The sequence below is a fragment of the Trichosurus vulpecula genome, chromosome 6, assembly GCF_011100635.1.
Source record: "Trichosurus vulpecula isolate mTriVul1 chromosome 6, mTriVul1.pri, whole genome shotgun sequence".
NCBI classification, from domain to species: domain Eukaryota; kingdom Metazoa; phylum Chordata; class Mammalia; order Diprotodontia; family Phalangeridae; genus Trichosurus; species Trichosurus vulpecula.
Window position 1 is genome coordinate 114,100,392 of NC_050578.1, and position 288,358 is coordinate 114,388,749.

Sequence of the window (288,358 nt, forward strand, 5' to 3'; positions counted from 1 at the left end):
CGTGTTCATAGATTATCAACACCATGGGGCAAAGAGCTGTTTGTCCTATTCTAGTTAAGTCTTCAATCCCCAACCTCAAAGACTTTGGTTGTCTTTCCACTTTGATAGGATCATAGAAGTTAAGCTATGCCTCCTGAACCCAAAATCACCTCCAAGACTTTATGAAGCACTAGAGCAAGACTTAACTGGAGGACAACAGTACTAACCTAAAACAAGTGAACACTAAAACTCCAGGGCTCTAGTATAACCTATGGCCTAAAATAGCCAATGGGAACCAAAGCTACGGTGCTTGGGCCCCCCCCAAGGCAGCAGATTTCCATATGCTCAGGTTGTCGTTTACATCCTGCTCTTTGATGGCCATTTTTTTAAAGAAAAAGAATAACCTTTGTCACTGACCGTACATGTGGTCTGATGGGAAAAAGAAATCCTGAACTGGAGGGCATTTCTGCCTCCTTTGTTAAACTCTGCATGTCTCTACAATGTTTTAAAGATTTGAGCCACAGGCCTAGTGATGGACCCTTAGCTGTTTCTAACCATCATAGTAGTGGAATAATCCATCCAATCAGATAACATTGGCTTTCATCATCAGACAAATGTCAGTGATTCTATCATTGGGTCAATTCAAAATCTCTAAGTTCCCAGAGTGACTGAGTGTTCTAAAGACTGACATAAAGTTCACATAAGGTGTTCAAGTTTGTAGAGCAAGGGATTACCTCACACAAGAGGCCTGGGGAGTCAAGAGAGAGCTGTCATCAGGGCCAGAAAGAGTTGGCTTGTATTGCTTCTGTTACCTACTGGCAGCATGATGGCTTGGCAAGTCACAACCTCCTCTTGCTGTAAGCCACTCTCTGAGACTCTCAGTTGCATAGAAAGTGCTAACCCGCCCAGGCAAACCACTATCAATGAAATCACAGGCCCAATCTTTGTTCCTCCTTCACAACAACCCTGGAATCTAAGCAAGGCAAAGATCTTTGTTCTCATTTTATACATGATGAAACCGGAGCTCAGTAGAATTAAGAAACTTGCCTGTGGTGAAAAGAGGTAGTGTTGACACTACTTCTTAAGAGAAAACATTCTTCTAAAACTATTCCACTGCAAGCAAATCAGGCAAGGAACAATGATCAGGCACCAGCTTTGAGGCATACAAAACCAAAATGAAACAATCCCTGCCCTCAAGGAGCTTACGTTCTATTGGGGAGACATGGATAAATAAATATGTGCACCATACACAAGATACATTGCACAGGCTTTTCCAGGGAGGCTGGCCAAGGCACTTGCTGCTAATTCAGGAAAGACTTCAAATAGAAGTCTCTTGGGCACAATTGGGAAGTGAAGGTGGAGGTGAGAAGGGATGATGCGGGACAGCCAGTGCAAACCTGTAGAGATAGGAGATGAAGTGTTGTGCGGGAAGACTACCAAGAAGGTCAGTTTGGCTAGACCATAGAATACCAGAAGGGGTAATAATGTATAATGGGGTCAGAATGGTAGATTGAAGCCAGGTTGTGAAGAGCTTTAAAAGCCAAACAGCAAGTATGTATTGATCCTAGAGGCAATAGGGAGCCAATACAATTTATGGAGTAGGAGAGTAACATGGTCAGATCTACACTTTAGCAACTGTGTGGAGAATAGATTGGAGAGGGAAGAGATTTATGGCAGGAAAACAAGTCCTCATAGGAGACTGTTGTAACAGTCCAGGAAGTGAGGATCTGAACTAAGGTGTTGGCTGTATGAGTAGAGAGAGAAGAGAGAGAAAAGATCTTGGCTACAAGGGATGTTTTAGAGATTGAAACAATAATACTTGACATGTGACTGGATATGTGAAGTAAGTGAGAAGTCAAGGATAGTTACAAGGTTGCAAGCCTAGATGACATTAAGGAGGATGGTACCCTATCAGAAATACGGACATTTAGAAGAAAGAAGGATTTAGGGGGAAAATAGTGAGTTCACTTTGGAGCATATTGAATTTGAGATGTCTCTGGAACATCCATTTTGACATATGTAACAGGCAGCTGGAGATGAATGAATGAAGCCTAGGAAAGAAACTAGGCCTGGGCATATAGATTGGGGAGTCATCTGAATATAGATGAGCATTAGTTTCACGGGAGCTGATGGGCTCCCAGTTAGAACATGAAGAGAGGGAAGATATAAGAGGGCCCCAGAACAGAACCTTGAGGAACTACTGCATTTAGGAGCATATGTATGATGAGCCAGCCTCATAGACTGATAAAGGAGTGATCAGACAGGTAAGAGGAAAACCAAGAGAGAGCAGTGTCCCAAAACCCAGATAGAAGAAGGAATCCAAGATGGAATGTCTGGTCCACAACATCCACTGCAGCAGAGAGGTTGAGAAGGATGTGAAGATTTAGAAAAGGATATTAAAATGTGCAATTGAGAGATCATTGGTAACTTTGGAGACAGTAGCTTCAGTTGAGTGTTGAGGTTTGAAGTCAGATTAAAAAGGGTCTAGAAGTGGGTAAGAGCAAAGGAAAACGAGGCAATAAATGTAGACATTTTTCCTAGGAGTCTGGCCATGAGAAGGAGAAGAGCTATGGGATGATAGTTTGAAGGGATGGAAGGATCTTCCGAGAGATTTTTCAGGATAGCGGAAACTGGGTTGTGTTTGTACATAGAAAGGAAGGAACTAATAGGCAGGGAGAGATAGAAGAATAGAAAAAAGAGACCATGATTACAGCGCATTCGGGTTAGGGTTAGGGTTAGGTCTGGAGAAGATCGGACAGGGTGGGATCAAGGATATATGTAGAGAGGCTGGGCTTGGTAAGAAGGACAGTCTCTTTTTCATCAGAGACAGTAGTAAAAGAAGATGGAAAGAAAGATGAGTCAAAGGGTTTTGAGATTTAGAAAGTGGTAACAGGTAGAACTCTGTTTTCTCAGCAAAGTATAAGGTAAGATCCTCAGCTAAGAAAGTAGGGGACAGGGATGGTATAGGAGGCTTATGTAGGGTAGGCATGGTTTAAACTTAGTGGAATAGAAAATCATTTAGAGAATAATGAAAGGATTGTCTTTGGGGAGGCCCAGTTGATGTTAGGTAGCAAAAAATGTTAGCTGACCTACTCAGCTTAGTGGTAGGACTTTCTCCAATTTTGTGAGGCATGATATGATTAGGTGTGGAGGTAGAAGATGGCAAAAGTAATCCAAGTTTGGGGTTTGGCAAGATATCAACATCAAGACAACAGGGGACAAAGAATGTGAAACTAGGAGACAGTGAAGAGATGAACCAGTTAACTCTATAAGGTTAAGATTGAAAAGGTAAGGTTAAAGCAGTGGTGATAGCCTGGAAGAATACTGAAGGATGGCTGGAATAGAGGTCCTGGTAAGGACAAAAGATAGCTTTGGGAGGGGAAAGATATAAGAAAAAGTGGAATGAGAAGAAGTTATGATGTGAATTTTTAATCATTAAAATGGAATACTTGAGGATGAGGGAGAGATCACTGCGCATTAATGAGGTTGAATGGAAGTGTAGCTGTCATAGCAGCATAGGGCATTTGAACATGAATGTTCAAGTCTCCAAGTACAAAGAGCCCGAGTTTGGAGAGACAAGGAAAATTGTAAGTCAAGTTTTGAACTCCTTGAGTAAGGAGGGAGAATAACTTGGGTGCTGGTAGGTAACTATTACAAAGATCTGGATTGGGCAAGAAGTCTGAATGGGTTGAACATCGAAGGAATAGAGGTTGCTTTGTGGTGAAGGCAGAGAGAGAGAACCTAGAACTGCTCTAGAATTTGAGAGCAAGGAGTATTCTAACCCCACTCTGGGACCCAATATGTCAGAGGATTCATGAGAGTGAGTGCAGACAGTACACTTGAGAGGCTGGCTGGGCGAGGGAGCCAGGTGCATGTGAGAGCCAAAAGATGGAAGGAGCCTGAAAGAAAAAAAAGTTCTGAAATGAAGGGAAGTTTGTTGATGGTGGAACCAGAACTCCAGAGGTCCCAACGCCTCTCCAGCCTGCACCTCTTGGACTTTCTCTCAATACCCCACATACCTCTTCACCCTGGAAGCTCATTTTATTCCTAAACTTTACACACTGTAAATACTTTCCTCCCATGTGACTTCTCCCTCTGATTGGCCAATTCCTCTCAGAACCTATGCTTTGAGGAGTATGCCCCAGCCACCCACATCTTCATTCTCTCCTCAGGCTACACTCTTGACACTTCTGTATTTACCCTTAAAGGATACTTTCATCTCTTCTCATCTACGCCTGCGGCCCCCTTTTAAAGTCCTTTTTCTATGTGTTGTCTTCCCCCACTCCCACCCCTTTAGAAGGTAAGTTCTTTGAGGGCAGAGGCTATCTTCCTTTCTGCTTGTATTTGTATCCCCAGTGCTTGGTACAATACCTGGCACCTAAGTAAGGGCTCAATAAATGCCTGTTGACTTGATTGTTGACTTGAGTTTCAATGGGCACGTTGGAAAGGATGGCCAGGACATGTGAGGCAAGGCTGAAGTATTCTCTCGTACCCATTCACTGCAACCTAATGTTCTTTGAGAAACCTGTACAAAAACATACTCCCCTCTTGTGAGCCATGGTGTTATCTTTCCCCTTCTACTTGGCCTGGAATTATACATGTTAGAGGCTGCCCAGTCAGCTCTTTTGACAAAGGTAAGGTCAATATCTTCAGGACGGCCAGGAACTCTTTACTTCCTCATCTCAATCTCCTGGTTTCCCAGGCTTCCTTCAGATCCTGGTTAAAATCCCACCTTCTACAGTAAGCCTTTCACAATCTCTCTTAATTCTAGTGTTGTCTCTGTTGATTATTTCATATTTTTCCTCTAACTCGTTTGTACATATTGGTTGCATGTTCTCACCCCCACCTTAGATTATGAGCTTCTCAAGGGCAGGGGCTGTCTTTTACCTTTCTTTGTATCTGCAGAGTTTAGCAAAGTGTCTAGTGTGTTCGGCACTTAATTAGTGACTGACTGACTTTTAAAATAAAACCTTGGGTGGTGGTTTGGGGTAGGGTTGGAGCAGGATGACTCCACTTAATACTTAAGCACGTGGTATCTAGTAAGCCCCATTTAATTTATCATTTAGTTAAACTGTGAGCCAAGCCCTGAAGGGAAATGATAGAGGTTGCCTAGGGTTTTAGGGGACAGCCTGGGGTGGAGGGTGGTAGCAAAGAGCCAGATAGATAACTACTGACTACCTTGACTGTTAGAGACATGCTTAGTCTAGGAATAAACAATAGGGAAGGCCAAGAAGGTTTTAATTATATCTTACATTTATTCCTCCCGAATAAATGGGTATGTCCCCTGAACAGAGTAAGGGGAGTACAAGGGACTCAGACAAATGCCAGTCCTTTTATTGGCTCCTAATTCGAATCTCCTGCCTGGTTCTTCATTGGTCAGATGCAACCCCCTGAACTGCCCATGTCATGCCTCCCTCAAACAGCTCCTTAAGCATGAGTACAAGCCTCTAACCTTTAACCCGATCAGAAGCCTGGTCTCTGCTAGATTACTTGACTTACATTCTGCTAAAGCTGGGGGGTGGGGGGAGGAGATACTTTCAACTCTGTGGAAACAAAACTACTCCCACCATTTCTCACATTGACCCTGGGTTCTGGAACAAAAGAGAAGGAAAATAGGAGAGGGTGTTATAAAATTGCCAGAGACAGAATTTTCCTACTTCAAAGCTTTGTGGAATGTCTAACAGAACTGCCTTTGAGCATTTATTCAGATGATTATTCAGTGGCCAACTTCTGTAAGTAGAAAAGGAGCTGCCCACTGGGTACCAGACTGGAACTAGGCAGTTGGGCAACATAGCTTTGTTTCTTTTCTTTTTCTTTTCTTTCCTTTTCTTTTCTTTTCTTTTCTCTTCTTTTCTTTCTTTTTCTTTTCTTTTTTCTTTCTTTTTTTCTTTTTTTTTTTTTTCTTTTCCTTTCTCTCTCTCTTCTCTTTCTTTCTTTTTTGTTTTCTTCTTTTCTTTCTTCACTTTCTTCCAGCTTTTCTTTTCTTACCCTTCCCTTCCCTCTATCCACATAGAGTATCACATCCTTACCTCTGAGTGCTCTGCCCAAAGGGAATGTAAATTTTATTTTTTTCTGAAACTTTTTTAACCCCAAATCATTTGGACTCTCACTGTTTGGCCAACAGCAGGTCCCAAGATAAACCCTACTTGGTCATCGTTGGGCCCTGATTGGCTCAGAATGAATGGAAATATCAATTGTTTCTCTTTTGGCCAGAAAGTGATAAAGTGGCCATTCTCTGCCTCACTTTTTATTAAGTCTCAATCACCAAATGGAGGTTGTTCAATCAAACTGAAAACTGTTAAAGACCTTAGCTTGAAAAGGCCAAGATCCCCCACTGCATCTTGGGCCATCTTCAGTTGACCTGATCTATATCTGACCACTGGACCCAGATAGCTCTGGAGGAGAAAGTGAGGTTGGTGGCTTTGCACAGTCATCCCTCACTTAAATCCAACTCACTTGCAGTCATGGCATCACCTCCCTGATGTCATGGTCCTCTTCATAAATGAAGGACAAACAGCAACAAATAGAGTGGCCATGATGTGGTTTTAGGGTTGCAGGGATCCCAGAATACTGAGGTTTAGGGCAGATTTGTCTGGAAAGAATTCCTGGACTCAAACAGTTTTCCAGTCAAGTGGCAAAAAGTTTTTTGTAATGCCATGTAGGGACAGAGCTCTTTTAGGGAACTCAAAACCTAACAGGAGTGATGCTAAAGCATATATAGAAAAGATACAGTTAATTGTGTGGCAAGTATGCTAATTAGGGGGGCAGGATGAAGGAGTGGTCATCTCCTAGAGAACATACAATTTTCTGTACCTTGGGCCAGGTTTCATTGGCTACTGACAACCCTGGGGGCAGGGAGCTTCTAAGTAGTCTGTACATCTATGTCTGTAACAAGATAACCTCAGGAATTGATGTGTATAGCTTGACCTCTGGATTGTACATGCTAGTTGTGGGAACCAGTACATGATTGTATAAGATAGTCCTGTTTATACAAGGGAAATTCTACAGGGTCAGCTTGTTCTTGGAACAGGGAGAGATAGTTTGCCTCGCTGGGGCCCACTCATGAGTTATTGCCAGAGATAGGGTCTTTGGGCTGGGGAGAGATGATCCAAGCATAAGTACCCCATCAGCCATACTGTAATAAGTTTGTATTCTATAGAATTAGAGTGTCTTGTATAATGATAAGCATTATACAATAAGGGGGGTATCTTGGATTTGTAAATTAATTACCTCTACCACTTGAATATCCTAGATTTAAGAAATTAAGTCCTAGGCTCAAAGTACACAAAGGTAGAATTTGAACCCAAGTCTTTCTAAATCCAAACCTGATACTATTTCCACTACTCCATGACCAGTTATTAAGATGGTCAAAACCCAAGTAATCTACTTTTGGGGTGATTCATTTATGACTCTCATACATAGCTATGAGGGAGACAGCAGGGCGAATCATATATGAGACATGCAGTAAAATATCTTGCTGGATAACCTATCCCAAAGATATGTTTTACTAAGGTCCTCATTCTTACAGACCTATCTCCTCCCACATACTTTTTCTCTTGAAAAAATGTGAAACAATCCTTGACTGCCTTTAAAATAAGAGTGAATCTAAATCTAAAAATATTCACTATTTCCCAGAGGCTTGGGTGGATTAATTAGGTGTCCTGAGTGCCTTTTTTTTCTGGGCTTAGACTGTAGATGCAGCTGCTTTTTTAAATGCAAAGCAATACTTCAGAAAGTGACCTGAAGGTAAATTGTGACAAGCACAAACCTATATAAAAATCTAATAATTTCCTCTAAATGTTCCCTTTTCTATTTGTACTGCCTGGTTACAGAAATAATTACCTTGTAATTGACTGATGAAATAATTCATCAAAGAGGTAGCAGCTGAGGGAATGGATTTAGAGTCTTTGTCTCACCCGTGTGACCTTGGCTAAGTCACTTCTCTGTCTATTTCCTCATCTTGAAAATGAAGGAACTGAACTAGATAATTTCCAACCCCTCTTCCAACTCTAATTTTATGATCTTTTAATTATAATGTCCTTTTAAAATATTAATATCTAGCATTTATATAGCAATTTAAAATTTGCAAAATGCTTTACAAGTTATCACAACTTAGATCTTATCATCCTCCTACAATCAATGAAAATCTAGAACTTTTTCTAACTCACTAGAATCAAGGGAAATATTTTTGCTTTTGGAAAATCACTTCAGTATTTAGATTTTCTTCCTTGTTTTGTTTTCAGAGTAACCTTTCATAGCTTGCTCTGATTCAAAGATTTTTTTAAGTATGTTGTACAAGTTATCCAGCACTTTTTGTCTTAATAAATCCAATATTTTTCAGCAGCTTCAAATTTCAGCACTTGAACTCAAATTTTGGTATCTAGAAGCATTTTAGGACTAAGTTAGGCATACTCTGAACCAATAGAGCAAAAGCCTACAAACGATTTGCCAAAAGTATCACCTGGATAAAAAGTAATGTCTGTGAGGCATTTTGAAGTTTTTCCAAAGGTTTTGAAATAGTTTCTGTTGATGTTATTGCTTATGAATCAATCAGCATTTATTAAACACCTACTCTGTTCCAGGCACTGAGAATATAGGATCTTAGAGCTAGAGGGGTAGTCATCAAGTCCAAACTCTGGTATTTAACGATAAGGAAACTGAGGCTTAAGGAGCTCAAATGATTTGCTCAAGGTTAAATAGCTATTAAGTCTCTGAGATAGGATTCTCCTGAGATCTCCAGATCCTGAGATAGATCTTCTTGATTTCAAATTCAGGGTTTTATCGTCTATACCATGGTTCCTGGGAAGGACAAAACTGACCTCAAAGAGCTTACATTCTACTGAACTGGGGTAGGGTGGGGAGGAAGGGGCGGTGCCATGAGAGTAGAGATAATGTGACATATTCATAAATAAGTAAATACAGTATCTATACATGCGATAAGGCTGTAAGATAGTAGAACCCAATTGCGTGGATTTTTTTTAAAATAAAGATCTTGCATTCGGTTGGCAAAAAGGATCCATCCATGATTTTGAGAGGGAAGAAAGTAATATAAGGAGATTTACAAAGGAATTAATCACTAGGACCTAATTCCAGGGCACACTGGCTTTCAGAAATAGTCCACACTGTTGCTATTTCCTCCCCTGCTTCACATTAGAAAAGTATAAAAAGGTGGACATTAAGAAGATTATCGGACAAATATTCTGTTCACAGAAACCTAAACAGGACTTTCTCCCTATCTATCTTTGTATCCTTCAGTACTTTGCTTAGAGACAGGTGCGGGGTGTTTGCTGCATTGAACTAAAAGGGGGGTTGGGGAGGGGAGGGCACCTATAAGAGTTCGATTGCTTCAGGATCTCCGAGGACAATCTCTAGCATCTAGAGGGAGTTTCCGGTGTATTCTTAATTCATTGCTTTTTTAATGTCTTTGGATTTTGAGTTGTCACACTGAAAGACTGCAGTGCCCTGTCTTCTAAGTCCAAGATGAAGGGCTGTAGCCAGGAATCAGTCTCATCTTTTGGGCCACTTCCAAATTCCCATGTTGCACTCCTAGACCAGCCAGGTCGAGGATAGAAGTGATGTAATGCTTTTAGCTTGAGCCACTTTAATGAGCCTGGAACGGGGAAGAGGAGGGGTTAATGGGAATGACAAGCGGAGCGCGTGACTGGCCCCTTGGGGTACGGTAAACAAAAACATTGACTTTGACTGTAGAAGGTTCCTCCTTCCAAGCCAGGCGCGAACCCCTCGCTGGGGTTGGAACCTCGAAATACATTTCCTGGGGAGAGGAGGTGGCGCTGTCTCCTTAGGGGATACTCCTTAAAGGGACCCGGGCTTGCTCGCAGCATCCCAGCTGCTAGAGTAGGATGGGCGTGGAGCTGCGTGCTCGCTACGCCGGGGCCAGAAGGCAGCAGCAGCCAGCAAACAGCAGCAGCGGCGCTCGGCCCCTGTGGACAGCGTGAAAGGGGGAAGCGAGATGGTTCTCCCCGCACGGTGAGGTCACGGCTGGCTTCTGATGAGGGGCTTTTCGTCATTTATCCCGCAGAATCCCGGAGCGTTTGGTTGGGGGTGCTGGGAGCCGAGTCTTGCTCGGAGTGCAGGCGCCCTGAGTCACCGAGGAGCGCTCACTGAGTCTGAGTCTCCAGGGCCCCGGAGAGGAGCGCTCCGAATCGGAGACCTCGAGCCACTGACGGGTCCTCGGGAGCGAAAATGCAGCCCAAAGTCTCGGGCTGCTGGCTTGCTGCCGGCCTTTGAGGGGCGGGAGGTGAGAAGACCGCCTGGGGGACGCCTTAGCTCACTAAACTGCCCCCGCCCCCTAGCCTGGGGGCTAGCCCTGGGGAAACGGACGCCTTGCCTTTACCCGGCAGCTCCCGCTCCTGCCCCTGCCTTCTTCAGTTTGAGATGCCCGCAACCCAGCTCGGCTGCGGATCCGGATCCTGATCCCGGCGCTGCGGCCGCAATCACTTCCTCCTCCACCTCCTCCTCCTCCTCCTCCTCCTCCTGCTCTTTTCTTTTCTCCAGCTGTCGCTGCCGCTGCCTTCTAGGCTGAAGGACTCTGAGAAGTGTCCGCGGCTATCTTGCCTGCGGGAGGTGGGCTTCGAGGTTCGCGGAGGGAAGGAGTGTGCTTGTGTGTGTAATGGTCTGAAACGCAGCCCACACCGTGCGCCCTTGTGTGTCCGAGGGGCCCGGAGCAGGTGCTGAACCCCGAGGAGGTGCTGCTGGCGAACGCCCTGTGGATTGCGGAGAGAGCCAACCCTTATTTCATCCTGCAGAGGAGGAAGGGCCACGGAGGGAGATGGAGGGCGGTGGCGGGGGACTGGCTGGTAAGGCAGGGACTAGAATGGCCGGGATCCATGGCGGGGGGAGGGGGAGAGGGAGCCAAGGGAAGCGAGCAACCTGCGCTTCGGCATTGGACTAGCCGCTACAGATGCCCGTTCGAGTGCCCTCCCTGACTCACAGGTTGCTAACCTTGTGCATTGAGGGAGGGCACTGCGAAGCAGAACAGCTTTTTTTGATCCTCTCCGGGTATTTTGTCCCGTGCACATCAGACACCCACTAGAATGTGGGGATTTGCCGAGATGAACAAGTGGTTTGGGGTAAGGGTATTTTGCCCTTATTCTTTGCATACAGTGCTTCCAATGAGAAATCCATCATCAGCTTGTATTTTGGGAAGAGGGGATTGGGCGTGGTTGGGGTTCACCCTCATTCTAGGTAATAATAGCCGCAGGCATCAAAAGCTCTTTTGTTTCCAAGGGAAAGGAAGAGCTATAAGGAACTAATGTGGTCATTTCCTACAGCAAGCACCACAGCACCGCAGGATTAGAGGTTGAGAGGTGAAAAGGAGGGAAGAAATCATTGCGTTTGTGTTAAACCATGTTTCTTAAGCAAACAAACAAAAAAATCTTATCTGAGTTTAGTTACTAAAGGATGTAATTAGAATTTTATTAACTCCATTAATTTTTCCTGGCAAGCTACTGTAAGTAGTTGGAGACATCTCTGAAACAAGGTTATTGAATTAAGTATTAAAGTAGTCACTGAGAAACTAGCTCCTAATGATAGAAATGTTATTTATTGACTATCCATCGTGGACAGTAGGAAAATCCTAGTAGCCTGGAAGCCATGTGGTACTCTCCTTATCCAGTCCTCAGTTGACACTTTGATATTTTAAAAGGATGGGCTCATAGTAGAAATTCTGTTAGTTTAAACCAGGAAAGAATTCAGAAGAGTAATGAACTTTGGCCTGGTCCCAGTTCACAATACTGGCAATCCTCCAATTTGTGATTTAAGGAACTTGATTGGACCATGACTTGAGAGCCGAGAATGAGCTTAGAAATGATCTAACTCTTTCTATAGATAAGAAAACTGACACCCAAAGTTGGGAAGTGATTTGCCTAAGGCAGTTAAGAAGTAGCAGGGTCAGGATTTTGAGGCCCAAAGCCAGTATTTGTTACTAGTCCTGTTTTAAGGTCTATTTTCAGAGTGCCCTCTTATGAAGATTGTACAGCTCTCTGGTGATTGATGGGGTGTTTTTTTGTTTTGTCTTACCCTATTTCCTCAAGTTATCCAGGGACTGATCTGTGTAACTTATGGTCATAGGTGTATGGGCATCCAGAGTACTGACTTGCCTAGGGTTACAAAGCTAGTATGTGTCAGAGGCAGAACCTGAGGGTCTTCTTTCACAGAGGCCAGCCTCGTTTTGCCATCTTACCTGATTGTAGATATGCATACTTAAAAAAAAAATTAGTGCCAAATTCTTCTTACCACCCCTCCCCCACCCATTGAGAAGACAAGAAATATGATACATGTGCTGGATATGAAGTCATGCAAAACCTATTTCCTCATTGTAATATACATTTTTTTTTCCAAGATTAAAAGGATCATAGGGCCTTATGGACTCATAAGACGTCATGTTTACTCTGTCTGTAAGTGTAGGAGAGATGACCTGTGCAAATCTTTTTTTTTTCTTTTGCACACTTCCAGCAAGGTAGGAATAGGGGGTTTGCTATGAATTTTGCTAGCCCTGGCCCCATATAGTTTCACAGCCTGCTTCTTGGATCATGCCTGACCCAATGCATCATATTTAACATGCATATCTAGTTCTGTGCAAATATTGAGTGTCCTAGAGCCAAAGTCTGATAGGTCCTAGAGGAGCTATCTGGAACTAATACTCCAACACTTAGATATATGTTAGATGGCAAAAGTCCTTAAATATAGTAAATATTGAAGTCCTGCTAGTTTATTCACTTGGAGAGATATGGGGCAGGGGCAGGGGGAAGAACCCAATTATTTTTTCTACTTTTAATTTTTTTACTATAGTCCTATTAGATTAATAATAATGATGATAAATTTGCCACGTTATAGTTATAAAACACAACAGCATAAAGATAAAGTTATAAATACACATATACGCAAAGTAGTAAAATACAAAATCAGTCAGTATACATTTATTAATCACCTATTATGGTGCCAGGAACTGCGCTATATATTGGGGATACAAAAAGAGGCCAAAAAAAAAATTGGCAAAAGACAGTCTCCTGCCCCCAAGGAGTTCACAGTCCAATGATACAAGATGGTCTGGGAGGATCAGCACTAGCCATCCAGAAAGACTTCCCGTAAAAACGGCACCTGAGCTGTAGATGAAAGGAAAAGAGGGTTCTGGGCTCAGGTTAAGGCAGGGAGGGCTTTCCCGCACTGGAGGATGCCAGGCCAAACAGAGGGACAGGGAGCCTGGCCGGATAGAAGAACCAGGGAGAGAGCACTTTGGCTGCATCTTACTTTACCGTCACAAATAGCCCTTTGACCTAAATAGTGCAAGTTCGAGTCTCCTCATTTTAATGGAGAGGAAACTAGACTGAATGATTTCCCTGAGGTCACGTAGCCATCATTGGAGCCCAGTGCTCATTCCAACGTCTATGGGACTGAGACCTCTTCTCCATACCACAAGGCCTCTGGACTCTCCAACTGCACATTGTGGAGTTATTTCTCTTTACCCACTTTGGGTAGCTTATTTTTTTCCCAGATGAATATCTGGAAAGTTGTTGCTTTTTTTTTTAATTATGAAGAAATTGCAGCAGCTGCAGAACCCAGTTCTGCCCTCTGTTCGGCCAAACTCTGCTTGCCATCCACAGACGTAGAGGAATTGACTGCTGAGAGGTTTACAGCTGTTGTACATTGCTGAATGCAGGCAGTCATTTGGTATTTTTTCTTTTCACCACTGTGTCTATGTTGGATAATCAAGAACTCGGCTTTAAAGGGGTGATTCAATTTACAGTATCAGTTTGGAATTGATAATGAGCTGTCCTTATTTTATACCTAAATTTAAGTACCTTTTACCTGAATCTCTCCTGGCACTTCATAAAATACAGCATCTGAATGAATGAATGGAAAGGCACGTAAGTCTTTACTATGTGCCAAATACTGTGCTGAGGATACAGATAGAAAAATCTAAACAGACCCTGCTCTCAAGCTTATATTCTACCTGGGAGACACAACTGCCACAACAAAGACATCATAATAATCATAGTTAGCACTTACATGGCTTTAAAGTTTGCAAAATGTTTTACAAGTATTACCTCACTTTTATCCTTACAATTTTATCCTAGGAGGTAGGTAAATTTATAGATGAGGAAACTGAGGCAGAGAAGTTAAAAAGGTTAAAGTTCACATAGCTGATAAGCATCTGAGGCAGGATTTGAATTCCAGGCTTCTTGATTCCAGATCCAACACTTTATATAATCTGCCATTTGTAAGATTATAAGATTATAAACTTCTTAAGGTCAGATGGTCTTTCGTCTCTTTTTGTATCCCTAGAGTTTAGCACAGTGACTGGCACATAGTAGGCACTTAATAAATGTTTATTGATTGATTGACAACTGCTTAGACTGTCCTAAACGTCCAGCAGAACGGCAAACGACAAGGGCCAGAGGTCCTTAGGTTGCATCATTAGGGCAGACAACAGTACCAGGAGTCTGAAGGACAGAGATGGTAAGACGTAGAGGACTTTAGAAGAGAGTCGTAAGGGAAATGGTAGCACCTGGTGGTCCTCCATCTCACTCAAAGGAGTAGAATTGGTGGCTTCTATATCATCAAAACCTTGCAAGCCTGTGGAACCTGGATGGATTCTGGGCCTCAGCCCAGGGAGAGGGAAGGGAAGGTGAAAGTAAAGGAAGAAGGGGGCCAAGTATCTAGACCCAAGCCTATTTTGAGGATGAATGACAGGTCAGTGACCCACCTTCCAGTGAGATCCAGCGAGTAGTCTCACATTTCTCTGAACACTGGGACTGATGCTTTATCAGAGTGCAACACAGAATTGCATGAAATACTAAACTAGGTACTTTTCAGGAAACTTAATAGATTTCCAATGTGAAGCCCTTCTTTGCACAGTACAATAGTAGCAATAGTACATAAGATGGGTGGGGGACCCAGAGTGAGAAGAAATAAATTTGAGTTCTTTGTGACCTTGGTATGGAACTGATTTTCCTCGTCTTTTACTAGGAAGCAGTTGGATTAGGTGACTTAAACTTCCTTCCAGCTCACATGTGGCCCTCTAGGTCCTCAAGTGTGGTTAGGACCTAGAGGGCCACATGTGGGGCTCCGGGCAGAAGGTTCCCCACTCCTGGATTAGGGAATTTTTGAAGATGCCTTTTGAAGAATCAAAATAAATCCATAAACCCATTGATAGGCTTCCCTTTCAATGTCATTTCCTTTTGAGATACTCCTTCCCCAGCTCCATCTAGAAGAAATCCTACCCAGCAGTTGAACAATTAGCCGGTCACTCTCTCCTTTTCTGAGTGGATTAGTTTAGACCTTAAACATCAAGTGAGGAGATTATGCTGGCAAAGTATCAAGCATTGTTTAGAAAGAAAGGTAAAGTTTGTGTCAACTTCCGAATAGCCCTAGATAGAGAGTAGGAAGGGAGCCACAGGGTGGAGCCAGATTTGGAACTGAAAGGCCATTTGCCCATTTCTTTTACATAATCCAAAAGTCCTTGGGCATGCTAGAAATAGAATTACAGTGGGATTGGACCTAGGGAGAGGTCCTTTTGTCCTTTCCTCAACAGGCATTTTACATATCTTGCAATGGCATCTTCTATTCCACAGTGTCTGATACCTGCTGATCTGCCAAATTGAGGGTGTTACTCTAGACCAAGGAGATCTTTTCAACTTGTTTAATTTTGTTTTCCATAACTGTATTCAGTATAATTGGTATTTTACTTTATGCATTTAAAAATATTTCTGAAAGGGGCCCATGGGCTTCATTCATCTGCCAAAGGGGTCCACTACAGAACCCCTGGCCTAGATCTGACAATCTTCATGGCTTTCTTCAGGGAACCATAGGGAGGGACTGCATCATCTTCCAGGTTGCTTATCCATTTGGACTTCTGGTTCTGTTTCAGAATCATGCAGAGGGCCTACAGCTGAGTCTGGTTATTGTCTCAGCCTCCAAACCTTATAGTTTTTCATTTATCCCTATGAAATATCTTCCTGTAGAAATAAGCTTATGTATATGGTCTTTCCAATGTTAACATCATCCATAAAAACATGTTTGAAAGAATCTGGGCATTGGAAGGACCCTGCAAGGGCTCAATCATATCTGAATCAAAGTTTCTTCTTCAATAGCCCTAACGTTGGGGTCAGGTCCTCCAGTGAGGGGGGACTACCTCGTAAGGCCTTGCGTTTTACTTTTGGAACAGCTGTGTTTACCGGGAAATTGTTCTTCAGGGTCTAGCCAGTTTGTACAGTTCAAACAACTAGACAACTGACCTTTTAGTCCCCATCACAGTCCTTTAGATACTTGGAGACAACTGTATTCTACAATCCCTACTCCTTCCCCCACCCCCCACCCCCCCAAAAAAGTCCTCTCTATTTTGGCTAACCATCCACAGTTCAGTGATTCTCTACTTAATCTTCTGCCCTACTGAAATAACAGTAAATTAACACTTACTTACCTCTTTAAAGGGTGTGAGTTATTTCACTATGTTATTTCATTTGATCCTCACTACTACCCTGAGAGGTGGTAGGTGCTGTTATTGGCCCCAGTTTGCAGATCGAGAAGCAGAGACTGACCAAGGATTAAATCACTTACCCAAGGTGTACATATATGTGTGTGTGTGTGTGTGTGTGTGTGTGTATTTGCATATGTATATATATAATATATATAATTACATATTAATATATATTATATTAGTATTATATATACATAATGTATATAATATATATATTAGTATTAGTAATTATATATTAGTATATATAATGTACACATACACACACACATACCTAATAATTTTTGAGGCAGGATTCAAAATTTGGTTTTCTGTCTCCTAAGTTGAGAACACTATTCCCTGTGCTCCCTGAAGTTGCTTTTAATAATAAATAATAGTCATAGTAAGCATTTAAATATGTCACTCGATTCTCATTACAGCCTTAGGAAGTAGGTGCTGTTATTATCCCCATTTTACAAATGTGAAAATCAAGGCTAAGGATGGTGAGGTGACTTGCCCAGGTCTAGCTAGCTAAGGCAGAATTTGAACTCGGCTCTTCTTGACTTCAGGTCCAGTGTTCCATTCATCGGTATCACCTAGGCTGTAGGAGAGAGCTCAGCTCATCAGGTTGAGCCCCTATTCAACATCTGCCTGCTCTTCAGTCTTTAACCAAAGATGCAATTGAAATATGTAGCATCAGCAGTATTGGTCCGAGCTTTGGGTCCTGGGAGCAGTAAAAGAAAAAGGAAGAAGTGCAAGAGGATCACTCCCTAATTTGCAGGTTCAGAGCCTCTTCCAAGCAAGTTTTGAAATGAGTGAGGTTTTTGGAATCATCCCTCTTCCTTTCCTTCACCCCTATCCCACCTCCTAACACCCCTTTTCCCCAAGTGTGTAATGCCCGTATGCTGCCTAACTCCCCACCCTACCCCCCCATGTGGCATCTACCTGGGCTTATTCTACCCCACAAAGTGCTCTAGCTCCAGCATTGCCTATCTCCGGTGATGATGAGGCCATTAGGTGCACCTGGATAGAGCTTTGGAGTCAGAAAGACCTAAATTCAAATCCAGCTTTACATACTTACTAGCTGTTTGACCCTGGGCAAGTCACTTAACCTCTGTTTGCTTTGACTCCTCATCTGTAAAATGAAGGGTAATAATAGCATTTACCTTCAAGGACTGTTGTAAGGATCAAAGGAGATTTTCTGTTTATTCCCTTTCTCCCTTCTTCCCTTCCGTTCTTTCAGCAAAGTTAATTTCATTAGGTTGCTAAAAAGAAAGACAATCTGATTAAATTTACCCTTCTCTGTGAATGACTTGCTTAACACTCCCAATTTACCATACTCTGTGAATGACTGATACTTAACACTCCCAGAAGCATTTATATTTTTAAACAATATGCTTGTTCCTCCAAGTGAATCTCTAACTGATGGACAGACCCTTTAACGAAGAAAGGAAGAAAATAGTCCGTCAATGCTGGAGAATATTTTGCTCTACCAGCCCCTAGTGGTGAGAGAGTCTTGCCTGAGTCACTTTCTCCAATCTGTTTTCTGCTTTTCGTAACTTCTTTCCACATCTTCTGTACTTGTGATTCTCTGAAATCTTGAAGTGTGATTGCAGAGCAGGAGGAAGCCCTTCATTATTGATGGTATATGTGCTGTTATTCAGTTGTGTCCAACTCTTCTTGACTTAGCAGAGATACTGGAGTGGTTTGTCATTTCCTTCACCAGCTCATTTTACAGATGAGGAAACTGAGGCAAATAGGCTGTAGTGACTTGCCCAAGGTCACGCAGCTAGTAAGTGTCTGAGGGTAGATTTGAACTCAGGAAGATGAGTCTTCCTGACTCCTGGTCCTCTCAATCTACTTTGACACCTAGCTGCCTTGTTGATATATGTGGGTTGAATGAGACTTGGAAGATCTTTGTTGAAATTCCAGCCTTGCTGCTAAACTACCTGTGGGGAACTCAGGCAGGTCATTTCCCTCTTTGGACCTTTTTAGATTGCTCCTTTAAATCAAGTGATCACTAGGACCTTGACCACTTACATTCCTGTAGAACAGCTTTACCCACATCCCCCACCCCAACTCCCCATTTAGTTTTCCTTTCTGTAAATCATTTAGGTGCTCTATAGTCCTCTGACTTTTGCTTTGCTTCCCACTACTGTTCCCCAGCTGCTGTTATCAAATTTGCAAGGCCATGAATTGGGTCGCTAGGTTTGGGGTTTTAATCTCTCTCTGCTCCTTTTCTATCCTAGCTGTGGTGATCAGTTAATTAAAACACTCAGGCTAAAGCTGTAGGCCTGAATGCTAGGGCCTGAATATTTTCACGGAAAATATGTTAACTCAAGAAAATGCAGAGCTGATTCAGTTTAGTAAGCTCCTTGGAAGTTGTAATAACTTATAAACCACCTCAGTGTTTCTCTTATTACCTTGACATTTCTGAGGACTGGTATTATAGTAAAATGAATCTAAACCCATTGGCAACTTCAGTTTAATCTGTCCACACGTTCAACCTCAGTCAGCCTTTGGTTTACTTAACTTGTAAACTGTTTTATCTTTACTGTCTTTCCACCAGCCACCATTAACAGAATAAACACTTTCTAAATCAAACAAGTATGTTTGAATTCTAGAAGATTCACACCTGTATCTAAGAGCCAGGTTCCTTTCCACCCATCCACATGGAAATAACTCTGATCCAGCAGAACTTCAAACTTACTTTTGTTGTTGAAATTAAACTTAAACAGGAGGATTTGGGAATTTTTTTTCATTGTCCTAACTGGCTAAGGATATTTTATAATAATGTAGGCCATAATATAAATGATCTCCTGGTCCTGGATCAACAAAATGACCATGCTTGGCCAGGCTTCACATCTTAATTTTTAATTAGAGAAAATAAGAGACCCATATGCATGTAATACATTTAGAAACTGGCTGGCTCCGTGATCTCATTCCCATAAATAGTCTATTCAGTGATGCAGATTGCAACCCATTTGGACCCTGCCTATCCTAGAGGGCTTCCGTGCCTTTCCATAAATTGTTTCAATTCATGAAACCTCTACGTGCTACTGGCCATTTAAAGCAAATCATCTTTTTAAATGTACTTTCAAACCTATTTGTTTTCTAGAGTAGAGATTCTTAACCTTTTTTGTGTCATTGAACCCTTTTGGGAGTCTGATGAAGCTTATGGGCTCATTATGGTTTTTAATGAATATAATAAAATACATAGGATTCCAAAAGAAGCCAATTATATTGAAATTCAATCCAAATATAGTTTAAAAGTAATCCCATCAATTCCAGGTTGAGAACCTCTGTACTAGATACATTTAAAAATTAATCATGGATATGATTATATCGATGAATGATTTTATTTTGCTGATCTTAAACCTAGCAAAGAGTTTTAGTCCCATAAAAATTAGGTTGTTTTTGGAGTCCCTTTAATGATTTTAATTCTTGCACACTTCCAAGTTAGGTGGGTTTTTGTCTTTATTTTCTAGACATCTACTTACTAATAATGTCAGGAACTTACCGTCATCTTATCCTGAACATGAATACAGAAATGTCATAAAGTTTCCTATGCAGTACTTAAAACTTTAACATTTTGCTAACAGTCTACCTCTAAGGCCATGTGGTAAAGTGGACAGAGAGCTGAACTAGAAGACCTGGAAGATCAAGGTTCAAGTCCTGTTTCTGAAACATACTTGAGGTGTGACCTTGGGCAAGTCACCTAACTTCTCTGTGGTCTAGCCAACCCTCTGAGATTGTTGTTGCAGAGAAGGTGGTGAGCTGCATTGGTTGAGGGAATTTATTCACCTGGAACTTCTCTATACCAATTCAATCAGAGGTCTAGTACATATGTCTTCTTTAGTTCATAGCTGTGATATATAATTTGTATTTATTTTTAGAAGTAGTTGATACATTTTTTTCTCATTCAAAGTTGATATGGCTTTCAAGTCTACCAGCCATAAGGCATAGTTTAACAATATTATTAATGATAACAATAGCTCACCCAAATATAACACTTCGAAGGACTTTCTTTACAACCACCCATGAAGGCAGGTAGGATAAGTTTTAGATCCATTGCATAGATGTAGAAACAGGATAAGGGAGTTTATGGTCACATAGCTAGTAACTTTTGTAGTTAGAAATCCAACTGACATCTCCTGACTGCAAACCCAGAGCCCATAAATTCATAGGATTATACCTGGTAAGAACCTTAGAGAAGTTATAAAAATTTTCAGGCAGGAACGGGTTCATTTTGTCTTTGTGAGTCAAGTACCTAGACCAGAGTAGGCGTATTATCAATGCTTCTCCTTCCTGTCCATCTCCTTCACTCTATAAATAAGAAACTGGGGCCTATAGCAGTTAAGCAGCTGGCCCAAGATTACACAGATAGACCCCAGGACTCGGCCCCAAATCCAGTGAGACAACACTCTGCCAGCACACGCCTTTTGTTTGGTCTATAGGGGAGCTAATTTACCTTTGTCCTAAGACTCAAAATTAGAGTACAGAATGTGGAATTGTGGTCTGTAGTTTAACTTTTTTACTTTTAAATGGAGTTTGTAAATTGTTTCTTTTTAGGTTAAAAAGTGAAGCGTGTGTGTGTAAAATATATATGTTCTCACTAGCTATCTCAGTCTTTACTTTATTCTGATGAAATGTGATCAGTTCACAGAAAGGAAGTGTCTGTCTAGGAAAAGTTTAGTACTTATAGGACATCCCCCTTGCAGAAATACACCTTTTGAAAGGATCCTTTATATTTCTTTCCAAACATAATATTTGTGTTTGAGGGAGTATCTGTTCTCATTTGTGGAAATTTACAGCTGGCAGAAGTTTCTTAATTCTAAGCAATTCAATACCTTTTCTTCCATTCTTTGTCATATTTTCAGTGAAACAAAGGAAACATTTTTTAAAAAATAGTTATGAATTAGGATGAACCTGTAACACCATGAGTATATATTCCCCAAATTTAATCCTCTGGTTTTTTGGTGAGCACTATTATGATAATAACTGTCAGCACCAACATCTTCCATCTGCAGCTGTGTGGGGCAGAAGCATGCAGGTTTCAGATTAAGAAGGCAGACCTATCTTCAGGGAGCAGACATTGATTCTCCTATTCCACTCCCTAAAAAGATATTTTCCTTTGTAGTAACTTCGGGAACAAATTGTCTCTCAATTAATATTGAAATTTGAGTGCACTAGAAAGGACTTTCTAGGTAATTTCTTTTGAAAAAGAGCAACTTCGAAAATCACACAGCTTTTCACAAACTAACATTTTTTTCTTTTTTCAAATGTTTTATTGGTATCTTTTGTCTTTATCTTACCATTTTCCCCCATCTCCTCCTACAATGATATCCCCCCACCCAGAAAGAAAAGTAGACATAGGCTTAAGGCTTCAGTTTCTTACGTATAAATTTGGACTGGGTGGATCAATTAAATTCAAGAAGCATTAATTACAGACCTGCTATGTTCTAGGCACTTGACATACGAAGACAAAAATGAGACAATTCCTGTGCTCTGATGAGCTTGATGCATCACAGAAACTTTGTTTGACAATTGATATGATATTCTCTCTTAGTAGTCCCCCACTCCTCTGCTGTGTGAGACAAGATATGTTTTGTCTCTGAGACCTTCTCCAGGACCTTCAGTGGGTTTTCTGTTCAACTTTCTTTTTGTGATCTTTTCATCGCATTGTTGATTCTTCTTGTTTTGTTTTGTATTGATTTATTCAAATCTTTTTCTGTTTCTCTGAATTCATAATGTTCTGTTATGTTCATATTCTATACTTTTTTGCTGCCATACCCTAATCAAATCTCTCCCTATTTCTACTACCTAGTAAAATGCCTTCCCCGTCCTTAAAAAGCTCTCGCTTGATTCATTCGTCCCTGTTAGCTATCATCACCATATCTTGGTGAAGAAACTCCTTGAGAAGGCTGTCTACAGTAGGTGCCAGGCAACCAGGCCAATTATTCATCATACTTATAACCAAATGACATTTTACGTATTAATAAAGCCTTTCACAGTCTCTCATTTGATCTTTATAATAATGTGAGAATGGCAGATGGAACAATATTCAGGCAGAACATTATCCTAATTCATGGGAATGAAAGGGGAAGGGAATAAGTATTTGTTAAAGACCTACTATGTGCCAGGCACTGTTAAAAGTATGCTTGACACTGAAATTCAGGTATCAAGGGCAATTTATTATTATTGAAGAATCCAAAGGAATTGGTAAATGTTCCTGGCCAGGAGCAGGCTCCACCTTTCTTTAGGAAGGGGGAGTGGGGAATACAGGAGTGAGACCAACTTTACTCTGTTAGACTGACATAGATTGATCAGCTCAGTACCTCCCTTCAGAGAATGGATTGGTCCACTGCCTTCTGAGTTACAATCTTCGCTGCATGCCCTCCACATGCAACTCCTTGATATGTCCCCCCCCACCCCCAACTCATATGTCCCATGTTCAAAAATGGTGGAAAACTCCTCCTTGTGACTGTGTAAGGTAATATTCAGTTAGCCAATTAAGCATGTATAATAGCCATGTGACCCAATTTTCTCTTCAACCCTGACCATTATGTGGCCAGTTTAGACTAGTTTTACCTATATCTGGAATTTGTGGTTTTCAAAAAGCCACTAGCTATTCTCTCATTGGCTGAGTCTATCTATCTTAGTTAATTTTTATGCCCTTCTTTGTTTAAGCTGACACTTCATTAATTATTCTGTGGAACTCAATTAACTCTTCTGTGGAAACCTAACTTTCCCTAGCTTTTAACCATCTCTCACAGCACTGTGCTAAGAACTTTATAAACTTATTTGATCCCCACAACAACTGCGGGAAGTAGATGCTATTTTTGTCCCCATTTTACAGTTGGGAAAACTGAAGTAGACAGAGATGACTTAAGTGACTTATCCAGGGTCACACAGTTAGGAATTGTCTGAGATTGGATTGGAACTCAGGTCTTCCTGACTCTAGACACAGAGCTATATCCATTGAACCACTTAGCTGTATCATTGATGAGGAAATTGAAGCTCAAAGGTGTCCTATGCCTTGCCCAATGTCACACAGTGACAGAAAACTTTTAGATCTTAGCCCAGTCATCTTTTAATGTACTATGCTGATGATGATGGGTGGTGCGAAGACAGATTTCCTTAAAAACAAATAGACAAAAAATATGCCTTATTGTAAAATAGCATGCAGAGTGAGAACTAAATAGTATGCCTGTAGAGAGATTGATGTGATCACTGACGTGATCCTTTCCAGTGATAAAGCTAATAATTCATTTATAAAAGCCTTCTCATTATGTCAACTCTGGTCGCATCCTCTGCTAAATCTTCCTGCTAAGCCTTCCTAATCTTTTAATATTACTCTTTAGATCTTATCTTTGCGCCTGGTCTGGCCTCTTATTGCATGATTGACTTAACTCCTTCTCCCACAATACATCACATTGACGATTGATAATACGCTGCAGTCCAAGATAACTGTTGTAGTACTTATCAAGAAATTTTGTATGATCTTAATATGAATGGGAGACAACTTATTATGATAATATTGTGCTCTACTAAAACTAATGCCCTTTACCATCAATAGCAATAAGCACAGTAGTTTCCTTACTTTTCTGAACTTCCCCATTTCTGTAGTTTCTTATAAAAATAGAATTTTAATAAAAATTGATATTTTTTTAAATCCTCATTTCCAAATATATCCCTTCCCTACTCTTTTCGCAGAGGATTGCTCCTTGTAACAATTAAGCACATCAGCACCTCATCTGAGTTTGACAGTATATGTAATGTCCATCTTCCCCCACCTAAGCGGAGGAGAAGATACAGTTTCTCATTTTTTCAGACATTAACTCGCATATTATATTTACCCAGTTTTCTTGTTCTTTCTGTTTACATTTTTGTAGTCACTTTGTAAATTGTTTCCTTGGTTCTGCTTAATTTACTTTGTATCATTTTCTATGTCTTCCCAGGCTTCTCAGTAGTCTTCATATTTGTTGTTTCTTACAATGCAGTAATATTTCGTTACATTTGTGTACCATAATTTGTTTGGCCATTCCCCAATCAGTGAGCTCATACTTTGTTTCCAGTTCTTGCTACTACTACAAAAAATACTTCTATGAGTATTTTTACATGGAAAACCTTTCTTAAAATATCATTTAGGAAAGCTTGCCTGTTCATCAAGACTCATTTATAAGGTTACCCTCAAAAATGTCTACTCTGGCACAGTCCTCCTCTGTGCATATTTAAACTAATCCAGTTGCCCTTCCCATCTCATTTTACTTTCTATTTCTTTGTGTAGCACATCAGATACTATCATTTTCAATTTTTTGGAGGCAATCAGGATTATGTGACTTGCCCAGGGTCACCCAGGTAGTAAATGTCTGAGGCCTGATTTGAACTTGGGTCCTTCTGACTCCATGGCTGGTGGAGACTAATTTTAGAGTCCAGATGTGGTGGCTCTACATGTCATGATGGAGAAAAGAGTTTTTAAAATGTTCACAGAAATTTTTTTCCATTTTTAATCTCTTTTTCCTCTTCCTAGTTTCAACCATAAATAATTGGTTTGAATGGCAACAATTAGTTTTATGAAATTGTTATTGTTCAGATATTTCAGTCATGTCTGACCCTTTGTGACCCCATTTGGGTTTTTCTTGTCAAAGATACTTGAGTGGTTTGCTATTTCCTTCTCCTTCTCATTTTACTGATGAGGAACTGTGGCAAACAGGGTTAAATGACTTGCCCAGGGTCGCACACCTAGTACATATCTAAGGGACTGGCACTGTCCACTGTGCCAACTAGCCTCCCCAATATGAGATACTGTTCATTATTTAAAACTATCCTCCTCTCTAACATTTTGCATTTTGCAAATAGATTTGGTGCTATCTTTGGTTGCTGTGTCTTTCTATTTGGCAAAGAGAACAAATATTTGCTGGCTAGGTAATTTCTGGGTCCATTGGGCTTGTTATGGTGATTGCTTTACATGCATTAAACTTGGATAAGAAATTATTATGTTGTTCATGTTTTTTCTCTGTCTTTTTCCTATGTTTCAGTATCAATAGCTTTTTAAAATAGGTCAAGTTCATCATATACCATGTCCTCTCATTTTTATCCTTTTTTTTTCCCAGAATTTGGTGTTGGTTTTTATATTTGCTCTGACAAGTGGATGATCTGTTTCTTAGCAAAACCAATTTCAAATAGGACGGTAGATGATATTTCCTTTCTGTGTGCTGTTTGCTAAGAGCAGGCTTTAGATAAAGCATACTTTTAACTGCTAATAGAATAGATCATGTTTACTTTCTAGACATAGGTAGAGATCACCAAGGAGAAACTGGTTTGTGTAAACATAACTAAGTACAGTATGTGTGTATACACACACACACATAGTGTATATGTGTGTATATATGTATATATATATGTGTGTGTATATATGTATGTATGTGTGTATGTATGTAAATAAGTGTGTATATGTGTGTGTATTTATTTATATTTACATTTCTGCTTGTGTTTAAAGCTGAAGGATCTCCTCCAGAATTCTGCATTGATAGATTGTAAGCCTAAGCATATCATCTAACAAGGCTTCTATTGTTCCTGACCCATTCCTGCTTGAGGGACTCTGAGAATTTGGATGTAAAAGGAAGTTACAGGTGCAGGAGATTTTAGATGCCACTGAGATGCAGCCCTTCATCTTGCAGATAAGAAAACTGCCAAAGTTTACCATACCTAGTTAGTGTTGGTGCTGAGTGAGGCATCTGAGCTGAGACTCAGTCCAAGCTTCCTTCTTTCCCCTCTCCACCCTGCCTCCAGCCTCTAGTCCTTCTTCTCCATCCTCAAAGAGGATTTTCTCTAGGAGTGCAAGAAAAATCTTCCTCTGTTCTCTGAGTAAGTCTAGTCCTGACTTTGAATAACTGAAGCAGGGGTTAGTGACCTGGACATTTTGCAAATACTAAATTTAAAAAATATCAAGTAGCTATTTGAGGAAAAAAAATAGAATCTAAGACATAAAACAACCTTCCTCTATAGAATGTCCTTCATTGTTATAAATTGTTAGGCTCATCTTAGGCTATGTGGTGTAGTGGAAAGAACTTGGGATTTGAAGTCAGAAAGTATTGATATTCTGCTTATGTGATTTTTTTTTTCAGTACCTCATCTGTATAATAAAGGATTGGACTATAGGACCCCCGGCCAAGATCTGGCTCTTTTGGTTTTCTGTCTAGTATTTTATGATTCCAATACGCTTCACCTCCTAACAGAGGCCTTTCCATATCCTAGTGTTCTCTCTCTCCTCAGATTATGTTGTGTTCACTTTTCTCTTTGTTATATCCTCCTAGGAAAAAAGCATAAACTCGTTGAGAGCAGGGAATTCTCTTGGTATTCTATCCTAGCACATATTAGGCACTTAATAAATATGTATGGAATGGAAAGGAGGAGTTTCTTTGTTTTATTATATTTTGAATTTTTATTATATTTCATAATTTTTTAAATTAAATTTTATTTTCAGTTCCATAGTTTCCCTCCCCCATCTCCTCCCACACACACTGAGAAAATGAGAAATCATTACAGAAATGAAGTCATACAAAATAAATTTCTGCCTTAGCCATGTTCTAGAAAAGAAAGCAAGAAAAAGGAGGAAATACGCTTTTAATCTGAATTCTGAGTCTGTCTGTTCTCTCTCTGGAGGTAGAAAGCATTTTCCATCATAAGTCCTTTGGAATTGTGGTTGCTCATGGTGTTCATTAGGGTTATGGAGTCTTTCACGGTTATTGAACTTTATAGTATTGCTGTTACTGTGTAAATTGTTCTCCAGATCTACTCATTTCACTTTTTATCAGTTCAAACAAGTCTTCCCAGGTTTTTTCTGAAACCATTCCCAAAGAAGGAATTTATTTTCCATTTAGCAGATATTCCTTAGCTTGATGTGAATGTCAATCATATAATGAAATGGTACCTCTTCAAAATGTCTTCCAAAAGACCAAAAAATCTTCCTACTTCAGAAAATACACTAAAAAGCTCCAGTATAATGATGAGAGGACATTTGCAATTTGATGAAGCCTTATCTACGTACCTTCATCCAGATTAGCTGGTGTCTGTGAGAACTGGAATAGTTGGAGGTAATACACTGAGTCACCTTGTCACTTAAAGGAGAACTAGACTAAGTGGCTGGTTATCACTTGACCAGGGCCAATTTTCGTTTCAGTTCAGTTCCACTGAGTGAGAAATGGTACAATAATAAAGGAAAACAACTTTGAAAGTTTTTGGGCCATGCTCTGTAGGGACCAGAGAAGAATATAGGGGAGAGTGTGCCATCTGGGTGTTGGGAGTGGCAGGGATGTTTGTACTTCTGTTATTGCTGTATCTTCAAAGTAAATACTCCTTTGTAAGAAAAAAAAAGGCATAAAGACTTTGATCCTACACAGTGACCAAATGAGACTTCATCATATTGATTGATAATATATTTATGACTTCTTGTTAGAGAAGAAATGAACTAGATCTGAGAAATCAGATAGAGCCAATGAGTTGATTTATTTTGAGTGGTTTCACTATCTGGGTGATAAAGAGAGGAGTAGGTGAGGAGCTATAGGGATTCAGAAGAAAGGAAAAAAGGGAGGGGTGTTAAATCATTGAAAAGAGAAGTGAGCAAAAGAAGGAAGTTCAGAAGGGGATGTAGATGAGAAAGGTAGCTGTGGTATGATGGTGTCAAATTTAATATGCACTTTAAAAAACCCCAACTGGGTAACAGAAGTTGACAGTTTCATATACAGTCCTCTTTTCTGAAAGTTCTTTGTGTATTGAGATTTTCAAAAGTTCATGATAAACATTTTTATAGAAAGAGGAACTATTTCTATAGCACATTAAAAGTAAGAACTGATTACTGTGATGCATTTGGGGATTTAGTTTGCAGAAAATAGAGGTGAAAAAAACCCAGTACTTCATTTCCTAGCACCAATCTCTCAGGGTTGTTATGAGGTTAAAAAATAAAATAATATTTTTAAACCATAAAGAATTATGTAAGTAGTGTTACATAAGTGTCATCGTCACCACCATCATCATCATTTCCATTCTCATCACCACCATTGCCATCATCATTATCATTAGTGAAGATCAACAGATTTTCCATTGCTATTCCTTTAGGTTTGAGTTTGGTTGGGTTTTTTTTTTTTTTGGTTTATTGTTTCTTTTAAGTGTCTAATGCCATAGACTTTCACTAATGTTCCCTTCTATTACCTCACTGTGGAGTGGAAGTGACTTTGGATTCTTGAAGACAATGTCATCAGAGCACAAGCTGTGCCTTGTCTTACCAAGTTGGACAGGCCCAGCAATGGACTCTGTATGTTACTTGTTTGATGACCATCCTAGCTTAGTTTGGAAAAGCTCTTCAGTTTGGCCACCGAATAGTTAACTTTTTTAGCCACATAAGTCATGAAACTGTGAAGAAGTTATGGTCTGTCTGTGATGGAAATATTCACCCTATGAAAGTACCATTACTTCAGGACTTGAAAAGATCTGTTTTCATCACATCCTCAGTACTCCCTTAGTCCCATGCCTTAGTATTATGAGTTGCTGAGCCAAAATCATTCATCTCCTATGGTTGACTATTCAAGGCAAACATGGGAGAGGGTATGTGACTTCTGAGCTAAAAATTTAAGGGTGAATACCTCCAAAGTACTTTGAAACTGAGTAGCTGCTGTCCCAGGTACCAGATCTGTGAATGTGATTTGGGAGGTAATCTTGGGGGACGGGGAGAGAAAGCGGTTTACACTGTGTACTACTATGGATAGCATAGTACCCTAAATCAACAAATTAACAACATGGTATAGTGAAAAGAGCACCAGATTGAGAATCAGAAAACTGGGGTTCAAATTCTGACTCTATTATTTATTTTTTCATAGTATAGTACCTGTCCCCCAGGGTTGTTGTGAGGATAAAATGAAATAATATTTGTAAACCTTAAAGAGCTATATAGTGTTACATAATTATCATCATCATCAAAATTTTGTGGGTGACCTTCAGCAAACGACTTAATCTTTCTCAGTTTAACTTTCCAGTAGAATGTAAACTTCTCAGGAGCAAGAATCTCTCAATCTCTCTCTCTCTCTCTCTCTCTCTCTCTCTCTTCCGGAGCCCAGAAAGATGTCTTGTGCATACATAGTAGTTACTTAATCATTGTTTGTGGAATTGAAGTGTGTATGATATTAGGATAGTAATGCTTCCATGACCTAACTGTCCAGGGTATTTGTGAGGAATGCACTTTCTAAAGCCTAAAGGATTATATAAGCATATCATTGTGTTGCCTGTGATTGCATCAAAAAGGGGGCACATTTCCAGCTTCTTACAGCTCTGGTGGAGCAGCCAAGTTTCCACCATGAAGTATCAGTTATTCCCCATGTAATTCAGAGATTACCCAAATTTGTGAGAGGTAATTCTGTTTCTCCTCACTACAGCAATAAATTCTTTGGCCTGGATAGCAGCCAACATTCCGGACCAATGTCGGATTAGGTATCTTAGTTTGTAGAACAGAAAGAATGTTTTAAAAGGGTGTACCCAGTGACCTTTGTAATCACTACACTGTGCTTATTTCTGTCAGGTCTTTGTTTATAGCCCCACATTCAAGATTAATATTAGACATGTAGAATCCTATTCTTTTATTTTTAGTTTTGGATACCAGCCAGTAATCAGAATGACTCCCTATATGGCATCTGAAGATATATTTTTTAAAATAGATGCACATGGATTGCAAGCTTTTTTCTTCTCCAATTATAGTGTGGTTTTTTAACATTGAATGTGGAAAAAGATTATAATTATCAGAGGATAATATTGCTATCTGGACCTTTGTAAGAATGTTTAAACATGTGTTCTAAAAGGAGCAAATGTTCTTTTGAAAAAGGTTGCTAACCAAGCACCAAGTTTCCTCCAATCTATGAGCTGAAATAATTGTTTTACACATGATAATTAAAATGGTTTGCATTTAATCATAGACTTCTGGAATCCTAAAACTTCAGAGATCATTTAGGGGTTCTTTCCCATCTTGCTGAGGCATGAGGTCCACTACACACGTTCCAACATCATCTCTAACAAGAGGTCGATCAAGCCTCTGTTTCAGTGTCTACAGTAAAACACATTATAAGAGACCATCATTTTATTTTCCTATAGTTCTAATTGCTAACCTCAGCTATAATAACGAATACTGTAACTTCTACCCGGTGGTGTTCCTCCTGCTCCTCTAGAGCCAGTATAGTCTAATCTAATGCTGTTGTTGGTAAACAAATCTTTCAGTCAATAAATATGTAAAGTAAAATTGGAAAACCCTACCAGTATTTGAAGATGGTAAGCATGTTTCCCCCAAACCTTTTCTTCTCTAGGCTAAACATTCCCAGCATCCTTCACACTTCCTCAGATAATTTATTGTTGTTCGGTTGTTTCATTTGTGTCTGACCTTTCCTGATCCCATTTGGGGTTTTCATGGCAAAGATACGGAATGGTTTGCCATTTCCTTCTCCAACCCATTTTACAGATAAGAAAATGAGGCAAACAGAGTGAAGTGATCTACCCAGGATCACATAATAAGTGTCTGGAGCCAGATTTGAAATCAGGAAGATGAGTCTCCCTTAGGTCCAAGCCTGGTGCTCTATCCACTGTGCCACCTAGGTGCCTCCTCAGATAACTTGTGATACAGTAGAAGAAATTGCTGTGGACCAAGTCAGAAGACTTGTGTTCCATTCCCAGCTTTGAAATTCTTTTGCTGTGTGGTGTTCATCAAATAACTTAACCTGAGACAGGTTCTACTCATCTGTAAGATGGGGACAAAATTGTTCTACTCACTTTTCAGAGTTGTGGCTAAGAGAGTGCAATAAAGATGAATTGTTGTTGTTAATCTATTCCCCTTTCCATTGTCAGGTCCCCTCCTTTGGGCGCACGATTGATGGGCAGCAGCTCTTTTAAAATATAGCACCCTGAACATGCATTCCTAAAAATTAAAAAATAAAACAAAAACCACAGGACTTAAGGGGGAATGGCAATAGAGAGACATTCATCACTGACATGTTTAAAAAAAAAAGATAGAAACCCAATAAAAATGGTGGCACAGTTTTAGACATGTTATATAGTAACCTTATATAGTAACCTTGGGCTGGCAAAGCAAACAAAGTCTGAGCAAGAAGGCAGAGCTTCTCTTGAGGGGCAAGAACAAAGACTTGTACCTCAGCTATGATGGAAGGTGGGGGAGGAAGGAGGGCTGGACAGCCCATAGTTCCTACTGCACTAGAAGACATACAGTAAATATGGCACTTTACTTGGCAGCACTTTACACTAGACATACAGTAAATATGACAGCACTTTACCCTGACAAAGACCCAACGTTTGCTTGTGGAAATGGTCATCCGAAGGGATGCAGCTCGTAAGTAATTGTAAAGTGCCACCATTTTCTGTGTTCTTTTATGATTTCTTGACAAGGAAGCGCAAATACAAAATTCAGATTATGCTCAATAATTTCCTAATTAGGTTCCAAGAACAAATATTATAGCTGAACTGATTGTACTCTTAGATAGGCCTAACCTAGGGGTGGGGAACCTGCGGTCGAGGCCACATGTGGCCTTCTAGGTCCATGGGTGTGGCCTTTTGACTGAGTCCAAGTTTTACAGAACAAATCCTTTTTTTTTTTTTTTAATTTATTTTTTGGAGGGGGGAAGGCAGGGCAATTGGGGTTAAGTGACTTGCCCAAGGTCACACAGCTAGTAAATAAGTCAAGTGTCTGAGGACAGATTTGAACTCAGGTCCTCCTGACTCCAGGGCCAGTGGTCTACTCACTAGAAGTCCTTTTATTAAAGGGATTTGTTCTGTGAAGTTTGGATTCAGTCAAAGGGCTGCACCGAAGGACCTAGAGGACCACGTATAGAGGCTTCAGCTTCACTATGTATCATCTTTCCACATAGAAATGTAAATACTTTAATTTTATTAGATTCCTTTATGATTATTCTTTAATGTTTATTTACCTTTATATGTTCCTCTTGAGTCTTCTGTCTGAATGCCAAATTTTCTATTTAGCTCTGGTCTTTTCATCAGGAATGCTTGGAAGTTCTCTATTTCACTAAATATCCATTTTTCTCCCCTGAGAATTCAGTTTTGCTGGATAGGTGATTCTTGCTTGTAATATTAGCTCCTTTGCCTTCTAAAATATCATGTCCCAATCATCCTGATCCTTTAATATAGAAGCTGCTAAATTTTGTGTTATCCTGACTGTGTGACTTCATGATATTTTAATTCTTTCTTTCTGGTTGCTTGCAGTGTTTTCTCCTTGACCTGGGAGCTTTGGAATTTGGCTATAATATTCCTGGGAGTTTTCATTTTGGTATCTCTTTCACTAGGTGATTGATGGGCTTTTTCATTTTCTATTTTATCCTCGACCTAAGATATCAGGGCAATTGTCCTTTATAATTTCTTGAAATATGATGTCAAAAAAGATCATGGCTTTCAGGCAATCCAATAATTCCTAAATTATCTCTCCTGAATCTATTTTCCAGGTCAGTTATTTTTCAAACAAGATGTTTCACATTTTCTTTTTCTTTCATTCTTTTTTAGTTTGTTTTGTTGTTGTTTAAAAGTCTCATGCAGTCATTAGCTTTTGCAATTCTATTTTTTAAGGTATTATTTTCTTCAGTATTTTTGTGCCTCTTTTACCAAGCTGTTAATTCTCTTTCCATAGTTTTCTTTCATCACTCTCATTTTTTCCCCCAATTTTTCCTCTGCCACAATTATCTCTTTTACCTTTTCCAGAAATTCTTGCTGGCCTTGAATCCAATTGGCATTTTACTTTGAGGCTTTTCTTGTAGCTCTTTTCATATTTTTCTCTTCTTCTAAGCTTATGTCTTGGTCTTCCCTGCCACCATCATAGTTTTTTATGGTTAAGTTGCTTTGTTATTTGGTTATTTTCCAAGCCTGTTTCTTGATTTTGAACTTTGTGTTAAAGTTGGGCTTTGATCACTTGGGGATAAGAAGGCACTGTCAAAGTTTTAGACTTTTTTTGTGTTGTTTTCAGAACTAGTTCTAGGGGTCTGTAAGGTTTTTGGTGCTTCTAAGGTGGTTGTTGTGGGAGAAGAGCTCCTGGTCTGTGCTCTGGTCTTTACTGAGGAAGAACCCCTGCTCTCCTGCAGCCACAAATGCTAGTGTTCCTCTTGACTCTGCAGCTATGACCAGGGCCCCTTTTCCCTTGTGACTGATGACAAGCATTATTCTCCTTGGAACCATGACCCAGAATTGCATATGGGCAGTAGAGCTGTCCAATCAGCACCAGCTGTACCCAATACTAGCAAAAGATCCCTGTAATCTCTTCCTGACCAGTTCTCCTTTCTTTCTCTGGACTGAGAGCTCCTGAATCTATCACTACTGTAGTCACAGCTCCGTCCAAGGTCCATCCACTGCTGGTGCTCCGACTCTCTGGACCCCGGTGTCACAGACCTCCCCTTGAGATTTCCTAAGTTGTCTTAGGCTGGAAAAAACATCTCCCTCTGATCCTTTGTTGGCTCTACTAATAGAAAATTTGATTTGAGGCAATTTTTTTTTTTAGACTTTCAGTAACTGGTATTTATTATCAAGGTTGTAATGTCAACAAGATGCCACAACTACAAAAAAAAATGCCTACATTGCAATCTTGAGGCATTATTTTAAAGTTGTTTAGAGGGGTTGGGGGAGTTCAGCTGGGTCCAGGCTTGTACACCCATCTCTTGGCTCAGCCACCCTCATCACTTCCCATCTGATTTAATTCAACAAACGTTAATTAAGCACCAAGCATTGTGAGAAACAAAGACAAAAATGAACAGTCCCTGCCTTGAGGGAGTGTACATCCTACTACCTTCAAAAACACCTTTTATAGATGGTGATCAAAGTTCATTTTGAAGGGTAGCCTTCTAATTTTCAAGCTACCGTGTTCCATTGGTGGATTTTCTTTTTCCTTAAACAAAAGTTCTTTTTTAAGAAACTCCCTTTCTTAGACTACTAGAGTACTTTGGTCCTCTGGCCCATTCCTTCTTTCACATGCAGATATTATTTCCCTACTTTCATCTTCTCTCTTTTAGATACATGCTCAGAAGCTGCTTATTATAGGATGTGGTGGTCAGGCCCCTTGTCACTCTGGTTGTCCTTCAGGATATTTTTTTTTAATGGGACCTGTGATTTCATTGGCCCCTAGTGAGGAACTTCCTTTATTATTACAGATTGACACACCTTCTGCAACTTAGGTTTTTTTTTTTCTTAAAAAATGGTTTTTTTAAATTATCATGAACATAGCAACCATCAACCTGATCCAAGCAGTGACCAATCATGCCTGCCTTCAGGAGTGTGATTATGAAACAGGCTTTCCACCCCTTGGCAGAGAAGAGATGAAGACGAGGTACAGAAAGAAGCATCCTTTTACTTATATGATTTCCTGGACACTGAGTGAGAACTCAGGTGATTCACCCAATTTCACACAATCAATATTCCTCTTAAATTGTAGAATCTAAAACTGAATACAGCATGCCCAATGTGGTCTGACCATATGGAGAAACCGTGCCATCCCTTATCTAGAGATACTTTTACATTGACTAATATGATTGGTTTTAACTTTTGGGGGCAGCTACATAACACTGTTGCCTTGTGGTTAATTAAACCACCCAGGGCTAGATCACTCTGTCTGCTCACTCCAATTCTGTATTTGAAGAGCCGACTTTTGATTCTGTATTAGATCCTAGGATTTAAAGCTTTCATAGGCCTTGGGAGATTAGCTAATCCAACCCCTTTACTTTAAAGATGGAGAAACTGAGGCCCAGAGAGGGAAACTGACTTGCCTGTGGTTACTCAGGTAGGGTTTCAGCCCTATCAAGAGCTTTTGGAATCTTAATTCTTTCTCCCAGGGAGTTAAATTAAATCTCATCCCAGTTTGGTGGGAGCTCCAGATTTGATGAGCATGCCATTTATATCTTCCATCTACACTGATTGATAGGAACAAGTACAGAATTCTGTTTAGGGCAAGGGTGGGGAACCTACAGCCTTGAGGTTACATGTGGCCCTTTAGGTCTTCAACTGTGGCCCTTTGGTTGAATCCAAACTTGTGGCCCTCGGGGTCCTCGAGTGCAGCCCTTTCACTGAATCCACAGAACTCTGAAGTTTTGATTCAGTGAAAGGCCTGCACCTGAAGACCCAGAGGCATATTACAGAACATGTGGCTCTGAGGCCCAGGTTTAGGGATTTGTTGGAGCAAGTTCTAACTAGCAAGCTAATTGTGACATTTGTTAAATTTTCAGTGTGATCATTGACACCCAAAAAATCAAAATTGTTACAAATCAGGGCTTGATTTATTGTTTTGTTCATCTTCTAGACTTAAGAAAATGTTAATAATGCAGATTAATTTAAATGTGTTTATGCATTGAAATCAATGGAATCAGCTTAAATTTTGTTCCCCTGGATACTCAGGTTGTTAATCATTTCCCAATCCTTCTCTGGTTCTCTTCCACACCACCAATCGTAATTTCTTATCTTCTCCTGTTGTCTAAATGACTTCAAAGAAGTCTTTTATTTGTGGAGCAAAGAAAATTTTTCAGGCACTTTTTTTTTTTTGCAAGCAACATGTTTCTGTAACAATAGGGTGCTCTATTTTTTTGTGGGTTTTTTTTCCCCTTTTGGTCTCTTTCTTTCACAACATGATTGATGTAGAAATATTTACATAATTGCACATATATAGCCTATATTAAATTGCTCACCATCTTACAGAGGGGAAGGTGAAGGAGGAAGGCAGAAAATTTGGAACAAAATTTTTTTAAAAAATGAATGTGAAAAATTGCCTTTACATGTAATTGGGGGAAAAATAGAATACTAGTTTTTTAAAAGGGTGCTCTAATTGTAACACTTTCCCTTTTTTGGTCACATTGTCTTTTTCAAAAAATCTTGACAACACATAAAGAAAATGGTCTCTTCCCCTCCAACTAGATTATAAATGGATGGATGTTATGATTAGGAGAAATGTTTTCTTTTGCACACTTATTTCTAAGGTTCCCTTAAGAACACCATAGTCTATCTAGTAAATTTAAGCTCTTTGAAGACAGGTACTGTTTCTGGTCCTTGAATGTGGGTGTTCAGCACAATGCCTTGCCACACATAGTAGGTGCTTAAAAAATAACCTAAGCTCCTCCATGCCCAAGTTTCTCTTCCTAAAATGAGGATAATATTAAGTATTGCTGGCTACTTCAAAAGTCTGTGAGGTTAAATGAAAACATTAACTGTTAAAAAGAATTTGGAGTAAATGTCTCATAGAGGGGTCCAACCAAGGTGCTACATAAAATATAATTTATTTAACTAAGTAGAAGTTTCCTTCTACTCCCACCCCACCCCTGCCATCTTTTTTTTTTCCCTAAAGGGTTAGATGTCATCTTTAGAGGATGTTTCATATCACATGTGTCCTCCCCTTGCCCACAAACTAGTTCTTGGAAATTTTGGCTAAGAAGGCCTGAAAAAATGCCTCTCTTCAAAGTAGCTTCAGGTATCTGATATCTAAGAGAGAATCTCCATTTGCATTCATTTCAAGAGATCCTGAAGGAAATGAATTCATGTTCAGGTACTTAAAAGCAACACCAGAAATTATGACAGCCAAAGAAATACCGATGGATTTCCAGAATGTACAAATAAGAAGATGGTGACATTCCAAAATGGCTTATTTTCAAGTTATTTTCTCCTAATCATAACACTGGTGGCTCACTTGCAATTGAGTTGCATGTGGGAAATCCATCTTCTTGATTCATTATCAAGATTCAAAAGAGACACAATGCAACCAAGAAGAGTGAGGGAATCTCTGAAGCTGGGAAGAAGATGCTTGTTCAAAGCTCTGAACCAGCCCTTTCTGTTCCAGGTGTTTTCCTGGTCTTGCTTAATCATTTTGCATCAATTGCATTAATTCAGGTAGATCTTTACATACTTCTTTATGTTCATCACATTTTTCACTTCTCATAGCATAGTGATATTCCATTACATTTGTGTTCCACAATTTGTTTAACCATTCCCCAATCAATAAGCATTTATTTGTTTTCCAATTCTTTGCTGTATGTTGACTTTCTTTTTAGTGGCCTCCTTGGGAAATAAGCCTAAGAATGGAATTTCTGGGTCAAAGAATATGGGTAGTTTAGTCACTTTACCTAATTGCAAATTGCTTTCTAAAATCATTGTACAGATTTCAGAGCTCCCTTATTAGCATACTAGTGGATCTACCTTACCGAAACTTCTCCAGTAATGACTACAGAATTCTCATCTTTTGCCATCTTTGTCAGTTTGTCTGTGTGAAGAGGTAGAACCTCAGGGTTGTTTTGATTGTGTTTCTCTTATGTTAGTAATTTGGAGTATCCTTTTTAAATGGTTGTCAATGGTTTGCAATTCTTTTGAGAAGTATTTGTTCATATCTTTTTTTTTTACATTTTTAAAAATTTTCTTTATTTATTTATTCAATATTTTTAGTTTTCAGCCTTGATTTTCACAAGAGTTTGAATTACAAATTTTCTCCCCATTTCTACCCTCCCCCCACTCCAAGATGACATATTCTGATTGCCCCATTCCCCAGTCAGCCTTCCCTTCTGTCACCCCATTCCCCCCCTTCCCCTTTTCCCTTACTTTCTATGCCCCATTGCCTGTATATCTTATTTCCTAGTTGCATGCAAAAACTTTTTTTTTTGAACATCTGCTTTTAAAACTTTGAGTTCCAAATTCTCTCCCCTCTTCCCTCCCCACACACCCTCCCTAAGAAGGCAAGCAATTCAACATAGGCCACATGCATATCATTATGTAAAACCCTTCCACAGTACTCATGTTGTGAAAGACTAACTATATTTTGATCCTTCCTATCCTATCCCCCTCCATTGAATTTTCTCCCTTGACCCTGTCCCTTTTTGAAAATGTTTGGTTTTGATTACCTCCTCCCCCATCTGCCCTCCATTCTGTCGTCCCGCTTTTTTATCTCCTTCCTCCTTCTTTCCTGTGGGGTAAGAATACCCAATTGAGTGTGTCTGTTATTCCCTCCTCAGGTCAAATCTGATGAGAGCAAGATTCACTCATTCCCCCTCACCTACCCCCTCTTCCTATCCTACAGAACTGCTTTTTCTTGCCACTTTTTGTGAGATAATTTACCCCATTCTATCTCTCCCTTTTTCCCTTTCTCAATATATTCCTCTCTCATCCCTTAATTTGATTTTTTTTAGATATCATCCCTTCATATTCAACTCACCCTGTGCCCTCTGTCTGTGTGTGTGTGTGTGTGCGTGTGTATACGTATATATATATATATATGTGTGTGTACATATATATATATATGTATATATGTATTTTTCCTTCAGCTACCCTAATACTGAGGTCTCATGAATTATACACATCATCTTTCCATGTAGGAATGTAAACAAAACAGTTCAACTTTAGTAAGTCCCTTATGATTTCTTTTTCCTGTTTACCTTTTCATGCTTCTCTTGATTCTTGTGTTGGAAAGTCAAATTTTCTATTCAGCTCTGGTCTTTTCACTGAGAAAGCTTGAAAGTCCTCTATTTTATTGAAAGTCCATATTTTGTCTTGGGGCATGATACTCAGTTTTGCTGGGTAGGTAATTCTTTGTTTTAATCCTAGCTCCATTGACCTCCGGAATATCATATTCAAAGCCCTTCGATCCACTAATGTAGAAGCTGCTAGATCTTGTGTTATCCTGATTGTTTTTCCACAATACTCAAATTGTTTCTTTCTGGCTGCTTACAGTATTTTCTCCTTGATCTGGGAGCTCTGGAATTTGGCTACAATATTCCTAGGAGTTTTTTTTTGGGGGGGGGATCTTTTTCAGGAGGCGATTGGTGGATTCTTTCAATTTCTATTTTACCCTGTGGCTCTAGAATATCAGGGCAGTTCTCCTTGATAATTTCTTGAAACATGGTATCTAGGCTCTTTTTTTAATCATGGCTTTCAGGTAGTCCAACAATTTTTAAATTGTCTCTCCTGGATCTATTTTCCAGGTCAGTGGCTTTTCCAATGAGATAGTTCACATTGTCTTCCACTTTTCCATTCTTTTGGTTCTGTTTTATAATCTCTTGATTTCTGATAAAGTCACTAGCTTCTACTTGCTCCAGTCTAATTTTTAAGGTCATATTTTCTTCAGTGGTCTTTTGGACCTCCTTTTCCATTTGGGTAGTTCTGCCTTTCAAGGCATTCTTCTCCTCATTGGCTTTTTGGAGCTCTTCTGCCGTTTGAGTTAGTCTATTTTTTAAGGTGTTATTTTCTTCAGTATTTTTTTGGATCTCCTTTAGCCAGTCATTGACTTGTTTTTCAGGGTTTTCCCATATCACTCTCATTTCTCTTCCCAATTTTTCCTGTACTTCTCTTACTTGCTTTTCCAAATCCTTTTTTGAGCTCTTCCATGGCCTGAGACCAAATCATATTTTTCTTGGAGGCTTTTGATGTAGGCTCTTTGACCTTGTTGACTTCTTCTGGCTGTATGTTTTGGTCTTCTTTGTCAAAGCAGCAATGTGACAGTAAAGATCCCAAGTGAAAATTGAGGATTCATCTAATTTTTTCTAATGTTTGGGAGTTATAAACAAACCTGCAAATCTACTGACAAAATAATAGCAGAAATGGATATAGGGTTTTAAGGTTTACAAAGTGCTTTAGCTACATTTACTCACTCAAGTCTCATAAACTCCAAGTATCGTTCCTGTTTTAGAAACGGGGAAAATGAGAGTCAAATGATGCCATTCAACTGGGGCTTTTGTGTTGAGTCACTTTTCATTTGTTTCTCAATCTTCATGACCCCATGTGAGGTTTTCTTAGCAGAGATACTGGAGTGTTTGCCATTTCCTTCTCCAGCTCATTTTACAGATGAAGAAACTGTGGCAAACAGGGTTAAGCGACTTGCCCAGGGTCATACAGCTAATAAGTGAAACCAGATCTGAATTTAGGAAAATCAGTCTTCTTGATTCCCAGCCCAGTGCTCTATTCTTTGCCACTTAACTGCCATAACTAGGGGTTTACCATATAGCTTTTAAGACCTGAGTATTTTGCTCCATTTTGCCTTTCTCGTATATAATAGTATACTGTAAAGAACAATGGAGATAGTTTCAGTGACAGGGGAGAATGGTAGTGCCATTGATAGAGTTGGAGAAATTAACAAGAGGGGAGGTTTTGGAGATTTTGCATGTTGATTTTCAAGTACTGGCAGAACCTCTAGCTAGAAATGTGCAGGAGGCAGTCGAAAACGGGCTGGGTGCTCAGAAGAGTGGTGAAGGCTCTATGTGTATGGATTTGGGATTTGGGACTAATAAAGGGATAATCAAAGGGAATAATTGAAGCCATGAAAGTGGGTAAATTCACCAAGGGGGAAAGTGCAGATGGAAGTCCAACTTCTCTTCCAGTGTAGCACAGTGCCTTTAATTGTAATCGATTTCTGTTTGAAGACTAAAATGTCTGCATCGTTAACATCCCAATAAAAATCAGCATACAGCTGATAATGGAGCACATCCTTGCTATAATATAGATGTCAATATCGCATCTGCAATTAACAGCTAGAATGAAAAATATTATGGTGTATGTAGGCTGGTGGTGTCTCCCCTAGCATACTCTTCTGTCCTTCCAAATGACCTTCCTAAGTGTTCTGAAATCCTGTGACAACTTTTGGCTCTATACATACCCATTTTTCACTAGTTTATATGAACCTAATTTGAGTGAGGGTGAGCCAAGTTATAATAATAAAAGTGAGTTTAATTGAGGATGATTGTTTCTTACTTGTAATTTTCCATTCTGTTGGGAATGATGCTTTCCCTTTCTTACGGATCTCCTGAATAAGAAGTTTGTAAAAAGTTGGGTCAATCATACATCATGGGGCATGGAATATCCAATAGAAGAAACCTTAAGAGACTAACTCATTTCACCCTTTCATTTTACATATGGGAAAAGTGAGTCCCGTAGAAGTTGCAGTCACTTCCCAAGGTCACACAGCTACTCGATGGCAGTGTCCGAGTCTCTTGACTCACAAGCTTAGCATTCTTTTCATTACTCCACACATTTCGGTAGCCATTCAGTGGGCATCTGGTAACTCCTGAAACTTGTCACATCCCCATGTTTTAGCTCCCAAAGAAGGAGAGTGGACAGAGACATTTCTCTTTTCTGTTATTGGTGAAGGTAATTCATCTCTTGGAAATGAGAATGGGATTCAGAGAGATGAGCTGCTGAAACCAGCATACCATCTTGAAACTGATAAACCAGTTTTTTCATTAATGGGAGCTAACCAACAATTTCAGGCAGCTAGGTGGCCCAGTGAATACAATGCTGGGCCTGGAGTCAGGAAGAGTCATCTCCCTGAGTTCAAATCTGACCTCAGACACTTACTAGCTGTGTGACTGTGGGCAAATAAGTCACTTAACCCTGTTTGCCTCAGTTTGGTCATATCTATAAAATGAGCTAGAGAAGGAAATGGCAAACCACTCCATTATCTCTGCCAAGAAAACCCAAACGGGGTCACAAAGAGTCTAACACTACTGAAGAAATGATTGAACAAGAAGCCATCAGTTTCAAAGAGAAGGGCCACCTTTATCAAGTCGTATTGAACGCTAACATGATAGGAAATAAGGAGAAATGCCTTTAGCTGATGATAATGATAGATGACATTTTTATGAGCCTTAAAACGGCACTTTTCAAAGTGCCATTTGAGCCTCCCATGAAAACCTTATGAAGTAGATATCACAGCTATTATTACTGTCCCTGTTTTAAAGTGAGGTGGAAGAGGCAAGAATCATATACAGACTCTGTAGACTCCATCTTACAGTTGGACATAAACCCGGCTTTGATCTCAAGCATGTTTGAAACAAAGATAAAATGGCCTAATAATAATAGTTTTAATTTCTAGATGAAAGAAACCTCCAGAATTCTCAGGTATTGTTATACACACACAAATGTGTATTATGGATGTATGTATATGTGTGTATATGTGCATATTGTTTACTCATTTCAGTCATATTCGACTCTGCATGACCCCATTTTGGGGGTTTTCTTGACAAAAAACTGGGGTGGTTTGCCACTTCCTTCTCCTGCTCATTTTACAGATGAGAAACTGAGGCAAACAGGATTGAATGACTTGCCCAGAGTCGAATAGCTAGTAAGTGTCTTGAGGCTGGATTTGAACTCGGGAAGATGAATCTTCTTAACTCCAGGTCTTGTGCTCTATCCACTGTGCTATCTAGCTGCTGGGATATATGCATCCATGCCATATTGGACTGGTAGGAATGCAGAATTAGTTTTGACCACAGCTTATGCTTGTGCACCTTCTGATACTACAGTTACAGATTTATGAATTTGTTGGTTACTCAGCATCAAGGTCCCATTGGGCCTGAGCCAAATCTAGATAAAGCCTGTAGCCAGCTCTCCACAATGCTGCTTGTCTGTCCAGTCTTTACAGGAAATATTTTTAATAATGATAATTTGGCCTCGTTATTTTTCAGTGTATACCTGTTTTGTTTCCTTTCAAAGAGATTTCCTTTTACCAATGGGGCTTATTTGAGGCATCTCTTGTATTTAGACCGGTATTGTATTAATGTGCACCCCTGCTAGTGTGGCTGAGAAGAAAGACATGAAGCTCTTGCTTTATTCAGTCATCAGGCTACATTTGGTGCTCAGCTTGCAATGTAAATGGGACAGCCCAGGGATTTGTTTTAAGATCTGAACAGCAAATATTAATGGACTGGATGTATGTATGACATAAATCTACATACAAAAATGTTTTCTAAGTTGTATTTTCTGCTGTTGGTTTAGTTGTAAACAAATGCCTCACCCTCTCTTCCCTCAAAAAGATATGATACAAAAAAGGGAAAAACCGGTTTCTCTCTGCGGACTCTTCTCCCCTGGGGGGAATTTCCACTGTACATTTGTACAGCACAGATCTGAGAAGGTCCCAAGACACGGTTTGTACCAGGAAACACTGGTAAAGATAAACCTTTGCCTTGTTTATTCCCCTTTAGAAAATAACTTCTTTCTTAAGGTACTTGAGGGCTTGTTTTTGTTGTAGTTTTGTTTTGTCTTGTTTGGGTTTTTGGACCAGGCACGTGATTCCATTGGCATAGGAAATTCCTGAGGAGGAAAGTCCTTTCACCAATGCAGATCATCCCCTGTTTGAGGACAAAGTCCTGAGGTCACAGGGCTTGTTTCTTGCCAATTCCTGGTTGCCAGCCACAGCCATTACATTGACCTTTTGTTGATCCAACCAGATTATCTTGGGTCAGGGGCATTTTAATGTTCTTGTAAGACTCGTTGCCTCATCTCCAACTCACAACTCTGGACTGTAGTCCCTGGTACCATTAGTTTATTCAGGAACATCTATACATGTACAGGTTGCCATTGTTCAGAACATTTGGGGTTTTCTTTGTGTTGCCAGAGACTCATTGTAGAGATTATCCACTTAGGATTTATTGAATGCCCTAGTGTCAAAAAGATTGAGTGCAAAAAATTTTAAATTAAAAAAAGAATTTTCTAGTGTGTTTTATATAATTTTCTGATTAATCTTAATTACATGAATATTAGATATTAATAACTTTCAAATTACTGTTACACATGGTTAAGCAATCCAAATATAAACAAGTCTAGAGTATTGGTGCTTAGCCATGCAAATAGAGACATAAAGGACTTTAAGGCAAGGGAAAACCACTTAACCTAAAGGATGAAGATACTATAAAATATCCTAAAGGATATTTTACAGGCTATCTGAAATATAAGGAAATATGAATAAGAGGCCTAAAAAGAAGAATAAATCTTGATGTATTTTTTGTATATTGCCCAATGGCGTCACCCTTTCTAAAATTCCTTGTAGAAAGTGTGACTGGATGGAGTCTAATGGTAAAATCTCTCACAAGAGAAGATAACTTAATAGAGTTTAAATGATCTTAATTAATGGGAGAATATCTAGGGATAAATTATTAGAATTAACTTGGAAGAAAAGCTCATTGGAAATACAAGAAACAGACTCATGTATTAATTGGCTTCTCCACAACCTAGGCTAGACCATCACATTGCAGTGGAATCCCAGACCTAGGTTAGGACTTTTCTCAGGGAAGGAGCCATCTCCCCCTGGAGGAGAAACATTGAGAGTGTAACTGTGGATTGTACCTGAAGTGAGAAAAGAGGTAGATTATTAGCATTTAGGACATACAAAGTGTAAAACCTGCAGTACTGGAAATAAAGGTGTTGATAGATCCAATAATTTTCTGTCAGTATCAATTGAGGCATAAAACAGGAAAATTTATGCTAACCCAAGTGTTTGGTGTATTATAGGTTATTGTCCTGGGCTTGATTACAAATAAAAGACAGATAATGAGGTCCTCAAGATACTCAAATCTTCCAGGATTCCCTATTGGCTAACAAAAAACCATTCTTCTTAGCTTCCTAGATTTTTAACTATCTGATCTCCATTCACGTTTGTAGCCATATCTTCCACGATTCCCCAGAAGTACTTTAAAATCTTGGTAAAATGGGATTCCCAGCATCCCCCAAACATACCTGAACTTTACTTCTACTATTATTCATATATTTTTTTTCTGTCTAGAATTCTGCCCTGGCCCCTCAATCTGTCAGTCAACTAGCATTTACTAAATGCTTACAATGCGCCAGGCGCTGTGCTAATAAGCACTGGAGAGAGAAACAAAGACAAAACATGGTGGTCTCTGTTCTCAAGGAATTCCCCTTCTAATGAGTAAGATGACAGGCAAGCAGTTAGGGACACATAGAAGACACTGTATAAAATGGAGAGGGAAGTGATGGGGAGGATAGGAGGGATCCAGAAAAGGCCTCTTGTGGAAGGCAGGATTTGGGCTGAGTTTGAAGAATAAGAGAAGACAGGCAGACATGAAGAGGGATGGCATTACGGGAATGGGGAACAGCTAATGAATAGGCATGGAGTCTGGGGATGGAATGTTGTGTGCAAAGAACAGGAAGAAGGCTGGTGGAGTAGAGTATGTGAAGAGGAATAAAGTATAATAAGATTGGAAAGGAAGGAAGAGTTCAGGTGGTAAAGGACTTTTAAAAGCCAAACACAGGATATTCTATTCGATCCTGGAGGTCATTGGGAGCCACTGGAGTTTATTGAGTAGGTGAGTGACAGACTACTTTGGCAGCTAAGTGCAGGGTGATCAACTGGTGTGGGGAGAGAGACCAAGTAGAAGGCTGTCGCAGTAAGCCAGGCAGGAGGTGATTGAGGGCCTGCACAGGGGCGGTGGGGGGCGGGGGAGGGGAGGGTGCGGCTGGCTATATCAGAAGAGAGAAATAGGTGTATCTGCCAGATATGGTATAAAGGTGGTAGAATCTTCCAGTGGGCTTCCCATCACAAAGAGACGCTGAAATCAGATATTACCAGGGGTGGGGAACCTGCAGCCTTGAGGTCACATGTGGCCCTCTAGGTCCTCAAGTCTGAATCCAGACTTCACAAAACAAATCCCCATTTGGTCTCGAAGCCACAGGTTCCCCACCCCTGGTACCCAATCTAGTCTTGTCACTTTCACTTCTGCACCAGAGCCAACTTGTCTCACTGCCTCAGCCCAATGATATCCATGCCAAAATGAATCTGGTGCCTGACACACTGGTTGAAATGGGGAATTTTATTGTGCCTTTGTTACATTGCAAACCTTCTGAATATGCACTTGTGATGAACAATGCTGTAGAAACAAATGGATAAGTAGACACCTAGGAGAGCTATATTTAGGACCTCAGTTTGATTTCGTTATTACAGACGATCAAAGATTGTTTAATGCCAGAAATAGCCAACTAGAGCAGCTGCTAAAACAGTACTTTGTGTGGGAAATGATGAAAAGGTTCAGTGTTTTGACAATCATTTCAGATGAGGGAATAGTAAAGCTTTTAGAGAAGTCTAGTGGCTTTTTTTTTTAATAATCTAATCTAAAATTCCCTGGGACAATTTTCCCCTAGTATAGTGCTCTGTCATAGACATTGTTTGGTTACGGAATCAGCTTTGTCTGCCCAGGAGTCTCAACTTGTTTATTAGCCATCATTTCTCTGATGGTTGCCATTCTTTATCCTGAAGGGTCACAGAAATCCTACATAACCAATGGTTTCAATGAGCTCTTCCATTGTGGTAGTTTTTAAATTTTAAGATTTTCTTACATCAGTTTGTCTGGATCTCTCCTGTGGTCCTATCACATTTTACCTTGTAATTTTTTTTTCTGTACTTGTTTTCTCAGTAGATTGTAAGCTCCTCAAAGGCAGGAACTTTGTTCTTTTGGGGGGTTTTGTGTATCTCCAGGCCCTAGCAAGTAGCAAACACTTGACAAGTGTTTCTTGAATGAATGGATTTTTTTCCCTTTTTTTCCTTGTGATAGCAGATAATTTTATCCACATTTTACAAATAGGGACACTAAGGCTGAAAAAGATTAAGTGACTGGTCTGAAGACCCAAAGCTATAATAGGTGGCAGAACTAAGAGAATACTGTGATCTTGGCATTTCATCATGCCACCATAACATTTCTATACACAGAAGTAGGTGAAAATGACAATGGTGTGAAAAGTGTTTATGGGGGGGGTTACTCTTCCACGAAGATCACTTCTGTAAATTTTTGCAAGAAGGTCACCCTGGGTGCTAGAAAACTTGGCTCCCATTAGGATAAAACCTCCTTGAGGACAGGGACTGGTTTTGTATTGTTGCCTTCATATCTCCAGCACTTAGCAAAATGCCTGGTACATAGTAAGGGCTTAAGGCATGCTTATTGATTTAGTTGACGGATTGACTAACAGTTTCTCCTAAGCTAGACAGGACTCAAGTATGGTCCTGGAAACAGACTGAGTCTTCTGTCCGATGACCAACTCAACTAACTGTGGAGAGACTCATTACCAGTAGTTTGGCCAGTAGAAGATGACTTGCCATGGCAATCCACAAAACTGACACTTTTTAAAATGACTCTCAGACCTCTGAAGCCTTCTGATTTCCTAGTGACATTGGCAGAGTGACATCATGGAGAGTAAAGATTGTTAAGAATCTCATAGTAGGGGCAGCTAGGTAGCACAATGGATAGAGCATCGGCCTTGGAATCAGGAGGACCTGAGTTCAAATGTGGTCTCAGACCCTTACTAGCTGTGTGACCCTGAGCAAGTCACTTAACCCTGATTGCCTCAAAAAAAAATCATATAGTGTTTATGCCATCTGTAAATTAATGGTCAGTGTGAAATCTATGTCCAGTGCCTACCAGATAACATAGTAGCAGCATAAATAATGTAAAAGCTAGACCACATACATATTGATATCTGACTGGTAAGTGAGAGAAGAAGGCAAAAGGAAGTCCGCACTAAATGGAAAGCTGGATTACAGGATCTCCTTGGATAACAATGTTGGTAGAACTGGTTTTGTTATATGTGCAAAAGCAACAAAAACTGAACTTTTGGAGCAACTTCATCACCTCGTGAAGAGAATAAGCCCCAAACCCCACCATGATAGTAACTGCAGCATATGCACCAACCTGCTTCAGAAGATGAAGAAAGAGGTAGAAAAAAATTGTGAAGACCTTCCCTACATGGCTCCAAGTCAATCAAGGCAGCCTTGACTTACCCTCTCACGGATTCCAGTGTGAGGAAGATGAAGGAAATGTGTAGGAAGGGCCAAGTTAGAAAGGATTTTGAAAGCCTATGTGCCTGGCACACAGCAGGCACTTAATAAATGTTTGTTGATCGATTGATGCATTTTACATTTGATGTTAGGAGGCGATTGGCTAGGCACAAAGTGATTGCTATATGTTTATTGGCTGACATAAATGTTTGTATGTTGTCTCCTATGTTAAGACTGCAAGCTCCTTGAAAGCAAGAACTGTCTATTGCCCTTCTTTGTATCGGCAGAGCTTAGCGTAGTACGTGGTAGATAGTTGACATTGACTGACTGGGGAATCATCAGAATCAGCTGTGTACATTAAAGTGTGGATTATTTGAATGATAGTCAACATCATCTTCAAATTATACGATGAGATAAAGATGTGAGGAGGATATGGTGAATAGTTGCAAGGATATCAGCTTGACAGAAAGTCAGTGACCAAAGATAAAGGCAGAGGGGGCCTGCTGACTTTCCAAAAGAGACCAAGTGGTATTGAGGAGAGAGAAGTCCAAATAGAGGCAACCTGCCTCCTTTCTCTGGGACCTAATAGAGGAAAGGGAGACAGATTGTACAGGGATTTAATTGGCCCTTTTTAGGGTCATTTTCATTTATATGGATGTAGCCTTGAATGTGAAAGGAGGTAGATAAGGCAGCCAGCCAGCGCCAGGAATGTTACCCGTTAAAAGTCTGGAAGATCTGGTCCCTGACCACACTGGCAGTCTGACTATGGGCGGGTCCCTTAATCTCCTGGAGCCCCAGGCAACTTTCTAAGACCATAAATTGCAAAGGATGTGCTGATTTGCATAGTTAGAGGGAGTTTCTCCTTTGAGAGCCCTTATACTGATGAAGTCATAGATAGGGGAGCAGGGGAGGAAGTCATTGCTGCTTTCCTCATTTCATCATGTCTCTTTGCATCTCTTCCTACTGGTCTTCCTGTGGTTCTCTGAATTCCTCATTTGACATTCAATTGTTTATTTACAAAACCAACAATTAAAAGGAACTTGCTCTGTGCCCGGTACTGTGTGTCCTGGGCAGTGGGAATACAAAAACGAATTCATTCTTGCCTATGAGGAGTTCTCACTTTGACTTGGGGGGAGGGATGATGGGAGGAGAATGGATTCAATGTGTAAATAGATAAGTACAAAATATAAATGTAAATGCAATGTAGTAGTTTTGGCCAGGTAGTACTAACAACTAGGGAGATCAGGAAGAGCTTCTTTAAGAAGGCAGCACAAGCTGAGTCATGAAGGGAACTGGGAAATCCAACAGGTGGAGGTATGGAGGGCATGCATTCTAGGCTTGTGAAAGAGAACAAGGCAAGATGGAATGGGCAGGGAAGTGTCATAGTCTTGTGCTTTTCTGGATATCGTTTATGACAACACAGTAACATCCCATTACATCCACATTCCATGATATGGTCCACCATTCATTGATAACTGGACACATTTTGTTTTCAAATTTCCATAATCACAGATGGTGCTATGAATAATTTTGTACACATTGAAGTGGCATTGAGGTGTAGTCTCAGTAGTGAGGTCTCTGGGTCAATATGTGTGAACAAATTAGTAACTTTTCTTTCATAATTCCAAATTCCAGGCACTTACAACAACCAACAACAGAGGAATAACTGGCCCAGTTAAGATTTAACCCAGTTCTTTGACTCCTACTCTGGTGCTCTTACTGGTCTACCACACTCTCATTTTAGATTATCGAATTGGCATCCTGATAAAAATCCATCTCATGTAAGTTAAACATGAGACTCTAAGCCAGTCGCTCCCTTCAGTCTGAGCCTATTTCCTCATCTGTAAAATGAAGGAGCTGGACTTAACCATCTCTGAAGTCTCTTTCAACAATAACACTTTGTGATGCTATGAGGTATTAGCATTATCTATGTCTATACAGAGTTCAGCTGCACAAGCTGATTCTTCCTCCAGCCCAATAACCCTTTGATGTGGGAACCACTGTGTTTGCTGATGCAAGAGAACAAAAATAGACCCTGGAGAGGTCTTTTCTGCCTCGGGATGCCTTTTCTGATCACCAGCCACCATTTCACTCTTCAGTTCCATAGCTGACTGACATCATACTTCATTGTCTCTAAAAAGAATATAATGACAGATATTTGGGAAGATAAGCTAGTGAAAATGACTTGTGAAATAGAACATTGCTATAAAAGGACCAAGTCGTAAAATAAAAGCTTCTTAAAAGTGACATCTCACATAATAATACTCAAGGGTGCTTTTTAAGGTTTACAGAGAACCTTCCTTACAACAGTGCTCGGAATTGTGAGATCATCCAAGTAGTATCTCCATCTTGTGATGAGGAAGCTTACCCAGAGTTGAAGGGACTTGCCCAAAGTCAAACAACTAGTAAAAGGCAGAATGGACCTTAGAATGTAGGTTCTGCTGTCCTAAATTCATAGATTAGAAGATCTCAACCTAGAAAGGACCTTAGAGATTATCTAGGTCAAGGGTTCTTAACTTGTTTTGAGTCCTGGACCCCTTTGCCAGTCTAAAGACTCTAGATCCCTTTTCAGAATTTTTTTCTTTCACATTCATTTATTTTAAACATTCATTTTTTTAAAATTTTGAGTTATATATTCTCTCTCTCCAGCCCCTCCACCATCCATTGAGAATGTAAGCATATGATATGCATTACATATGCAAAGTCATGTAAATTATTTTCATATTAGCCATGTTGCTAAAAAGAAAGGAAGAAAAATAAAATAGAAAAAAATGGGCTTCAATCTGCACTCAGTTTATCAGTCGTCTCTCTAGAAGTGGATAGCACTTTTCTTTGTGGATCCTTTCGAAATGTCTTGATCAGAGTAGCTAAAGCATCCATAGTTGATCATTGTTACAATATTGCTGTTACAGTGTACAGCATTCTCCTGGTTTTGCTCACTTTACTCTTCGTCAGTTCATATGTCTTCTCAGGTTTTCCTTTTCAGAATGCTTTTAAATGCATAAAATAAAATATATAGGATTAAAAAGGAAATCAATTATATCAAAAGACAGTTATTAACATTTTTTTTAAGTTCATGAACCCCAGGGTAGGGACTGATCTAGTCCAACCCCAACATTTTACAGGACATTGAGGCCCAGGCTTGTGAAGCAACTTGACCAAGATCAGACAAATTGTAAGCATCAGGGATAGAACTTAAAATATGTGACTAAACACTCTTTCTGTTATCAGTGCCAAGGCAAATTTCCCATTTTATGGTGCTGACTTTCTGTCTACCCAATGAATATTTGACTTCAGCTAAGCCCTTGGCAACCACCCCATTATTCTTAACAATAGTCACTAAGAAGATAGTACTACTAGTAAAAAAGCTCATTTCCATAGCACTAGAAGGTTTACGAATTATTTTCTTCACAACAACCCTGTGAGGTTGGTAGAGTATTATACACCCATTATACAGATAAGGAAGCTGAGGTTCAAAGAAGTGAGTAGATTTGTTTCAAAGCACAGAACCAGTAAGTGGCAGAGCAGGGACTTGGGGCATGTCCTCCTATTCCAAATTCAGTGGTCTTTCCCTTATAGCAGGTTGTCTGCAAAAAAGCTATCTTCCCGAAATCCCACTGTGGGCATTGCAGGAGGCCCCCAGGAGGAAGGTGTATGAATTTTCTCAAAGGGGTTTCCTCTTTTCCAGGCCTCCTGGTGGGAACTCTCGATGTTGTTCTGGACTCCAGTGCAAGAGTTGCCCCTTATCGTATTCTCTACCAGACTCCAGACTCGTTGGTATACTGGACCATTGCCTGTGGTGAGTAATAATGTTCCAATTTACATGCTTAAAAAGAAAAGACCAAGATAATTCTTAGTATCATAATAGAATACTGCTTTGTCTGTTGAAGAGAAAGGTATTTATTTGACAGATGATGATAGGATTTGGAACTGCTGAGATCTTAGAAATGGAGTCCAAGTCCTGTACTTGACAGCTGAGGAGGCTCCTTCTCAGAAAGGAGCTTATCACCCAAAGCTTTACAGGCAGTAAGTAAGAGATTCAAAACCAGAGGTCATAATTTGAATCCAGGTACTCAATTCCACATACAGTGTTCTTTCTGCTTAAAGCTGGGAACCAAAGTAGCCACCAGAGAGAACAAAATCTCCTTCAGTTAAATGTTGCTCAATAGTATTAACTGAGCCTGGACCTCTCAGAGCAGGAGCTTATGATCCAAAGTAGAGGAGGAAATGCCTTTTCATCAATTGTTTAGTATCTAGCTTTTAGAGTGACCACAGTGGATAGCAGACAGATGCTGACTTGGGATGTTTAGAGTAGCATAGTATTGAATAGTTCCTATTTGATTACAGGCCACCCCATAAATTAGATCACAGCCACAATGGCCTTGGCTTTCCTCCACTCTTGGAATTTGTTCCCTCATTACCTCTACCTCTTAGAAGCCTTAGGTTTCTTCAAAGCTCAGCTCAAGCCCCATTGTCTACATCGGGGTTTCTCAGTCTTTATTTTCTTATATACCCTTTTGGCAGTCTGATAAAACCTATGACCTCCTTCTTGGAATAGTGCTTTTAAATCATAAAATCTATAGGTTTGCAAAAGGAAACCAATTATGCTAAAATACAGTTATCAAAATATTTAAAATATTTATGAACCTTAGGTTAAGTATCCCTGTTCTTTATGAAGGGTTTCCTGATCTCCCCAACAGCTAGCATTTCTTCCTGCTAATAAACTCACTTATTTTGTGTATATCTTTTGTATATGTCTATATACATGTTGTCTCCTACCATAGAATATATAAGCTCCTTGAAGGAAGAGGCCATTTAGTTTCTGTCTTTGAACCCCCCTGTTCCTAGCACATTGTTCCTGGCACATTGTGAGTGTTTAATAAATGATTAATTGATTAACATAAGCTTCTTCATATATGGTATGAACTCAGGGCACCAGCAAGGCCCAAGTGTCCCAAATAATTCTTTCTCACTAGCTACCTGATGCTAAAATCCTACCATTAGGGCTCAATTCCTTTAGCAGAATGCAAAGTCCAGCCCCACTGTCTGTTGATTTGATATCCTCTCGTCTCCAAGAAGCTTCCCTTCAGATCATTCCTTTTCTTTATATATTCAGTTTCTCCTTATCCACCATCTTCCAGCCTTAGAACAAAAACTTTAAATTGACTCTACCTTTCCCTCAAGATATCTCTTCTTTTCATTTCTTAATTTGTAGAAAGGATTGTCCCTCCTGGTTTCCTCCATTTCCTTAACTTTTCACTCGTCAGCCCCTTGCAATCTAGCATCCAGTCCAGTATTCAATTCAAACTGCCCTCTCCAGAGTTATCTCTGATCTTTTTAAGAAATCTGTCTTGATTTTCTCCTGTATCTCTTCCTCCTAGAGAACTGTCCTTTATAACAAAGAATTTTCTTAAGAAAAAAAATGAAGAGGAAAAAACTCCCAACAAATTTGATTGACATGCTGTAAAAAATGGCATAATATTCAGTTTTCCCCAACAATGTCTCAACTACTCATCCTACTTGACCTTTCTGTCACTTTTGATGCTGTTGACCAGCCATAGCTCCTGGATATTTTCCCTTCACTTGGCCTCCTGGACACTGGTCTCATTGTTTTCCTTCTTCCTGTCTGACTGTTCCTCCTTTGCTTAATCCCCATCCACTAAGTATAAGGTTCTGTCCTGGATTCAGTGGGTCCAGTTGTCACCTTGATACTCGCAAATCCAGCAGTCTTTCTCTGAAACTTCAGTCCTTCTATTACTATCTGCTAGATGTCTCCACCTGAATGTCCTGTCCCATAGACCTTTCAATCTCAACGTATCCAAAACAAAATTCCATATATATATATATATATATATTTTTTTTTTCCCCCAAAACACACCCTCCCTCCAAACTTCACAGCCTCAGAACCCTTCTTCTCTCTTCCTTTTCCCTAACCTTCCAAATCCAATCATTTCTCCAATCTTAATGACTCTACTTCGACAACATCACTACAACACTAGGCAGCTAGGTGGCACAGTGGATAGAGCTAGATATGGAGTCAGGAAGACCCAAGTCCAAATCTTGCCTTAGACATGTAATAGATGTGTGACCCTGGGCAAGTCACTTAACTTTTGTCTGCCTCAGTTTCCTCAAATGCCAAATGGAGATAATAATGGTGCCTACCTCCCAGGGTTATGTGAGGATAAAATGAGATTTGTTAAGTGCTTTGTAGACCTTGAAGCACTATATAAATGCTAGCTGCTGTTATTATTAATAATAATTATTGGGGCAGCTAGATGGCGCAGTGAGTAGAGCACTGGCCCTGGAGTCAGGAGAACCTGAGTTCAAATTCGGCCTCAGACACTTTACACACTTACTAGCTATGTGACCTTGGACAAGTCACTTAACCCCAATTGCCCTGCCTTCCCTCCTCCAAAAAAAATTATTATTATTAAATTATCACTCATGTGACCCCCTTCCTTCTCTCTACCTATGAACTGGCCACCATGGTTCAGGTCTTCCTTATTTCTCACTTGGGCTATTATAACAGTGGCTTTCCCAATGGCGTTCCCTGCTTCCAGTCTAGCCCCTTCCCAGTTCGTCCATCCTGCACCAAACTGATATTTCTGAAACTCGGGTCTGACTGTGTGATTCCCCTACTTAAATAAAGTTAATGGGTCACTAATGTCACTAGAATAAAATTCAGAATCCTCAGCTTGCATCCTACAGTCTATCTCTCACCTATCTTTCCAGATTCTTTACAAATTAATAATCATCAAAGATTATCAAGTTGTCTTTTTTTTGGGGGGGGCAAGGTAATCAGGGTTAAGTGACTTGCCCAGGGTCACACAGTTAGTGTCAAGTCTCCGAGGCTGTATTTGAACTCAGGTCTTCCTGACTCTGTCAGTGCTCTGTCCACTGCACCACCTAGCTACCCCGAATACCAAGTCTTGTTGCAGATTACTGACTTTTACACAAAAGGTTCAGTCACACTGGTCTTTCCCACATGTGTTCTTTCATCTTCTCCTGTTCCTTTTTACTCAGGCTGTGTCTGGAGTGTACTTCTGCCTCCCCTCTGCCTCTTAGAATCCCTTCCTTCAAGCACAGCTTAGGAACCACCCACTCCAGGAAGCCTTCCTTGATTTTTCTTCTTCTCCCTCCATACATTAGTGGTTCTCTTCCTTTTAAAGTTACTTTGGATATTTCAGTTGCATCCAACCCTTTGTGACCTTATTTGGGGTTTTCTTGGCAGAGATACTGGAGTGGTTTGCCATTTCCTTCTCCAGCTCATTTTACAGATGAGGAAACTGAGGCAAATAGATTTAAGTGACTTGCCCAGGGCTACACAGCTAGTAAGTTTCTAAGGACTGATTTGAATTCAGGTCTTCCTGACTCCATATCCAGCACTCTATCCACTGTGCCACCTAGCTGCCCCAACTTTGGATTTTTATTTCTTTACTAATGTATGTTTTATCTCTTCCCTTCCTTTCAAAAATGTAATCTCCTTGAAGTTGGTGTCATAACTTTGGATCTCTAAAACCTAACACGGGTCCTTTTACGCAAAGTGAAATTAGGAAAGGTTTGTTGCATTGAATTAAATTTTTGGCATTTTTTAATTATTCGTTTGTGGTTCAGAGTAAATGAAGGATGAGAGAACAGGCTTTGATAGGAGAGAAGAACAATCATGAAGATATTTTGAGGAACATGACAGACTCCAACCAAATGGGAAATAGAATTCACACTTTGCCCCGGGGATCACCTAGAGAACATTCCGGAATCTTATACAATGCCGTGAGACCTGTGGATGTCCAATCAACATGAAGAAAATTGAGCAGCTGTTAGAGGTATAGGACTTGTGGGAGGGGAGGAAGGAGAATTGTAGTTTTAGGCCTGCGGCCAGCAATTGGGAGTTAGGAGTCACATTCAGTTGACATTGGCAATCAAGATTAGTGCTAAAGTAAGCATTGTGACTAGCAGGGAAAGGAATGATAGAAAGAAAATGAAATAACCTTTGAAGAAACAGGCACCCACAGGAGTCTAGCCAAGATCAATGAGGTGAAAATTTTCCTATTTCTCCCCATTTAACCTGTCACCTTCTCCAACCACAGAGCAACTTCCATGAATTCTAAGTTGGCTTATGGCGTCTCTGCAGTGAGCCCCTCATCTGAGCTCTTCCAGGCCTAGATTGGGGATTTGTGGGTCCCTCATCACATGCCCCTCCCTTCTCCCTCCAGGGGATCCAGTGAGTGGGTTTTTGCTAGTGGATCTTACTTCATTCAGTCATATTCACCTCCTCAACACCTCATTTCTTTTCAGTTGGTTGGATCGCCTCTCACGAATCAGTTGTTTGGTGCTGAGCTAAGCCATGGGGCTGAGTACTCTGAGTAACAGAAGGGCATGATGGTTCCAAAATGACAAAAGTTCTGGCTTTCCTGAGTGTGTGTGTGTGCGCGCGCACACACCTTGATTCAGTGTGGTTATGTACGCTGCAAACACCAGAAGATATAGTTTCCACTGAATAGAGTATATAGGGGTAAATGATATAAGTAATGCTTGTCCCCCCTAGCATGATCTCATTGCAATAAACCGATCTCCTCTCTCCAGGATGGTTTTAGCTGGAAAGAAAAGGATTAGTTCACATTGATTTCCAATAAGTACAGCTCCAGTGTTTCCTTATGGAAGACACTGCCACGGAGCTAGACCATTTTGAGGGCCCTATTTACCTAGAAGTAAACCATGACAATTGATTTCAGTTTTAAAACCATATTCAGGGCTGTCATTGAAAGATAATAATAGTTTAGGATGTAACTACTGCAGTTTCTAGAGAAAGCTGTCTCACTGAACCAAGGTCCTTTTCTGAAAGTCTCTTCCTAGGATGCTGAAATGTGGGTCAGTGTTTATACATAATAGCTTTCTTACAAATTGAAAATTCGGAGAAGAGTTATGTGGAGAGCTTTTGAAATTCTCAAATTTGCCTCAGTCCCTCAAATTCACATTCCTGGGAGGAGCCTGAGGGTCTGTATATGTAGCCACAGAAAGCCAGAAATTTTTTCCCTAAAAAGTGATATGCCCAATATTTCTCAGTAATTGGCAAAGCTGGGATTCAAACATAGGTCCTCAGATTCCAAATAAAAATCTGGAGGAAGGGTGGTTTCGGGGAGGAAAATGTCTAGCCTGTAATTTATTAGAGGCTTCTGTGTTCAGAGTACTATGTTAAACATTGGAGGTGAAACAAAGTTTGAATAAGACACTGTCTCTATCCTCACAGAGCTTGTAATATGTTAGGGTTGGGGTTATAGATAGGGATAGGAACTGGACCTTGAATTTCATTGGTATAGGGGACCACTAAGTGCAGAAACATCTATCAATGCATGTTGGCATCTTCCTTAAAACTTATGTCCTTACAGCAGGGATTCTTAACCTGGAGTCCATATTTTTTTAAAAAAATATATAGATTTTTCATTCCTCAATAGATAAGTGATTGAAGGATATGAACAGGCAGTTTTCAGATGAAGAAATCAAAGCTATCTATCTATAGTCATATGAAAAAAAATGTTCTAAATCACTATTGATTAGAGAAATGCAAATTAAAACAGTTCTGAGGTGCCACCTTGTACCTATCAGATTGGCTATTATGACAGAAAAGGAAAATGATAAATGTTGGATAAATGGGAAAAAATTGGGAGCCTAATGTACTGTTGGTGGAGTTGTGAACTGATCCAACCATTCTGTAGAGCAGTTTGGAACTATGCCCAAAAGGCAATCAAACTCTTCATACCCTTTGATCCGGCAATACCACTACTAGGTCTGGATCCCAAAGAGATCATAAAAAAGGGAAAAGGACCCACTTGTACCAAAAAATATTTATAGCAGCTCTTTTTGTGATGGCACAGAATTGGAAATTGAAGGAGATGCCCATCAATTGAGGAATGGCTGAATGTGATATATGAATGTAATGAAATACTATTGTGCTATAAGAAATGGATGAGGGGGTAGATTTCAGAAAAACCTGGACTGATGCTGAGTGAAGAGAACCAGGAGAACACTGTACACAGTAACCATAACACTGTGCGATGAGCAACTGAGATTGACTTAGTTCTTCTCAGCAATGCAATGATCCAAGACTCATCGAGTTCCAAAATACTAGCCATATCCAGAGAAAGAGCTGATGGCATCTGAATGCAGATCAAAGCATACTATTTTTACTCTCTGGGGTTTTTTTCCCATGGTTTTTTCCTTTCGTTCTGATTATTCTTTCACAACATGACCAATGTGGAAATATGTTTTACATTATTGCACACATATAACCTATTTCAGATTGCTTGCTGTTTTGGTGAGGGAGGAAAGGAGGGCAAAAAATTTGGAACTCAATCTTTCAAAAAATGAAAGTTAAAAATTGTCTTTATGTGTAATTGGAAAAAATAAATTCTATTAAAATAGAGACTTTGATAACAGCATATTTCAATATTATTCATTTGCTTTGTAATCTAATAAGTGATTCATGAGCTTCACCAGACTACCAAAAGAGTCTAAATAAAAAAAAAAGGTGAAGAATTCCTGTCTTGGCATCTTAGAAGCCTCAGCACTGAGGAGTTAAGTGTCCTGCCCAGGGTAACACAGAGCCAGGATATGGCAGAAATATAGGACCTGATCGCACATCTTCCTAGTTCTTAGACCAGCTCTCTAACCACTAGGCACATGGCCTCTTGACAGTATAATACTGGGGAAATACAGTACAAATATATTATAATAACAATGTATATTACAGGTGCACAACAATGCTACATGAAGGGATGGGTTGTTACTGACAGAGGGGATCAAGGGGGGCTTCCTGGAGGAGATAAGAATTTGAGTTGATCATTAGATAATAAATAGAAAGTCAAAAGGCAAAGAGAATGAATACGCCCTAGGCATAGGGACATTCCAGACATAGAACAAAACCAGGAAAATGCAAGGCATGTTTAAGATACAGAGAAGAGCACTATTTTGTACATAGAGCACCTCGAGGGGAATACGATGAATTGGATATGTGCCAGCTTGAGGAGGGCATGGAATTTAACTGTATTTGGGAGGTAATCAGGAATCGCTGAAGTTTTTTGAGCAGAAGAGTGATATGGTCACGTCTACACATACAAAAAATGAGTCTCATAATGTAGACTGGGTTGCAAGTGGGAGATGCCAGAGGTGGGAAACCTTGTTGGGAAGCTTTTGCAGGCGAAGGTCAATATGCAGGTGGGGTGGTAGAGGGAATGGAGAAGGGATTGTTGGATGCAAGAAATGTTGTAGAAGTAGAATGAAGAAAACTTGGCTGTGGGCTTGATTTGGAAAGTGACAGTGGGAGAGTCAAAGATGGTGTTTGGGTAACACGAGTTTTGGGCATGTGCCACTTGCAGAAATAGCCTGCTTTGCAGACTTAGACCCTTGGGATGACCTCCTTTCTCTTCCCCCTTCAGCTAATGGAAGTAAGTGCCAGCAGCTGGCCATTGGGAAGGGGAACAGATGCCTGTTCACCCCCTTAGCTGGTGCCATCTTCAGAGAGCACCCTGGAGACAGCTTGTCTCCCGGGTATAGAAATCAATCCATTGCTCTTCAAAGGGACAGAGGCAAAATGCTGCCCATCTTCTTTCCATACAGTTGAGTTGGATAGCTCAAGTCCAATAACCCAGTGTGTGCTATCCCAGCATCAGTATGACTAAAGAAGAATTCCCCCATAGTAGTTCCAAGAAATTTGTCAAAAAGAGGGGCTTTTGGTGACTGATGAGGAAAGGAACAAGGAATTGGGGGTGGGGGGGGAGAAGTAGGTAAAAAAGTTGATGGCATCCTCCCTCTGTGAATAGTTTCTGACCTTCAGAGATGATTTGTTTTTAAAACAGTAAGTTTGATGATGCCTTTTTTTTGACATCACAATCACTTCAACATATCTCCATCCTCCTACCCAATGAGTCCTCTCTTTTTGCAAAGAGAAACAAATAAGCAATACTAACTGGCAAGTGACTGTGTGTAAAATGATGCTCACACAATCTTCCACCTCTCTGTGTAAAAGAGGGAAGTGCATTTCTGCTTCAGAGGTGATATTTTTTTACTAATAGTATTTTATTTTTTTCCGATTATAATTAAAGACAATTTTTCACATTCTTTTTTTTTTTTAATCTTAAGTTTCAAATTTTCTCCCTCCCTCCCCTTTTCTTCCTTCTCTCTAAAACTGTAAGCAATTTGATATGTTATATAGGTGCAATTGTGTAAAACATATTTCCAAATTAGTCATGTTGTGAAAGAAGAAACAGACCAAAAGGGAAAAAACACCATGAAAAAAATAAAGTGAAAATGGTATGCTTCCATCTGCATTCCACCAGTTCTTTCTCTGGATGTGGACAGCATTTTCTATCATGAGTCCTTTGATATTGTCTTGGATCATTGAATTGCTGAGAAGAGCTAAGTCTATCAAAGTTGGTCATCACACAGTGTTACTGTGTACAATGTTCTCCTGGTTCTGCAGAGATGATTTCAAAAAAATAACAAACGTTTATTAAAAGCCTGCTATGTTCCAGGCACTTGAGATATAAGTAGGAAAAGAGAAAGATAATACCTGCCCTCAAGGATTTTCAAATCTATGTAATGGGGGAAGATAAAGCAAAGAAGGAAACTTAAAAAGTGTATGTCAGGTCCCAAACAGGAGTAATAATGGAGAAGTGAATCAGAAGGCAGGGTAGCCAGGTGAGAGGTGAGGAGGTGGCCGAGCTCAGGTCTTAGTGATATCCCAGGACATCTGTAGCTGGTTTCTCTTTTCCGCTACCTTTGTTTGACTTTCTCTCTCACTGTTCCAGGATCTTATGGGGGCCCTCAAGATTTCAGATTTACACACCTATGCAAGTTCCCGTAAATACATACAATCTATTTTTCTATCATCATATGTACACATGCATACATGCATCAGTCATAGAATGCTACTAGAATTAATAAATAAGCATTTTATTAAGTGTCTGCTCTCTGCCCATGTACTATGCTAGGTACTAGAGACACAAAGACAAAAAAAAGTCAAACAGTAGCTGACCTTAAGGTTCTTATAGACAAGATTCACTTATGTATGATTGTTGTTCAGTCATTTCAGTCATGGCTGACTCTTTGTGACTCATTTTGGGTTTTCTTGGCAAAGACTCTGGAGTGGTTTGCCATTTCCTTCTCCAGCTCATTTTATAGACGAGGAAACTGAGGTACAGAGGGTTAAGTGACTTGCCTTGGGTCACACAGCTACAAAGTATCTGAGGACTGATTTGAACTCAGAAAGACTCATCTTCTTTTTATTTATTTATTTGTTTGTTTTTAGTTTTCAGTATTCACTTCCATAAAATTTTGAGTTCTAAATTTTCCCCTCCTCCCCCCCCTTCCCAAAGATGGCATGAAATCTGATATAGGTTGTACATATACATTCATATTAAACATATTTTCACATTAGTCGTGTTGTAAAGAAGAATTAGAACCTATGGGAGTAACCGCGAGAAAGAAGAAACACAGAGAGAGAGAATAGTATTCTTTGATCTGCATTCAGACTCTATAGTTTTTTGCTGGATGTGGATAGCATTTTCCATCATGGAGACTCATCTTCTTGACTCTAGGCCTGGTACTCTATCCACTCTATCCTAGCTGCCCTCATATATGATAGGAATTTATAAAATCACATTCAAGGGATGTGATACAAGAAAGGTACTCACAGCTGAAGAAACCAGGAAAGAACTTTGAGAAGGAGCATCTGTCTGGTCAAGGGGTTCTTAACTTAATGCCTGTAAACTTTTTTTTATTATTATTCATTTAAAAACTTTCTGAAAAGGCATCTAGAGGTTTCACCTGGTTGGGCCAAAGGGGTCCTTGATGCCAAAAAGGTTAAGAACCCTTGGACTAGTCCAACCCCCATTTTTTTTTTTAACATGTGAGGAAACTACCCAGAAACATGAAGCTACTTGCCTGAGGTCCACAGCCTCTTTGGTAGAAGAGCCAGGCATGACTCAGGTCTCCTGACTCACAGCCAAGTAGTCTTTCCATGACACCATGCTGCCTCTCAAGCATTCTTGTAGGCAGGAGGTAGTAAAATTCCAGAGCTTAATTAACTTTTTCTAATTAATTCCGTGCCTGCTGTTCTCTCCACCAAATAGTGATGATGATGGGAAATTCCATTGCCTTCTTTAAAGGAAAGATATGCTGCGGCAGCAGAGTGTGTGCGGTTAGAGGAGTAGCTAGGTGGACGCCATTCCTGTTGCTATATCCCAGAAACCAGTGGGGTATCCTTGAAAGCATGCCATTTCAAATGTTGGTTTGGGGGTGGTATCTAGTTTGTTTTCTATTTTTTTTTATTTCAAGGCAATCCTGAGGCTTCTTTATTTCTAAGTATGACTGGGTTACCTGGGATAGTTTTTTTTCTCAACATTGTTATAAAGATACAACCATATTGTCATGTCCTGAGATTATAAGCATAATTATGTAAGAAACTCATAATCCCACAAGCACTTTTTTCTGGCCTGTTGACCACCTTTATAATATGAATGAATGGGGAAAAAAAACCCACTTACGAAGTACCCACTGTGTACCAGGTAGTGTGGTAGGGATACAAAGAAAAGACAAGGTAACAAGCGTTTATTAAGCACATGTTGTGTACCAGGCATTGTCCTACGGACAAAAATGAGATAGTCTCTGTCCTTAAGGAGCTTACATTCCAGTAAAAGGATACAACACATAGAGAATGGCAACATGGTTGTGTTAGGTTCACAAAGATTTTTCTTTAAGGAATTTTAACAATGGTACCATGTCAGACCCACCAGTTAACTTTTCATAATGGCCTAAGCATCAGAGATCAAAAACATTCAAGGATAAAGTTATTAAGCCCTGTTGATGACCCCCAGGTCCGTACCCACCACATCTCTCAGTACTAGACCATCCCTTCATTTATATTCATACCAAATCTTTTTAAATAGCCTTTTCATATTTTGTGACCTTACTTGGAGAATGATTTCAAACAAAGGTGTTTCCTTATTTTCATATATATACATATTTTAAAATATATACATATTTTAAAAACTGCTTATGTTCACCTGTGGACCTGTGGATGATGGAAAGAGCATAAGATTTGGAGTCAGATGACATGGGTGTGAATCCTGGTTCTTTGTTTTTTTCTCCATCCAATAAATATTTATTAAGCTTCCACCATGTGCCAAGCATTGCATCAAATAATGAGGATACAATTAATTTTTTAAAAATAGTCCCTGCCCTAAAGGAGCTCACAATCTAATGAGGGGAGACAGCATACAAAATGGGGCAGGAAAGCAGGGATAGGGGAGAGAGACCGAGGGGCGTCTTGTTCCATGGAGTCAAAACCAAGCAGAGCAGAGATGCAGAGCAGAGTAAGCCAAAGTCCATCTTCTGTCCTCTATAAGGGAAGGTATTGGGAGGAGTTTGTACTCTACCCTCCAGCCCTCCAATCAGAGGGGAGAGGCGGCAGAGGGAGTGGGGATGGAAGCTTGAGTTAGCAGCTGGTTAGAGGAGATGAGCTTAACCTGGGAGGGGCATCTTGTTCTGGTGGAGTTAATATCAGGCAGAGCAGCAGATTGTATAACTGGAAAGCTAGATATTTTAGATGTTTTTAAAAATATTTCCTCAGTGAACTTTCCCTTTCTACAGTAACTTCTGAGATCTTCTGCTTTTCAGAGAAGCAATGGTGCGTCTTGCTTCTAACCTGCTTCAACCTTAAGGCACTTAGCTCTCTGGGCCTCAGTTTCCTCAGCTGTAAGATGAGGGAAATTGTGAAGTAAATGACCTCTAAGGGCCCTTCCATCTTAAATCTTAGGATTCTGCCTAATACCTTTTTGGCCTTGAAAATGTACTTCTTACAGGTAGATGTTTCTTCTGTGACTTTTCCACAAACATAGATCTCTGTGTTTTTCTGGCTATAGAGCCTGGGTTTCTAGCGTGCGGGCACTGTTGCTTGATATTTACTACCATGCATCACTGTCGTTTTTTTATCCTGTGTTTATGCCCAAAGAAGTCTCATCTTCTGAAGGCTAGATCTTCATATAGCTACTTGTTTGGTTTTTAGTCAGTTCTTTCTATTTGGCTCTGGTGTAATTGATTGGGTCAACTAGGAGATCTGAATTGAGAACTGAATTAAGAGAGCTGAAAATACTGAGTGAATTGCCCTTGGATCTAGTAGGGGCTAAGGGTGTGCGCGCGCGCATGCATGCGTGTGTGTGTGTGTGTGTGTGTGTGTGTGATATGTATATACTTTTGTTACATATACTATATTTTTGTTGTGTACATACACGTGATATATGAGTTGATCACTGTAATTTTCTGAAATTCAGGTTTTAAAAATAAAAACAGGGAGTCCCAGATACACAGCCAAAATCCTCTTGGATTTAAAAAAAACCACCCTACTTTTTAGTATCCAAGGTAATTGAATGCCTTCATTTTTGTTTTGGAATGAAATTTGAAAGAATCTAAAATTTGAAAGAATCTGATTTACCATTCTGGGACCAATTTATTTAGACTTCGAGCACATGTAACTTACCGGAAGGTAATTGAACAAGATGAGAACAAGACTGAATGGATTCATGGATGGATGTTTTTCCTGATTATCATCAGGGGGCATTTAGTCTGTGTAGGTTATTTTGGTGCATCCCCTACAGACAATATAATCTCCTTTTTCAGCAAAAAGGATTTCTAATTCATCAGTCAATCAATCTTCATCCATTTTGAGCGCCTACCCCTTCTGAATGCTTAGATTTCCCATAACATTCTCAGATATTAAAATGTCTCTTCTTGTGTTTCCAGCTGATTATGCCAGCGACTTGGGTTGTTTCCCTAACCGCCAATAGGTCCCTTGCCAGAAAATTGTCTATTACCTTGCTTTGAACTGGTCTACATACCCAGCCTTAAAGTGTAGCTTTGATAAATGAGTTAGATATTCAGGAGAGAAAGGGGCTGGCTGGCTCAAAGTGAGGTAATAGACAATTTCACATGCCCTAATTTTCTTAGTGCACTATTCAATTCCAATACCATTTGCCCACCTTTCCTGGAGAATTGAAAAGAAAGATTTATAAGGGGAGTGAGGATTCAAGCAACTTATTGGACAAGTGAATCCTTCCTTGGGGAACAATATTAGTTCCTAAAATCCCCTAACATCCTCACAATTACTTTTCAAGGATGAACATCGCTTCTGACCTGCTTAGCTGTTGGCAGGATCAGACTGTCTCAGAGAGCAAATGAGTGTTTTCCTTTATGGCTCCCTGGAGGGTAACCTGAATTCTTTATATTCTGGAGTAAGGAATGTGGGGGAAAAAGTAACCTGCTACCCTCTGTAATTCTTTCTACCAGCCTAGTATCTTGGGGATCTCCTGCTCTGCTTTGTGAGGGAACCCACACCACCCCTCTAGTATAAGCCTATAGTTCCTGATGTACCTTTATTAAATTCAACTTAAAAAATTTATGAAGCACCTACTACAAATGTGCAAGTCACTGGCCTCAGTGGTGAGTTACAAAGAAAAAGTATCTAATAACTTTTTACCTTACACTTTATTGGGGTGGGGACAATATATAGAAGTAAATAAGATGATTTGAGGAGAAAGAGCCCTCTTACAGCAGGGGAAACAGGAAGGGCTTCATGGGAGAAGAGATGGTACCTGAGATAAGCTTTGATAACTGAGCTAAGCCTTGTTGAAAGAAAAGACAATTGAGGCTGAGCCCTAGGCTTGTGGGATAGCTTAGGCAAATATATAGACTAAGGTCTGTTGCCTTTAGATATCCAGTTTGACTAAAACACAGAGTGAACTTAGAATGAGTGAAGGCTGCAAAGATAGGCTGGAGCCATCTCCTGGCTGCCCTTAAATGCCAGCCTGGGCCATTTGCCTTTGACCCTAGAGGCAGTGGGTAACCACTGAAGTTTTCTTTAGCAGGTAATTGGCATGGTCAGACTTGTGTTAAGCAGATTAGTTTGTTGTCTGGGTGGAGTAAAGATTGAAGAGAGAAGGGACTGGAAAAAAGGGAGATCAATGAGGTGGCAACTTCAACGCTCCAAGAGATAGCTTAGAGAGCCTCAAACTAAGATGGCGGCCATGGAGTTGTTGAGAAGAGGATGGTGCAGTGGAGAAAGAATTGACAAGACTTGGCACCTGTTTAGATACGAGAATTTAGGGAAAAGGAAGAGCCATGGATGACTGGTTGTAGATTGAAAAGAGCCTAGAAGGATGGTAATGCTGTCGTAGACTCCTAAATTTAGACTTGGAACCTTAAAGGTAGTCTAGCCCACCTAACTATAGATAAGGAAACTGAGTGACATGCCCAAGGTTATGGAGTAAGATCCAGATCCTCAGATTCCAAATGGGAAAACTTGGAAGAAGGGTGAGTTGGAGAAAGATGATAAATTTTATTTTGAACATTGGCTCATAGATTGAGAGCCGGAAGAAATGTAGAAGACCATCCGGCCTTAACTCCTCTTTCTACAAATAAGTATTCAGTGCCAATAGCACTTGCAGGTAAAGGTATACAGCAAGCAGTGGGTGACACAGATAGAGTCCAGGAGAGATATTCAGGTTGAATATGTAGATTTAGGAACCATATGCTAGGGGGATGCAAACTGAACCCCTGGGATTGTATGAGATCACCACGTGAGAGACTTATGGTGAGAAAAGAAAGGGGATCTAGACACCCATGCTTAGGGGAAGGACTTGAATGACAAGGAAGCAAAGGAAATAGAAAAGGCTTCAGATACAAAGGAGGACCAAGAGAGCTAAAAACCAATGGAGAGAGTTCATAAATAAGGGGGTGGCCAACAAATGTTCAAATGTGTAGGACCTCAAGGAAGATGAGGACAGAGGAAATTCCATTGAATTTTGCCTCGAAGAAATCACTCACAAGTAACCTTGAAGATATTCGTTTCAGTCAAGTGGTGGCACTGGAAGCCAGATTGCAAAAGGTCGAGAAGTAATAGTTGGTGATGAAGTAAGGGAGGGAGTGGAAATAACTCTTTCTTAGAGCTTGGCAGTGAAAGGGGAGGGGATATACAGAACAATAACTTGAGGGGTTTGTAGTCAGTAAACATTTATCAAGTGCTTACTATGTGCCAGGCCCTGTACAAAGTACTGGAGATACAAGACAAAGACTTGCAAGTTCCTGCTTTCAAAGAGCTCAAAATCAAATGGGGAAAACAACATGTGCAACTGTGAACAAAAAAGCTGTACGCAGGGTCAATTGGAAAGAATCAGCAATGCCATCAGAATTAAGGGGGATTGGGAAGGACTTCTGGGAGAGGTGAGACTTGAAGAAAGCCAGAGAAGTCAGGAGTTGGAGATAAGGGTGAGATGGGGGCATGGGGAATGAAGCTCACCACTGAAAATGCCTGGAGCTGGAGCTGGGAATTTAAGAAAGAGCAAGGAGGGTCAGTATCACCAGATCTTAGAGTACTTGAGGGGGGTGGCATAAGAAAGGTGGGGGCAGGGGAGAAAAGAGGTTATGAAGGTCTTTGAACACAAAACAGGGTTTTATATTTTATCCTGGAGGTGATAGGGAGCCAGCGGAGGTAATACTGAGGGGGGCAGTGTGACATGGACAGACCTATGCTTTAGGAAGATTGCTTTGGCAGTGAACTGGAGAGCTTTGTGATAAGGAGAACAACCAGCAGGCCTGTGATGATGACGGACTGGTCCGAAATGGTGGCAGTATATGCAAGAGACCTTGGCACAAGGCCTTAGCAAGAAATTGGATATGGGGGCTGGGAGTGAGAAGTTGAGAACATCACCTAAGTCTTGAGTTTGAGTGACCAAGAGGATAATGGCACCCATGATAGCAACAGAGAGATGAAGAGGAGGGGAGGATTTCAGGGGAGAGATTTGGGACATGTTGAGTTTAAGATGTTTATGATGTCTAGTGGATGTGTAGTTTGAGATGTCCAACAGGTAGTTTTTAAAGAATTGGCAGGACCTGTACATGTCTTTAGGCAGCTGGGAAGGGGTCATTAAAAAGAGAGAGATTGAAAATAACGAAGAGGGAGTGAAAAATTGATGCAGCCAACTGAGGGGAGATGAGAAGAACGGGTATCCAGAACACAGGTAGAAGGGTTTCCTTGTTCAGGGGCACTTGTCCTCAAAGACTGGAGCAAAGAAGGTGAATAATGATACAGAGGGGAGATGGGTGTATTTACAATGGATGACTGACCTCAGATTTCTTGGAGGAGGGAGACACATGCTTAAAGCAAGGCAGACATGGCACAGGACTTCTAAAGAGAAAGGAGAAATCTTGGAAATAGTGCCCGTGTGGAACATGATATAGATGGGGCTAAAGACTGAATCTGTGATTTCACTTAGCTGGAGTCTGCAATCTGTGCCTCAGCTAGATCTTCTTAAAAACGTAACAACCATTCTTGGCTCGTGAGCTGTACAAGTGGGTCAGATTTAATTTGCCCGACCCTGGTGCAAAGAACTCCAAGGTAATGAAACTCAGTCTGACAGTGCAGGTTGGTACTTTTGCTGTAAATTATAGTTTCCTAGAGCACTAAGGGGCAGCTAGGTGGTGCAGTGCATAGAGTGCTGGGCCTAGAGTCAGGAAGACTCGTATTCTTGACTTCAAATCTGGCCTCAAACTCTTCTTAGCTATGGGACCCTGGGCAAGTCACTTTACCTTGTTTAACTCAGTTTCCTCATTTATAAAATAAGCTGGAGAAAGAAATGGCAAACCATTCTAGCATCTTTGCCAAGAAAACCCCAAATGGGGTCACAAAGAGTCAAACACAACTGAAATGACTGAACAGTGTTGAGGTTTAAGTAACTTGTCTAAGGTCACACAGCCAGTGTGTGTCAAAGGAAAGTCTTCAGCCTGCTTCTTCCTGGCTCCAAGGCTACCTCTGCTGCTTCTTGGGGTAGTCAATCACGGAAGAATGGAAGGATTATGGAGCGTAGCCAAGCATTCAGTTGAGATCAGAAAACATGAATTCATAGTAGACACAGTCAATATGCATTACCTGATAAATGCATTGATGAGTTTCAAAAGTAAGTGCCCTATGAGGTCAGAGAGGGAAGCCCTTAAAGACAGCAGGGATAGGGGTAGCAAACTGCGGACTTGCTGACAGCAAAGAAAGCCATAGAGAGAAGGAAAGGAGAGATGAAAGGGATTATTGTCCGCTAAACAACGGGGCAGACGTTCTGAAAGCACAATAGAGACAGAAGACAGCCAAGCTCAGCAGTCTTCTGGGGAAACCTGGAACCCCAATGAGTGTACTTGAATCAATCAAGGGGCATTTGCAACTGAAGACATCAAACATCTTGGTGTGAGAACATACCCAGGGACCAACAGTAAACTATTCAATCCTACAAGCACCAGCGATACAAAGACAAAAATGAAACAACCCCTGCCCCCAAGGAGTTTACACTCTATTTGGAGGGCACAACACATGGATGGAAAAGCACAGATATCCTGAAGGTAAAGCAGCTGGTTGGCTGGCAAGTCCCAGAGTTCCTTAGGTTAAATAATAAAAAGGTGAGGAGATGGAAGAAATATACGAGCCCCACCCCCATCCCCCAGGCATTCGGTCTGTGTCATGTCGATCTTGTTTCTTACACTAGATACCAAACTACTCCAAAAACCCCCACATTTCTCCCCAGACTTTGTCATGGTCTTTTGACTCAGCTTCCTCTTCAGATTTGCTAACCACCTCTAGCCTTCTATTCATTTGACCAATCACCAGCCTTTCCCTGTTAGCAGATTACTTCTGCCCCCTTAACCATGAGAGCGCCTGCCAGCAGCAAACCCTAAAACTCCACCTCTATCCTCTAACTCACCGAGGTCCTCTTATCAATACCTTAGAAGCAGCTGAGCCATAGCCCAAGGTGGGCTGACTCCAGGTGGGAGGAAAAGGGTAAATTTTAAATCTCCCCCAAACAGTGGATCTCCCCAACAACCTCTGGTGTTCCATGGTATTCATCACCTTCACAATTCTGCAGAGAAGGGGGAAGGGAGAGGACATGTTCATGTACATTAATTTACAGCATCCCTGTGAAGGAGGAAATCTCTATTTTCCAGATGAGAAAAGTGGCAAAATAGAGAATATAGAAAATATAGAGAAATAGAGCTAAATATAGAAAAATTCCATAATTTACCTAAAGTTACACAGCTAACGAGTGGTAAAGTGGGGCCATAAGTCAAAGTTTCCTGATTTCTAACCCTATGCTTTAAACCAAGAGTTCTTGGTTTTTGTTTTGTTTTATTTTTTTTTTAAATTAAAATGTCCTTTTTTTCTAATGAACTAAAATCCATTTTTTCTCCTTCTTACTTTTCTCAATTAAAAAATAAAAACTTTTCTGAGTCAGGGGTCCCCATGGTAGGCTAGCAAAACCTATAGATACTTTCTCATGATGATAACTTTCCATCCAAGCTCACAGATCCCCAACAAATTGCCTGCTGACCAGGTGTAGTATCACTGCTATAGGCTGTACTACCTCTCTCATGACAACAAAATATGCTCTGTAAGAATTTTGTATGCATAGGACCCCAAAATAATAAGTTAAGAGAAAATAACCACAGTCTTAAGTATATTTTTCTTTTCCTTCTTGAGTGCATTTGCAATGCTGTTTCAAGTAAAATTTTGGCTTCCGAGCCAGTCCAAGTTGAAAGGTGAATTTTTCCAAAGTTCCCTCAGAATTCTACTGAGCTTCTTGATTTTTGTTTTCTTTTGAGTCTTGGGGGGAGGGAATGATTCTCTTGACACAGCTCCGGGTGCCACTGATCCTTGGCTGTCCCCGATCTTCTTTCATAGGAGCCAACATGAAGGATTTGGGGAGAATTTCGGGTCACTGGCCAACAAAAATAGTTAAAAGAGAGCCCAGGGTGGGAAAAAGGAGAAAAAGATTCTTTCAGGAATCCATCCATTATATCTGAACAGCTAGGTGGGCAGGAAGTCATTCTGATACGAGTGTATGGGGTCAGGAGATTTTATACACATTACCTAGGGGTGATTCTGCCACTACCCCTTTATAAAGATCCATCACCTAACAAACCTCAAAAGAAAAAAAGGTTAATTCAGGATCTTAACAACCACATCCTCACTTTGTCAGTGCAGAGCGCTGAGCAGCAGGGTGACATTTAGATGGAGCATTCAGCCCAAATGGTTTAAATTTGGAGGTTTCTGGCAGACTGAAAATTCAAGACTTCATTGGGAGCTGTAATGATGATCTCACCCCCATTACTTTTCAAGGAATTGAATCAGTGAAGCCTTTGCTGGTATTCCCTGGAGACACTCTGTTTTTATGTCTCATTCATAATTGAATGGAGAGAAGATCATTTTTTGCACATTATTAGGAGGTAGTTTTGTCAGAACTCAAGGCATTCCAAAGCCTTTTTTATTGTCGTAACTTAACCTGTAACATATTATCAAAGCAAGAGCTGTATTCATATGTAAGAGAAATTCTAGCAAGAAGAAGTGTGGAGGCTAATGATATGCCAGCTTACGTTTGTTTGGACTCACAGAAGCATTTTACATTCATTAACCATTCAGCGATAGAACTAGAAGGGACCTCCCTCGGCAGTCACCCAATATGGTCCCTCATTTTACAGCTCGGACAGGAGAAGCATCTGGCTGAAGGTCACCCCGGGAGCAGAAATCAGAGCTGGGAACACAAGTCCTCTTGTGTTCTTCCTATTCATTGCTCCTTTATGTATAATGCAAAAAGGGAGAGAAAAATCATTTAGATTCCTCCTTCTCTTTTAATGAGTGAAGAAACCGAGAATAAGAAAGGGGACATATGTAATTCTGTTGTTTCCTGTGTTTGGACATCACTTACATTTCCCAGTGTATCCCTTCCCTTGCCCCATTCCAGAGAGGAAGAAAGGAAGAAGAAGCAGTTCAACCAGCAAGTGGGGGGTGTGGCGCAGATCTGATGTTATCTGGAGGATTTCATGCTCCCTCACCTCAGCAAAGAAAAGGAGGAGGCAGCTTCTCATCTCTCTTCTTTGGGGACAGACTTAGTCATTGTAATTTCACAGCATTCAGCTTTCTTCCCATTTACTTTGTTGTGATCCTGTTTATAGATAGATAGATAGATACATAGATATCTCTATCCATGTGTGTTTATATGTGTACATATATATATATGTATGTGTATGCATGGGTCCCCAAATTAATAAATTAAGAGAAAATAACCCCACTCTTAAGTATATTTCTCTTATATTTTATTATATATTGTTATATTTTTATTTCTTATGTATTCTTATTTTCTCTATGTGTACATATTTGTGTGTGTGTGTGTGTGTGTTTGCTTATTAGCAGTCTTCCCCTCTGCACCAAGACATCTCTGTGTGATAATCCCCATTTTACTGATAAGGAGAATGAGGCTTGGAAATAGATATCTAGATGTGAGAAAAATGATTATCCGTCTTCCCCGCTGCTCCTGCTCTATTCAGAAAAGGGAAGCAGAAACAGCCAAGTGCATTGACTAGAACTGGTGCTCTCCATGGGACCTTGCATATTAACTGCCATTCATACAGCCCTCTGAGATCTGCCAAAGCATTCCGCCTATGTGGTCTCACAGAAGCCTCACAATGACCCTTCGAGGTAGATGCCATAGATATCATTGTTCTTTACAGATAGGGAAACTGAGAGCTAAATGGGTTTAAGTGACTCCCCCAGAGGCATACCCCCAGACTTCCAGCCTAGCTCTCTATCCAAAGCACAACCCTGTCTCTACTTTGTCTTTTTTTTTTGAGGGGTGAAGGCAAGGGCAATTGGGGTCAAGTGACTTGCCCAAGGTCACACAGCTAGTAAGTGTGAGTGTGAGGGTCAAGAGTCTAGGGTCAAATTTGAACTCAGGTCCTCCTGACTCCAGGGCCACTGCTGCCCCTCTACCTTGTCTTTTAACCTCTCTGGTCCTCATGATTAAATGAAAAGAGTGAGTCTACATGACTTTTGTTTCCTGGGTATAAAATCCTGTGCTCCTAACTCACCCTGGAAATCTTCAGTCAAACCTCATCTATTTCTGCTTTTCATATCTGAATCTTTTCATCTTTTATATGCGATTTGTTACTTTCTCACACCTGGGGAAAAATAAAAATAAAGAGAAAAGTTGGCATATTTGAATAGCCCGGGTGACATTTCCCTTCAATGTTAATAAAACAAGCCTGGCTTTCTGAGGTAAAGGAAAGAGTCTTCACCAGGCATCAGAAGAGCTGGGTTTGAATATGGCTTTTGCTATTTCCCAGCCATGTGACCCGCTGGGTAAGTCATGTTAATTCTCTGATTCTCAGTTCGCTTATCTGTAAGATGGGGTTGATGATATGTACACTGCCTGCCTCACAGGGTTGTTGGGAATATCCAGTGGGATAGTTATGTGAAAGGGCTTTGTCGGGACCAAGTGCCATGTAAATATTTGGCATGAATTTGGCCACCCTGATGTCATTGCATTGTTTGTCTTTTTCTTTCTTTAGCTGGTTCCAGGAAAGAAATCACCGAGCACTGGGAATGGCTTGAACAGAATCTGCTGCAGACTCTCTCTATCTTTGAGAACGAAAATGACATAACCACCTTTGTGAGAGGGAAAATACAGGTAGTGTCTGGAAGTTGTGGCTGTCTTCTGATCTCTCCTTAAAACTCTACTGACCTGGGGCTCCCCAGTGTCTTCTTCACAAAAACTCTCTGGCGTTAAACTGAACCCCACCGTATTGGTGAGGGAAGTGTAGCTGTATCTGACTCATTTATGGATGGCAATGGAGAAAGAGAAACATGCTTAAGTAGGATCCCCAGGCACCACAAAAACATTTTAATTCAGTGGCACCTTCAGCCTCCTCCCTTCGGCAATGCCTTAGGCATTACAGCCAGATGAGGAAGGGCAAGGCTGGACAGCAGCAGGAATAAGGCCAGGGCCTGGGGATCCAGCATCAAATCAAGTCAGTGTTCATTGTCCCTTCACTTCTGTGTGCTTCAGTCTCCTCCTCTGTGAAGTGAGGATCATGATTGTACTTTCCTCCCCGGGTTGTTGTTAGCATGAAATGGTATAATGTTTGTGAAGTGCTTGGCAAAACTTGAAAGCATCGATCATTTATATATTGCTTTTATCGTTGCTGTTGTTGCTTGTGAGGTCCTAGGCGAGCCACTAGGGGAAGGGACAAAGTTTAATTCATGGCTTTTGACTCATAGGGGTGGGGGGATAATATATAAGCATATTTAGCTGTAATTCACAGCATTACTAGAAGAAAAAACAAGACTTTCTGGAAGACACAGAATTTCCATTGAATCTTAAAGGGTGGATAGGAATTCAAGAAGTAAATGGGATGGAGGACATGACAGGCATGAGGAACAGTGGTAGCACAGACATGGAGGAGAAAGAATTCAGGGGACAGAGTAAACCATGGTATATACAGAGCTAAAGCTAGAAAAGCTGGATGGTGCTGAATTCTGGAGGGCCTTGACTAGAATACCAAGTAGAGGAGATTGGAGTTTCCTCAGGGGATTAGAGGGTGAGATTTGGAGGTAGAGAACCTGGCTTTGACTCCCAGCCCTGCTGGTTACTAGCCATATGGCCTTGGCCAAGTCATTTCTCCTTTATGGGCCTCAGTTTCTAAATCTGTAAAGTGACTCTGTAAAAGAAGAGGGGCTTGAATTACTAGGAGTTGTTTAATTAACCTTCACTAAAGTTCTATTCTGATGCATTATTGCATTGGCTTGGCCAATAAGAAGATTGGCAGGTAATTTTTTTTAAATTAATTTATTTTTTTTTTAGTTTTCACCATTCGCTTCCATAAGATTTTGAGTTAAATTTTTTCCCCCTCCATCCCCTTTCCCCTCCCCAAGACGGCATGTAATCTGACATAGGTTCTACATATACATTCATATTAAACATATTTTCACATTAGTCATTAGACCCAATGAGAGGAATCATAAGAAAGAAGAAACAAAACAAAACAACAAAAAAAGGAGAGCAAATAGTATGCTTCCATCTGCATTCAGACTCCAAAGTTCTTTCTCTGGATGTGGATAACATCATGAGTCTTTCAGAGTTGTCTTAGATCCTTGCATTGCTGAGAAGAGCTAAGTCTGTCAAAGTTAGTCATCTCACAATGTGGCTGTAACTGTGTACAGTGTTCTCCTGGTTCTGCTGATTTCACTCAGCATCAGTTCATATAAGTCTTTCCAGGTTTTTCTGAAGTCTGCCTGCTCATCATTTATTAGCACACAATAATATTCCATTACATTCGTATCCCACAACTTGTTCAGCTATTCCCCAACTGATAGGCATCCCCTCAGTTTCCAATTCTTTGCCACCACAAAAAGACCTGCTATAAATATTTTTGTACATGTGGGTTCTTTTCCCATTTTTATGGTCTCTTTGGGATACAGACCTAGAAGTGGTATTGCTGGATCAAAGGATATGCAGTTTTATAGCCCTTTGGGCATAGTTCCAAATTGCTCTCCAGAATGGTTGGATCAGTTCACAATTCCACAAACAATGCTTAGTGTTCCAATTTTCCTACATCTTCTCCAGGTGGGTAATCTTTTTAAGCTAAAAAGATTTGAGTATAGAGCCAGGTAAGGAAGAGAGGTATGATAGTCCCTTAACGAGTGGGCCAGTGTGAGAAATAAAGTCAAGAAGTCATGACCCATTCATTCACTTCCCTACTGTTTTATCATCTCCTTAAAAATACTGTTATTAGTGGCCATAGTACTTAGATTAAAGATGGGACAAAATGAAGGGAAAGGGAAGAAGCATTTATTAAGATGGAGGAAATGAAGGTGAAGGGAAGAGAATAAGTATTTATTAAGTACCTACTACCAGCCAGGCATTGTGCTTTACAAATACTTTTTTCATTTGCCACTCACAAGAACCCTGTGAGGAAGTAGTCCTAGAACAGATGTGACAGAAAACGGCAAATATCATGCCCAAGTGATGTGGACCCAACGAGCCATGGTGAAATTCCACAGGTCAAGATGCCAGGAGTGGACAAAAATGAATCAATTACTACTCTGGCAATTACTGAGAGAAGATGGTAGGAGTTGGGGTAAAGGAAAAGCTGGAATGATAGGACCCAACCAATGACCACTAAACTTCACTATTTTTTGTTCCTTAAACAATATGGGGCCACTGCCATCCCCAAATATATCCCAAGTATGGAATGGGAAGGAACAAAATTTTGGGTGGAGAATGTGCCCTCCATGGAAAGGAGTGGAATATAGGTGCTCAGTTACAGTACTGGATACGTTTACATATCAGAACAATTCCCAAAGTTTATTTTTATAAATTGAGCTAGTGAAGACAAACGTTTTTCCACTTTGACTTTCTATTGTGTTCCCTGAATGTGAGGTGACTTGGGAGAGCAGGAGACTGAAATACTATCAGCCTTAACCTGGGTGAGGAAGGCTAGCACACAACTATTTTCATATTCATAGACATCCTTGTACCCTTTTGGGTTAGAAAGTCTCTTTTACTCCTGTTTTAAATTTGAGGTCCTTCTCCCTAGTTTACAGCACCACTGTATCCACACAGCATGATGGACCTCTATGCTCTAGAAATACTGCCCATGTTCATTCCCTTCCAATGAGAGCTCAGTGCTTACGTGGAAAAAAATGCTGTGGGTTGGGCAGCCCTAGACTAGCCTGGTAGAGACCTTAGTGCTTTCTTATAATAGGTCTAAGGTTGCCAGTGCTATACCAGATTTGGCTTTTTGCATTGTTTTTTAAAGTTTTCCTGATGCCTTTTGTATCACTGTCATTTGTGGGTCTTTATCCTCCCACAACTGCCTTCCTACCCAATAAAGCCTTCTCTTGAAACAAAGAAAAAAACAGTTAAGCAAAATTGATGGCGTATGCAACATTCTGCACCCACACCCACATTGTTTCCTGTTCCTTGATACAAGGAAAAGTGTTGTGATGAATATTTTATTATCTATAAGCCCTTTCTTTCTCCCTTTCACCTCCTTGGGGTACGTATCCCACAGTCGAGTGAATTTTCTTGTATAATTTCCAATTGTTTTCTAGAATGGTTGAGGCAATTCACAACTCTATCAGTTTTGTATTCCTGTGCTTGTCTTTCTTCAGCCTTGGTAGTTGTTTTATTTGTTTTTTTAAAAGAGAGAAGTTGGGTTTGGGCTATTGTGATTTGGCATTTATCCACAATCCAAGCAGAAAAAGGTCACGCAATGTGACCTTCCCTCACTTTATAAACTACAAACTTTGGACATTGTCTGCATAGGCTTCTAAAGTCCAGTAACGTAACTTGATATTTATAACAACCTCTTTCAAATGGCTTTGAAACCCTTTTGAGGCGACAAATAACACTTTTAAATTTGTCTCAGAATTTAGCTGCCCTCCAGCCTTGGGAAGTGAGGGGAAAGAACCAGTCTAGCACAAAGGAGGCAGCCAGTGAATGCTCCTAGAATGAATGAACTCCAAGCCCCAGCCCCAGCTTTTCTTATCGTGGGGACTCAGAAATGTCATTGCCCCTAATACGCATACACCACAAGGACACAATGGCATTCATTACTTATATTGTTGCCTATATTTCTTGTGTGTCTGTGTGTGTGTGTGTGGTTTTCCCCATTTAGGGCATTATCGCAGAATACAACAAAATTGATGACATAAAGGAAGATGACGACACTGAGAAGTTTAAGGAGGCCATTGTGAAGTTTCACAGGCTCTTTGGGATGCCGGAGGAAGAGAAACTGGTCAATTACTACTCGTGCAGTTATTGGAAAGGGAAGGTCCCCCGCCAGGGCTGGATGTACCTCAGTATTAATCACCTTTGCTTTTATTCCTTTCTGATGGGAAGGGAAGGTGGGTAAAATCATCTCAAGCATGCATGGAGACTGGGAGGGAGACTGTGGAAATAGGACTCAGCTCAGTTGGGCCACAGGGGGAATATGGTCTCATGGAAAGATTGCTGGACCAAGAGTCAGGAAGTCTTAAGTTTGCATCCTGACACTACTATTATGAGCTGGGTGACCATGGGTGAATTCTGAGGCCAATCTGAGCTTCAGCCTCTTCATTTGTAAAATGAAAGGGTTGTTTTCCAGAGTGATTAGACCAATTTCGAAGTCTGCCAGGTGTGTATTCATATGCTTGTCTTTCTTCAGCTTTGGTGGTTGTGAATAGAGAGGGTAATGGTACTTAGGCTACTTACCTCACCAGGTTGTCATGGAGAAAGTTTATAATCCATAAAGCAATAATATATGTCTGAAAAGTTACTGTTTGTTTGTATTACATACAAATGAAAAAGTATTCTTTAAAAATAGTTGATATAGGGGATTTTATCTTCCAATTGGATTGACTATATTTCTAAAAATACAAAAGCCAGTTATAATATCAGATTTAGAAGTAGATGGGATCTTAAATGTCATCTAATGCAACCTCTCATTTTACAGATGAAGAAACTGGGGTCCAGAGGGTTTAGGTGTTTCACCTAAGGTGATTAGTGGTAGGAGTCAAGATTTAAACCTAGATTCTCTGACTCCAAACCCAGCTTTTTTTCTACCTTGCCATGCTGTTATTAAAGTGTTGGGGGTTTGGGTTTTTTGTTTTTGTTATTGTTTTTGTAAAAGTGTCATTGAAAATATGATTATTTCCATAAGAAAGTTAAGTTTAAATACCTATTTAAGGCATTACCACCAAGTATTATTTTTGTTAATTTTTTTCAGTGGGTATGTAATACTGTTAATTTCTGCTTTAAAATGGAAAAGAAGGGTTCCTAAAGGTTGGGGAGGTCAGTGGGATTTTAGCATCAGGAAAGGTGAGAAGGGAGGGTGAGTGATCACGGAGCATTTTCAGGGATTTGCTGCTGAAGCTGTGCCCCATTCCCTGTGTACAGCCAAGTTGGTGATCCGGTGGGTGGACATCACTCAGCTGGAGAAGAATGCCACCCTGCTCCTGCCTGACGTGATCAAAGTGAGCACCAGGTCAAGCGAACATTTCTTCTCTGTCTTTCTCAATATCAACGAGACATTCAAACTGATGGAACAGCTTGCCAACATAGCCATGAGACAGCTGCTGGACAATGAAGGTTTCGAGCAGGACAGATCCCTCCCTAAATTGAAAAAGAAATCTCCTAAAAAAGTGTCTGCTTTAAAACGGTAGGTAACAGAGACTTGCCATCAAGCAGACAGACCTAGAGTCAGGAGACCTAGAGAGACCTAGAGGGTGACATCATTATCATGTTTTTCTATTATGTAAGGGTGAAGGTTGGAGGGCAGCATGGTATAATAATTGGAGAGCTAACCTTAAAGCCAGGAAGACCTGGGTTCAAGTCCCTCCTGTGACAGATGCTAGCTTTGTGATCCTGGCCAAGTCTAGGATCTAAACAACTCTCTATGGTGCAAAGAAAGTGCCATCTTACATTGGTAGAATTCTCTTATCAGTTTGCAGGTCTACTCCCTATCTCTTTAGGTGACTCTTTTCCATGTCTTTTTAGTGGCAAGGAGTTAAAACCTTTTTTGGGTGATGAGAGGCAAATGATAATTCCCTCCTAAGAGGGAAGGTCGTTTCTTATAGCATTAGTAGACCTTTCTCAGAAATAAAAGAAAAAAAAAAGACAAGAAAGTCTTTTAGAAAAAAAAAAAGTTCAATTTTAGTTCTCATTTCCCCAAGGGTCTTTTGGCATTTGGCAAAAATTGATTAGGAAATTATCATCCAGATGACAAACGTTTAATATTTGGAAAGATCTGTGAACTCCTTGGAGCGAGCAATTCTACTAGCACAGATTGAAGCCCTTCCTATACTCTGGGAGACCGTTTTCATGAATTTTGGTCCCCAAAGAATTTTTCAACTGGTAGCCAATCCAGGGAACAAATCTCTGCAGACCTAGTTAGGTTAGTCCTCCAGGATGACACACACACAGCTCATCGCTAGACCTTTCCATCCATTTAAATTCTTTTTGGCTTGGTAGGGATCTACAGACCTTATCTTGCATTCTACTAGCCTAACCTTAGATGGGCAGCATAGAGCAATGAATAGAGTACTAGACCTGATGTCAAGAAAATTCCATCTCAGGCATTTACTAGATCTGATCCTGACCAAGTTACTCTTTCAGCCTCAGTTTCCTTGTTCGTAAATGGGGATGATAATAATGCCTGGAGTAGTTACCTCACATGGTGACTGTGAGGCTCAGATGAGATGATGTGTGTAAATAAACTTAGCAAACCTCAAAGCACCATGTAAAGGTGAATCACTATTATCCTAGAGCCCAGGTTTACCTCATACCCTGGGCCAAGTGTCTGAGTAGGACTTTAGTGGAGGCTAGGGGACAAAAATAAGCAAAAGGTTTTATTTTTATTTTTGACCATTAAATGTAGAGAAAATTGAGTATTTGGTTGAATGTTAATGAGATCGATGGGGGTGATAAGCTGGAGAGTTCCCTATAATGGCTTTCTTTCCCAATGCTTCTTATGTGGGGTAGACATTCCTAGTTCTAGCCTTCTTCCCTGTGGTGGCACTCTTAGGGACTCCAGATTTTTCCATCTGACTTGCAGCTGAACTCTTCTTACATGTCTTGTCTTCCCTAATTAGAGGGAAGCTCCTTGAGAACATGGAGTATGTTCTTTTTATGTTTAGAGCTTCACACAGTCCTTGGCACACAATAAGTGCTTAATGATTGCTTTTTCTTTCATTCATTTACTCGTTCATTCTGTTAATGTTGCTTTCCAGAGATCTTGATGCCAGGGCAAAGAGCGAGAGATACCGTGCCCTGTTCCGCCTGCCCAAAGATGAGAAATTAGATGGCCATACAGATTGTACTCTCTGGACTCCATTCAACAAAATGCATATTTTGGGGCAGATGTTTGTGTCAACAAATTACATCTGTTTTACCAGCAAAGAGGAGAACTTGTGTAGCCTCATCATCCCACTCCGAGAGGTGGGTATTAATGGAAAAAAAATTTTTAAAGGTTACCCCTTGTAGCTTTAAAACTCTCTTCTCCCTCCCTCCCTACCCCCCCCCCCTCTACTTCTCTCTCTCTCCCTCCCTCTCTCCTCCAACTCTTTTTTAAATCATGAATTGCCTGGCTTTGAGAGTAGCTTAAATCACAAATGGAGGACTTTGAGTTTCATGGTGACATGTGTAACTGTTTCATGCTACGTTAGTTGTTCCTGCTCGTACTTTGCATGTGATCTGACCCATCAACATCTTTCTTCACAGAAAAAAAAAACCCTAAGAAAATGGAGGCAATATGGGCCAGTAGAAAGAGCCAAGTGGCAAGAGACTAAGATTCGAATCCATGTTTTCCCCCTGGCTCACTATGGAACCTCAGACATGTTTAAATTCTTGGTGCATTTATTTCCTCTTGTGTGTGTTTTCTGCCTTCTTTGTTTTGTTAATTCATTTCAAAGAGTATTTATTAAGTGAGCCTTGAATGCAAAATTTTGTGTTGGGCATTGGAGTAAAGGCAAAATGAAAAGCAGTCCCTACCCTCAGGGAGCTCGAGGGAAACAATATGTACACAGATAAGTCTATAGATGATCATTTAAGAAGGGGGAGAATCCAAACAACCAGAGGGATCAAGTGGTAGCCAGTAGAATTAACAGGTCAAGAGACCATATGCCCTGACTCTGGAGTCAAACCTAGTACAAATCCTGCCTCTGATTGCTACCTGTGTCACCAAGGGGGAACCTACTTCACCACATTCTCTGTCTTCATCTGAAAATTTAAGAGGTTAGACTAGATGAGGTTCTGTCTAGCTCTAGGTCTATGGTCCTATGATAAGCACTTAGAGCTGGAAAAAAAACTCAAAGATTATCTTGTTTAACCCTTTCATCCTACAGATGAGGAAACTTAAGTCCCAGAGAAATGAAGCGACTTGCCCAAAACCCATGGTTTGTGAGTTCTAGGGCTGAGATTCCACTTCAGGTCTTAAAGCAGTGGCTCTTACCACTATTTTGTGCCATCAAATTCTTCCAAAAACCATTTCATTTCTCTGAGCCTCAGTTTCTGCATGGATAGTAATATTTAGAATGCCTACCTCATATGACTTGTGAAGAAATTACTTGGTCAGTGTCAAAGGTCTACATAAGCACAAGTTGTTATGATGCAACATGAAATGGGGCAATATATGTGAAAGTGATTTTGAAAGGTTTAGAAATGTTAACTAGTTCAGTTTTTCAAAGCACATTATGTGTTGTGTTATTCACTCGTCACAATGTCATGAGATAGTTTCAATTGTCTTCCTCATTTATAGATGGAAAAAAGCATGGTCACTCCATTTCACCAAAGGCTTCCAGTTAGCATCTTCATTCATTGATACATTTATTAAGCTCCCACTAGGTGCTAGGCACTTTGCTAACTGCTGGAGATATGACAAGAGGCCTGCCCTCAAGGAAGGGAGACAAAGTACAAACAAATATATACAAAACAAGTCATATACATGGTAAGTGGGAAATAATTGACAGAAGGAAGGCACTGGAATTAGGAGGGATTAGAGAAGGCTTCCTGTAGAGGATGGGATTTTAGTTGGGTTTTAAAAGAAGCCTGGGAGATCAGTAGTTAGAATGGAACAGGGAGAGTGGTCCAGACATGGGAGAACTGCCAAAGAGAATGCCCAGAGCTGAGAAATTAGCGTCTTGTTTGTGGAACAGCCAGGAGGCCAGTGTCATTTATCAAAGAGTATATGTTGAGGAGTAAGGTGTAAGAAGACTGGAAAGGAAGGAGGGGGCTAGGTTATGAAAGGATCTGAATGCCAAATACAGCATTTTGTATTTGCCCCAGGAAGCATTAAGAAGGAATTTATTGAGGGGGGTGGGGTCTGACATGTTCAGACCTGCATTTTAGGAAAATCTCTTCAGTGACTGAATAAAGGATGGATTTTGGTAGGGAGAGAATGGAGGCAGCTATTTCAGTTGTCCAAGAGTGAGGTGATGACGGCCAGCACTAGAGTAGGGGCAGTGTCAGAGGAGAGAAGGAGACATATTCAATAGATGCTGCAAAGGTGAAATTGACAAGCCTTGGCAAGGTCTTGGATATTAGAGCTTAAGGATCCAAGATGACTGTTCTTCTTACTAGTTTATTTTTTTTAATGGGAAAGATTTCTTAAACCTGCTTCTCTGGAACCTGCATTATTCTCAGGCTACTGGTCTTTTCATCAGGCACCCAAAATATCCATTGAATACTCACTGTGTGCAGACCATAGTCCCAACGTCAGAATGTGGGATACAAAATTTCTCACCTCCTAGCACTATATGGTGGTGTATTGGTAATTAAGGTGGGCCTTTTTTTTTAATCAAGTGCCTTTGTTTCTTTGATTAAATCTGAGAGTCTTTGATGACCTGTTTAAGAAACAAGAAAGCCTAGGTCACATAGGTTTGAGTCACATGGTTATGACACCCTTTGACCCTGAACAGGGTATATAAACTCAAAGGTTAGCATTTTGTTTGGGGCTCTCACTCACTGGAAGAGTCTTGTGTGATTTGACCAGATGAGCCTCTGGGTAGCCCTTGTTACTGTGCCCCGCCCCCACCACTACCACCCCACCTGAAAACCCAGATGTTGGTGCTTCCCTGATAACTATGTACTGAGATGTTGGATAGAAAGCTGGAAGCCTGTCTACTGGTTTGTGTTATTTGATCTGTGGATGTTTTCTGTTTGTATTTGCCCTGACGTTTAGGGTTCTGGCTTTTCCCCCTGAACTAAGTGAATGATTATTAACCCCTTAAGGTTGCTTTGCTTAGAAAAGCAGATCAAAGAACCTGTGCTGGCAGCCCTTCTGTGTACTGGAGTTGTTGGTCTTACACAGCCACAGTAGCAGCAAGCCACATTGTTGTTACAGATGGAAGATCACTCCCTTTGGATCTTGGGGCACAGTAGTCTTTGGGTCAGAATGAAGAAGAGCTCCAAGAAGCCTTGGCTCTGTTGCTCCCCTCCCAGTGTTGTATGCTGCCCCATCAGTCTCCTATCTGCTGCCCCCTCAAAATGCCCAAGGAATCCAACCCAACCCCTTTAGCCAGTTTTGTCCAGGCTTCAGGATTACATCCAGGAACTGAAGAGAAAAATCAGGTCCCAGGGCGTTCACTGTGTTGCCAACGTGGTACATTGTACCTATTGAATGTTCTCATATTGTAAATTAAGTAGGAGTAGTCCTGTAGCCCCGACAGGCAAGAGAAAGCCAATGTGGAGCTAGGTCCAGGGATCATGGCCTAATAAAGAGTTGATTAAATCATTCCTCTGTAAGGTAGTGAAGAAACAAGGGGGTATCAGTTTGAGTTGTCCTTCAAGTAGGTGCCCGCAGGCTTCCAAAACACCCCATCTTCACTTCACCACATCATGCTTATTTTATGAATTCATTGCATAAAATATCATTGTTTTGACATAGAGCTTCAGAAGCTCACAACACACTTCTTTCACAATCACCTGGCAAAAGGTAGAGTGCTGTCCCCATTATATAGTTTAGAAAACTGAGACTGAGACATGATTGGTCTTGCCCAGCATGTGTTGTCAAAGTCAGGATTTAAGCTCAAGTTTTCCAATTCCCAAGTTCAATACAGTTTCCACCACCCCATACTAATCGTTTACCATGTGGCCTGAGAATGTTGGGAAGAATTTCCTTGCACAAAGTAATATATGTATGTGCATTTAAAAGGAATTGACATTTAGAGCTGTCCCAGAATTCAGGGGCAATGAGTTCCCTATCGCTGGAAATAACCAACAAATGCTAGATGGTCATTTATTGCCATAATTTAGAGTAGGTTCATACTTTGGATAAGGGTTGGTCTAGACCTCTACATAACTTTCTACATCTAGGTTATTCTTTGATTTTTTTTTTTTTTAGGATATAGTTGATCGTGTGATCTGAGCTGTGCCACAAGTGGGTTCCCTTAAACCTTTTTAAGAATACCAGAGCTAGGAGTATGGTACTACCTAAAAGAAATAAAGCTGATTTAGTGATATTTTGCAGTAACTAACCAAGAAATCCATGGGAAGACCCTGAGAAATGGAACTATACTCTGAATGTAATTTTAAAAGACAAAAGCAAGCCCCCTTCTCTTTCATTTCTGAATATGCCCTAATGAGTCATCTTTTGTTAACCAACTAGGAAAGAGTAATTCAGCAAACCTAAGTTACATAGCAATTGAGTCTGACAGTATAAGTATGCTGCATCCACAGCCCCCTAGCTCTGCATGGAATTCGGAGAAGTGATTTTCTTTTCTCTTGTCTGTGGCCAGGCTTGGTCATTTTCACCTTCCCCATTTAACCAGTAAATCATCTGCCTATATTAATGTCAGATCACTGGCCCTGATAAGAATCAGAGATGTAAATTACAAAGTACTCTGTGTTTCCAAAGGACTTAATGCACTTTTCATTGCCTGTGGATTTTGATGAACATAGAAAAAACAATGGTGAAAAGCACTTAGAGTCCATTTTGAATCCACTTGAGTGAGCAACGGTCATAGTAGGAGCCTGGGTAATGCTGAGTTGGAGTGATTGGTCACCGTGTAAGATGAAATGTGCATCAGATGACCAGTCTGAGACTTCCATAGACTAATTGGGGAGTTACCATGTTGGCTTCCCTTTTTGGAAATGAGACAGAATGTTGACCTGGATATTATAGGTTTTAAGATGAGGAAGTACGTTGGAAAAAGTGTTTCCTTTGGAATCAGGGGAACTGGGTTTGAATCCTGGGTCTGCCCCTTAACTACTTTCTGTAGCTTTGGGCAAATCACTTAACCTTCCTTGGCCTCAGTCTCCTCACCTGTAAAAGGAACGGATGGTAACCCTTAAGATCCTTTTCAGCTCTAAATCAATAATCCTGTGAGCTCTGTGACTAGAAGTATAATAGGCTAAAACAACAACTGCTACCCAGAAGCCTTTGTGGGAAATACACCTGTTATTGCTACCGTGCCTTAAAGAGATTTCCTGACTAGGGTCCTCCTTGGAATTTTAGGGGTCTAGACATAATTACTTTTATATAAATCCCTCTTGTCATGCTCATTGCAGTGCCATGAAGGTATCTTAAGTTTCTACTGTATTTAATTTTTCTGTGAAAAGCAGGCCTCGATGTTGTAGTTTGTTACACATTCACCAAGGGGCAAATTCCTTTTTGGTGTCTTTATCAAATTTGCATTCAGATAAATGTGGTGGTGATGACAGTTGTTGATGATTGTCTGACTTTATGTGGTACTCTTAAGGTTTGCAAAGCACTTTACATACACCAGACATGCAAGATATAATCCCCCCGCCCCTTTTTACAGTTGAGGAAATTAAAGGGCAGAGGAGTTAAGTGACTTGACCACCGGGGTCAGTCAGTGGCTGTGGTGAGATTCAGCACCAGCTCTTCCTGGCTCCAAAGATGACATTCGCTCCATGACATCATGCTGACTCTTTATGTTTGCTTCCTGTAAAACTGTGGCATTCTCAGGGTTTTATGGTTGATTTGTAAATATGTAGGCAGACCGTGCTGTGGGCCCTGACATTTCCAACTTGCAGGTAACCCAGTAGGGATGCCTAGGCGGACCCATGAACCAGCTTGGAGTCAGCAGGGTGACTCCATGTCGTGCACTGTCCATCATAAGTAGTTTTCATTTCTCTGGATGCTTAGTGTTTTAATTCTTGACAACTTCTCTTAGAGAATGCCAGGGCAGTGGTGGTAGCATCCTCTGATTCCACCTTTTTGTAGCTTACAGAAAGGTTCCCTAAGCTTGATATAGCTGAAAAAGGACCAGGTGTGTGTGTGATGCATACTTCTTCCATTTGGCATTAGTGACGAGAATACTGGACCTTGGTGTCCTTGGTGTGGGACCCAGGACGAGTCACCTAACATCTCTCAGGCTCAGCTTGCTTCCTCATGTATAATCACTCCTACCTCATCAGGTTGTTATGAGAACCAAATGAGATAATATGTATAGTAAGCACTTTGAAAGTCTTTAAGTGCCACGTAAGGAGTACCTGTTGTTGTATATCTGGGCAGCCAGGTGCATCAATGTATAAAAATACTGGGCCTACAGTCAGGAAGTCCTGGGTTCAAGTCCTATATATGATGCATACTAACTGACTGTGATTCTTGGTGACACTAGATCTCCTCAGCCCACCATCCACCTACCTCTTCCCCACCCAGGCTCTCTGTTTAGAGACAATTTGCTGATCAGAATCAGTGGATATTCCATACCATGAGTTCCCCGTGCCAATAAAATCACAGGTTCAGACCCCTTAATTGTGCTCATTATTATCATTAATAATACTCTGATTATTAATACATATTTACTTATAAAACCAGTTATTTTATCCACCTATGCAGTAATTTATACAGATAGGGACCAGACCTTTGATTTCATTGGCATAGGGAACCCCCAGGTAAGGAGACTTTCTCTGTCCATGCATGTCAGCACCTTCTCTTTACCTTAGAGCATAGGTTCCCAAAGTGGGTGATAGCACCCATTGGGAGGTGCTGGAATGATTCAGGGGGTGGTAGTAGCCTCAGGTGCAGTTGTGGGGCATTGAATAAAAATAAGGGGGCAGTGGAAGCATAAGGAAAAAAGAAATGAAAATTTTGAAAAGCCTTTTATTCATAAGTGTTTCATCTGTTGTGTAATGGAGTTAAAGTCATAGTGGTTACATTATTTTCTAAATAAACACACAAAATGCAAGTTATGACCTATCAGTGGTCAAGTCTGCTAACAGGTCTTAACAAGTAAGTGTTGGCTGGTGAGCCTGTCACTCATTGTCAGAAATCCAGTATGCATTGACAGGAGTTACATGCACAGGAATATGTGCATGCAATGACTTGTTTACAATGCAATACTGTGTGGTTACATGACACGATGTTGTGTCATCAAAATTTCAATGCAGGAAAAACCTACAAATTTACAACAAATTATTAAATTGAAGATGTGTCACTTTTTAAAAAATATTTTTTTAAATGACTCAGATTTCAAAAAAAAAAGTTAAAGGGTTAAAGAAAGTTGATTTCCAGTGAGTGCTGAATAGTTGTTTTGTTTTTTTTTTTAAGGGGGTGCTAGGCCAAATAAGTTCGGAAACCTCTGACTTAGAGTCTTCGAGTACTAAGAGATAAAGTGACTTAACTAGGGTCACACTGCAGGTATATGTTAGAGATCTTCCTGGCTCTAAGGCCGGCTTTCTATCCACATTCAATATTCCATGCTGCCTTTCACATGATAGTCTAGAGAAACATTAAATATAGAACAGAAATGGCAGGGTAGTGATTTGTTTTAAGACTTTTCTGAACTCTGTCGAAAAGAGATGAGAACAAGTTGGATGATACTGATAAGATTCTTGTTGAACCTTTCAAACTTCCTTTCTTGCAGAAATGAAAGTATAGCGAGTATATTCTTCAGAAAACCCCACCAGAAATTCTTACAGTTTAACCTGAGCCTCCACATACATATGCATGCCTCCGTACACACATACATGCCTCCGTACACACATAACATGCCTCCGTACACACACGCGTGCCTCCATATACACATCCATGCATCTACACAACATGCATGCATGCATGAATACACAAATACAAATGGGAGAGAGGAAGGGAATAGGCATTCATATATTTTTTCATAGTTTATATTTATTTATATTTTATATTATATATTTTATCATTTATGTAGGCACTATATAGTGCCCACTATATGCCAGGCACTGTGCTAAGTGCTTTTTCAAAAAACATTATTATTGTTGTTATCAATATCATCATTATATATTATATATGTGTGCATCTTCAGAAGCTCTTCCAGTAAACAATTTGCTTTTTGCCCCTAGGACTTGCTTTCGAATTTATTCTAATGCTCTGAGTAAAAGGGCCTTGGTATTTAGCCTGGTTCCCAGCTGACAAGAGCCCCCATTATAAACCACCAAACGCAATCTTTTATCTCAGATCTGAATCTGATTTCCCTCCTCCCTGTGGTAGTCTTGTTTAAAAGAAAAAAAAAACCCTGGCCTGGATGTGCAGACAGATGAGCACTTAGATTGCTTATACTATGGCTGCTTGTGAATCAAGGTTTTAGAAATGGGACGGGAGGAGAGGAATATAAAGCCCTGGAGGGTCTGTAGGAGAAGTTGAAGGATTATTGGTGTCCTGAAAACCCTTTTAGCCTGAACTATGGTGTAGGAAACCAAGCAGGTTGTGATGATCTTGTTTTCATAGATGAGACCACAACAATGAAACCTCATCTCCTATGTCCATAAAATCGTTTAATGGAAACTCAGGGTTTGGTTGGAAAGAGTGAACCGTCTTTCCCAGTTTCAGTTCGTGTTAAAACTGGCTGAACATTATTTCCTTCCCCTGGAATAGAGGACACTCTTGTCTGCCTTGAAAAAATGCATAGATTTTGTTCAAACACATTGGGTGTTTCTCATTCTGCTCTTGCCTGGCACAGGGCTGTCTGGGCCCTAAATGACTTAGTGGTGATGTATTTCTTCTCAGGTGACAATTGTGGAAAAGGCTGACAGCTCCAGTGTCTTACCCAGCCCCCTATCCATCAGCACAAAAAACCGGATGACCTTTCTCTTTGCTAACTTGAAAGACAGAGACTTTTTGGTGCAGAGGATCTCAGATTTCCTGCAACAAACGACTTCTAAAATATACTTGGACAAAGAGATTTCAGGAAGCTGCAACAGTTCAGATGATGAGGTATGTGGGGAACAGCCAGTGGGAAAAAGCTCTGAATCATGGATTCAGAGCTGGGTGGGCCTTTCAAGTCCATCGCATCCACTCCCCCCCCCACCCCCTGCCACCACCACCACCCTCCCCCCGCCACACACACACACACACACACCACACTTTGCAGTTGAGTGCACTAAGGTCCAGAGAGGTTCTGTAAAACCTAGTCCAGCATTTCTTCCAGTCACTAATTTCTGATTTATCTCATATGTCATGTTCTTCTTCATTGTGGTTAACGGGCATGACTTTAAACTGAGATAAGATAACCACATATCCTGACCCATAAGGGGTCATCCTACAACATCCCATTATGTCATCACTAACCTGGAATGACAGATTGCTCAAGCAGAGTGCCCCTCTCCCATGGAAAGTGATGGCAGTTGGTCATTTGTAACTAACTATTCCTCTTCCTTCCCTCTAGTCCTTCCAATGCTGTGAAAAATCTGCTACCAATTTACAGGGCAAGTAGCTATCATGCCTTCCAAAGTTATCCCTCTCAAGACCTTTGGAAATTGCATATGGCAGCATGATTATGTTTACCATGAATTTGATGATAATCTATTGCCAGGAGGATGCAAATAGCGTGGCCTGGGAGTGCCTATGTTCCCTACAGAAATAATTCTAACTGGCCCTTCCCCTCCCCTCTTAGGAGAAAGAGTGTTGTAGTGATGGCTTCCAAGTGAGGCCACAGTTCAGATACACCCAGCCCACGATCCATACACTTCTATGGTTGGGAGAAACATCACCTGGTGATTTGGCAAGGACATCTTCCGTACTGTCATGAAAACGTGATAGGTTGACAACAGTTTAGAAATATATCCTACCTGTAAGTGTGACAGGTACTGAAGAGATGACCAGCTTCATTTGCTGTCACCTGGATTCCAGATGGGCTTTAGGGTCCCCTACATGTTAATCTTCCCACCTAGATTCTCCTTTTGGCTCTGAGATGGCTGTATCTATTGTCGGCATGCCCTGCATCCTCTCTACTACGTTACTTGCCATCGTGCAGAATATCACTTCTCCTGGGACCCTGTCAAATCAGTTCAGTTTAACTTATATTTATTGGCTTTTTCCTTGCATGCACTCAATGGGACTTAGTGATAGGGAGTTCAAAAAGGATGTAATTATTCCATGGCCTCAGCTATCAAATGTGGCACAGCATGGGCCCCCAGAGATGGCATGTAGGAAAGCCCTCTTTACAGTGGTGTGGGCCCACTTGATGTCCTGTTCTGGTGCCTCATCCTGGTGGGCAGGTGACTTTGGGTTTTTGGAGGCTATACCTAGTGAAGTAACAATTCCTAGCAAACTGGAAAGGCTTTGACTTCAGGCCCAACTGAAGGCTGTGTGTCACAATATGTAACCATTTTGGCCAAGTTTAAGGAATCTTATCACCAGAAAGGTGCCTACAAGTCATAAATATTTTCAGCCATAGCAACTGAAGAAGACCATTTACAAGCCTGGAGGAATTGCATTCTGTATCAGTGAAGGGGAATATGCCAACAAATGAAGTCATCCATCCTTGATATATTGCAGTGGAATATATACATATGGATATATGCTTATAAGAAGCTTTAGAGCATATGTGTATATCTGCATTGACAGGTCTACTCCAGGCCCAGCAGCCTTGTTTCCTCCAGCCCTCAACCCAGCATGAGCTCTGAGGCAGATGGAGGAGAGCGTCCATTCAACCTGAATGGGAACAACGTCCCAACGGCCACGCAGCCCTTGATGACCATGTATCGACGGCGCTCTCCTGAGGAATTCAATCCCAAATTAGTAGGTCCCTGCTTTGCTTTCTGCAGCATCACTTCTAAAAACCTGAATGTCTTAACGTGATACGTTCATGTGAGCTTCTTCTTTAAGTGTACATTTTCCCACAAAGAATAGCAGATTCATCTGTAATTGCAAAAATTGGCTTCGTAGTAGGTTTCTTGAGATAAGGCAAAGAAAAAAAGGGGGTTATTTTTATCTTTTATTTCAATTTTGCAACTGAGTACAAGTGCTTTACTGGCCTTTATTTATATGTATGCATGCATACATACATGTTATACTTTAATGGTATATTTATAAAGATTCTATAAACACTATACACACACATAAGCATTTACATAATTTTGTGTGTGTGAGTGTGTGTGCATGTGTGTGTGTGTGACCGTGAGTGTGTGTGCATAATAGCTATTTTGTATAACATTTTTAGGTTTGTAATATACTGGCTATATGACCCTGGGCAAGTCACTTAACCCCTTCAGTGTCCTAGGCAGCTCTCTAAGATTATAAATAAGTTATAGAATAAATGCCAATCTGTACCTCCACCCCAAAGAGTGAATTGATATCAGTTCCTGCAGTCCTCCAGCAATGCTTCCTTGTGGTGTCCTAGCAACTTTAGATTCTCTAGGGTTATGACACAAACAGGTCAGGCCAGTTCAAGAATGGCGTCCTATCTGACCACATCTGCCATCTGACAACAGCTGCAGCCAAATCTGGCGAGGCTTGTCACGAGAAGTTTGGCTTCCAGGGAGTGCTTTTCTTTCTCTTTTGGCCGTATCAATTTATGAAGACTCCTTGGTGAGCAAGCAGTATGAGTGTAAGGATTGTGCCACCACCTCTGAAGCCCCAGGGGTCTTAAAATATTCAAATAATGATTTGGGTGGGGGAGAGATGGAGAGACACTAGAGAAAGAGATGGGGGGTGGGGGAGAAAAATATTTTAATGCCAGGGTTCTAATCCTTGTTCTGACACACAGTTATGTGGACCATGAGTAAGTTATTTAGATTCTCCAAACCTCAGTTCCCTTGGGGGGTGGGGGGGGCGGCGGTGAGAGAGAGAGAGAGAGAGATGCATGCCTATAGCATTTATCTCCCAAAGGTTGTTTTTGATGTTCAAAGGAGATTAATGTATATAAAACACTTTATAAAACCCAAAGCAGGATATAAACATCTATTGTTATTGCTATGTATTTTCTTAAACCAATTTGCTCAGACCTTGGAGATCTACCAGTGAGACAGAGTGAATGAATGGAATCAGTAACCTTCACTACTTTGCCCATCCCAGATTATTACTCATTCTACATAGAATGGAGGAGCAGGGATAGGGAAAAGCTTCCATAAATGCAAGTACCAGCTGATCAAAGACATGTAATCAGGAAACTTAGGTCTCAATCCTACGAAATTCCTGGCTAGTTTTTCACTGTTCTTATCTCCCTGTCCCTGTGATTTAGCATTTTTGGCCCGTTCCTTTCTTTTCTATGTGAATGATTCCTCTTGGTTTTAATTTTAGCTCCATTCCTGCAAGGATCACCTACCTAGCCAGCTGATCTGACTCAGCTCCACACTAGTAAAATCAGCTACAGGCACTTCGATTTCCTCCTCCCACTCCAGTCAAAGCGAAGATTTTGAAGATGCCCTTTAGGACGTCTCCATGGCATCTAGCTTCCATCTGTAATGTATTATTTCCCGATCCCTTTTAGGCCAAAGAATTTTTGAAAGAGCAAGCCTGGAAGATACACTTTGCTGAGTACGGTCAGGGGATCTGCATGTACCGCACTGAGAAGACCCGAGACCTGGTGCTAAAAGGCATTCCAGAGGGCATGAGAGGGGAGCTCTGGATGCTGCTCTCAGGTGAGCATCTTGTTTTGACTCCCAAACAAGATTTTTAGTTAGAAGCATCTCCCTTCAACCTGGTGTCCGGATGGGAGCACACAGCTCAGATTTCCTCCAATCATTAAAAGTAACAAAGCAAAACGATTCCTTATAATACCAAAGACCTGACTCAAATCTACCATTTTGTTTCAGTCAGAAACCTGTACAGCCCTTGTTTTTATAGCAACATAGCGCTAGGATCTGGAAGTTCAGAGAATCTTTTCTAACCTTCCCATTATGTTTCCCTTAACAGAGTTCAAATATTCAGTTCAGTTCTGTTCAACAGCCATTTATTGAGCCCTGCTATTGGCCACATACTTTGCTAGGTACCAGGGAATACAAAGGCAAAAATAAACAGCCATTCCCTTGAAGGAGTTTATACTCTATTGGGAGGAAACAAAGTATACGCAGAGAAGCATGTAGAAAATGAATAGAGACAAAGTATTTTCTGTGGGGAGCACCAACAATTCAGAAGACTTGGGAGCAGCCTCATGGAGGAGATAGTTCATTTGATTTGAAGGAAGCTAGTCAAGTTAGGGATTTTAGGAGGCCAAGGTCTTGAGAGAACATTCCAGGCCCATATATATCCTCTCTTCAAAGGCAATTGGATGTCACGTGCAGGGGACAACAAATAGCCCAGTTTAGGTGAAGGAAGAAATAGACTAAGAAAAAATTCTTTCTGATTTGGGAGATTGAGAATATTTTAGCAGGAGAAGGGCATTAGGCAAGACGTTCAAGTCTTGGGTTTTAAAAGTAAGTGTTTAAGGGGCAGCTAGATGGCGCAGTGAGTAGAGCACCGGCCCTGGAGTCAGGAGCACCTGAGTTCAAATCCAGCCTCAGAAACTTGACACTTACTAGCTGTATGACCTTGGGCAAGTCACTTAACCCCAATTGCCTTGCCTTCCCCAAAAAAGAGAGCATTTACTTTTTTAACATTGTCCTAATCAGTCCTTAGCTCACCTTCTCACCTTGACTGACCTAGTACAGTGAGCAACTGGGGTGGGGTGGGGGGCAGCCATGGGACAGGGGACACACTTGATTTCTGTCATTTTCCAGAGGTTCCCCATACAATACCTTCTCTTCCTATTTTCCCACTCTGGCTAGATGTTCTTGAAACAGGAATGTAGCAAGATTTTATTTCTTACCTCTTCAGTCAGGGGAATCTTTACTTTCCCCTTGGAATATTCTGGTGTTGATAGTTAGACATGCTGTTCCTTCTTTGTGAATCTGTGAGACTCGGCTTCCTTATCTATAAGACTAGGAGACCTCCAAGACAGCTCTAAGCCTATTATCCTCCTTGTGAGATTCTATGACCCAACAGAATTTTCCATTAAAACCTTCCATCTTGGCTCTGTTAAGAGTGAAATCTTCGGGGCAGCTGGGTGGTGCAGTGAGTAGAGCACCGGCCCTGGAGTCAGGAGGACCTGAGTTCAAATTTGACCTCAGATACTTGACACACTAGCTGTCCTTGCCTCACCCCACCCCCAAAAGTGAAATCTTCTTGGACTGGGCTTTGAATCCTGGCTATGCCACTTACCTATCTCTGTGACCTTGACCAGATCACTTAACTATTTGGGGCCTCATTTTTCTCATCTGCCAAATGACGACTCTGGGCTAGATGATGTCTGAGGTACCTTCCAGATCTAAATCTATGATATGATCTCTCACTTGTTTTCTATCAGGAGCCATGTTCTTTCCATTTCCCATTTTTTACGAGGATGGAGGTGACCATTAGTCCCTCCTTGCCGCATCAGCTCAGAGGTCACCTGCTAACACACCTCAGGATATCTGATACTCCTTACCATTCCAGATATGGTCTCCACTCACAGGTCACAGGGCAGATGACCAGCTGTCTTCCAGGTGGTCTGTTTCTATTTCCATGAGTATATTTACAGAGGAGTTGAAGTGTCAAAACAAAAAATATATCTCTGGTTGGCTTCTGGCAAGCTAACAGCTTGAGAGGCTGAAATAACATGCTTCTAAAGTTCTCCATAAATAGAAGAAAGCAATAAATCTGCTTGAATGGATTAATGTGAGGTATGATGTTCTCTGGCTTCAGTGACCTTCCTTTCCTGGCCTACAGGAAGAACTTTCCCTTCACTGAGAGATAGTGTTTTTTTGAAATTCAGTACATAGTCCAGTATTGAGCAACGAGGTATCACAGCAGAGGGAGTGCCAGGCTTGGAGTCAAGAAAAAGAGCTTAGGGCCTGGAGTCAGGAAGACTCCTCTTCCTGAGTTCAAATCTGGCCTCAAACACTTACTTTGTGATCCTGGGCAAATCACTTAGCCCTGTTTGCCTCAGTTTCCTTATCTGTAAAATGAGCTGGAGAAGGAAATGGCAAACCACTCCAGTATTGTTGCCAAGATAACCCACAAAATGGGGTCATGAAGAATTGGACAGAACTGAAAAACATAGTCCAGTACGTACCAGTACATAGTCCAATAGTCCATTTAGAATCTGAAGAGACTAGGGGAGAAGGAGAAAGATGAGAATTAAGAATGATGATATCCTCATCTCCTGTATTCTTATATTTTCCTTGAAGCATCTAGTTTGGAGGTGGGAAAAGTCCAACTCCATATCTAGAACAACAAACCCCATCTCAAAGACATCCAGTATCACCAAAGGACAAACTCATAAACTATTATGAATGAAGATTTTGGCATTATTGGTCCACAGCCTGGACTCAGACTTCTGAACAAGATGTTTCCTAATTCTTCCTATTTCTTCTTGGCGTAAATACAGTAGAAAACTGAGCTTTATCACAGAAACCAGAAAAGTTATTATTAATTACTATTATAAAATCTACTCCCCACGAGGTAACTCTTTTTCCTTCTTGTTGTCCTACACGGGCTGCTAATATCACTGTAAGACTGAAGTATGCTTGCTGGGACTTCCCCAGGGTGATACTATTCCAAATTGCCAGAGTTGTTTAGAAGACTAAAATTTATCAGCTCCAACAAGTCCTAAGTGGGTTTCTTTTTAAATTTGGATCTAAAAGTGGTTACAAGTACCATGGCTGAGTAGTACCAGTACAAGTATTAGTTGCTGAATGATAGGGAAAATCAAAGGGTACTCCATGCTGTACTACAGAGAATACAAGAGGAGCCACAATTTATCTGGAGTTCAGGAACCAAACAAATTTGGGAACTAGAATGTTGATAAAATTGTAAACTACTTTTAGCCCCTTGAGCTTTTTTCAGAAGCAGAAAATGTTGAGTTGTTTAAAATGAGACAAATACTTTGAGAAGAATTATTTGGTTTTCATCTGCTTTATGCCACCCCATTCCACCCCATCCTATTTACATGCCCTTGTTTTTCATTATGCAGGAGTGGAATGGTTGCAGGTCCTCATTAGAAACAGTTCTAGAAAACTAAATTTCTGAGCCCTCTAATTAGTAAGCAAGGACACAGAGAGGAGATAAGTGCTCTCCATTTTTCTCTCTGTTTCTCAGTGTGGGGAAAAGAACTGATCACCTTGGCAACATGATTCAGTTGGTTGACACTGTAAGCCCCAGATTATATTTTAATATTACCTTATTCAGATTAGAATCCGTAGATCTACATACTCTGTATTCAAATAGACTTGGAAAAACAAAACAGAACCAAAAACCAGTGGGGAACAATGCTTCTTATCCGAGCATTGCTTATACACTTCAGGCCAAGGAGAAATTTTCCCCATTCTACCTCTGAAACAATGGTGAGACAAGCCAAACATTACAAATTTGCACAGAATCCAGTTCTGGGTAAAGAACAAATATGTTTACTGCTACGGAAAGCAGTGTAGTGGGATGGATATGATGCCAGCCTCGGTGCAAGAAAGACCTTCTTCTTAACACCTCCCGACTTTGTTAGCCAAGGAGAGTCACTTAACTTCCCAACGACTGCAGGCAACTCTCTAAAACTTCAAGGCTGTAAGGAGTTGCTGACCTGTCTTGGTTAACCACAATAATTGTTAACATATATAGAAGTTTACAAAGGGGCAGCTAGGTGTCACAGTGGATAGAATGCTAGTCCTGGAGTCAGGAAAACCTGAACTGAAATCTGGCCTCAGACGCCAACTGTGTGACCCTGGGCAAGTCACTTAATCCTATTTGCTAAAGTTCTCATCCGTCAAATGAGCTGGAGAAGAAAATGGCAAACTCGCTCCAGTTATCTTTGCCAAGAAAACCCTAAATGGATTCACGAAGAGTTGGACATCACTAAAAAGATTGACAACAATTGGTGGAGAGAGCTTCCACAATGGGAGTCCACAGGTCCGGCCCTTTTCCTTTGATTGAAAATGTGTGTATCTTATGGAAGAACATTGGTTTGGTGGTTAAAAGAAGCCTAGTTTTACATCCATCTTTCCTTCAAGTTAGTTTGATAAACCTTTAGACAAACTTCATTTCTTTAATCATTTATTAAGGCTCTTTGTTACTAGGTTTCTGAGAACTCTACAAGAAATAGTCTTGGAGTTTGCTTATAGGTAATGGCACTTGGCCAGTATCAGGTCATTTTCAATCTTGATCTCATTTAGGGTTTTCCTGGCAGAGATGTAAAAATGGTTTGCCATTGCCTTCTCTAGCTCATTTACAGATGAAAAAACCAGGCAACCAGGGTTAAGTGACTTGCCCCGAATCACTCAGCTAGTAACTGTCTGAGGCCAGATTTGAACTCAGGGAAAGGAGTCTTCTTGACTCTAGGCCTGATATTCTATTCACTGCAATCACTTAGCTGCCCATCAGGATCAAGATACCATTGTCCAGTTAGCTTTTTCCGCATACATCAGTAGTCTCACCATCGCTTTGGGTGATTATTGGAGATGCACATGCACAGGACCAATCTAAAGTGCAGAGGAATATATGGCTATCTGGAATAAAGTTATCTGAGGACAGAAGCCAAAGATATGGGAAAGTAGGAAAGTAGAAGACCGTGCACCAGCTCTACCACTGCTTTCATTCCCTTGATGACCTGGGTAACTTTGTCTCACAATCTCTGAGCTAGTGTTGTATCTGTAAGATGAAGGTACTTTGACTTGATGGGTTTCTTTCAGTTCTAACGTCTCTCCATTTCCGATTCTGTACATCCTGGACAGAGCTGGCTTAATTTGCTCTTCAAGAGGTTAGGTTCCTTCATTTGCCTCATAGTTTAATTATCTATTATCATATTAATTAGCATTTATAGAGCACTTTAGGGTTTGCCAAGCATTTTACATGCACTATTTGATAAACATTTATTCGGTACCGCTGCTTCATGAATAAGAAAAGGCAAGGTGAAATAGTAGATAGAGGTCCACATTTGGAGTCAGGAAAAGTCATGTCTTCCCTCTGACATATCCTAGCTGTGTGACCCTAAGCAGATCACTTACCCTTTAAGTGCCTCTGTCAACACTATAAGTTAAATGGGGAGGTATGTTTCCACATGAGGAATTTCCTTTGTGAAATCATAGCAAAAAAAAAAATGTTCATATGTTTAGGCATGTGTAAATACAAAATTGTAAAACGTCTCCCACCCCCGCCAATAAAAGAAACAAACAAAAACACCCCACCATCATTCAGTTTCTACCCCTAGAATCTTATATCTGTTGCTAGACATGTAAATCTGTCAGGGATAAGTAACACTCTTAAGTCTTTGTCAGCTAATATTCACATGCCATCATTTGACAGCTAGACAGTTGGTTAAGTCCTAAAGAACAGGGGTTCAATTTACTCTACCTGAGAAAAATGGGCACCACAGAAAACTGAGATTTAGAAGAGACCCTCAGTGTCCACTTAGCGTACCCCCTTTCCCAGAAAAGAATTTCCATTATTATACACCGAGCAGTTGGGCGTTTGGCTTAATAGATCTCTGAGAAGGAGGAAACCTAGCGCCTCTGAAGACAGCAGCGTTTAACATCAGGAAGAATCTCCTTCCTGACAGGATGCTTCTGTTGGTCTCTTTGCATCATCCGCTTGTGACTCTTGGGCTTGCTACCTGTGACCAAACAAAAAGCATGATCCCATATCAAATACATGAAGACAGCCATCATCTGCTTCTCCTCTTTCACCACCATTCCCCCACCCCAAAGTGGCTCCTTTCTAGGCTAAAGATGCCCAGTTCCTTCAATTGAACCTCCAGTGACATGAACTAGAGGGTACCAAGGGAGTGGTGTCAAACTCAGATACAAACCAGGGGGGCTTGAGCCCCACCCTAAAGCATTGCAGACCACCTGGACTAGGGCAGGGGGCGGGGGGGGGCAGAGATTGGAGTATAAGTTCCTTGAAGCTGGGGCTTTTTTTGTATCCCCAGTGCTTAGCACAGTGCCTGTCACCTAGTAGGCACTTTTATTGATTGATTACTGAAAGGGAAGATGGAGGATACAGAAGTCTGAGCTTCATTTATGGGCAGCCCTAGATATGGCTGGTCGAAAGAATAACATCTGAGCACACCCACATCCTTCATGCGATTTCATTGTTTTTTCTTAAACTAAAGAATTTATTAGGGGAACGTTAGGGAAACCCAGGGTGGGGAGTTTCCTGAGATTAAAAAAGCAGTCTTAGCAGAATGACAGGAAATTGTTCCAGTTACTGCCATGTTTGATGCTGTTGGGGCTATTCCTAGGAGCCATCAATGAGATGGCCACCCATCCTGGCTATTATGAAGATCTGGTGGAAAAGTCTATGGGAAAGTACAACCTTGCCACGGAGGAAATTGAACGAGACTTGCATCGTCCCTCCCAGAACACCCCGGCTTTCCAGAATGAAATGGGCATTGCTGCTCTGAGGAGAGTGTTAAACAGCTTATGCCTTTAGAAATCCCAACATAGGATATTGCCAGGTAAATTTGAGATGTTCCCTTTAAGGCACCTGGTGGTTAATAGAGAGAGAAGTAAAGAGATGCAGTGGGTGTAATGGAAAAGAATATACAACCAGTAGTCAAGAGATCTTGAGTCTACCTGCTTCTACCTAGCTATATGGTCTTGGGCCCATGCCACCCCCTTTGGCCTTGGTTTCATCATCCATAAGTGAATGCGTCAGTCTATTAGGTCTTTCTAAAGCTCCTCCCTGTACTAAAAGCCAGTAAGTAACTCTAGAAACTGTACCAGAATAGGCAGATTGATGCTATAGGGAAAGAACTTGTTAAAAAAAAATTTTTTAATGTAATTTGTGTACTCTTTTAGAAAACAGTTCATTAACATGTTTATACCATAGATCCTTTAGCAGTAGGGGAAACTTATACTACTACTGTTTGCCTACATTCATAATAGAAGGAAATGCTAATTGTAGAGATTAATGAACACAAAGATGTAATTTTTAAAATTTAATTTAATTTTAAAATATTTTTCCTAAGTTCATGGATTTCCTGAAATCTAGCCACAAGTCCCATGGGGGTTATGGGCCCTAGATTAGAATCCCTGTTCTGGAGGATCACAAAATAATTTAATTAGTTTCTAATAAAAATGGAGCTCAAGTAAGGTATACAGAGCCCGGAATCAAAAGGGAGACTCACACACCAAAGTCCTATCAAAATTCCTTTCTACCTCAGAGCCAAAGCTAGACATTCTGGGGCCTAGGACAAGCACCACAAAATGTGCCCTGAAACTAACTTTTAAAAACAAACTTTTGGGGGTGTGGAGGGATGGAGACTCTGGAGAAAGACTTATAACCTTGGGATAAAAGCCACCCTGTGGGGAGAGGATAATAGCTTTCCATTTTCAGTAATTCCTCTTGCTAAATTAGGTATCAAGCTCCTTTGTTTCTAAAATTGCCGTCATTCATTGCCCTCAAAATTTAAATTTACCATATTTGCATAAAGCTCCACTTGCCCTGGCCTAATTATGACTCTGCTCTTACAGTATCCTGGGTAAGTGGTTAGCTAACCTTTGCTAGAAGACCCTTATGAAAGGGGGCTCACTGCTCACTTCCCAAAGCAGCCTGATCATCTTTGAGAGAGCTGCAATGCTACAGTTTTTAGTGCCATCCAGATGAAATGTCCTTCCATTTCCACCCATAGCTTCTCGTTCTGCCACAAACAAAGCTAATCCCTCTGAAGATACTTGCCGACATCTTCTCTTTTCCAGATTTAAAAACCCCCACTAAATTCCCACTTCCTTCAGCTAATGCTCCTGTGTTTCTATAACACCTGCAGTCTTGTCTGAACTCTTTCCAGTAAATGAGAGGTTGCCTGGGACGCATTTTGAGCTCTTGGCTTTATCCAGCTAGACTGTGTTTCTTAGGAAGACTCTTGTTTTCAGTTGTCCTTTTGCTTTCCTTAGTCACTACATTTCATACAAAACAATACCCTCTATAGAGCCTTTGACCTTGGGTCCTGGGTAATGGGAAAGGGAAAAACTGGCCTCACTGGTGGGTGGTTTACCTTATACCCAACCACTCTACCGATAAACAATCATTTAAGAAGGAAGCCTTGGCTGCTTGTCTTTGGAGAAAGCCCTTGAATGGTGGTTTTTTGTATTTTGGTAGCTTTGCTCCAAGTATCCAGTCACAACAAGTAAGTTGCCTGGAAAATACCCACTTGACTTTTGAACCCAGTGAAATACCAGCTGTGGGTTTGCAGATCTTATTCTTCCCATTCCAACTCTACCACCACTTCCCTCCCTCAAAAAGTCATCCTTTCATCTTTAATTTTTTTATTAATTTTTATTCATTTCTCTAGGCAATGAACATTGTAACCTCAGTGCTGCTTTTATATGCAAAAGAAGAAGAAGCCTTCTGGCTGCTGGTAGCTTTGTGTGAACGGATGCTTCCTGACTACTACAACACCAGAGTTGTTGGTATGTATGAATGGGTTTAAGATTTGGCCTTCTTGGTACCCAGATGGTGTTTTCTAGAGAAGTGTCCCTCATGGACCTAATGTGACTCTGGTACTATATTCCCAATCACCGTTGACCAGGGAAATCACAAAAGAAGGCATATCTACTGACTTAAGTCTGATATGATATGATATGATATGATATGATATGATACATGACCAAAGCCATAACTAAGCTAGGACAGTGGTGCTCTGAGCCAGGGCTTCAAAATTGAGAAGATTCTGACAGCCTTTGAAGCCCTATACCAACATAAACCACTGAACTTGGGGCCTAGTTTATAAATATATTAGTTAAACGAGGAAAGTGCCAGAGATTGTATGCCCACACCCCAGATGAACCCAACTTATATGCAAAGTCACATGTGACTTCAAGACTGAATATCCTTGTTTGAGAAATAGTGATTTCTTTTTAAGAAGTATGATGGGAAGGTCCATCCTTCCAGGAGCAAAACAGGAAATTTTTGACATATAAACCAGTGGCTATCTAAAGAACCAGAATAAAGAAAGTGCTTTTACTGTGATGCACCAGTAGGGTCAACGAATTTCAGAATAGAATAAGAATAAGCAGAGAAAGACAATATATGTGGGCTGTCTAATTAAAAAAAAAACAAATCGACTGTACAGGTGATTTAGGAAAGCAGTTGCACAGCAGGCACTTTAACAAATATTTCCGCAACCACTTATTGCTCTTTTTCAATCTGCTCTCCTGATTGACTCACTCAGACATTGTTCAGGGTGTTGTAAAAGCTTCCTAGTCTAGTCAAGCCAATATGTATAGTATCATCTCTGCATTTAGAACTGGAAGAAATCACAGATCATTTAGTCTAACCTCCTCGTTGTACAGAGGAGAAGACTGAGACCCGAAGATGCCAAAGTTCCCATAATTAGTAACTGGAAGAATGAGGATTTGAATCTGGGACCCTAACTTCAATTCCCACCTCTTTATCATTGCACCAGTTCTATAAAGAAGAAAGAAGCCTTAAACTCCTTTTTCTGGCATTCAAGGCCCTCCAGGATCTGGTATCATCTGTACTCTGCCCCCCATTAGTAACTGAACAGCTTCTCTCTATAGACTTAAACAGGTTGATGGTGAATTTTTGCCAAAACATTTTTCAACTTGGGAAACCAGATAACCAGTTTGTTCTTGTTATTCATTTGTTTCAGTCACGTCCAACTCTTCGTGACCCTATTTGGGGTTTTCTTGGCAGAGATACTGGAGTGGCTCATTTGACAGATGAGGAAACTGAGTCAAAAAAAAGTTAAGTGACTTGCCCAGGGTCACACAGCTAGTTAAGTGTCTGAGGCCAGATTTGAACTCAGGGAGATGAGTGTCCCAGCCCCAGAACTCTATCCACTAGATAGAGAAGTATCTACCTAGCTGCCCCTGTTATCAGCTATTCAGTACTAATTGCATAACATGTCAGGTGCAGCCGATTGGCTAACATAATTCTGATTCTTCGATGAATCTGTGATCTCATTGGCAGAGTCTTCTGGTCTCCCTTCTCCTGGTACAGATCCCTATCCGTCCATGCCTTATCCCCCTGTGTGATTCTTGTCCAAGTCTTTCTATACTGGAGGTCATAATTTAGTTCCTTTAATATATACCAGTGGGACACATCGGGTTGTCCATCATGTTTGCTGCCAGTCTGGGCCACCTCCTTTTCCACACATTAACGTCTTTGATGATGTCCTTTAAGCAGCTAGGTGATGTAGTGGATAGAGTGATGGGCCTGGAGTCAGGAATAACAACTCAGCTTCTGCCTCTGGTATTTAACTAGCTATGTGACCCTGGGCACTTAACCTCTTTCTGCCTTAGTTTCCCCAGCTGTAAAATGTGAATAATAGCATCGATCTCCTGGGTTTGTTGTAAAGACCAAATGAGATATTTGTTGCTGTTGTTGCTTTTAATTCAATTTTATTTTTAGTTCCAAATTTTCTCCCTCCCACCTCCCCCTTCTCCACCCAATGAAAAAGCAAGAAAAACAAAACCCTATTACAAATGTGAATAGTTAAGCAAAACAAATTCCCTCATTAGCCATGACCAAAAAGAAAAGAAAAAAAAATACTCTCCAATCTGCCCTCTGAGTCTATCAGCTGTCCAGCTGTTGATAACTGCCTCATCATGAGTCCTTTTGACTTGTGGTTGATCATTTATGAGATAATATTTTAAAGCACTTTGCACAGTGCCTGGCACACAGTAGGTGCTTCATAAATGCTTCTTTCACCCCCCCCCCCCAGCCACTTTTTGTGCAGAAGCCATCACAGACAAGATAATTCATTCTACTTGTGATTCCCATGTCTTTCCACTGCCATTTGGGTCACCGGCCTACTTAATTCTTTTGAAACAGTGATTAAAGAATATTGGTGTCAGAAAGATGAGCTCTTTATCAGGGAGAAGAATGAGAGCCCCAGGCAGAACCAAATTAATTCATTTATTCAGTATGCATTTATTAAATGTCTAACCATGTGCCTGACATTTTGCTAATCTCTAGGTGTATAGAGGCAAAAACTAAATAGCTTCTGCCCTCAAGAAGCTAGTATTTTATTGGGGGAACAATGCATGCATACTAAGATTAAGTACAAAATAAATGCAAAGTAAATGGTGGAGGACAGGGAGACAGCCCACTAGCAACTAGAGGCCTTCAACAAAAGCCATGTAGAGGTACTGCCCTTCTCTTCTCCTAGTCTAACCCGGGCCCAATTTACAGAATGTCTGCTAACACCTGTCCCATGGAATGTGTATTGATGGACTAGCTCAGTAGGCTGCCCATCCAGCTAAGGATGGGATTGATCTGGCAGGCTACCAGTTTAATTATTGTACTTGTCCAAACTTGTAAGCTCATTTTTCTAACAGCCTTCAGTTCTAGCATAGCAGTGTCCTTTTACAATGGGAAGAAAAGGACATGGATGTCCCCAAAGGAGGAGATAGAGCCAAAACTAATTAAAAGAACAATTCATTGACCAACCGAACTAGAAGGCAGAGTTGGAATGACAAGAAAGCCTGTCTGTCAGTCTATTTGCAAGGGAAATATGAAAATCATGAATTCAGAGAAGTTCAGTGGAGCAAGGAAATTGCATTGTCCCTTCAAACCACCAAATTAAAGCCATTGAATGGCTCATTAGAGAGAGAAGTGTGTGTGTTTGGCTAATTTCACCTTTCTCTGCTGGCCTGTCTTACAGGAGCACTGGTGGACCAGGGTGTATTTGAGGAACTAGCCCGAGACTACGTCCCCCAGCTGTACGACTGCATGCAAGATTTGGGGGTGATCTCCACCATCTCCCTATCTTGGTTCCTCACACTATTTCTTAGTGTCATGCCTTTTGAGAGTGCTGTGGTGGTGGTTGACTGTTTCTTCTCTATGAAGGAATCAAAGTGATCTTCCAACTGGCATTAGCTGTTCTGGACGCCAATGTGGACAAGCTTTTGAACTGCAAAGATGATGGGGAAGCCATGACTGTTTTGGGGAGGTACTTATTTCCAGTCTCGTTTCATAGTCCAACTCCCTTTTTCACATTTTATTCCACTCTAACTGTCCTGTCTTCAAGTATTTGATAAGACCGTCATGTGGAAGATGAATCAGACCTGTTCCTTTTGGCCCCAAAAGGCAGAACCAGGGACGATGGAGGGAAGTGGGAAAAGGTGAATTTAGGCTTGATGTCAGGAAAAATATCCTTATTATTAGAGCTGTCCACTGGCATGGGATGCCTCTGAAGGTAATCAGTTACACTTCAGGTGCATTGAAGGTCTTGAGCAGAGGTAGGATGACCAATTATGGCTGTCTCGTGTTGGACATTTTTTGTTGTTGTTGTATAGGTTATATGGGGTAGCCACTGAGGCCTCTTAAAAACCCTAAAATTCTATGACTTTGTGTTTAGCCTTTTTGTCAACAGTGCCTGGCCCACAGTAGGCCCTCAGTAAATGCTTGTTCATTGACTAAGGGCAGAGAGTTCTTTGTTTCTCTCTTTGTATTCCTAGCACTTTAGCATAGTTCCTGCACGGTTCTTGACGGTATTTAACTGACTTGCCCAAGTAGTGCTTAGAAGCCTAGCTATGTATAGATTTTTCTGAGCCTTCTTTCTCCATTTTTTGCATGTTATTTTCTGGGCCCCAATTGAATTAAGCCTCAAACTAATGTCTGCTTCCACCTATGTCAGAGGATCTATTTTCATATACATTTCAGGGGCATTATGTGACTAGGAGTGGGTTTTTTAAGGTTATTTGTTGTTCTTGGTGCAGTGGGCAGTTTTACAGCAAGAATGTCCATGTAGCATGTGCCAGGAGATTCCTGGGTCCCGGATTCCTGGGTCTCTTCATAGCCTCTGATTGATTGGTTTCTATCCACAGGTACTTAGACAGTGTGACCAATAAAGATAGTACCCTGCCTCCCATCCCTCACCTTCATTCCCTCCTCAGTGACGATGTGGAGCCTTACCCAGAGGTGGATATCTTCAGGCTCATCAGAACTTCCTATGAGGTAGGTGACATTTACCAAATGTTAAAATCTCTGGAATCAGCTAGAAACAAGAGAGAACTGGCATATGCGTTACTCAGGGCTATTGTTAACCCAGGAAGCATGAGCTAGCCTTGGGAGGATCTGCATCCTGTCCCGCTGGAGAGCAAGAGAAGACTTATTAAGTGAGCCTGGAACAATATCACTGGCGTGATGAGGTCATTTTTCTTTTTTGTTGAGAGGAAGGAGATGACATGGCTACTGGGTTGGGGAACAGGATTTCAAGAAGACACACAACGCAGGGAGGGAGGACCATGGGGTAGATGATGAGCCATGAGGAGATTTGGCCCTTTCACCCCAAAGATCAGAGCCAGAGCAGCATGTGCAGGAGCAGTCACAAAATTTTATTTGGGCATTCCAGAAGCACTGGGGCCCAAGGATGACTCAACCGACCCAAAGTGATCAGAGTAAATCAGTCCTGAGGAGTCTTTTCTGAGATTCTCCCCCAATTTGGAATGATGTTGTTAAGTCAACTTACTTTCTCAGGCCAACCCCAAAGGCTTAGCATTTTTTCTAGATTGAACCAGGTAGTCAGTGGCTGCCTTTAATTGCTTCTTGAGTCTATTCTAGAGTCTCTGAGAAAGCCTATAACTGCCCTGGCCTCCTGGAAGTTTTCTGACCTGAGAATGCCACAGGTCTTAAAAATGAACCTGAACCCTAGGACTGGGAGACAGTGGGGTGTAATGAACTGAGATCTGGCTGTACAGTCAGATGACCTGGGTTTGAACTTCAGTTCTGCCACATACCACCTGAGGAACCTTAGGCAAACCACTTTTCCCTGGGAGCCTCAGTTTCTTCATTTGTAATATCAAGTCAACACTAGTTTATTAAGCATTACTCTGTCTTGTACTGTTTAAAAAAAAAAGGAAGGGGGAGGTGAATGTTGGATTAGATGACCTCTGAGATTCCTTATCACTTAATTCTATAAATGTATACGCAAACTGCACCCAAAGATCATGGAGCAGAATGTGCCTTGTTCGTGTAGCATTGGTTGAGCTCCTTTATACCCCCTTTTCCTGACATTTGCCCTAAGGATGTGTCATGCATTTGTCTAATGAATAGTTAAGATTTAGAGAGAGGAACATTTTGAGCACATCTTTTCCTCCCCATCTGTAGATGCTGTTAGATCCTGCAGCTAGAGATTGCCTGCATTCCAGTTCACTGCTTTGTAATTGTTTACTGGGGGACGATTAGCAGGATTAAAGTGGGGGTGGAAATAAAGGAAACAGAAATGTCTACTTGCATCTAAAATCAGAAACTTCTTTTTGGTGATTACAAAATTCTTGCTGGAGATTACTTGCACAGGGATATTTTCAAGAGGCCCTTCTTATTTAGACCATGAGAATGTACCAATGATGTCTAGGCATACTCAAACACGGTGCTTATATTTATAGCATACAGATTTCATATTTATATGTTTAAACCTACATACGCATATGGACCTAAAAGTAAACCCACCCTTTGCTCTCTGACGGTGGACAGCCCAGTAGCCATCTGTGGTCAGTACCTAGGGAAGACCATAGAGATTGGAGACAAGATCAAAAAATGGGTTTCCATTTACATGCCTGCTTGCTGATTCTCTAATGGGAGAGCCTGAACACCTGCAGTAGCTCTTCTTCAGCTAAAATCTTGAGCCTAAGGAAAAAGCATCTGTTACAGGATTGTTTTTTTTTTAAAGTGCTTTCTTTACACTTCCTGGTGCCAAAGCAATTCAATGACTGATTCACCACTATTCTCCTGTAGTCGTTTTACCAGCCTCTAAAAGATTTTTATTAAATCCTAATCACTAGACCCTAAATGGAATCTTTATTATATTACAGTCCTGGCTGATCAATGAAGAAACCTCTGAAGAGGGGAAGAAAAGGCATATTCCCTCTTCTGAGCCTCAGGAAAATTCATGATTAGGATAAGTGAGATAGAAAAGGGAAGGAGAAAAACATTTTGTTTGTGTTGAGGTCTTGTCAGTAACTTACCCAGTGTCTCATGGGGCTTTTTTCAAAGTGTGGATATCCCGGTGCTTAGAGCATTTAGTTAGGCTAGAAGGTGGGCCTGCATTCTGGCCCAGGAATGCCCAGTTCTCTTTAGAGTATTCTTTAGACTCTAGAGAGGTAAAACTGTTCTTCTTGGTTCGTGAACACTGAGCCTAACTAAAAGGAATGGATGGTGAATGTGAAAAACTAGAGTTTGGCTAGATTGAAGAGGGTCCAGTGAGATCGGAAGTCGGGGTCAGGTTTTGAAAGCTAAACAAGAAGTTCCATTTTGGCCTAGAGTTGATGGGCAACCATTAGTATTGATTGAGTCAGTGAGTGACATGGTCGGATCAGAGTTTAAGGAAAATCACTTTTGTCAGTAATGGGTAAGATGCACTGGAATGGGGAGAGAACTGAGACAAGGAGACCAATTATGCTGTTTAAATAATCCAGGCAAGAAGTGATGAGGGTCTGATCCAACAAGGGTGGCAGCTGGATGAGTAGAAAAAAGGGTCAGTTTCAAGTGATGACGTGGGTGACAGAAGAAAACAGCAGGATTTTGCAACAAACTAAGTGTTTGGGTTGAGAAAAAATTGGAGATAATGCCAAAGAGAGCCGGGGAATGTGAAATGATGGGAGTGTCTTTGACAGTTTGAGAAAGGGAAGAGAGGGGAGGGCTTAGGGAAAAAGATGACATGTCATTATGGACATGATGAGTTTGAGATGTCTCTGGGATATCTAGTTTGAAATGTCTAATAGGCAATTGATGAAGCAGGATTGAAACTCAGGACAGAGATTGGGGATGGATGCATAGATATGATATCTGCATAGAAATGATAGTTAAACCCATGGGAGCTTACCAAGAAAGTGTGTGGAAAAAAGAGAGGAGAAGATGGCCTGGGACAGAACTCTTCACAGTTGGGGTACATGGTATAGATGATGATCTCATTAAGAAGAGTACCCAGATAAAGAAGGAAAAACAGTACAGATGCATCTAGCACAAACTTTCCCTAACTGGAATCATTTTCTGCTAACATTGGAAAAATGGCTGAACTTTCCCATTGAACTCACATTCCAGCTCTGCCGCTCAGTACCTGTAAGACCTTGGGCCAGTCAACTTAATCTCCCTGGTCCTCAGTTTCCTCCCCTATAAAATTAGGGGGGTTGAAGTAGATGTTCTCTTAGGTCTGCCCTAGCTCTAGAGTTATGATCTCTTAACGCCTAGAGTCCAGAAATGAGGGGAGCCCAGGATGGCCCCCTCTCTGGCAGAAGTGGCTGAGTAGGGCAATCTCAACTTGAGAACAACAATGACAAAGTGAACACCTAAATCTAAATTCCAACCCTTTGACTGTATGAGATTGGGGTGAATATCGTGTACAGAAACGGTTTCTTCCCAAAGAGAAAAGAGTGAAGCATACTTGCTTCTCTTCATTTTCTTTTCCCTGCTTCTAGCCTGAGGAGGACCCTGCTGAAATGGAGAAAGCATCCTGCTAAATCTAATGCCCTCTGGAGGCCCAGAGTCCCCCACCTTGTGGTTTGTTGGGACATGAACTTTCCGTCCCTCTTCAGCTGTTCCACCCCTGACTGCCGAGGCAGCCAAAAGTTAAGATTAGAGAAGAAAAAAAACTAAATTTTTTAGACTAAGATGTGAATGAGCCTTAATTTTTTATAATGTTGGAAGATTTAGACCTGGAAAGGGCCCTTAAAGGACAACTAGTTCACTCCTACCTCCCCTCTTCCATTTTATAGAAAGGACAACGAGAGGACAGGTCGCCTCCAGCAGCCTGGAATTGAAACCCAGGTTTTCCGATTTCAGATTTAGTGCTTCTGCCACAGCCGGCTTTGAGGGAATCTGCACTTGAAAGAATTGCTCTTTGACCCAGGGGAGCCTCTTAATTATGGGAGATGTCAGTGAGCTGGTCATGCAGTAAAAACAATACAAATACAACTCTCCATGACCCCCCCCCTCCCCCCAGCTCCCTGTGCAAGTGTAACGGTCTTGGCCAGGTACTAGAGGAGCTCAGAGGAGGAACCTTGAGGCTGGCTCATCAAGCGTGTGCCTTTAGGAAGACGGGCTGGTTGATTAAATTTGAGCCATGGGACATTTTGATTTTTTAGTACCCGCTAAAAGAACCAATTTCCTCTCTCTCCTCTGGTGCCTTTTATGAGTTAGTCACTACGTAGCCTCAGAAATGAAAATTGCACAATGGAAAACTATTAAATTAGTAGGGGCTAATGGGAAGAAATAAAGTCTTCATGTTGATTGGGCAGCATCCCAGGACTACTTGCTATTAAGAAAATTTGCCTGTTGGATCTCCAAGGTTAGATGGCCAAATGGGGGGAAGTGAAGGCAGGAAGAATTGCATAAATACTGAGATGATGAAGACAAAATACAGGATCATTGATTTCGATGGAGTTGGGGCCCTTAGCCCAACCCATTCATTGTATAAAAGCTAACCCTAAGGCCGGGAGCAGCAGCCTCACCCAGTCAAAGTGTTGGGATTTCGATCCGGTGCTCACTTTGTTGTCAGTGTTGTTCTTGAGTTATTTCAGTCCTGTCTGACCCTGTGACCCCATTCGGGATTTTCTTGGAGTGGTTTGCCATTTCTTTCTCCAGCTTATTTAACAGATGAGGAAACTGAGGCAAATAGGGTTCAGTGACTTGGCCGGGGTCACACAGCTAGGAAGTGTATGAGGCCACCCACATTTGAACCCAGGAAGATTCATCTTCCTGACTCCAGGCCCAGCACCATCTAGCTGCCCCATGCTCAGACACTAAATCCAGTGAATTTTTCATTATACTTTACTGCTTCTTAGTAAGAAAAAACAATTTAAGGGATAGGCCAATTTAAGAATGACTTTGATTTTGGCTTCTCCCAAAGATTTTTTACTTAAAAAAAATTTTTTTTTAAATAACATTACATTATTTCCTTTCACTGAGAATTGATTTTCTGGATGTCCCGAGAGAAAGGGTTATCTCTGGCCATTGGCATCTGGTTTGTGAATCCTGGGAAATGTTGGCTCCCTGACACACTGAGCTAATTTGTTCATTCTATTTTTAGCAAGTTAATACATCCAAGTTCCTCCAAAAGGAAAATTATGTCATCGCTCTTGATTTTTCCTTTAGAAGTCATCTTCAAACAGCAAGACACAAGTGGAGAGTCACCAGTGTACTTATGGGAACTTCTAAGTGGAAGGAACGTTGTATGTTCTTCATTACCCCAGTCCAAAAATGGCCACTTCTTTCTTGCGTTCTCATCGCTAGCTCTGAATATGCATCCTTTCTACATGTAGGGCTCCTGATTCTGAGATATACCAACTCTCCTTTCATTGCGTGGGTCCGTTAACCTAGAAGAACCAAAATTTAGTACCTCAAAGGACAAAGCTACATTAAATAATAGGTTTTTTTTTAACCCACGAGGCAAAGAAAATAGTGATAGTAGGATTAAACTGGTTTTTTCAAAGTAAAATTACATCTGCTTGTAATTGTTTATATTTAATGAGCATTTCCACTGATAGAAGAAATCATAGGAAATTATAGTCCAATTATTCAAAATTTTCTTTAAATCATTTAAAAATTCTTGAGACAATTGATGTTCCCGATCCTTCGAGTGTCAAAATACCCTGGCCAAAATCTCCCTTAGCCCTCTCTTTCCCCCTTCTCTTCAGCTGACACATAGAGAAGCCCCCTCCGCTCCCAAATGTATCATAAAGGAGTTGCTTCTGGATGTGCGGCTGTAAATGAGATCCATCAGACGTTTCAGTGTCATCTGACTGAGCTGATTGTATGTCGTCGATGTGGCCAGATAGAAACTTCAGAAGAAGAAAGCTGCTTATATATCACTTTGGATCACCTCCTCCATCAATACCTAATTAACCTTAGAAATTACCTTCCTCTGTGTCAAGACAGCTCCTCTTTTGGAAGAATCTTGTTCTTCACCATACAGCCATATGATAGCCTACTCAAAAGCAGCTGTTCTCTGTGAATTGCTGGTTTGAAGCATGTTATGGGGATTTGTGGGTTGGGGTTTTTTTTTTAGGATATTTTAGAAATAGACTATTTTTTGCTTTGAGAAAATAGCAGACTTGTACAAGGCAAAACAAGTAAAGATCTCATTATATATTATTAAGAAGCATTTCATTTTCAATAGCACAGAAGGGCGTGGGTGAAAAATCTCAAGAGTTTTACAAAAAAAGTCAGATTTAGTGCAGATGATTTTGCCTTTGGGTACAAGGAAGCCCTGTTCATTCCTTGGCAAGAAGCCATACTCAGGTAGGAACTCCCACGGGTGGGGAAGTAGGAGCTTTGTCATCTAAGGAAGGGCTTGATGCCTCCAAGAGGAAGGAGAACTTTGGATCTCTTGATTTGGAGAAGGGGACGGAGGGGAGAAGTCTATATAGTTTCCCTGATACCACTGGCTGCAGGAGGCAATTTCCCAACCTCAGCATGCCTTTCTTCCCTTCCTAAAACCAGGCATTTATGGTGCCGTAATACTGGCCTCCTCGTTGTCAGACCTGTGGTAATTGACACACATAAGTATCAGACTGTTCAATTCTGTTTCTTGGTCCTGACTTTTGCTTCCCTAAGACCTGCCTGGACATTCAACAAACATCATCTAGTGTGTAAAAAGAATTGTGCTAAGCCATGGGTGAGATAACATAGCCCTCCCCTTCATGAAACTTTTGGTTGTTGTTCAGTTGTTTCAGTCGCATCCACCTCCTCATGGAGCCTGGTGCTCCATCCGTTGCATCACTTAGGTTAAACTATGGGAAATACTGCCTTTAACTTCTTTTTTTTTAGTATAATTACAAACTAGAAGTGAATTCATGTCAAGATATTCATTCCCATGCTTTTTCCCTTCCCCTCCCTCCCTTCCGCTATGAAAGCAGAGTCAAATAAGTTCAACAGAACTTCTAATCGTTAAATAGCGATTTAAAAAGTAAAAACAAATCTTGGAATGCTCACCAAATCTTACTTTTGAAATCAACCAGTCTCCAAGCTAAGTGGCACAGTGGATAGAGCACTTAACCTCTGTCTGCCTCAGTGTCCTCAACTGTAAATGGGAATTGATGATGGATTCTCCTCATCAGGGTTTTTGCAAGGATAAAATGAGTTAAAATTTTTAAAATAACTTTGTAAATCTTAAAGTGCTAGCTGTCATGGTTACTTGCCAAAGAATTCACTGGGCACTGGGAATACAAAAAACTGAAAATAACAACAAAAAATACTCGTTGCCTTCAAGGATTACATTATGGGGTGAGGCATGAAGAACTATATATTCATAAATAGATGTGTCCTGAGATAGATAGGGTCAGGATAGGCCTTCCTGGAATAAAGCACTTCAGCTAATCTTCAAGCTGCCATAAGGACTGCTTCCCTAATTTTTCTAGAGAAAGACAACTTAAGTTTAGACAAAATTTCAGAAATGCTGGGTTTTCCTTTCTAGAAATTCGGAACTATCCGAGCTGACTTGATCGAACAGATGAGATTTAAACAGAGGCTAAAGGTCATCCAGACTCTTGAAGACACTACTAAGCGTAATGTGGTAAGTCCATTATAAAACATGTCCTCCCCTCCATCTAAATTCCTTTCCCCAGCCCCTGAATTCTCTCCTATCCTATATTTCAGTGGGTATGGTATGTAGAAACAGTGCTGGATAGAGGTCAAAGGAACTGGGGTGCAAATTTTGCCTCTATCACTGGACCATTCGCTTAACCTCTCTAGGCCTTCATCTGAGAAAAAAAAAAGTTGTTCAGTCATATCTGACTCTTTGTGACCGCACTATCTATGAGGGGTTTCTATTATATGGAGGATCCCCTTGAGCTTTTGTTTTCTGATCCTGTGATCCATGATCTCTTCAGTATAGGCACTGCCTCCACTCTCTTCTCATTCTATGAGATGCTCATCCATGTCTTTTTGTAAACTCACAACAAAGCATCCATCCCCATATACCCGAGGCCTTCCTCTGGTTCTTTTTGTAGTTTGCAGATGCCAATCTGTCACTTCAGATCTCCATCTCTTATCCATCCCTATCACTGCATGACCAGCCCACCTCCTCCTTTCTTAGTCATTCATGTCCTTGGCAGGATATCTCATATGCCCTTTCTCATGCACAAGTTGTCATTGTAATCTTACTTAATGAATTACTTAATTATTAATTAATTTAATTAATATTACTTAATGAATCACTTAATCCACGTGCCCATTGGATCACCTGTGGTACTAATTCTTCCTGACTTGTACCTGTGTTTTCTTCACTGGGAAAATATCAGTGTTACGGAGGTGGGCTCAAAGCACTTCCTAGTAAACCTTCTCTGCCTCTAACTTTTCTTCTTCCATTTTTCAAAGGTGCGGACAATAGTGACCGAAACGTCATTTACAATCGATGAGCTGGAAGAACTCTATGCTCTTTTCAAAGTAAGCTAAAAGTGAGATTCATGGACATGCAAGGGAAAAACCATTCAAATTAACTCAAATTTGTCAGGGGAGTTTTCTAGCTCTAGACTGCCTTCTAAAGGTAAAATAATCACAGTGGTAATCATGGTAACTCGTGCTTGTAGAGGTAGCAGCATGCTCCACACAAGACTAAGGCATCACTGAGAATGCAAAAGTGGAGTGTTTAAGACAAAAAAAATGGGATGACGCTTCTAACTAGATGAGTTTGCTATCCCCTGTTTTCTTTCATTGCACAAAATGCTCTTAGTTGTAGTTTAGGGCCAATAAAAGAAGGGAGCATTAACTTATGGAACTTAGAGCAGTCAAAATGAAATTTAAATTTGGGGTGAAGTTATTATCAATGTATATTTCCTAAATAAAGCTTTTAATGGGAAATAAAATACAGTTTTATGAATACATAAGAATGTTACATTAGAGAAGAAAATGCCTGATTGATTAAATCTCTGTACTGTGGATTTGATAATTTACTCCCCACTAATCTTTCTCATTAGTGAAATGAATGAAGAAATATTAATGATAACAATTCAGTGATTTTTTTTCTCCTTTTTCTCATTTCTATCATTTTAGATAGACATTCAAGTTAGAACATGATTTCCATTAAGAAGTCTTTTAAGATAGATAGGAATCTCCTTAATGCCTTATAATCCAGTGTCCACTTCCATCTGCTGAGTTTACTGGTTGACTCCATTGGATGTCATAGAGCCATTCTATCCATGGAGAAGAGAACTTATTGATAAACTGTCCCAGGCATCAGCACATCAAAGGAGTTTAAAACAAAAGTAACCTTAGGTATTCTCTGGAGATGGTGAAAGGAGTGAACCTGCTGGGCCAGGACTCTATCCCACAGAGGCAGCATGGTATTTTGAAAGGGCCGTTGAGTTTGATGTCAAAGAACCAAGATTTGAATGGGATATAGGGTGAAAAGTATTCATCTTGGATTCGCAGGATGTGGGTTCAAATTCTGAACTCCTTCTGTACCACTCTTGACTCGCAAATTCAGTTTGCTCAAATAGAGTTTTTGTTCCAGTGCTTTGTAAATAGGAGGTGTTTATTTGGCAGCGGCAATTAATCAAATATTAAGGCTAGGACCAAAACACCCTTTTTACTTCTTTCCTGATTAAGAACAAAATGGAAGACTGAAAACTCAGACTCTTAGGTTTCTCCATATTCCCTGACAAGGATGACATGCTTTTTAAAAAAAGCCTGACTTAGCGTAGGGTTTCTAGCTAGAAGAGTGTGTAGAGGTCATCTAATTAAAACTTCTTATTTAATAAATGAGTAAAGCAAGGCTTAAAAACATTCAATTTTTTCCCCAAAGCCAATCTGGCCTCGGACACTGTGTGACCCTAAGCAAATCACCTAACCCTGTTTGCCTCAGTTTCCTCATTTGTCAAATGAACTGGAGAAGGAAATGGCAAACCACTCTGGGATCTTTGCCAAGAGAACCTCAAATGTGATTACAAAGAGTTGGATATGACTGAAACAACTGAATAACAAATATTTGTGATAAGTCACGTTCAATGCTCTCAGTAGATCTGCTACTTAGTGTAACAGGAGAGAAAAATGGAAGTTTTTGGTAAGATTAGATCTCACTTTGGGTAGTGAGTGCCACTAAATTCTCCCAAAGACCACATGTAGTTACATGAGATTGGAGGATTAAAAGTGTCTAGGAATGTTGTTTTGTTTTTTGTTTTTTGAATGTAGAGTACTGGATGTAGATCTGAGATCTGGATTCAAAGTGTGTGTGTGTGTGTGTGTGTTTGTTTGTTTTATGGGCAAGTCATTTAACCACTCAACCTCAACTTCTGCCTCTTAGAAACAGGCGTAGTCATAATTGCACCATGTGCTCCATAGTATTGTTACAAACTTATTACTTGGGGGCATATCTTCAAGTTGACATTTTTCAAATTAACGTTTTAACCCCGCCTCCACTCCCATTTTTTTCTTTCCAACCTTAATTGTTCTAGGTCACTCAGATTAAATATGCACAGCCATGATGGCCTGGAGTGAAAGGGTAGACCCAAAAAACAAGGTGGTGGAGATGGAGAGGAAATGATGAGCTCCCTCCACCCTCTTCTCCCCTTGCCGGTTTGCAGTAAAATCACTTGTTTTACAAGATTGCCATACTGATGGAAATGGCAGTGCAGTTATGATCTGTGTATAACTGTTCTCTCCCACCTTACCTCCTACCAGGCAGAACATCTCACCAGCTGCTATTGGGGTGGAAACAGCAATGCCCTAGACCGCCACGACCCCAGCCTGCCTTACCTGGAACAATACCGTATTGATTTTGAGCAGTTCAAAGGGATGTTTGCTCTGCTCTTCCCATGGGCCTGTGGGACTCACTCTGACGTGCTGGCTTCTCGCTTATTCCAGTTACTGGATGAAAATGGAGACTCTCTGATCAACTTCCGAGAATTTGTCTCTGGACTAAGTACGGACAAATTATGGCATGATTTGGGGTAACCTGAGTAGTAGTCAGTTCCATAAGTACAGAAGCCTTCATTGCCTGGGAAGAGCAGCTTTAAAGACTAGAGAAGTGACACATCTATAAGGGCTCCAAGCCCACTGCAGCCTTTTTATCTATGTGTGTAAATAATGTATTCTATTGTTATGTGACCCACAAATCTATGTGCAAAATGACGCACTGAAGACGCCAGGACAGATACAAAAAGGTGGCCTAGATTAGTAAGAATAGTGTCAGGAATACTGAAACCCAAAGACAACAATAGGTTCATAGATGACAAAGAGATGCAGAACTACACAATTCCTATTTTGTTTCCATCTTTTCTACCCACTAAGATGTCTTCAGACAGAAAGGACTGAACAGTCATTTTTAAATCAATTGATCCAAAGATGAGTAAGAAAACAATAAAAGAGCACGTTGTCCTTTTAAGTGAGGTCAGGTCTCTGGGTATAGATAGATTACATTCCAAGATACAGAAGGTGCTTGCAGATAGGTATGGGCAGAATTCCTATCTGTCATCTTGGACACCTCTCCTAGAACAAGAGACATGTGAGAAGACTGGAGATGGACAAATTCCCTCCTGCTAGGTAGACAGAATACGGAAATCACAGTCATCATGTCATTTTGTCTCTAGCATAAGTGTCTAATGGATTATTAAGTTGTGAGCCCTTTAAAAAGAAAGCAGTGATTGTGAGGAACCAGCATGGGTTTACCAAGAAGGTCACATCAAGCAAATACATTTTCCTTTTTTTCAATAGTTATTGAGTTGATAGACAAAGGAAAGCCAGAGACAAAATGGATTTTGATTTCAGTAAGGCATTTAGCAAATGTCCTGTGATAATGCTTGTGGATAAGAAGAGGAAAGATAGATTTGTAATGATGTCAATTTACAGCTAGTAGAACAAGTAACCCAGAAAGTGTAAACAAATAGTTGTCTGTCAGCCTGGAGGGAAGTTTCTAAAAGTCACATGAAAGGATTTTGTCCTTGAAACTGTACTGTGAACATTTTTATCAACAACTTGGATGAAGACAAAAAAAGGCCTGTTTCTCATTTGTGGATCAGTGAGGAGAACTGAGGATAGCCAATTCAATGCATAATAGAATTAAGCTTCAAACTGATCTAAAAAGTTAGACCATTGGGCTAAAACCAAAAAGGTGGAATTTAAGTCCTTTTTTTTTTAATCAATTTTGCAAGGGCAGGATATGAAAGACCTAGCTTGACAGTAGTTCCTATTTAAAAAAAAAAAAAGATTCATGGGATTTAGTTATCATATTCTGCCCTTACATGTGGTCTTAAAATGTTAAAATTCTCTGTCAGCTAGATGTCTAAAATCAGACTGCCCTCTCTTATTAAGCAAATAAGCATTTTGGAGAAGAATAATTTAGACTTGCCATTGAAATGGGAGAGAAACAAGTCCCTCTTTGTTATTTGGAGATCATTTTTGGTCAAAGTCTAGTGAGTTTTGTTTTTGTTTTGTTTTTAACAAATGATCATATGTATTTGAGATACGTTTCGCGATAAAAAGTCATGTGCAAACATTCTCTAATCAGAATTAGAATTTCCCTCAGCCATGTTCCATGAAGGTACCTTGAAGAATGCACAATAGTTCAGCACCATGAAGTAGATGCAGCTAGGCCTTAGGAATTGGGAAGACCTGAATTCAAATGCTGCCTCAGACACTTACTAGCTGTGTGACCCTGGGCAAGTCACCTCTGTTTGCCTTAGTTCCTCATCATTAAATGGGGATGATAATAATAGTACCCACCCCCTAGCGTTGTTGTGAGGATTAAATGAGATATCTGTAAAGAGCTTAGTACAGTGCCTAGTACATAGCAGGCACTGTATAAATGCTAGTATGCTGAGCAGGAGGGCTGTAGGGCAGCTAGATGGCACAGGATGGAGTGCCAGGCCTAGAGTCAGGAAGATCTGTGTTCAAATCCAGGCTCAGACACTTACTAGCTGTGTGACCCTGGGCAAGTCACTTCACTCTGTTTGCCTCAGTTTCCTCATCTGTAAAACGAGCTGGAGAAGGAAATGGTAAACCCACCCTAGTATCTTTGCCAAGAAAACCCCAAAATGGGGTCACGAAGAGTAGGACACGACAGAACAACTGAACTATAGCAAAGGAGGACTCAGTGACTTCCATGGCTAATGGTAACATTTGCTCTTTTTAGGTGCAGCTTGTCACGGGGACCTCACAGAGAAACTTAAGCTACTCTACAAAATGCATGTTTTGCCTGGTAAGTGAACTGCTCATCGGCCTCAGAGTTTGGGGGAAGGGTCCTACAAAAGTAGGGGTTGTGCAGGGACTCCAGAAAGATGTGTATTTGAGAGGAAAGCTTAGGTTGGACCCAATTGAGGGGAGAAAAATCTGCTAAGAAGATGTTGTGCTGTGCTGTCTCTCTCTGGCAAAAAAAAAAAAAATCTTGAGGGACCTCCCATCTTCATTCTGCTCCTCAGAGCTCAAAAAAAGTCCTTAGGCAAAATAAGTTCCACTTTGGGGAAGAGAGGTCTTTTATTTCCTCTTTTAAGGGCCAATCTGAGCCTCCTCCTCTAGCCCCAGATTTCTGATTTTATCTGTTTCCTTACAGCAGCAATGAATAAATGAATGAACACTTGTCCTATGAAAATGGAATGAATGAGGATGGAAACAGGGCACTTGTCACAGGCCCTTGCTTTGCCATTTGCATTTGTCATTATAGCCATTATTTGTCTGTTTAACCTTTTTTATATGAAAATATATTTCACGTAAAACACAAACTTGGTAAGAGGGATTTAAATTCAGCATGGTGTTCTGCTACATCAGTGCAGATCTTTCCATTTACACCCTGCAATGTGTATTTAAATGTGAATTTTTATTTCAATGTGTACTATTTAATTCAGTGTCAAACCGGAATATAATGAACCTTGTAGTTTTTTCTTGACATTGTTTAGTCAGGACATTGCAAACTAATGATGAGAAGACCCTGTGTTAGAACAGATCCCTTCACTCAGGGTACACCCTGAGCTCAATTGTGAAGGAGGCAAAGTCTGTGTATTTCTTTTTGACCATTTTCAGTGGCTCTTTCTCCCACGGGTGTCCAGTCAGTGTTTTGGGTTTGCTTTTTTTTTTTAATTAAAAAAAATCCTCATTTGTACTATAGTGTTAGGAAGTTGATTTATAAATCTTTCAAGGGGAAACTCATACTTTCATGGAGGATGAACAAGTAGAAGTCAGACATTAGCATAAAATAATTGATAATGGTAATGTATCTGGCATCAGTGGGGATGATGGATCTTGCAAGGTAACTTTTTTTTAAATTAAGACTTTTTATTTTTAATTTACAACACTCAGTTCCACATGATTGTGAGATCCAGATTTCCTTCCCCCACCCCCACCCCACCCCACCCCCAAGATGGCATGGAATCTGATATATCTTCTACATAAAACTTTGCATTGAACTTGTTTACACAATAGTCAAGTTGTGAAGAAGAATTATGACCAATGGGATGAATCATGGGAAAGAAGAAACAGAACCAAAAAAAAAAACCCAAAACAAAAACAAAAGAGAAAAAACAAAGGGAAAAAAAAGGCGAGCATAAAGTGTGCCTCAATCTGCATTCAGACTCCATAGTTCTTTCTCTGGTTGTAGATAGCTCTCTCCATCATGAGTCCTTTGGAGTTGTCTTTGAACCTTGTATTGCTGAAAAGAGCAAGGTCTGTCAAGGTTAGTCATCACAGAATCCATATATCTGTGGTTGTTTATGATGTTCTCCTAGTTCTGCTCCGCTCATTCAGCATTATGTCGTGTAGGTTTTTCCAGATTATTATGAAGTCCGTATCTTCCCCATTTCTTATAGCATGTATTCCATTACATTCATACAACACAACTTGTTCAGCCATTCCCCAATTGATGGGCATCTTGCAAGGTGACTTTCTTAGTACAATCAGCCACTGGGTGTCCAAATGCATGAGGTATGGTTGTAGGGATACTGGGAGGGACACTTTTTTAATAGTTACTTCTTATAAATGCATATATTGCTAATGTTCCCCATGGCACGTAGGTATTTCTTTTGTAATAAATCATGCTGCCCTGAGACATAGAGCCTATTGAGTTGTTTAATGAGTGTAGAAGTCAAATCTTAAAAAAAGAGAGGCTTGGTGTGAGAAGAGGACAGCACAGACTGTCTTGGCTCACATAGCAAGGCTCTCTCCCTCCTACAGAGAGTCTCATCTGCTACAAATGTGGTTTTCATTCTTCACTGAATATTTGCACAGCTGTAGCAACAAATCAGTTTGCCATTTTGACTACTTGTCTGAGATTACATACTTTTTTTAGGAAATGTAATTAGCAAAACACATCCATCCATCCATCCCAGGGAGTTTCAGTACAGCAGCCCTATGATTTCCTGCTGCCAGTAATGCCAGCAGCTGCCTATTTCATATGCCCCAAAATCAAAAGTCCAATTTCAGCATTCACTCGGCAATGAGGGAGACACACGGTCAAACTAAGTGCCTGGCTCCAGTGTCCTTTCTTTTTTTTTTTAAGCTCTCCACAAGGATCACTTTTTGTCGATGTAATTTCAGCCTCTGGACCAAGTCCAGGCAGATTCGGGCATGACTGGGGGTTAATGGCAGCAGTTGTTGGCTCCATTAGGGCCTTTCTGAAATACAATAATAACACTGCATTAGCCAGGAAGGGTAATTTTGGAGGGGAAAGCCATTGGACACGATATTGTAAATTATCATCACAACTCCTTGATATAGCAGTAATCAGAAGAGAACTTTGACCTTCAATTTTGTGCTTACCACATCAACTCCCAACATTTTGGGTTCTTTCCCATTCTCATTGGTCCCCAGTGTAAGGGGGCCCCTGTGTTGATCTTAGGCACTGAACCCCAATGGGAGATCATACAAAGTGAGTGGTTTCATGTCGTAAGTACCTGGGTGTCAGGTGTCTCCATCTAAGTCACTAAGTTTCCCAACTGAGTTCTTCACACGTCTATTGAAATGAGATCCCTCTTAAAACCCATTTATATTTTGAGGAACCTCATTCTCTTCCCTCCCTAGAGCCATCCCCTGATCAAGAAGAGCCAGATTCTGCTTTTGAAGCCACTCAGTACTTCTTTGAAGACATCACTCCTGAGTGTACACATGGTAGGTGTTTTTATTATTTTTTCCTTAGTGAGGATATTTTCTGACCTTTCAGGAATACAGCATCACAGGGAAGACAAAGGGTTTCCAGATGTATCAAAGCAACTAAATACGTTAGAGTCTGACCTGGAGTTAGGAAGACCTGAGTTTAAATCCAGTCTCAGACACTTACAAGCTGTGTGACCTGTTTCCTCGTCTGTAATAATATGTCCATTTAACACATCCTTTGTGAGAGTGAAATAACTTACCCATGGTCATATGTTACTATCATAGGATTGTCATAGATTTAAAGCTGAAGGGGACTTTAAAGATCATCTTGTCCTACCCCAGCGTTTTACAAGTTAACTGAGACACAAAGAGTAAGTTCTAGGGCTAAGATTTCAATGTAGTTCCTCTGACTCTGAATACAGCATCCTAACTTAAAATGTTATGATGGAATTTAACTTAGTCCCTTGCATATAAGCAAGCTCAGGTACCTGGATTTTTTTTTTTGAAGGGGTTGGGTGTGACTCCAGGGAAAGAGGACTGTTACACCCCCTGCCACTGGCAGGCCAAGGACTTTTATTTCTCATACCTTTTTCTTAAAATTAATATTTTCCTGTGAAACTCTACAAAGCTATAGGTGAATCCTAGAAAGTCTCTTTTTTGAAATAGCATATTCTAAACCTGGAAGACTTACAGTAACACATGTATACATAGGGAAGAATAGAGAGTTCAGTGTTAACAGCCTTGGATCTAGTTGGGAAACCCAACTTAAGTTCTTGGCACTGCCATGGAACTGTCCCTTTGTGACCCAAGTCCCTAAATTCCCTTTCCTTCCTGGGGCTTTGGTTTCTTCATCTACAAAATAATGGGATTAAACTAGATGTTCTCTCAAGTCTCTTGCAAATCGATTCCAGTTAATACTACTACAAAAATACTATACTTCCTTATCCTTTCTTTTGTCCTTCTAAATGTAGGAAACTCTGGCACCTTATTTCTTTGAACAAGTGACTCCTAGAATCCATAGGCTCTGGAAGAAAACCAATATTACAGATACAAAGTGAAGATATACTAGCTCTTTTCAAAACTGTAAAAGGGACCTTTGAAAGAAGGCTTAAAAGAGAGGAGTATAAGTAGAAGCAGGGCAATCCACAAAAGAGCAATAAAAGAAATCTAAACTCTGAGAAACTGTAATAATTGATCTCAGTCAAGGAGAACAGAAAATGAAACCTACTTGTCCTCTAGGTAGAGAGATGGAGTATGATGGGGCCGAACGGCACATACAGTAACATGCTGTCATTCAATTGGCGTTTTCACTTCGTTTTTCTTTGTTGCAAAGCGGGGTATCTAAGCTGTGTGTGAGTATAGCCCAGGCTTTGCAGTGTCAGACAGCATCTTTTTCATTCTGGCTCTGTGCCGGTTTAGATATACTCCCCTTGAGAACTTGAGGACAAATTCTGTTGGTGCCCTACTATAAGTGCTGAGCATTGTGTTTTGCTTTGGTTTTTAAATGATGTATCTTGCCATTCACTAAAATCTCATATTGTCCTGAATACTTCCTAGTGGTCGGCCTGGACAGCAGGACCAAGCCAAGTGCTGACGATGGGTTTGTTACAGTGAGTCTCAAGTCAGACAAAGGTACACCTTTCTCCATACCTGTATTTAATTATTAAATTAAATTAAATTTTAATTAATTTAATTGATTTTTTAAATTTACTTTTTTTGCTTGTTGATAGCCCCCCCAATTAGACTGTCTTGTTATATCTTGACCTTTTCATTTTAGGGAAGAAGGTGAATTCTCAAGACAATCGTAACTACCTGAGACTATGGACCCAAGAGAATAAAGCCAAGTCAAAGAATTCAAAGGATCTGCCCAAATTGAACCAGGTAGCTACTTGACATTTCACTATCACTCATTTCCACCCTGAGTGCTTTTTTTCTCTTAGACTATAATGGGGTAGGTAACTATGGCCCAAGGGCGAAATTTGGCCCACCACCTGTTTATTTTAAAATGTAAAAACCATTCTTAGCTTATGAGCCAGACAAGAACAGGTGGTGGGTTGTATTTGACTCACAGTTGTAGTTTATACTCCTAACAGGAGAGAGAAGAAGCATTTATTAGGCACCTGTTATATGTCAGGCCCCATAAGTGTTTTACAAATAGTATTTTATTTGATCCTCTCAACACAACCTTTACGATAACTATCGTCAACTTCCCATGGCGAGGGCAGAAGCTCGTGTGGGCACCCAAGATAGCTGTGTGTCCTTTCTCATGATCCCTGCTGTACATGGATGATCATTTAAGAGGCAGTGGTTTTTAGAGAGCAGTGGCGATATATTTGGTGTGTAAAAACAGGCAGCGACAGGCAAGCAATGGCATAGGAAAAATGGTATAAAGAATGGGATCTAAGATATCTGTTAGTGAAAAAGAAGAGCAAGACATAAGACAAAAGCAAGGGATGACTGTTGGATAAGCCACATGATGCACCAATATCTCTCCCTACGGTGGTTCAGAGCAGAGATATCAAATATGTGCCATCAATATGTGGTATAGAAATCAAGTTCTGTTTGAGTTTGACACCTTTGATCTAGAGCATTCAATCGAAGCTCTGAGCATTTTGGGTGGAAACCTCCACTTAATGTCTGCCTAAGTTTCCTCACCTGTAAAATGGGGATAATAATAGCACCTACCTCCCCAGGTTCTTGGGAGGGATGAAGTGAGATATTTGTGAAGTGCTTCACGCGGGGGCAAGAAGTAGGCACTTTATAAATGCTAGCTATTATTAGTTATTATCATTATTCAGCAAACACTTATTAAGCACCTCCTGCTTGCCAGGGATATAAAGACTAAAATGATATAGTTCCTGACCCTAGGAGCTTATGTTATGTTTAGGAGGAGGGGAACCAACTTTACAGAGAAATAGAGATACAGACTATATACAAAGGAAGAGTCAGGGTGGTGTGGTAGACATAGTAGTTTTGAAGATAGCAACACCTTGTTCTAAATCTTGCCTCTGACACAAGATATTTGCCCTCTCAGTGCCATAGGCACTTCTCTGAGACTATATATTACAGAGGATATGCCTGCCTGCATTGGTAGAGGGAATGTCCTCACCTGGAAGCTGCCTAAGGCAATGAACTCACAGGTCCTCTCCCTATCCCTGTCTTTATAAATAGTAATTTTTGTGGTGATAATGGGAGGACAGAGAAAATACTAGCAGCTGCGGTAATCTGGAGAGGTCTTCTGAAATACATGGCACTTGAACTGAGCTTTGAAGGAAGCTAAGGATTCTGAGAGGCAGGGGTGAGGTGAGAGTGTCTTCCAGCCATCGGGGAGAGTCTGTGCAAAGACGTGAAGATAGGAGATGCAGAATCGTAGGTTTCCATTCATCTCAATCTCAAGAAACAATTAGAATTAGGAGAGTAATATGATCAGAATTCTAATTTAGGAATATCACTTTTGCAGCTGTGTGGAAAAGGGCAAGACTAGATACAGCAAGACTAGTTAGGATGCTGTAGCAATAGTCCAAGAGAGAATTGATGAAGGCTTAAATTAGGGTGCTGGCCATAGGAGTAAAGGGAAGAAAACAGATGCAAGAAATGTTTTGGAAGTAGAATTGATAAGACATAGCAACTGATTGGATGTGAGGGGTGAAGGAAGGAACAATAGGGGATGACATCACGGTTGTTAAAGCAAGGTGACTGGAAGGATGATGGTAGCCTACACAAAAAAACAAAGAAGTTAGGAGGATGAGTGAGTTTAAGGGAAAAGATAATGAATCCTATTTTGACATAGAGTTTGAAATGCCTCTGAGACATCCAGTCAGGATGTCCAATAGGCAGTGATATGGATATTTAGATCTGGCTGTTATCTGAATAGAGATGAGAGTTGCATCTATGTGAGTTAATGAGTTTGCCAAAGGATAGAACAGAGAGAGAGAAGAAAAGGATCCAGGTGAGAGCCCTGGAGGATATTAGTGATTAGGAAATGGGACAAGGATGTAGGAGGGAAAGCAGTGAAAGAGCAGTGTTGCAAAAACCCAGGGAAGCACACTGATGTTGATGGACATTGATGTAACCAAAAAGTGATCCAACCATGATGCAAGAAAAGTGATTAAACTTTCCATAGCCTTTGACACAGTATATCTGTCAAAGAGGTCAGAGACAGAAACAAAAGTCCATAGTCCATCAGAATATTCGCAGCAGCATTCTTTGGGTGGCAAAGATCTAGAAGCAAAATGGTAGTCTATCAGTTGGGAATAGCTGATTAAATTCTGGTGCCTAAATGTAATAGAGTGACATTCCTATAAGAAAATATAATTAAATATCAGGAATTCAGTGCAAAAGTGAAAGCAGTGAATGTAGATGGCTTTTCTATGAATTTGACCAATAAATGGAGGAGAGATATAGGACCGTAACTTGAGGGATCATAGATTTAAGTGAAGGGTCTTTTTAAGGTTGGGGAAATAATTTAAAGAGGGAATAATTAAAATGCCATGCTGCCAGAAGTGATACAAGGGAACATGTAGAGAGAGTAGACATGGCAGAGAACGGTCTCTTCACCAGAACCTGGAGCAAAGGAGGAGGATAGATATTGCCAAGGGGTTGTGAAATATAGAATAGTGAATAAGAGGTAGTTTGAGGTGAAGGGCCTCTAAGTATGAGGCAGAGTCCTCTGCTGAGAGCAAGGAGTTTGTTGTGGAAACCTCTAGAAGATTAAAAAGTTTTGAATATCCTCTGTTCCAAACAGACAATAAATAAGGAATGCAATTGAGAGTCAATCAGGGAAGAAAAAGGATAGCCTTGTGGCTATGAGGGCCCAGTGTGGTTGGATAGCATAAGTTTGCAGTGGGAACACCTGGACTAGAGTTGGTTGGGATATACCTGGTAGCATGGGATGAGCTGGAATATGGATTCAGTTGTGAATAGCATCAGTGGAGGCCCCACACACATCAGTGAAATCACATTTCCATTTTTATCAGAGTCAACAAGGGTAGAAGAAATTGTGAGTGAAAGGGGAAACAAGATCGTAAGATAGATGCCCACCGATTCTAACACAGCCTGTGTTTTGGGTGATGTAGGAGGAGAAAACATGTAAGGACCATGTCACAAAAACCCAGGGAAGCACATAGATGCAGCATTGATGTAACTAAAAAGTGATCCAACCAGAAGTAGGGCAAGAAAAGCGACTAAAACAGTCCATACCCTTTGACCCAGCAGTCCTAGTCAATCTGTCAAGGAGGTCAAAGACAGAAACAAAGGTCCATTGTATATCTAAATATTCACAGCAGCATTCTTTGCATGGCCAAAGGCCCTTTTTGGGTGCTAGTTGTCCATATTCCACACAATTAACAAGCATTAATTTTTTTTCTACCTTGCCCTCCATGAACAATCAAAAAAAATGTGGAGGGTAGCCAAATACCAAGTATGCATAGTAAAGCAAAGCAAAAATCCCACATTTTCAATGTCTAAAAATGCATATTTCGTTTTATTCCTTGAATCTATCACCTCTGTCAGGATGTGGGTGGCCTGTTTCATCTTCAGTCCTCTGGAATCATGGTTTATCATCCCACTATGCATTTTGGTCAAAGATCTCCCTCATTTTCAATGGACCAGTGGCTGCTCTCTCACTTACAGTAATAATCACACCATAAGGGCAATTGTTGGGGCCAACATAGAGAAAGGACTGCTCAATATCTGGAAAGCAGTGTCTAACCTCCATTGTACAATCAGCTTACAAAACGGAGGCAATGATCCAGGTTTTTGTACAAAGCCTCCCCTTTACCAGTACTCTCCCTAGATTATTTTTTACTTTACTTGGAGAGAGACCTTCATGACTTGGATCGAGTGCTTAATGATGATAATAGCTAGCGTTAAGGCTAAAGGCTTTAAGGGTTGCAAAACTCTTTACAATTATATCACCTTTGATCCTTGTCCTAGGAAGTAGGTGCTACAATTATCCCCAGTTTACAAATGAGGAAACTGAGGCAGACAGTTTAAGTGACATGCCCAGGGTCACATAGCTAGTAAGTATCTGAGGCTGGAGATGAACTCAGGTCTTCCTGACTCCAGGTTCAGTGCTCTGTTCACAGCTCCACCGAGGCTTTTTCTATGGGTTTGTTCATAGATGTTTTAGATGACATGGATTTGAAGTCAACCTTTGGCCATGAACACTAAATGTTTCTTCTGAAGTGAATATCGTGACTTGTCCATTTGAATTGGGCTCAGCCTTCCCTGTGAAGATCGGCTTCCCTCAGCATCAATATGTTGCTGGTTTTCTGTGCATCAGATATACCTGACCTCCTCTGACCAAACATGAATAAAAAAAGGTTGAGAGAGAAGATCTCTCTATCTTAGAACCAAAACAAAGACAAACAAAAAATTAGGTACACAGCCAAGCAAGCTAATAAAACGTCATCGTGTGTCATGTATAACCTGTGCTCCATAGTATCTAAGTCATTTTAAACTGACAGTCACTACTGGTTGAAATAGAGTGAATTTCTGCTGATGAGTAGGAGCAACATGAGTCCCCACTGGGTCCCAAAATAGCCAGGGTTATAAATAAAAGGTCTTCTTCAGCACAGATGCCTGTACTGTACGACTAGGAAATCCTAACCATTGTCATGTCGCTTTCAGTAAATGGATGAATAACCAGGAGAATAAGGGGCTTGGTCCAGCATGGCCCGGTGAAAATCATGCTGAATTTGAAGTCAGAGAGGCCCTGGGTTCAAATATTGGCTCTTTTAATACCCATCTGAGTGACACCCCTCTAGGCCTCAGTTTCCTCAAAAGGAAAAAGAAAATGAGTTCAATGAGATAACCTCCTTTCAGAAGTTTCTTTCAACTCTACATCTTAGGATAGGGGTTCTCAACATGGGGCTCATGGTCTCCCAAGGGGGGCTGTGGATTGATTTTAGGGGGTCCATGATAGGGGGAAATATATCAGTAACATTTCCTTCCATTATAAAATTTTGTTAAAAAATATAGGTTTCATAGGTTTCAACAGACTGCCCACAATAAATCACAAAACAGCTTAAGAACCTTTCTCCTATGACTATGTCATTATGATAAGTTGAAAGGAAAGCTTTTGTGATTATGAGTGCCCTTCCAGGCACATCTTCTAGGGAAGATTATTTTTAATGGCTTTCTCTTCCCAGGTGATTCTACCATATGTACCTTCCTATGACATAATGATAAAATGTCACCTATTTTGTCCCCAGGGACAGTTTATTGAACTTTGTAAGACAATGTACAACATGTTTAGCGAGGACCCAAACGAGCAGGAGTTGTACCATGCCACAGCCGCAGTGACCAGCCTGCTACTGGAGATTGGAGAAGTGGGCAAACTCTTTATCACCCAGCCAGCCAAAGAGAATGAGGGTGGAGGCAACAGTCATTCCTGTGCCCAGGGCATCCAGAGCATGCTGTTCCCCAAGAAAGGACCCAGCCAGTCCTACTGTATGGAGCCGGGTGAGCTGCTCCCCCCCAGTTTGGCAATGGACAGCGAGGAGCCTTCAGAGGGCCCCCTAAGTGGGCAAATGGAGGACATTAAGCTGGAGGATTCTTCCCCCCGAGACAACGGGGCTGGGTCCTCCATGCTCATCTCTGATGACGACACAAAGGATGACAGTTCCATGTCTTCTTACTCGGTGCTGAGCGCAGGCTCCCACGAGGAGGACAAGCTGCACTGCGAGGACATTGGGGATGACACCGTCCTGGTACGCAGTGGTAGAGGCACCACAGCCCTTCCTCGGAGCAACAGCCTAGACAGGGACTGGGCCATCACCTTTGAGCAGTTTTTGGCTTCCCTCTTAACTGAGCCTGCCCTGGTGAAATACTTTGACAAGCCAGTGTGCATGATGGCCAGAATCACCAATGCCAAGAACATCCGGATGATGGGGAAGCCCATCACCTCGGCCAGTGACTATGAAATCTCTGCCATGTCAGGGTGATGTTGAGGCCTTTATTGGGGAGGTGGGATAGGGTGGGGAGGGAAGGGTTTTTTAAGTTTTGTGTTGGAGTTCAGGGATTTTGTTTATTTGTTTTTAATTAAGTATTTATTAGTACCTTGCTTGAAGCCTGGTATTTTCATAATATAGTAGAATGAAAATGGTCGAAGAAATATTTAAGTATCTCCAGTTAGGTACAGGCACTTCATTTTGGTGGGAGTAGGGGAAAAAAACCCCCACCAAAATGCAGTTTTATTCCATGAAATTCCAAAAAGATGAAACTGTCAGTGAAATGTATGTGTTATTCTTATTAACCTTACTACTGTTGAGCTGTAAACACAGTAAAATTAGTTCTCAGTTTTTAAACTCTAAACCAAGTGGCAGATATTTGTGTATTTTTTTTTAATTAAAATCTGACCTGTAAAAACAAAAAAAGGAAATATCAGTGAACAGAGTGATCATAAATGGAAAGGCACCATCAGCTGGATTATCCCTCTCAGTCTCATATCACATCCCTGTGGGATGCCTTTTAAATAGTTTACATCAGGTCTGTTTCCTAGAGCACCACTTGTAAAAACCCTGCTCCCAGGCTCTGCTGGCTTCCCTTCCCCAAAGGAGCAAAGCAATGGCATGGGAAGGGACGGATCAGACAAATCCTAGAATAACCAATTCAAGCAAACCACCAGTCGGTGCAGTGGAGAAATGATCAAACTGGTTATTTAGTCATGTGGGGTGGGGCTGGAGGTTTGGGGGGACAAATCAGCTCACTGAAAGTGACAAAGATGAGACAGGGTTTGATTTGGGGGTTTGCTTGTTTTGTGTTCTAGCCCAAAAAGGGGGCTCTGGGACCTCTGAGAGCAGAGATTGCAGTTTCTCATTGTCCATTGCTAAAAGGAAACAAAGACATAATCATTGCCACTTAGGTAAGGTCTCTTCTGTAGATGTAAGGACTCATAACCAACCATGTATCGCATACATCCTTTGTTCCAGGTAAAGTCACTGTAACGTAGATATAACGTAACCTGAAACAAAATAGAAAACCTGCAAGATCTGTAACTGAATGTTTGTTTCCAAATAGAACGCGTCACTTTATCTAAAGACTAGTCGGCTACATCAATTTCCCAAATGGTTTGTGGGGATGAAACCTAGGCACACCTGCACTTTGCTTCCTTGCTGCTGTCGCTGTTTTATTTTCGACCCCGTCGTAAAGTTTTGTTCCCCCCTTTTTTGTCCTGTTGAGTTTGTGAGCATTCCCAGGGGACCGTCTTCTGTTTGCTTGTTCAAAATACGCTTTTTTGAGAGATGGCTTTTTTTTTTAACTCTTCTACATCTTGTCCTTTTTATTTTGGCCAATGCTGCTCTTTTTTCTTACTTATGAGAATGGTTTTAAAACTGTCAGATGAAGTTGTGTTTAACCACAAATAGGATAAATGTGAAAAAAAAGTAATAAAAGACATTCAGATACCCTCACCTCTCTGGCTTCTATGTTATGTGACCGAATTCTTGCCCAGAAGAAAAAATAACTTTGCATGCAGGAATTTTATTGTGTTACCATTCCAAATATGATAAACAGGTAGGTAATTCTTTTACAGCTGGTATTTGTGCAGCACTTGGAAGTTTGCAATGTGCATTACATATACAGATTTTTGGGACACCCTATATTATCACATTTGGTTCTTGCAATAGCCAGGAGGTGCTACTGGTAGTATTACCCCCTTTTTACAGATGAGGAAACTGAGGCTTAGAGAGGTCAAAATAACTTGCCCCTGGTCACACAACTAGTAAATATCTGGGGCAAATGACAATCCAGGTCTTCCTGCTTCCAAGTCCAATACTCATTCCACTGCACCAAATGTATCATACTGTGTTTGGCATATGTGCTTAATAAATGCTTATTGATTGAATAATTGACAGCAACATAGAAAATGGCATTATTCATATTAAATGTATTTTTAATAAGGAAAAAACAATCCATAAGAAAGGATAGTCTATACTTCCTCTCTTCATTACCTTACAGCATTAGCTCTTCCACCCTCCTCCAAAATCTGATTTCCATGCCTACCACTTAGGAGAAATTGCTCTTCCCAAGGCTTCCAATAACCTCTTAATTTCCTAGTCTAGTGGCCATGTCTCTAAATTCTTTTCTGATGCCTTGTTTGGGCTGTCATTTCCTCATCTATGAAATGAAGGCACCCGATTAGAATGGCCTCTGAGGTGCCTTCCCTGACAGCTACGATTCTTTTTTTTCCCACAAGTGAGTTCTTTTTTTCTTTTTTACAAGTTGTCGGTGTTTATCACACTCCTACCAATGGACATAATACAAGACTAGTCACTAACAATGAGTGACTTTTTTTGGTTACTTTTTCTTTTTTCTTTCTTTTTTTTTTTTAGCTTATTTTTTTATTTTTGGTTTAAAACACTCAGTCCCACAAGTTTGAGTTCCAAATTTTCTCCCCCTGCTTCTCCTCCCCCCCCCAAGAAGGCATGTAATCCGATGTAGGTTCTACATATACCTTCTCATTGAACTTATTTGCACAACAGCGTGCCTATGATTCTTATGATCCTTCCCTAGTTTCTATGATATTGCTGTCCTTTTCCCTCAGTTTCTTCATGTACTTATACTCCCTGACTACGGGGATCGCCACCACCACCACCACAGTCTGTCATTGATTCTCTCCCCTCTTTTCCCTGTCTCCCTTAGGAAACTCGTCTGTTTTCCACAGTTACGGCCATCACCTCTGTGCAAAGGATAACCAAATGAATCTATAAAATCAGCCCCAGTCTTACAGCTCTCGTTCCCTATTTCCAGTTATCTGTTGAATGTCCCGCATAAATCCATCTGCCCCATAAAACATGCTTCCTCCTGTCGTTCTCCCCTTTTCTGTCCTAACTTCCTAAGGATACTGTGGACAGCTCCACCATTTCCCCAGCCTACCCAAGCTCCCCTTCCGCTTCCATCTCCTTCACAGCCCGTTCCAATCAGCAGCTAAATCGCATTCATTTTACCCCTATGGTATTGCGCACATCTGTCCCCTCGTCACTCACCCTGATAACCACTGTAATTCAGGCCTTGTTTATACTGTTATCATCAGATCAGATCAGATCAGAAGATCTGAGTTCAAAATCGGCTTCAGATACTTATTAGCTGTGTGGCCCTGGGCAAGTCACTCCACCTCTGTTTCTCTCAATTTCCTCAACTGTAAAATGAGAATTAAAAATAGCACCTGCCTCCCAAGGTGGTTATGAGGATCAAATGCGGTTGTATCAAATTATGAAGCGCTTAGCACAAACTGTGTCTGACACATAGCCAGTGCCATGTAAATATTAGCTACTGTTACTTATTGTTAACTGGTCTCCTTGCTGGCAGTGGCTCCCTATCTCTAATCCATCTTGCATTCAGTGGTCAAAATCCTTCTCCTACTCCATAGGTCTGACTGTGTCACTCCCCTGTTAAAAATTCTCAGGGGAGCTACATGGTGCAGTGAGTAAAGCACCAGCCCTGGAGTGAGAAGGACCTGAGTTCAAATCTGGCCTCAGACACTTGACATACTTACTAGCTGTGTGACTTTGGGCAAGTCACTTGACCCCAATTGCCCTGCCATTCCCCCTTCCCCCCCACCCCTCATTACCAGAGAATAAAACACACCCTTTCATGCACTCCGAATTGGACAGCCAGCTCTCCTCTGGCATTGTCCTGCTCTCTCCCACCTCCTTGAATTGTAAGTTTCATTTCCTCCACCTTTATACCTGGAGGGGTCTTCCTCTTCATTCGAGTGCCTCCTCCTTCATGAAAAGTGTCCTCATTCTCCAGCTGAAAAAGATATCTCCCTTTTCAAATTTTCCAACGTCACCTGTCTGGATGTAACATACCATGAAACATTGTAAATGCTTCTTGAATTAGATTTGGTGGCAAAAAGTGATTTTTAATTCTGATTATGAGAATAACCTGTCATTCTTGTTCAGTTATGTCCAACTCTTTGTGACCTTGTGGATCATGTTGTCCATGGGATTTTCTTGGCAAAGATACTGGCGTAGCTTGGCATTTCCTTCTCAGTGGCAAACAGTAGTTAAGTGACTTGGCCAAGGTCACACGTCTAAGAAGTTCTGAGGCTGGATTTGAATTCAGGTCTTCCTTACTTCAGACTCAGTGCTATATCCACTAAGCTACAAGCTTGCCTCTTATGTATAAAATTCTGCAAGGTAGCTATTTTTTTAACATAGTTTTATATTATACAATGAGATATTTCATTTGAAAGTTGTTTGCAAAATGGTTAACCTAGCCTTACAGATAAATATTTTAAAGCCCTTTACTAACCAAATCTATGTAATCAGCCCAGTCAGAGCTTGTCCTACACTTCCAATTATCTGTCGAAGACTCTGGTCTAACTGTCCCACATAAACTCATCTGCCCCTCAAAACATTTCCTTCCTCCCCACTTCCCTATATCTGTGGATGGTACTACTTTCCCAGACACATGCTCAAAGCCTCAGAGTCACCTTGGAACTCCATCTGCTTCTTGGTCTGTTCCAATCAGTGCCTAAACTACCCCGAGGAAGCCACAAAATGAAAATACAGCTCTGTAGTTTACAAAGAGCCCTCCTCAGAATAACCTGTGGAGGTGGACAATGTGAAAATTGTTACCCTGTTCTACAGACAAGGAAACATAACCTCAGAGAGGTTAAGCAACTTGTCCCAGGGCTCACGGCCAGTAAATGCCAGAAGATGATCATAAGCATTTCTTAAGTGACTACATGTTGAAGGAGCTGTGCTAGGTTCTGGAGATACAAAGACAAAAAATCCCTGCCCTCAAGGAGCTTCCATTCTACTGGAGGAAACCAACATGTATACATAAGGAGATAGGAAATACAAAATAATTTGAGAAGGGAGGGTACTAACAATGGGGACTGAGGAATGACTTGTATGAGGAGGTGACATCTGAAGGGAGCCTGGAAGAAGCTTGTTGATCATCAGCACAGACTCTTAGAGTTAAGGACTTTAGAAACCATCTTGGCTCAACCCTTACCTGAACAAAGATTCCCTTCAGCAAATGGACAAGTGCTCCTGTAGTTTTGCTTAAAGATCTCCAGCGTGGGGAAACTTCCTGACAACTCTCCGGCACATCCCTTTCTACTTTGGGCTGCAATTGCTGTGAAATTCTTCTGTCTAGTAGAAATTTTCATCTTTGCTCCAAGTCCTACCCTCTGAGGCCAAGCACAGCTTCTGACACATAGCAGGTGCTTAATAAATGTGACAAGGGAGAACGAGTCTAATTTTTCTCCCATGTAACAGTCCTTTAAACACCCCCCAAACACTTATCATGTCTCTTCCTAAGCTTTCCGACTAAATTTCTCCAGGCTAGAGAGTTCCTTCATCTGACCCTCACTTGGTATAAACTCAAACCCTTCCACCACCACTCTGGGCACCATTCAATTTATCACTAACAAAAATGTGAACAAAATGTACTACTCCAAATGTGGTCAGACCCCAGTGCAGAGTACAAAGGGATGATTACTTTCCTCCTCTTCAACACGCTACCTCCCTAAATATAGCCTAAGATCACCGCACGCATATGTGCATGCGTGCGTGCGTGTGTGTGTGTGTGTGTGTGTGTGTGTTCAAGAGTTGCATGTGATTCCCTAAAGAGCATTATGGAAACCGTAGAGCTAGTTTACAAGGCAGGGAGGTCTAGCATACTCTATCAGGTAATAGTAATCCCTTCATATGAGTGAATGAAAGAGCATTTATTTGTTAAAGGATTGTACATGTATAACCTATATCAGATTGCTTGCTTACAAAAATGCATGTTGAAAACTATCTTTACATGTAATTGGAAAAAATATAAAATATTGTTAAGAAAAAAAAGGATTTGTTAAACACTTGCTTGCCAGACACAGTGCTAGGCACTGAGGATACTCACCTACTGTATAACCTTGGGCAAATTACATAATGTCTCAGCCTCAGCTTCCTTAGCTATAAGAAGGAGACGATATTTTCAAAATCTGCTTTTAAAGGGTTATGGGAAAGCACAAACAAGATTGTGTGTAGGAACTTTTTTGGCAAACTATAAAGCACTATATAAGGGCAGGTTTTTTTTTTAATTTGATAGACATTTCTTTAAGAGCCTACTATGTGCAGAGCACCATGCCAGAAGATACAAAGATTAAATAAAACAGATCCTTGCCCTTGTAGATCTTGTAGTTAAGAAGGGGATATGATACGTATGGAAATAACTAATAAAAAAAAACATCCTGCTAAGTGCTAAAAAATGACAGGTAAGGACAGGTTAGTATCATTTTTATTGTTACCAAGGAGCTGCGTTAATCTCATTCTTCGGTCAAAGTCCTAGCACCCTTAACACCGGAGCCCATGTACTCCCCAATCTACTAAACTGATCGAAATCAACCTCTGAGTTCATCAATCATCACTGGAGCCTCAGGACAAGATCCTCAGATCAGAAACAGAGCCAATGTGACTTCACGGTAGTCCCCAAAATCCATAGGAAGTTTTGATGCGGAGCCAAATGGGTCTAAGTCTGTAGTAATGTTTCACAAAGAAAGGAGGGAGGAAGAACAAGAAGGTAGAAAGTGAGGAAGAAAAGGAAAGAAGGAAGGGAGGGAGGGAAGAAGGAAGGAAGGAAGGAAGGATAGAAGGAAGGAAGGAGGGGATAAGTGCAAGGTGTGTGGAAGATTCTTGTGTAATAACAAGTTACATGGGAAAGTTATCAGAACTTCACATGGTCCCCAGTGAAATAACCTAAACAAAGCAAGAACTCTGTTGTGAGGTCTGTTGTGAAGTGTCCAAGATGAATGAAAGCACTGAGTCATTGCAGAGGGGGACTCAGGAGTAGTTACTCTGATCGCACCTGGAAAGAGATGACTCAGGCCAAGAGAAAATTTTCCCATACCTCCTGCTGCTGCTGCTGCTGCCACTGCAGGGTTACCAGAAATATAAAATTAATACTCAGTTCAGCAAAAGCTATAACTATGAACTGACATTGAAGGAAGTGGGGAGGTACAGAGGTTTCAAAATCTCCTTTGGGCATAGTTTTGTTTTTAGGAGCTTAGACATTTTTTTAAAAGCTTCAATATGGAGGCAGCTAGGTGGCACAGTGAATCGAGCACCAGCCCTGGAGTCAGGAGGACTTGAGTTCAAATTTGACCTCAGACACTTCACATACTTACTAGCTGTGTGACCTTGGGCAAGTCACTTAACCCTATTTGCCTCAGTTTCTTCGTCTGTGAAACGAGCTGGAGAAGGAAATAGCAAGCCACCTTTGCCGAGAAAACCCTAAATGGGGTCACAAAGAGTCAGACACAACTGAAAAATGACTTAACGAGTTGTACAGCATGACATCATGACAATTGTCTCAATCCCCTGAACACCATAGGGCCTCCTAAACGAGACCTATGATCACTCAAAGAGATCAATTTTGCCCCTCCCCTTTTTCTGAAGAATAGGTGACTGTGGGTACAGAACATGACTTACGCCATCAGGGTCATTGGAAGCTGGTTCTGCTTACTTGTTTTTCTTTTTGCCAAGGAAATACTCATTGAGTGATTGGTGACAGGGGTGGTTTATCCAGAAATTACTGTAGTACTGCAGTAAAACAAAAGTTATGCATAAATCATTAAGCAATATCAGTCTGACCACCAAAATAGGAAAAAACAAGATGCCCAGATTCTGGCATATGGTTGGATAGGCAGTAACAATTACAAAAACTAATCTTTATATAGCACTTATTATGTATCGGGCACCATACTAAGCTCTTTACAATTTTATCTGATCCCCACAATTCTGGGAGGTAGCTGCTATTATTATCCTCTTTTTACAGATGAGGAAACTGAGGCAAACAGAGGTTAAGTGACTTACCCAAGGTCACACAGCTAGTTAGTGTCTGAGGCCACATTTGATCTCAGATCTTCTTGACTCCAAGCCTGACACTCTATCGACTGTGTCCCCAACTGCTTTAATGGGTAGCCCATTGAGTTAGTCCATTAACATATTTATCTGGGACAGGCATAGAAAGTGGATGATAGACTCAGCCCAGAATTAAGCAGAAGGAGGGGAAAGAGTTGTATATTTCTGAAATTGCAATGGCTTTGGCAATCCCAAGCTTCATTCTGATACAGAATTACATTCTGATACAAAAGCACATTTTTACTATACCAACATTTTCCCAAAGATGCAATTCAACAACAAAAAATACGGCCAATTCTAATCTCCATGCCACTGAGGGGCAGCAGTGGTAAAGTCAGCCAAAATCTTCAGATAATGCTCCAAGCTCATTTTAATCACTGGTTTCACTCTCCTCCCACAGCCCTTACTGCCGCTGCTGCCAGAGTAAGGCTAGATTCTTGGAGTTGCTTTTATTTTTCCTGCTTTGGTAAAAGTGTTATGTATGGTTCAATTAACAAATCAAACAGCAAAAAGAGAAGCAAAGAGCCCAGATAATGCACTAATTCAATGATAGATATCTGATCTTTACAAGAGAGGATTTCTGGGAAAGGAGAGGATGAGGTTTGAGTTAGTGGGAAGTGATAGAGATGTAAAAAAAAAAGAAATATTAATAAAGCATCTAAAATACACAAATGAAAACCAAAAGAAGTTCAAAAAGATATACAAATAGGTAGTTTTGTTACTACTGTATTTAATTTAATATATGCTCTTTAAAACTATGTAACAGATGTTCACAGGTTAATATATAATTTTCTTGTTCTTTGTATATTAAAATTTTCATGACTGTTGATGATTGTGTTCACAATAAAAAGGAAAAAAAATTAGTTAAAAAAAGTCAACCAGTAATTGAGTCCTGGGAATTGATTGCATGTGTTTGTTTTGCAATAAGCGATAAGAGCAGCCATAATTCACATTCAACATCTGTGCTGAGAAGGGCAGATCACGGTCTGAGGACTGGACCTTCAATCTCGCTGATATTTATTTCAAAATCACCAGGACCCATCTTGCCAGAAAGCAGTCATTTTCTCACTGCAATTAAGGGAAGCAGATTAAGGAAATTCCCTCTTGTACATCATAAACTGCCGAGCCACATGACAGGCCCTATGTGAATTAAGATCAAAAGCCTATCCATGCTTAGCAATTAAAGGCTGGGGCAAACCAATTCTGAACAATTACTGCATAGTCAAGTTTCACTATCCAATAAAATGCAAAAAGGACAAGGCACCTGAAATCACCAGGGATAGTCCAGTATTACCCAGCCTCTCTAATGGCTTTGAGAAAAGAGGGAGGATTAATAACAGCTGACTTTTGTCTAGAGATTTACAATCGATAAAACACTTTAAGAACATTATCTTATCTGAACTACACAGAAACTCTAGAGGTAGGTACAACAGGCATCAATATTCCCATTTTTCGGATAAGGAAACTGAGGCTCAGAGAAACCAAGAGATTGGCCCTGATCACACAACTATTGAGTGTCCTCAGTAGGACAGCTCAAGGCTAAAAGTGTAGCCTTCAGTTATATGAAACATTATCTCATGTTGCTGCTACCACATAACCATCCCATCCTCTTTTTGGATCATACATGTCTTTGAAGACATCTTTTTATTCTAGTTCTTCGTAGGTCTTACATGTTGTGCATTGCAGCTGGTTCATGCCCACCATGGCCCTTTCCGTTGACCTCTGAGCTCTATCAGGATACATAACTTGGAAGAGCCTTCAAATAACCAACAAGTTGATCTCAAAAGAGAGCAGAACAGACTGCCTTTGGGAAGTTGCAAGACTCCTCTAATAACCCCAAACTTCTTCCTCTTGGAAAAAAAAAAGGCCTATCTTTTTAACAGTATTATTCTATGGTAGAATCCGAGTAAACAAGGCTGAAAAACTGCTTGCTCGGTGTGTTCCCACTAGAGGGTAGTATTGACTGAGGACCATTGGCCATCATTTAAATGACTGTACCAAGTGAGGACTGATGTGTGGATCAAGTTTTATGTCCCAAATCAGAACAGAAAGAGGATGAATTACACTTCAATGACAGAGATAATTAAAGCAGAAGAGGAAACACAGAGATCTGAATTTAAATGTATAAAAGCAATCAGACGAGAGATATGCTTCCAGGCAGCAAGTAGCCCATAGAGCAGGTGTACCAGAATACATTAAGAGCACAGCAAATGGAGGGAACAAATAGAAGGAGGGATTAATGGAAGACAAATTTTTCCCATCATAATGCAAATAGCACTTAATGTGGAACAGGTTTGGAGCACTGGAGCAGGATTCGATTTCTCCTTAAAATGAGATTTCATTTTTACATAAGTTATTTCACTTGGTCTTCTCAAGAGTATGATGATTTCACATTAGGCTGACAAATTTTAGGATTATAACGTTCCTCTTGCTCTTCTGCTTAGCCTGCTGTTTTGATGCCCTCTGATATGCTCAGGACAGACAGATTCCAGTTGTATGACGTGTCCATGTTTGTCCTCAGGTTCAGTAGATGGAGCAAAAGCCCTACCATGTTTCCTTACTTCTCTCATGAATGGCTTTGCTTCTTGGGTTATCTTATCAAAAAAAAAAAAAAACCTTCAATGATTTTTCTATTCAACTGGAACAATTTTGAGAATGGTTGGGAGTTTGGCTTATTTTTTTCTCACCACTCCTATTTATTGTTTGTTTTTTTAATGCTATCCTGTTTTTAAAGGCTCAATTGAGACCACCTACTTTGCAGGGAGGGGGGAATCTATGTAAAATGGAAATTCAGTTCTCCTTGATAATAGCACTGTTTTCAAACCATTCTGAATTTAAATAGCACTGTTTTCAAACCACTTTGCAAATATCTCTTTTTATCCTCAAACTACCTCTGGGAGATAGGTGCTATTTGTCTACCCACTTTACAGGTGAAAAAAACTAAGGCAAGCAATAGTTAAGTGACTTACCCAGAGTCACACAGCTAAATTTGAACTCAGGTCTTCCTGCCTCAAAGTTCAGTGCCGTAGTCACTGTGCCACGGTGCCTGAGACAGAGGAAGAATATTGTGAAATATTCAGGTATGAGCTCCTGGACTCAACCCCCCAAGAAGGCTTTAGTGGGGAAAATTAAGGTGAACATTAAAAAATAAAAAATGAACAAAAAGGTGTAGAATACTAGAACTGGAAAGGAATTTACGGCTTTATAACTGAGAAAACTGAAGCCCAGAATACATGAAGGATTTAGCCCGTCTGGTGGAATCAGTGACTGGAAAGATGTGATTTTGTGGAATGTCATTTGTAGAAGCCTGCCTGTTCCCTTCTTGTGCCTTCATCAAAGATCTCTTTGATACATATGGAGATATACTATCTTCTAAAATTTTTGTGTGGTTTCTCCCATTTGTTATAATTCTTCTATACAACATGCCTAATGTGAAAATGTGTTTAATAGGAATGTATGTGTAGAGCCCATAGCAGATTGCATGCCATTTTGGGAAGGGAGGGGGAGAAAATTTAAAACTTACAGAAATGAAGGTTGAAAATTGAAAATAAATAAATTAAATATTGAAAAATGTAGATATGAGAAGGCAGGCATATGGATTAGTCATTATTAACATTTTCTAGATCACCTTTTTGAGAGTCGCAATGAGGTCCAAGATTTTTTTCCAAGCTTTTGGTATCAACCTTGCCTCTCTAGTCTGTTCCCTAACTATCTTCTACAAGGCTTAAAAATGGACATTTCTAAATCACAGGTCTGATTATGTCATATCCCTGTTCATGAAGCAATTACTCCTAGGATAATATATAGACATCTCTGTTGACAATTAATTAATATATGATTAGATAACTAATTATAACCTGGCTCCATTCTATCTTCCCATAGTCATTTCACCATACTCTCCTTGACACACTCTGTTTAAGCCAAACTAACCTACTTGCAGTTTCTCATAAACATTCTTCTATCTTACACCCCAGTGCCTTTGCCCAGGTTGTCCCTCATGCCAGGAATACACACTCATATTATTTCTAATACTAAGAATCACTAAGGTTTCTCAAGGGGAAGGGATAGAGACTGGAGATACGATATCACTGACATAGGGAATGTCTGTTGAGGAAAAATCCCTCTACCAACGTAGGTACCTTTTCTGCAAATTCACGTTTTGCAGAGTTTCTTAGAACACCAAGAGGTTAAGTGATTTGTCCAGGTCACACAGCCAGAAGAACCCAGGTCTTTCCAGCTTCAAAGTCAGCTCTGCGTCCACTACTCCAAGCTCCGTCCCAGGTCCAGCTCAAATGTCACCTCCTAGAAGAGACTCTCTCTGATACCTCCAACTGTCAGTGCTCTCCTCCCAGTTACCTTGTATTTTTAAGTAATTTTTGCTAATTACATGCAAATGCAACTTTTAACATTCATTGTTATAAGATTTTGAATTCTACTCTGTATTTATTTTATGTTTAATTATTTGTGTATATGTAGTCTGCATCCACGAATGCTAGAATGCAAATTCTTTGAGGGCAGGGACTGTTTCATTTTTATCTTTATGTCTGTAGTGCCTGGCACATAATAGGTATTTGATAAATGCTTGGAAAGTTGATTTAAACATTGTGCCAACTTTAAGACACTATATGATATATAAAATTTGTAGATACATGTCTGTCATAAAAATCTTTACCAGTTTTTTTCCATTTTTCATCTCTTTGTTGTACTCCTTACAATTATACATCTAAATGTTCTTGGTATGATTTTATACAGTAATATCTTTTGCCAGACTTTCTGCAAATTTATTTTTCTTTCTACTTCTTGCTGTTTCATGAGATGATACTGCTCACATTCCCCCATAATCCTCCTTCACAACAAATTTATTCTTAAACCGTATTATATTTGGCTCCCATTTCTCTCTCATAGCCGAAGAGATCAAGTGTTTACTGGCTGAGAGAGTTTCTTTTTTTTTTCTTTTTTTTTTTTTTTAGTTTACAACACACAGTTCTACATAATTTTGAGTTCCAGATTTTCTCCCCTCCCTCCCCAAGACAGCATGGAATCTCATATAACTACCACGTATAACTTCGCATTGAATTAATTTATACACTAGTCAAGTTGTGGAGAAGAATTATGACCAATGGAATGAATCATGAGAAAGAAGAAACGGAACCAAAAAAAAAAAAAAAAAACAACAACAACCCAAAAACAAAAACAAAAGAGAAGAAAAAAAGGCGAGCATGTAGTGTGCCTCAATCTGCATTCATACTTCATAGTTCTTTCTCTGGATGTAGATAGCATTCTCCATCGTGAGTCTTTTGGAGTTGTCTTTTTACCTTGTGTTGCTGAGAAGAGTGAAGTCTGTCAGGGTTGGTCCTCACAGAATCCATATATCTGTGGTTATGTATAATGTTCTCCTGGCTCTGCTCCGCTCACTCAGCATTATGTCGTATAGGTTTTTCCAGGTTTTTATGAAGTCCATATCATCCCCATTTCTTATGGCACAATAGTATTCCATTACCTTCATATACCACAGCTTGTTCAGCCATTCCCCAATTGATGGGCATCCCTTTGATTTCCAATTCTTAGCTACCACAAAAAGAGCCACTATAAATATTTTTGTACGTATGGGTCCTTTTCCCGCTTGTGTGATTTCTTTGGGATACAACCCTAGAAGTGGTATTCCTGGGTCAAAGGGTATGAACATTTTTATAGCCCTTTGGGCATAGTTCCAAATTACTCTCCAAAATGGCTGGATCATCTCACAACTCCATCAGCAATGTAACAATGTTCCAATTTTCCCACATCCTCTCCAGCATTTATCATTTTCCTGTTTTGTTATTTTAGCCAATCTGACAGGAGAGATGTGGTATCTAAGAGTTGTTTTGATTTGCATTTCTCTAATCAGTAGTGATTTAGAGCATTTTTTCATATGCCTATAGATAGCTTTAATTTCTTCCTCTGAAAACTGCCTGTTCATATCCTTTGACCATTTCTCAATTGGGGAATGGTTTGTATTCCTATATATTTGGCTCAGTTCCCTGTATATTTTAGAAATGAGGCCTTTATCAGAGATACTAGTTGTAAAGATTTTCTCCCAATCTTCTGCTTCCCTCCTAATTTTTGTTGCATTGGCTTTTTTTGTACAAAAACATTTCAATTTAACATAATCAAAATTATCCATTTTGCATTTTGTAATACTCTCTATCTCTTGTTGGGTCATGAATTCTTTTCTTTTCCATAAATCTGATAAGTAAACTGTTCCTTGCTCTCCCAAATTACTTATAGTATCAGCCTTTACTCCTAAATCATGAACCCATTTTGTCTTTATTTTGGTATATGGTGTAAGATATTGGTCTATGCCCAGTTTCTGCCCTACCATTTTCCAATTTTCCCAACAGTTTTTGTGAAATAGTGAATTATTAGCCCAGAAGCTGGCCTCTTTGGGTTTATCAAAGAGTAGATTGCTATAGTTGTTGACTTCGCTGAAAGAGTTTCTAAGCTATTTTTTTCCTTGGTCTCTGTTTTGATGCTAGATTAAATTTCCTTAGGAAACACTAGTCTATATTGATTTTTTTTATTCATTTTCCATTCCCAGTTTGTTTAAATTGTTTTGATTGTTGTTGCACGCCCTAGCTTCTCATTTTTATTCTTCCTTTTAGTTTGATTTTCACTTTGATCCTCCTTCTATTAAGTTGGTAGATATGGTTCCCATACCTATAACTGGTTGTTTTCTGTTAAAATACAATCAATTTCAATTTTATTATGTTATTTGATGGTTTACATGCTTGGTGTCTCCCAATTTCCTTTCAAATTATATAGTACACAGACATAAGGCTTCTCAATATTCTACAAGGCTAGGACCTCTCTTATTTCTTGCTCCGCTTTCATGTTTACCAATATACTATCACCATCATCCTCTGTAACCACTTTTGAACTGAAATCACCAAGTATTAAACCACATACTGATTTAATTTGGAGGGTTTTAAGGAGTTCTTTATAGAATTTTTCTGTCTCCTCTTCCTTTGCAAAATATGTTGGTACATGAACTACAATTATTTAATTGTCTTCTCGCATCAACAAATAATGTTTAAAATTCATACTTTATTAACATATTTGCCATTGTAAAGATATTTAAAGATGATACATGAAAGCTATTCACTATAAAACAGCATCTTCCATTGAATTTTACTGCTAAATAGACAGATGTGTAGGCACAGATGGTATAAAGAATTTCTGGTCAACAGTGGCCACATTAACAAAGAAGTGTTAGTGGGAGCTGTCAAATGGAATATGGCAATAGATTCATTATATTAAACTAGATATGATGAGAGTAATATGATAATGATAATTTCACATTTATAAGGCACTTTTTAACCTGCATTTTTTTTTAGGATGAACCTTTTCATCCTAAAAAAAATACAGGTTAGATTGCTATTCTCTGCTTTTATGGAAATTATTTTTAATGGAAATCCATAAAGCAAAAAATGGGATTTGGATGTGTCACCACCACTTTTTTCTCTATCTCAGTCAAATTTCCTACTACCCGTATTCTTCTTTCCAAAGAGTCTCTTCTCACCATTCATTCCAATCCAGCAAACATCTATTAGGTGCCCATATATGCAAGCCACTGTGCAGCCTATTAGGGATACAAAGACACAAATTGAGCATATCTTGACCTCAAGGAGCTTGCATTCATTTTACTGAGAGACAGGGACAAAATGTACATGAATAAGTAAGTACTTAATTTGAGGAAGGAGATAAGTTCTAATCAATTAATCAGCCAGCATTAATTAGGTGCTTAATATGTACCAAATAATGGGCTAAGCCCTGGGAATATAAAGTCAAAATGAATAGTCTCTGCTTTCAAGGAGTTTACATTCTATCCATTGCTGCGGACATATTTAAGTATTTACAGAATAAAGAAAATTTAAGTATTTACAGAATAAAGACAAAAATCAATGAATTTTAGTTAGGAAGGAAGGGCACTAATAGTTGGGGAGGGTTAGGAAAAGCTTGAGGTAGAAGGCAGTATTTCAACTGAGTTTTGAAGGAAATGTGGGATTCTATAAAAGTAAGTGGTAAAAGATTTTATTCCACATGTGGAGAAGAGCTAGTGGAAAGGGAGAGAGATGGGAGATCTCATGCCCCGTTTGATGAATGAGAAGCACAATCCCCCTAGAATGAGCGATGTAGAAAAGGGAGCAATATTGAATGAGAATGGGACATGAGAGCCAGGTTGTAAACAACTTTAAAAGCCAAACAAACATTTATATTTGATTACAGAGGCAGTAGGGAGCCACTGGAGTTGACTGAGTAGAAGAGTCAGACTTGCACTTAAGGAAGAATCAATCACTTTGGATGTTGTGTGAAAGATTGATTGGAGACTTGAGGCAGGGAGATCAATTGGGAGGTTTTTGTAATAGTCTAGGTGAGTCCCAATGAAAGCAGGATGGGTCCGTGAGAGTGGTGAGAAAGAGACAGTATTTGAAATTTTATGGAGATCAAAACGATGAGATTTGATAATTAATTGGATATATAGGATGAGAGAGAGTGAGGAATTGAGGATAACAGCAAAGATGCAAAACTGGGAGACTGGAAAAATGGTGTTGTCCTAGAGATGATGGCGGTGGTGGCGGTGGTGGAGGTAGCGGTGGTGATGGTGGTGGCGGTGATGGTGATGGTGGTGGTGGTAGTGGTGATGGTGGCAGTGGCAGTGATGGTGGTGGTAGTGATGGTGGTAGTGGTGGTAATGATAGCTAGCATTTATATATCACTTTAAGGTTTTAAAAATATTTTACAATTATCTTATTTTGTCTTCACAACAACTCTGGAAGGCAGAGGCTTTTATTAACCCTATTTTACAGATGAGGAAACCAAGGCAGAGACTTCAATTTCAGCAATGACTTGCCAGGGTCACATAGATAGCCTAGAGCAGTTTCTATCCGGCCATAAGATGCTGACCCTACAGGCCATGGCATGAATTCAATTTCTCTCCAACGAGAGGGATTCTGTGCTGATTTCATGCATTCTTGAGATTTGCTTTGAATCAATTGCAGGGTGGATGCTGATGTACCTGAGTATAGCCAGAGTCTGCGTTAGGCAATCCAGGCTCCTAGATACTACTAAGTACGTGTTTGTTTTAAGTATCCTGGCTGTGCCCATTCTCAAAGGGATTGCTTTGGGATGGATGTCTTATCTCCTCTGTGGATGTTTACAAATGGTTTATGTGTTAATTTGCTTTCAGTTTCAGACATACACTGAAAAATGAAATCTAAGTGTAGCACTAGGGTAAATATTTGTTATAAAGCTCTTCAAATATAAAGAAAAAACACGATTACTAAATCACAGGACTTTAGACCAGGAAGAAACCTTGGAGACCATCTAGTCCAGGGATTCCCATTTAGTGGTTCAAGCACCCCTCGGGATTATGTAACAATGGTCCAAATGGTTTGCTGAATATTCTTCGATGGTAGCTTAAGCAGTAAATAGTTGTAAAGAATGTCCTGGATGGTACATTAAGTTGTCCTGGGCATTCATGGCACATTATCTTTTTTTTTTTTTTGGTTGAAAGAGATTCATGAAACAAAGCTTCGGGAACCAATGATAATCTTAGCCCTTTATTTTAACAAATGAGGAAACGGAAGCTGAGAAGTTATAGGATTTTAGTGCTGGAAGGGATGTATTAATAGTAATAGCACTATGTATGTATGTTAGCTATTATTCTACCTCCACCCACTTCCTATGTGCCAGGCACTGTGCTGAGTGCTATTACAATCATTATCTCACGCATCCTCACAATAAGCTTGTGAAGTAGGTGCTATTACTATGTCCATTTTATAGATGGTTAAGCTGAGGCAGATTAAGTGATTCACCCAGGTTCACACAGCTAGGAAGTATCTGAGCCTGGATTTGAATACAGGTCTTCCTAACTCCAGAACTAAAATACTCTGACTTCTCCGGGATTTAGTTTCCATGTTTAAGGAAGGAATTAGCCAGCATGATCGCTGAGATTCCTTCCAGCATGAAATCTGAGGTTCCCAGAAAGCTATGAGGTAATCAATAAGAGAGCTGAGTATAAAATACTGCATCTGTTTGGTGCTTCAGGTCTAGCTAGCAGATACTGACAGGTTTCACATCAGTTTCTCCTTTTGCATTAAGGTGAATTCTGTCTCCCTAGTTAAATTGGAAGTTCTTTCCTTGTAGAAACTGAATCTTCTATTTCCTTTGTATTCTTCATAATAGAACGATAACTAATAGAACAGTAACTAGGTAAGAGTGACTAGAGCTTTGTCCCAGGGTGCTTACATAGAGTGGGGCATATTTCCTCTTGGTAGCAAACCTTTCTTTGCTTTTTTTAAAGTACAAATGTCGCTTTGGAAATTTAGCATTGAACATCAATGCAAAGAACCAATGTGGCCCATCTACATTTAAATTACTTAGTTTATATGCATAAGGTGACATAACACAGAGATGTAACTAGGATTTTTTGTCTTTGGTCTAAGTACTGCCAACCATGCCCACAGCCAGGGGCACAAAGCATACCTTCAGTTGAAGCGGAAGGGTAGGAGACAAAGACCCCAGATACCATGAGAGGCAGTTGCAGATGAGGCTGACTTTTAGGAATAACAGGAACAAGGTAAGCTAAGAGAAATGTTCCTTCTAGTAGCCATCTGGTAGCTTCCTATTTTAATTATTCTTGCTAACTATGTATTCTGCTGTTTCTATGCTGCTAAACAACAGCATGTCCTGTCAGAGACCTTCTAAATTTGGCACACTGGGACAAATCCCCAGTTGCCCTGCCTTAGTTATGTGACTGAAAAAAATTTTTTTATGGTCACTTCCTCTAAATCCTTGTCAGGATCCTCTCACCATTCATTCTCATTCATTTTTCCTCATGTGATTATAGTGTATACTCCATTCCTCTGCTTCTGCCTTTTCATGCTTCCTATTATTTCATTAATATCTTTCCAGCTTTCTCAATATCCTTCATATTTCTTGGTCTTAACTGCATGAACTTTCATGTATTCAATTAGATGAGTGTGCCATAAATTATTTTAATAGTATTTTATTTTTTCCCAATTATATATCAAGACAATTTCTAGCATCATTTTTACAAGATTTGAGTTCCAAATTTTCTTCCCTCCCTAACTCCCTCACCTCCTGTCTTCCTAAAATGGTAGGCAATTTGATATAGGTTATACAAATGCTATCATGTAAAATATATTTCCATATTAGTCACATTGTGAAAGAAGAAACAGATTAAAAGGGAAAAAACATGCAGAAAAAGAAAGAATAAAGCAAGTGGAAAATGTACTCTTTGATCTGCATTCAGAGTCCATCAGTGTTTTTATCTGGATTTGGATAGCATTTTCCTTTGTGAATCCTTTGTATTTGTCTTTGATCATTGTGTTGCTGAGAAGAGCTGAATCATTCATAGCTGATCATCACACAATGTTGCTGGTACCATGTACAATGTTTTCCTGGTTCTGCACATTTCACTTTGCGTAGTTCATGCAAGTCTTTCCAGGTTTTTCTGAAATCTGCCCATTCATCATTTCTTATTGCACAGTAGTATCCCATTACATTCATATACCACAGCTTGTTCAGCCATTCCCCAATTGATGGTCATCCATTCCCTCAATTTCCAATATTTTGCCACCATGAAAAGGGCTGCCATAAATATTTTTATGTGTCATAAACTATTGAACTACTTCAAACAACCACTTTTTACCTGCTACCAACTTCTAAGTCACTACTTTTTTAAATAAGTGGACTTTTTTTAAAAAAGGATAACAAAGTCTGACTTACCTTAGTGTTAGGATCAACTGGAACTAAAGACATAGGACTTTCACCTTAAGCCTCTTCATAAACAAGGTGATTTTTCATACCAGGCTGATCATAATCAAGGGAAGGAGAAACAAAGCGCTCAGGACTACAGATTCTGAATCCCTCAACGCCTTATGTAATGAGCGTAATAAAATTCTCTCCTTATCAGATGACTCTTGAGACCTGTTCCCCCAAACAATAATCTGTGCTGGCTCTCAGTTTTATGTTATGGGACAGCAAAGGCTGACCTAAGCTACAAAAGGAATTTATCTCAGTTAAGCAACTTACCTCCAAAGAAGCTTCTTGTCCCCAGGATACCAGTTCACACTCATGAGTATTTGGCTAGCTTCTCAAGTAAAGCTTTTATCATAGAATCACATCATAAAATCACAGAGTGTGAAAGAGGTCATTTCATCCAGCTGTCTCATTTTACATTTGGGGAAACTGAGGTCCAATAAGTGAAGTTATTCCCGCAAAGCCTCTTAAGAGTCGAGTTTTCTTCAACACTTAACTCAGATGCCTCCACCTCCAGATGGCCGTTCTAGGTTCCTCCCAGTGTCTTTCTTAATTATCTTGCATTTATTTACCTGGTTACATGTATTCTCCAGTAAACTGTAAGTTCCTTGAGGGCAGGAATGGTTTTTGTCTTTTTACCACTAGCTCCTAATGTGGTACCTTGCATATAATAGTCATTTAGCAATTCTTTGTTAGAGCAGCTAGGTGGCACAGTGGATGGAGTGCTTGACCTGGAGTCAGGAAGACACATCTTCTGGAGTTCAAATCCAACTCCAGACACTTACTAAATGTGAGACCCTAAGCAAGTCACTTAATCCGTGTTTGGCTCAGTTTCTTCATTTGCCAAATGAGCTGGAGAAGGAAATGGCAAATCACTCCAGTATCTTTGCCAAGAAAACACCAAATGGAGTCACAAAGAGTCAGATATGACTGAACAACAATAATAATTGAGTCAAATTTCTTGAACTCATGGGGTTAATAGAAAAGTGTTTATCGTCTTGATGGGTGTAGTCAAACATGAGGGTCTAAAAGGGCTCCAGGTTGTGATTGGATCATAGGAACATAAATGAAGAGCTGGAAGAGATTTCAGAGGCCAGCTAATACAAACCCTTTATTCTACAGATGAAGGAATTAAGGCCCATCAATGTCAAGTGACTTGTTCAAGGTCACACATGGAATAAGTGTCAAAAGTGGGATTTGAACTCAGGTCTTCTAACTCTAGACTATATACTATTATACCACACTGAAACTGAATCTACTTACAGATACAACTAAATCACAAAGTTGTGATTATTTTGAAACAGAATAGACCCAGATTAAGCGACTTGCTCCTTAAACATCTTGCTGTAAATGCTAAAAACCACATAAAAATCAAGAACAAAAGTCACATGACGGACTCCCCTTTCTGGCCACGTAACTGACCAGAGATAGCTGAAGGGCTGTAGAATAGAGCAGCAAGGATGCTAATGCCAGCCTATCAAGAGAGAGACAGACAGAGAGAAGAAAAGAGGGGAGAGAGGCAGAGACAGAGACAGAGAAGAAAAGAAGAGAGGCAGAGACAGAGAGAAGGGGAGGGGAAGAGAGACAGAGAGAAAGAAGAAAAGAGGAGAGAGAGGGGCAGAGACAGAGACAGAAAAGAAAAGAAGAGAGGTAGAGAGAGGGGGGAGAGAGAGGCAGAGAGAAGGGGAGGGGGAGAGAGAGAGACAGAGAGAGAAGAAAAGAGGAGAGAGAGACAGAGAGAGAGAAGAAGAAAAGAAGAGAGGCAGAGACAGAGTGGGGAGAGAAAGGCAGAGATAAGGGGAGGGGAAGAGAGAGAGACAGGGAGAGAAGAAAAGAAGAGAGGCAGAGACAGAGACAGAGAAGAGAAGAAAAGAGGAGAGAAAGAGACAGAGACAGAAAGGGGGAGAGAGAAAGAGGCAGAGAGACAGAGAGAGAGAAGAAGAGAAGAGAGGCAGAGACAGAGAGAAGGGAAGAGGAGAGAGAGACAGAGAGACAGAAGAAAAGATGAGAGAGAGGCAGAGACAGAGAAAGGGAGGAGAGAGAGGCAAAGACAGAAGGGGGGAGAGAGGCAGAGAGACAGAGACAGAGAAGAAAAGAAGAGAGGCAGAGACAGAGAGAACAAGGCAGAGATGGGGGAGAGGCAGAGAGACAGGGACAGAGAGAAGAAAAGAAGAGAGAGGCAGAGATGGGTGGGGGGAGGCAGAGAGAGACAGAGACAGAAACAGAGACAGAGAGAGGCAGAGACAGACAAAGACAGAATGAGAACGGAGAGAGAGAGAATGAGAAAGGGGAAAGGGGGGGGAGAGGGAGAGAGAGAGAGAAAGAGAGAGAGATAGAGAGAGAGAGAGAGAGAGAGAGAGAGAGAGTGAGTCATTTAAATCACTTTGAGGTGATGCTTAACTTTGATAGGAACTTTGGGCCACTGAGGTACTGGGAAGGAATGTGCTTTGTCAATGTTCCCATTGTTGAGTCTCCTTCAAGAAACCTTGCTCCTGAAGGAAGATTATGGGGCCCGGCAATGCCTACATTCCTATGTGGCAGGAGAAGGTCACATTCTTCATAATATACTGATGTAGCCGCTCAGACAGCATCTGAATTCAAGCCTCACCATTACTGTCTAGATTTGTGGCCTCTGGCAAAGCAGCCAAAGTTTGTTGTTTTCTTTTTTTTCTCACATAATCTGTGGCCCAGAACCTGAGGATATGAACACCTCAAGCACTTTTCTTATATAATTACTTTTTTAAAAACAGTTTCTCAGAATTTTTTATTATCAATTGCTTAAATAAGAATGAGTGCTGCTAGAGATAAATTCATCCTATTTATTCTTTATAACACCGTGGCTCAAAGTCTGTTTACATAAGACTCTCCTCCTTGGTGGAGACTGGTTACTCAATGCTTCTTGCCTATGGGAGGGGTGGAGCCGGCAAAAGCTAGAGAGAGAAGACAGGTCATGTTCTTTGGGTTTCCAAATTCAAGAAAGAATATATGTGGTTCCAGATCCTCTTCAGGTCCCTGAAGGGAGAGAAAGACTCTGAGGAGAAGCTGACATATCAAGGCCCTATGGGCTATATCATTAAAACAGGACTTCTATATGATCATACATTTTTAAAAATTAGGGAGCCAAGATGGCAGCTGAAAAACAGGGACTCCCTTAAGCTCTTCCCCAAATTCCTCCAAACACCTGTAAAATGGCTCTGAACCCACAAAATAATGGAGGGAAACAAGTCTCCAGCCCAAGACAGCCTGGATGGTCTCTAGGAAGGGTCTATTGTACCATGCTGGGAGCAGAGCTCAGCCCAGTGTGGGTCACGCCAGGACTGACCAGATCAGGATTTGGGCAGAGCAGGACCTAGGACCCTGAATCACTGAGCTGTGGCAGTTGCCAGACTTCTCAACCCACAAACACCAAAGACAATAGAGCAGATTAGTGGGAAAACTGCTGGATCAGCGTGGGAGAAGTGCTCAGTCTGGCACCAGCCCTGGGGCAGTGGAGGCAGCGGCAGCAGCAGGAAGCTCCTGTGGCTGCTTCCAGAGCTCCAGAGGCTGCTGCTTCCAGCCCCAGGCCCACACAGTAGGAGGAATCAAGCTGCAGATCAGAGCAGGAGTGCAAGGATTGCTTTGCTGGCACAGAGGCAGGGTTCTCTTGCTTTGCTCTGCTTGGATCTGGGTCACAGTCCTGGCTGGCAGTTCTTGGGGGAGGAAGAGCATGGGTGTGGCAGAGCTTGCAGTGAGTGGAGTAGAAGTAGATCTGAAAACAGCAGTGCAAGGCCCCTAAAGCTTGGGATAAAATACTCCCTACTCTACAAGCAGTCATACCCTGACAAAAAGCTCAAGGGTCAAGTAGTTGGCTGGGAACATGACCAGTCAGTGAAAAAGGACTGACTCAGACTCAGACTCAGACTCAGACTATAGAATCTTCTTTTGGTGACAAAGAAGATCAAAACACACAGCCAGAAGAAGTCAACAAAGTCAAAGAGCTTACATCAAAAGCCTCCAAGAAATATATGAATTGGTCTCAGGCCATGGAAGCACTCAAAAAGGATTTGGAAAAGCAAGTAAGAGAAGTAGAGGAAAAATTGGGACAAGAAATGAGAGTGATGCAAGAAAATCATGAAAAACAAGTCACTGACTTGCTAAAGGAGACCCACCCAAAAAAATACTAAAGAAAATAACATCTTAAAAAATAGACTAACCCAAATGACAAAAGAACTCCAAAAAGCCAATGAGGAAAAGAATGCCTTGAAAGGCAGAATTAGCCAAATGGAAAAGGAGGTCCAAAAGACCACTGAAGAAAATACCACCTTAAAAATTAGATTGGAGCAAGTGGAAGCTAGTGACTTTGAGAAATCAAGATATTATAAAACAGAACGAAAGGAATGAAAAAATGGAAGACAATGTGAAATATCTCATTGGAAAAACCACTGACCTGGAGAATAGATCCAGGAGAGATAATTTAAAAATTAATGGACTACCTGAAAGCCATGATAAAAAAAAAAGAGCCTAGACATCATCTTTCAAGAAATTATCAAGGAAAACTGCCCTGATATTCTAGAACCAGAGGGTAAAATAGAAATTGAAAGAATCCACTGATCACCTCTTGAAAAAGATCCCCAAAAGAAAACTCCTGGGAATATTGTAGCCAAATTCCAGAGTTCCCAGGTCAAGGTGAAAATATTTCAAGCAGCCAGAAAGAAACAATTTGAGTATTGTGGAAACACAATCAGGATAACACAAGATCTAGCAGCTTCTACATTAAGGGATAAAAGGGTTTGGAATATGATATTCTGGAGGTCAATGGAGCTAGGATTAAAACCAAGAATCACCTTCCCAGCACAACTGAGTATAATACTCCAAGGCAAAATATGGATTTTCAATAAAACAGAGGACTTTCAAGCTTTCTCAATGAAAAGACCAGAGCTGAATAGAAAATTTAACTTTCAAATACAAGAATCAAGAGAAGCGAGGAGGCCGAGCAGGAAGTAGAGCTGAAGGCAGCAGAGAGAACGGAGCTGCGAGTCTGGACAGCAGCGTGTGTTCCGAGCTCTCCGCCACCCCCTGCCCGCAGTAGCGGCAGAGCCAGACCGCCAACGCTATGGCGGGTTGGATCGCCTACATCGACAACCTCATGGGGATGGGACCTGTCAGGATGCCGCCATAGTCGGCTATAAGGACTCGCCCTCGGTCTGGGCCACTGTACCCGGGAAAACCTTCGCCAATATCACGCCAGCTGAAGTAGCCGTATTGGTTGGCAAAGATCGTTCGACTTTCTTCGTAAATGGGCTGACACTTGGGGGCCAGAAATGTTCAGTGATCAGGGATTCGCTGCTGCTAGATGGAGAGTACACCATGGACCTTCGTACCAAGAGCACTGGGGGTGCTCCCACCTTCAACCTCACTGTTACCATGACTGGCAAGACGCTAGTCCTGCTGATGGGGAAGGAAGGTATCCACAGTGGAATGATCAACAAGAAGTGTCATGAAATGGCTTCCTACCTTCGATGCTCTCAATACTGACCCTCCCTGCCCCCTCTTATTCCCCAAGGCTTCTGCATCATTTCCCTCACCATTGTTTTTTTGGGCCATTCCCCCACCCACTTGTTGCTGCCAAAACTACATCTGGGGGGGGCCAGGTTGGATGGACAGGCACCCCCCCCTTTCCTTTTGAACCTCCTTCCTGTGTGTAGTTGGGAAGATTTTTTTTTTTTGAAAAAAATTTTTGTTGGTTTTTTTTTCTGGAAACTTATATTGGAATATGAATAAAAGATTCTACTAATAAAAAAAAGAATCAAGAGAAGCATGAAAAGGGAAACAAGAAAGAGAATTCATAAGGGACTTACTAAAGTTGAACTGTTTTGCTTACATTCCTATATGGAAATATGATATTTGTAACTCATGAGACCTTTCTCAGTATTAGGGTAGTTGAAGGGAATATACACATACATAGACAGAGGGCACAGGGTGAGTTGAATATGAAGGGATGATGTCTTAAAAATTAAATTAAATTAAATTAAAGAGTGAGAGAGGAATATATTGGGAGAAGGAGAAAGGGAGAGTTAGAATGGGGTAAATTATGTCACATAAAAGTGGCAAGAAAAAGCAGCTCTATTGGAAGGGAAGAGGCGGCAGGTGAAAGGGAATGAATGAATCTTGCTCTCATTGGATTTGACTTAATGAGGGAATAACATACACATTCAATTGGGCACCTTATCCCACAGGAAAGTAGAGGGGAAGGGGATAAGAGAGGGGGAATGATAGAAGGGAGGATAGATTGGGGGAGGAGGTAATGAAAAGCAAACACTTTTGAAAAGGGACAGGGTCAAGGGAGAAAATTGAATTAAGGGGGACAGGATAGGATGGAGGGAAATACAGTTAGTCTTTCAAAACATGAGTATTATGGAAATGTTTTGCATAATGATACACGTGTGACCTATGTTGAATTGCTTGCCCTCTGGGGGGCGGGGTAGGTGGGGAGGGAAGAGGGGAGAGGGTTTGGAACTCAAAGTTCTAAAAACCAATGCTCAAAAAAAAAAATGGGTTGTTTTGCATGCAGCTGGAAAGTGGGATATGCAGGCAATGGGATATGGAGGTCTATCTTGCCCTACAAGAAAGTAAGGGGAAAGGGAATGGGGGGGGAGTGGGGTGACAGAAGGGAGGGCAGACTGGAGAAAAGAGCAATTAGAATGTATGCCATCTTGGGGTGGGGGGAGGGTAGAAATGGGGAGAGAATTTGTAACTCAAAATCTTGTGGAAATCGATGTTGAAAACTAAAAATATTAAATAAATAATAAAAATTTTAAGAAATTAGTCACTGGAAATCAATGTTGAAAACTAAAAATATTAAATAAATAATAAAAATTTTAAGAAATTAGTCACTGGAAATCAATGTTGAAAACTAAAAATATTAAATAAATAATAAAAATTTTAAAAAATTAGTCACTGGAAAGTACTGGAATTATTTCCTTCAAATATTATTATCTAAAATTAGACTTTTCACTGATATAGACTAAACTTCTAACTAGCCTGAATTATTAAGATTTTTACATATATGTGGATAGATAGATATAAATCTAGGATATCATCATCATTATTCTCTATCATAATTATTTTCTCATGGTCACACCTACAGCTGCTAATGTATAATAATAATTTCAGCAGAAATGTTTTGCCAGGACCTCAAAGGTGATTCCTTTTTCATGTCCTGGTCTCCATGGTAATACTGACAAGTAGTTAAGAAGTCCAAAATAATTCTAATTTGTTTTTCAGTTATTTTTGTTTTATGGATAAGCCATAACCCAAGAATTAAGAGTCTATATTTCTAAAGAACTGAGAGGTCAAATAACAAATTATAGAAACAAGAGAAAGTTTCATTTTTTAAAATGACAATAATGAAACAGCCTACCAGAATAGGTAAAGCAGTTCTTAGGAGAATTTTTATATCTCTAAACAATTTCATCAACAGCAGAGAGAAAGAACAAATCAATGAATTGGGCATGCAAGTATAAAAAAATCTTGAACAAGAACAAAACAAAACCCCCCAATAAAATAGGAATTCCAAAAATTAAAGTGATTTTAAAAATTGAACTGATAAAACCAGAAGCTGGTTTTTTTTTTCTTAAAAAAAAAAACCACTCATAAAATAGATAAATAATGTGATTTTTAAAAAAGAAAAACTAGATCATTTGTATCAAGGAGAATTCACAACAATTGAAGAGGAAATAAAGGAAATTAGCAGAAACTATAGTCCCCAATAATGTGCTAACAAGACCAAAAACTTAGAGGAAATGGCTAAACACTTACAAAAAATATAAAAAGCCCAAATTAACAAAAATAGGAATAGACTATTTAAGTAAACCAATATTAGAATACAAAACTGAGCAAATCACAAATAAACTCCCAAAGGGAAAAAAAAACTCTAAAGATATATTTTTAAAACAATCAAGTCCAATATTACACAAACTCTTTGCAATTATGAGAAAAGAAAGCACACTTCCAATCTCTTTCTATGATACCAATGTCATCCTGACACTTAAATCAGGGAGAGACAAAGCAGAGAAATAAAACTAAAGACCTAGAGAATACTGATATAAAATATTTAAATAAAATATTAGCAAATAGGCTATGACAACATATTAGAAAGATTATACTCTATGAACATGTTGGATTTATACCAGGAATTCAAGGTTGGTTCAACATAAGGAATACTATAAATATGATAAGTAATGTAAATAATAAATGTTATTATACAAATAGATATTGAAAAGGCTTTTGCCAAAATCCAACATCTGTTTCTCTTAAAAATTCTATAATGAATAAACACAAATGGACTTTTCTTAATAGGTATCTTAATATAATCAACACAATCAGTCTGACACCAAGAACAAACATTATATGTCATGGGGGAATAGTTAGAGGCTTTTCCGATGAGATAAGAAGGAAAACAAAGATGCTTGTGATCACCCCTGGTATGTAACAATCCTAGAAATGCTTACTATAGTAATGACAATAAAGATAAATTGGGGGAATAACACAAGTAAAGAAGAAATAAAATTATTACTTTTGAAGAGGATATAATCCTTACTTAGAAAACCCTAAAGAGTCAACTAAAAATTAATTGAAACAATAAATTCAGCAAAGTTACAGGATATTAAAAAAATCCACAGAAATCATGAGCAATGCACAATACAATCCAGCAGGAAGACATAAAAAGAAAAAAATCCATTGAAAATAACTACTGAAGCTACAAAATACTTGAGAGTCTTTCTATTAAGATGCATTCAGGAACTATATGAATCCAACTATAAAGGACTCTACAAAATAAAGTCAAATTTAAATAATTGGAGAAATATTAGTTCTCATCGATAGTTATATACTAAAAATTAAGATACTAACTAAATTAATATACTTATTCAGTATCACGCCAATCAAATTACCAATAGCTTATTTTATAAAGCAAGGAAAAATTATAATGAAATTCATACAGTGTAACAAAATGTAAAGTACCTCAAGAAAAAAAAAAGACAAGAATGTCTATCAGTACCGGATCTCAAATTTTACTACAAAACAGTAATCATTAAAATTATTTGGTCAACTGGCTAAAAAAATGGAGGCCAATCTTTGAAACATATTAGTAACATAATATCAGGAAGCAAAGAATAATGGTGTTTGATAAACCCAAAGGCTGTAGATACTAGAGTAAGAACTCATTATTTGACAAAAATGAATGGAAAATCTGAAAAGCAGTTTGGTAGAAATTATATATATAAACCAATACCCCACAATATATCCCAGGATATACTCCAAATGAATACATGACTTATAAATAAGAGGTAATAGTATAAGCAAATAAATTAGAGGAGCAAGGAAGAAATTACCTTTCACACCTATGGATAGGGAAAGAATTCATGACTGAACAAATAACAGAGAGGAATAAAGAAGATAAAATGGACTATTCTGATTATAACATTTAAAAGGTTTTGCACTAATAAATCTAATGCAGTTAAAATTATAAGGGATAGAAGTAACTAGGGGAAAATCTTTGCAGTAAGTTTTTCTGATAAAGGTCTCATATCCAAGATATATGAGGAATTGATTCTAATTTAAAAGAATAAGAGCCATTCCCCCAATAAATAATGGTCAAAGGATATGAACAAGCAATTTTCAAAGGAAGAAATCCAAGCTATCAAAAACTACATGAAAAAATCCTCCAAATCACTAATAACTAAAGAGATACAAATTGTAGCAACTGTGAATTTCCATCTCATACTCATCATGTTGACAAAAAATGGAAAACAGTAAAATAACAAACGTTATAGTGCTCTGGGAAACAGGTATACTTGGGCACTTTTGGTGGAATTGTAAATTGGTCCAGCCATTCTGGAAAACAATTTGCAACTATTCCCAAAAGTCATTGAACTGCGTATATACCCTTTGACCCAGGTAACTATACATGTACTAGATCTATACCCCAAAAGGATCAAAACAAAGAGGAAAAGGACCTACATGTAAAAAAAAGCTGCTCTTTTCCAAGTAGCCAAAAACCTAAGAATTAAGAGGGCACCTTCCTATCAGGACAGACAGCTAGGTGACACAGTGGATAGAGCACCAGGCCTGGAGTCAAAAAGACTTATCTTTCTGAGTTCAAATCTGGCCTCAAACACTTCCTAGCTGTGTGACCCCGGGCAAGTCACTTACCTCTGCCTCAGTATCCTCATCTGTAAAATGGGCTGAAGGACATGGCAAACCCCTCCAGTATCTTTGCCAAGAAAACTCCAAGTGATGTCATGAAGAGTTAGACACAACTAAAAAATGACTCAACAACAACTTCCCATGGAAGAATGACTAAACACATTATGGTATATGAATGTAATGGCATACTATTGATCCTTAAGAATGAAATAGACTGAGAGGAATCTAGGAAGAACTCTATGAGATCATGCAGAGTGAAGGGAGGAGAACTAAGAACATTCTGTACAATGACAAGAACATTATAGAGAAAAACAACTTTGAAAAACTTTAGAATTCTGATCAATGCAAAGATAAAACTGTGAATCTACTAAACCGAAGACGAAATAGGCAACCACGTCCTGCCAAAGGTATGAGGGACTTAAAATGCAGAATTGAGGACATGGCCAAAAATTTGTTTTGCTAAACCATGAGAGATTTTTCAATGGGAGGAAGAGCTGAAGACATAAAAAAAAATAAATTTTAAAAATACCTCAAGGAAAGGTTTCTACATGCTTTCTTGTGGGTCTTTTATACATATATAGTAGTGCCAAGTTCCAATTAACCAGCCTCCAGAATTAATGGGGCTGGTGGCACACAGGGATTGGACTTATGTTGGCTTTTGCTGAAATACAGAGTAAACAAAGCTACATTCCCTTTAATTGTAGACAAGCCAGGACATGACTTCTCTTTACCCATTGTCTCCAATTTTAACTTCAACTTCAGTTAAAGTTATCTCACTTATTCTAAAGGAATCTAAAGGAGGTTTCTAAGTGCCACAGTAACCAATACTCTCTTTCCCTCCTAATACCAGTGGATAATTATGTGCCCAGGGCATGAACCAGCTAAGCAAAGCAACAAGCTGGGATGAACTTGAACTATACAGATGCTATGCCACTGACTGATATGAGAAGAACACTACCAAAGAGGTGTCTCTCTACCGATTGTTACAAGTAGCTTTCTTGTTTTAAGATAAACAGAATACTAAGGAAGGAAATAGCAAAGAAAAAAGAAGTCCATGTCTAATGGCCCAGCATAATTCTATCTGCAGCCTTAATGATGTTATTAATTGAATTGGATTAGTTGTAGTGGAAAGAGCACTGGACTGAGAATCAGGGGACTTGGGTTTTTCAAGCCCAGCTCTGCCAGAGTCAGCAGTTAAAGGTAGAACTTGGAGATCATCTCTTGCAACCCCCTCATTTTTTTGGTAAGGAAGCTGAGCCTTAGAAAAGTGAAGTCATTTTCTCAAGGTTATGTGGGTGGAGTTGTGATATGAACCCAGGTTTTTTCACTCTAGTTCTCTTAGCACCATTACCTGCATTAAAGAAAGGTCTTATATAACTCTGACTGGATCAGTCAGGAACCATACATGAAATAGCAAAATATTTAATTGAGATGGAATAGTAAAGTAAATAACAAGGGGAAAAACCAACAGTATAATCATTCTGAGTTCCTAAACCCCTCAAATGGGGACACTTTCCCAGACTCCCACACTAGCAGGGAAGGGAATAATTCCCAGGGAAACTAATGCCCAAAATGAGAAAATGTATAGTGATTAGAACATTTGTGCCTCGGTCTCTCAGCATCTAGCTATGCCTGCTGCTTCTTAGCCTCGCTTTTTCTTATGGCTTTCTTGGTGTGGTTCCAGAGCTCTCTATGCCATCGTCACCACACCCAGCCTCCAAAACACCATCCGCAGAAGCTCCACCCTTTGTCACTGTTCCTTACCTCCAAAGTTACTGTTCTCTGCTCCTCCACTGAGCTGCTGCTACCACCTACTCAAGTTATCATTTCCTTTCATCTGCTGCTACTGCTTTCTGAGAGAGTGTTATTGCCTGAATCTTACCTTTTTTCTTTTGTTAGGCAGTCCTACATCACATCCAATTGGTACACAAAGGGTTACTCAAGAGATGGTCAACACCTATCTTACCTGGCGCTCGCTCTCTCTCTCTCTCTCTCTCTCTCTCTCTCTCTCTCTCTCTCTCTCTCACACACACACACACACACACACACACACACATGCAAAACATAGAAATTTCTACAGGTTCCTGTCCAATTGGGTCAAGGTAAATAAATTGCTTTCTCATCTACCTCATAGCATAGATTCTACTACTACTCCCTTCTATGTAATGCTCATTTCCCCCTGTGCCCTTCTTAAGTAAGAATATGGAGTAAAATTCCTTTCAATATGTCCTCATCAGACTTAGAGTGGCCCTTTTGCAATTTGTAAGGGTATCAGATTTTGAGTGATTATATTTGCGAAAGGGTCAGGATACTGAGTGTGGACAGGGACAATGGACTTAACTTGGATTATCTTGGGTTTTTTATGTAGACTTGCTTACTTGAGTAAACAGGAGAGCCTGAGTTTAAAAATGGTGGAACCAACAAAAAAGTTGTTATGAAAAGTTGTTATCAAAATAGTTAAGAAAGCAGTCAGTTCTGAAGAATCAGCTCTGGAGAAAGGACTAAGGTCTTAAGGCAATTATGAGCTCTTGAGAATTCACCTCTGTCTTTCTTTTCAAATGACTGAGGAAATTTGAATTCCCCAGAACAAATGAACTCAGAACCTAGCCTGATAGCAAAGAAAAGAAATTTCTAGGGCAGCACAAGCTTTGAGAGTCGCCTCTTAGGTAACCCTAAGTTCAAGAGTTCTTGATTTGAGAATATCCAGGCACTGGATCATCCAAACAGAGAAGATTCCCTGATTCTTTGTATTCTTTAGACAAGGAAGAATGTATTTTAAATGGTGATTGCATGGTGTCCTATTTGGAGAGCAAAGTCACCAAGTAGTTCAGCTGTGTCCAAAACTAAAAACAGTGGAGACTATAGCCAATAAGTGTCCAGTGGCAACCACTTGGTCAGTATCTGTCAAAAACTGTAAAATCAAGACTAGCAGGAGCAATGAAAGAAAATCAGTGGCCCTAAAACATTGCATCATTGTAAACATGAGCTACCTCTCCTTACATGCACCTTCGCACATATTTTCTCCAGGTATACACTTCCCCACTCTCTACTTGTGATATTTATATGTGTCTTACTATGCCATTTCAATAAATACCATTGCTTTGAGTTAATTGTGTCTTCTGGCTGACTATTGAAAGATAAACACACTAGTTGGGGCTCCTGACCTAAAGTTTTAAGGGTATAGACCATCAGAGTTTCTTGAACTTGAAGCAACCATCCTCTGAATGGACCTGTCCTGGAGGATGGTGAAGGAGGGGCAAGCACACTACACTTAGGTTTGAGATAAATGCACATACAGTTTTTCAGCTTCCCTTTCAACTTCCATCATGTCCCCTATCCATCCAGCAGTGAGCATCGATCCAGACTGTATAAATCTCCCTCAACTTTCAATACAGAGTAACATTAATGAGAGAGGGGCAAAGACAGTAACCTTGACTCTGAACTCCAACTGCCACTGCAAAAAGAAAAAAATTCCTTCTCTCTTACATGTAAAATGAGGGAGACTAGATCAGATATTCACTCAAGTCACCTAATACCTCTAATATTCTATGATAGTATGAAGAGTCTCACGGGACACTGCATTCAAATGTTAGGACCAAACTCATCTTAATCAGAACATTTAGAACATATTTGCAGGATCAATTGATTCAGTTTATGTACTGTGGTGTCCATTACTTATTATTTCTCTTGCTATCCAACTTTTTGCAGTTTTACTTCTCATCCATTGCCAGGTGGAGAGGATAGAGAAAGGAGGTGGAAACTCAGATCAATTTTGTAGGAGCCCTTGGCATTTACCCAGGAGTTCCTTCTCATATTTACTGGAGAAAAGTCACAGCCAGAGCAACAATGCTTCCTTTGTACAAAGAGTAAATGGTCCTTAGCAAATCCCATGCTTTTTCTTTTAATTCTTGACTCACAACACAATTGTCCCTCAGTTACATCAGGCAGTTTTGACTGCTGACTATATCTGTCCCTCACATTGCATCTGATGCAGGCTCATTCAACCAGGCTTATTCCCCCACCAGTAATTCTATCATTCTATGTCTCAACTGTCTGTCCCCCATGCCTGAAATTCTCTCCATCATCATCTCTTCCTCCTGGATTTCCTGGCTCCTTTCAAGGACCAGCTGAAATCTCCCCTTTACATGAAGTCCTTCCTGATCCACCCCTTTATTGCTCGTGCCTCCCCCCTTGATTATCCCCAGTTTGTTCTGGATATCTTGTTTTACCTTTATTAATTTCAATGTTGACTTTCTGATTAGACTGTGAGCACACTGAGAGCAGCTCCTGTCTTTGGCCTCTCTTTGCAGCCCCGGTGCTTAGCACAGTGCCTGGTACATAGCAGACCCTTCATAAATTTTTATCGATCGACTGATTCAAAGGTAACTAGGATTTGTGTACACTAGATTAGAGTACCCAATTCCTTTTTCTACCTCTGCATAAAATCCCACAATCCCCTGACATTTGTGGGGCTTTCAGAACTAAGCTGCCTAAAGTTTTAGTTGCCTGGTATTCAATTTCCCATTTGTAAGGATCTCACTTTCTAGGATCATGCCAAGATGGGAACACAGAATGTCAGAGAGTTAAAGAGCATGCATGTTCTTTTGTGTTCTTGTATGAGCACATAGATCCATCTAATGGGTTTGTAGATTATCAATAAACCCTATCATTAATTAAATCAACTTTTGAATTCCCAAACCTAACCATCATCTCTCTCTTCCCACCATTGTTATCAAGTAATAACAGTTGTAATAGTTCACAATTTACATATGTAGGGTGCTTTAAATTCTCCATGCCTTTTTATCAGCTGTCCCCCTCACTCTCTCCCTCCTCACTTCCAATTCCTGGCTTCCTTCAGGATTCAGCTCAAATCACAGCTTCTTCAAGAGGCCTTTCTGGGCTCTCCTCCCCAGGCCAACACCCCATCGCCACCACCACCACTGCTAGTGCCTTCCTTGTGAGATCACCTCCTATCTACACTCTACATCCATAGTTATTTGTACAGTGTTTCACCCATTAGAACGTGAGCTCCTTGAGGGCAGGAACTGTGTTTTTTTGCCATTCTTTGTATCTCCAACACTTAGCACAGTGCCTGGCACATGATAGATGCTTAATAAATACTTGTGACATTGATGATGATGAATATTGAAAAGCACTTTGAGACATTTTCTAATTTTATCCTCAAAACAGCCCTGTGAGCTTGGTGTTATTGTGACGCCCATTTTACAGATAATAGATAAGACCATAAGGATCAGAGGATCAGAGGTGGAAGAATCCTTAGAATTCATCTGGTACAAATCACCTTGTTTTACAGATGAGGAAACCAAGGCCCAGAAATAATAAGTGACTTAGCCCAGGTCACACAGGTAGTAGATGTTAAAGCTGGGATTAGAGTCAAATTCAAAGCTTTTCTGCTGTACCATAATACCTTCTCTAAGAAAGGAGAGGCCCAGAAAAGTTAGTTTGTTGTATATCACACAGCTTATCGTTGTTCATCCCTCATTCTTAAAGAGGACCAATGACATCAGGAAGGTGATATCTTGACTTGCAAGTGAACTGGATTTAAGTGAGGCAGAGCTAAGCAACTGGAAACTCTATCAGCCAGTCATTAGAGTCCAGGAGCAAGGCAAAGGTCAAGATGATTAGTGATAACCCAGTGGGCTTGGCCTTTCTTGTCTGAGACAGCATTTGGACCTGCATCTTTCTGACCCCAGCTGTGACCAGCCTGCCTCTCAAACAGTCTAAGCCCGTTCAAGGCTTCTTTCCAAAATCCCCTTGGCCCTGCTGAACAAGGCAACCTGCCCCACAGTCTCAAGGCAGAGAAAAGCCCCAATGATGACCCTTCCCACAGTCCTAGAAACATCAGGTGCCCATCCCTCCCAAGGCCCTGATGGCCACCTTCCAAGGGTGAATGAGGACTCCAGGCTCCAACAGTGTCCATTAAGCTTGTCCTGGACTTTTCATTTAGCATTTCCCTGAAAAACAAACAAAAGATCATTTCACAGATGGATAGTTATATGCTGTGCAAGGCATCCGAGTTATCCTGCTGGCAAGTCAGACTGTATTTTGAAATGAATGCAGATTTATTTTACAAGTTTCCAAGCAGTCCCATCAACATGTGGCTAGTATACAATGTGGCATGGTTTAGGGGGACTGAGGGTTCACTCATACAACTGTGAATACTGCATAAACTATGTGTATAGGGATACTTGGAACTAGCACTTCTTAATAGTGAGAGATTCGGGGATTCTGCAGACTTGGGTGGGAAAGAAATCAGAGCCCTATTTCAATATAATTGATTTCCATTGTCATCCCATGTATTTTATTTTATTCATTTACAACATTATTCTGAGAAAGGGTTCATAGGCTTCACCAGACTGCCAAAGGAGTCCATGACACAAAACAAAGGTTATGAACCTTGCTTTAGGCCCTTTTCCAACCTGCTGCTAAAAAAGGGAGATATCATGGCATTAGTATCTAGATTCAGGAAGACCTGGGTTCAAGACCTGCCCCTGAAACATACTACTTGTGTGACCATGGCAAGTGATTTAGCCTCTCTCTGTTCCCATGAGATTCTCTGAACAGAGGCTCTTAACCTAGGGAGCATGGATTTGGTTTTTTTTTTGTTTGTTTGTTTTTTGCTTTTAATATTCTGATAACTATCTCTCAATTTAATTGGCTTCCTCTGTAATGGTAGGTCATTTATTTTAGGAAACTAGGTGGCACAGCGGGTAGAGTACTGGGCCTGGAGTCAGGAAGAACTGAGTTCAAATTTGTCATGCCGCTGGATTCTGATGACTCTGGAGGAGAGAGTGAGGCTGATGACTTTGCACAGCCCTGCCTCACTTAACTCCAGTTCACTCTCAAGTCAAGATATCACCTTCCTGATGTCACTGGTCCTCTTAGAGAACAAAGAGCAAAAAACAAGTTAAATACCTAGAAATTTAGTTAATGAAAGCTTGAAGTTAGATCCCATAGCCCAAGTACCCTTTGGAGACTTCTCAATTATTTAATTCATTACCATAACCCAAGTAGAACCTGGGAACTTCAGCATCTGGTCCTCTTTCAGGGGCAGTCACCAGGTGCCCTTACAAGAACTCAAGCTTACAAACCTTCAAAATATGGAATAATTTCATTTACAATGTAAAGGACATAGAAAGGGCTCACATCTTAGCCCACAGAAAGTCAAGAAGTCTTCTTTGCCCCTGCTAATTATCTATCTAGATAATCTTATCCTCCTGGACTTGTACAGTATTCACAGTACTAGCCTGGATAGGGCTCAAAGACAGAGGAAGAACGACAGTTTAATCCTCCACGTCTGTGGAACGTTGGTCCTCTGCCATTTCATCTCTGCCCCATTACTAGCTAATTCTGTTTCAGGTGTTAGCTTTTCTCTTCTCTGATTTTTTAAATTTTATTTATTTTATCTGTATTTTTGTTATTATTATTATCACCACTTACTCTCTGTATGTTGGATTCAGTCTTCTTTTTATCCTCAACTACTTTTCAAAAATAATCACGGCAAACACAGTAAAGGAAGTTCTGCCACCCAAGAAGAGGGCTTAACCTGGAGGAAAGAGGAGAGGCCTTTTTTAAGTCCCCAGAATATCTTATTATCAATAATAATTATCACCAATAATAATTCTCTATCTAATTCTTCATCAAACCTCTTTCAGAGGGCTAAACAGCACACTTTCAGGTCTTTGAATTAGAAAGTGTGCTCCTTGCAAACAGGGATTATTTTATTCATTGGATTTGTATTCTCTGTGCCTAGAGTAGTGCCTGGCATATAGTAGATGCTTAACAAGTACTTATTGACTGACTGACTGGACCATTTGTTCATCTATTGCTGGTAGCCTCGGCGGATTCTGGGTAACATGGGTCTGAAAGCGCCTCAGGAAAGGGGACCGGATGTTGGGAACAAAAGCTGTATGACCTAGAGAATACGATGTCCGTGTCTTCTAACTCCAAGCCTGCCCTAGCCACTTTAGAATCACATTTTGCTGGGGATAGGAGGGGCAATACCCATGAGAAAAACTGATAAAACATTAGCGCTGAGGAAGGAACAAAGGAACATTGAGACAAGACACACTGTCTTCCTTTTCTTTTTTTTTTTTTTGTTATTCTATCACTCCTATTATTTCTCTGGGATGCTAGGCTGCCACATCTTAAAGGGGTGGATCTATAAAGATCTTACCTCTTTTGGGGGAAAGGGAGGGAACAGGATCGATTAATCAACAAACACTTGTCAAGTGCCTACTATGTGCCAGGCACTGTACTAAGCACAGGTGATGCAAAAGACAGTCCCTGCCCTCCAGGAGCTCACAAGCTCATAAATTTAGAGCCAGAAGGGACCTCAGGAGCCATCTAGTCCAACCTTTTCATTTTAAAAATGAGGAAACTGAGAACCAGAGTGACTTGCCCAAGACCACACTGGTATCAAGTGTCAGAGCCAGAATTTGAATCCAGCTCCTTTGACTAAAATCTGGCATGCTTTCTGCTACATCATGCAGCCAAGTTCTAGGTGACCTGTGGGCTCCTCTTATATAAGGCTCACTAGCCTGGGGGAGAAGCCTGGGGCCATCAGGTCCAGGGCCACAAGGGGCTTCCCACTGACAGCAGCATCTCCCCGATCATTGAAATGTTGGAGCAGATTCCCAGCTGAACTCCTGGTCTCTGGGAGCTCAGCTCACACAGGGTGGGGATGTTTCTGCTATTATAGAACAGTGCTAAGTAGTAGTGAAGGCTGAGAGGGGAAAGTGGAAAACAGGAGAGAACCCAGGAGGCAGCAAGGTGGAGTGGCCAGAGGGCTTCACCTGGAGTCTACAAGGCCTGGGTTCACATTCCATCTCTTGTTCTTGCTATGTGGCTTTGAGTTTCAGTGTCCTCATCTGTAAAACTTGGTGAGGAGAGGTTGGCATGATTTCTTATATATCAAGTCAAGAACCACAGGTAATCCTACCACTGGCCCCTCCCCCCAGTCATTAGCGCAGTCTGAGGCTTTATAATGAAGCCGATCCAGCCCCAGAGGCATCGAGTGGAGTTTGTAGCCCCAGGTCTGGGCGACTCCCGGCTCCCCGAGAGTGTGCCCTCGTGTATGCCCACAGTGCGCGTGTACGTGCGCCCAGGAGCCATGCAGATGCCCAGGCAATGGGTACCAGCCTCTGCCTTGGCCCCAGGGTCCTAGTGGAAGAAAAACATTCCCCTTTCACTGGGCCCCCCTCCCCGCTCCTCCCGCCATCGCCCTGCAGCCCCCGACAGCAGTCCGTCCCCCTGGGAAACCCTCGCTAAGCCGCGATGGTGGGGCTGAAACCCTCTGACGTGCAGCCGACCCCTGGCGTCAAGTTCCTCGGAGCTGGAGCCGCCGCCTGCATCGCAGATCTGGTCACCTTTCCGCTGGACACCGCCAAAGTCCGGCTACAGGTATGAAAGTGAGAGGGGAAATGGAGCGGGGAGGAGGAAGAGGAGGCTGAAGAAAAGAATAGGAGCTTTGAGATCCTCTCCTGAGGCTCTGTCCAGCCTCGCCCCTCACTGCCCTCCCCAAACAGGAGAGATCATTGTTGCAAGTAAGATAATGTCTGTTTAAACTTGGGCTATTACCGCTGGGCTCAGCTTTGTTTTGTGCAAAATTGGGCATTTTGCAGGGAGCCCTGTATTTACCACATATGGGAGGAGGGGGGAGAGGGAGAGAGAGTCAGAGACAGACAGAGAAAGAGGCGGGGGAGAGGAGAGGAGAGAGACACGGAGAGACAGCGAGAGAGAGAGAGAGAGAGAGAGAGAGAGAGAGAGAGAGAGAGAGAGAGGTACATTGTCCCCAAAATTTCAATGCAGTTTTAAATTTTAAACTTAAGTTTAAAACTTAAATCTCAAAGGTCTTAATCATGTTTGAAACTTGAGTTTTAAACCTGGTTAAGACCTTTGGAACACCTGGGTGTGCAATTATAAATGTTACTATAAATATACAAATGCATATATTTTCTATAAATATATATTTATTAACATATTGATTTATTATCATACATATGTAAAACTTAGGAGCCCTGGCTCTTAAGTCACAGGACCTTGCTTCTACCCACGTAGTAAGATCAAAGTGTAGTAAAATCAGGTAAGATCAGTTGATCTTCGGCAAGATAACTTCACCTCTTGGGACCCAAGTTCCCACATTTTCCAAATGAGGTGATTATTCGGAGCCTCTAAGATCTCTCCCAGCTCTTGGTCTGTGATCAAATGAGTGAAAGAATGAGTTGAAATTGAAAGCCATTCCCATAATAATCGGACCATCATCAAGGTAACCAATGATTGCCTTGGTTAGTTTATCTCTTAAGAATAAAAACTGCTGTTAGCCTGGCTCTGGCTCTGGCTCCCTAAGGTAAGATCCAAAAGGAAAAAAATAGAGCTAAGCAAAGAAAACTGGGAGTAGGGAAGGAGGGAAGACAGAGATAGGATCATGGTCTTAGAGCTAGAAGGAACCTTTGAGGTCATTTAGTTCAACCCCTGCATTGTACATATGAGGAAACTGAGGGGGAGTGTGTTGCCAGGTCACACAGATAGTCATGAGTAGACCTTCATCAGAGACAGCTCAAAGCAGAGTCTTTCCTTTTCCTTTTTCCTTCCTTGCTGATTCAGTCCCATGATTTCTGGATGCCCCTGAACTAGGATCTCATTTCCGGATTAGAAGGACTGTGTGGTAGAGTAGTGAGAATGTTAGACCTGGGTTGGAAAGCCAGCTCTGACACTTATTAGCTGTGTGACCAGGAACAAGACCCCCTAAACTCTCTAAGCTTCAGTGACCTCAACTTTAATATGTGAATGATCCACTTCCCAGAGCTGTGAGAAAAGCACTTAGCACTCATGAAGTTTATCAAGATATGAGGATCCCCAGTAACCTCTGGTCCTTACACACCTGAGTGACTTTGTACAAGTCACCTTTCTCCCCCGGGGCCTCAGTTTCCTTATCTGTAAAATGAGATCGATTGGATTGACTGGTCTCTGATGTGCCTTCCAGGTCTTTATCTACGATCCTATTATCCCCTATGAACAGAGTCATCACCATCACCAAATAGCTGTGTCTTAATGGCAAAAAAGAGGCAGAGTGAAGGGTAGTCAAGGAAGCAGTACACAGAAGAACACCAGGAGGGAAACCTCAATGTTTACTTTTGAGAAATGCACATATTTTTACTGATAGAAAATTCTGCTCTTCATAGCACAGAGAATATTTGCTTTGTGATAAGTAAAGTCACATGTGTCAAGAGTGAAGATTCAAAATGCCCTGGGAGATGGTGATGGGGAAAGGGAGATGGAGGAGGGGCTAAGCTTTATTTTAAGCCAATGAGGTCCCCCTCCAAGAAGTCTGGAGACAAATAAAATTGTCAGGAGGGGATGGGGCCCCAGCTGGCCTCAAATGTCCCAATGGGGCTTTGGTTTTAGGGCCAATTCAAGAAATAGGGACAAAGGGAGAATGATAATCATTCAAAACAGCAATAACAGAGACAGCTAGGTGGCCCAGTGGATAGTGCTAGGCCTGACGTTAGGAAGACTCATTTTCCTGAGTTCAAATCTGGCCTTAGACGCTTACTAGCTGTGTGACCCTGGGCAAGTCCCTTAACCCTTTTTGCCTCAGTTTCCTCATCAGCAAGATGAACTGGAGAAGAAAATGGCAAACCACTCCAGTATCTTTGCCAAGAAAACCCCAAATGGGGTCATGAAGAGTTGGACGCAAACAACTGGCTTAAAGCCAACCCTGACAAGTGAGATAGTCTAGTGAAGCCTCGACTTCACCTTCCAAGGAAAATGTTATGAACCAATGAGATTTTGCCAAGATTGCACTTTCCAAAATTGCCACTATTCCCTCTGACTTGCATAAAATTTTCTAAAAAATTTTATTAATGCCTTTTTTAAAAGAAAAATCTTATTTAATTTGTTCTGAATAAATAAGATTTAACAACTCTTATTTAATTGATATCATTTATTTTTTACATCATCTTCATTCCAAATACATCTTTCCACACTCTCCTATCCAGTCAGTCATCCTTTGTAACAAAGATTAAAATTGGGGACAAGGGGAGAGGGAAGCAGTTCAGCAAAACCATGTCTGACAGTTTATGTGGTATCTTACCCCTCCAGGCCCACCCCTAATCCTTGATCTCTCCAAAAAAGGGAAGGAGGTAAAGACTTTTGTTTTTATACCACACAGTAATTTCTAGATACTCTCATGAGTCTGCCTTCCCCTTCTCTTCCCTCCCCATTCCCTGCCCCTCCCTGCTATTTCCAGTGAGGCATCTTTTGTAACTAAGAGGGAAAAAACATCCATAGTGTCTGATAGCATGTGCAACAATGCAGTCAAACTCAAATAGAAACAAGGCCACTAACATAAGGATCCCTCCAGGCTGCAGATAGACTTAGAAAATCACACATTAACGTCATCTATGTTTTATTGTATTTTTTATTTATTTTGTGAAATATTTCCCAATTACATTTTAATCTCATTCCTGTCCCACTCAGGAATGTTGGGGACTACATGGGGTTGGGGATGGGGGAGGGCAGCTGTTTGACACCTCTGATCTACAGCATTACAAACACACACACACACACCTCTCCAAGGAAAAGTTGTTCAGTCATTTTGGTTGTGTCTAAACATTTGTGGCCCCATTTGGGGTTTTCTTTGCATTTGCCATTTCTTTCTCCAGCTTATTTTACAGATGAGGCAAACATGTTTAAGTGCCTTGCCCAGAGTCACACAGCTAGTATCTTAGGCGAGATTTGAACCCAGATCTTCTTGACTCCAGGCAGTGTGCTCCTCTAAGGAAAAGAAGGAGGTACATCCCTGTATCTCCTCAGGACCAAGATTCCAACTGCATTTTCTGCCTTTATAGATCCAAGGTGAAGCCCAGACCGCCAAAGCTGTCAGATATGAAGGAGTCTTGGGGACCATTGTCACACTGGTGAAAACCGAAGGACCAAGAAGTCTGTACAGTGGACTACAAGCTGGGCTGCAGAGGCAGATGAGCTTTGCCTCTATTAGAATTGGCCTCTATGACACCGCCAAACAGTTCTACAATAATGGAAGAGAAAGTAATGAGATAGAGGGAGGGTGGATTCTTGTGTAGTGTGTGTGTGTATCTGTGTTATCTGTGTGAGTGTGTGTCACATTGTGACCGGAAGAGCCTAATGATCTTAGACAATTTCATGTGGTAGGGTTAAGGACACTTAACACACCGTTGTTTGTCCTTTGTTTTCAGAGAAGACCAATGACATCACGAGGTGATGTCTTGATGTCTGGAGGCAGAGCTAAGCAAAGTCATCACCCTTACTCTCCCAGAGACATCGAAGTCCAGTGGCAAGATTTAGCATGTAAACAGATAGAGAGTGCTAAACTAGAGTCAGGAAAGGATGGATTCAAAGTCTCCTTCTGACATCTGCTCGTGTGTTTGAACATATTCTCGAAGTCATGTGAAGTCACATTCTCCAATTTGGAGTCAGAGTACCCGATTCAAATCCCAGATCTGACACTTGCCATCCGGGTCACTTTGGGCAAATCTCTGCCACATTTCTGGGCTTGTTCCCCTTTGGGAAAAATTGGAGATTGGACTAGATGACCTAGGTCCCTTCAGCTCTACTTCTGGAATACCAAATGTAACACTCTTGGAACCTTAAGAGTTCCCACATACCTTTACCCATTCTGGTTCATTTTATTAAGATGGAGGTATTAAGAAAAGGCTAAGGATTTGCCAATTCGTACTCCAGACAAATAATCAAAAGGAAAAGCCTTGTTTAGGGGGAAAATGAAATAGTAAACCTGAAAAAAAAGATTGCAATAAAATGCATTTTGGTTCAATCGGCCAGTCAATAAGCATTCATTAAGCACCTACTTGGAGAATGAAATGGCAAACCACTCCAATATCTTTGCCAAGAAAATCCCATGGACGCTGTTCTAGTTCTGTGGTCCACAGGGTCACAAAGAGTCCCATAAGACTGAACAATTGAACGACAATAACAAAGCACCTACTATGTTCCAGGCACTGTGCTAAACACTGGGAATCCAAAGAAAGGCAAAACTCTAATGGGGAGAAAATATGAAAAGTACAAAAAGGATATGTGTAATCAACAGAGGAATAGCGCCAGCTTTAAGAAGCATTAGGAAAGGCTTCTTGTAGAAATTGAGGTTTTACCTGGAACTTGAAGAAAGCCAGGGAGGCCAGAAGGCAGGGAGAATTCCAGGCATGAAGGACAGCTGGTGAAAATGCCAGGAGGTGGGAGATGGAAGATAGTGTGCCATGATCAAGGAATAGCAAGGAAGCTCATGTTACTGGATCCCAATGTACTTGAGGGTGTAATACAGTTTAAGAAGACTGCAAAAGCTGAGGTGTGGGGAATAGTTTGTGAAAGGATTTGAACATCAAACAGAGGATTTTATATTTGATCCTGGAGGTGATAGGGAGCTACTGGAGTTTATTGAATGGGAGGGGGGTGGGGTGACTTAGAGCTTCACTTTAGGGAGATCACTTTGATGGCTGGAGAGATCTGAAGAGGGAGAACAACCATAAGGCTATTGCAGTGGGCAATGAGGCCCTGCAGCAGGGTGGTAGCGACCGTCAGAGGAGAGAAGGTGGTATATGGGAGAAACGTTAGGAGTAACAAGGCTTGGCAATAGATTGAATGTGGGGGTGAGAGATAGTGAGGAGTCAAAGATGACTCCCAAGACACTATTTCTGTCTTATTTCAACTGTCGTTTAATGATGGTGATAAGAATCAGTCAGTCCATCAATAAACATTTGTCAAGTGCCTATGTTATGCCGGGCACTCTACTAGTGCTGTCGGAATTTATGTTCTATGATGCGTGTACATCTAACATGGCTGATTGTTTTGTTTCTACAATCTCTAGGTTCTATCTGAAATTCTATGAATTTATATATATATATATATATATATATATATATATACATATATATTAATAGCAGTAAAGAAGTAAGGCAAGATTTCTAGCCAAAGGGAGCCAATATCTTTTTATAAATTGTAATATATATAATGTATTACATATTATATATATTATAAAATGTAAACGGTATGTTTTGCTTTTATACCACCTTTATGTTTCAAATATAACCCCTCCTCCTCTACTTCCTGTGTAACCATGCCTTCTAACAAAGAATAAAAAAGAGGAAAAAAAGGAGTTTGGCAAAACCAACAGATGCATCACCTGAGTTTAGCAGTGTCCTTACCTTGCAAAGAAGGGAGAGAGGAGACTTTCTCATTTCTTCTTCAGGGACAAGCTTAGTTCTCATAGCCACATGGTGTTTAGATTTAAGTTTTTTGTTTTTCCAAGTGGATCAATTTTCTAAATAGTGCAGAATCGACACTTTCAAATTGTGATGCTGGAGAAGACTTTTGAGAATCCCTTGGGCAGCAAGGAGGTCAAATCAGTCAATGATTAAAGAAATTAATTCAAGCTATTCACTGAAAGATCAAACATTGAAGCTGAAGCTTAAATACTTTGGCCACATAATGAGAAGGATTCATTGGAAAAGACCCTGATGTTGGGAAAGATTGAAGGCAAAAGGAAAAGGGGACGGCAGAGGATGCGATGGATAGATAGTGTCATGGAAGCAACGAACATGAGCTTGGACAGACTTTGAGGGGTAGTGGAGGACAGAAGGGACTGACATGCTATGGCCATGGGGTCATCACGTGTCAGACATGACTGAATGACTGAACAACAGCAACCACTTTTCTAGTAGGAAATTAGGTGGCCCAGTGGACAGTGCTGTGCCTGGAGTCAGGAAAACCTGAGTTCAAATCCTACCTCAGGCACTTACTAGCTGTGTGACCCAGGATAAGTGACTTAATCTGTTTGCCTCAGTTTACTCAATTGTAATTGAGCAATCTCTATATAATAATGGCAGTTATATTAGCACCTACCTCCCAGAGCTGTTGTGAGGATTAAAGGAGATAGTATTGGTAAAAAGTGCCTGGCATACAGTGGGCACTAGAGAAATGCTTATTCTCTTCCCCTTCTCTCCTGCTTGCTCCTCCCCTTTAGAGGCACATGCCCAACTATAGGAAATAGGAGAGGGAAGTCCTGTTGGTCCCACTAGCATCTGACTGCTCACCTCTCTGCCCAACAAATGAATGACCAATTTATGATGTTTTATGACACTTGTGACCACTTATGACATTCATCATAAATGGATCAAGGTCTCAGCAGGGCTGGTGGATAGAGGGTCCCCTAGGAGGACCCTGTGCTTAGATATGATCAGAAGTGGGGTTACAGTATTAAATTAAATTAACTACAAAGGGACCCAGGCTATTCCTGTGCTTCAATGATTTATGCTTTTGACAGTATCAATTTTCCCTCCACTGATGCAGTTTGCATCGAAGTTACAGCATCCCTTTAACTTAGAAGGTGGTGTCCAGGGAAAATTCATCACTCTTTGGCCAGTCTGAGCTAGGCTGATCAAGCTTGTGTGCCATTGAGATAGCTTTGTTGCACCCAGACTCAAGTTCGTGCCCCAGTGGTGGCTTAGAAGAGGATCTTTGGTTAGTAGAAGTCCAACTGATACAAACACAGTAAATGATAAACTCGGTAACAGTCACCTTGGAGAGATGGTTTTTAAAAAGTGGAATATCCATACGTAGAAATAAAAATACATATATTTGGTTTGGACCTGTGATTTTATTAGGATGGAGAACTTCCTTCCACTTTTATACAAATTAGCAAATCTCTGTAACGTAAACTCTTAGAGAGCTTCCTGCTCTCTAAGCGGCATTGAGAGGTTGTCACTTGCCTATGGTCACATAGACGGTATGTGTCAGCAGAAACAGGGCTCAAACCCAAATCTTCCTTCCGATGTTGACCACCTGCTTTTTTGGCAGAGTTACAACTAGGGCAGGATGACCTGGACTTTGCCTCAGGGTGCCAAATTTAGAGGAAGCTGACAGTTGTTTGCACTCTTTTTCACAGAAACAATAGATTTTAGCACTTATTTAAGAAGAAAAATTAGTTTAAATAAGAAGCTACCACAGGTAAGGCTGGGGATCAAATACCTCCACAAAACTACTCTTTTGTCCCTTCACCCCACCCTCTTCTGACTTTTTTTTCAGCAGCAGGATGTCCCCAAATCTCTGTTTTGGGGCAGTATTCTCCTACTTCCTATTTAACCTGGTGTGAAAATTTCTACTTAGGGCTCTGCTCTCTGGAAGGTTGCATTTGGAGCCAGAAAGACCTGAGTTTGAAACCAGACTCTGACACTTACTTACTATCTGTGTGAATGTGTGCAAGGCACTTAACTTTTCTGAGCAAAATCACTATCAGATCTTAAATGCTAATCATTGCAGATTCATCCTAGAGAAGCATTTGGGCATCTTGAACTAGACTCTAAAATAAGTGATTTGTTTTTTTTTTTTTTCCTTCTGGGGAAGCAGCAGCTGGAATAGGAAGCAGAATCCTGGCAGGGTGCACGACCGGAGGGCTGGCAGTCATAGTGGCACAGCCAACGGATGTAGTAAAAGTCAGACTTCAAGCGCAGAGCAACCTATCTGGTGCCAAACCCCGATACACTGGGACTTTCCATGCCTACAAAGCAATAGCATCAGAAGAAGGAACAAGAGGGCTTTGGAAAGGTAACTAATTTTAGTGTTGAATAGCAAACACCATAGTATAATTTAAACACAAAATCAGTCCAGCAGCCTTTCTGTCCTGTTTCAAATTCATGCACCTATTTACTTTCTCTCCAGGGACAGCACCCAATGTGACAAGAAATGCTATTGTCAATTCTGCAGAGCTAGTAACTTATGATTTAATAAAGGAGAACCTTTTGAAATACAACCTACTAACAGGTAACTTGTTATTTGAAGTAATGAAAACAATCCTGCATATTTTCTCTTGAGGTTCCTCCCTATTAATGTAAGCTCCATAAAGGTGGGAGCTTCATTTGTTATCTTTGTAGACCCAATGCCTAGCACATAGTGAGCACTTAATAAATCACTATGTAATTGAATTGACTATTCTCACAGTCCTATCAAGGTGTTTTCACTTTTCCAGTTATTTCAAAAGATATAGTTTTAAGACTGTGGGTGTTTCTCTCAAGTGATACAGATCACAATTCGTCCAAACCTTAATAGATAATCTTTGCATATTGCTGTGGCCAAAATAAATGAATGAAATATATTCAAATCACTTGGTGGCTATTTTTTAGTGATAATCCTCTCTAAACTTCACCAGGCTGATGTTCAAGTTACAGATATTGCTGGGCAGACACTTGAAGCCTTTCCACATTGGTAGGGCAGATATGACAGTTTAGGCTCCTTTGGTATAATCCCTGAGAACTTAGTTCATTTCCACATGAACAATGAAAACTGTAGTAGGACTTCAGTGGAGAATGTATGTGCATGCAGGCATGTTCATGTGAACACACACACGCACACACAGACAGAGTCCGTGTACAGATTTGTTTAGAATGTTAAGCCATTTTTTTTAAAGCATAAAGTGTTCCAGGTCCTGGCGTTGAGGGTGTTAGAACTGCAAACTTGGCATTTCATTGTAAACATCCAAATTTCAGTTGATTTCTTTTTAGGCTATGTTATTTTAATTGAGTAAAAACATAAACTCCTTAAGTAGAATGTAAACTCTTGAAGTCAGGGACTATTTTTGTTTCTATCTTTGTGTCCCTACCACTGACTACCATATACTATGTGCTACAAATATTTGCTGAATAAACGAATCCTACAATATAAAGTTATTTTCTAATTATGACATTATTTTCTACATAGTAAATTTTTAAAAATACTTTTACATTTTATTTTTTTCAATTATATGCAAAAACAATTTTTAACATTCACCTTTTAAAATTTTAGAGTTACAAATCCTCCCTTCCCCCTCCTTGAGAATTGCTTAATTTTATATAAGATGATATATGTGTAGTTATGCAAAACATATTTCCATATACATAGCAAAATTAATGAGAATTACCTTGGACTGCACTTAAGAATCTTGTTATAAGGTGGTTTCATTTCAAAGGCAGTCATGTGGTATGGACCCCCAAGGATACCATTATAGCGGGCTCTACAATGGTTACTAGATTTATATGTTCTCCTCCTTAGAACATAAGCAATTTGGGGCCAGAGTCTGTGTTTTCTATTGCTCTGATTTTAGCAATGCATGATTAATAAGCAAGATTGACTCTATTGCTTGCTGACTTGAGCAGGCAGGGAGGGATGGAGGGAGAAAAATTTGGAACTTAAAATCTCATAAAAATGAATTTTTAAAATTATCTTTACATGTAATTGGAAAAAAAATACCGTTTAAAAAAAACCTGACTCTATAAATAACTCCCTAATAATTTAGGCCCTTCTCAGTAGATCCAAATAAATAACTCATTACAGAACATAACTTACTTTAATCCCACAGGTAGCACAATAAAATCTGAAGGTACAGTAAGTATATTTGTGCTTCTGGTATGATTAAGGAGTGTGCCGGCATCCAGCGTAGGTAACTAAAAAATCAGCAACTAAAAATGTGCTTGCAAAGTAAGCTTCCCCTCTTCCCTTGATCAATTGTAGATAATTTACCTTGCCACTTTGTGTCAGCCTTCGGTGCTGGATTTTGCACAACGGTGGTAGCGTCTCCAGTCGATGTGGTAAAGACCAGATACATGAACTCGCCACCAGGACAATACACCAGCGCTCCCAAATGTGCATGGACAATGCTCATGCGGGAAGGACTGACTGCTTTTTACAAAGGGTAGGACCTTCCATGTCTAAAACTCCATTTTGTTCCAGGCATCAGTGTTAGCGATATATGCTGATGTTTACCATTTCAGGTCAGACTGCCCTATAACCAATTGGCTATATCAGTTGCAATATCCATTTTTCACTGCCTCCAATATCAGTCTTCCTACTGGATATATTTAGAAGCATCCTATTTTTTGTGATTCCTGACTATCACCAGTTGATTCAAAGTCTACAGGCACCTCCAGAAATTGAGCCTTCACTGATGCCAAATGTCACATCACCCAGTGGAGAAAGAGAGCAGCTTCAGGTTACGTAGAGGTTTTAAGCAAGGGAAGCATTAAAACCATTCTTAACTATTCTGCTTTTTATTTCATTTCCAAAATGATTTACAAGAAAAAGTAGGAACTATATGTATTTCATATAAACTATCTAAACAGATTCTTTGCAAAAATTTTGTTATGTTTCTGCTTCTGGGTTGCATTTGCTGCATATATAATGTAGAAAATGCTGGCCTCCTGGGCAACTGATATACTGATTGGCATCTCTGCTACTTATCATGGAATCTTGAGTAAATCACTTTACGTTTTAGGCAATAGGGGATTCCTTCCTGCTCTAAATCCAATGCTCTATCCACTGCACTACCTGGCTGTGCACACCACCCTCCTACCCCCAAATTAACACAGAACCACAAATATCTACCACTTTCACTTCTAAAAGTTATTTTATTAATTTTAATAAGAGCATAACCAAAATGTCTTGCTTGTTTCTATGTTCCCTTCTGAAATTTCTTCTCTGAACTTTTCTCAGTTTTGCTGCTACTGTTAATAGTTTACAAAACTGTAGTATATATTTCACTGTTTTCTTTCTTCTTTCACTTTTCTTGGTGGAATTCTTGACACTGGTTCACCTTGGTCACACAAATCTTTTAGTAGAAATGAAGAGCAAAGAACTCCTTTAGGACCGGCGTATTTATGTGAATGTCCATTGTTCCTACAACCCACAGCCCAGAACCCCACGGACCACATTCTCTCTTGGGGGTTTCTCATGAATCATTGTTTAGTTTGTGCCCTCACTCAGGGTTTCTGCAGGGTTTCTCTCTACCCAGGGAACATTAGAATTTGCTTCATTTCTTAATCTCTGCAGAAAAGACAAGAATTCTCAGCCCCCAGTACAAGCACACGGGCTAATAATATATACACTTTTGTTGTTCAGTTGTTTCTGTTGTGTCCAACTCTTTGAGATCCCCTTTGGACACTTCTTGGCAGAGATACTGGAGTGGTTTGCTATGTCCCTCTCCATTTCAATTTACAGATGAGGAAACTGAGGCAAACAAGGTTAAGTGACTTGCCCAGGGTCACACAGCTAGAAAGACTTGAGGCAGAAAGACCTACTAGCAGGCCATTGTCATAGTGAGGGGATGAGGGCCTATACGACATTAGTGGCAGTGGACAAAAGGGGATATATATATACGTGTGTGTGTGTGTGCGCGTGCGTGTGCGTGTGTGTGCGTGTGCATGTATATGCATACATGTGTGCCCACACATATGTATATATCTGTGGCTGTGCATATATACATGTACATATATATGTATACATAAAATGTAAAGGCAAAAATGACAAAACTTGGCAGTTGACTAGATATAATAAAACCTAGCATTTATATAGTGCTTTCCAGTTTTGCAAAGTACTTTACAAATATTTAATTTAATCCTCAGAAAAAAAACCCCAACCCCTTGGTACTATTATTAAACCCCATTTTATAGACGAGGACACAGAGGCAAAGCAGAGTCAAGTGATGCCCAGGATCGCAGACCTATTAAGTGTCTAAGGCCATATTTGAATTCTTATCTACTATACCACCCAATTGCCTTGAATGGATTGGGAGTGAGCAGTCCAGGGTGACACTGAGATCACAAACATGAGTAACTGGGAGAATAGAATGATGGCGCCTTTGATAATGGGGAGGTCAGGGAAAGGCTTACAGGAAATGAGAATGAGATCTTTTTCGGACACATCGGGTACCCTCTCTACAGGATGTCCAGTTTTAAATGCTCGATGGAGATGTGAATCGGGCGTCAAGAGGGAGGTTAGACCTGGATGAATAGATCTGAGAATCATCTACAGTCATCTACATAGAGATAATTTAATCCATGAGAATTTGTGAGATCACCAAGACAAACAGTATAGAGGGAGAAGAGAAAAGGGCCCAAGACAGAGCTTTAGGGGTCACTCGTAGTAGCAGGCTCGACTTGGATGAAGCGATGTTCATGAGGTTCATGAGGTAAGAGGAGAGCCAGATAAAACAGTATCCCCAAAAATTAGAGAGAAGAGGGTACCTAGAGGAGTAACTGACAGTGTCAAAGGCTGCACAGAGGTCAAGGAGAGGACTGAGAAGAGGTCCTTAGATTTGGCAATAAGGGATCACAGGTAACTTAGAAGTTTCAGTTGAATTATGAGATTGGAAGCCAGATAATAGAGACTGTGAGGACAGGAAATAGAGGCACCAGTTTTAGATAGTTTTTACAAAGAGTTTAGCAGCTAAAGGGAGGAGAAATAAAGGACCATAGCTAGCAGGGATGGACTGATTAGTGAGGGGGTTTTAAGGATGAGAGAGACCTGGGTGTGTTTACAGGCAGCAGGGAAGCAGCTAGTATATGGGAGAAAGTGAATATTAGCAAGAACAAGGATGATAGTGGGGGATAGGTAGAGAAGACCAGATGGAATGGGATCATCTGTGCTTGTAGAGGTGTTACCCTTGGCAAGGAGACTGGTCGCCTATGACCCAGAGGTGAAGTAGATGGCAGTGGGGGGAGGGGAGATCAGCTGAATGATATCATTTGGGGAGGAGGAGGGGAGAAATGGGATCTTTGTGAATGGGCTCAGTTTTTTTCAATGAAATATGAAGCAATATTCTCAGCTGAGAGGGTGGAGGGAGGAGTGCCATGGAAAGTAGAAGTGGGATGAAAAACTTTGGAAAAGTTGTTGCAATGAGTGGGATAGTGAATTCATTAGAGAGATCTAAAAGCATCATCTTGCTGCAGTGAGGGCCAAGTTGAAATTATGTGAAGTGAATTTATAATGGACCCAGGTCAAGATAATTAGGAGATCTCCAATTCTGATCAGCAGCACATGATTGGGAGTGAAGGCAGTGGATGATAACAGAAGTAGGAATAATCTAAGCTTGGGTTTTGGCAAAGCATGATAGGAGACAGGGTAAAGGGGTGAGGAACTCTGGAGCAGAAGATAGTGTAGAATTTAATTGGCTCATCAAGGGTTCCAGGTAGGAAAGGGAGTGATGGTCTGGGAAAAAAACTGGAGGAATTGGAGGTCATTATGAGGGCAAAGGACAGATTTCAGAGTCATAAGGAAGGAGAGATGGAATGAGAAAAGATTATAAGATAAAGGAATTTCATAGTTCAAGAACATGAAACACTTGTGGCTGACGGCAAGATCGAGGCTATAAGTAAACTGAGGTCCTGGAAATGAGAAAATTAAGAACCTTGGAAGGGAGGGTGTTGAGGGGGTGTCAATAATACGCATTTTGACACATACAAAAATATAGCCTTCATTTGTGTGGAAAGGGCAAGAGCCAGTCACGTTCTCTGCCTTGGTGACGAATGAGGGACTCTGAAAAGAGTCCTTTTCAGCAGAATCTGGAAAAGCCACTGTATCAGTGATTAGAAGGGGACTTTCTTTTACTGTTTTCTCTTTTAGCACTTATTTAACCAAGCGCCCTTGAAGAGTCTGGCCTTTGTTTCTTTCATTAGATCAGGAGTCTTCAATGACTTGCTTGCCTCAAGGGAAAGCTTAGTTTACATGGGTTTGAGTCACATGTTGTGGCGCCCTCTAGGTTGGTGTTTTGCCTTGGGGCGCTCACTCACTGGAAGAGTGGAGTGTGACTCGGGGCAAGCTGTTGCAACTGCCCCCTAGCTTTGCTAACCCAGACCCACCGGTTCTTTGGTAACTATGAATTGTGATTCGAATCAGACAAGGTCTGTCTGGAGATGTTTGTAATTTGTGTGTATTTGTTTTGAAGCTCAGGTTGCTGGCTTTTCCTCGTGAACTAAGTGAGTTATATTTGTATGTGTGATTAAAGTGAGATTATTAACCCCTTAAAGTTACTTTCCTTAGTAAAACAGATCAAAAGAATCTGTGCTGGTAGCTCTTATTGCTGGTCTTGCTGGGTCTTACATCTCAGCAGCAACTGCTAACAAGATTGTTACTGCAGCCACCTGTTTTGTTCCTAACCTCATCCCATCTCCTGGTTTATTCTTTAGTATCTGGAGCTTCTATAGTATGACAGAAAGTAATACATAGGCTTCTAAAGGGGTTCTGGTGTTGCTGCATACCCCTCTGCCTAACTGCCCTGAGACACCATCATCTTTCCGGTCACCCAACTAGAATATTAACAAGATGACTAGAGCATCCAGAGAGTGGTAGCTAGGTGGCACAGTGTGTAGAGTGCCAGGCCTGGAGTCAAGAAGACTCATCTTCCTGAGTTCAAATCTGGCCTCAGACGCTTACTAGCTGTGTGACCCTAGGTGAGTCATCTAACCCTGTCTCCCTCAGTTTCCTCATCTGACAAATGAACTGGAGAAGGAAATGGCAAATCACTCCAGTATCTTTGATAAGAAAACACCAAATGGGGTCACAAAGAGTTAGACACGACTGGAAATGACTCAATAAAAACAACAGTTTCACAAACTTGGGACTCCTCCTTGACTCTTCCCTGTCCTGCATCCCATATGTCCCATCAGTTACCAAGTGTTGTCAATTCTCCTTCCACATGTTTCTCACCCATCCCCTTCTCTTTATTTATATATATGTATATGTACATAGTTGTTGGCATGTCTTCTCTCCCATTACAGCAGCATCAGTTCCTTGAGGACAGAGACCTTGGTTTCACCCTTGTTTTTTTGGTTACCTCAAACTTAGCATATTTCCTGGCACATAAGGAGCACTTAATAAAGACTTGTTGATAAATTACACAGCCACTCAGGCCCTTATTGATTACCCCATTGCCTGGATTTTTTTTTAACCCAAATTGCTGTCCCTGCCTCATCTCTCTTCTCTCTAGTCCATCCTTCATACTGTAGTCAAATTGATATTCATGAAGCATAAGTTGGACCAGGTCACTACTGTTTTCAATAAACTCCACTGGCTCCCTATTTTCTCTACAAAATTTTATGTTTAAAGTCCTTTCCAGGTTGGCTTCAAACTACCTTTCTCTCTTTATTCTGCATTAGTTCCTTTCTCCCTACACGTGCGCGTGCACACACACAACCACACACACACATCTAATTAAACTGGCTGTCTTGCTATTCCTTACCCATGATGCTCTGTACCTCATCTCCACATCTTTGCCAAGCTGTCCCTCATTCATAGAATGCACTCGTTCTGTGCCTGCACCTCTTTAGAATCCCTAGTCATTTTTAAAACTCAGTTCAAGTGACAATTTCTAATTACACCTTTCTTATACCCACTACATACTTGTTAGTGCATACCCTCCTAAATTACTTTGTATCTATCTTATATGTATTTTCTATATATTTATGTCCATGTTGCCTGAGAGAATGCGATCTCTTTGAGGACAGGGACTGTTTGTGTTTCTGTCTTTCCATCCCCAACACCTAACACAGTGCTTGGTATATAGTAGGTGCTTAATAAATGCTTATTTTGAGGGGGAATGACTGGTGTGGAGAACTTCCTCCACCAATGCAAACCACTGATGCTTCTATACTTACTACCTAAGTCCCAGAGAGTTGTCATAAGCATTTAGAGCTTAAGTACCTTGACCAGGGTCACATAGCTAATGCCAGGGGCAGGATCTGAAGTTCTAGTATCAAAGTCTATTGTTCCATATGCCATTTATATATTATATATATTTGTTGCTTGTCCATGCAAAAGCCTTTATGTGAAATGAAGTATGGGACAATCTACCGCCATTGCTGTATGGCGGTAAGCCATTGGAATACCACAGTCTCCCAAGAAATAATGTGAATATCACACAGAAGGCAATGAACGGGGTGGGTACAGGGTAGGTGGGAGCAAGCTGAACTATGTAATCAATGAAGAACTTCAAAGAAGAACAGAAGCAAGAGATAGCATGAAGGAAATGAATGCTAGGAAGGGAAGATGTGCCAAGACCCACTGGCAGCCATGAGAATGTGAGGAGGATTCTGTGAACTTACGGGAGGTGCTCAAGCACAGATAAGTTGAGATCTGAATTGTTGAAGGCAGTTTCTGAGTTAGTGAGATTACAGACCCTTCTGGGTATCTGAGAGTACAAATGCCTAATATATAGCATGAACCAGGTGCTGAAATGCCAAGCAGTGATCATTGAAGGCTGTCTGTGTTATCTTAACTTGTAAATTTGTAAATTTAAACTTATAAATTGGTGAATGAAATGACCTGTGGTGATATATGTTCTTCTAGGTTCGTGCCCTCCTTCTTAAGGCTGGGATCCTGGAATGTCGTTATGTTTGTATCCTATGAGCAGCTGAAAAGGGCAATGATGGGGTCCAAGCCAACTATCAACTGTGCCACAGAATCATCTTTATAAAAGATACTGCCGGAAGATCCTGATGGGAATATTTAACGACTATGTGGACCAAAAGAGCTATTCATTTCTTGCCATAAAAATTATCAAAATATGTTCATTTGGAAGGCAACTAGGTGGCTCAGTGGGTAGAGCACTGGGCCCAGAGTCAGGAAGACCTGAGTTCAAATGTGGCCTCAGAGATTCAGTAGTTGTGTGACCCTGAGCAAGTCATTTAACCTCTGTTTGCTTTAATCCACTGAAGAAGGAAATGGCAAACCACTCCAGTTATCTTTGCCAAGAAAGCCCCATGGACAGTACAGTACACAAAATAATGAGCTGGACACAACTGAATGACTGAACAATAACATTCGTTTAGTACTTAGTGGACTTTGGTCACTAAACTACAAGGCAGAGTGAGAAGTGTTCCTTACAGGTTGTGCCAGAAGATAGCCCCATTCAGCGCAGTGGATAGAGTGCTGGCCCTGAAGTTAGGAAGACTCATCTTCCTGAGCTCAAATACAGCCTCAAACATTTACTAACTGTGTGACCCTAGGCAAGTCACTTAACCCTGTCTGCCCCAGTTTCTTCATCTGTAAAATGAGCTGGAGAAGGAAATGACAAACCACTCCAGTATCTCTGCCAAGAACACCCCAAAATGGGGTCACAAAGAGTTGGACACAACTGAAACGACTGAACAACAAAGCCCCATCTCATCCTGGAGACTAGATCAGAGATCAAGAGCTAGAAGGGATTTTAGTGGCTACCTAGTCCAACTCCTTCACTTTTTAGTTTTAAATAATACCCCACACACACACACACACACAGCAATGACATGTAAAAACAACTCTTAACATTCATTAGGTTTGGGGTTTTTTTAAGTTTTGAGTTCCAAACTCTATCACTCCCTCCCTTTCTTTAGTAATCTGATGTAAGTTATACATGTGCAATCATGTAAAAACATTTCCATGTTAGTCATTTTGTGCAAGAACACAGAGAAGGAAGGAAGGAAGGAAGGAAGGAAGGAAGGAAGGAAGGAAGGAAGGAAGGAAGGAAGGAAGGAAGGAAGGAAGGAAGGAAGGAAGGAAAGAAGGAAGGGGAAAAAATAGTATGCTTTGGTCTGTATTCAGATGACATCAGTTCTTTCTCTGGAGGCAGATGGCATTTTTTCATCATGAGTGCTTTGGGATTATCTTGCACTATTGTATTGCTGAGAAAAGCTAAGTCATTCACAGTTCTTCATATGATATTGCTGTTACTATGCACAACGTTTTCCTGGTTCTGCTCACTTCACTTTGCATCAGTTCATGTAAGTCTTTCCAGGTTTTTTCTAAAATCATCCTACTTGTGATTCTTACAGCAAGATAGTATTCCATTACAATCATATACCACAACTTACTCAGTCATTCCCCTCAATTTCCAATTCTTAGCCATCACACAAATCACTGCTATAAACATTTTTGTATACATAAGTTGTTTTCCCTTTTCTAAAAATCTCTTTAGGATACAGACCTCATAGCCAACACCTTCATTTTAAAGGTGAGGAAACTGAGGCAGAGGAAGGCTAAGTGATTTATTATCTAGGTCACATAGGTAGCTGAACCAGAATTTCAACCCAAGTCTTCTGATTTGCCATCCATGCTCTTTGCACTGTACCACAAGGCCTTTGTCCCCAATAGATGAAGAAACTGAAGTCCAGAGGAGTTCAACGACTTGCCCAAAGTTTTCCAACCAGTTAGTGGCAAAGCCAAGGATTAGGTCTCTTTCTCATTTCAGGGTTGCATTAAAAAAAAGAACTTTTGACTACATATTTATTAACTACATATTTTTTTAAAAAACCTTATTAGCACACCACTATTTTAATCTTAGAATCAAGAAAGCAAAGACCATAATTCACCCTCATAAATACAACTGCTCAGATGGCAATACTTTTGTCATATATTGTGTGTGTGTGTGTGTGTCCTTTGTTCTCAAAGAGGACCATGGCATCAGGAAAATGATGACATGACTTGCAATTGACTTTGATTTGAGTGGGGGAGGGCTGTGTAAGGTCACCAGCCTCACTCTCTCCTCCAGAGCCATCTGGGTCCAGTGGCCTGATATTCATCAGGACTGCTGGAGATGACCCAGGATGCACCAGGAGACCCTGGCCCTTTTAGGCTAAGGTCTTTTCAGGTTCTCACTTTGAGTGAGGTGACGCCCGTTCAGTGAATAAGCCTCTTTAAAAAGCAAATTTTGGGGAGGCAATCAGGGCTAAATGTTGCCCAGAGTCACACAGCTAGTGTTAAGTTATCTGAGGCTGGATTTGAACTCAGATCCTCCTGACTCCAGGGCTAGTGCTCTATCCACTACGACCCCTAGCTGCCTCTAATGTCATATATTGACAATGCTATTGTATTTCAACTTATCTGTACTCTTGTGAAGTTCTGTGTTGGAACATGAACTTTACAAGGCAGATTTTAATTAACAATAGGAACTATTGAAAAATATAAACTGAGAAAAATACTATTTGTAAATATAGACAGTTCTTGCTTTATGAAAATGCACAATATGCAAATTTGTCTTTATGTGTAGAATAATAAAAAAAAGGCTAGTTGAGGATAATATTGCTTACTGTCATTAGATGTATGAGGGACAAAAAAAAAAAGCCACTGTCCAGATGTCTCTTGATAGCTACATAAAAAACATTACACAGTCAACCACCAATGATAAAGGCTAGGTGAAGTAGGTGGGGAAGGAACAACATACTGCATGTCTGTGTGCTTTTTTTTTTGGAGGGTGGAAGGCAGGGCAATTGGGGTTAAGTGACTTGCCCAAGGTCGCACAGCTAGTAAATAAGTCAAGTGTCTGAGGCTGAATTTAAACTCAGGTCTTCCTGACTCCAGGGCCAGCACTCTACTCACTGCGCCACCTAGCTTCCCCCATGCCTGTGTTAATGCTACTATACCGTCCTGTATATACTTTATTATTAACCTTACCTTTCATTTCATAATTCTGTTTATTATCATGGTACAGTATTAAATACGTCTGTACTTCAGCACATTTTACAAATTGTGGAGAGCTATTATTTTGCGTATGCCTTTGTTATATTGGCTAAATGAAGTGTGTGGGTAGGAGCAAGTTTGCGTTAAATAAAAATCACTTTATGTAGAGGTCTGTGAAATGGTTCACTTACATAAAGGGAGAACTGACTGTAATTAAGAGCAAAAAACGGAAATAAAAATGTTTGGTAATTGTCAAGTTTCTTAATTTATTAGCCTCATCTGTCGAGTCAAAGCAGTCGGCATTGCTGGATGCCCTTTTTATCTGTCAGGAATACACAACAATACTAATGATATCCCAGCACAGTTCCCGCTCAGAATCTTAATTAATCTGAGAGTAGACGGACAGTGCGCTTTCACAATAGAATATTTTTCAGCACTAGCTAAAGTTCTTCGGGACTCATCAGGTAGTTACTTTGGGAAAATTTTCCTTGTTTAAAAACTAGAATTTTTCTTGTACTTACGGTCATTTTTTTCCATTTTTAAAAAGTCATTTGTTAAGATTTCCAGCACAATTTCTCTCACAGGGAGAGATCTCTCTAGCTTACTTTAACAGCATCATTAATAATGGTGGTTGCCATACACATACCACTGTACATTCTACTTTGACCCTTACAAACACTGTATTTACTAAATATTATAGCTTTTAACCCAAATTAGCAAACAGGGAAGCTCAGGCCCCAAAATGTTATGACTTGACGGTGGCCACACAACTACTGTCAGGATTTGAACCTGGTCCTATCCAGAATCTAGGTACAACATTCTTCAAACTCTATTCATTTCAGTGGGGGATTTTTAGGCCACTGTTTTCATGCCATATTAGATTTGGAAAGGACCTTACAAATACTGTAGTCCAGGGATTCTTAACTGTTTTGTGGGTGTCATGGACCCCTGGCAGTCTGGGAAAACCTAGGGACTCCTCATTTTTAGATACATTAAAATAAATTGCACAAGATTACAAAAGAAACCAATTATGTTGAAATACAGTTGCTAAAGTTTTTTTAACCGAGTTCGCTGACCCCAAGGTTAAGAATTCCTTATTTCACTTAACCTAGCCTAGCCCACAATTGTCTGGTTACTTCCCACCCTTGATCCTATCAAAGTGCCTATGCCCAAATCTGTTAGGGTCTGTTATCTCCAGGTATTCTTCACCTACTTCCTTAATCCCATTCTCTTGGTTCCTGGAGTCTGACCTCTAGTCTCCCCAGTCCTATCAAGCTCCTCCTTAGACTCCTCCTCAAGACCCTCCCTAAACCCCTCCCCAGGACCACCCTAGATCCCTCCCACAATCTTTCTGTATACAAGTTTCATCTTGCCTCCATGAAGGGGCTCAGATTCAATCTACCTCAGATTGAATCTGGCCTGCTTGTGAAAATGAGCATTACAAATGGTGAGATTTCTTAAGACCACCCATTATGGCAAATCTGTAATAAACTTCGTTTTTCTTTGGCTGTGAAAAAACAAAAAGAATTCTTTATTTCATCCAGTTGTCTTATTTTTTAAAAATATATTTTCCGGACCCATATGTACAAGAATATTTATAGCAGCTCTCTTTGTGGTAGCCAAGAATTGGAAAGCAAAGGGATGCCCATCAATTGGGGAATGGCTGAACAAGCTGTGGTATATGAAGGTGATGGAATACTATTGTGCCATAAGAAATGGGGATGATGCAGACTTCATAACAACCTGGAAAAACCTACACGACATAATGCTGAGTGAGCGGAGCAGAGCCGGGAGAATGTTGTGCACAGCCACAGATATGTGGATTCCGTGAGGACCAACCCTGACATACTGCGCTTCTTTCAGCAACCTAAAGGGGCAAGGACAATTCCAGGGGACTCACGATGGAGAATGCTATCTTCATTCAGAGAAAGAACTGCGAAGTTTGAATACAGACTGAGGCACACTACATGCTCGCCTTTTCTGCTTCTCTTTTGTTTTTGTTTTTGGGGTTTTTTTTTTTTCTTGTTTGTTTTGTTTTTTTTTTTTTGGTTCTGTTTCTTCTTTCTCATGATTCATTCCATTGGTCAAAATTCTTCTCCACGACTTGACTAGAGCATAAATTAATTCAATGCGAAGTTATACATGACAGTTATATGAGACTTCATGCCGTCTTGGGGAGGGAGGGGGGAGGGAGGGGAGAAAAACTGGAACTCAAAACTATGTAGAACCGTGTGTGGTAAACTAAAAATAAATAAAACACCTTTAAAAAAAATATATATTTTCCATTAAGAAGCATGCATTTTCTCCCTCCCCATCTCTCCTCTCATCACAAAAAAAGAAAAATCTTCATAATAAATATGCATATCAAAACAAATTCCCATATTTATTTTTTCAAACGTACATGAGGTCATTTCACAGTCTCTATGTTAAGTGCCAAGATATCTGAAACAGTGTTAGGACTTCCCTCTGAGATATAAATGAATTTTGAGTCTTTTGTGGTTGAGAAAGTTCACCTCTTACACCCACTGAAAAAGGCAACAGAGAATATAGATTCTAAAGGCAAATCAGGAAAACACGGAATGGAGACATTGTAGAAATTGGAGATTGCATTAATTGTTAACCCAGTTAGAGTTGATTGCCACCCCTCGGAAACACTTACTTTTCAAAGGGCACTTAAACTGTAAACCCACCACCATAAGGGGTCTTTAAGAGAGACAGCTAAATGACCATCCTTTTATTAATAAACTGCTGGCCTTTTCAAAATAATTATTTTAGTTTTCAACATTCATTTCCATAAGCTTTTGAGTTTTAAATTTTCTCCACCTCCCTCCCTGTAAAGGCAATCAGTGAATGGGAAGATCTTTCCCACCCATTTGAATGGGCTTTGGGGGCGGAGCTCTCAGGGTCCTGGGGGGCGTGGCTAGGACTGGAGCGAAAGCCTGTGGTGGGAGGAGCTTGCTAAAAGGTTGGAGCAGAGTTAAGAGTCAGTTGGAGAGGCAGTTGGTGAGGCAGTTGGTGAGAGCAGTTAAGAGCTGAAGGAGAGAGGAAACAGTCAGCTAACTGGAACACAGCTTGAAGATTGCGGCGGAAGTGGCAGCGATGACCAGAGAGTGCTGAGCACGAGCTTGAGGCCAGTGGGTGGTCTTCTTGCTGGAGGGTCCTGGCATTGGGGGGAAGCACCAGTATGGCTTGGCTTGCTGCCATAACGTTTTTCTGTGGCCTCCTGGTCACTATTGTGAAATGGGCATACTAGTCTTTGAAGGTTCTTGCCAGATGTCGAATTGGGGACACTGGTCCATGGGTCTGCTACTTTTGTGTTTCAATAAATGTTTTAACTCCTCTGCCTTCTCCTTAGAGAATTCCTTATATCCTGTGATTCTGGACCATTCAGGCATATTCATGGTTATCTTCGAAGTCATGAATTCTGCCTTAATGATATACTCCCCAAGACAGTGTGCAACCTGATATAGGCTCTACATATATGTTCTTCTTAAACATATTTTCACATTAGTCATGTTATAAAGAAGAATTAGAACCAATGGAGGAATTCCTAGAAAAGAGAAGCAAAACAAAACAACAAAAGAAAAGGAGAGCAAATAGTCCACTTTGATCTGCACTCAGACTCCATATTTCTTTCTCTGGACATGGATGGCATTTTACATCATGAGTCTTTTGGAGTCATTTTAGGTCCTTGCATTGCTGAGAAGGGCTAAATCTATTGTGAGAAATGGTGGAAGCAGTTTTGTTTCCACAGACTTGAAAGTATCTCCCCGTCTGTGCCCCACCACCCACCACCCTCCCCCCCCAGCTTTAGCAGAATGTAAGTCAGGTGACTGGTTCTAATCAGAGCTGTGATCTAGGCAGCTTCTGGTCGAGTAAAAGGTTAGAGGCCTGTATGCATGCTTGACGAGCCTTTTGAGGAGGGCACCAGGTGGGCAGTCAGGGGGTTGCATCTGGCCAATGAAGGGCCAGGTGGGAGATTTGAATTAAGAGTCAGTAAAAGGACTGGTGTTAGTCTGAGTCCTTGTACTCTCTCCTGTGCTCCGTTCAGGAGATGTACCCATTTATTCAGAACAAATAAATGTAAAATATAATTAAAACCCTCCTGGTTTCCCAAAGAGTATTGCTTATTCCTAGACAACATGAGTATATTTATAATGTCTATGAAAGTCAATCATTGCAGTGTAGCTGTAACTGTGTACAGTGTTCTTCTGGTTCTGCTGATTTCACTCAGCATCAGTTCATATAAATCTGTCCAGGTTTTTCTGAAATTCACCTGCTCATCATTTCTTATACAACAATAGTATTCCATTACATTCATATATCACAACTTGTTCAGCCATTCCCCAATTGATGGGCATCCCCTCAATTTCCAGTTTTTGGTCACTACAAAAGAGCTGCTATAAATATTTTTGTACATGTGTGTCCTTTTCCCACTTTTATGATCTCTTTGGGATGTAGCCCTAGAAGTGGTATTGCTGGGTCAAAGGATATGCATACTTTTATAGCCCTCTGGGCATAGTTCCAAATTGCTCTCCAGAATGACTGGATCAGTTCACAACTCCACCAACACAATGCATTAGTGTTCCAATTTTCCCACTTCTTCTCCAGCATTTATAATTTAACTGCTGGCCTTCTTAATAAAAAGATTAAATTATTCAGAAAAAATAAAGAGGAGATTAATAGTTACAAAGTCATCTCAGAAACCAAAGATTGGATTCTTTTTCAAGCTAAGATGAATAAGTAGGAAGAACCAGAAATCTGAGAAAGACCAGAGCTTGCTGCTCGTCTATTCCTCTGAACATCCAAGATAACATTTACTGAGACAATTTGAAATTTTATAATTTACTGCTTCTCTGTGGTCAATACTAGTAAAAATTCTGAGACTCTAAAGATCAATCTCTATGTGCTTACTTCAGGGACAGGAGCATCAGGGAGATTGCATTACTGTCCTCATCGGGCCAAGGAGGAGACAGTCTAATCAAGATGTAACAGATGATAATAACTGGAGGGAGGAAGGTAGGCCAGTCCCTAGAGCCGACAGGAGATAAGAAATGGGGATAATGGGGAGCTAGCTTGGGACCAAGGAAGTTTTCTTGGAGTCTTACTCTATAGGAGACCTTGTACTCTGACAACAGATAAGAAAACTGAGCAGGTATGTAACTAGCAACTCTGGCACTTGGAGCAAGCAGTATTAAACGCACCCTTATATCAGCTTTTTGAGACTAAGTTGAGTGAAGAATAGAAATCTCATGAAGAGACCTTTGAATATAAAGTCTTATGGGGGAAAGAAGCCCTGTGACAACAAGGTTATAGGGCAGAACTAAGCCAGGGAGATCACCTGGGGCTGCAGCTGCTGCTGGGAGTAGAGGAGCAAAAGGGAGCCATAGTAGCATAAATTTAGAACTGGAAGAGCCTTAAGGCTCATCTAGTAAAACCACGTTCTACACATAAGGAAACTGAGCACGGCCCACCTGAGGTAGAATTTGAATCCTAGTTCTCTGCCTTCAAATCTAGTACCATCTCTTCCAATTGCTTTTCTAGTAGCTTTCTATTTTCACTTAATTGTTCTTGCTAAATAGAACTACTATTTCTACCTGCTGAAGGAATACAAGTGCCGTCTATTCCCTCTAAATTTCAGGGTCCTGGGGCAAAGTCCTAGTCTCTTCATCCTAGTTACAGCTCTGAAAATGAAGTTCATTGAACATCAGGGGCTGGCCTACAGTGAGATTAACTAATTGACGATAGAATTAGTGGTGGAATATAGGCTTTGGTAGTCATTTCAGGGTTACAATATATCATATAATTACCTGGATTTTCTGACTGAATACCTTAAGGTTTTAAATGATATTGATAGACATACACGATAGTGTTTTGAAGACCAGCATTCTACATGTCTTAACAAGAAATTTCCCCTACATCTGAAAGCTAGAACTGTTTTATGTAAAAAGGCTGTAGTTCAGATTGAAAGATCTTTCTCTCTTCAAATTTTCTTATGACACTGATTCTCCCCGCTGTTACAGGCTCCCGAAGCCTCGTAACTATGCTCGGGGTTCCCCCCAAGCCCCAGGCCTTTGCCTAAGCAAAGGGCCTGATCTCGCGGACAATGAACAGGGCGGGAGCCGAACAGATGGTGAATGACTCCGTTTATTATTTCAGCAAGCAGCACATTTATACCTTTAGTGACGTAGGTACACTCTTTCGTTAAGTGGGTGAAAGACAGGTAAAGCTAATACACCTGGGTCCTAGGACCGCCCCGACTCCACCTACTCTCCTCCCCTTCTCTTCCCGCTACCCGAAGCTCCCTGAGGGCAGGCAGTCCAGGTAAAGAACCAGAAGTTCCACATGCTCTGCCAGAGAGCCGGAAGTTCCATATGGTCAGGCAGGCCCGGGCAAAGACCTGGGATTGCTAGGGAGGCAACAAAGGTGAGACCCCCTCCTCCTGGCTCCACCCACCTCCCAAAGCCCTGAGTTTATCTCAGCAGGCCCCTGGGCCTGGAGGTCTGAGGAGAGCAGGGCTCAGCTCTAACTCAGCCCGTAACACCCCACCACCTATATCATGCTCTGTTTCAGGGTGTGTGTGTGTGTATTTGTGTGCACATATGCGTTCACACACATGTGCATGCAAGCACGTACATGTGGTACATTCCTTGGCCCTATGTTAAGTTTAACATTTTTACCTATGACTTAGATGAAGGCAGAGATGGAGAGAGGTGGGGTGGAGGGTGGGTAGGGCCAAGATGGCAGAGAAAAGGCAGGGATTTGCCTGAGCTCTCCCAAATTCCCCTTCAAACAACTTTAAATAACACCTCAAAATTAATTCTGGGGCAGCAGAACCCACACAAGAATTGGGGGTAGGGGGGTTTGAAACAATTTTCCATCCCAAGACAACTTAGAAGCACTGCAGGAGAGGTCTGTCTCATTTGGGTAAAAGGGAAGCACAGTCCAGTGAAGGCAATGTCCAGGCAAGCCAGCAGGAGGCCCTGAACTCCAGCACAGGTCAGCAATCAAGGCCTCAAGTCTCTGGTGCATCAGGTCGTGGCACAGTGGGCCAGCTATAAGGCTTCCATCTCCAGCCCAGAAGTTGAGTGTGGAGGCCCTGATGCAAGAAACTTGTGACAATGCCCCCTGTATCCCAGGAGCAGAGCTCAACTTTAAAAGTCAAGAAATAAACTGGGAAAATGAGCAAAAAACAAACAAAAAATGACCATAGAAAGTCACTGTGGTGACAGGGAAGATCAAAACACAAACTCAGAAGAGGACAACAATGTCAAAATGTCTACATGCAAAGCCTCAAAGAAAAATGTGAATTGGTCTCAGGCCCAAAAAGCACTCCTGGAAAAGCTCAAAAATGATTTTTAAACTCAAATAAGAGAGGTAGAAGAAAAATTGGGGGACAAAATGATAATTATGCAAGAGAATCATGAAAAAAGAGTCAATATCTTGGTAAAGGAAGCACAAAAAAATGGGAAAAGATGTACAAAAATCTGCTGAAGAAAACAACCCATTAAAAAGAAGAATTGGCCAACTGGAACAAAAGTTCACTGAAGAAAATAATTCCTTAAAATTAGAATTGGGCAAGTGGAAGCTAATGACTCCATGAGATAGCAAGAATCAATCAAACAAAATCAAAAGAATGAAAAAATACAAGAAAATGTGAAATACGTCATGGGAAAAACTGACCTGGAAAATAGATCCAGGAAAGATCATTTCAAAATTATTGGACTACCTGAAAGCCATGATAAAAAAAAAGTTTAACTTCATATTTCAAGAAATTATCAAGGAAAATTACCCTCATATCCTAGAACCATAGAGCAAAATAGAAATTGAAAGAATCCACCAATCACCACCTGAAAGAGATCCTAAAAATGAAAACTCCCAGGAATATTATAGCCAAATTCCAGAACTCCCAAGTCAAAGAGAAAATACTGCAAAAAATCAAACATCATGGAGCCACAGTCAGGATTACACAGGGTTTAGTAGCTTCTACATTAAAGGATGGGGGGGCGGGGTGGTTTGCAATATGATATTCTGGAGGGCAAAGGAGTTTGGCTTACAACCAAGAATCGCCTACCTGAAACTGAGCATAATCCTTCAGGGGAAAAGTGGACATTCGATGAAGGCAGAGATGGTATTGTTAACAAATTTGTAGATGACGAAGTTAAAAGAGACAGCCCTTTTAATTGGGTAACATTGGGTAACATCCAAGAACATTTTCATAGTTTAGAACTATGGGTGAAACCAACAAGATGACATTTAAGAGAGATAAATGCAGCCACGCACTTGGGTTAAAAAAAATCAACTTCACACTTTCAGCATGGGGAAGATATGGCCAGACAGTAGTGTTACATTGTATTGAGTCATTATATTCACAATATAGAAGGCTGTAGTCCTCTTGATGTACTCTGCCTTGATCAGAATACAATTGGAATACTGGATTCATTCCTGGGAGCTGCATATTAGGAAGAATATTGGCAAGATGTCTAAAGCATCCAGAGAGGGGCAACTAGGTGGCGCAGTGGAGAGAGTGCCGGGTCTGAAGTTAGGAACACATCTTCCTGATTTCAAATATGGCCTCGGACACTTACTAGCTGTGTGACCCCAGGAAAATTGTTTAACTTAAACCTGTTCACCTCAGTTTCCTCATCTGAAAAATGAGCTGGAGAAGGAAATGGCAAAATCATTCCCGTATCTCTGCCCAAAAAAACCCCAAAATGGGGTCATGAAGACATGAATGATAAAAAAAAACTAAACAAAAAAAAAAAACACCTGGAGACATATGACCAAGATAGGAAACAAGATCATGTTAAATAGGGATCAATTGAAGTAACTGGGGAAGCATAGACTAGTGAAGGGATATACTGTTTGTCTTCAATTGTATGAAGGGCTCCTAGAAAAGGCCAGCTACAATAGAAGCCTCCACTTTGTCTTCTCTTCTCTTTTCTTAGCCCGTTGCAATGTGGCTTCTGACCAAAGTTACTAATGATCTCATAGCTGACAAATCCAATGATCTTTTCTCAATCCTCATTCTCTGCAGCCTTTCAAACCACTGATACTCTCTTCTCTAGGTTTTTGGGACACTAGTCTCTCCCAGTTCTCTTCCAATCTGTTCCTTCCCCATCTCCTTTGCTGAATCCTCTTCCACATCATGCCCTCTAAAAACAGGTGTCCCTCCGGGTTCTGTCAAGGGTCCTCTTCTCTTCTCCCTCTATACTACTTCACTTGGTGATCTCATCAGCTCCCATGGATTTACTTGCCATTTCTATGCTGATGATTCTCAAATCTACCTATCCTGCCCCAAACTCTCTGCTGACCTCCAGTCTCACATCTGACTTTCAGATATCTCAAACTGTCCAGCAGACATCTTAAACTCGACATGTCCAAAACCAGTCATCTTTCCCCCTATACCCTCTCCACCTCCTACCTTTCCTATTAATGTAGAGGGCATCACCATCCTTCCAGGCCTCCAGCTTGCAACTTAGGAGTCATCCTGGATGCCTCACTCTCACCTCCTACATCCAATCTGTTTTCAAGACCTGTCATTTTCACCTTTGCAACATCTCTCACCTTCCTGGCTTCCTTTAAGTCCCAACTAAAATTCCACTTTTTATATGAAGTCTTCTCCATGCCCTCTTAATTCTAGTGCATTCTAAGTATCTGCTATTTATCCTGTATATAGCTTGCTTTTCCTATATTTGCTTGTTGTGTCCTCCACTTGATTATTAGCTCTTTGAGGACTGGAACTGTCTTTACCTCTTTTTATATCCCCAGCACATGGTAGGCATTTAATGTTTATTGACTGATCAAGTTAAAGCAATCTTGGGACACATTTTAAAAGGCATAGCTTCCAGAATAAGGTGCTGATGGTCCCACTATGCTCTGCCTTCATCAGATATCAGCTAGAATATTGCGTTGTGCTAGAAGCTACAGTTTAAGGACATTGATTTTTTTTTTCTCATTGAAAAGCTGAAAAACCATTTAGAGAGATTAACTGGTCCAGAGGAAGGACCCTATTTCTTTTCTTTTTTTCAAAAAATTTATTTTTCCCCAGTTACATGTAGAAACAATTTTAAACATCCATTTATAAAACTTTTGAGTTCCAAATTCTCTCCCTTGCTCCCTCCCTACCCCTCTCATTGAGAAGGCAAACAGTTTAATATAGGTTATACATGTGTACTCATGCAAAACATATCCATAATAGTCAAGTTGTGAAAGAAAATATAGACAAAAAAACTCTAGAAAAATAAAGCAAAAAAAAAAGTATGCTTCAATCTGTATTCAGGCACCATCAGTTCTTTCTCTGGGGATGGGTAGCACTTTTTATTATAAGTCCTTCAGAGTTGTCCTGGACCATTGTATTGCTAAGAATAGCTAAGTCATTCACAGCTCATGATCTCACAATATTGCTGTTACTTTGTACACAGTACATTTCACTTTGCATCGGCCCATGCAAGTCTTTCAAGGTTTTTCTGAGAGCATCCTGCTCATCATTTCTTAGACTATGATAGTATTCCATCATAATCACACACCACAACTAGTTCAGCCTCCCCAATTTGGGAGTATCCCCTCAATTTCTAATTCTTTGCTCCCAGAAATGAGCTGCAATATTTTTGTACATATAGGTCCTTTTCCTTTTTCTAAAGTCTTTTCAGATACAGACCTACTACTGGTATTGGTAAATCAAAGGGTACACATAGTTTTATAGCCTCTTTGGGCATAGTTCCAAACTGTTCCACAGAATGGTTGAATCAATTCACAACTCCACCAACAATGCATTGTCTCATTTTTCCCACATCCCCTCCAACATTTGTCATTTACCTTTTCTGTCCTATTAGCCAATCTAATAGGCATGAGGTAGCACCTCAGAATTGTTTTAATATGTATTTTTCCAGAGTATTTTCTCATATGGCTATAGATAAATCACCTGAAAACTCTATCTTCTGATCATTTATCAGTTGGGGAATGTCTCTTATTTTTATAAATTTGATTCAGTTCTCTATATATTTGAAAAAAGAAGCCTTTGTCAGAGAAACTTGCTTCAAAATTTTTTTTTTACAATTACCATTGCTAACTGTATTTTCCTCCATCCTATCCCCGCCCATTTATCCTGTTCTCTCTCCTTTTACCCTATCCCTCCCCGAGTGTTTTGCTTCTGACTACCCCTGTCCTCAATCTGCCCTCCCTATCACACGCTTCCCCCACCCCCTTCTCTTAGGCCTTATTTTTTTTTCTTTTAGTTTCAACATTCACTTCTGTAAGATTTTGAGTTTTAAATTTTCTCCACCTCCCTACCTTTCCCCCTCCCCAAGACAGCATACAATCTGATATTGGCTCTACATATACATCCATATTAAACATAATTTCACATTAGTCATATTGTAAAGAAGAATTAGAACCAATGAGAAGGATGAGAAACAAACAAAAAAAAAGAGAGCAAATAGTATGCTTCCATCTGCATTGAGACTCCAAAGTTCTTTTTCTGGATGTGGATGGCATTTTCCATAGTGAGTCTTTTGGAGGTGTCTTGTATCCTCGAATTACTGAGAAGAGCTAAGTCTTTCAAAGTTAGTCATCATACAATGTGGCTGTTATTGTGTACAATGTTCTCCTCCTTCTGCTCACTTCATTCATTTAAGTCTTTCCAGGTTTTTCTGAAGTCCACTTGCTTATCATTTCTTATAGCACAATAGTATTCCATTATATTCATATACCACAACATATTCAGCCATTCCCTAATTGATGGGAATCCCATTGCCAATTTTTGGCCACCACGAAAAGAACTGCTCTATTTTTGTACATGTGGGTCCTTTTCCCATTTTTACTATCTTTTTGGGAAACAATATTAGTTAGACCCTACTCTTTAAAAGTCCTAAGAAACTGGTTGTGTTTTGATTCAGGATATGATAGTTGTTTTCAAGTGTTTGAAGGGTCACCTTGTGGAATAGATATTATTTGGCTCCAGAAGCCAGAATGAGGAACGAGACAGAGGTTGCAAAGAGCCAAATTTAGGTTTGACATCAGGAAAAACTTCCTAACCATTACTGCTGTCCAGGAAGTGGAAGGGGTTGACTCCAGGTGGATTCCCCTAGTCTTTGAAGGTCTTCAAGCAGAGCTAGATGACTATTTGTTGGGTATGTTATAGAGGGTTTGGACAGGATGGCCTCTGAGGGCCCTTTTGAATTTCAAGGTCTGTGATTCTATCATGCAGGAGAGGTAGACTTGTTCTATATGGCACCAGGCCAAAGAAGGAGCAAATGTATGGAAAATTCAGGGACTGATTTATATTAGATGTGAGGAAAATACTCCTAACAGGGCTAACACAGCTGCCTTGGAAGGTATGGCACTCCCTTGCATAGAGATAGTCAAGTGAAGGTTAAATGAACACTGCTCAGGAATGTCGTACAAAGAATCCTCAGTCAAATCGTACCACTAGATGAACCTCAGATTCCTTCCAACTCGGAGATTTTATATGTGATATAATAAAGAGAACACATGGGGTTTGGAGTTTTTAAAAAACAGAAAAAAAGAAAAACAAACAGCATGAGTTGGAATGTATGACCGTGGGCATATCATTTAATTTCTGAGCCCAATGTCCAAAGCCCCCTCTTACTCAAAAACTCTATTATCATGATTCTTCTTTGTTATGCACAGCACCCTGTACGTGGGCACTTGAGTGTCATTTTAACCCTGTCTCCTCAGGAACAAAATAGGACTTTTTTCTTTTTTGTCTGGACATGACTTCATTGTTGTAGGGAACGCCCAGTGAGGAAGGAAATGCTATCTCCCAACAAATAATAACTGTGTCTTAGAGAAGTGCTTACTGGTCCTAAGTGAAGTGACTTGCCCTAGGTCACAAATCCACTCAACACTCAGATCTCTGAGGCTTGCTTCCACCGTGCTAAGCTGGCTTTCTAAGGGCAGCTTTAATAATAACTAACATTTACATAGCCCTTTTAACATTTGTGAAGTGTTTGAGATACATGATCACATTTGATTCTTCCCCAAACCCTAAAATACAAGTGCTGCTTTTATCCCCATTTGGCAGTTTAAGGAGACTGAGAAGTTAAAAGACAGAGGGTCACAAAGATTGTTCTATCTGAGGCAGGATTCTAACCTGGATCTTCCCATCTCCTAGTCCAACACCCTGCTACCTGCTTACTGACACTTCCTAACAGCACTATGAGAAAAGGATTTTATCAACTATCAAGTGCTTAATAAATGTGAACTATTATTCTTTTTGAATGAAAGGTAGGTTTTCATGCTAAGAAAAGATTATTCCTTCCTCTCCTAATGGCTTTTGAAGCAGACTTCAAACTAATAAACAAAAATATTCAGACCATTAAGGTTTTGTGACTTGAATAAAGAATTTACTTTTTGTATTCCAGTTGAGCCAACAGCACTGAAAGACAACAAAACATCTTATAAACAAACAAATTCATCTAACACTTTACATTAAGTGCAAATAATTGAATGGAAGGATGGCAGAAGGGGAAAAAGGTACAGCAAAGGAGGCATAAACACACCCACCCAAAGAACACCAAAGGTGCCTAGCTCAGCCTTGACACTTGGGGGTAGGGGGAAGGAAAAGGGGAATGGGAGAAGACAACCAACAGAATGGATATCAGCAAGAGCTATTCACTTATTAACCAAGTACTGTTTAATAGCGTGGTCTTTATTTGCTCCATTAACATACTCCAAACAAAAATGACACCGCACAATTTACACTATTGCTTTTACATTATGTTAAGATGGGTAACTGTCCCATCTTCCATCCAAAACTCCCACTTGTAATTTTCTACAGGTTGCTATAGTGTGGACTGTTTCTAGGGAAAGCAGGGACATTATTATTCTTGGGAGTTCAGTTTGGAAAGAAAAAACCAGATGAATCCCAGCATTACGTAGCAACACTGTAGCTACATAATTACAAATCCCAACCTGGACAACATTCTTTTTTTCTCAGTAGAAGTTCAAGTTGTAATTTGTCTCAGGTTTCAAGAATCTCTTTAATGAGTCTTCCGAATAAAAATTTTGTGTGAAGAGGTTTGTAGTGTCAGTGAAACGTTAATCTCCACAAACTTACTTGGAGAGGAGTGAAGAATTAGAATGGCACAAACCTAACTCTAAAATTACGGCACTTGGATTAGAACTGGAACAACATTTAAGTCAGTGCCCATTCAGTGTTCCTCAAAGGTAAGCGTCTATTCTTCAATCCTCTAAACCTATTTAACAACGAAACTTCCTATACCACATTCTGAGAGTTTTACCCTACTACCATGACGTTAATATTCATGCAAATGCCCTTTCTTTCAAACACATCTCATAGTTATGTCTATTTAATATTGCTTGGAGCTTTTTGGAAGGTGAAAATAAGAGCAACAACTCTTATGAGCAGTCAGAAGAAAATATTTTTAGAGTTCATATATTTTAATTAGAAATAAGTTAAAATTCAAAGTGTTTCAAGTTAAAAAAATCGGAGCAGGGATATTTCCAAGCAATTATTCAATTTTTCAAATCATTTTAATAAAATGATAGCAGTGAATAATTTTTTTATCAAGCAAGATCACATACTGATATGCAAAGAGGCTAGTACTGAGAATAACAATTTAACTCCAGATTGTGCCCGTTTGATGGAAGATTGTCTTTCAAGAACATATACACACAACCCCAAAAGCTACATTTGCGGAATGCTCTTGCCACTGGCAAATACCCTTCCCCCGGCACAAATATTTTAAAGCAACTTTTCATTTGTTTGATGCTCTAAACAAGTAATTAATTATCCTGCAACTACAATCATGTATCTAGACTACTTTGGCATTGGAGTCATTCTTATAGAAACAGTACAAAAACAACAGCATAAAATTCTACTTTACATATACTGAAAATCAAGAGAAGGCGAGAAGAAAGGTTTCATCATAAATTAGAAATCTATATAAGTAAGACTCCATTTTTATCTGATGTATGCCACCATCATGCATGTGCAGTTAAGAATGTTCAGTTTGCATTTGAATTCATAGTCTGAAGCCCGACTTGGAGTGGCTTCTGGTCTAGTGAATTTTACAACACTTGATTTAGACCAATTATACTCGATTAAATGGCAACTTGACTATTCTATGATGGAAAGAAAAAAAATCCATGCTGTGCTGTATGCAATACAACATTGAAGTGAACTGAAGAAATCAGTTATAAAGAAAAAAATCCTGTTTACACAAAATATACCCTGCTGTACTTCAACAACCTTTTCTTTCCAGTAAGTATACTGGCAGAGCATGAAGCCAGTTAAAAGATCTCTCCAAATGAAAGACTGAAATGGGAATATGCACATTTTCATCATGAGAACTGAAGAAATGACAGTTGTTTTCCCACAAAATACATGGTTAACATCTCTTTTGAGTTATACTGAAATTATTCCTCGCATCTATGCTCCTTGTTAGAACCCTGTTGTGTTTGTATTTTGGATTTCTAGCTTAGCAGTCTTTGTTATCACTCCTATTCTTTGAAAATGGTGAACTTCCTTTCCAACAAGATATTTTGTTTCTCCTGACAGAAAATCAATGCTAAGTATTCCTAATAGTGTGATTTTTGCATCCCTAATGCATCAGAATAAAATTTTATCAAATTAAAAAAATAATTATATTTATCTAAGTAAGAAAATAGTTACTTTGTTGAATGCACAGTGAAATGTGTGTGATATTTGTGTTGCATCTGCTACTTTCCAATTCAGTTACTTCCTACTAATTCTCTCTATGGCAAGCATAGAGATTTGTAAACAGATGTGAAAGAACAAATATTTGAAAGCTTCATTCCTTGATATGTCAGAGAAAGAAAAGGATATTTAAACACTTCTCATGTACCATATGACAAAAAAAAGTGCTAATACTGTACTTCAAAATAAACCAAGCTCATAATAGGCTGGCTTTCATAGTATTATAAAGGAGTACTAAGAAAAACTTCCTATTTTTCAAGCCCTTTTGGCTTAGTTGCCTTGAGCACTAAAGTCTGAAATATTTAGAGAGGACTGACAGAAAAATTCTCCCTCTAAAGGAAAGGGCGTCTACATTATCTCCACCATGAAGAGCTTGGCATGGCAGCTGCTATTTCACGAAATCAACAAGAAACAAGGTTGAACCACCTGCACAATCTTCGTAGTACTCACACTGCAGTAAGCTAACATACAGGCTTATTACTTAAGAGATTATTATTAATGTCTATGTCTCACATATTTTGCCGAAAAGAGCCTAAAAATGAGGCTAAGCCACAGAGCAAGTTTTCACATTAACATACATGAATTTGACTAATGCTTTAAAAAGGCTCCAAACATATGAAGCTCTTATCCCTCATTTAGGTCTCAAGTATAGTTTGGGGTTACTTTCACATACAATGACTAAGATTTTCTTGGCAATAAGTTACTTCATATACATATGTAGATAAAAAGAGGGATTATGAAAAAATAACCTCCTCCAAAGACCACATACTCATGATTTACAGAATAGCCAGATTCTGAAGATCAGAAAATCCTTTTGAGCTCCAAGCAAAGTAACCAATGATGCTTCTCAAGTGTGTGTGGAGGGAAAAATCTTACAAATATGAACTGCTTTTATTCTCAAGGATATTTTATGAACTCATCTGTCAGTAAGCCAAACAAGAAATGATTTTTAATTCTCAGCTATCTATGTATCCTTTTTGCTTCCAATAATGATGCCTTCTGAAGTATAATGGGAAACTAACAGCAATGAACAACCTACCCCTCTACTTTGGTTGTCTATCACCAACAAAAATAAAATGAGGAAAGGAGCAGGAATACAAATTTCTAAAAAATATCCTAAAAGGACTTTCTTGTTGCTATCTACCTGACAGTCTTCAGCATAAGAGAAAAGGTAGTAATTTTACAAGGTAATCAACCTGCTGTAGTATAAATACCTGATTCATACTTCTTGGCCAAAAGGGCTAAGTCCCAAGTCCCCAGCTATAGATCACATGACCCTACAGAGGAGATCTTTGGAAGGGCAACTTACCTTTGGAGTGCAGTGTATAAATAATTGTAAACACACACTGATTGTCCACTAGCTTACTTAAAGAGGATTTCTGAAATTTTTGTAAGAAATTATGTATAAAAAGTTACATCATTAAAGTTTCAAGTGAAATTGGTCAGAGAAATTCCTTTACAACATAGAAATTCAATTTTGTGTGCAAAACATGGTAGAAATCAGAAGATACGCAGGACTGTTCATATCTTTAAGGTAAGTACTACTCTGTAATCCAACAGAAGTCTCTTAATTTTTTCATGAAACTTTTCTCTATACTGGTTGAAATACATAATGCTTTCTGGCTCTTCTTCAAACCAAAATTTGTCAAATTCACAGAAGAGATAGCCTGTGGTAAAGAAAACAGAGTATCAGTAAATTTTCCTCATACTAGCCAAACTGGGCAATTCTTCCTTCTCACTTTTTTTTTTGTGGGTTTTTTTCCTTTAGGTCTGTGTCTTCTTTCACAACATGACTAATACGAAAATGTTTTGCATGACTGCATATGTATAACCTATGTCAAACTGTTTATTGTCTCAGGGAGGGGACAGGTGAGGGAAGGAAGGAGAAAATTTGGAACTTAAAATTTTTAAAAAACTGAATGTTAAAAATTGTCTTTACATGTGATTGGGGGGAAAGTAAATTATTATTAAAAAAAAAAAAGAAAGAAAAAGCTTTCTATTCTAACTGCCTACACTTCCTCTTCATCCTCAACTCTATGCAATTTGGATTCCAACCTCAACATTCAACTGAAACTGCTCTTGCCATTTACCAATGATCTCTTAATGGCCAAATCTGTTGGTCTCCTTCAGTCCTAACCCTTCTTGTTCTATGTGCTACATCTGACACTGCATATCCCCCTCTCCTCCTGAATACACTTGCCTTTCTGAGCTTTCCTGTCACATCTTTCCTAGTTTGCCTCCCACCTCTCTGACCACTTTCTCAGTCTCCTTTGCTGGCTTATCATCCACATCATATTCCCTAACTGTTGGGAGTTCCTCAAGGTTTCGTTGAAGGCCTTCTTCCCTTCTCCCTCTACACCCTCTCGGTTCTTGATAACCTCATTAGCTGCCATGGGTTTAGCCATCATCTTTATGGAGATGACTACCGGATCTATATATCCAGCCCCAGTCTCCCTTATATAATAAGCATCACATAATGGTAACTTACTTCAGTACTTACAATAAAATTGATGAAAGTGTTCCATTGCTGGACTGCCAGGAACAGAGTTATAGAAATGAAACTTCAAAGCATTATTCTTCAATAAACTATAAGCCATTTCGGTTAGATTGATCCCAACTATTGCATAGGAATATCTGCGAGATCACAAACATTACCAATTACATATATGACTTGCTAAATATTTTAATGAAATAAAAACTACTCAAGAGATTAACAAGCATTCCATTCCTAATACAGTGCTGATCTTGTATAAAGCCAACTTTTCACTCCATCACTCTTTCTTTACTGATTTTAACTACTCAATGAAGCTCAAAAAATGGATTATCTCTTATTGGCATGGAATTCATTTTTCTGGAAAGCTTCAAGCACAAATAATAGAAGGAATTCTTTAATGCTAAATGAATTATAAGAGATTTAGGAACCCTACTGTTGGTAAAGGGAATATTTTCACCTCTGCAGCACCATGATATGTGTACATGTACCACTGAGTGAAAACATTATTAATGCCAGAATTGTATCTGAATAAGACTCCATGCACATAAAAATCTGAATCTTGACATAGAAAGTTACAATAGAGTAGCATTTTTGTCTGAATGCAACCTGAGGCAGAAATAAAGTTCTGACTTTGTAAAATGAAGCTGTACTTCAAAAGACAATACTTGCTATTAAAGCTGCTACCAAAGTAGCACTGTTAGTAAATAAATTCTAAACATGATGAAATATGGGTAATATTTTCTGGTAGCATTTACTGCCCAAAAAACTACCATGTAATCTACTTTACTGATTTCTTATTGAAATCTTCATTAAAACAAACACATTTTGAACAATACCAGAATGTATCTGTTTCATTTCTAAATGAATAAATTACTAAAATTCAAAATTGGTTGTGGTTTCTTTAATACATCTAGGCTTACCCCAAAATTGGATGATTTGAATGACTTAGAATCCGATGAGCTTCACTGGTATAATTTTCACTAAAATACCTAAAAATGTTTAAGAAAAAAAAACTAATGAAATTAAAAATACCACATTCAGCATTTATTTTCAAAAGTACCTAAAGGTGCTACTGTCAAAATAATCTTTATACATTACCACAAACGCATCAAACCCTTCCTTGAAATATCTCCAATGATTTGCCTTTCTTTCTGAAATCTGAATTCAGAATTAGAGGGCTGAAGTCATACTGAAACAATCTCCACCAGCATATCTCCTGTTGGCAGAACTGTAGCTAAATTACATAAAAGGGTAGCATCTAGCCAACTTTCTTTATTCTTGAAGTTTCCAAACTTTTTGCTGGAATAGCTTTCCTCTGTAAGGAAGTCTGTCCATAAGCTCTTCCTTACATCTAACCTTATTTTTTCAGCAAGCCTGTCTTCCTCTAACAGTGTGCTCAGGGAGTCAAAAGACAAATGAATACCATGATGTTTGCAAAAGGCCATCTTACTCTGAATTTCTAATCTTGTTCTCAGCCAAAGGTAGAAACTGGCAAAAATTAGCTGAACAGCAACGGAAACAATGAGCTGTCCCCCTGCCTAGAATGTGCTTCTTTCTTACTTCCAGCCTCTTAGAATTTTTACATTCCTTTCTTAAAGGCTTAGCTACAGGCCTACCTCCTACGGGAAGCCTTCCTCTTGGAGCCCAGTTGTTAGTTCTTGTATTCTCTCTCTCTCTCTCTCTCCTTCTCTCTCTCTCTATTACTTTGCATTTACTTTTCTGTGTATGCATTGTATCCTTCGACAACCATGTAAGGTCAGGAAGAGGAGGGACAATTTGTTTGGTTTTTCATCTTAGTGTCCCTTGATGCCCAGTGCACATAACAGGCACTTGACAAGTACTGAATTGAATTATGAAATGCCCACAGAGCTTGATGTTAATGAGGTCACACTTCTCTGAACTGTTCCGGCCAGTTACATTTCTTTCACAAAGTTAGCACAGAACCTAATTTGGGGTTCTTGATTTTTCAGAGTAGGTATTTAATAAATTAAAGTTCAATTTCCATCAGCCAATCCCGGTAGCAGGGGAATGAGACAGGAATGAACATTTCTTTCATACATTTTGTTTCTAAATGTGAGGGGATGTAGCCCTCAAAACTTTCACAAGGCATAAAAATCTCTAGTTAAGCTCTCTCTTCTAGAAAATAATTTCAACCATGTTCAGGTTGTCACTGGTTCCATTTTCTTATCAGGATGGTTTTCGTACAAAGAGCTGACTCAAGACCAAGACACCTGGGTTCATATGCTAACAATAATACCTCTAAGACTTCTTTTCCTCATCTGGAAAGTATCTGCAATACCACTTGTACTATGTAACTCAAAGGGTTACTGTAAGGAAGCTGCCATAAAAATATGTTACTGTTCTACTGCTATCCTTTGGGTCTCTAATTTTTCCACATCATACCCCAAACATAAAATTAAAGTATAGTAGGTGGGCTTTTTGCAAATTATGCTTCTAATATAATTCAACATCAGTCTGAAATGTCCAATAACCAAACTATGATGTTTACTTACAGAGGTACAGTGACTCTCAAACTCTTCCCCCATCCCTTTTCGGCATTATTTATTTACTCATTCCTTATCTCTGTGGTAGCTAACGAATGATAATTTGCATATCTGCCTATTTGTATCAAATCACAGAACTGGTAAAAAAAAATGTGATTAGAAAAAAAAATAAGCACACCACCTTTTACTTTTAATTTACTGAAATTCAGACTGTTTATTTCTTGCCATCTTTCCCCCAACTCTTTGGTCTCAATTTCAATGCCTTCCACTTCTGACGCTTTTCCTTTGCTTTTTGGGGGTTAATTTACTCTTTTTAGAACTTCTTATTTTGTCACCACATTCTCCTTCATGAATTTTATCACTTGGCCAAAGCTTGTTATCCATACACTACCTGATTTCCTTTAAATTATCCTATTGTTCTTTACAAAGAACGAAAGAGGCTGTGCATGTGTGTGTGTGTGTGTGTGTGTGTGTGTGTGTGTGTGTGTATACACAATGCTTTATGTATATTATCTCATTTCACCCTCACAACCGATGTGGGAGGTTTTATTGAACAGCAAACCAAGACTCCAAGAAGTTAAGTGATAGGCGCAGGGCCACACAGAGCTAACAAATAAAGGTCTGAGGCAGAATTCAAACTCAGCCCTTCTTGACTACAGGTCCAGTGCTCTATCCACTACATCATGCTGCCTTATATGATCCCAAGATAATTAGGGACAAAGTTTAGCAATGAACCAATTTCTCTCTTAAATAGGTCACATCTAACTACTACACAATATTGCAAATGCTAATTCTGTGGGGTCTTTTACAGTACAGCTAATAAATTTAGGTAGACTTGATAACAAAGACATTCAAATAAATCTTTACTGAAAAGACAAAACAGAAATATTAGAAAAAGGCAAATTAGAAATTCAGTAGCAAAATTAACCGATTACGTTTCATCAGGCATTACACACAACCACAACACAGGACAAACAACTTCTCATCCTGAAATAGTATTTTTAAAATGACTATGTAGTGGCTCTTTTAGATCTTTCCCCAAGTCAAAATCATTTTAATAATCTGTCAGAATTTTCAACAAGAGTCTAGAATAAAATTCTACAGATTTTTCATCCTAAATCTAAAGAAAACTGTATTCCATCAGTTTCAGAGCAAAACATCTAGAGGTAAAGTTGTTTACACAAAGTTTGGGAGTGGGCTGTGGGAGGAGGAAGAGCCAACACAAATATCTATGAAAGGGTATACGCCTGCTTGAATATTTATATGACTGTTGATAATTTTTAATAAGATGAAAATAAATTACTCAAATTCCAAATTACTTTTCCTACATTGCACAGTAGAAAGGTGGCAGTCTTCCTCTTACAATGAAGTTTTCTTTAGTGTTAATTTTTAATAGTCCTTTTCCAATGGGTTTAATCTAATCTGTAGCAGAACTAACTAGAGGTTTTAAGACAGTCCTCATTTAGTTCCTCATAAAAGAGGCTACTAACAACAAACTAGCAGCTTATACCAATGATGCTGCCAGAATTGCTTTTTGCTACAAGATAATTTGGGGACAGTTTTCCCTTCCAGGCCTACTGTATTAGTGACACCTGCAAGTCAAAAACTGCTCTATTCAGTTGGATTTCCTTATTTAGTTTGATAAAATGAGTCTCTCAAAGTTTGGTTGCCAAGGTAAGTCAATGGCCACATATCTAGCAACTGTCTAACGGAGCCTCTAAGGGATGCTCCTAGACCAAAAACCCAGTGAATCAGTACCAGAAACTGTGGCCCACAAGCAGAAAGGAAGCCAGAATAAAAGGAGACACAGTTCCAAGCAGGGGAGAGGTCTAGAATTTAATCAGGTGAGACAGAGCCAGAGGAATCACAAAACTGGAGGTGGAAGAGACCTCAGATATCACTTAATTCAACCTTCCCAGTTCATAGATGAAAGAAAACTGAAGACCAGAAAGGTTAAATCCATACAGCTGGCTGGTCCACAGAGGGGAGACTAGAACACAGATCTCCCACTTATCAGCTTTCTGATAAAAGGTGTTCTTTTCACCCAATCACACAATACCTAACAGCAGTGAGGATACCAATATCCATTACCTTAAAATGGCTTCATTTTTCAAATGGTAATCAGGTCACCCAAAGGCAATGTATGCAAGCCAGGGACTAGGATAGAGATTTAATACAAACATATATCTATTTCCTAGGAAGATTCTAGAAGAGAGCTATCAAAAAGCAGGGAAGGGAATAGTATTGGCAGATAACCATACACGAAGTACATTTCAATTGTTCTCAGGCCATGCCCAGCACACAAACAAATCCTGCTGGCTGTGGAGATACTTATACAGAGATAACTTGGAACATAAAATGAAAATTTAGTAAGATTACTGAGATAACAATTTTATTTCTAAAAGAAAGAAAAGTATATATTTTCACTTACACAAGATTGACTAATCCCAGCAAGCCCATGCCTCTGAAGTCTGTTTTGGGATCATCACCTTGGAAACCAATGTCAGACCACTGCTTGGTGATTCTAGCCTTCAGTTTTTCATTAGGCATCAGCAGACTCCAAAGCTGAACAAATATGCTTCCATATTATAAATAATATAAAAGTCTTTAATTTACCAACCCCTAGCCCTCAATTAAAGTCTAATTAAATAATTTCAAGTTAAATATTCTCTGCCAACAAATCACAAGTAAATGTTTTCTTAGTAGCACTTAAGATGAATTTAAACTTTCAAGTTATTCTTCTGAGAAACACTAGAACTGACTTTAAACCTGGTTAATAATTACATTTTTCCTCTTACTGATAATTCCAAGTAACATAAGCCAAATAAATGAACAGAAGATCCTGAAAAAGTAACAAATAATACAGAGAAATCTAATGCACTGAGGTATCAATTGTAGCACATACACTATAGGAATTTGTTCTTAAGCTGGGATCTGGGAAATTATTTTTTTTAATATTTTGATAACTATATTTAAATATAATTAGTTTATTTGTAATCCTGTTGTATTTTATTCATTTGAAAACACGATTTTGATAACAGGTCCTTGGGCCTCACCACACTACCCAAGGACTCATGTCACAAAGAAGATTAAGAGCTCCTGCCCCAAAGGAATTGGTCCAAGCACAGCCCATGTCAAAGTTCAGTTATTAGCCACTCTTTCCTTATACAACATTTGATGCCTTGAAAGAAATCTGCTTAAGCATACAGGCAGGTTGTAGGCAGGATTAAAGTCATTCTAATCCTTAATTAGGGGGAGGAAGGAGATTGGGATAGCATCATGAAAAAAGTAGCAGCACAATGGGAGCTATTAAACTTAACAAAAAACAACAACTGAATACCAGCAACAGACAGACATCACACAGAACAGTCAGGCTTTTTCTACTCTATTTCAGCAAGCCTCATATAAAGATCAGATGGGCAAAAAGGAGCAAGAAAGGTAACAAAGTCCAAGTAAAACACCAAAGTTATTACTGAATTAATTCTTTTCATTTCACTAACAAAATCAAGGCATCTTAATTTTTTTTAAAAGCCATTCCTGATGTGTACAATCTTTTGCTACTTCAGTGGAAAACTGAAATTTTGACCCTGATTTAGAACACTGGTTAAAAAAAAATCTCTGGATCTGTGGAGACTCTCTGGCCCTGAACTTCTTTCGATCTGATCCATAAGTTTCTAAGCCTTCCCACCGGCCACCCTGTCCCTTCCCTTTTCTAGCAAGTAATACAACTACACTCCCACCTTAAGTAGAGATTCTGTAGTAAGCTCCCAGCGGGTAACTCTGGGTGGGGGCAGGCAGGAGTGGAAAAGTTATTGGCTTGTCTTAATCCTATTCTGGGGAGGGGAGAAAAAGGGAGAAAGTTGCTAAACTCTCTATAATTTGAGCACCAGATAGACTAACAGAGGGTGAGCTCCAGCCATCCCTGGAAGCACCATCTCAGAGTCAAAGACACATTAGTGTGGGTTGGAATGAACTGTATTTCTTTAACATAAAAGGATGAAAACCAATTTACCTGGGTCAACCAGTGAGTAGAATTATTTAGGGGCAGGATGGAGAGAACAGAAAATGGGGGACAGATGGGCAGATGCAGGTTCCCCACCCCACCCCCCCAGCCATTCTGTTATCCCACATAAAAGTCAACTCTATTTTTAAGTCTATCTAATTAATAAATGAAGCCTTCCATTTCAGTCCTCAACTTTAAAGTCAACTTTATGCGGGGCGGAAGATTTTAGATTTCTTTCTTTTTTTCTTAACTGTGAGCTACTTTTTACTTATACATGGTTCTTGATGACTTTCTGTGGATAAATAACCCTAAACAGGAAAAAAAGAAACAGGAGTCAAGTCCCTTCAAGAAGAGGTGGCAGTCACCACTAATGATGAAGTGGAAAGAACACTGGATGTGGAGCTAAGATACCTGAGTTCTAGGTCCAACTCTGCCAACTACCCAGATATAAAACCTTTGGGAAGTCAAAGTCTTTCCAGACCTCAACTTCTTCACCTGCAAAATGAATGGCCTAGATCAATGCTGTATGCTCCTGAGTTGTGTGTGTGATTTGTCCTTTGCTCTTGAAGAGGACCATGACATCAGGGAGACGATGACATGACTTGCAATAGACTTTGATTTGAGTGAGGGAGGGCTGTGCAAAGTCACCAGCCTTTCTTCCTCCTCCAGAGTCATCTGGGTCTAGAGGCCAGATATGGATTAGGACAACTGGAGATGGCCCAGGATGCAATGGGAGACCTTGGCCCTTTTAACCTAAGGTCTTTTTAAGTTCCCACTTTGATGGAGGCAATGCCCATTCACTGAATGAGCCTCTTTAAGAAGTGAGTCAAGAGATGGCCCCTTTAATCAAAAAAAAAAAAAAATCAAGCTGGCAGGGAAGATCCTCAGGGCTGCTGGTCAAAAAAAAAAAAAAAACAGTTGCTATTTACATTCACTCTGGTTCAGGAGAGCCCAAAAAATAACCATTAAGTGGTGCTTGGGCTTACCTATTGTTATTCCAATCCTAGAGATCTAGAGTGAATTCTTTCTTAAATCTCCTGAGTAAGGCCACGTCTGAGTACAGGAACCAGATTAAAATGTAACTGGGAAATATTTAACAAAATAAATAAAAATATAACAGAACATAGCTAATGTTAGTATGTAGTTTTCTAAGTCAATATGTAATCCACAGGGATCCTTTTGTAGCATTAGTTTGAATCTGACACCACTGGACTAAACTAAATTATCTCTCAGCATGTCACTTCCATGAGGTCTGTGATTTTAACATTGCAAGGTCTCCCATCAGAAATCATGAATGTAAGTTTTTCAGTGATGTGAAATAAGAAAATGTTCCTATCTGTCTTAATCTCCAAATATATTTTACAAGATTTGTGATATTATTCAGTACTGAATAACACCACACAAAATGTCAGAAGGGCTGCTGTGTCAACAGTACTCTGAAAGAAAACATTCACACTTGGGAGTGGAATGAAAAGAATGCCTAGTTTACTCAGATATTTTGTACACAAATGAGAAAAGGAAGATCTGAAGTTAGCAAAAAATTCCATTTGGATCTTTTCTTTAAATATTTCCATATAATTCATCTAATTATGACAAGCGGTAGGCACTAAAATGTAGGTTAAAAAATTTAAATGTCATTGAAATGCAACTAAAGAAAAACATATCGTTAACAGGAGACATGTATAAAACTCCAGAACCTGAAGGTACACCTTTATAAACATTTTTTCTTTAATGGGGTCTCTTTTCTAGGCTTCAATAATTCCAAATAGATAATAATATTTCACCTTCATTAGCAGCTCCTCATGGTGCTGGTTATTAGAATCATAAGGACTTTTTCTCACATTTTCGACATCTAGATAGAGCTGCTTGTAGCCAGATATCTGCAATAAGCACGCTTTCATGCGGATTTTAAACCTGAAATATATAAACAGAAAAAAAAAGTTAGGCAAGATGGCCTTGCCATGCATGAGAAAAAGAAAGTAGTCACCATTCCAAGATGACCAGCTAAAATAAGCTCACTATAAATTGGGTACTGGCTGGATTACTGGTGTTCCATGACTTTGAATTCAAGTAAACATTTCATTGCCTGTATTGTATGTGACACTATATAATAAGCACTATAAAGGAAAGAGGGAAATAAAAGGAAAGATGTGAAGGAGGACAAGAGAGGGCTGACAACATCTAACTGTGAGAAAATAACACCTCCGCAAATGTGGACTAAGGATTTTTACATACTTAATGTAAGTCAATATTGTTTGCCTTTAACATGCAAATGTGTTATCAGGCATGAAACACTAAATGGAAGAAGACAAGAAAAACAAAATTAAAAAGAGCAGAGTAAAAGAGATCATGAGAACAGGAGATCAGTGAAAAAGACAGAGAGGAGATAATCAATGACAGACTAAGTATGCTAGAGCAGGGCTTCTTGAACTTTTTCCACTTGTGATCCACAATTTACGAAGCACTGTTGGGAGTCTAGAAAGCTGAAGTTAAAAAGGCATAGGAGGAATGGCAAGACTTCCCAAGACATGCCAAGGGAACATCGGGCAACCTGGAGAGGAAACAGTCCTAAATCAGCACCGTTTCAAAACAAATGAACTCAAGGTCAAAACAAGAACTCAGCTCTCCAAGAGAACAAAAAGGGACTAGCCAGAAGAACTTAACTCCCAGGAGGGGCCAGCGGACTAAAGGAAAGTGATAATAAGGAGCCCTTGGAAGGAGCTATTTAGTGCTTTTAAATCCATGCAAAACTGGGCAATGTGGATTATATTTGTGATATTACTCACATTGTATAGTTTGCAATCAAGATTTTCTCACACTAAACTGAATTTTATTATACACTTGAACTGGCAATGGGTGGATATCAATGGAAAAAGCCAAAGAGAATGGGGGTATGAGGTACAATTTAAAATCAGTTTTTGACAAAAGAAATCTAATCACTTTTTACCCAACCTGAGCTAAGTTTTGAAGAATACTTGGAAATTCTACAATGTGGAGGTGAAAGGGGAAAGCATTTGAGGAATGAGGGACAACCTGTGCAAAGGAACAGAGATGGGAGGAGAAAGGGTGAAAAACACCAGCAAGCAGAGCAGTTTGGTTGTAGTTTTTTAAGTCAAAACATTGAGGCTGTTTTAAACCTTCTCACTCATGCTAAGAAAGTTAACCAAGGAGCTGAGTATAAAGCATCCTTTTGTGCAAAGCAGAAAATTCTTTTACAGCAAAAGGAAAGCTGATTATATGCTTGTCTTGTTATAATACTTGATAGGTCATGAAATTCAGTACTACTGGAAATAACAGAAGAACCTCATTAAAATGTTTTACCTTCAACGTGATCCCATAACAAAAGCTCTCCAGAGCCTAACAAAAAGACCAAACTTATTCCTTAGCCTGACAGTTAATGTATTCAACATTTTTAGTTCTATCTGCTGCTCTATGAGACTATAGTCCATCCAAACTGGCCTTCAATATTACCCAAATATACCTTGAAACTTCTCACCCATTCCTTTCAAAAAATTTAAAGATGGAATGGACTTTAGGGATGATCTAGCGGAGGAATGGGAAACCTGCGGCCTTGAGGCCACATGTGACCCTCTAGGTGCTCAAGTACGACCATTTGACTGACTCCAAACTTCGCAGAACAAATCCCTTTAATAAAAGGATTTATTCTGTAAAAAATTGGACTTAGCCACACCCAAGGACCTAGAAGGCCATATGTGGCCTTGAGGCTGCAGGTTCCCCATCCAGAAGCCCAATCTGATTATTTTACAAACTGCCTGCAAACAAGAACTCCTATTCTCCACCCCTACTTCCACCTACTGAAATCCCATTGCTCCTTCAAGGCCAGTTCAAATGCCACATCCTCTATGGAGCTGCAGACCATCTAACTGAAGCAATTTCTACCTCCACTAAATTCCCAAGGATACTTTACTTATACTATTCATGACACAGACTTTACATTTCCTTTTATTGTGGTTATGTACTTGATTCATCTACCACTAGACTAGAAGCAACTTGAGGGCAGAGACAATATTATTTGATTTTCCTGGCTATTACATGAGGTAAAAAGCCTGTGGTTACCTTTTTTGCCATTAAATGGCAGACCTACACAGATAGCAAAGTAATACTCTGAGTAAAGGAGACTATTTTCCAAGACTTGCCAAAAAATGTTAGGGTTCAAAGCCAGAGGTACACGAACTTTTTAAAATGCACTTTGCTAACTATATTTTCTAACAATTACTTTCCTTTATGTATTTTATCTTATGCATTTAAAAATATCAGGTCTATAGGCTTCACTGGACTGCCAAACCGGTCCACCATGGCAGCCTGTCCTGAGCAAATACTGGCTACTTCTTCACACCCTCCATACTAGCAAGCACAACACTTTGCAGAAGGCTAATGACAATGTGCTAAAATTAAAGAAAACAAGCAAAAGGCACTTTACATCTTTTAATTCCACAAACGACTTTTGTCTATTATCACTTGGATTTTTACACTTTTCTTGACAAATCCACTTTGGTAAAGTAATTAATAGTTCACCCTAAGGAACCCTTGGGATAGACTGAGAGAACACTGGATTGGAAACCAGAATTGACTAATAGTTCTGCTTCACCACTAAATAACTGTGACCTTGGCAAGTCTCTTAAATTTTCTACACCTCGGTTTCCTTCCCTGGTAAATGAGAAGTCTGGATTAGATTATCTCTAGTCTGAGCTCCACAATTTCATAACATCTATGATTCACAAGATACTAATTACCCAGGAACAATTAAAACAAACACAAAAGATATTGACCAAGCAGCTTCCATACCTTCTGTCCTTTTTTGGGTTAATATTCTTTTCTTTCATTATATCTTCTACACATTCTTCTACTTCACTGTGATTGACAAATGTGGCATTTCGTAAGACCTGTTAGTATTTTAAAAAGAAGATAAGGCAAAACTTAACAACTATAAGCTAAAATACAAGAACAAGAGGGTTTGAGACATTAAATTATTTCAGTTCAACACTCATTAAACAGCAAAAAGGTATTATGTACAAGACACTGTGCCAGGCCCTGGGAATACAGAGACAAAAAACAAAATAATTCCTGACCTCAAGCTTATAAGAAGCACGCAAATATGTCAATCTAAGATAATTCAGAGAATGGAAAGAGGGAACTGGGTGGCTGTTACAGTAGTCCAGATGAGAAGTGATAAGGGCCTGATAATCACAGCCATGTCAGTGAAGAAAAGGAGACAAATATGGATGGCCAGAGTGATAGATAATATATTCTAATATATACAATATATAATAATATACATAATATACTATCTATTTATCTATAGACATCTGAGACAGGGAGACCTTGGAGGCATGAGGTGACAAACCTGGATGACTAGGAGAATTACAGTGGCCTTAAAGAAAAAGGAAAGTCAGAGGAAGAACAGGTTTAGAGAGGAAGTTGATCATTTTTAAACTGAAAATGTCACTAACTCTACTTTAAATTCTGAAGCTAGTATCATTTAAATACATTATTCGGTAACTGATAGGTATAATAGCTATGGAAATAAAATATGAATCAGAAAACTTTAATCCCTGTGAGTCATGTTGCGACATGAAAGTCTCTGCCTGTTTTCTCCACAAACCCTCTATGGGTCTGTCCAAGCTGTCACCAAATACTAGAGCACCCTGCCTTCTCCACTCCAAATATCAGAATCCTTATGTTCCTTCAAAAATTGTGAATTTTCCTAAGCCTTGCCTGATTTCCCAGTTATTACTGTTATCCCCCTCCACAAAATTATCCACCATTTATCAGCATAAGTTGCTTAAAGGGAAAGTGATGTACAATATTTGAAAGAAAAACAAGAGTCTAACTAGCAGACAACATGTAAAATTTGAGACTAAAAAAATGTCCTTCACAAAATAGGAAGACTGAAAGAATCCATGATCAAAGGCTAAAAAATCAGAAAGACTAGATACAAAAAAAGGATCAAGAAGGATTTATTCATAAAAGCCTAGAACTGCAGAACTAAGGGGCAGTCACTGAAGCTTTTGTTAGTTCCTAAGAACAAATAAATGTAGCCAACAGGTGGCAAATTTTTAATATATATTACTCCCCACCTGGGAGGTTGATGAAGATAAAAGTAAAATATGTGCAAGAAAGGCTTAAACTAAATAAGAGATTCAAAAATCACTCACTAAAGACAATCACGTACCACAGCTGACATTTTACAGCACTTTAAGGTTTACAAAGTGTCTCATACACATTATCCCATTCCTCAAAACAAGTATCTGTGAGGCTGACGCTCTGGGGTGACATCACCGGAAATGAAGATACCAATTAGAGGGACCTAGAGTCTGGCCCCATTATGGCATTGTTAGGGTTCTCATATACCTGTTTTCAAGTGTACAAGGTCCTATGGCAAGCTTTCATCTAAAAGTTCTTTAAGGACACAATCCATATAAAAAAAATCTAAAATCTATAATAACTGAATATATAATATATAATCCATAATAATTGAATTCAACAAATATTGTCTTTACATGTAGCTTTCCTAATTATATGTAAATGAGTAATTTTAAAATGAATTGAACCACATGATACCTATCAGATTGGCTAACACGACAAAACAGGAAAATGATAAATGTTGAAGATGTGGCAAAGTTGGAACACTAATTCATTGTTGGTGGAGCTGTGAGCTGATCCAACCATTCTGGAGAGCAATTTGGAACTATTCCCAAGGGGCTATAAAAATGTGCATACCCTTTGACCCAGTAATAGCAATTCTAGGGCTGTATCCCAGAGATCATAAAAATGGGAAAAGGACCCACATGGACAAAAATATTTATAGCTGCTCTTTTTGTGGTGCCAAGAACTGGAAATTGAGGGGATGCCCATCAACTGGGGAATGGCTGAACAAGTTGTGGTATATGAATGTAATGGAATACTATTGTGCCATAAGAAATGATAAACAGGCAGACTTCAGAAAAACCTGGACACACTTATATGAAGTGATGCTGAGTGAAGTGAGCAGAACTAGCAGAACATTGTATACAGTAACAGTCACAGTGTGCAATGACTGATTTTGATACTTAGCCCTTCTCAGCAATGCAAGGACCTAAAACAATTTTAAAGGACTCATGATGGAAAATGCCATCCACATCCAGAGAAAGAACTATGGAGTCAGAAAGCAGAGTGAAGCAGACTATTTTTGTTCTGTTTTGTTTCTTCTTTCTCATGGTTTCTCTCATTTGTTGTAATCCTTCTATACAACATGACTAATGTGAAAATACGTTTAATAGGAACGTATGTGTAGAGCCTATATCAAACTGCAGGATGTCTTGGGGAGGGAGGGGAGAGGGAGAAAATTTAAAACTTATGTAAGTGAATGTTGAAAACTAAAAATAAACTAATAAAAAAGAAGAAAAGGGAAAAGGACCCACATGTACAAAAATATTTATAGCAGCTCTTTTTGTGGTGGCCAAGAATTGGAAATTGAGGGGATGCCCATCAGTCGGGGAATGGCTGAACAAGTTGTGGTATATGAATGTAACGGAATACTATTGTGCTACAAGAAATGAATGAGCAGGTGGACTTCAGAAAAACCTGGACAGACTTATATGAAGTGATGCTGAGTGAAGTGAGCAGAACCAGAACATTGTACACATTGTGCGATGACTAACTTTCATACACTTGGCTCTTCCAGCAATTCAAGGATCTAAGACAACTCCAAAAGACTCATAATGGAAAATGCTGTCCACATCCAGGAAAGAACTATGGAGTCTGAATGCAGATGGAAGCAGACTATTTGCTCTCTTTTTTTCCTTTGTTTTGTTTCTTCTTTCTCATAGTTCCTCCCATTGGTTCTATATTTCTTTACAAGATGACTAATATGAAGGTATATATAGATAGCCTATATCAGATTGCATGCCATCTTGAGGATGGGGGAAGAGAAGGGGAAAAAACAGAAAACTCAAAAGCTTATGGAAGTGAATGTTGAAAACTAAAAATAAATAGTTAAAAAATGAATTGAAAATTGTTCTGAAATATTTTAAATGTTATTTCACTGTCCACTTACAGAGCAAGCCCTTTTTTCATAAAGCAAAAGGTATGTCGCTAAGGCCATTAGCATTTTCACAGATTTTCAATTACAAAATTTGAATTGGATTTCACTATTCATGGTATGTAAGAATAAAATACGCTCTACGTCACAAATTATTAAAATTTATAAACAAAAGATTTTTCCATGCACTTGCAAGTTTAGCATAGGCTTAGCACAGTGCCTGGCTTCTAGCAAGTGCATAATAACTGTTTGATCTGTTAATTTCCTCACATAGTCCAGATCAGGAATGAAGAACCTTCAGCCTCATGTGGCCTCAAGGCTGTAGGTTCCCCACCCCTGGTCCAGACCTTCAAAATTCTCTTCAAATCAACATAGGCAGAAGTTTGCAGGCTAAGGTGGTACAAGTACTTGAGCACTGGATTTGAAAGCCACCTGACACACAATGGTCAAAGGACAGAGGCTAGGATCTTAACCTGCCTGGGCCTCAGTTTCCTCAGTAATAAAATGGGCATAATTCCACCTCTAGCACCTTCCTACCGGAGTTTTTGTGAAGAAACTCTCTGCAACACTTAAGGCATTGATGAATTATGAGGAATTGTTATTCTCCTAACTCAAAGTCTAGATACTATTAAAGGTGTATGTACTCAAGTACTTTTCTTTAACCTCCTGCAACCGCTCTGGCACACAATCTGCCTTCTCTGAATCCTTGGTGTACATTGCAAGTAACACTGTCTAGCATTTAGCTGTTTTCTGGTAAAAAGGTTTAGATGTTAGTTTTGTCTTCCCAGATCAAAAGTTGCTGGAAAGTAAGAACCACAGACGTGGTTATTGATCTGGAAGGATAATGCTTTGTTTTGTTTTCTTAAGTCACACACTGTATAACACAAGTCAAGCCCTGTTTTTATTTAGGTGGAGGGAGCAGGTTTTGATCTGGGCCTGTGATGTCATCCTATCAATGTGGGGAATTCTTGGCATAGAAACTCCATGCACTTAAGCCTCTTAGTAACTTTCTAGTACTTAAAGCCTTAGAGAGCTGCCTGGAACATTGAGATGTCAAGTGAAGTGCCTGTGGTCCCAGAGGCTATCTCAGAGGCAGAACATGAACCCATAGATCTTCCTGGCTTCAAGGACACACCCCTATCCAGGATACTTCAATGCTTCTGCTACATGTTAACAAACCCTTGAGACTTCAAACATTTTGCTGTAGTCAAATTTAGTTACAAAGAGTCCATCAATACACATGGCATTCAGTTTACAGAATGTCAAAATCAAACAGGTGATTCTAGAACTTTTTGTTTTGGCGAATTATCAAATAAGAAAAAATCAGTGCTTTTCAACCCAGTAATAGAAATAAGCTTCATGTGCATGCCATTCCTTTCCTCCTACTACTGCCAGCTCCCAGACATCGAGGTGCTGGGTGTGTCTGGGGACTTCAGGTTAGCTTCTTGACAGGAGGCGAGGGGGGGGGGGGGAGGGGGCGGGGTGTAGTACTAGTGCTACAAATGGTCCAGGGGAAGTCAACAGGTGCTCATTCCTAACTCCCAAAGTGTGGTCCTGTGGGACCACAGGTTATTTAGCTTATTGGGATCAAGTCACTCAACTGAGTTAGCTTCCTTTATAACATGGCAAAGTTTGCAAATTTTTTCTGACGTAAATATTTTCCTTCTACTCTATATCACTGGCAGATCACCAAAAGTAATGCTCTTCTTCATTAATTGAGCTAAGGTTTTTTGTAATAATAAGAAATAGTAAACATGATAATCTACAACTTTTTATTCCACCAAAGCAATCTGTATTTAAAAAAAAGTTTAAGAACTTGAGCCCTACAGGATATTAATGTAGAGAGAAGGTATGACATTCTTCGAATTAAAAGACCGAGGCCCTCTGTAACTGGCTGAGTCTATCCTCTCCTATCTCAGACCAAGCTAGCCACCCACCCTGAGCACCTCGAGGAGAATCAGACCTGGATGTGGGAGTCAGAACACATGAGTCTGAGTTCCAGTGCTGTCCCTGACTAGCTATATAAACTTGGGGCCAGTTTCTTCATCTTTCTGGGTTCGGTGTCCTCATTCATCTAAAAAAAATGGATGGAGGGTCCTAAATGATCTCTACAATTCCTTCCAGCTCTAACATTCTGTGAGGCCATGGGAATCTGTAGGAAGTCTTCCTCCCAAACTTCTATACTTCCAAAAAGCTAGTTTCTACTGCTATCAAGCCAAAAAGAATCTTTAGAATAGCACAATTAATTCTATTTTAATGTCTTATTTATTCATGAAGACATTTTAAAAAGATATATAACAAATGAAAAAAGGAAAAGAATCTGACTTAACAGTAATTGTGTTGATGACAATGAAAAATATCAAATTCTAAAATAAAAGAATTTGTTAGAATTTTTAAAGGCAATATATATCCCAGCTGATACAGTGTCAGAAGTCTAATTTTGACATGATCCTACCTGATTCTTTGAGAGGGCCAAAGCGTTTTCTGAAATGAAAAAACAAAACAAAACAAAAATTATATGACCTTAATGTTATATTTTAGTTAGCAAATTTATGTCTATAAACATAATTATTATAGTCAAAATGTCAAATCCAGTACCAAAGTATTTTAGCATTTATATAATAAATTCAATATGGGTAAAAAAAAACCCAAATTTTTTGATAGGATAACCTCTAAAAGTACCATTGTAAGAAGTAATCTAATTGAAAACAAGGGGAAAAAGGCCTCTCTGATGTGGATAAGAATATAGCAAGGTTACCATGCTGCAGCTTCAAAACAAATCCAGTCCTTGCCCAGCACAGAGGGCCTGAGTGATTACTGATTCTAAAAACTCAGGGAAAAAAAGGTAGTTTGTTTTGAGGTATTTCTATAGCAGACCAGATGATGCCAGGGTGCTGAATTAAAACAAGTCTATACAAACAAAGGGGTATATGAATTATATAAACTCTTTGAAATTGCCAGGAATTGTCCACACCACTAACGGCCTCCAGATCAAAGCAAATCCACCTAGGCCTACTCTAGTGTAGATGAAAGCCCAGGAACTAGGCCAACCTTAGAAATGTAGAGAGGTTATCCTCTTTACTACAATGATATATTCCACTAGGTAGATGCTGGATTTGAGGGAGTAAGTGAATGAAAATACATAAAATAACATAGGTTGCATACATAAGTAAAGCTTCTTCACATTACCTGACCAAGTCTTTTGCCTAACGATTGCAACATCATTAGACATGAAAAAGGCTGTGTCATTTTAAAAATTCTTAGCACACCTTCCCCCAATGACAAGCAGAGTTAAATGTAAAGTATGTTGTTAGCAATGGAGTCTTTTCTTTCCCTATATTCTAAAAAGAAAATAAAGAAAAATCTTTTCTTCTATAGATTTCTCCTAACAAGTACTCTCTTTCTCCCCGTTAACAATGCTATCAGAGGCATCTTAAGAGGAAGACATTTAGCTCTTGGCCAGGGCAAGCAAGGGATTAAATAAAAGTGAGTGGCCAGCTGATGACCACTAGCTCAATAGAAAAGTTGTCAGTATAGTCTTCTACCTCTGAGTCCTACTCCATCTTTATCTTTTCTGGGTCCCCTGGTAGTGGCAGTGGGCTGAGTTCACAATCCCATCAAGTTCACCACAGTGGGATAAGAAGAGTAATAAACTGGGGCTGCAGCTGGCCTTTTTTACATTGGACTAAAGATATTTTCTTACCTTTCACACATTAAACTTAAAGGGAAAGAAAACTAAACATAAATGCAACTTTTCAATCACATACAAATTATGTCCCAGTTTCTATCACACATCTGCAATTTTATTTAAAGCAGTCTTCAAGCACTGTGGAACTGATTAAGGAAGAAAAGTTATTTAAGCAGATCTAAATTATAATTAACTATACTACTGATTATAGTGTAACAATCTCGAAAACTAAAGGCTGCTTAATGTAGAGGTAGAATGGAATCAAAGCATTCTTCCATCCAGGGAAGGGGAGCAGGGGAGAAAATTATGAAAATAAATAGAATTCTGTTTTTGGGGTTTTTTTTGAGGGGAGGAGACAGGACAATTGGGGTTAAGTGACTCACCCAAGGTCACACAGCTAGTAAGTGTGTCAAGTGTCTGAGGCCACATTTGAACTCAGGTCCTCCTGACTCCAGGGCCAGTGCTCTACTCACTGCACCACCTAGCTGCCCCAGAATTCTGCTTTTTTGCCAAAGTGTGCCTATAACCAAGGAAACACCCTTAAACAACTGCCAAGTGAATCTACTATGAATATTAAAACAGATTTGTTACAGGTTTTTACTTTTTAATACATTACCTATCTTGTATGTTCTTTCTCCACCTACAAAACCCTCACAGATGCGCTGCAGTTCACATTTTCTGGTGATTACTCGAAAGATCCACTTCATCCAAAATCGAAAAAAATGTCGATACAGGTACTGCCACACGGAAACAAACATTTTCTGTGAAAGGAAAATTATAAAACATATGATAAACAATCTGAAATAAAGTTTCATGACTATAAAAATTAACTTTAACTGGGTAACCAAATTCTAAATTCTATTCAAAATGATTTGCTTTTACAAATATATCCTTACCTGGTGACTGTTTTTAGTTAACCAGGAAAATAAACTAAAAGTTTCAATACAAAAAACATAGATCTCATGAGTAAAATAAGTTAAAAACAAACATTAATTTTTCTCAAAATAAACTGTAAAAAATTATACCAGCTTTTATGAGCTGTGTTCTTCACTAGTGAACTATAATTCCACAAATCAATCCTGGGTACTAAATTCTTGTTCTAGTAATAGGTGGTATCAATTCAGCAACAGGATGCAGTCATTTCTGTGTAGCAAATTATCTTAAAAAAATCTATTTACTAAAACTGAGTTGAAGAGGTATGAACCTGCAATGGAATATGTTTCCACATCAGGAAGGTTCCCTGTACCAGAGAAATCATAGGTCTAATCCCATCACCATCCTCTTCACTAGTACAGTGGTTTTCACAGAACAAGATAATTTCCCTAATTTCCTAAAACCCAACATCCACCTATAGTGAATTAATACAGCTAAGCAAAAACCAAAACCCAAAAACACTAGGGGCTGTGAATGAATTGTTTAGCTGAAGCACACATGTTCAACATACATGGGGTCCTTTTTGTTGAGTCTGGATCTCCTATCTAAAAGTGAACAACCTGGACACTAATTAGTGTTTACTATTAAATTTTACACAACTTTAAACACACTTTAAATTTTACACATTTTACAAAACCTCATTCAATCTTCGCAATCCTGTGAGATAAATACAAATATCCCATTTTACAGAAATGGAAACTAATGTCCCATTTTACCACTAAGGAAACAAACAGGTACAGAAAAAAATCCCATTTTAGAGAAAAGAAAATAAGGTAAAGAGCCACAGGGAGGGGAGGTAGGGCTTGTTAGGGGCAGAACCTGAATTTTATCCTACGTGACTTCTGACTCAGTCTAGGGTTCTTTCCTACAAGAAACAGCTTTTCTGACTAATACAGTACTATGGTATTTTGAGGGATACAAGTTAAAATAAAACCACCAAGTGTTTCATTTCTGTCCGCAAACTTTCCATACTGACTGGGCTCCCTGCGGCACCAGCGGAAAATCATTAAATTCAATCCTGAAAGTCAATGCCCAATCACTACACACCTGACTTCTAGTACAGGGGCACCAAAAGCAGGCTGAAAGGGCGATTCTGGCGGGACAAATAAATGAAACATAAGGCAATCGAAGTCTGGCTTGAATCCTGGTTTTGATTACCCCTTGCCAGACCCACTTCACACGGTTTTGAAAGAGCATTTTGTATACACAGAAGTATAACCTAATTGTCAGTTTATTATAATCTGGGCTATCGCTTCACCACTCGGACCCTGTTTCCTCAACGGCAAAATGAAAGGGGACTGGACCAGATAACCGCTAGTGAAGCCGGAGCTGCCGCCAAGGCAACAGAAGCCAAAACCCCCGAGCATTACAGGATCACAGGTATTATGTGCGTCCAACTCTTAACCTTACAGAAAACTAAGGCTGAGAAAGTGATTTATCCAGGACGCCACGGTAGCAAAGGCAGGATTTGAACCCGTGTCCTCTGACTCGGAATCCTTTCCAGCTGTTCTCACCACTGCGGGTTTCCTCTGCTGACCGGCTGATAACAGCAAAGATTTAAGCCAGAACGGACCTCCACGGTCATTGGTCCAAAACCTCTCATTTAAAGATGGGGAAACTGAGGCTAAGGGTGAATCGCGGGGCAGATTGCACGCAGGCAGGGTGGGGGAATGGCCCCCCCCCCCCGCTCGCCTCCAGAGGTGGCGCATGCGTACTCCGGCTTCGTCGCCCCCCACGCCCCTTTTTTCCCTCCCGAGACGAGAAATCCGGGTCTCGCGCCCCTTCTCTCCGAGCCGCGCGAGACCCGAGGGTCAAGCCGCCTGAGGACAAAGGAAGGGGCTGAGGGCGCGGGAGAGACAAGCGCGGCCTCCTCACATTCTCGGAAGAACGAGCGGGAGCTGGCACTGACTCGTGACCCCCCGCTCCCGTACCCGCCGCCGCTACCGCTCCTGTTGCCGCTGCCGTCAGCCAGCTACGGACGGAAACGACGCTGCTCTCAGCCTTCTCACCCCTACGCCCTGTGACCCGGAAGTCGGTCCGGGATCCCGCCTACCGCCGCCGCCCGGCCCCGCCTCACTCCTCCCTTATTGGTCGAGGGCCTGCCCTATCGCCTTGAGGGAAGGAGGCGGAGTCTGACTCCCGACCGGATTCCTATGCTGGGGACGCTCAGACGGTCTCCTTGGCAACAGCACCATGGAGACCAACCGCCGCCTGCCGGGCGCCTGGGCCAATCCGCGCTTCCAGGGGCCCAACTTAGGGAGATATTCCCAGCAGAGGCAAGTGTGGGCGCGTGCCGCAGGGACACCCCCGCCACCCACACCTTTAGGAGTGGGGTGCAGGAATGCAAGAAGGCTTTGCTGGGCATTTCGTGGGCAGAGTTTAAGTCTTCTCTGCCACGCCCACTAAATTCAGGTCTGTCTTTAGCGGGTCCTTAGGACTCATCCTTGTCCCCATTCCCAGATATCCTGCAGCTGTTGCCAAGGCTTGTCGACTTCACCCTTGCAACATCTCTCAAAGACGAGCCCTTCTCTCCTCTGATACTGTCACCCCCCCAATGCGGGTCCTCATCACCCCACGCCTGGACTGCTGTCACAGCAGCTGGTGGGTCTGCCAGCCTCAAGTCTCCCCCCACTCCAGTCCATCCTTCATTCACTCACCAAAGTGCTTTTCCGAACGCACAGTTTTAGCCATATCACTCCCCTTCTCAAACTCCGGTGGCTCTGTTCAAAGCCCTTCATTACCTAGACCACACACACACCCCTTTCCAGTATCCTGGAATTATTACTCGGCTCCACTTACTTTACCATACAGTAACACCAGCCTCCTGGCTCTTCCGAAAACAAGACACCCATCTCTCAGCTCTGGCCATTTCCTCTGGCCAACCTCCACACCTGGAATGTTCTCCCTCCACATCTCAACATCTACTCCCTGGCTTCCTCCAAGTGCTGAATAAAATTCGACATTCTACAAGAAACAACTCCCAACCCCTCTTAATTCTAACGCTCATTTCCTGTTTATCCTAGACATAGCTTGTTTGGACATATCTGTTTGCTTGTTGTCTCCTCCATTAAACTGAGCGTCTTGAGAGCAAAGACTATCTTTTGCCTCATTTTGTATTTCCAGCTCTTAGCACAGTGTCTAGAGCATAGTAAGCGCTTAATAAATGCTTATTAACTGATTGTTACCAGAGAACTCTTTTCTTAGAAGAGATTTGTTTTAGGAAAGTAATTCCTAGCATCATAGATATACAGCAGAAAGGAACCTCAAAGCCCATTGAATCGAACCCCCTAATTTTACAGATCAGTCAGCAAGTATTTATTGAGTGCCTACCATATGCTATGTGCTAGAGATACAAATAGACTGAATGAAACAATTCCTGCTGGCAAAGAGCTTATGTACAGAGGAAGCAATAAACATATATATGTGTGTACACATATAAAAAATGTGTACACATATAAAAATATGTATATACACGCATATATACGTATATATGGATAGGGAAGTGGATATACATACATGTGTCCATATATATAGATATGTATATGCATAGACACATCTATATAGTCACACATACTACTGAATATATACATATATTCATATACTTACACATAGACACATATCGGCATGTATAAGGGGTAGGGCTTGGACTTGGGATTTGATTGCTGAGCAAACTCCTACCAAAGCAGTCTGGCACTTTCTCTGCAATATGTAATCTATAGTTTGCCTAGAGGGGTGAAAAGTTAAGTGACTTGCCCACAGGGATATTTGGTGTCAGAAGACCACAAGTATTTACAGAACAAATGAATATAAGGTAATTGAATACTAAGGAGTAGTTTGAAAGTGGATCAGGAAAAGACTCCTATAAACACAGCCTATTTGGCTTGCTGCCAGCAAAACTTCTAAGTACAGCCCAAACCAGATTAAAATGTAATTGGGAAATGTTTTTTAAAAAAAAAAATACAAGATAATATGATGTTAATTTGTGTTTTTCTAAGTCAATATGTGGCCCATAGGGGTTCATTTCTATTTGAGTCTGACACCAATGCCATAGAAGATGGTGTTTGAGCTGTTCCTTGAAGGAAGAGATTCTTTGGGGCCTAAGTGAAGAGGTAGTGCCTTCCAGGAGACAGTACAAAGACCCTGAGAGATGGAGGGTTACTGTAACAGGAACACAGAGTTGGTCAGAAGAGGAAAATGAGACCTAGAGAGATTAAATGACTTGTGTAAGGTCATACAGCTACTAAGCATCAGAGGGGAGATTTGAACCCAGGTCTTTTGACTCTAAAGTTAGAGTCTTTCCTCCATTATCTTTGAAGGCAAGGAAAAGCTGACCTTTTACTGAGGATGTGATAAAGGAGATTCTTGTTCAGGTACAGGCTGGACTAAATGTCATCTGAGGTTGCTTTAAACTCTGAGGCTCTCCTATTCCATAATCATCTATAACCAGGTACTTCTATGAGGGCTGGCAGAGAAGAGGCCACCTCCACCCCACCTAGTTTATCCTAAAAGAAGTCAGAATGATGGAAAAACCTATCTACATCCAGAGAAAGAATTACAGAGTCTGAATGCAGAACTATTTGCTCTCTCCTTTTTTCCCCCCCTTCTTTTTTGATTTTGTTTCTTCTTTCTCATGATTCATTCCATTGGTTATGATTCTTCTTTACAATTTGACTGTTGTGTAAATAAGTTTAATTCGAAGGTATACATAGAACCTGTATCAAATTACATGTCGTCTTGGTGGGGAGGGGGGAGGGGGGAGGAGAAGGAGGGGAGAAAATTTGTAACTCAAAAACTTGTGGAATTGAGTGTTGTAAACCAAAAATAAGAAATAAATGAAAAAAAAAAGACTTAAGAACTCTGATTAACTAGATGAACAATTGTGATTCCAGAATACCAATGATGAACATCGCCTACCTCCTGACACGGGGGGCAGTGGAGTCAAGATGTAAAATGAGACATATGCTGGTCAATGTGAAAATTTGTTTATTTGACTATGCAAATTTTTTACAAGGTTTTTTTTTTCTTTCTTGTAGAGGGAGACAGGTGGTAAGAGGGGGAAAAATAGGTGTTTGTTCATTGAAAAAGTAAAGTTTAGTTAGGAAAAAATAAAGTCAGAAATTCTTGTAATCATCTGTCAGGACCACTTCATTCTTTGGTTCATGACCTGAAAGGAAATGGGCTCCTTCCCCACTTAGATCTCTACGCCCAGCATCACATCCTCATTCAGATCCTCTAGAAGAAGGCTTCTCCCCAGCCCCCATAGTAAATAGTGGTACCCCCCACTTGGTTCTGTTGGATAGGCAATAATCAAGAATCCCTTCTTCACATAATTGGTGGGCTCTGGGCAGCAGAGACTGTAGTACCGTTTGGCATTCGTTAGCTCTTTGACCATCCCTAAACATTTAAGAGAAGTAAGAAACTGAAAATTAAAGGGGCATCCATCAGTTAGGAAGTGGCTAAACAAATTGTGATATGTGAATGTATTGGAATACTGCTTTGTTATAGTATAAAACAAATATGAAGAATTCAAAGTGAAATGGGCAAAAAGAACAACATACAAAACTACCACAATAATATGTAAGAAAATTAAGTCTAAAAACATCAGAATTCCGATCAATGCAATTAACTCCAGGGGACTAATGATAAAATATATCTTCTTCTTCTTGGTAGAGAGGTGGCAGATTATTGTTGTTCAGTGGTGTCTGACTCTTGGTGTTTTCTTGGCAAAGATACTGGAGTGGTTTCTCATTTCTTTCTCCAGCTCATTTTACAGATGAGAAAACAGAGGCAAACAGTGTTAAGTGACTTGCCCAGGGTCACACAGCTAGTAAGTGTCTGAGGCTGGATTTGAACTTAGGTCTTCCTGACCAGTGGTAGGGCCTACTGTGCCACCTAGTTGCCCATATTCTAGCCTGTAGTTCTGCTTTATTCATCATAATACTAAGAGGAAACATCCTCACTCTCTGTGGAAGGGCTCTAGGAAAAGGAAAAAGAAGGCATGAAAGCTAGTTCTACCCAGGCTGGCTGTAGCTTCAGGCTAAATAAATGGGTGGGACATCTCAACTCAAGTCCAAGTACCACCCAGAAGGGTGCCCACAGGATGGTAGGGAACTTGTCCAAGGCAAGGTAGAGATTTAGCCTTTATGTGAGGGAGAAGAATCCCTGACGCCAAACCAAGTGCTATGGGAATGTAGATCCATTAGTAATTTTTTGAGCAGTAGAGTGATGATAATGGGTGTTTGTTTTTGTCTTTGCAGTTTTAATCAGGCAGTGGTGTTGGCTATATAGATTGGAAAGGGAAGAGACTAGAGTCAGACAGAAAGCTTGGGAAATTTTTGTTTTGTTTTTCCTCAATTTATTTCATTGGTTATTAATAATATGTGCATATGTATTATATGTGTGTGCGTCTACTTGTAGGTAGATAGGCAGATAGATATAACTGGGAAATACTAAGTCACTATGACAACCTAAGGACCCGTCAGGCTTCATTATGGACGTACAAGGAAATGCTAGCTCCACTCGTACCCAGAGAACCCATACCATTAGATTACCAATGTAAATATATGCGGCAATGTCCCTAGGATCAAGTAATAATGGAAATGAAAAACAAGGAAAATATTTTAGAGCTCTGGAAAAGGAAGAATTGGTATATGTTGGCAACTAACTGGGTGAGGAAAAGAAGGAAGAAGGAGAAGAAAAGGAGAGCTAATGCCAAGATTCCTAATCTGGATGACTCAGGAAAGGATGGTGACATCAGCAGAAATAGCAAGTCTTGATAAGCCATTGGTTTGAGGGTAAGATAATGAGGACCGTTTGAATTATATAAATTAGTTTGAGATGACAGTGAGTCATTCAAAAGGGAACATCCATCAGCAGTTAGACATGAATCTGGCATGCCGGAGAAAAGTCTAGGATGGTAATGATTCCTACATGTTGAATCATGTAAAAGTCTAACTTCAGTGGATTAGATATATGTAGGAGTTTGATCAGTAGATGGCAGCAGAAACCTATAGTATCAGTGAGAATTCAGCATGGCCACCATCATTATTTTGTTTTGTCTCTGTAGTCCTAATACCTGACACAGTGCCTAAAGCATAGTAGGTGCTTAATAAATGCTTGTTGATTAATAATTGAATGAGAGAATCATTGGATTCAGAGCTGGAAGGAACCTTAAAGAGTCCCTAGTCCAACTGCCCCATTGCCTTGCCCAACATCACACAGATGGGTCTAGAACCCAAGGCTTCTGATACCCAAGCCAGCATTCTTTCAACTATACCATATTGCCTCCCTGACTTAAGAATATATAATAGTAATATAATAATTATTAATCATTTATCAATACAATTAAATGTTTAATTTAGCAATTTTGTAGATGGAGATATAGTCATCTTTGGAGTTAACTCATCCTTATTAAGCCCAAGTGATGTCTCTGCCTGAGCTCATGTCTCCATTCCTTTGTGTGATCTTATTAACTCAAGTTTTAATTGGTGGAATCACAATTACTGCCTGATGTCTGCCTTATCTCCTTCTTTTGTTATGTTCCCCATGTCTCATGGGTTTCCCTCCTTTATCACCAAATAAATCTTTTTTCATACTCCACTTTCCTTTCATCTGACATTTTTAGGGTCCCCTCCAGCTCTGAATCGGCTAAGTGGAACAGTGGGTAGAGAGCTGAGCTAAAATCAGGAAGATCTGCACTCAAATCCCCCTGCCTCTGATGCTTAATGGCTGTATGACTCTGGGCAGGGCACTTACCCTTTAAGAGGGAGTCAGGGATATGAGAGAAAGAGCAGCCAGTACTAGAAATCGTGTCCAAAGAAACAGTGGCAGAGAGATACCAGTTCTAGGGAATTCCAGAAAATGGAAGGAGTGAGAGAGGAGGTTTTTACATGAAAGGAAGTTTGCTGACCATTGGGAAATGAGTCCAGTCACAGGGAAACAAGGTCCTTGGGCCAACTCACACCAGTCAAAAAAAGAAGTTAGGGCCAGGGAAGTCTGGAAGCCTGGTCAGGAGGCAGAAGGTGAGAAGGGGGTCTCCAGAAGATACGTAATCAGCATTCAAATATAATATAGATAGTTGTCCAACGTAGAATGGCTGGCCTTATGTGTGGTACAGATTTTTATTTTGATAGTTGTAATCTAAGATCTAGCCTACTCACCTTCAAGGGATACTTTGATTTCCACCTTGGTGGAGAGCAGGAGCCTGGGTTGTAGCTGAACTACCACCAGTCTAGTCAGCTGATCCCTCCCCTCTTCCCCTCGTTTCTAGGGTCCAATACAGAGCTGAGGCTAGGCAATTACTTGTTCACTCTCCTATCTCTAAGAGGGTTATTGGGCTAGAATGATTATATATTACACTTCAAATATTTGTAGTCTAGGGTTCTGGTGGTATCTTTATTTATTTATATTTAGGGATTCAGAATAAAAGCTGTTCTCCCAGGTTGTTACCAAGATGAGGGTAATAGCTTATTTTTGTAGCTTAGCTCCCTCCCACCAAAATGCTGGTGACACAAAAGACAACCTAGGATAACAGGCAAACACATTTATCTAAGTAAAAGGTAAATAGAAATCCGGGAAGTTTTACAGATTAAAGAAACTGATAGATACAGAAGAGCCTATGATCTCTTTGTCTTGGGAGCAAAATCAACTCTCCTCTGACCAAGAAGAAAACAATCTCACTAGGGAGGACCATTCTTTTTTTAAAATTATTATTTTTATTATTATTATTTCCCAATTACATGTAAAAATTTTTTAACCATCATTTTTTATAATTTTGAGTTCCAAAGCCCCCCTTTCATACTCTCCCACCCTTGAGGAGAGCAATTCAATACTGATTGTACATGTTGGGGGGGGGGGGGCAGCGGCACCCTTAGCAACGTCTAATGATACAGGAACTGGAAATCACAGGAAGTATCAGAGTCTGACTTTTCCCATGTCTGTGGCTCCAGAGATTTCCATTTTCCATGAAAAAAATACAGATCTTCTCTCCCCTGGCCTCTCTGGAAGTCCATTTCTCTCTCTCCTTCTCCAAAGTCTCTCTACAGTTAGGTAGTGTCGGGAGTGCCTCAGATAAACTGAGACCCGGGAAAGACCTTAACTTAAAAAGGCCAGGGTCTCCCACTGCATCTGGGGCCACTGCCAATCGGCCTGACCTATGTCTTTCCACTGGACTCCGATGACTCTGGAGGAGAGAGCAGGGCTGATGACCTTGCACAGCTCTGCCTCACTCAAATCCAATTCACTTGAGAGTCAAGATATCAGCTTCCTGACGTCATCCTTCCCCTTCAAGAATGTCACTTCCCAGGGTTGTTGTTACTGTTATTAATCCAATGAGATAATATAAGTATTTTATAAAGTATCGAGTGCAATACAGGTATTCCATAAAGCCCGATGACTCACCTCCAAGTCTATTTTCCCTAGCTTTGGATCAAATCCATAATTAGAATGGATTGAAATGGCATCGCCCTGTCGGTGCCAATATTTGATGATTATTTAGCCACCACTCCCAGGTGCCTGATGTTGTGGCACCATTCTCTAGGGCTTGTCTCCCTTTTCCCCACAAACTCTTGCATGATCAAAGAAAATTTCCAGTGGTGGCTCTGTTGGGTTGTTTTACCACCTCCTCTTCATTCAACCATGCCCCATCTTTCTTTAAAATCCCTCCTAAGGATTCATCCACTTTGATCATGTGGGCATCTTGGCACCTGTGATTTTTTTTCTTAACTGTATATTCTAAGGGGGAAAAGTATTTGTTATTACCCTTCTGTATTTGTGCTTCAGTATCATGTGTGGATTCAGCTGTATTCAACAAATTTTTCTTGAGTGCTTTCTCTCAGGAAGGCCCTGAAGAGGGTGGTGGTGGTGGTGTTGTTGTTAGTCCTTCATTCTCAAAGAGAACCAATGATATCATAAGGGTGGTGTCACCACTTGTGTATAAATTGGATTTAAGTGAGGCAGAAATGATTGTGCTATACGCCCTTATTCCTGAGAACATGAATCTGAAAATAAAATCTGAAATAATTTTATAGCGCAATGTATTAGATTGTTTGGTAGAGAGGAGCAAGCCAGAAAGAAGGTGTGGCTCCCTTTCATCCAGGATCTGGAAATTTTACATTATATAGGGTTTAGATAAGGGTGCCCTAACAGGAAGCACAGGTACATGTTAAGCAATTTTGCCAAGAAGGCAGCTTGAAAGCAAGGTAGATTGAGATAGATACAAGTCACTTTAACATTCAATAACATTTGGCTGAAGGCAAAATTCAAAGGAACCCAAAATACAAGTTTGGGTGGACTCATCCCAAGTCCTGAGTGTGGTAACCCAAAACATGAATACTTAAGTGGATTCAGAACCTGGGGAAACCCAAAGTACCTTATAGCCATCTACTGCATTATTCCTGGAGAATTACTGGGGTCAGGCATATTCTGGGTGTGAACAACTTTTACTCACCTAAGGCTGGATTTGAATAGTAAAATAATTTTTCCAAGCAATATGATAAATGGTTTTTCCTACAACCCACGTTGCTCTCAAAGAGGCTTTGAATAAATTCCATACAAAACAAAGTGTTAGAGTGTATATCATGCAGAAATGTGATTTATTCACAACTTTTTACTTTCAGTATGCGCCTGTGATTTTATCGGTTAGGGAATTATATGGAAACTCCCCATGCCAATGCAGATGTATACAAATGTGCAGCTAGTCTGTGACTTAGGGCCTAGAGAGAGTTGCCTTGGAGGAGTAAGAGCTAGAAGTGCCTTTTCTATGGTCACACACTAATATGTGTCAGAGACAGGACTTGAACACTGGTCCTCCTACACACAGTTGATTTTCTATCCATTTTGTTACAGTGCTTCTCATTAAAATCTTACATGAACATATTTATTAGTTTTCCAGCAAGACTTCAGCTTAACGATAATTAGCTCTTTGTGGCATAGTATAAATTCTTGGATTTAGCATCAGAGAAACTGGGTGCACATCTTGGCTGTGATACTCACTTGACTGTAAAATCTTAGATTAATCACTTCATTTCCTTGGATGTTTCCTTATTTTTACAATGAGGCCCTTGGACTAGACATTTGAAGTCCATTTCTTAAATCTATGTGTAATGGATGGAGCAGTGAACTTGGAGTCAGGAAGATCTGTGTTAGAATTCCTCCTTTCACCCCAGTTTTGTGACTCTTAGCAGATCATTTAATATCTCTCAGCCTCAGTTTCCTCATCTGTAAAATAGGGATAAAAATAGCACCTGCTTCGCTGGGTTGTTTGTAAGGATCAAATGAGATAATATATGGGAAATACTTTACAAGTCTTAAATCGCTATATAATGTCATCGTCGTTGTCATGATCATTATATCTGCGATTCTGAGTTTGTTCTTCTTTGCTTGTCTTTCTTTTACCTCAACCCCTGATCCTAATTGTTTTCCACACCTCTCTCATCCTGGTAAAGAAATAAGAGACTACGGATTGCGGATTCTATCTGTCAGATAGAATCGCTTTGTTCATCAACTGGCTTAATGATTTTCCTGTGTTACAATTGAGAGTTCATTGTGCTAGGGGTTTACATTAGGAAATAACTAATGTAAGAGACAAAAGACATCAATAAAACTTTTTTTAAACTTAGAGTTTTTATGGGGTTTTTGTTTTTTGTTTTTGAAGGGTCTTTTTTTGTATTTAAAACATACCATCTATGATTTCAGCTAAGTCCTAGAGAAAAGAAAAAGAACTGAGAAATAATGCATCTTCTTGTATAAGACCAGAAGATGCTAGTTTCAATGGAATCAGGGAAGAAAGCCAAACATTTGCTTGGATAGCATAGGAAAGACTTATCGCTGCAAGATACTACAGTCGATAGCCCAGAAACTGAGGCTCTGAGAGGTTGTGACTTGCCCAGGGATGTATCAAATATCACTTTGTAAAAGTTGACTGATGTTGATTGGTTGAATTATATTGAAGTGTTGATCAGGACTAGGTCAATCAGTGGTATTGAAGAAATTTTAATGGGTGATTGATAATGGAGAGACTATGCCAGAATGGAAATTCAAATTGATGACATTAGAAGAACACCACTGCCCTTCAGAGCCCTTACAAAGGGAGGGGGAGGGAAGGGGAATAAAGATGTAGCTAACCCGCCTTCTGGGAACCCAACTCAGCATAAACTAGAGTTGAGATAAAGACCCCAGGAGCTTATACATCTACAATAACCATGAACTTAAATGGTATCAAGGGAAAAAAACAAAGGGGAAAGGGAGAGGGCAGCAATCCATGAATATATGAATTTGACACTGGGCATTGCCAGCTGCAACAGAGAACTAAATTCTAAACTCCTTTCTCTTGGAAACATAGGAGAGGGATATTTTCTCTAAGAGGCAATTGGAGTCATCTCACCAAACCTGGAACAATCATCACAAAACCCACTCCTCCAGTCTCTCATCCCCAGATCAATAGCACCATTAAAGGAAGCAGCAGTTGCTGTTACCCCTCTCTGAGCCTTTGGTTAGTAAGAGCCCAAATCTGGAGGCTAAGTGCTCACCTATGAAAAAACCCCACACAATGGCAAGATAGCAAATGAATTCCCAGCTCTCGGCCTGGCTTGCTTTTCTTCCAGAAATCCTGTGAAATAGTCTCAGAATGTCATGACTGGTGGATTCCAAGAAAGGGATTGTGCTCTTCAGAGCAATAGCAACATAGGCTCATGCATATGAATGTGATTTTCCAAAAGTCTCCATTCTAACAATATCACAAGAATAGAATATGGAATGGTTATGAGACAAGAGCAAGGGATGACAGGTAGCTAGTCAGAATGTCCTGCTAGTAGCCCTGAGCAGTTGGAAGACAGCAAAGAAAACTTTCAGCCCATCAGGAGAGTCTCCATCATGAACTTCTTGGAGCATATGGACAAGAGGCACAAATGATGAGCTGGCATGCATGGATTGCAAGTTGCATCACTGGAGGGAACTCCTGAACCCAGGTGATCACAGATCTGTTTGATTAATAACTCACATTTAGCAATTAGCAGTAATAACTCACATTTAGCATATAGTACTTTAAGGTTTATAAAGTGCTTTCCCCAAAACATCCTCATGAGGTGGGTAGTGCACACAGCATTATTCCTATTTTACGAGTGGGGAAACTGAGGATAATAGAGATTAAGTGACTTCTCCAGCACCATACAGCAGTCAATGTCAGCATTGATCATAGGATACTGGGACCCCTGACTCCAGCCTCAGCCTCCTCTCCATTATACCAAGACTGCATCTCTCATTCTAGTTACTAAGAGGTCAGACCTTGTTCTCCGAAGCACCCACTCAATATGCAGCTGTTAAGCACCTACCAGACAGAATCCTGTGCTAGGCTCTGAGGAAGACAAATTCAGTGAACATTTAGAAAATGCCTTTGAGTCAGGAAGACCTGCCTCTGAAACATACTAGTCGTGTGATCCTGGGCAAGCTAATTCACCTCTCATGAGTGTCCCAAGTAACCTTTTGTGACTATAAGTTACATGACTAATATGGAAATGTTCTAAATGATTACACATATATAACCTGTATCAAATTGCTCTGTCTTAGGGAGAGAGGAGAGAAGGGAGGGAGGGAGAAAATTTGAAACTCAAAATTTATAAAAAATGAATGTTAAATTGTCTTTGCATGTAATTGGAAAAAAATAAAAAGTAAAATACTATTTTAAAAAAAGACTAAGTTACAATCAAGTTGTTAATTTTCATTGGTGGATGGAATTTCCACAGCAGGAGTTCTCTGCACCAAGGAAATCATGGATCTGGACCAATCTTCCCCTTCCTTCTTGCCCCAAACCCCATTCCCATCCTTCCAAAAGAAATTAAATATATGATGTCCTGGGGATACAGAGATAAAATATTAACAATTCTAGGACCTTACATTCTAGTAATTGGTGTAAGTACTTATGTGGAATAAAAGCCTCATATAGCATAGCCTGTGTTTCGGCATTGGTTCAATCCTACACACCAGGTTCATAATTTAAGTATACCGTATTCATAGAATCATTTAGCTCAGAGAAACCTTAGACATCACCAGTGGTTTCAAGTTTTTTCTAGTTAAAGGAAATATATAGGCTTGATGCATGAAGGTCTTTTTTTTTTTTAAACCCTCCACAAGATCTCTACAATCCTGGCACCTTGGCTGTCAGAAACCCTAAGGTTCTTCCTCTCCCAGATTGATTTTTTTTTTTTTGAGTATGTAAAAGAGGACTTTTTTTGCCTCATTTCTTACCTAGCCTTAATCACTGAATGGGTATTGCCTCAGACAAACTGAGACCTGGGAAAGATTTTAGCTTAAAAAGGCCAAGGCCTCTTACTGCATCTGAGGCCATCTCCAGTCATCTTGATCTGTATTTTGCTACTGGACCAGATGGCTCTGGGGGAGAGAGTGAGGCTGCCCTGCCTCACTGCAATCCAGTTCACTTACAAGACAAGACATCACCAAGACATTGGTCCTCTTCCAGAATGAAAGGCAAATGACAACAACAACCCCGGCTGTCAAGCAGTAATAATAGCAGTTCACATTTATAATATGCTTTACAACAACCCTATTCAGTAGATGCTATGATTTATCATCCCATTTTATAAATGAGGAAATTAAATGAAGAAGTTGTGACTTGCCAGGTTCACATAGCCAGTGAGGCTGTGGGGTGAAAGGAGAGCCCAAATTCTTCACATTCATCCACTCCCCCTTGTAGGCACTGCTGTGCAAATTTTGAATGCATAGCAGACATCCTTGTCTATCACAATTATAATGTCTGAAGAACATTTGGACACATGCCCTGTGATACATTCACATTCATCTCTCTCTGCAGCATCCAAGGTTTTTCAGCACATGATCAAAATCCATATTTGTGCAGGCTGCACAGATTTTTAAAAATTGATAGCAATAGTGTGCCCTGCTAGCTATTGAAAATATGGATTTTTAAATACAAAATCAGACCTCAAACAATTTAATCAACCTTACTTGTACAAAAGTGCACGGTCAGAGGTCTAGTGTTAACCTCTGATCATTTTTTTTAATCAAGTCAAGAAGACTTCTGGTATTTAACCAGCCAAACTGTTTTCAAAAAGTATTCTTGAGGCATTTTTAGTCCAAGTTGACATTATAGTTGGAGACTCTCAGTTTGCAATTCAGCAGTTTCATGAAAAAAATTGTACTCCTATAGAGCCAGCTGTCCCCAAAATATCCAGAGTCTGGCTATAAAATCAGAAATTTCAGGAGATTAAGCACTAATTGTTCATGGATTAAGATTCTAGGTATAATTCAATACTTCAAAGATTCTGTGGCCTCATCATTGTGGGTATTTCCTTCATTGAAAGCCTTACATGCTTTTGTAGGTTGACTAAAGTAGTTCCACTTTGTATATCCCTTCCTGTTTGTAACTCCCCTCTCTCTTTCTGCAAAAGAGAACAGTCCCACCTATTAGGGTGGGGTTACAAGAAATAGCTAACCTAAAGAAAAGCCTTTCCTGTTACAGGTCCCCAATTCCACCCCCAAATCCCTAGCAACAAGCCCTGTCCAGTCAAGAGATGGCCAGTCCCCGATCTACCTCCCCCCAATTGAAACCTTGTCTCTTTGTTCCTTTGGGGAACACATCAATATCTGCCCACATCAATAAACCCTTCTTGGTTCTAAAACTTTCTGGTTCTGGTATCGTTTTGTTCTGGCACCGGCAATTTTATCCATGCCTTCTCATCCTGCACAACTCTTGCCCATATTCTTCCATACATCCTCCATGGAGGATCTATGCAATGGAGGTCTTCCTTAGGTCTTTTTACATGATATGGGTACCAATTTAGCAATAAGACTATCTGTTATCTCCTGCTCTCACAACATGACTCACCCTCTACCTTTTCTAGCCATACTTTTCCTTGATGGAATTCCTCCACCATACTTCTTGAGTCGATGTTATTGTTAGAAGTATGCTGCAGCTTACTTGCATCTACCATGTATCTCTCCTTTGCCATTTGGGCTTAATTTATGTCAACAAGCACTGATTAAGTACTTACTGTAACATACAAAGTAAACAGGATTATAGTGGTGTGTAAAAGATAGATTTTTGTTCTGTTAAGCAGATGGAGAGCATTAAAAACACTACATAATTTCCCAAATGCCATCTAGTTCACTTTTTTCTTTTTGTTCAATTTTTGGGACCAGATCATTGCCCATGGATAGTAACCAACCCATTTGTATGTACAGATATACAGACTCAATGAAATAGCCTTCCAATTGCATCTAATAGTCTGGACAGTAAATACTTTTTATCCCCATAGTATGTTTGGGTTCTCCCCCCACCCCCATTATGTGGATCATTACCCTGACTTTTTGAATAATCTCAGAACACATTGTCACCTTCTGGTTCTTGATGTGATTAGCCCAACAAACAAGAGCATTTTAAGAATTTTATCATCTCTTGGGATTTCCTTTTCTGTTTGGCTTTTCCACAGGATAGCCACCCTCCATAGCAGCAGTCAGTATCTTCACCAAGTACACATCTTCACATGCGTCCCTCAATTCTAATAATCATCAGGTCATGGAAAGGGTCCTCTCTGTACTTAAATTCATTAGGAGTTTTTCCAAGATTTTAACACTTTCATGAGATGTTTTTTCTTGAAAGAAAATCTTTAAGGAAGAAGTTGATTCTTCAGTGAAATGCTTTTAAAAAAAATCTAACCAATATATGGGAAGGTAGGTGGTACAGTAGCAGGCCTGGAGTCAGGAAGATTTCTTTTCCTGAGTTCAAATCTGACCTCATATACTTACTTACTAGCTGTGTAACCCTGGGCAAGTCACTTAATCCTGTTTGCCTCAGTTGCCTCATCTGTAAAAGGAACCAGAAAAGGAAATGGCAAACCATTCTAGTATCTTTGCCAAGAAAACTCCCAAAAGGGGTCATGAACAGTCAGACATGACTAGAAAACAACTAAACAACAATAAACACCCAACCATATAATAGTAGCCAGCATTTAAAAGTCCTATAAAGTTTTCAAAGCGCTTTACAAATATTATCTAATTTTATCCTCCCAACACCTTTGAGAGGTAAATGCTACTATTATCTCTACTCTATAAATAATAAAAAAAAAAATCAAAGTAGGTAGAAGTTAAGTGTCTGAGGCAGGATTTGAACTTAGGTCTTTCTGATTCTAGGTCCAGCACTTTATCCACTGCATTACTTAGCCAGCTATTTCTTCTAGCTGTAAAGCTATTCTCCAATGATGCTACGGCCTACCTCCTAAAATTATTGAGAGAAAAGCTTTTCGGATCTTAAAGGTCTATACAAATACGACATTATTATTATGAGAAAACTGAGACCTCTGACATAACATTAAATATTATTTCCTGAACCAAAAGACCTTTTCAGTCTAGTTATTGGGAGAATTTCTCTAAAAAAGACTGTGGCCATCTCCTTTGTAAGTTTTAATACTTTATTATCAAGGTTTACCCAACTCCAGACCCAGAAAGGGAAGAGGGCTTTGAGGCAAAAAGAAATACCAAGCTGTGAGCAGCAAAGGGTGTCATCAAAGTAAAAGTAGTTCTCTTTGCAGAAAAATTAACCCACCTCCTGCCAAAGAGGTGATGGCCTAAGAATGCAGAATAAGACATAGATTTTTTTTTGGATGTAGCCAAAAAGGAATTTGCTTTTCATGACTGTTATTTGCTGCAGGGGTGGTGGTCTCCGTTAGGAATGGGGGGTGGGGGGAGACATAGAAAAAATATTTTTATTAATTGAGAAAATTAACAGCCCCCACCTCCCAGAGTTGTTGTGAGGATGAAACAAGATAATATTTTACTTTGTAAATCTTAAAGTGTTATATAAGTGTAAGTTAGTATTATTATTATCAAAGGAGAAAATTGACCCATATGCACAAAAATATTTGTAGAGCGTTTTTGTTGTATCAAAGGACTAGAAATAAAGTGGGTAGCCATTAATTGGGGAATGATCAAATCAGTTATGCTACATGAGTGTAATAGAATATTATTATACCATAAAAGTTGGTAAAGATGGATATAGAGAAACTTGGAGTATATGGGAAAAGATGCAGGTGAAATGAGCCGAATCAAGAGAACATTTTTTTTTACTTTCTCCTATCTTTATTTTTTTTATTAACAAGCATTTATTTTCCCTCTACCCTATTGAATAATTAAAAAGAAAACCATTATAACAAATATGTGTGGTCAAATGAAACAACTTCCCACACTGGCCATTTACCCAAATGGCTCAGTGTTCATTTTAAGCCCACCACTGATTTGGCAAGAGGTCGGCAGCATGTTTCATCTTTGGCCCTTTGGAATTGTGACTGGTCATTTCACTGATCAGAATTCTAGCTTTTCAAAGTTGTTTTTTCCTTATGATATTGTTTTCATGGTGTAAAAGGAAGAGAATAATTTGCACTATAACTACATCCTTGTAAAGGAAAACAATGTTAAATTTTTAGTATTGCAATGACCAATCATGAAAGCAGAAGATTGATGATGACACAGGTTTCCCCAGGTTTTTATCTGAAAGGTAATGGACTAGAAGAACAGAATGGGACAAAATTTTGCAGACAGAGACAATGTGTGGATCTGTTTATCATAATTATACTTGTTTGTTACAAGAGTGGGCTTTTATTTTAATCTTTTGGTGGGGAGGGAACTAATAGTGATGCTTAAAAAAGAAGACAAGAAAAAAATGAGCATGAATGAAACATTTAACGTACATTGGAGAAAGTAGAAAGAAGTTCAGAAGGAAACACAGACAAGCAGGGCATAGCTGTCACTGCCATGTTAAATGTATTATAGTTAACAAGCATTTATTAAGTGCCTACTGTGTGTCAGGCACTGTGCTAAGCATCAGGGATACAAAGAAATGCAAAATGTAGTCTTTGCTCTCAAGGAGTTCACAGCCTTCTAATTGGGGGGACACCTTGCAAAGAACTATGTACAAACAAGATATATACAGAGTAATTTGGAAGTAATTGAAGAGGGAAGTGACTAATACATTAAGGAGGACCAGGGAAAGCTTCTTACAGAAGGTGGGAATATATATACTTAAAAAGACAAGCTGTACACAGTAGAGATTCATGCTTACATATAAAATCCTCTTTTTTTTCTTCTTTGTAATTGTATTACTTTTTGATGTTTGTCAAGTTTACAATTTTTTTAAAAGGGAAAACCAGGAGAGATCAATCCCACAAAAACCCAGGGAGGAAAGAATATCTAGGGGGAAAGGAGTGTTCAACCGTGTCAAAAGCTCCAGAAAGTAAGAATAAGGACTGAGAAGAGGATGCTGTGTTCCTATGTTAGGAGATCATTCGTAACCTTTGGGAGAGCAGTTTCAGTGGAGTGATGGATCTGAATGCAAACTGAAAAGGAATGAGAAGTGAGTGAGTAAATGAGAATGACAGAGTTTTTATTAAGCTGTTATCAAGTGTACCACACACTGTGTTAAGTTATGGGGAAACAAAAAGAAATGGAAGATGTGAATGACTTTTTCTAGGAACTTGACCATCACAGGGAAAAGATATATTGGCTATAACTTGGGGGGAGTATAAGGTTAAGTAAAGGTTCTCTTTTAAGAAAGAGGGACACCTGGAAGTCTCTGGAGGCAGCAAGGAAGAAGCTAGTGGACAAGGAGAGATGGAAGAAGAGAGAGGAAGACAAGATGATCAATGGGGCAAGCTCCTGGCTGAGAGAGGAAGGGATGGGGTCAAGGGAACAAGTAGCAGTGTTGGCCTTTGTAAGGAGAAAAGCCATCTCTTTGTCCAAAAAAGGAGAGAATGGGAAGTGATGGGTTTTCGGATGTGAAATGGGGGGAAGGGGAGCCCATGATGGATAGCTCCCGTGTCCTCTGTAAAACAGAAGATAAAGCCCACTGCTAAAAGCAAGTGGGGAGTCAGTGGTGTAGGGGGGTTTAGAAAAGAATGTATGGAATGGTCACTGTGAGAATTGGTAGATATTGATTTGAAAAAATATCAAATTTAGCCATTTCTATTTCTTTCACATATTCTGGGTAAGTCTCACTTAAACTATTGTTTACTTACTTGTTAAAAAAAATAAGTTCAAATAAGAGAGTAAAAAAAAAAATCAAAGACCCATCTTTTAAGATCCAGAACCAGAAATAAAACACCAACTAGCAAACTCAGTAAGTTAACAAGGTTATTCATGACCTCTAAAAATAGCCAGAAAACTTAACTGAGGCAACAGATGAAGCATATTGGCTACAAAGAATCATAACAATTTAGGCCACCTGGTCCAAACTATACTTGAACAATCATTCCCTCTATAACAAAGAATCATAAGATTGTTGACTTAGAACCAGAAGGGGCCCTAGTGTCCAAGTGTCCTGTTTTACAGTTAAGGTAACTGAAGCCCAGAGAGGTTAAATGACTTACCCAGGGTCACACAGCTAGTAAGATTTGAATCCAGGCCTTTTGATTCCGAGTCCATCCCTTTATCTACTATACCAAACTACCTCTTTCAGCACCTGACTGGTCTTTAAGGAGAGAGAACTCACTTCCATTCATTTCACCATTGCTATAGTTCAAGCCTTTATGATAAGCTAGGTAAGATATCTAAGACATCTGAGCTAGACTATTGCAGCAACCTTCTAATTAATCTCCCACTTTCCAGTTTCCTTTCTCTCCAACTCACTTTTCATATAGCTGCCAAAAGTCACTCTGAAGCATCAGGGCCACCTCCTCATTTCCTTACTCCAAGAAACCCCACCAGCTCCCTGATACCTCGAAGATAAGTGAAAAAAGACCTGCACTGGTCGCTTGAAGATAACAATCTGCATGTAGCCTACGTCCCCTGGCTTATTTTACACTATTACAATATTTACACTATTCCATGCTCATTTTTCACTCAAAATGTTCTTTCTACTTGCTGTGCTATGTACATAGAATTCCATCTCCAACCCCTATGCCTTTGAATATCACCTACGGGGACAGCTAGGTGGCTCCATAGAGCACAGAGCACTAGGCTTGAAATCAGGAAGACTCATCTGCCTGAGTTCAAATCTGGCCTCAGACACATACCTCACTGTTTCAACAATCTGGCTAGCAGCTTCTGTGGGGGTATAAGATTCACCCACAGCCAGCACCCAGAAAGCTGCCAACAGCACAGGTTCTTTCGATCTGCTTAATTAAGGAAAGCACGGTGAAGGGGTTGACAAGCTTACTTTTAATTCAAATATCATTCAGTTAGTTCAGGGGAAAAAACCAACACCCTGAACTTCAAAACAAAATGCAAGCAAATTACCAACATCAACAGACTTTGTCTGATTCAATCCCAACACATAGTTACCAGAGTTCAACAAAATCTCAACATCCAGGTTTACAAGCTGGAGGGCTCCTTAGCTACAGCTACCCAGAGTCTCCTCATCAACACCATCTCCAGAGCCCCGCACAGATGGCTCTGTCCTCCCTTCTTATAGGGCTTCAGACATCATCAAAGATCATCTGAATCACCAGAGCTCAGGCTCTGGTGATTGGTTCTTGAGTTGGCCCCTCCCCTTAGGACCCTGGGAGGTTCACTTCCACATGGATTACATTAACACCTAATGGGGTTTGGGCCTGGGGCTTAGCACCTAGTAAAGCTCGCTGAGATAAATTAAGTCACTCAAAAAAAACAAAGGCCGTTCTGGTTACACTCACTATATGACACTTAGCACCCAATTGCCTCAAAAGAGACATATGACCTATGTCTGGAAAAGGTCTCCACCACTTAGGATTCCCAGAGTCATTCAGGTCTAAGCTCCTATGTGTCACCCCCTACACAAGGGCTTCCTGACTCCCCCATTAGATTGGGAGCTCTTCAAGGGCAGGGACTGTCTTTCTCTTTTCTTTATATGTCCTGTATTTAGCACAGTGCCTGGCACATCATAGGCACTTAATAAATCCTTGCTGAAATTAATTGAATCAAGAAACAATGTCACAAATGTACAGAGGAATTATGAAACCATCTTGAACTTTTACTAATCTTCCCATTGGCTCTGTGTGTGTGTGTGTGTCTTGTGAGGAGACATGCTCTGTGAAAATAGAAATTAAAAAAACTTGGACCAGATGAGTTCTAAGGGCTCTAAATCTATGATTCTAGAATTAATCCATTTAAAATTGCACTGCAGTACTGCATTTAAAAGTACAGTGCACAGAATCACAGACTGTCCAGTTGAACCTCTTTATTTTACATATTAGGAACCAGACACCCCTGGACTACCTCGCCCAAGGTCATACAGCTATTAAGAGGTAGAACCTCGAACCCATGTCTTTAGCCACCATGTCCTGTACTCTTTATACTATACCCTGCTTCATCCCCATATGTATATCATTTTTATCTGCTGAAATGAAATTCTGAAGTGACGATTGCAGCAATAACTGGGAACATTTTTATCCAAAAGTGCAATGAAGGGATATATGATACATCGGCACTGTTTAAAGATAGAATAAAAAGGCAATCCTTCCTGGTGACTAGATGATCTGTGAGGTTCCTCCTGGTGCTAAACATTTTAAGAGTGACTTCTTTGTGACATACTTAGGATAATTTTATAATTCCTGGGGAAAGATTGAGGACTTCACATTCATGTTAAATCCACTCTGGGCCAATGGAACAAAAACTAAATTTAGAGATAAAGGATCTGGGTTCAAATCCTAGGTCTGTCATCCTATTATTACCTGTATACTGACTAATTAGGAATTTTGCATTTTCATCTAAGCTCCGTCCTGTCCAAACAACTCCTGGGACTTGTCTGCTGGTCAAATGTCCAAGACTGGGGAATAAACATTTATATAGTGATAGACAGACAGATAGAAAGATAGAGATGGAGATACACATATATAGAAAGATAGAGAGCTAGGCATAGAAACTCTAAAAGGTAAAGCTGTTATTATCTCCCATTTATAGTTAAGGGAACTGAGGCAAACAGAGGTTAAGTAGCTTGCCCAGGATTACACAGCTAATAAGTATTGTTAGAAATATACTCACATTGTCTAGGGATAAGCAAGACTCATTGGGAAGTCAGGAACGTTTTAATTATAATTTACATTTATACCCCCTGAATAAATGGGTACCTCCCCTGAACAGAGTACAGGAGAAAGTACAAGGGACTCAGATGGACACCAGTCCTTTAATAGACCCTCACCTCAAATCTCCCGCCAGGGTACTGGTTAAGAAACAGGGGTGTGGATCAGTGGGATAGGATAGGTACACAAGTAGATGAAATCAACAAGTTTAGCAATCTACTCTTTGATAAACCCAAAGAGGCCAGCTTCTGGGCTAATAATTCACTATTTCACAAAAACTGTTGGGAAAACTGGAAAATGGTAGGGCAAAAACTGGGCATAGACCAATATCTTACACCATATACCAAAATAAAGTCAAAATGGGTTCATGATTTAGGAGTAAAAGTTGATACTCTAAGTAATTTGGGAAAGCAAGGAATAGTTTACTTATCAGATTTGTGGAAAAGTAAAGAATTCATGACCCAACAAGAGATAGAGAGCATTACAAAATGCAAAATGGATAATTTTGATTATGTCAAATTGAAATGTTTTTGTACAAAAAAAGCCAATGCAACAAGAATTAGGAGGGAAGCAGAAAATTGGGAGAAAATCTTTGCAACTAGTATCTCTGATAAAGGCCTCATCTCTAAAATATACAGGGAGCTGAGCCAAATATATAGGAATACAAGCCATTCCCCAATTGAGAAATGGTCAAAGGATATGAACAGGCAGTTTTCAGAGGAAGAAATTAAAGCTATCTACAGGCATATGAAAAAATGCTCTGGATCACTACTGATTAGAGAAATGCAAATCAAAACAACTCTTAGATACCACATCTCTCCTGTCAGATTGGCTAAAATAACAAAACAAGAAAATGATAAATGCTGGAAAGGATGTGGGGAAATTGGAACATTGTTGCATTGCTGGTGGAGTTGTGAGCTGATCCAGCCATTTTGGAGAGCAGTTTGGAACTATGCCCAAAGGGCTATAGAAATGTTCATACCCTTTGACCCAGCAATACCACTTCTAGGGTTGTATCCCAAAGAAATCACACAAGCGGGAAAAGGACCCATATGTACAAAAATATTTATAGCAGCTCTTTTTGTGGTAGCTAAGAATTGGAAATCAAAGGGATGCCCATCAATTGGGGAATGGCTGAACAAGCTGTGGTATATGAAGGTGATGGAATACTATTGTGCCATAAGAAATGGGGATGATGCAGACTTTGTAAAACCTGGAAAAACCTACATGACATAATGCTGAGTGAGCGGAGCAGAGCCAGGAGAACGTTGTGCACAGCCACAGATATATGGATTCCGTGAGGACCAACCCTGACATACTGCGCTTTTCTCAGCAACCTAAGGGGCAAGGACAACTCCAGGGGACTCACGATGGAGAATGCTATCTTCATCCAGAGAAAGAACTGCGAAGTTTGAATACAGATCGAGGCGCACTACATGCTCGCCTTATTTGCTTCTTTTCTTGTTTTTGTTTTTGGGTTTTTTTTTTGGTTCTGTCTCTTCTTTCTCATGATTCATTCCATTGGTCAAAATTCTCCACGACTTGACTAGTGCATAAATTAATTCAATGCGAAGTTATACATGACAGTTATATGAGATTCCATGCCGTCTTGGGGAGGGAGGGGGGAGGGAGGGGAGAAAAACTGGAACTCAAAACCATGTAGAACCGTGTGTGGTAAACTAAAAATAAATAAAGAAATTAAAAAAAAAATCTCCCACCAGGCTCTTCATTGGCCAGATACAACCTCCTGACTGCCTACGTCATGCCCTCCTCAAATGGTTCATTTAAGCATGAGTATAAGCCTCTGACCTTTCACCTGACCGACCTGAGGCCTGGTTTCTGCTAAAGCTAGGGTGGAGGGGAAGGAAGTACACCTTCAATTCTGTGGAAACAAAACTCCTCCTCCCATTTCTTACAGTATCTAAGGTCATATTTGAGCTCTGGTCTTCCTGACTCCAGGCCCAACACTCCATCTACTGTCCCACCTTGCTACCTGGGCCCAGTCTTGTAAATCCTCCAACAGTAGCTCTCTTCTCCAAGAAAGCTGGAATTCTCAAACTGGAACTCTCAAACTCACAAAGTTCCACCCCACCCCCCAAGTCTGGAGTACTCATTTGCTTAGTATAAGGAAAAAACTAATGCAAAACAGGTATCCCAAACCCCAGGCTCAAGTTTGCCCAGTAAAGACAGGTACTTGTGGTTGCCAAGATGCTATACTTATGTGCTAATTAAATATTTGTTGTCTCTGTTAAATTGGCTAGCACCTGTTTGGTACATTTGTCTGTACTTTCCAACCCTGGAATGCTAGGAAGTCTCAAGCATTGTCATTTCAAATTCCTTCCCTAGTGTCTTGCAATAAAGAATTGTGAACAATACATCTGACACTTTTTAAACACCCCTTTCAAAATTAAAAGTCTTTAGGGAGGGCAGAGGTCTTCCACAGCTAATAAGCCTGGATATCGTAATCATCCCCAAATACAAAATTATATAAATTCAACAAATGGACTTTGGGAGGGGGGCGGGGCAAAGGCAGGACAATTGAGGTTAAGTGATTTGTCCAAGGTCACACAGCTAGTCAGTGTGTCAAGTATCTGAGGCTGGATTTGAAGTGAGATCCTCCTGACTCCAGGGCCAGTGCTCTACTCACTGCCCCACCTAGAATGAATGGACTTTTACAAAGCTTATCAGAGCTCATTGACTGCTTAGTATTTAAAAGGGCCAAGCAACAAGATTGGAATAAAAATAGGCCTATAGGAACCACACCACATTCACCAGTCACTGTTATTGCTTCTAGCCATATGAGGATCCTCCCCCAAGCATTAAAAAGATTTTGCCTTTTGATACGATGTAGCCATCTGAGTTGTCCCATAATGTGCCAGGGGCAGGGGGAATAGGGCACATTATCAGTTAAGAGAAGAGCTAGCTTTCTAACACACAATAGATGTATAATAACTGCCCGCTGCCTTATTTTGCCTTCCAGCTCAGTCTCTCTTCCTTATACTCACTCCTCAGGTACCATCGTATAAATACTAAGAAGGGCTGTATGGGTTGGAGGAATGACCTTCCTCCAGCAATCGGAGACAGCCCCAGCTTTGGGCTACATCTTTTCTGTTTCTTTTTTTTAGGAGAACCAAAACCTATCTTGATATGCATATTTCTAGGCTTGAAGGAAATCTGGATTTCTGGAAGTCTATGGATCAAGGAGGTTTCAGCAGGAAGAATCTCCAGCAGCTGCTACAGAGAAGATTGCCAGGCAAGTGAATCGGCCCCATTCTGGCTATTTCAGCAGCAGACATGTACCAGTTATTTGGACAGCGCAGATCCAAGATGGAAAAGTAAAATGCAATGTAAAATGCCTAGAACACAATCTTGCAAACTGCTTTCTATTCTAATGAGATTTAAGTATCAGCCTCCCAGAAGATTCTGACAGTAGTCAAGTTACTGAAACCTGCTTCGAGTTTGACTTTTGTCAAATGTGTGCTTGTGAGTATTCCGTTTAACGTTACTTTTTGGTATAAGAACAAATTACCAATCCTATGCCTGACTGATATTGTTACCTTGAAAAACCCTTTTATTTCTCCTTTTTAGAGAAACCTGACACAAAGTTCATAAGTAAAAGTCATAAGTATAGCCTTAGCTCTAAGTAAAAATGTTCCCAGGTATGAGAGTGGATAGGTTAATGAACTGAAGAATATAAGAATGGCACACCTATCAAATTGGCTAATATGACAGAAAAGGAAAATGATAAATGTTAGCGAAGAAGTGGGAAAATTGGAACACTAATGCATTGTTGATGGAGTTGTGACCTGATCCAATCATTTTAGAGAGCAAGTTGGAACTGTGCCCAAAGGGCTATGAAGCTGTGCAAACCCTTGGATCCAGCAATGCCACTACTAGGTCTGTATCCCAACAAGATCATTAAAAAGGGGAAAGGACCCACACATACAAAAATATTTAGAGCAGCTCTTTTTGTGGTGGCAAAGAATTGGAAATTGAGGGCATGCCCATCAATTGGGGAATGGCTGAACAAGTTGTGGTATATGAATGTAATGGAATACTATAGTTGTATGAGAAATGATGAGCAGGTGAATTTCAGAAAAACCTGGAAAGACTTACATGAACTGATGCTGAGTGAAGTGAACAGAATCAGGAGAATATCACACACAGCAACAATTATACTGGGTATTGGTTACCTATGACAGACTTAGCTCTTCTCAGCAATACGATGATCCAAGACAGTTCCAAAACACTCCTGATGGAAACTGCTAACCACATCCAGAGAAAGAACTATGGAGTCTGAATGTAGATCAAGGCATGCTATTTTCACTTTGAGGGGTTTTTTTTTGTTGTTGTTTTCTGTGTTTTTCCCCCTTTTTTTGATTCTTCTTTCACAACATGACTAATGTAGAAATATGTTTAACATGATTGTACTCATATAACCTATATCAGATTGCTTGCTGTCTTGGAAGGAGGGAGGCAGAAAAATTTGGAACTCAAAATCTTACAAAAATGAATGTTTAAAACTATCTTTACATGTAATTGGGAAAAAATAAAATATATTAAGTTTAAAAAATATATGAGAATGGAGACCTCACCTGCTTTCACTAGAGGTCTGTCTCCCCAGGACTGTATCTGATTGAAACCACACAACCTCCTTAGCCTACACATACGTGATGTGTATTTCTTAGGTGGTGAGAGGATGGGTCAATTCTATCTCCTTAAGATCTCTTACATCCATCTTTTCTCTTTATATCCAAACCAGCCTAGTCTAGGCCTTTAGGATTACTTCAATAACCTCCTAATTGTTTTCCTTGCATCTTTCCTATAATCTCAATAATCCACCCTCCACACCATCGCCAAATTGTTGTATCTAAAGCACAACTCTGACCGTAGAACTTACCTGCTCAAGAAGTTTAAGTGGCTCCCTGTTGCCTCAGCAATAAAATTCAAATTCCTCAGACTGGCACTTAAGCCCTTCAAAATTTGGATCTGGCCTATCTTTCCAGGCTGATTGCCCATCACTCTCTTTACACACTCTGCATTCCAGGTAAAAGGGTCTACTGACTGTTGTTCACATATTGCATTCAATCTTCTGCTTCTACACCTTTGCTCAGGTTTCTCCCATGCCTAGAATGCTCTGCCTGCTCACTGCCACTTCTTGGAACCCTCAGAGCCCTTCAGTACCTGCCTCAAGTGCTACCTCCTTCCAGAGACTTTTCTTGATTCCCCAGGGGAATCACTGGGTATTGTGTATGTATGTATGTATGTATGTGTGTGTGTGTGTGTGTGTGTGTGTGTATAGATAGATAGATAGATAGATAGATAGACAGATAGACAGATGACATAGATACAGATATATTTCCAGAATTTACTTATCTGTTATATTTCCCCAATAGAATATAAGCTCTTTAAGGGCAGAGACTGCCTCTCTTTTGCACTTGTATCTCTAGCACCTACCACAGTACCTGGCACACTGCAGGCACTTAATAAATAGTTGATTGATTGAATGTAAATAAAGCTCTTTGCAAACTCATTCTTACTCTTATTAATTAATCATTCCATCTTCTTACTGTTCAAGGGAGAAACTCAGGGAGTGCTTTGACTTAGGTTTGCTTTGTTTTGGTTTTCTTGGTGCTGAGAGTAGGAGATGCTGGTGTACTTACAACCATAGCTGAGGACCCTGAAGATAAAGGGAACACCAGCTTTGTTTTGAGGTGCATGATGACAAATGTATTGCTTTCAGTTGAAGGTCAGATACAACTAAGTTGCAAGGACATTTTGATAAGGTTCAGATTCTTAATTTTGAAACTAAAAGGTTTGTTTCTGCTGAACAAGGTTAAATAACAAATTCTCTGCCAGCCACAGATTACAATTTGAGGACTTTACTCTCACCAGAAAGACAAGGATGCTAAAATTAGATGTCTATACTACGATTCCAGGTCAACTGGTTCTCTTTTTATGAATATGTCAGGTTGGTCACCATAAGAACCAATATTAAATCCTTCTTCATTCCTAAATCTGGTAAATTGCTCTGTCTTAAATTTTTAAAAGACAAGTTTTATTGATGATTTGTTTCTTCTTTTTATCACAATAATTTCAAGATATCTTCCTAAATCCCACTCCCCAAATTGAATTCACTATTATAAGAAAAAAAAAGCAGCCAAGTAAAAAATTACAATGACTACCTCTGACAAAGTCTGCAATTTTTTTGTACTTGCACTCTCCCATCTTCAGGTTAGAATAAAATGGTATGTTTCTGGAACCATTATTGGTTTTTCAGTTATTCAAGGTTTCATTTTCTTTAATGATCCTTTTATTGACATTATTATAATCATTCATTGCACATATTGTTTGTCTGGTTTGCTTACTTCAGTCTGATTTGGGTCATATAAATCTTCTAATCCCTTATATTTGCCATCTCCTTGCTGTGTTAATATTCTTTTATATTTATTGCTCAGCCATAAATACCTTGTTTAGTCATTCTCCATTTGGTAGGCACATACTATTTCCAGTTCTTTGATACCCCAAAAGTGCTGCTATAAATATTTTGATGTATATGGGCCCTCTTTGGAATCTGTTCCTTACATAAAAAGGATGTAAAAAGATCCTTAGATCTCTTTCCCTTATCTGGTTTACACCATCATTTCCGTACATTTATTGAAGGAATGAATCAGGGCTTTGTTAGGAGGTAGGTAGACAGTAGTATAAAACATAGTCCATACAGAGCCTTGAGGGGCCTCCAATCTAGTAAGGAAAGCTGGATACATTAACAACAAGCAACAGAATAAAGTAGCACTTTCTAATAATAACAGCTGGCATTTACCCATCCCTTTGAGGTTTACAAAGCACATTATGTATATTATTTCATTTGATCATCACAACGAACTTCTGGGTGGGGGCTATTATTGAAAAAGTTAAAGAAAAATGATGATGGTAGGGAATACCTAGGGGTATTCCCAGAAACTCCAAAATACCGACATGCTGGGTCCTGCTGAAAGAATTCGACTCAAGCCTTCTCAGCCAAGGAAAAGAAAAAGTTTATTAAGGATTCGTCATAATGGGTTGTCTTAAGAAATCTTACCATTCCTGATGCTTGTTTTCATAAGAAGGCCAGATTCAATGTGAGCTAGATTGAATCTGAGCATCTTCAAGGAGGCAAGAAGAAACCTATATACACAAAGATTGTAGGAGGGATCTAGGGTGGTCCTGGGGTGTTGGGAGGAGGGATTTAGGGAGGGTCTTGAGGAGGAGTCTAAGGAGGAGCTTAATGGGACTGGGATAAGGTCAGACTCCAGGAACCAAGAGAATGGGATTAAGGGTGGAAAGTAGCAGAAGGCATGGATATTGATAGTATCTAGGGTGGGAAGTAGCTGGACCATAAGGGCAAGGCTAGGTAGAGATTTGGGCCTAATGATAATGTAAAGCTGTAGCCTCAGGCCAAGGCAGGATCAAGTGGGAAGATTCAAAGACAGTTCAAGGGGGGTCCCACAGTCTAAACCCCATCATTATCATCCCCATTTTATAGATGAAGAAATTGAGGTTAACAAAGGTTAAGTGACTTTCCCAGGGTCACATAATTAGTAAGAGTCTGAGTTAAGGTTTGAATTTTGTTCTTCCTGACTCCAAGTCCATCTCTATTAACTGGGGCCCCTAACCATCTGTGGTGTCTGTGTCATAGATGGTCTATGAGTGGCCCACAAGATGAGTAAGATAACCATGAGTCAAGGAAGGCTTTGACATGGGAGAGTTGAACTGGGCCTTGAAAGGTGGGCAAAATGTAAGGAAGAGATGAGGGACAAAGGCATTCCTGGCAGCAGAAACAGCATGAGCAAAGACCCATGGGTAAGAATTTATACAGCATGATCAGGAAGTAAGCCAGAAAACCACATATTCATACTTTCAATCCAATGATACCATTACCTTTCCTGTACCCCAAGGAGGTGAAATGATAGGCCAGTTTGGTTAAGGTATTCATGTGATAGAGTGGTTAATGAGCTCTCTACCTTTACTGAGCAAAGAATAAGAGAACATTTTTCCATTAATGAAATGCCTATTGACTTTTTTTTTTCATTTTAGAGGAAGAAACTTAGGTGTTTCCATCACATAAGAAACTTGATAGCTTGTGTGAAAGAGACAGATGTCAGTCCTCTTGTTTATTTTTTGTAGCCATTGAAATAATGGAGAAACTGACAGAGTTCTCAAATTTAGTCTTTTTCAGAATGGGAATTAGTTGGTTAAAAAGTGCCTTTTGTTGCTCTTGGGAATTAGATTTTCAGTACACCTTTGAAGCCTGCTAAAATATCACCCAAATATTTTTAGAAATAATATGTGACTCTCCTATTTTACTATCTCATTCCCTTCTTGAAAGCTACAATAAAACCTACTGGAATACTCTTTTACATAGAGCAGAATTTAGAATAAGGTACTCCATCTTGGGTCTTGTCCAAAAGGATTCCAGTTACTCAAGAACCCTTCCCCTTCTTCTCCTCTCTTCCCCCAACCCATAAGTACCTGGTTTTATCTATTCAATTCCTTCCTAGCTAGAGTTCCTAGCATAAGGATGAAATACTATGGAATTGTAGAATTTTTTTTGATAGTTGGAGGTGCCTTTAGAAGTCATCTAATCTAGGAGGGAAGCAGAAAATTGGGAAAAAATCTTTACAACCAGTGTTTCTGATAAAGACCTAATATCTAAAATATGCAGGGAACTGAGCCAGATTTATAGGAATACAAGTCATTCCTCAATTGAGAAATGGTCAAAGGATATAAACAGGCAGTTTTCAGAGAAAGAAATTAAAGATATCTATAGGCATATGAAAAAATACTCTAAATGACTATTGATTAGAGAAATACAAATCAAAACAACTCTTAGATACCACATCTCTCCCGTCACATTGGCTAAAATGACAAAACAGGAAAATGATAAATGCTGGAGAGGATTTGGGAAGATTGGAACATTGTTACATTGTTGGTGGAGTTGTGAACTGATCCAACCATTCTGGAGAGCAATTTGGAACTATGCCCAAAGGGAAATAAAAATGTGCATACCCTTTGACCCAGCAATACCACTTCTAGGACTGTATCCCAAAGAGGTCATACAAGCGGGAAATGGATCAGTATGTACAAAAACATTTATAGTGACTCTTTTTGTGGTGGCAAAGAATTGGAAATCAAAAGAATGCCCATCAATTGGGGAATGGCTGAACAAGTTGTGGTATATGAATGTAATGGGATACTATTGTGCTATAAGAAATGAGGAGCAGATGGACTTCATTATAACCTGGAAAGACTTACATGAACTGATGCTGAGTGAAGGAAGCAGAACCAGATCATTACACACGATTACAGACACATGGTATCTGTAAGGAATAACTTTGATAGAGTTGGCTCTTCTCATCGATGCAAAGTTCCAAGAAAGCTATGCACATCCAGAGAAAGTATTATGGAGTCTGAATGCAGATTGAGGCAAAGTATTTGCTCCCTTTTTTTTCTTTCCTTCTCTTTGGTTTTGTTTCTTCTTTCTCATGATTCATTCCATTAGTTATAATTCTTCTTTACAACTGGACTATTATATAAATAAGTTCAATGTGAAATTATGTGTGGAACCTACATTGGATTACATGCTGTCTTGGGTGAGAGGGGGGAGAAGGGAGGAGAGGTAAGAAGGAGAGAAAATTGGGAACCCCTCCCTAAAATGAAGTCATCTAATCTAACCTTGTCATTTTTACAGATGAAAAAGCTGAGGTATGGTGAGATTAATACTCTCACTAGCATCCTTTCCCCAAACTCTCCCCCACCCTAGGTTATGCTAGTTATTCTTTAAAGGGATTGAAATTCTCTTTGAGATCTAATTGGCTCAGGGTATAAGACTCAGGTTGTTAAAATGACTTTCTGGTTGCCTGAACACAAAAAGCCAGGAGCCTGGATGGCCCCTGATATTTAACCAATGGACCAAGATGAACATTGCATAGACAAGGGGTCTATGCTGAGCTGTGGGGTGTTCTCATTGAACATCCTAGTTGACTGCCCTTCCCCTGCCACGGCTAAGTAAATCTCCCTTCACGAACTGTCAGATCTCCTGCAAGTGATGTATTTCATTCCGATATCAAATCTGAGATCTATCCTGGTTGGTATACCATGGCCTGCAAATGAGACCTAGAGAGGCTAATTGTCTTTGTCCTGCTTTGCACTTGGTAATGGTCTGGCTGACCTAGAAGCTCCGTTGTATACACATATTCTCCACATGTAGCAATACAGGTTTGTCTTTTCTCCTGGATGTACTAATACACTCTGATGATAATCAAAAAGATTCAAATTAACATACATTTTCCTTGCTGGACTTTGTTACCATTTGACACCAAGACTAATGGTGTCAAACTTAAATAGAAATGGAGGCCACTAAACTGTACATAAGGATCCCTGTGGACTGCATATTGACTTAGTTTTAAAGTGTAATGTTGTCTATGTTTTATTCTATTTTTATTCATTTTGTTAGATATTTCCTCATTATAATTTAATCTGGTTCTGGCTGCAGAAGTCGGCTGCAGAAGGTGACTGACTAGAGGATCTCTTAGGTCTCTTCTTGCTCCAGATCTACAATCCTATGACCCATTCAATTGACCTTTGCCCAACACTTTGATGCTTAGCATCTGTTCACTTTAAAACTTTCAGGTTGCCTTGTCAGTCATCCATAATTACAGAGCTAAAAATGATGGATTTGAATGCCTGCTGTTGGCAAAGCTGTTCCACAAACAAACTTCGACCTTTCTTTGTGTATATAACCACAATCCAAATATTTCTTTAAGAATACGCCCATGACACACTAATGCACGTTGTCGCCCATGATACACTAACACACTAATGCACATTGTCAGGGTTATAGAAAGGTCCAACTGTTATGTAAAACAATTTGTAATTGTACTAGAAAACCATACACATCCTTGGACCCAGTGATACCATTACTAGGCACATACCCCAGGGAAGTTATAGACAGAGGAAAAATTCTCCTCAACACAAAAATGTATAGTGTTACATTAAACTTATTTCCACATTAGTCATGTTGTGAAAGAAGAATCAGAACAAAAGGGAAACACCATGAGAAAGAAAAAAAGAGAGAAAATATAGTACACTTCGATCTGCATTCAGACTTCACAGTTCTTTCTCTGGATGTGGATAGCATTTTCTATCACTAATCTTTTAGAATTGTCTTAGATCATCATATTGCCTTGAAGAGCAAAGTCTATCAAAGTTGGTCATCAGACAATGTTGCTGTTAAAGTTCTCCTGATTCTACTCACTTCACTCAGCATCCGTTCATATAAGTCTTTTTAGGTTTTTCTGAAATCCACCTGCTCTTCATTTCTTATGCAACAATAGTATTCCATTATACTCATATGCCACAACTTGTTCAACCATTCCCCAATTAATGGGAATCTCCTCAATTTCTAATTATTTGCCACCACAAAAAGAGCTGCTCTAAATATTTTTGTACATGTGGGTCCTTTTCCAATTTTTATGATCTTGTTGGGATACAGACCTAAGTGGTATTGCTTCATCGAACGATATGCACAGCTTTATAGCCCTTTGGGCATAGTCCCAAACTGATGTCCAAAATGGTTGGATCAGTTCCTAACTCCACCAATAACGCATTAGTGTTCCAATTTTCCCACTTCTTCACCAACATTCATCGCTTTCTTTTTTTATCTTATTAGCCAATCTGACAGGTGTGAGGTGGTACCTCAGAGTTGTTTTAATCTGCATTTCTCTAATCAATAGTGATTTAGAACATTTTTTTTATGTGACTATAGGTAGCCTTAATTTCTTCCTCTGAAAACTGCCTGTTCATATCCTTTGACCATTTATCAACTGGAGAATGACTTCTATTCTTATAAATTTGACTCAGTTCTCTATATATTTTAGAGATGAGGCCTTCAACAGAGACACTTGCTGTAAAGATTGTTTCTCAGCTTTCTGCTTCCTTTCTAATCTTGGTTGCATTTGCTTTATTTCTGCAAAACCTTTTTAATTTAATATAATCAAAGTTATCCATTTTGCATTTCATAATGTTCTCTGTCTCTTGTTTGGTCATAAATTCTTCTCTTCCCCATAGATCTGACAGGTAAACTATTCTTTGCTCACCTAATTTGCTTATGGTATTATCCTTTATGCCCAAATCATGAACCCATTTTGACCTCATCTTGGCGTACGGTGTAAGATGTTGGTCTGTGCCTAGTTTCTGCCATACTGTTTTCCAGTTTTCCCAGCAGTTTTTGTCAAATAGTGGGTTCTTATCCCAGAAACTGGAGTCATTGGGTTTATCAAACAGTAGATCACTATAGTCATTGACTACTTACTGTGTCTTGTGTACATAACCTATTCCACTGACCCACCACTCTATTTCTTAGCCAGTTCCAAGTAGTTATGATGATTGCTGCTTTATAACACAGTTTTAGTTCTGGCACAGCTAGGCCACCCTCCCCTGCATTTCTTTTCATTAATTCCCTTGATATTCTTGACCTTTGTTCTTTCAGATGAATTTTGTTATAATTTTTTCTAGCTCTAAGTTTAATATGATTATACATGTATAGCCACTGTCAGATTGCTTACCATCTTAAGGAGGGGGGAGGAGGGAGGGAAAGGAGGGAGGAAGAAAAAAATTTGGAACTCAAAATATGACAAAAGTGAATGTTTAAAACTATTTTTACATGTAAATAGAAAAAATAAAATACTATTAAGTGGGAAAAATAATTGAAGGAAATGCTAAATTTCAAAAAGATATATGCATAGCATCACTTTTTGTAGTAGCAAAGAACTAGAAATAAAATGGGTTCCCATTGGCTGAAGAATGGCTGAACCATTTGTGCTATATGAATGTAATGGGATATAATTGTACTGTGAGGAATGATGATTGTGACAAATTCAGGGAAACTTGAGAAAATGTATATGTTCTGATGCAGACCCAAAGTGACTAGAGCCAGGAAGATCATTTGCATGATGATCACGATAACATAAAGAGAAAGAACGTTTAGACTTCAAAATCCTGATCAATAAAGTGACCTAATGTGGCATCAAAAGACTAATGGTATAGTATTCCTTCCATTACCTAGAATAGATATATTAGACTATATGGGAGGGGAAGACCTTTTATGAAGACAAACTAGGCCCCAATTCTTACCTAGCCCATTATGTTTTAAAAGTAGCTACTTGACTAGACTTTTAAACACAAATCACTCAGGCTTTGTTGCATGGACAATGTTAGTCCCAATCCATACCTCCGTGGCTGTGGTTTAGGTATTGATGGGTTAGAATGAGTGTAAATAGCAATTATTTTCTGTTTGGGCCAGAAACTCTAAGGGTCTTCCCCTCCCAGATTGATATCTTTGTGAGGTAAATTGGGCCATCTTTTTCTCTACTCTTACCTAGCCCTCAATCATTGAATAGGTGTGGCCTCAGAGAAACTTGGGAAAGACCTTAATTTAGAAAGGCCAAGATCACCCACTGCATCCTAGGTCATCACCAGTCTCTGGACCTCTGTCTAGCCATTAGACTTTGAGCTCTCTGGAGGTAAGAGTGAGGCTGATGACTTTGGGCAACTTTGCCTCACATAAATCTTTTTTTAAAGTAATAATCCACATATAAACACATATCTATATATGTATATATGTATGTATATATATGTATGTATATATGTGTATGTGTGTGTTTGTTTATAAAAAAAACTCAATTATCTGCCTCACTGAAATCTAATTCAGGTTCAAGTCAAGACATTACCCTCCAGATCTCATTGGTCCTCTTTCAGTGAAGGTCTAATCAACTCATTTGTGATAAGATCATTATTTATCAGGATTTCCTCTCCCCCTGTTGCAGCAATTTGGCTAGTAGCTGTTGTGGGTGTGAAAGACCAACACAAACCCAACAGCAAGAATGCTGCCAACACAGGTTCTTTTGATCTGCTTTACTAAGGAAAGCAAACTTAAGGGGTTAACAATCTTACTTTAGTCCAACATATACATATACACTCACTTAGTTCAGGGGGAAAAGCTAGCACCCTGAACTTCAGAGCAAATAAAAACAAATTACAAACATACACTATAAACAGACCAAATACAATTCATAGTTACCAAGAAACCATCAATAGCTGGGTTGACGAAGCCAGGAGGCCCTTAGAGCGACTACCCAGAGTCCCATGGCCAACACTCCTCCAGGAATGAGAGCCTCAAGCAAATAGCTCTGTTGTCTCTTTTTATACAGTCTTTGGATGTCATCAAACATCATCTGAGGCACCAGAACTTGGGTGCATACTATTGGCTCTGGTCTTAGCAACTCTCCTTAGGGCCCTGAGGGCTTCACACCCACATTGGTTTAGCACCTAGAAGGGGTTTGGGCCTAGTAAGGCTCAATCAAAGAGACTTAATTTATCATTCTAAAACAGTAAGAAAGTCCCACCTTAGTTACCAATGAACCCTACCCACCCATCCCCAAGATTGATTAGGAGGGTTTGTTGTTGTTTTCTCCCTGAAAAGTAACAAAACTTCGACTTGTTTGGCCTAGGGGGTTAAGGGTTAAATTGAGTCTTTCTAAATACAGCTTCCTAGTGGCCTCTGGCTTTATTGATGGTGGCTTCCTGAGCAACGAAAGGTATTAAAAGGCCCACCTATGGGTAGTCAGGACCTTTTAGAGTTGGTAGATGTTCCAACACCCAGGAATCACCATACACAGACCTTCTGACCAAACAAGTTTCCACGTGGAAGCCAGGGGGATTGTGTCTACTCAGATTCAGCATATATGCATAACAGCACTTTTTGTAGTAGCAAAGAAGTAGAAATAAAATGGGTTCCCATTGATTGGAGGAACAATTTGTAGTATATGAATGTAATAGGATATAATTGTGTATGTTAGACTATATTGAATAGCCTTGGTCTACTATGGTTAGGTAAATCTCCTTTTTTGTACAAGTACCTAGAAGTGTCTCATTTCCTTCCAACACCAAACCTAAACTAACAGGAAGCCAGCCTGAGTCAGGCCTGCCCATTACACCATCCTTTTTAAAGTCTGATTCAAAAAGTTCCTATTCCAACAAGCCTTTGTTAATTGTCCCGGTGGATCCCCCCTTGATCCCTCCATGAGTCCTGCATAGCACTTCGTCTCAAAACTCTCTAGTGCACCTAAATGTAATATCATGTTTTCTAGTTCTTTGGGCTGATGCTTTATTCCTCTCTGAAGTTATACAGTCCTTAAGGACAGGATTTACATCTTAGGCAAACTTCATATCTCCCCTAAGAATTGTAAATAGAGTATTATATACAGTAGGTAAATAATAAATGCTTGCAATGGTTGTTTGTTGTTACTAATAGTCAATCTCATCATTTTGGTGTATGATATAGGGAGTACATTAACTTAAATTAAGACTGGGAAGCAGTGACATTTATATCCATGCTCCTACGCATAGCTTTGCAGAAGGCCCTTCTCTATTTCATGACTCCTAGAAATCCTCTCTCCATGAGCCCTAGAGCCCTTACCAATTGTGGAGTCCCTAGCACTATCAGGGGCTATTTGTGCAATAGGCAGATCTATTTTGGCAATGTCTGGGAGCACGGAAATTGTAAAGAAAAATAATCTCGAATTATGGACATAATTATAATAGTTACAGACTTAAATTAAGCAGAAAAAAGGAAACCTGTCTCCATGATTTAACATTCAGTGACTATTAAATCAATTACCTTAATGTATGATTCATATGATATTGATGATATAATAGAACATGATGTGAAATCCTCTAATGCCTTGCATAGTTCATTTCTGACCCACCTGTTATCAGATTGCATTTCTGACACACCTGTTTGCAATGGCCTTCCTGTGTTACTCTAGCCCCATAATGCCCTGACATTTCTCAGAAATCACTCTCTACAGACCACATAGTATCATGTTCTTATAACACCATTCCAGGCCATTAATTTCTCTTAAGTCAAGTGGGTAGTGCTGTGTTCCTGACACAATATTAGATGTTGGTATGGGAATGGGGAAAAGAGTAAGGGGTCAAAAGTGGTTAAGCTCCAATCTCTTCTCTTAAGGAGCCTAAGATTGAGATTAGAGATACTCTGTTCAAGAGATTCTATATCACTAAAGTCTATATTTGAACAGAGTTCACATACCTAAAATAGATGTATTATTATACATTGAAATTACCTCAGACCTCCAGAAAAGTAGGCAGAAGGGAAGGCCAACTCTTAGGAAGGGGTCTAGGGCTGACCTGGGGCAAAAATTGGGAAGCAGATATTGGTGCCTTCTCATTTACTCCTAATCCCTCTCCTTAGCTCTCTTTTCCTCTCTCACATAATGCCATCCCTCACCAGCACCTGCCGTGTACGCCTGGCTTCCCAGAACACCTTGATGCAATGCCTTAACTTAGCCCTAGAGCAGCTAGGTGGCACAGTGGATAGAGCACCAGGCCTGGAGTCAGGAAGACTTACCTTCCTCAGTTCAAAACTGACCTCAGATGGTTATTAGCTGTGCGACCTTGGGCAAGGCACTTCAGTCTGTTTGCCTCAGTTTCCTCATCCGTAAAAATGAGCTGAAGAAGGAAATGGCAAACCACTCTAGTATCTCTGCCAAGAAAACCCCAAATGGGGACAACATGGCTCTGCCTTCTTATTCCTCCTCTTTTTCTTGATCAAAGTCAATTCTATACTCCTCATTACTCCCTCCCCCAAACAATACTTAACTGGTCCTGAGTCTGATTCCTTCTCAGCTAATAATCAAACTATCATTACTAATGTGAAAAATGATTTTTTTCTATCTTGGAGACTCAGAGCTCCACCCCCCAGCCTCCTGCTCTAAAGTTCTTCTGAAGGACATTATTGATAATGAGATTGCATTGGAAGCTACTTGGGTGGAGACAGATTCTGCCTAGATAGTCTAAGGCTCTGAGGAGCGGTCTGGTATGGTTGGGGTGATCTGATAGAACAGGTATTTCCTCTGTCAGGAGGTAAAATGATGGCAGGATGATATCAACCCCTGTTGAAATGGTATAGGTATATAAACCTGGGCACCCCAGTTCCCAAATCGAGCCGGTTCTGGACTGGCCCAGTTCTGGACTGTAATTCCCATGCAATGCATGTCACCAGCTTGTGAGAGAAAGAGAAATGTGAATGTGACCCAAATCATTTGTCTCTTTCTTAGAACCAACGCTGTGAGAGATTGACACTTACAACAGAATGACTATGAGACCTCTCCTAGAGGTAGCTACATTTTAAAAAGACTTTATTGAGGCTTCATCTGTATTACAGTCACTTCTAATTTCTATTTTTCCCATGCTTCGCTTTTGAAGCCTTCATTGCTACAGAAAAACAGTCAGCAGAGACTATGTACAACTGTGTATGCAAGATTGTGCCTTGGTAGTAGCACTCTCCCCCACCCCCAGATTGAGTTTAATAGGGATTCTTAGATACACAGTGCTTTAGCCCAAATGAATGAATCTTATGTGGTGGCACTCCAGGCATTAAGATCAATTACTAAAGATACATTTTCACAAAATTAAAAACACTTGTATACTCAATCATGGTAAATTTTCAGTGTTATTTATTTAAATTGAGGGGAAATGCATTTGGCATTATCTAGGCAGTCAGGCAATAATCACTTACTCTGTGCCAGGCACCCTGCACTGGAGATATAAATACAAGCAAAAAGAAAGAAGCCTGCCCTCAAGGAGTTTACATTCTAATGGGGGAATACAACACAAAAAAGAACGGCAAAGAGGGATAGAGGAAGGTGGTGGTGAAGTTCAGAGTCAGAAGCACAGCCAGCAGGGGAAGGAAGCATGGCTGGCCTGTCTCCAAAATGGAGGCTCCAGAAGGAATTCACCCAATGGGAGAAGGGGCATGGCATGGCTCCACAGTGAGGGGGACCTAGGGACTGAGAGAAATACCAGAGTGAGAAGGTAGCTGAGGCATGGTAGAAAGTTGGAGAGAGTTTAAAAAGATGGAACAAGGCATTTAATAGTATCTGTTGATTAAAAGATTTAATAAATATATTTTCTCACAATATTCTAATTTGGTAACTGGTCAAAAAAGAACAGATTGTATGTATATACATGTACATAAATGTATATATACACATACACATGTAAACATACATGAATCAAATATAATACATCCCACAAATTTCTTTTAAAAATAATGTTTTGTTATGAAATTAAATGAAAATTTTAATTTAACTTCCATATTTCCCATAAAATGAGACAGTGGGTATTATAAGCCCTTTATAATTAGAAGTTGCTAAAAGACAGCTTCTGCACACATTGCATTTCATTTAGTTATTTCAACTGACCAAAGAAATGACTACCATACCGAAGATTATTCTGGTAGCAGCAGTAATCTCTGCTCCTATTTTATGCTTACCTTTATCAACTCTAACTTAGCTCAGGGCTTCCCCAGTCTGGTTGCATGACATTGACCTTTTAAAAACACCACAAAGGAGCATTCCACCTTCTGTCTTTTAGAAAGTCCCTTATGTGAGCAACTGCAAAAATGATCCTGGAAAAAGGAAATTTGCCTTGAAAAGAGTCATGCAGCAGAGTAGATATGTCTCGTCTCTACTATTCCTTGTTTTTCTTTTTGAAAAATATCTTTAATTTATTTTTAACATTCTTTAAAAATAAATTGAGTTCCAAATTCTTTCCCTCCCTACCACACATCCCCCACCTACTGAGAAGGCAAGCAATATATTAATTATACATGTGGAATCATGCAAAATATATTTCTATATTAGTCATATCACAAAAAATAAAAAGCAAGAGAAAACTGTAGTTCAATTTGCACTCAGAGTTCATCAGTTCTTCCTCTAGAGGTGGATAGCATTTCTCATCATGAGTTCTTTGGAATAATCTTGGATCATTGTATTGATCGGAGCATCTAAGTTTTTCACAATTGGTCATCGTTACAATATTGCTGTTACTGTGTACAATGTTCTTCTGTTTCTGCTCACTTCACTTTGCATCAGTTCATATAGGTTTTGCCATGTTTTTCTGAAGTCATATCCCTCATCATTTCTTATAGCACAGTAGTACTCTGTCACAATCATGTGCCACAGATTGTTCAGCCATTCCCCAATTGAAGGGCATCCCCTCAATTTCCAATTCTTTGCCACCACAAAAAAAGAGTTTCTATAAGTATTTTTGTATATATAAATCCTTTTCCTTTTTCTTTTATTTCTTTGGGATACAGACCTAGTAATAGAATTTCTGGATCAAAAGGTATGCACAACTGGTTATCCCTTTAGTCATAGTTCCAGAATATTCTTCAGAATGGTTGAACCAGTTTACAACTCCACCAACAGTTTGTTACTGTACCTATTTTCCCTCATCCGTTACAGCATTGTCATTTCTGATAGCTGTGAGGTGGTACGTAAGGATTTTTAAAATTTGTCTTTCTCTAATCAATAGTGATTTAGAGGATTTTTCCATACGCCTATAGAAAGCTTTGATTTCTTCTTCTGAAAAATGCTTCACCATTTATCATTGACCTTGCTTGACCATTGACCGTGACCATTTATAAATTGGGAAATGACTCTTATTTTCATAAATTTGACCCAGTTTCCCATATATTTGAGAAAAGAGTCAATTATTAGAGAAGTTGCTCATTTATCAGAGAAAATTATAAAAATTTTTTATATTGTTTCATTGTCTATGGTACCTTTTATCAAATATAGCTTCCCAAATTAGGGCTATTTTTGCTTTTGCTTTGTCTAAAATCATGATTGCTAACTCTGCCTTTTTAACTTCAGCTGAAGCAACAGATTCTGCCCCAGCCCCTTATTTTAATTCTGTGTGTATCTTTCTGTTTTAAGTGTGTCTCTTGTAAACAAAATATTGGATATGGATCAGCTCATCCCATTAACATCCAGAGCTATGATTAGTTACTGTGTATTTCCCTCCATCCTGTTTACTTCTATTTATCCTTCTCTCTTTTTATCCCATTCCTCATCCAAAGGTGGTTTTGCTTCTGTCCACTGCCGCCCTTATCATTACTCCTCCCTCCCTCACCTTCCTCTTAACCCCTTTCCTTCCCATTTTCCTGTTGGGTAAGATTAATTTCTACACTCAACTGAGTGTGTGTGTGTATATATTTATATATACTACATTTACATACTACATATACATACTATATATACATTTATACATACTATATATATATGTTCTTCCCCCTTTGAACCAATTGTGATGAGAGTGAGATGTAAACATTGCTCACCACTGCACCTATTTTCCCATCCGGTGTAAAAAGCTCTTACTTGTGTGCTTCTTCTTTTTTTTTTTTGTTCCAATATATTTTAGTTTATTTTGTTAAATATTTCCCAATCACATTTTAATCTGCTTTGAGATGCCTTCAGGTAAGAGTTGCATGTTTCACACCTCTAATAGTATAACCTACTTATTTTTTTCTTTTTATTAATTAATTTATTTTTAGTTTTCAACATTCAATTCCACAAGATTTTGAGTTCCAAATTTTCTCCCCATCTCTCCTCTCACCCCATTAATGGCATGAATTTTGATTACCCCTGCCCCCAATCTGCCCTCCTTTTTATAATCCCCCCATCCCCTTCCTTTCTATTTTCCTGTAGGGCAAGATAGATTTTTATATCCCATTACCTATATCTCTTATCTCTTATATCAATTTTTAACATTTGTTTTTAAGACTTTGAGTTCCAAGTTCTCTCCCTTCCTCCCTCCTCACTCCCATTCTCATTGAGAAGGCAAGCAATTCAATATGTTATACATGTGTAGTCATGCAAAACACTTCCATAATAGTCATCTTGTGAAAGATTAACTATATTTCACTCCATCCTATCCTGCCCAACCCCATTTATTCTATTCTCTCCTCTGATCCTGTCCCTCCTCAAAAGTGTTTGCTTCTGATTACCCCCTCCCCTAATCTGTCCTCCCTTCTATCATTCACCCTCTCTTATCCCCTGCCCCCCTACTTTCCTGTAGGGTAAGACAGATTTCCATACCCAATTGAGTGTGTATGTTGTTCTCTCCTTAAGCCAAATCCAATAAGAGTAAGGTTCACTCATTCCCTCTCACCTCCTCCCTCTTCCCCTCCACTGTAAAAGCTTTTTCTTGCCTCTTTTATGTGAGATAATTTACCCTGTTCTACCTATCCCTTTCTCCTTCTCCCAGTACATTCCTCTGTCACCTCTTAATTTTATTTTTTAGATATTGCCCCTTCATATTCAACTCACTCTGTGCCCTCTGTCTATATATATTCCCTCCAACTACCCAATACTGAGAAAGGTCTCATGAGTTACAAATATCTTCTTTCTAAGTAGGGATGTAAACAGTTCAACTTTAATAAATCCCTTATGATTTCTCTTTCCTGTTTACCTTTTCATGATTCTCTTGAGTCTTGTATTTGAAAGTCAAAATTTCTATTCAGCTCTGGTCTTTCATCAAGAATACTTGAAAGTCCTCTATTTCATTGAATTTCCATTTTTTCTCCCAGAGAATTATACCCAATTTTGCTGGGTAGGTGATTCTTGGTTTTAATCCTAGCTCCTTTGACCTCCAGAATATCATATTCTAAGCCCTTCTATCCCTTAACATAGCAGCTGCTAAATCTTGTATTATCCTGATTGTGTTTCCAGAGTACTCAAATTGTTTCTTTCTAGCTGCTTGCAATATTTTCTCCTTGACCTGGGAACTCTGGGATTTGGCTACAATATTCCTAGGAGTTTTCCTTTTGGGATCTCTTTCAGGAGGTGATTAGTAGATTCTCTTAATTTCAATTTTGCCCTCTGGTTCTAGAATATCAGGGCAGTTTTCTTTGATAATTTCTTGAAAGATGATGTCTAGGCTCTTTTTTTGATCATGGCTTTCAGGTAGTCCAATAATTTTTAAATTATCCCTCCTGGGTCTATTTTCCAAGTCAGTGGTTTTTCCAATGATATATTTCACATTATCTTCTATTTTTTTATTCTTTTGGTTTTGTTTTATAATTTCTTGATTTCTCATAGAGTTGTTAGCTTCCATTTGCTCCATTCTAATTTTTAAGCAATTATTTTCTTCAGAAAACTTTTGGACCTCCTTTTCCATTTGGCTAATTCTGTTCTTTAAGGCCTTCTTCTCCTCATTGGCTTTTTGGAGCTCTTTTGCCATTTGGGTTAGTCTATGTTTTAAGGTGTTATTTTCTTCAGTATCTTTTGGGGTCTCCTTTAACAAGCCATTTTTCATGATTTTCTTGCATCACTCTCATTTCTCTTCCCAATTTTTCCTCTACTTCTCTTACTTGATTTTCAATATCCTTTTTGAGCCCTTCAATGACCTGTGACCAATTCATATTTTTCTTGAAGTCTTTGGATGTAGGAACTTTGACTCTGTTGTCTTCTTCTGGTTGTATGTTTTGATCTTCCTTGTCACCAAAGTAAGATTCTATAATCTGAATTTTTTCCACTGTTTGCTTATTTTCCCAGCCAATTACTTGACTTTTTAACTTTTTATTAAGGTAAGAGTCTGCTTCCAGTGTGGAGGGTATACTGCCCCAAGCTTCAGGGGTTTTGTGCAGCTGTTTTCAGAGCTACTTGTAGGCACCTATAAATTTTCAGTTCTTCTGAGGTGGTATGATCCAAGGATCCTGGCCTGTGCTGTGCTCTGTGAGTGACCACAAGCACTCTTTCCTGCTTTGGAACTGTGAGAAAGATTCCCTCTCCACCACTGCCACAAGCTCTGCCACACCAGCACTCCTCCTTGCCCTACAACCAGCACCCAAGACTGTGACCCAGATCCAAGCACAGGCAAAGCAAGAGAATCCTACCTCAGTGCCAGCAAAGAGATCCCTGCCAACCCCCTCTGATCACCATCTGTGGGCAGAGAGCTCCAGAAGCAGCCACTGCCACTGCTGGCGGCAAACCACGCTCCTCTCTCACCCACGTCTGACAGACCTTTCCTATTGACCTTCTTAATTGTCTTTGGCTTTTCTGAGTTGAGAAGTCTGGAAACCACCACAGCTGCCAGTGGTTCAATCCCCTGAGGCCTGCTCTGGGTTTGCTGGGACTGGTCTGTGCCAGCACATTTTGCACTGTACTGCACTCCTCTCTCAAATTGTTGCAACAGACTTTTCCTGTCGACCTTACAGGTTGTCTTGACCTGGAAATTCATTTTACTGTGGCATTTTGTGGGTTCTGCTGTCTAGAATGTGTTTAGAGTCATTTTTTACAGGTATTTGGAGGAGTTTGGAAGAGAGCTCAAGCAAGTCCCTGCTTTTATTCTGCCATCTTGGCTTTGCTTCTATGCTTCTTTTGTGTGAGATAATGTTCCCCATTCTACCTCTCCCTTCTCCCTTTTCCCCGTGCATCCCTCTTTCTCATCCCCTCATTTTTTAAAAATCATTCCAACATAATCAGCTCACATCCATGCCCTCTATGTAGACTGCTCCTAATTGCCTTAATAATGATAAAGTTCTTAGGAGTTACATGCATCATCTTACCATACAGGTATGTAAAAAATTTAGGTTTGTTGAGTCTCTTATGTTTTCTCTTTCACATTTACCTTTTTATGCTTCCTTTGGGTCTTGTGTTTGAATGTCATATTTTCTATTCAGCTCTAGTCTTTTCATTAGGAATTCTTGAAAGTCCTCTATTTCTGCAAGTTTTCAGTGTTTCCAAGATGGTGTGATCCTGGGAGATGTGTGGTTACTGCTCTCTGGGTTTGAGCTCTGGTCTTTAGCCAGGAAAGGCTCCTAATCTCTTGCAGCCACAAGCTTCTCTTGGCCATGGGACTGCGATCAGGTCCCTTGTTCTCCTATAGCCACAAGCTCTAGTGCTCCTCACTGCCTCAGGACTGTGACCTGGAACTGCACATGGGCAATAGATTTGCCAATCAGCACCAGCTGTCCCCAGTGCCAACCAAGGACCCCCTGTAATCTCTGATCAGTGACCATATATCCCTTTACCATCTCTGGGCTGAGAGCTCTCAAAGTTACTACTGCTGCTGCAGCTACTGTAGTCACCTCCAAATCCTACCAGGGGTACTGCAAAGCTGTGCTCCTGGCTGGTTACCACTTAGGTGTCACAGATCTCTCTTGCCAACCTCCTAAGTCGACTTATGCTGGGAAAATATGTCACACCCTGACCTTACAACTCTTCTCATTATTCCAATTGTTGTCCTGCTGGCTATTGTCTTTATTTGGTGGAAGAAAATCAGGGCCAGTGGAGCTGACTCTGAGCTAACTTGAGTCAAGTTCAGGAAAGATCCTAGGCAGACTGAGGGGGACAAGGAGTGAAGGTCTAACATTGGAAATTTTTTTTGCAAATCACAAAAGTTGTAGTGATAAAAGGTTCAACATTGGGTTTAGTTTGGTTCTTGAAGTGGAGGAGGTCCTGAAAGTTCATAATAATGCCAATATCTTTATGAAAGCATCTACAAAAGAGAAGGAAGGCAGTCCTCTTTTTCCATCACAGTACTGTTTTAACAGATGTAATATCTGATCAGTTACAGTTTGAAACTTTTCTCTATGTAGGAATGTAAAAGCATTATCTGCTTTCACATAGTATTTTCCCAATGGCTTTTCCATTCACAATTTCTTTCTTTGGTGCTTTTCTTATCCAAGATTCCCAACCTATAGCAATGCAGAAAAATTACATGCTACAAGAAGATAAAGCTGCCAGATCACCTTCTAGTTTTTACAAAAATCACTAACATATTGCAATGAGGGAAAAGGGAAAAAAGTATTCATTTAAAAGAATTTTGTTTTGTTTTTAATTTTATTTAGTTGGTGTATTTCTGGGATGTCCTATTTTTAGATGGTTTTACTGTCATTACATTATTTTCAGAATCTGAATATAACTTGTGTAATAAAATGTCCACAAAGCATTAGCTATAAGAGTATACTTTGCAATTTTGGGATATTTTTAGGTTTTTGTGTGCAACTTTTGTAATGATTACACAGATCAGGAATACAGTGAAGTTTTATCAATGACTTCTGAGAACAAAAAAAAATGCTATTTTGTGTAAAAATAAGAAACTGTTTTGCTATGTAGCAAATAATAGAACAGAAATTGGGCCAAGAGTTTACATACATGTAGAAGAATTAAGTTCTCTTTAGATATTTAAAGAGGAATTTTGTCTGTATATCAACCTAACATCTGATCATAGACATAAAACATAATCATAGACAAGAGGAAAAGAAGAGAAAGGAGTCATCCACTTTCCTAGGGTAAAACATGTAAAATCTATTCCTGGTTTCTGAATGAATGGAAGCTATAGACCCTAACTCTTTCAGGCCTCAGTCTTTTAAAGCAGTGTAGCTTCAAGTCCTGTTTTAGGCACCAGGCTGACAATAATAAAAGTCAAAAAATAGCTACACCAGCCACACCTATCTGCAAATAATTTAACAATGTAAACATGGTACCCATATCACGGGTCATGATAAAGGTATACATTGCCACAGGCTTAAATCCCTGGGATGCTAGAAATTCTTGGCCTTAGTGGCTGAAAGTTGAGACTGGAAAACAATTTTTTGTTATTGTTCAGTAGTTTCCATGAAGTCTTAAAACAAAATAAAAAAAATTTTTTTTGAAAATATAAGCTATCTGGAACTCAAAGTTTTAAAAACAGACTTCAAAAACAAAAAAAAAACATTTTTACATGCAACTAGGAAATAAGATACAAAGGAAATAGGGCATAGAAATTTATCTTGCCCTACAAGAGAAAAAGGGAGAGGGGGATGGGAAGGGAGTGGGGTGACAGAAGGGAGGGCTGACTGGGGAACAGGGCAACCAGAATATACACCATCTTGGAGTGGGCAGGAGGGAAGAAATGGGGAGAAAATTTGTAATTCAAACTCTTGTGAAAATCAGTGCCGAAAACTAAATATATTAAATAAATTAAATAACATAAAAAAAATTTAAAAAAAGAAAATATAAGCTACCTGATATAAAAAATAATTCCTGGAGAATGCAGGTCAAGGATAGATAAGATAATTTAAGAATGCTTGGAATTGGTGACAAGTCAAGATGTCAGGATAGAAGAAAGTAGCCTTCCTCTGCAAGTTTTCTACAAAGATCCAGAAAATGTTCCAGACTTGGTTCTGGTTGGGATGGCCAAGAAAAAAATCAAAGTGAGTCATTTTTCCAGCCCAGGATGACAAACAGACGTTTGTGGACACTGCAGGGAGTAGTCTAGATAGAAGCACGCTTGGAAATTCTCTCACATAATTGGGGTGCACAAATAGAAAGCCATACAGACAAGGAGAAAGAGATGAAAGGTGGAGGCAACACATGAACCTTACTCTAATCTAAACTTGTTAAAGAAGGGAAGAATATACGCCCACAATTGAGTGCAGACATAAGTTTCATCCAATAGGGAAATTGTTATTTGTCCTTTGTCCTCGAAGATGACCCATGACATCAGGAGGATGATGTCTTGACCTGCAAGTGAATTGGATTTAAGTGAGGCAGGACTGTGCCAAGTCATCAGCCTCACTCTCTCCTCCAGGATCCTCTGAGTCAGGATGACTGGAGATGACCCCAGGTGCAGTGGGAGCTAGAGAAATAGGAGAGAAAGGAAAGGAGAGAAGAGAAATGGAATAATAAGGGAGAAGATAGATTAAGGTAGAGATTAGTCTTAAGGAAAAAACAAACCATAACTAAGAGTGAATATGGAATTAGGTTTAAAAGAAAAGGATAAAAACCCATGCTTGAATTCTGAGTGAGGGAAAAAGAAGGGCAGGGGAACAGAAGCAGATTATATGAATGGATATGGATGGATGCATGGATAATGAATATATTGTTCTTTCTCACCACCCTCTTCTTCTTTATGAGGAGGGAGCTGGAAACAAAGAGTAAGAAGAATATAGGCTAGAGGGAAATTCACAATCAATGATCTTAATTGTGAATCAGAATGGGAAGAACTCACCCATAAAATGGATAATGGAATCCAACAATGTGTTGCTTACAAGACACACTTGAAATATAAAAGATTAACATGAAGTTAAAATAAGAGGCTGGAGCAAGATCTAATATGCTTCATCTTAAGTAATGACTTAAGAACTCTCATCAGTCCAATGACCAATCACAATTCTAGAGGTCCAGTGATGAAACATGCACCTACCTCCTCACAGAGGGGTGATGAACTCAGTGTGCAGAGTGAGACATAATTTGGACATGGCCACTGTGAGAATTTGTTTTGTTTAACTATACATATATTATAGGAAGTTTTTCTTCTTTTTCAATGGTGAGGAGGTGGAAAAAAGAAAAAAATGGGAACTGATGGAATCTGAATGCAGATCAAGGCATACTTTTACTTTATGTTCTTTATTTTTCTTGTTGTTTCTTTTTTGTCTGTGTTTTCTTCCACAACGTGACTTAAAAGGAAATATGTTTGCCATAACTGCACATGTATAACCTATATCAAATTGCTTGCCTTCTCAGTAGGCGGGGGGGGGGGGAGGGAAGGGAGAGAGTGAGAGAATTTAGAACTCAGAATTTGAAAAAAAGAATGCTAAAATTGTTTTTACATGTAATTGGGGGGAAATATTAAAATTTTTTTAAAAAGAAGAAAAAAAGATTTTTAATTGACAAACTAAAAAATCCAACTTAATGTTGAATAATCTTCCTTGGAATCTATGTCATACTATCAACTTTTATTGAACTTGTAGTACACTAAAGCCTGTGGATCTTTTTAAGATATCATAATCTCTATATTCTGTATTTGTAAAATTGACTTTTTTTTCAATCCAAGTAAATTCGGGACAAAAGTGGTATCATGGGACTATGGACAGAAGGAGTTTTTATTTTTATTTTTTTAATTACTTTTAGTTTTCAGCATCCACTTTTATAAGATTTTGAGTTCTAAATTCCCCCCACCCTTTTTCTCCTCCTCCCACTCCCTGCTTCAGGATGGCCTGCAATCTAATATAGGCTATACATGTACAATTATATTACACATATTTCCACAGTAGTCATGTTGTGAAAGAAGAATCAGAACAAAAGGGAAAAACCACAAGAAAGAAAAAACTTAAAAAAAAGAAAGAGAGAAAATAGTTTGCTTCAGTCTATATTCAGACTCTATAGTTCTTTTTCTGGATGTGAATAGCATTTTCCATCATAAGTCTTTTAGAATTATCTTAAATCATTGCATTGCTGAGAAGAGCTAAGTCTATCAAAGTTGGACATTGCACAATGTTGCTGTTACTGTGTACAGTGTTCTCCTGGTTCTGCTCACTTTGCTAAGTTCATGTAAGTCTTTCTAGGTTTTTCTGAAATACTCCTGCTCATCATTTCTCATACTACAATAATATTCCATTAAATTCATATGCCACAACTTGTTCAGCCATTCCGCAATGGATAGGCATCCCCTCAATTTCCAATGACAGAAGGAGTTTTTAGATGGGTGTGGGAAGCAGGTCACAGAGGGCTGAGGCATAGTATTAAAGTGATGATGGAGATTCAAACTACCTCTCAACTCCAAGTTGAATCATCCAGAATTTTTGCTGGAGCACTTCCTTAGCCAAAAGAAGACATTTGTGACTTGCCTTAATTACAAGATTATTCTTCAAAAGGCAGAGGAAGTGAAAAAGAGAAGTACTATTCTGGTCCTGATTCTGGTCAATGAGAAGGAACATGGTTACTGAAGTAACAATGACGGGAACCTCGGCAAATATGACAACTCCATCACCAAGTAACTAATAGAAGAAGAAAGCCAGGCATATTCTGATTTGCAACCTAAGTTTTGGGGGAGTAAATTTCAAGGATTCAAAGAACATTTAAATAGGATCTAACAGCTTATATTCTTCAGGGAAAGATGACCCTTAGAAGAAAGGAAAGGTCTAAAGAATGATATTTTAAAGAAATTATTCCAGCAAAGAAGGGAGAAGGAGAGCTAACCAACAAGACAAATGTGGCTGAAGAGGGAATTCCCTGACTAGTTCAGTTTTTTAAAAGATAGGCGTAGAAAATGAAAGCAAAGGCAGGTAATTAAGTATGAATACAAAAAAGCCACATGGCCCTAAAAGAACAGTGTGAGGAAAGCAAAAGTTCAGAGTGACCCAAGCCAGACAACGACTGCGAGGGACACCAAAGAGGTTGCTTATTGTTGACGTTGTTGTTAAAGCAATTTTAGGATTAGGAAGAGAATCAGAGAAGGTATAGCACTGGTGCTCAGGGTGGAGGGGATAGGAATCATGGATGACAATGAGAAGCCTGAGCTATTTAACACTTATTTTGATTCTGTTTTCTCTTCTAAGATTTTGTTTTCTTTGGATTGAGAGGGACAAAATAAAAATAGGGAGCTGAGATTAAAGATAAATATGGACATTATAAAAGCTCAATTCACCATTCCCAGATGAGCCACATCCTAGGGTGCTGAATGGACTGGCAGGTATAATTGCTGAGTTGCTGTTAGTGGTTTGGGAAAGATCACAGAGAATTAGGCGAATGGTATGGAACTAGAGAAGGGGAAATCAGTATGCTTGACTTTTGTTCCTGGCAAAATTCTAGAACATGTAATTAGAAGGTAAGTTTGTGAATATTTAGAGGGAGAAGTCATGGTTACTAAAAATCAGCATAGCTTCCTCAAAGCAGCATACTAGGATAATCTCTTTTCTTTTTTATAGCATACCTTTTATGGATTAACTAGATACATAGATTAGGAGGATGCTGCAGACATAGTATACTATGATGCCACTGAAGCATTTGACAAGTCTCTTAGAAAAGATGGAAAGGTGTGCACCAGATGATAATATGTTTAGTGGGATTCAGAACTAGTTGAGTGAGCAGACCTGAAGAGTAATCATTAATATACTGATGTCAATTTGGAAGGGATCACTAATGGAGTGCCCCAGAAATCAGGTCTTGGCTTTGTATTATTCAACATTTTTATTGATGAAAGCACAAATGCTGTGCTTGTCAACTTTGCACATGTTGCAGGATGAATACAAAAGGCTTGCAGGAAGAGATCGATGACAGTCAGGATCCCAAAAGGTCTTGATGGGTTGAAATAATGGTTTGAATCTTAGAAGAAGAAATTTATTAGAGATCAATATAAAGTGATACATGGGTTCAAAAAATCAACTTCTCAAGCACCGGATGGGGGAATGCATGGGTAGAACACCATTCATTTGAAAGAGATCTGGACTGTAGTTGAATATGGGTCAGCAGTGACATGGGAGCCAAAAAAGATAATGTGACCTGAGGTTACATAAAGAGAGGCATGGTATTGTAAGCACATATTGGGCACCTAATGGATACTTGTTGAATGACCAGTTGATAGAATGAGGGAAGTAGCTTTATTCTATTTTCTGCCCTGGTTATACCACAGGGTATGCTGTACTCATATTAAAATTACATATTTCAGAAAGGTCATAGACAAACTAGAGTATGGACAAAGAAGGCAACCAGAGTAATATGCCATCTGAGGCTTGGGTGAAGGAACTGAGGATGCTTAGTTTGGAGCAGAAGACCAAGGAGGAAATCTGACAGTAGCCTTCAAGTATTTGAAGGGATAAAAGGTGGAGGAAGATTCATCTGACTTGACCCCAGAGGGCAGACCTGGGAGCAAGGGATGGAAATTTCAAAGAGGCAGATGTAGGGATGTAATTTGATGTAAGGAAAAGCTTCCTTATATCCTTACAGTTCTAGTACTGTTTCCATAGAGAGCCAATGGTTAAATTTTCAGTGTGAGCATTTACATATCAGAAAGGGGCAAATGTGATAGATTCGGGCTTGATTTATTGTTTTGCTGACTTTCTAGACTTAAGAAAATGGAGAAAATATTAGCAATGCAGAATAAACTTAAAAGTATGTTGTTTTTAAAAAAAAGTATGTTGTTTGTACATTTTTCCAGAAAGCCAGTTGTTAAACACTTAGCAGCACACCTCTGGTTATGCATTGAGCAGGATGACTTCTGAGGTCTTTTTCCAATTTATAACTCTGCCATTCTCCAAACAACATTGACTCTTCTTACCTTAAGCCTAGATGACAATAGTTGACCAAGCTAACTTGTTCTTCCTGATTTCAATCCATCCTGCTTTCCAATGCCAAATTGATCTTCCTAAAACATTACTTTCAATTATATTACCTCCCTACCCCAACCTACCCAATTCTTCCTTATTTCTCACCATTCTTCAACATGTACCCTCCAATACATATATTGATCATCATTACAATATTGTTAGTACTGTCTACAATGGTCTTTTGTTCTGCTCACTTCACTCTGTGCCAACTCATACAGGTCTTCTCAGGTTTTTCTGAACTCGCCCTACTCATCATTTCTTATAAAACAATAGTATTCAATCACAATCATATGCCACAAGTTTTTCAGCCCCCTTGATAAGTGTGAGAAACATGGTTTTGGGGATCACTTGACTTCCCCAAATTGTGAGAAAACGCAGCTTTGGGGATCAATTGACTTCCTAGGCACGGCCAAAGTCCTGAGGAAGAACCCTGTGATAATCCCTAGGGAAGGCTGTACAGACCACAGGACTTCCAGAGGAAGACCAAGTGGTAGCCCCCCCACTTAATTTGTGGGGATCACAGGGCCTCCTAGGGGTCAGACCCTAAGGAGGACCCAAGTGATGGCCCCTTAGGACGGCAGTAAGATCACAAGGCTCCCAAGACAGGGCTGGAAGTCCCAAGTGATGTCCCCTTAAGAAGGCTGTGCACACCACAGGGTTCCCTAACAAAATCCCGAGTGGTTGCCCTCTGAACACCTCAGTGGGGATCACAGAACTCCCCAAGGCAGGATCAAGAAGTAAGCCCTAAATGAGCTTCCACTCCTCATTGTTTTCCTTTCACTAACTTTAGGAAAATCTGTGTAATTTGCCCATTCTTACCCAAAAAACTCAAGACTAACATGGGCAGAAGAAGGCATTTTATTGTGCTCCTCGAGAGAGGGTATAGTACTCACTGGAACACTCACATCAATATAGCTGCAGGAGCAGGCATAACCATTCCCTCCACTCCTGCTAGAGTTATGGTTGGTTTACAATCTTTATTTTTTACATAGTTTTCCTAGGTTATACAGTTTATATAGGTAGGATAATAAGGATAAAGAAGCAAAAATGAAGTTAATTAGATTTTCCTTGTCTTAGTTTAGGATTAAACTACATTCTTTACTCCCCTATGGTCCCTCTTTAACATATGCAAATTATGCAAATCAGTAGGCCTGGACTCTTGACCAAGACCAGACCCTAGATAAGCTTGAACTGGTTCAACCTGGTTTGGTCTCTCTAATTCCCCTGGCTGTCTTCTCAAAAAGCCTGCACATACATACAAGCCTCTGACCTCTCACCTGACTGACCTTGAGGCCTGGTTTCTTCTAAAGCTGGGGTGGGGGAAGGGGTTCCCCCCTTTAGCAGTACACCTTTACTTCTGTGGAAACAAAACTCCTCCTCCCATTTCTTACAATAAGCATTTCCTTAATTTCCAATTCTTTGTCACCACTAAAAGAGATGCTACAAATATTTTTGTACGTATAGGTTCTTTTCCTTTTTCGTTAATCTCTTTGGGATACAGTCCCAATAGTGGTATTCCTGGATCAAAGCTATGCACAGTTCTATTGCCCTTTGGGCATAGTTCCAAGTTGTTCTCCAGAATGGTTGGATCATTTCACAACTCCACCAACAGTGCATTAGCATCCCTGCTTTTCCACATACCATCCAACATTTGTCATTTTCCTTTTCTGTCTTGTTAGCCAATTTGATAGGCGTGAAGTGGTATCTCAGAATTCTTTTAACTTGCATTTCTTTAACCAATAGTGATTTAGAGCATTTTTCATGTGACTGTAGATAGCTTTGATTTTTTTTTTCTCCTGAAACTATCCTTTGACCATTTATCGATTGGAGAATGGCTTTTATTTTTATAAATTTGACTCTTTTCCCTATATATTTGAGAAATGAGGCCTTCATCAGAGAAACTTGTTATAAAAATCTTTCCCAAAGTCCTGCTTTCCTTCTGATTTTAATTTTTTCCTTCTAATTTTGGTTTTGTTTGTGCAAGCCTTTTTTATCTTCATATAATCAAAATTATCCATTGTACTTCCCATGATCCTATTTCTTATTTAGTCATAAACTCTTTCCTAATCCATAGATCTCACAGGTAAAATTTTCTGTACTCTCCTAATTTGCTTATGATATTGCCTTTTATATCTAAACTATGTACACATTTTAATTTTATTTTGGCATATGGCATGAGACGTCATTCAAGGCCTAGTTTCTGCCAGACTGCTTTCCAGTTTCTCCAGCAATTTCATTCAGTTAGTGAATTCTTGCCCCAAAAGTTTGAATCTTTGAGTTCATCAAACGCTGTGCAACAAGTGCCAACTATGTGCCCGGGAACTGTGCTGACAGCTAGAGATATAAAGAAAGGCAAAAACTAAAATCCAAAAAATAGCTCCTGCTCTCAAGTTGCTCACAGTCTAACGGGAAAGCAAACAGGCAAGGAACTAGGTACAAACAAGAGGTATATGAGACAAATTGGAAATAATCAATAGAGAGAAGGCACTCAGGAAAGCCTTTTTGTAGGTCATGAGATTTTAGCTGGAACTTGAAGGGTGTCCTCCCAAAAACCTATTTCTGAGACAAAGTTTTCAATGTCATGCAGGAGAGTCTCTCTTTCCTTATCAATGGTGTTAGCCATTATAGGAGGCCCAGAACTAACACATGGGTATGGAGCATCCTGGGAGGTACTGATAGAAAGGGTGGCACTCGCACATTCAATCAGTGTGCAGGCCATAGAACATGGGGCATCCATATTGTTATGGAAGCATGGCATGACCAGAGTTGTAGCTTTAACTCCCCTGGACATCTCCCTATCAAGCAAGGGTAATGTTGTGTTCTGGAATCCTCATACCTAAGATCTGTCTAGAGGGAGGAGCCATAGTGGATGGTCATAATGTTGCTTTGGCTGATTGTGTGCATTTGTGTAGACCCAGAGGCTCCTTCCTCTCCTCCCAAAAATCATTTAGCTACCTACTTGTCCTAGAAAGGGGAGAGAATGTTACCATGGCCTGTGAAGAACATTTCCCTTAGATTCCAGGCCTTCTGTCCTTACTTGGAATGTCAATTTAATCCTTTTTCTTGGAGATCTTCAATCTTTAGGATTTGTTTCCTGAATTTTGACCTGTCTTTTCTGCCCCATTTGGTGGGAAGCTACTTTCAAGGTTGGCATAGCTTTACCACAGAGGTCTCAAATCCAGGGTGGAAGCGTTGGACTGCTTATTAATATTATTTACCCTTTTGTCTCTTTGTTTAAACAAATATATAGTTAGATGAACAAATCTCAAGAAAGGAGTACTATAGGTTGATGATAAAGACAAATGTTGATGGTTAACGATAAAACAAACGTGCAAATCCAATTTGTCCTCCTTACTACACCAAATGGCCCCATATAGGCTTCTAGGCTCTCTCTTCATTGAAGGCTTAGTGGAGGTCCAACAAGACCACTTATGCTAAAAAATTATCTCCCTTCATCTAAGCCTGGTTCCTTCATCTTTCTCCTGGCATGGGATCTCCTTCCGAATTCAACTTCAAACCTGTACTTTCTCAAGGCCCTCTTATCAGATTCCTGATTAGGGCAGTAAAAATAGGTACTCATTGGGGCCAATAAACAATGACCACTTTTCCTTTGGGTCTTAGATTACTGAGTCACTACTCAGGCCTCTCCCTTGGCTTTCTGGACTTTGGGCTTTCACTATAAGTGAAATTGTGGCTTGGTGCAAAAAGCATCCATTGTCCAGGACAGTCAGAAGCTATGGTTCTTGCCCTGGCTCTAACACTAACTCTGAGTAACTTTCAACAGGTCATTTGGTCTCACAGAGTCTTAGTTTCCTCATCTGTAAAATTAAGGGCTTCGACTAGATGAGCCTTGAGATTCCTTCTAACCTATGATTCTTTGATGGTTGTATAAGTACCCCTTTCAAATAAAAAATGGCATAATAGAAGTGGTCATCATTTAATTTACTTGTATTTGGCTAGCATCCTGATTTTTAACCTCAGGAAAAAACTCTAGAAATGGGCCCCTTGAAATTTATTTCATTCAAACTAAAGAAATCTTCCATTGGAGAGAGGCTGCTTTCTTTTGAGAACCCACCTATTATGTTGATACTGTTAGTTGTGTTTACATCTATAGTTGGGGTTATAATTTCTGTTGTGCCAAAGTATCTAGATCTAACTGGTTGTGAGATATGTGTGTGTGTGCACATGCACATGTATATATATATATGTGTATGTGTGTATTTATACACACACACCTCAGCTGTGCACTGGGATTGGAATCAGGAAGACCTGAGTTCAAATCTGACCTCAGATACTTACTAGCTCTGCGACCCTGGGTAAGTCATTTAACCCCTATTTGCCTCAGTCCCTCAACTGTAAAATGGGGACACACTGGAGAAGGGAATGACAAACCACTCCAGTTTCTTTGCCTAGAAAACCCCCTGAACAGTGTTTATGGAATCACAAAGAGTCAGATAACTAAATGACTAAAGGACTGAATGACTAAAAACAACTATCTATCCGTAGATATACACTCATGTACACACACATATGCATACACAAGCACAAAGGCAATACCAAAAATAATTTTCCAAGAACTTTAATTTAGATTGTAGTCTCCTTGGAGGCAGGGACTATACTCTTCCTCATCTTTGTAGTTCTAGTATCAATATATTAAGAATCTCTGATTTCTCATAGTAGAGAATTCTCCAGGGAAGTGCATCTACTAACACAATTCCTAGGGAGTTGCTTGAGGCATAAAGGAAGAGATTAAGCTCCTTCTCCAGGTCATGTAATTGGTGAGTATCAGAGACAGTACTTGGTCTCCTTGTCTCTAAGCTATTCATTCTAACCACTCTACCATGCCTCCATAGGTCTAACACAGTGCTCATAGTCTTCAAAGGAGATATGCAGAGAAGCAAATACCAATTAATTTGGGGACATGAGGGGGGAGCTCTACCATCTGGGCTAATCAAAAAATTCCTTCTGTAGAAGGCAGGATCTGAATTATACCCTAAAGGAAACCACGATTTCTAAGATATAGAGGTGAGGAGGGAAAATATTCAAGCATAAGAGACCTTCCACTCTGTCTGGTATTAAAATGAGGAAAGGTGCCATTTTTAACATAACATGAAAGACTATGCAAAAACAAGAGATAATGAAAATGCAAAGAGTACTATGATAGTCTGATAAACAGACAAATGACAAAAACATATGTACTATGTACACACATACACACACATATGCTAGTGACAGGACTTCAATACTGCTAAAACTTTTCCCTAGAAATCAAATTGAAAGTGTTCATTGAATTCTGTTCCCTCAATAGTCAATAATATAAGAACAAAGCTATGCAAAAGATCTGAGTTCAAATCCTACCTCTGGTAACTTACTAGCTGTGTACTCTAGTTGAGCTCTGGGCATATCACAACCTCTCTGAACCTCAGATTTCTCATCTAGAAATGGGGATAATAACATCTGCAATATCTACCTTATGTAGTTGAGAGGAAAATGCTTTATAAACCTAAACGTTCTCTATAAATATAAATGATTCTTCTTGTTATTATGAAGCGTACCCTATTATTATTGTCATAGAAGATGCTATGTCTAGGATCGCCAAACACGTAAGGATAAAAGATTTACCCAAGGTTGTATAGGGAATCAGTGCTAAAGTCAAGAACAGATGTAAGCTCCTTAACCTCTAGGTCCAATATATTGTTATTACTATTTATAATAAAATGGAAGATGCCTGTGTCCACCAATGGGACAAAAGGACCTTCATCAAAGAACTGGACAAAATGGTCAGCAATGATGGTGGCAACAGGTCTTTTTATTTGTGTGTTTAAGGCAAAGTCTAGAAAAAGAGGTCACATGGCTAAACTAGAGACATTCAAGGGATTGAGTGTAGGGACAAAGGAAGATTGCTGGGGCAGCCCAAAGAACCCCCCATGGTGGGTTCAAATCAGAGTAGCCCTTTGATCCCTTTACACAGGCCAGGACTAATATCTCAAAATAGAAGGGCCAGGAAATGTCAGCGAGACTCTCAGGTGATAGTTTTTAAAAAGACAAAGTCCATGATGCTGTAGGACTCTTGGGTCCATGATTGGGAGCACATCAGACTCACAGATCAGCACTTCTCAGGTGTTTTCTGGAGAGGTCGGGGTCCTAGGCAGGGAGGTTGAGTAGGTTTCTCCCCCTTGAGATCACAGGCAAGGGAACTGCTAATCAGCTGGGAAACAGTAAGTTTCTAGCCCTGAATGTTCCAAGTGTAATGTTTCCAGATACGCGGGTAGGAGTGTTTGAGAAGGAGCAGAGCAGATGGGAGTGTAGGAGGATGGGGTAAGCACAGAGAAAGCCAGTCTGTTGGCTAAAGAAAGATAAGGCCCAAAAAGCCATATTGTAACAGAAGGTTACAGGTTTTGTTGTTGTTTTCCCCAGACTATAACAGAAGGTCTTCTACCACATTAGGTAGATGTTCTGAGGAAGCTCTACAAAAGACCATGGACAAAAGTTGCTTAGGATGGACAGGCATGCATGGGTTGTGAGCAGCGTAGATGGAGGGAATGCCCACGTTGATGAGGTCAAGGATGCATTAAAGCACTGATATATTAATTAAAAAATTATTATGAACAGTCTACAGAGAAGCCATAATATTATAATCTCATGGAGATCACTTTAATGTTGAGAAGGCAATGTGGTGTAGGGGAAATAGCCCTGGATTTGGAAGCAAAGGACCTGGCTTCAAGTTCTGGTTCTGTGACTCTTCAGCAAGTCACTTAACCTTTCCTCGGTTTCCTCATCTGTAAAATGAAGGAGTTGGCATAGAGGACCTCTCTTGTTGTTGCTGTTTTTTTCAATTATGTCCTATTCTATGTGACCCCATGTATTGGTAATTAAGGTGGGACTTTTTTACTGTTTTAGAATGCTAAGTTACTTAAGTGTCTTTGATTGAGTCTTACTAGGTGCAAAGCTCCAGGCACATATCCTTTTGCTAACTAAATGTAAAGCCCCAGGCTTGCACCCTTTTGCTGATTAGGTGTGAATCCTTTGAGCTCTGAACAGAGTATAAAAGCTCAGGGCTCTCAGCCACTGTAAAAGTGGCTCCTGACTCTGGGCAAGCCCTTGTTAAGAACCTCCTGGGCTCGTGAAGCCAGATGTTGATGCTTTCCTGGTAACTATGAAGCGTGATCTGGTCTGTTTATATTGTGTATGTTTGTAATTTGTTTGTATTTCCTCTGAAGTTCAGGTTGCTGGCTTTTCCTCCTGAACTAAGTGAATGATATTTGTATGTGTGATTAAAGTAAGATTGTTAACCCCTTAAAGTTGCTTTCCTTAGTAAA

General features: G+C 40.0%; 3 protein-coding genes, 1 non-coding gene and 1 pseudogene across 5 annotated transcripts; 3 read left to right on the plus strand and 2 right to left on the minus strand.

The window, feature by feature from the left end:
• The first annotated feature begins 1,354 nt into the window (after positions 1 to 1,354).
• Positions 1,355 to 130,507, plus strand: TBC1D9 (TBC1 domain family member 9). Its single transcript, XM_036765002.1, is given in 28 exon segments — positions 1,355 to 1,423; positions 9,799 to 9,966; positions 10,019 to 10,237; positions 10,495 to 10,575; positions 10,617 to 10,763; positions 10,766 to 10,796; positions 51,700 to 51,810; positions 73,440 to 73,558; positions 77,550 to 77,778; positions 78,809 to 79,070; positions 80,641 to 80,848; positions 89,355 to 89,561; positions 91,194 to 91,367; positions 93,058 to 93,208; positions 99,811 to 99,983; positions 99,985 to 100,026; positions 101,863 to 101,980; positions 105,199 to 105,374; positions 105,377 to 105,486; positions 106,364 to 106,493; positions 113,947 to 114,045; positions 114,849 to 114,917; positions 117,150 to 117,390; positions 119,599 to 119,664; positions 122,475 to 122,561; positions 124,104 to 124,178; positions 124,324 to 124,427; positions 129,761 to 130,507. Coding segments are annotated over 28 exon segments (4,398 nt in total). The 3' UTR covers positions 130,493 to 130,507.
• Positions 130,508 to 155,321: 24,814 nt separating this feature from the next.
• Positions 155,322 to 155,743, plus strand: LOC118854376 (annotated as a pseudogene).
• Positions 155,744 to 161,271: 5,528 nt separating this feature from the next.
• Positions 161,272 to 161,409, minus strand: LOC118855583. Its single transcript, XR_005010758.1, has one exon. It is a non-coding gene; the product is annotated as a small nucleolar RNA SNORA48 (small nucleolar RNA).
• Positions 161,410 to 169,711: 8,302 nt separating this feature from the next.
• Positions 169,712 to 186,701, plus strand: UCP1 (uncoupling protein 1). Its single transcript, XM_036764137.1, has 6 exons — positions 169,712 to 169,837; positions 173,287 to 173,485; positions 177,833 to 178,030; positions 178,145 to 178,246; positions 179,969 to 180,149; positions 186,575 to 186,701. The coding sequence occupies exons 1-6, from the start codon at positions 169,712 to 169,714 to the stop codon at positions 186,699 to 186,701; spliced, it is 933 nt and encodes a 310-aa protein (XP_036620032.1).
• Positions 186,702 to 203,006: 16,305 nt separating this feature from the next.
• ELMOD2 (ELMO domain containing 2) lies at positions 203,007 to 229,066 on the minus strand. 2 transcript variants are annotated; one of them, XM_036764441.1, is made up of 9 exons: positions 228,959 to 229,066; positions 226,711 to 226,855; positions 224,862 to 224,890; positions 219,172 to 219,269; positions 216,150 to 216,279; positions 212,794 to 212,927; positions 208,779 to 208,847; positions 207,865 to 207,998; positions 203,007 to 207,031 (listed from the first exon to the last, which is right to left on the minus strand). In XM_036764441.1, the coding sequence occupies exons 2-9, from the start codon at positions 226,850 to 226,852 to the stop codon at positions 206,886 to 206,888; spliced, it is 882 nt and encodes a 293-aa protein (XP_036620336.1). In that variant the 5' UTR covers positions 226,853 to 226,855; positions 228,959 to 229,066; the 3' UTR covers positions 203,007 to 206,885. The 2 variants fall into 2 exon arrangements, with proteins under 2 accessions (XP_036620336.1, XP_036620335.1); XM_036764440.1 differs by having other exon boundaries at positions 228,903 to 229,040.
• Positions 229,067 to 288,358: the final 59,292 nt, after the last annotated feature.

Coding starts and splice junctions, on each gene's coding strand:
- UCP1 (XM_036764137.1), top strand. CDS start 169,712: ATGGTGGGGCTGAAACCCTCTGACGTGCAGCCGACCCCTGGCGTCAAG. Junction 178,031..178,144: donor AACAAGAGGGCTTTGGAAAG/GTAACTAATTTT, acceptor CTTTCTCTCCAG/GGACAGCACCCAATGTGACA. Junction 178,247..179,968: donor GAAATACAACCTACTAACAG/GTAACTTGTTAT, acceptor GATCAATTGTAG/ATAATTTACCTTGCCACTTT.
- ELMOD2 (XM_036764441.1), bottom strand. CDS start 226,852: ATGTTTGTTTCCGTGTGGCAGTACCTGTATCGACATTTTTTTCGATTT. Junction 212,928..216,149: donor ATGAGGAGCTGCTAATGAAG/GTGAAATATTAT, acceptor ATATTTGTTCAG/CTTTGGAGTCTGCTGATGCC. Junction 208,848..212,793: donor CTGGGATTAGTCAATCTTGT/GTAAGTGAAAAT, acceptor AAACATTTTTAG/GTATTTTAGTGAAAATTATA.